Source organism: Ceratotherium simum, chromosome 18, assembly GCF_057802395.1.
Source record: "Ceratotherium simum simum isolate JZ-2026a chromosome 18, ASM5780239v1, whole genome shotgun sequence".
In the NCBI taxonomy this organism is placed as follows: Eukaryota; Metazoa; Chordata; class Mammalia; order Perissodactyla; family Rhinocerotidae; genus Ceratotherium; species Ceratotherium simum.
This window is the reverse complement of record NC_141917.1, coordinates 48,697,155-48,985,512: the sequence shown is the minus strand read 5'-3', so window position 1 is coordinate 48,985,512 and position 288,358 is coordinate 48,697,155. Positions and strand designations below refer to the sequence as shown.

Sequence of the window (288,358 nt, the reverse complement as noted above, 5' to 3'; positions counted from 1 at the left end):
TTCTTCTGATGATTCTCCTGTATTTGGATTGAACTCACAATCCCCACCTTTCTAGGCAGAGTACTTCAAATAAATGAACATCTATTTTAGTTAAACCAAAATAATCCGTGTCAGAAATCAAAAGTAATTATGAATCACATACCAGCTATTCATCTGAGGTAATCTTGCTTCAACAATTAGTGCCTCAACTAATACAGTAATGATGCCTCTAGGTTATAATCTCCCAGGTGGCAGCTCATTTTCATGTAGAAATCATTTTTTTGGTTAGAAATAACTTCTGTTTGAAGATCTCAAACTGTACAAAACTACGTTCAAAATACCATGAAAATGATGCTGGACCCTGAAGCAGCCCAAACAAACAGTCAGTGAGCGGGCACATAAAAACCTAACTGAAAATTAACAGAGACAACAGGCACAGTCAGTCTGTTTCTTTTAGGACATTGTTTCCACCTATATGTGGTTTTTCTCCCATTCCCACCAGCAGCACGCTAATTCAGGCCCATGCTGTCTCGTACCTAAAAATGCTTCCCCTGATTCTGCCTTAGAGCATTTGCTCCTCCAATCTGTCCTTGATATAAAGTAAAATCAGGGAGCGGGAGATAGTTTCAGTAAATGAGCTAACAATTATTAAAACCAAAGTAAGTGGCAGGCTTAGTACCAAGGATTTTACATATGTATTTTCTGATTTAAATTTATACCCTTAGATGTGGGCAATAATCTCCCCATTTTAGATGAAGAAACTAGGGCTTAAAGAGTTTCAGCAACTTGCCCACGATCATGCAGCTACTAAATGGTAGAACCTAAAATATCAACCCAAAATCTTTTCCACATTTAATCTAATCCCATAATCTAAACCCTACCCCTCTCCTACATTATGTGGTCATATACATTTTACTAGTACAATTAGCAAAAGTGACTCCCATGGGATCCACGGCAAAGCCAATCCCTTTGACAAATGATACTTGCATTCATGATCCTTTCCCTGCCTTGTGCACGCTACTTCCTCCACTGGGAACCGTCCTGCCAGTTCTTCGAGACTCAGCTTTGGTCACGTTTCATGTCTTTCAGGAAACCTTCCTCTTTTCACTGCTTGATTTCAGCACCTTTCCTCTGCTTTGCTATGCCCCTAAGCATACCTCCATTACAGCAGACATCACACTGTAATCCAATCTACCATTGGTCTGTCTCCCCAAAAGACAGTGAGCTCCTTGAGAAGTAGGGCCGTGTTTTGTTCATCATGTAGCACCACACTCACTTTCCCACTGTAGGCTTCCAGCCTGAAGCAGGCAGAGCTGCAACAAGGAAAAGATACATTAAATCAAGTTTGAGCTTTTATCATGTGTTAGACTGGAAACTATACTGAATTGAGACTAAGTTTGTGACTTAGGTGGGTGAGAGAGTGTCGGTTACTCAAGAGGGAACATAACATCCATAGGACTTGATGGGTTCTTATCCAGGGGCTGAGAAAGTTTAAAGAGCAGAGAGAACAAATATATAATTGTGCGTTTTAGTTATAGCAGGCTTTCTCAACAAACTAGTCACGTTGTATCCCCAGTGCCTAGAACACTGAAGAAATAAAGGAATGATTTTCCTTGTCTTAACTATGAAGACTTCTGTAGTAGTTTCCTAGGAATGCAGGACATCACTCACCCTTCTAAATGAGCAAATTTTCCAGATACCAGAGCCCCATCTTTAGAGATCCCAGGGGTGGGAGGAACTAACTCTGCCTTAAGAAATTTTGGTCCTAGTAGCTAACATTTATCACATATTTACTGTGTGCTAAGGAGGGATGTGGAGACCTGCATGTGAAGGGCACTGGATAGCACGATAAGGAGTTTTACATATATTTTATCATTTAACTCGCATAACAATCATTTTTCATCTTCCCACTTCATAGACTTGGAGACCAAGACAAGAGAAGTTAAGTGACTTGCCCAAGATCACATTGCAAGTTGATGGAGGATTCCAACCCAGACTGTCTGTCTCCATAGTGCACACTTTTAACCAACACCCAAGATTATCACTCATTCAGAGGCAGCTTCAAGGAGGATGGAGGAAGGAAGACTAAAGGAGTTCAAAGCAGAGGCAGCTGCATGTACAAAGGAGCGAAAGTGTAGAGGAGCCCAGCATATGGGCGAATGGTTCAGAGTTCCGAGGAGCTGGACTTGAGGAAGAGTGAGCGGTTGCTGCAGGAAAGGTGTGTTGGGACCTGGCTGTGAGGCACATTGTATGGCATGATGAGGAGTTTAAGCATGACCTGCGGCCTGCAGAGTCGGGGACTGCTTTGGCAGCAGTAATGGAAGACGGGGAGAAATTCATAAGGACTGGAGAAGTGCAGATCGGTAAGACTGTTGATGAGGGTCTGAACTAAGGTGGTGGGAAAGAAGGTAGAGAGGAGAGAGGCTTGCAATCAAAAGACAGTTCTGAGGTAGAGGCAACAGGATTCAGTGAACAACAAAATATAAGGAAATGAAAGGGAGGAAAAGAGTGATTCTGGGGCTTATTTTTGGCGATTGGCTGGATGGCAAGGGCAATGAGGAACAGGTTTGCGAGGAGAAGTGATGGGTCTGGGTTGGGATATGCTGAGTTTGAGGGGCTAGAGCATCCACATGAGATGTCTAGAGGCAGCTGGATGTGTGGAACTCAGGGGAAGAGTCACTGATAGAACATTATCTGGTAAACTTTTGCTAAAAATTCCTCTTCTAATCTATGTGTATACACTGACAAATGGGCTGAAGTTCTGGAAGTGAATGAAATGACCTAGGAAGAGTACAGAGCAAATGAAGAGAAAATGGACTTTTTTCCCCTTCTTTCCAATTTTTAGATTGTATTCAGGTTCTTTTGTTTAAAATGACCTTTTATTATTCTTCCAAATATGAATTCTGGCCTGGACAATACATTTTTATTCTCTAGAATTATTTTTTAATTTTTATTTACATTTTGTTTCTATGCTCCTCAGTGGATTTTTTCCTATATCAAATACCAACTCCATACACAAACACACACACACACTGTATTAGTCGCAGTTCTCCAGAGAAACAGAATCAATAGAATATATATGGATATATATATAGGAGGAGATTCACCACAGGAATTGGCTTATGGAGGCTGAGAAGTCCCATGATCTGCTGTCTTTAAGCTGGAGACACAGGAAAGCCAGTGGTGTAATTCAGCCTAAGTCCGAAGGCCTGAGAATCGGAGGGCTGAGGCTGGAAGTCTTGGTCTGAGTCCAGAAGCCCAAGAACCAAGAGTGCCCAAGTCTGAGGGCAGAAGATGGATGTCTCAGCTCAAGCAGAGAGAATGAATCCACAGTTCCTCTGCCTTCTTGTTCTATCCAGGCTCTTAACAGATTGGATGATGCCCCCCCTCATTGGAGAGGGCAATCTGCTTTCCTCAGTCTACTGATTCAAATGATAATCTCTTCGGGAGACACCCTTACAGGCACACCCAGAAATAATGTTTTACCATCTATCTGGGCATCCCTTAGCCTAGTCAAGGAGACATAAAATTAACCAACACAAGTCCATCCCTTGTCAACTTGGCACCCATACACATTTCCTTAAACCACATTTAATCTCCAGATAAAGGCTATAACAAGGTTATAATTCAGCCTAACATGATACAACTATCCCACGTATATTGGAAAACGCACTAATACTTTCCCCGGAAGATGAAATAAAGTCCTTGAGTGATGTTTACTCTTCTCTTGATATCCTGTAACTTAAATATGATGATGTAAAGTCAACAATACTTGAATACTGACGTCAAGTCAATACATTGTACCTTACATGATAATGGAATAGAGAGGAAAGAAAAGAAAGATATTTAATTAATCTACGTATATATACAAACAAACATATTCATAAAAAATTAGAAGGAAATACTCATGACAGTTACTGTCCTCATTTCTGTAATTGGTCATGTGGTTGTCGCTGATATTTACAGCTACCATTTTTTTTTGTGAAAAGACCAGCACTGTGCTAACATCTGCCTATCCTCCTCTTTTTCTGCTGAGGAAGACTGGCCCTGGGCTAACATCCATGCCCATCTTCCTCCACTTTATATGGGATGCCGCCACAGCATGGCTTGCCAAGCAGTGCGTTGGTGCGCGCCCGGGATCCGAACCGGCGAACCCTGGGCCGCTGCAGCAGAGCACGCACACTTAACTGCTTGTGCCACCAGGCCGGCCCTACAGCTATCTTCTTATACTACCCATTCTGCATTCCCTTTGCCTTCAGCAAGCACCTCAGCTGGTCATGTTTCTTTACCTGGTACAGTGACCCATTCTTCATTCCTGAAGGATCTAGGCCATTAGTAGTCCTGCCTGGGTCGGGTTGTTGTGGTTTTTCATTCACTTTAATCATAGGGCATGATAATACTGAGAGACAACCTAAGGGATCTCCTGTATTCCACACATATTCTTCCTTTCCTCCACTGTGGAGTGGCAGTCTAATTTCCCCTTGATAACCAGGATCAATCATCCTAGCGAGAGCTGTAACTCCCTTTTTTGCCTGTTGAGTCAGAAGCATGAGGAGTCTAAAGCGGCCAGGTCTTAATTTCCAGTTCAGTGGAACCATTTTGTGTCTCCTGTGGAAATATTCCTCCCTCTGGAACTAAAACCTCTAGGCCAGCAAAACACAAAGTCACAGGAACAGGAAGCAAAAATGTTGCTAGTGGGTCACCAGAGGGAATAGCGAGTGGTGCCCCTCCCGTTTCCACCCCTTGATTCCCTGACCCATGAATCCTGCTATGGAAAAAACAGCGCCATATATTGGATGCTGAATCAGAGCATATACAGCCTTCTGGAGAACCTTGCCCCAGCCCTGTAAGGAACTGCCACCTAGCTGGCTCTGTAATTGAGTCTTCAAAAGGCCGTTCTATCACTCCATCAAGCCAGGTGCTTTACGATGGTGGGGAACATGATAAGTCCAGTGAATTCCATGAGCATGGCCCCACTGCTGCACTTATTTGGCTTTGAGATGAATTTCTTGATCAGAGGCAATATTGTATGCAAATCTGTATGCAGAGTAAGTATCTATTCCAGTAAGAACAAAGCACTGCCTCTTCCTGATGAAAGCAGCCCAATGTAATCAACCTGCAACCAGGAAGCTGACTGATCATTCCAGGGAACAGTGCCATACTGGGGGCTCAGTGTTGGTCTCTGCTGCTGGCAGATTGGGCACTTAGTGGTGACCGTAGCTAAGTTGGCAAGTCCATGTTGCTGAACCCATGCATAACCTCCATCCCTGCTGCTATGGCCATTGTGTTCATGAGCCCATTGGGCAATGACAGAGGTGGCTGGGAAAAGAGGCTGACTAGTATCCAAAGAATGGGTTATCCTATCCACTTGATTATTAAAATCCTCCTCTGCTGAAGCCCCCCTTTGGTGAGCATTCACATAGGACCACATACACACACATAAATTTCCTTTCTAAAGTATACATCAGAGGCTCCATGATGTCCAGGGGTATGCCCAATCTGAAAAGGCACCAGGTCTCACCTTACAGGGACTTTCCTCTCAGTAGCTCACTTCGTCATCATCAAATTGTATTTATTAAGCGTTAGATCAGAGACAGCACTTTTGTAAATCCACATATAGTAGCCAGATCCCTTTTTGGCAAACCATCCAGTAATGAGCAGCTGTAGTTTTCTTTGTCTTAGGCAGTGATATTATCTCATGCTATACTGAGTCCCACTGGCTTACTAAACACAATAGGAAATGCATTATTTATATTGGTCTTCATTAATAATTAATAAAATTACAGGTGTATCATGTTTCCAGGCTTCCCAGCTCACATCAGTGAAACTAGTACACGATTGCCTTCTCCCAAAAGATCGCAATTAAATGATTGTAGTTGAATGTATGTTTTTAATTAATCTGTGTGACCTTCTCATGCTGAAGCTGGAAAATAATGAGGTAAATTTCCAAGTAGACAAACACGGTATGGTTTGTGAACTTTTTGTTCTTACGCTGTTGAAATTGCATCAGACACATTTTTTATTATTTAATCTGAATAAATGATTATTACTAAATTATTCTAAAGTTCCAGGAAAGAAAATGAGCAGCAGAAGAGTGTCCTTACAGCAATATGGGATTTGACTTTTTTTTTCTTTTTGTGAAGAAGATCAGCCCTGAGCTAACATCCATGCTAATCCTCCTCTTTTTGCTGAGGAAAACCAGCTCTGAGCTAGCATCTATTGCCAATCCTCCTCCTTTTTTTTCCCCAAAGCCCCAGTAGATAGTAGTACATCATAGTTGCACATCCTTCTAGTTGCTGTATGTGGGACGCGGCCTCAGCATGGCCAGAGAAGCCGTGCGTCGGTACATGCCCGGGATCCAAACCCAGGCCACCAGTAGCAGAGTGCGTGCACTTAACCGCTAAGCCACGGGGCCGGCCCAGATTTGACTTTTAAATCCAATTTTTCTTTTGCTCGCTTTGCCTATCATCCAGTCTGACTCTACATTCTTTTCTTTGTTTTTCCCCTCCCCAACCAGTACATGGTTGTATATCCTAGTTGTAAGTCCTTTTATGTGAGCTGCTGCCACAGCATGGCTACTGACAGACAAGTGGTGTGGTTCCGCGCCTGGGAACTGAACCCGGGCCGCTGAAGTGGAAAGCGCTGAACTTTAAGCACTAGGCCATCGGGGCTGCCTCTACTCAACATTCTTCGAAATATCAGAAAAATGGTCCTTTCCATTTTGTTCCCAAAGACTGAAAAAATTCATAAGTACATTGGAAAATAAGAAAATGTGAAGAATTCCTAGAAGATAGAAAGCAATTGAGATTATATTACAAGAGAATCAGGAGCAAAGAAAACCATGTCCCAAGATGTATCTCAAACCTACCGTATCTTTCCATCTCCACTCACACCTGCCTAGACCAGAGCACCTTCCTCTCTCACTGGGTTCCGCCTGGTCTCTCTCCTTTACACGATGGAAAAATGTAAATGGGCCCCACTCCTGTGCAGGCCGTGTAAGAAAGTGCTTATTTTGTATTTTGCTATGGTAATTTGCTCATAGTAAATTTGTCAGGCTTTATTTCCCATTGCCTTCTAAGGAAAGTGAATTTTGGTATCTGGAGGAGTTTCAATTGGTTAAACAGAAGGAAAACTTTTTTTTTTTCCTTCTGCATGGTTGGTTTATTTATTTATTTATTTATTTATTTATTTATTTATTTATTTATTTATTTTTAATTGATGTTTTCATAGTTTATAACATTGTGAAATTTTTGGTTGTACATTTTTGTCCATCACTGTATATGCATCTCCCAACAGAAGGAAAACTTTTGTCTTTCATATAATGGCCTTTGATGTGACTGTGGGCAGTTCTAACTAGTAAGTGGGAGTGTCAAAGTTTGGATTTAATACTGTTACAGAACTAAATTGCTCTGCCTAAAAAAGGTAAAAAGACATCAAGAATCTAGATCTAAATCTAGATCTAGAAAATGTGAGGTAGGAGCAAGAAGGAAGAGTGTGGATGGGAAAAGAGAGAGGAAGGAAACCTGGTAGCTGTGAGGATGAGAAGAGGATTTGGAGGACCATGCAGGGCTCAGCGAGCTCAGTGTGCAATCAGTGAATCATCCGGCACTGTGCAATGCAAATACCCTCCTTGTCACCCCCTATGGCACCTCAGTAAATACTTTATTGTTCCATAATGTTCTTATTGAAGTGAATTTTTGTTTGTGAGAAAGTGAAATTGAAAAAGAAGATGAAGGGAAGGAAGGAAGGAAGGAAGGAAGGAAGGAAGGAAATTTGCATTAGTAATAAATCAGTTTCTCCCTCTACTTAAATCTTGAACACATATTTAAAGAATATTGATTGAAGCAGTGCAATTTTTTTTAATTCTGCAGGCCACCACATAAATTTTTCTAGCGCTGACTGTGGCCTAATTCTATAATCCAACATGAGAAAATAGTAAGTTTTCTAGTAACGTGAGACAGGATATAACTAAGGATGGCAGTCTCCACTACAGAAGCCAGTATTAATTTTTCAATATTTAAGCATCTTCTCTGTAAAGTCTGTCATGATCACTGAGAGATTCAAAGGGGAATGGACATAGACCCTACTTTAAAGACTTGGGGAACTTTTTTTTTTTTTTTAAGTTAAGGTCTTTCTCTGACCTCTTTTACTATTCCAGTCTGTCGATGACAAGACTTTGGCAACTATTCCTCTGAAAAATTAATAAGACATAATAACACAAATTTCTTAAGCTCAAATGATATAACTTGACCTGTAAAGGAAAAAATACCATTCCTCCCACATTCTGATCATTTGTCAAGCCCTTGTGGTTTATACTATGAAAGAGTAGGGCCTCCTTGGAGCAGGTGGACATATTTTCATTGAGCAGGCCATGTGACGAACACCAGCTGGCCTATTCCACTCCAACCAAATATAAACATGCTTTTGATACAACATTTCAATTGCAGATTAAAGTACCCAACAACATCTTCTGCGTTAATCTATTATCTATTTCTATTTCGAATGCTTCCTTACCATTCAAATTACTGTGAGACATTGTTTGCAAAAATGGCCACAATTACTTCCTTCCCTGTATCCACACTCATTTGTAATGTGACCTCCCAGCTGGGCTGGACTTGTGACTTAGTTTGATCAATATAATGCAGTTGAAGTGATGTGCCAATTCCGAGCCCAAGCCACAAGAGAACTTGTGTGCTCCCTGTATTCATTTGCTAGGGCTGCCTTAACAAAATACTACAGACTCGTTGGCTTACACAACAGAAATTTACTATCTTACAGTTCTGAAGGCTAGAAGTCCAGGGTTAAGGTGTTGGCAGGGTTGGTTTCTTCTGAGGCCTCTCTCTCCTTGGCTTACAGATGGCCGCCCTCTTGCTGTGTCCTTACACAGTCTTTCCTCCACGCATGCACACCCCCTGTGTATCTGTGTGTGTCCAAATTTCCTCTTCTTATAATGACATTAGTCAGATCAGATTAGAGTCCACCCTAATGGCCTCATTTTAACTTAATCACTTCATTAAAGGCCCTATCTCCAATTACAGTCACAATCTAAGGTACTGGGGGTTAGGGATTCAACATATGAATTTGAGGGGAACATAATTCAGCTCACAACACTTCCCTCATTCTCTTGATACCCCACTGCCACCATTTGAACAAGCCCAGGCCAACTTCCTAGATGGCCAGCCTACTCTCAGAAGCAAAGCTGCCCAGCTGACCTGCGTCTCACCACAAACACATAAGAAAATCCAGTTGAGACCAAGAGAACCACCCCACTGAACCCAGTCTAGCCTGCAGACCTGCATAACTGTGAGCTAAATAGTTGTTCTTTCAAGCCACTACATTTAGAGGTGGTTTATTACACAGAAGTAGCTAATTGAGACACTAATTATATAATTAGAATGTTCCGAGAACTTATCTTATTCATAGCTATATCAGTCAGAGTTCTTTGGTTGCAACCAATAGAACCATCTCTGGTTAACTTTAAGTAAACAGGAATTCATTAGAAAGATAGCATGCTTACAGAATCGATGAGAAAGCTTCGAAATAGACAGAAACATAAGTAGATCTGAAGTCTAGGGAACAAGAACTATTCTATAATTTTGTCAGAGTGATATGCTGCCAGTGAAATTTAAAAAAAAAAAATTCCATTTAGAACATGTACCACCAATCTAAGAGTTAAATTCCCAGGAGCCTGGGTCACAAGCTGCAAGACTGTCAATCAAATGCATACGATACACTAGGCTTACCAGCACTAAGTTTACTTAGCTTTAAGAAAGGATACAGCATACTGAAACAATGTCATGGAGGCCTTGGGCACCCCAGACACATCTTCCAATGTCCCAGCCACTACATGGGATGCATTTTAATCATGAGGGACAAGCACTGATAAGAGTATGAATGACATGAGCACAAGAAAACTTCAGGGTCTAGGGTCCCTCAGCTTAAATATCTTGCTAGTTACCTGTCACTGGGGGACTGATGGAGAGGCTGCCTAGCTTCCTTTCTTCTGTGCAGCTGCAAATTTAAAAATTACAGGTTATACAATAAACTACCCTGACAACAAAGTACATTGTGCAAGAATATTAGTGGATCACTAATCCATTCATAGCAACCCCACTAAGACTCTCATTTACTTGCAATGAATAAATTCCTTGAGCTGATACTGTAAGAAGTTTGATAATGGTCTATGCTTCCTCAATTTATTATGACACCAAGGAAAATTACAGTCTAAGCTGTTAACCTATTCCTTCTGCAGACGCCCTCTCCCCCTTGGTTAGGAGAGGTTAGGACAACTTTATTTCTTTTACCCACAGTTCTTCACAAAACGGAAGTGAGATAATTTCCCAGAAAGAAAGTAGAATGTTATTACCAAGAGAAGAGGAATGAATAGAAGCTGGGAGAGCCAAAAATCACAAATGCCCACAGAAAAGAACACTGTATCAAGTTCTGGGTTTGAAAAGAGAGCAGCAAAAAAAAAAAAAAAAAAAAGTAAGAAGTAGCTTCTGTCCTTAAGAGCTTAAAATGTGTTCCAAGAAATAAAATACACACATAAAAAGGCACTCAGCTAAGCTGGTGGGTACTATTTAGAAGTGACAATTGGGTAATAGAGAAATAAAGACTAGAAGATCAATAGAAAAATCACTGAGAGGGAGGGAAGAACTGTAGAGAGGGGTTTTTAATGTAAAGTCTAACGATGACTTCAGGGAGCTATATAATGGCTCGAAAATGTAGACAGAATTGTGTGTGTATGGATGGATAATATATGACATTTTAATTAATGTGGTTCCCTCCTTACAGCTCTGCCCCATTCAACCAGTTCAACCAGTATTTATTGGACACCTTCTAAATACAGGGCACTGTTCTAGGCTTCAGAATACAGCAATGAACAACACAGATCAAATCCTCCACCCTCAAAGAAATTCTTCTAGTGAGGCAAGACTTGGGATCAATATTGTTCTATGTTGATGGGTAAGAATGAGAAGTGGTGCCATAGAAGTGCCCAGCAAAAAAAAGATTCCTAATTCCTGGCTTTCCACTTTTTAAAAATCCTCAATGTATATATTTAATAGAAGGATAATACTTTTATTTTTTAAATATGTTTAAAATAAAAACAGCAGAACTGACATTGCAAAGTAGTAGAATATTTACAAGGCCTTGTTCAATCTCCAGACAAAGCTGGGTGCTCAAGTGCATTTGCAGGCCAGACTTTCTGCAGTAGATACTCAGGCCACCAGGGCCCACTGGTGGTTAAATACTGATTTAATGAAATGTGCAACAGATAAGTAGCTGGAGTACCTGAGTTCTGCTCTATCCCTGCTAATCACTGGTGCTTGTGTCTATGTTCATATTATTAACCTTTCCTATGTGCAAAATGACAATAATCATCCAAGTCTAGATTAACTCAGGGTGTAGGCTTTCTTTTCTCTTTTTAATTAATCTATTTTTTATCTTGAAAATTTTGAAACCTATAGAAAAGTTGGAAGAAAACTACAATGAACTCTTGCATATCCCTCACCAAGAACCACCAGCTGTTAACATCCCACCTCACTCCTTCCAACCATCTCTCTGCCCCTCTTCCCTTGGCTCATGGCCCACTTCTTCCATCTGCAAAGCCAGTAACATGGGGCTGAGCCCTCACACTGCCATCTCACTAATTCTCTCTTTTCTGCCCCCCTCTTCCACTCATAAGGACCCTGATGATTGCATTGGGCCATCCAAGTAACCCAGGATAATCTCTCCATCTTAAAGTCCTTAACCTTACTCCCAACTGTGAAATTCCTTTTATCATGTAAAGTAACACATTGCTAGAATTAGGGCATGAACATCTTTGGGGGCCGTTATTCTGCTACCACAGCATCACAGCAGCTATTAATGATGCTTGCCTGAATCAACCTTATCCTGTTGGAGATTACAAAGTGGGAATTGTTCTATCATTCATTCTGCATTTATTCATTGGTATTCTTCTGTTTAAGGTGGAAAAAAATCTTCTCTCTCTTTCTCTCTCTCTTCTGGATATTACTGCGGACTCAGGGACTTCTTAAAATGTATTGCCACTACTATTTATGTCGTGTTCTTGAAAGATCCAGCTGGTCTTTGAACAGTTCACTGTTTCCTGGCAGAAGAAGTTCCAGCCTCGCTTTGTACTTTCCCCACTTTAGCTATTTCTTTAAGAAATTCTGGTTTCTTTTGGTGGATTACAGTATTGACAACCAAGATCTCAGTGCTAGGAGTGTTCACTGCCACTATAGTGTCATTGCTTTTAGGTCTTTCCAGGGGAGAACGAATGTATATAGCTAGTTATCTGTGTGTGTGTGTTTGTGTGCGTGTATGTACGTATATATACATATATATATTAGTTCTCTCTTATTTATATAATATAATATAAATATATGTACTAATATCTATATACAGATATTTGAAAATCGTGAATTTATGTTAATAACTCCAATATAAATTTAAATCACAGATTCTTCCTGACCGTCCCTCCATCCTGCATGTGTAACTCCCTTCTCAAGTGAAAATCCAGTTACCACCAATATCAACATATCAATTCATTTATTCATTTATTTGATCCTAAATTCATTTATTCTATCCTCATTCATTTCATATTCTATCCTATCAATTCATTTATTATATCCTAAAATACACACAAAATAGTTTGAGAATTACAACAATTTTGTCAAGACAAAACTATTAAATATAGTTTAAGATTTCCTTGCAGTTCTTTTGTTATCTTAGGTTATATCCCAGTAAGCAAATACGTGTTCAAATATTCTCCAATTAAATATCTTCTCTATAGTTATATTATCAATTTGATATGGTTAGGATTATTTGTTTCTGTTAGTAAACAATTTTGGGGTTTGACTTTTTTTATCTTTATTCATTTAATTCTATTTTTTTGAATATGCACATTATTAACATGATTTAAAAGTCCAAAGAAGATATACAGATGGCCAACAGACACATGAAAAGATGTTCAAAATCACTAACTATCAGGGAAATGCAAATCAAAACTACAATGAGATATCACCTCACGCCCGTCAGAATGGCTATAATTAACAAGACAGGAAACAACATGTGTTGGAGAGGATGTGGAGAGAAGGGAACTCTCATACACTGCTGGTGGGAGTGCAAACTGGTGCAGCCACTATGGAAAACAGTATGGAGATTCCTCAAAAAATCAAGGATAGAACTACCATATGAACCAGCTATTCCACTGTTGGGTATTTATCCAAAGAACTTGAAAACACCAATTTGCAAAGGTACATGCACCCCTGTGTTCATTGCAGCCTTATTCACAATAGCCAAGACTTGGAAGCAACCTAAGTGCCCATCAAGGGACGAATGGATAAAGAAGCTGTGGTATATATACACAATGGAATACTACTCAGCCATAAGAAACGACGAAATCCAGCCATTTGTGACAACATGGATGGACATTGAGGGTATAATGCAAAGTGAAATAAGTCAGAGGGAGAAGGCCAAATACCGTATGATTTCCTTAATTAAGTAGTAGATAATAACAACAATAAACAAACACATAGGGACAGAGATTGGATTGGTGGTTACCAGAGGGGAAGGGGGGGGGGTGGAGGGTGAAAGGGATAATTCGGTACATGTGTGTGGTGATGGGTTGTAATTAGTATTTTGGTGGTGAACATGATGTAGTCCATGCAGAAATAGAAGTACAATGATGTACACCTGAAATTTTTGCAATGTTATAAACCAATGTTACTGCAATAAACAAATAAGCTAAAAAAAAAAAAAAAAAGAGCTAATCTAAGAGGTATTCGTATAAATAAATTATTGAAATGAAAAAAAAAAAAAAAAAAAATAAAAGTCCAAACGATTTAAAATGTACACTCAGAAGTCTTACACTTCCCCAGCCCATCTACTCCATTCCCACCCATCCCCTATTGTAAATCATTTTCATTACTTTTTTGTTTATCCTTTGTATTTTTTTTAAAAAAATGTGGAAATATACATGCATATTCTTATATTCCCGGAAGGAGATTACTTTATGACGAGGTTACTTCTCCTGTTCCACCCAGAGCCTCCAAGTTGTCAAGGACAAAGGGAATTGGAAGAAGAAAGCCCGGCTTAGGTGTCAAAAATCCTGCATCTGCCGAGGCTCCCGGGACCTGAAAAGAAACTGCTGTTTGAGTTGAAGGGTTTAAGGATTACCTAGCAGAGGCAGAGAGCTGCACACTCCGAGCATGTGTGGGCAGCAGGGGAGGGCATGAGGTCTTCATGAAGCATCAGGGGCAGAGAGAGCCTGGACCAGCCCCAGGCTCCTCACTTACAGAGAAGCAGGGAAGCAGCCCCACCTGCCCAGGGCGGGAGAGAGGGAATCTGGTAAGCAGGACAAGAGGACACAGCAGTGACAGAAGGGACTGTGCAACTGGAGCACCATGGGCACATGGCTGCTCAGCAAGGAAAGCAAGTGGTGATGGTACCATCAACCAGAAGCCGACACGCCAGCTGTCTGCCTCAGAGATACCCGCTGAAAGCAGATCAAGAACAAGAAGCAGAGCCCCGGAGCACGGAACTAACCTCCAGAAGGAGGAAGAGGAAAGGAAACGTCATGATTTTGCTGCTGCTGTTGTTGTCATGGACAAGTCACCGAAGGGATGGCTTATTGCCAGCAGCTGGATTAGGTTCTGCTATCAGGCAGAATGCAGGCTTGAGATAAAGATTAAATGCAGTTCCGGGTAAACAAGGAAAGTTACATTTTTGGACACCACTTAGTGGCCTTTGAGAACGTTGTGCCTAAGGGCATTTTTCTGGGGAGAAAGTCTATAATTTTAACCAGATTTTCAAAAGACCCCTGGGTCAAAACAGGTTAAGAACCACAATGTTTGTTTAACAGAAACAATGTAAGGGCAAGAAAAAAATAAACCAAGGTGCTCATTTCACCACAACAGCTGCATTTTACATTTTCTGTGATCACTGGACCCTTTCCCTCTGCTCTGTCTTACCTGCCAAGATGTTCTCATCTTCACTCACCAGAATTTCATTCACTCTGCTGTAACTGTCGTATAGACTTCTTTTCTTTTCTTTTTTCTGTTCCCACCTATTTTACCCTGGTGTCTTACATGTTTACAGTTGTGTGATAAATGGTATCTCTTCTACTCTAATAATTGTTAATTATTCAACTAATGCTTATCATGGGTAGCACTTTCCTTTTCAATTTGTAAATCTAGATAGGTCAGTTAAAGTTTCCATTGTTTGCTTTATGTGTTTACACTTTCAATAAAGCAAAGTTCTATATTAACCTATAAGGTGCATTTCTGTCCATTTTGAGGGATTTTTAAGAGAGAAGCAGTGTACCATGGAAAAACAGGCGATTAAGGCAGCACTCAGTGGTCTGTGATCTAATCCTAACCCTGCCAAGTATTTAGCTGTTTGACCCTGCGCATCTCTGGCTGGTGTTCCCTCAGATGTGAAATCAGTTTGTTAAATGACTTTGAAGCAGCGTGTGGCTGGGTTCTGGGCCAGGTTACTGGGAGAACAAATAGAGACAGACGTATCTTTTGATTACTTTCTCTACATGGTTCACCATCTTGCTTTCACGTAGATTCTTCTATCTTTACATCATGGCCTTAACAATTTTCATGTCATCATGTGTTTAAAAACGTGTTGAAAACACACAAATTTTGAAGAATGTAGACTAACACCTGTTATTCCTAATGTCCACCTACCTTTGCTCCTGGCCGGTATAGCACTTAGGTCAATGAGTTCTGTCCTGACACCACCACACCACATAGATTGTGAGCTGCAGTTTATGCATCTATAAAGTGGAAATGATATGTGCCCCCCTGATCTCATCAAGTTGTGTAAAACCACTCAAGATAATGAGTTTATTTAGTTACATCTCTACTGACATTTGGTTAGAATTTGTCCACCTCAACCAGCCACCTGGCACCACTACAGGTTCATGAGCAAGATATATGCATAGAGGACAGGGGAGGAAAATGCTCATTTTTTGTTGCTATGTGGATTGACTTCAAGTTCCATTAAAGAACTCTAGCCCTGATGAACAGGACTGAATTATGTGGAAGCCAAGAAACTCCTTTGGTGCCTCTGGCCCAAAGCCTACACTAACATCAAGTCCAGCAGCCTCCTCTGCCCCTTTCCATAGACCTATCCAAGAAGAGTGTGCCACTCCAGAGGCACGAGAAGAACAAGCCAATGAGGTCCATCCAAAGAAAGTCAATCCAAGAGGATATAACAAGAGCATACTAGTCAGTTGGGGCTCTCATCACAAGTGCCAGAACATACTCTGACTAACTTAACCACAATAGGAGGGAAAAGAAGTACTTCACAGAATCCTTAGGAAGGACAAGAATTAAGGCAGCTCTGAGGATCTAGGGAGCACCATCTCAGAGAGGGTCTCTTTAGGTCTCTGGTATTAAAAATGACTCAACTCCAACAATTTTCTATCCTGGAATCACTCTTTTCTGGACCATTTTTAAAATCTATTTAAAAATATTTCCTAGTAAGAGGGTCCACAGTCAATTGAAATCATGTGTGTCTTTGTGATGCAGGAAAAGGAGCATTGGCCTAAATTCAAATTCCCAGGAGGGATTCCACTGGTCTTGTTTGAGGAGTCACTGCCCACCATCGGACAGAGGGCTGGTGTATCTTGAGTGATTGTCTTATGCAGACCATACAAAATGAAAGAAGATTAACCTCCTATGGGAAAGCAGATCTTGCTGCAAAAAGAAGAGGAAATGGAGGCTGGACAGACAGAGATGTCAGTTATGTACCATGGCATGCCAGGCACTTTGGCTCAATAAATGTCCTTGCCTGTAATTTTGACCCATCCTTGGAAAAGGTGTGAAAGGGGGCCTTAAGGCTAGTAATATATCATACTTCGTTTCTTTTCCTTGTAAACCCCATTGGGGGTCAACCAAAAAAGTTGTGCCTGATTTTCTAAATCTTGACACTGATTCTATGTATCTGCTGGAACCAGTCAGTTAGGTAGAACCCTTCTCGGTTTAAAAACATGCTTTTGTATTGTCTTAGAAGCCTATACAATGAGTCAGGACTGAACACTAATTATATTTACCCCAAGGCCATACTGTACACAGTCTGAGACATGACTTCATCCTATTTCCCAAGCATACCTGAGAGGGTTAAAAGATATGAACCAAGTATAAAGATACCTCAGAAAATAGAGCCTCACACACAGAAATGCCCAAATTTCATGACATTTGCCCAAATACCTGAAATTTTAATAATAAAAAACTCTTCACATTATCCATTTAATTTTTTTATAAAGTAAATTCCTCCTCTATTCACCCACAGAAAATGAAAATCCTGAAATATATATGAAAGCATATCTCTCCCCTCAGTTCTTTGTACTTCTTATTCTGTATTCTGCTCAGTTCCATCCAGAAGCATTTAACCTTGGTACCTAGCTAGAATCTGGATTCTCCCTTCAGTAGATAAAGACAAAAACATCTTCTGCCAGAAATGATGTGTTTCTGCAGCTCCCCTAGAGTTGTGATTTTTCTAACCCCAAATCTTCCATGACCCACTTCTTCAAGTTGAAGAGAATCAACAGAAAACATAAGTTTATTACAGCATCAGCTCCACTCTTGCAAAATTTAATAAACCCAAGCAAATCCCTAGAACCAGCCCATATCAAAGGAATAATGCATTTACAATACAAGAATCTACTAACATAGGCAAAATCATCTCTCAAAGAAAAGCACACGTTACCACCTAGTTCCACTAGCTAAAGGCCATTGGCATTCCAAGCAAATGTAGCATTATCTGTGAGAAGGTGGCAGAACAAAAGGAATAGAAAAAAAGTGCTATGGTTTCAGCTTCATCAGTGCGCAGCTTGGAGTCCAGCGTATGCCAACTTTAAATTGAGTTGGGAAGAATTTCCTATCAATAAGTTTATTTTGACATTATGATTCCCACATCCTGGAAGAAAAATATCCACGATCCATTCAAACTCTTCATTCTCTCAAAAGTAGCTTCTGTTACTTCTTACATAGATCAGAAAGGTACAATGGGGGGACTTCCAAACACTGGATCTTTCCTCAAGACCTCCTCCTTCCTCGAGGATCCATTCTATGTGATAAATTTCTTGATTTAACTTTCAATTCTCCAAGATCTTAACACTCTAATTTTAAATTACGTGTGAGGAGCTCTGCTCTGACATCAGTTCCAGAGGGGCTTTTCCTTTCCTGGAGACCAAATTAGGTCTCTCTGGTACACGATTTTATTCTTTTCTACACTTTCCTTCATAACATTTGTCACTATTTGTAATTCAATGTCATGTGGTTATATAAATATGTCTGTCTCCCCTTCAAAGTCTAAGCTCCATGAGTGCAGGAACCTTAAGCCTTTGCTGGTTTGCTCACCATTATAGTATCAGAGCAGAGCTTAGTGCCTAGAAGAAGCAGGCTCTGTAAACATTTGTTGAATGATTAAATCACCCAGATAAGAACGCTTTCTCTTCAGAACTTGAAAAAGTAGAGAGGAAGGGAAACCAGAGTTTTCCCTAGAGACCAGTAGACGAGAAAGCACTTAAAGAGAAAAATGCTAGAAGAATGAATAAAGGCAATAGATCATTTGATCTATTTGGTTCTGAAGACCAGCATTCTCCCTAATAATGCTAAGGTCTAGGTTTTATTGCAAATAACACAATATGTTCAATCTCTTCAAGTGGAAAAAATATATATTGGATAGATTCAAGTTCAAACTCAGTTTCAAAGTAACTGCAGCATATGTGCTCCTTGCCATCTAGATAGCTTTATAAATTCTATGACTGTTGGTGCCATAAAAAAATACACAGAAAGATATTAACTGCTAAATAGAACTGAATCAAGAAAAATCAATTTGATTTTTCAAAATACATTTTAGACAACATAGATTTAGCCTACTTCAAATAAAAGCAGTATTCAAAAGGTATTGGCCTACTTCAAATAAAAGCAGTATTCAAAAGGTATTGGCTTGACAAAACCTAAAAATGTGTATTTTTCAAATTGGGAGGCTGAGAATATGTAATGTGTTTTATGCCTTATTATTTCAACAATTTAGCCAAAATTTACAACAACAGGCTAAAGGAGAAGTTTGTTAAATTTGCTTCCAGTTGCACATGAAATGTCTAGGTTGCCTTCAGGAGGGGTAGGATGTCTCTGAAAAGAAGGGACTCTATGCAACCCAACCAGACTTCCCACTCCCACCCTGTCAGCTTGAGCAGCTAGCTTTTGTGTGTTTGACATGTTAGGTTTCTCCAGAATGTTTCTTTGAAGAAAAGATGCCAAAGATTTTTTTTGCAATGCTTAAAAATAATTGGGCTCAACCAACACATCACATTTTTATCTAGCTCTACATACTTTGGGGAGGAAAATGGCCATCTAAGCTGGTAAGGGGTATTTTGATCACTAGGACTCAATTCTTTATCATTATTGTCAACTACCAGGTCCTACATTTCACAGCTTTCTTTCAAATCACCTGGGGAAGAGAGAGTATGGGAAATCTAGGAAAGTCCTCTTACAAGCACAGTAACCCTCATCTCTAAATAATTCAGTGCTTGCTACTTTCTCTAAAGCATTCCCATAGCCTTCTTTTGACCTAGTAGCCTTTCTGCCTCTGGTCTGTCACAATATTTTTAAGACACACTTCAGCTCAAACATTCACTTTAAACTCCTCTAAAAGTGTCACTTTAAAAGAGAACGTTATTTGTCAGAGTATTTGTCCTTTTAGGGTAAGAGTTCGAAAGGTTTTATAAACCTAACTTGTCAAAGAGCACCGGGGGGAAAAGTAAAAATCCCATGATGTTTTCCAGATAATACCATATATTAATACTTGGATGAGAGCAGCTACCATCTCCACATTTGTGACTATGTCTCAGGTAAATATTAGGAGCCTTAAACGATACTTGTGCTGATCCTCATTACATTTAATCTAATTGTTGTTGAGTTATTTCCTCCTTCAGTCATGATCATCCTTGGACAGTTTTCACATTGCCTCCTGATTAAATTGCTGCTTCATGAGAATCACTGCAATTCCTCTGACAGGAAGTAGACAGTATACATGCAGTTAAGATGGTAGAGTAGGGAATCACAGTCTTTGGGCTCAAACGACAGCTCTTTCACTCACTAAATGTGTGATCTTGGACAAGTTACCCTCTCTGTACTCGAGTCCCCATTTGTAAAATGAGAATAAGAGGAGAAGTTGCCTATAGGTTTGTTGTGAGGACTAAATTAGGCTATTTGGCTCAGAAACTGCTATATAAATATAAACCACTATTGTTATAACTTATAGATGTCAGCAATGGAGCTAGGGATTCAATCTGGCCTCCAAGTGTCTCTGAACCCAACCAGAAATCAGCTGACTATTCAATTATTTTAAGAGAAAGAGCATTGTGTTTTGTAATACAACTTTTCCACATTTTTCTCTTCAGTGGTGAGTCAAAGGAAGGGTATAAAAAGTGCAGGAGCTGGTGGTTGAAAATAATGACAAATAGTTTCATCCTAATTACCAACATTGGGACATGAAAATAAGAATCTCCTTATTCAGATCCATATTTGATCCATTCAGCTTGTGTGTTTCCAGTTAAAGTTACAGAAAGGAAGATTTGTTCTAATCCTACTTTTCATGGGAGTCATTCATAACTCTGTCAATCCTAAATAAATATGTCTCAACCCCTTTAAATGTGTTTTCATTCCCTACCGACAACACTTCTTGACATGTCTCAACAGGTTGTCCTCAAGTAAGCCAATTAGTGCTTCTCTGTATTTATATTAAATGTCCCTCTCAAGTTTCTAGAGGAGCTTCTCTCATCCTAGTTCTTCATGATTTTTTTGAACATTCCCTTCTTTCTCTTATCTGGGTTGTTTGTGATTTTACTGATATTGATCAGGTTCCTGCCCAGTCTTTGGGTTTCCAAAATGTAGGTCTAATATTTATAGTACATTTTTACATCAGAGCCCCTACCGTCACCCCAGTTCCCCAGCCTCCTCCTCCACATGCCTACCATTCATATACATGCGGGCACATGTGCACGGGCACACACAAACACACACACACACACACACACACACTCTCTCTCTCTCTCTTCAGTTGTTTTTTTTTCTGGTTTTCTCTAACTCTAATATCTTTTCTGTTGTTAACTGACAAAAATTGTCCACCATTTTTTCAGTACAGATGTATTATAATTTGTAGAAGAAAGATAACTGTTTCATTTTCTGTATCTCCCTTCAAGATGCCCAATATTTTGTCTGACCCTTCGGCTTCAGCAGTACATTGAATGAATATCCTCAGAGAACATTTTACGATGATTCCCAAGGCCTTTCTCACCAGAGTGCTGCCTTCTAAGCTCACCGTTGGCTTTACAGAACTCAGAGGTTTCCAAAACTGAGGAGAGGGCTAAGTGCTGACAATAGTGCCAGTTTGCGACTGAAACACTGTTTGCTGAGTTAACTTGATGAGTCCCAATAGGCAAAATAAAGAAAAAAGATTTAGCAATGAAGAAAAATATATAGTGTAGCCTTGGTTCTCTACTTGGGGTTGTTCATTATTGTTTTGGCATTTCAGAAATTTGTTAGATATAATATCAAATATAAGTTGATAATATGAATTGGGGATGGCATAAAAATGAGGTTTATGGGAAATGAGTTGGGCATACTCATCACACCAGATGGTTATAAAGACACCTTGACCCTGAATACCCTATTCCACATGTTCAATTAGTTGGAGCTGTGACAGAGTCCCTGGGCCACTATGCCTTTACCCCTTCATAAGTAAGTGAAGAGGGGGAGACACACACTACACCATTGAAAAGTCAAGGATCGCTTCCCAAAAGAATTTTGTCCTTTCCACCTTGGGAAAGCTTGAAGGAGGCTATCCATGTTGTAATTCTGAAGGTGCTGTTGAAGCTATAGAGAAAAAGAAAGTTTTCCGTACTTTGAGATGCCTACGGAGGGAGGATGAATACACGCCAAAGACAGCTGTTTGACCTAGATGTATCAACACCCTACAGTTGAATTAAGCTTAGTGCATAAGCCATTTACCATCTTGACTAGAGAAAAACTGCCTGCTCACAAAGGGAAAAAAGCAAAGCCTTGCTATTTTTTTGACTTGTTATTCTTACTTGGGGAAAAAATGATTTTCAAATATGTTGATTATTGTGAGCCATGAGTTTGAAAACAACTAAAAAAAAAAACTTTAGAAACATAAAATGAATAGCCTGTCTATAGTTTCTGTAGGAAAATAATAGTATGCTACAGAATATTTCTGATATCCCAAGAAAGATAGTAATTGTGTAACTATGAAGCACATATTCATTGCTGTGTTATTTTTTGGAATCTTCCATTCCCCAAGATCCCTGTATTCATTAAGACAGTGGTTCTCTACCATGGGCAATTTTGATCCCCGGGGGAAATTTGGCAAATGTCTAGGACTTTTGGCAATGTCTGGGGGCTGGGGTTGCTACTGGCATATAGCAAGTAGAGACCAGGGATACTGCTAAACATCCACCAATGCACAGAGCAACTCTCCACATCAAAGAGTTACCCAGCCCACAGCGTCAATAATGCCAAAGTTGAGAAACTCTGCAATTAGTGGTGAGAGATTTGAGAAAGGAAGACTGACACAAAAAACTGACTGTGAGGGCAATGCTTTTGCAGGGAAGATGGTGAGCTTCCCACCACTTCCTAGGTCTCTGGAAATCCTAGGTACCCAAAGAATTGACCCAGGCAGATAAAGTATAGTTTTATCATACAGAGTACAGAGCTCCATACAGCTGGTTGGGAGAATACCATGAGGAACTGAGGCCAAATCTGAGCTTCCTCAGCCTTTCCCCTTAATTGGAAGCCTGACCTCTCTTACCTACCCAGGATGTGCCCAGGAGCTGGCACAGTCACCCATCATGCTTAAGTATTGTTTCAACACTACTAACTCCTGGGAAGTAGAACTGAGGAACCGTCCACTCTACGGAAACACAGTATGAAGGTGAATAGGTATTACTCCCAATCACCAAATCCTATAAACGTCAAAAAGCTATGTTTGCACAGGAATAGCACAGCAGTGGCAGGTCCAATAGTGCAGTTGTTTGTGGTTCTTTTAATTCACAATACAACTGTCTCTTTGACCCAAAGAGATGGTGCTCCAGCCACACTGGTCTACTTGCTGTTCTCCGATGTGCCAGGCATGTGTCAAATGCTCCAGCACAAGCTTCAGCACTTACATGTCCTCAAGTAGAATGTTCTTTGCCCAGAAATCCCTTACTTCATTCAAATCTCTGCTCATATGATACCCTCACTAACCATCCATTGCTATGCCTCCCACCCCCATGATTCACTAGGCTCTTACCCGGATTTTCTTTTATTAACAGCACTTACTACAAACTGCCATTGTATGTATGTATCTGCCTATTGTCTCTCTCCCCTCTCCCCACTAGAATATAGGCCCCATGAGAGCAGAGACCTTGTCTAGTTGTTCAATGTTGTATCCCCAGTGCCTGGAATACGGCCTGACACAATGTAGGCACTTAATAGAAGTTCGTTAAATAAATATTTTAAATGCCTTTCTATTTTTTTCTCTCTCTCCATTTCCCTCCCATTAACTATTCCTAAAACTCCTAAACCCACTATTTTCTGATTTTCATGTTATCCTTTTTTTCTTTTTTTTTTTTTTTGTGGGGAAGATCAGCCCTGAGCTAACATCCATGCCAATCCTCCTCTTTTTGCTGAGGAAGACCAGCCCTGAGCTAACATATATTGCCAATCCTTCTCCTTTTTTTCCTTTTTTCTCCTCAAAGCCCCAGTAGATAATTGTATGTCATAGTTGCACATCCTTCTAGTTGCTGTATGTGGGACGCCGCCTCAGCATGGCCGGAGAAGCGGTGCGTTGGTGTGCGCCCGGGATCCGAACCCAGGCCGCGTGCACTTAACGGCTAAGCCATGGGGCCAGCCACTTTTTTTTCTCTAAGTATGAAGCCAATCACTGTTACTAACCACTTTGTCAGCCCTTGGAGCTAAAAAGTTTGCTGAACTTTCAATAAACAGGTACTGAACACCTGCTGTAAGTGATGGTTCTGGATGTCACAGGAAACACAAAGAATAGGAGGAGCCTGGCCTTGCCCTGTGGGAGGAAAGTAGGAGAGGGAAAGCATTCACACCAACGCTTTAACGTAAGAGCACAAGAGATCTATGCCTAAATGAAGAACAGTGTTATGAGAGGTCAGGAGGCCAGATGACGCCACCTGTGGAGATTATGAAAGGCTCCCTGGAAAAACCAGTGTCTGAAAACAAAGTAGAAAAATAGGCAAGTGATAAACAGGAAGGATTAGGGAGAAAAGACAGTCCAGGTAGAACTATGAGAAAATAAATGGCAAGTATATTAGACTAATAGGGTTTGGTGACAAGGTAGATAAGAAGGTGAAATGAATTAACCATCCTGAATATCAACGGATCAACTTAATATGATGAAACGATGGCTCCAAGACTTCGTAACAGTGCAACTATGATAACAGTGATAATAGTGACGCCATTAACAAAAATCAGAAAGGGGCACCTTTGGGGTGAGAAATGATTAGTTTAGTTTCTGTCATTTTGAGTTTGAGATTCCAGAGCAGCCTCCAGAGTGTGGTAGAGCCTTGTTCCTGGCTGTGTGGCTTCATAGCTTTGCTCCGTAGCCCTCCTAGAAATTCTATGAAGCCAAATAATATCATTCATCACCTTATTTCTCCTCATAAAGTAGCCAGAGTAGATTCTGTTGTTTGCAAACATGACTTCTGATCAACACAAAGGCCATCAAGTAAAACTTTTCCCACTTTGTTTCTTATAGACTTCAACTAATTCTATTAGGTTGGACTATATCAAATTGTCATTTTTATAGGTCAAAAAATGGTTAAATATTGGCAATTTTATGCCAGTGCTGTGGTGATAAGCACATACTCTGGAATCAAAGAAAGCTGGGTTTAAATTCTGGCTCTGAATTTACCAGCATGTGATTTATACTCCCTAAGCCTCAGTTTCCTTGACAATAATGTAGCAACAATGATCTGAGTGTTTTATAGGTGTTATGAGGATTAAGTGAAAAGATACCTGTGAAGCCCTTAGCACAATACCAGGCACATTGTATGCTTCTTCCCTCCTACTGCAGAGGACATAATGTCCCTCCTCATCTTCGAGGTTACCTTTGTCTTTTTTCTTCTTCCATGCTCATTGCTTCCCTGATATTCCCTCCCTCCCACACCTTCTATCATTTCCTCCCCATTTTCTATAATAATGCTCAGGTTTTCAGTATCAGGACAAAACTTTACTTTACTCCTGCTATAGCCTGAACATTTGTGTCCCCCCAAAATTCATACGTTAAAACCTAACCCCCAAGGTGATGGTATTAGGAGGGTGGGGCCTTTGGGAGATGATTAGGTTGTGAGAGCAGAGCCTTCATGCACAGGATAAGCGTCCTTACGAAAGAAACTCCATGTGAGGAGGTAGGAAAAGACAGCTGTGTATGAGCAAGGAAGTGGGGCCTCACCAGACACCAATTGTGCCAGCGCCTTGATCTTGGACTTCCCAGCCTCCAGAAGCAGAAGAGATAAATTCCTGTTGTTTATAAGCCACCTAGTCTATGGCATTCTGTTACAGCAGCCCAAACTGACTAAGATCACTCTGTCGGTCTCTTCTGGCCACACTGCTATTTTCCCCATTCTTTTAACAAAACTTTGAAAGTGTGTAATTTATAATCTCTGATTCTACTTCCTCAGAGTCTACCCACCTATAAACTCCTTGAAGTAGAATAATTTTTCCATAACTCTACTGAAACGGTCATCTTAAACATCACCAATGACCTCTAAATGAACAAATTTAGTGATCCTTCCTAAATTGTAGTCCCTTTTGATTTTTTTGAATTGTTTGAAACTGGCAACCACGCACGCTGTCATAGAACCCCTCCAAGATTTCAAGACGTGAAATCCTCTTAGGTAGACGCCTCCATTAGGTCAATCACCGGCTCTTCCTGCTCAATGTCTGTCATGTCCTTTTCCCCATATCCCCATCACTCTGTTTCTATTGAAATATTTAAATCAGTCTTTACATATATTGAAAATTTCTCACCAAAGGAAGAGCATACATGAGGAAATAACTTTTTTTTCACTTTCCAATTAAACTAGTGGGTGGAAAAGGGAAAGGACTAACTCAATGACAACAGGGTTGTCCAGACCAGCTGGATTAGAGTCCTAGTTCCACTGAAGGAATTGCTGTGTTCATTTCAAAGTAGGCAAAGTTAATCTATCTCACTCAGGATCCATGACTGTGAGGCTTTCTCTGGGCAAATGCCTGACCATCAGAGATTGCAGGGACAGCATAGGGAACGAGGTGAACCCTTTCAGGAAAAGGAGAACTACCAGGGAGATGTGATTAATTGGCTTCCCCTGCTAAAGCCTTATCAGTGCCATACCTAATGCCCCACCTGTCTCCTTGGAGCACAGGTTGAAAAATCAATCCTTGGGGCCTTGGACGAGCCTGACAGTGGCTGTTGCCTTTTCTTTTTAAACTTATTCTTCCTAAATAATCTCCTCTGACTTCTTACAATATAAGACATGTTTTGCCCTAAAACATGTTTTCCATGAAATCCTTAAACTAGATAGTCTTCTTATTAAATAAACTCTTTTTTATCTTGAGTTTAAATTTGGGTCTGTCTTTAAATATATCTGAAATTGTCACCAAAAGAAAATTATAACAGATCTGACCACATAATTCTTTAAATTCGTGATTAAACTCAGTTCTTAAATTCATTTCTACATAACTAAATTTTTTCAAAAAACAATTTGCACTTGGGTGAAATATTCAAAGCACGTTGTACGTGTTTTTAAGAGTTTGTTTCTCCATTTTTAAGAGAACACAGTTCTTCAGTGTAATTTATTTTCAACACTTTTATTAAAAACACCCAGGAGGATTTCCTTTTTATTTTCCTTGAGCAAATCAAATAAATGTTATTACTACAAGTTGGCATGGGACAACTACTTTAAAATTGTGTGCAGTACTTCATTTGAAGATAATATATTCAGATATGCTTTGGGGGACAACAGTTCTAATTGGAGAATCTTTCTGTCTTATTTTTCTTTCTCTTAATATAACTGCTCTCTCTTTATTCTATGTTCAAGAGTCTTTCCATCTTTCTTATTATAGCACCACAAATATTTTCCCCAATCTGCAAGACTGAAAGTTTTGTGAAGTACTATACTTTTTTTTTCGAGTTAAAGTAGAATTTTTCATCTCTTGAAAGAAAATGAAATAAGAACCAACAGAAAATGAGGCTAAAATCACCTTGTCAGGAATGACTGAAGGCTACAGAGAAAATGAACAAGTAAAAAGAGAAATAAACATTCAAATGAATATAAATGGGTTGAGCGACTGCAAAGAGAAGCAAATAGGTCTCTGAGGAAAATGGCAAGAAAGCAAACGTTTAGAAAGCATACAAAAACCCCTCTGCTCAGCTCTTCTTCCTTCACTGCACTTCTGCCGTGTTCTTGGTAAACTTGAGACCTCTTTTATTTATTTTATTCATATAAACTTCCCCTGATCACTAGAGCTCCATTCTATCTTTCTAGAAGACAAATTAAATGCATAAACATCTGGCATTGCTCACCCCAGGATGGGAGACCATAAGGAGGCATGGAGAGGGCACTAAGCCATGAGTGAGGAGGCCTAGGTTCTGGTCCCAGGTCTGCTTCTCAAAAAAGTTTTTCTTTCTAAAAACTTAAGAAAAATGATACATAGTCATCACATCCCACATCGCGAAATGTACCAAATAAGTCACACTAGCAAGTGATGGATGCTAAGAAGATGTCAGCACGGTGAATGGGATTAAGAGGTCAGAGCATGAGCTGTCCATAGAGACATTAAACCAAACTCAGGACCTAGCACATGAGAAGGGTTCTGTAAATACTTGTTGAATGAGCAAGTGAATGAATGAATGTATCTATTGGTAGACAATGCCAGCCTGGCCAGTGGAATTAAGAAAGAGAAGCTTGAACTGTTTGTTATAAAATATATATATGTCTATATATAGCTTTAACTGTTTGTTATAAGATATATATATATTCATGACTCCCATGCAAACATAAAATGAACATATGTCAAAGATTTTATTTAACTCATTGATTCATGAGGAATCCAGAAATATATATAAAACAAGTTGAAAGGAAAATCTGAAGGACAAACACATACACAGGCAATCAAGAATGCTGAAATGAATTTGCTAATAGATGTAAAATAATGAACATCCACATAATAAGCATCAATTACATCTCCACTGGACAAAATTTGTTTGCATCTCTGGACAAAAATAATTTGCATTACCATCAGTTTTCTACAACTTTACAGAGTTGTAAAGGAACTCAAAGACAATGAAAGATACAGAATCGTGAATTAAGAAGACCCTCGTGTCTCTAATTCACTCACTTCCCCTCTAAACTCAACAGAGGAACTCACTTTCTACTCCAGAAGCAAAATTAAAGCCATCAGAAATCCCTGAGCTTTCAACTAACAAACCTATCCTCCTACTGCATTTATCCCATCCTCTTCTCATTCCTGGATGTAGAAAGAAATCTGTAAGACACAGAGAGTGTATCTGATGTCTGTTACAGACAGGATAACAGAAATAAAAAAAGGACAAGATTGGGCTAAAATAATGCAAGGATGCAGATGAAAGGAAGGGGATACTGAAAGGAAGTAGATACCAATGGTTAGTCTATTTTAATGTTTCATGAGAATCAACAGGACAGTGTGAACAAGAATGATCAAATATACACGGCTCCTGTAAGAGGATCCCCTCAAGGAAAATTTGTTGTGAGTCACTTCAAAGATTGAGAGAGTTGCTTCCCAGCATGAGTGTATTAGGAAGCCTGATTATCAATTCAATTGGAATGAACCCAAGGGGCATTTGCAATATATCAAATCCCTAAAAATAAGAATTTTATATGTACTTCAGACCAGTAGAGAAATTGAATTTATTTTGAGGACAGCACCAAGAAACAAAGGAATAGAAATGCTAGGAAAAGTTTTTGTACTTCCACTTAGCAGACAAGGATAAAAATTCTGTCCATCCCTTCAGGAATGAGAAAGAGATTCATGCATAGAAGTGAGTCTAGATGACATTGTGAAAGAAACAGACCTACAGGAAGTAATGGACTAAGCAGGAGGCGTGGCATCCTCTAATCGGAACTCAAGAAACAGAAAATTTGGTATGGAATACTGCAAGTTGACATTCTTAAAGACAGTTTTTATATTTTAACCAGAAGTTCTTAAACTTGCACTTGCATCAGAATTTTCTGGAGGGCTTGATAAAACAGATTGCCGGGCGCCACTCCCAGAGACGCTAATCCGATAGTTCTGGGACTCAGCCTGACAATGTGCATTTCTACAAGCTCCCAGGTGATGCTGATACAGCTGGTCCAGGGACCACACTTTGAGAATCACTGGTCTAAACCACATCTAAAAAATACAATAAACCAATGGAAAAATACTTATTTGAATAAAAGGGGGGGAAATAGATTAATGGCAAATTAAAAAAAAAAAAAACACTAATCCTGAAGAAATAATTCTTAGGAGCTTTTGGCCAAATGTAATGCTAATGAACTGAGTATATCACAGTTGAAGAAAATAAACTGGCATTTCTCAAAGTCCTTTTGCTATGTTTTTCCAGACATGGCATCATTTGTTTTATAGTCTGCTCCCCACTTGTTTAGCTCTTATGGCTTTAGCCATTTCCCCCGGGATTGCTCTCTCTTACACCATTGTCCTTCAACCGATTTCCTGATACTTGTTTTAGCCTTCTTTTTCCTTGATTCTTGGAATCTGGCTGGCCTTGGTTAACTTGCTGACTCCTCTAGATTCTTCCTGTTGTTTGGTTTCAGCCCCAGGTGATTTCAATTTACTAAAGGCCAAGCTAACCAAAAGTGAACGTTCTAAATTAAAATCAGACAACTAAAGCAACATTGATGGGATAGTCTCAGCTCAGAATGTGCCCCGTCTTATTTTTGCAGGGTCAACAAAGTCCACCCCCACAGTGTAAAAGGATCACTTACTTGACTGGCTCCGCTGCTGGCCACAGTCACCTGAGGGACTATAAATCCTGATGGGCCCTCTGCAGGAGGTAGCAGCAGATGAGGTCGGCAGTACTACATAGAAAACCCACTCAGGGATCTAAAATGCCAAAAAAAAATAAAAAGAGGAGATGATGTAGCTGCTCCTATCTTTAAGAAGAGAAGAGTTAACAAAAGAATTGAGGTGGATGGGATTATAATTTTTTTTAAATGAGTGGGAAAACAAAACTATATAGAAGCTTGCACAAGCAAAAATTGATGGCTGCCTCTGTCACCTGGTTCAGAATGCAGTCAATTGCACTGGGGAAGGGACAGTGGAGGACGAAATGTAGTAAATTAATAAAGCATAAATACATCTGAAATAGCAAAACTCAGTTATTTTTAAAATTCAAATAGTAAAGTTCAAGCATTAGAAAAAGTTTTTCAGCCACTTGAAACTGATTTCTCAAAGATTATATTTCTAGACCATATACCTTCCCCCCGAAACAAACAAATAAACAAATCAAATTGTAAGAGATTTTAAGTATGGTTTTTTGCACTGGTCAGTTTTATGTGTCAGCTTGGCTAGGTTATAGTCCCCAGTTACTCAATCAAACACTAATCTAGGTGTTGCTGAAGACACTTTGTAGATGTGATTAAAGTCTATAATCAGTTGACGTTAAGTGGTGGAGATTATTTTTAGATAATCAGGGTGGTCCCAACTCAACCAGCTGATAGACCTTAAGACTGGAAATGCTGCTTCCCTGGAGAAGAAATTCTGCCTCTGGAGTGCAGCTTCAGCTTGGGCTGAGAGCTCCAGCCTGCCCTTCCTGATGGCTTGCCCTGTCGATTTCAGACTTTTTTGGCCAGCCCTTACAATCTCCTAAGCCAATGTCATGCAGTAAATCTCTTAATATATATCTCCTGCTGGATCTCTTTCTCTGGTTGAATCCTGACTGGCACATTTTCCTTTCATAACTGTTCATTATGTCACTTCTCTGCCTCCTGCTGATGTCCACAGGCTTGCTTCTTAGATACACTACATCAGCTCTCTGCCATCTAATAAATGAATATGCCAGAAAGGCATGACCTGGTAACCACTAAAAATTAGTGGAGAATTTCTGTTTAAGGCAGTGGGCATAGCCCAATTTCCCAATTAGGTGAGCAAAGAATTTTTTAACACAGGAAAAACATTGGGTACTACTCATAAGCTGGAAAAATTTTTTTAAATTATGCAATCTATGGCATATGTGGAACCACACTGGAGAAAAGACTCTCTGCAAGAATGGACGTGATTGCCAGGAAAGTGAGTGGAAAAGATCCCCAGTCACCACAAAATCAGAGTAATAATGGTTGTAACTAACATTAGAGTACTTACAATGTGCCAGGCACTGTCCCAGGTGCTTTATAAATAGTAACTCAAACCTCACAGCACCCCAGCAAAGTAGATATTAAATTATCCCCATTTTCTGGGTATGAAAACTGAGGCAAACATAATTAAGCAATTTGCCCTAAACCACTCTGACAGTAAGAGGAAGAACCAAAAATCGAACCCAGTCTGGCTCTAGAATCTGCACTCTCAATCCCATATAACCTCTTGAGTCCTGGAAGCAGGAATTGGCAGTAGGATGATAATGGGACATTTAGAATCTACCAGTAACTCCATTAAGTAAAATGCCAGTGTAAAGAGTGGCATGAAGAGAGGAACCCAATCTTAGTCTCATTCCCCCCTGGAGTAGATGGTGTGCTGAGTGAAGTCACTGCTCCTAAGGCAGGCAGTGCCAGATAGAGAAGGGTGCCATCAGATAACTCTAGGCTATTGTGACAGATAAGGAAATGAAATCCTTTCTCACGCCCACAATGAACCAGTCATCCATTTCTTTTCATAACACTGGTCCACCTAAATATTTCTTAAATATATTCACCTAGTTCCATCCACATTACAACAAGAGTGGTCCAAACCACAATCACATCTTGTCTGGATGGCTGCAAAAAAGCTCTAAAGTGGTCTCCCACAATCCACTTGGCCCCTACAATCTGTCCTCCACAATGGAAGCTAGAGTGGGCCTTTAAAACATAAATTTAAATACACAGTTCACCCACTTCATATTCGTCAATGGCTTTCTATTTCTTTTGGATTGTTCTCGACATCCTTGGTGCGGCTGGCTGGGCCCTGTGTGATCTGGCCCCTTCTTCCTCCCTGGACTCTTCTCTGTATTCACTACACTCTGAATAATAGTCTCCTATCAGTCTCTCCAGTTCACCAGGAACCCAGTGAGTTTTTATAACCCTAACCACTACTGGTAATTAAGTAGATTTTTGTGCAATTATTTGATATATGACTTCTCCAGGAGTTTATAAACTGTATAAGAGCAAGGACTGAATCTGTCATATTCATCGTCATATCTCCAGTGCCCAGTAGTGTCAGACATAGAGTTCGCCCTCAATAAACATTTGTTGAACAGATGAAATCTTTGCTACAATAATGAAGTTTTCAGACACAGACATGCTCCTGTGCCTCTCTCCAAAATGGACAAAATCAAAACATCAAAGAGTACAACCCTCCGCCTTCCCCTTTATCTGGAACTAAAGGAGCTAAAGGAACAGTTTCTGACAGAAAACAGTTCAACTTCAAACACCAGACATAAAAGACATTCGCCTGTTAGGACGTCAAATGACAAAATTACTAGACAATGGAAACATTTTAGTAATTTAAAAGAAAGTGAATAATTTGGGGAATCATAACAAATAACTGCAATGTACTATGACAAATACTGTAAAGTTTGCAAAAAGTAATTTATTCATGTTCTCAACTGTATTTGCATGTATGAAAAAGGAATGACGTAAGTTAGGAAAGATTGCTGTCAGATGAAAATCGAGAGAGATGAATTTTACTGGAAGTAGTAAAGTGAAATTAATTAGATAACAGCAAAAACAAGGAAATGAACCAAAAGACAAATTCTCCCAGAACTCAATGGAAAATCACAAATAAAAATAAATACTGTGGACAAAACACCGGCAACATGGAAGGTATCCAGAATATCTCGTACATCTAGTACTCTAAGAGGAGAGAAGGGCCAGAGCAGAAGCAATAATCAAATAAATAATAGAAGAAAATATCCCTAATTTAAAAGAAAAAACAAAGGGAGATACGAGTTTTCAAATAGAAAGGGTCTATTTAGCACCTTTATAAATTTAATTATAAAAAAAAATTAAAGAGCCACAACAGCAGTACAGATCCTGAACAAAGTTTTAAATTTTAAGAAGATAGAAAGGTGTCTCTCAAGGACAGCGAAAACAGATTAATTACAAAGAAAAAACAACAACATAAGCAGTAAAATGTCGGGTTCTGAGTAGTTGTATCAACATTATTGTAAAATTTAATACAAATGTAAATAACCCTGGAAAGAAAAATTCATACCTAAAATAGAAACTAATGATAAAGGATTAGATCCAATAGCTCATGTTAGCTGAAACAAGTTGTGATGGGAGGAAAGAGAGAAAAATATTTTAAACTAGGAAGATAATAGAGCTGAGTGAATAAAAGAAGCCACAGAAGGCTGGGGTCCAATTCTGGCCCTGACAATTGCTAGCTTTGAGCTCTAAAGCAAGTGACTTAACTTCATGGGAACTATTTTCTCATCAATATATGGGGATATTAATATCTACAGGGCTGCTGCAAACATTAAATAATATGTGTAAAGCCCTCAGCTTTCTAACTGGAACATAGTAGGCACTCAAGCTGCTGTAAAATGTTAAATTTTGAATATAGAAAGAGGCATATGAGTTCAAATAGCCACTGGAATAGAAATGTCAAGTAAAAATAGCAAATTGCAAAGAAAACCTAAACAATAGGAAAATAAAAGGGAAACAAGAAAACATTAAAAACATCAGAAGGCTGAATAAAATGATAGATATATGTATGTAAAACCAAATTAAGAGAAAAACAATAAATTGTAAATTCATATAGCCACAATTACAGTAGAAGACATTATATACCTCTCTGTTCTTGACAGAGAAATTAATATAATAGTAGAATTAAGTGGTATATACCAAACTTTGTATCTGTCAGAGCATATACACTACTTTTGAATACTCAAAGGATATTTACAAAAATTGATCAAATTCTAGGCTACTAATAAATTCTTAATAATTGCCTCAGAGATGTTTAGAACTCACAGGGGCAAGAGAGCAACCTAGGTAGGGAGCTGAATCGAGAAGCCCTATGCCCCTGGACTCCACACAGCGTAGAAGCACATAGCTTACCTTTACAAATTCTTTAGAGAAATAAACAAAACAAAAACAAAGATTTTTGTTGTGATGGTTCTCAGACAGAAGCCTATGTCCTAGGATGCATCAGCTCTTGCTCAGAAGAAATTTAGACCCTCAAGAGGAACAGCGGTGCTTGCTGATCAATAGGGTGACATTTCACACATCAAAGCTTTTCTTTTGGGGGCCAGCCTGGTGGAGTAGTGGTTATGCTCGCCCACTCCGCTTTGGCGGCCCAGGGTTTGCAGGTTCCAAGGTTCCCAGGCGGGGATGTGCCCACCGCTCATCAAGCCGTGCAGTAGCAGCATCCCACATACAAAATACAGAAAGATGGGCACAGATGTTAGCTGAGGGCCAATATTCTTCAGCAAAAAGAGGAAGAGAGGCAACAGATGTTAGCTCGGGGCCAATCTTCCTCACCAAAAAAATAAATAAATAAAAAGCACACACTCGGGGGACCGAGTCATAGGGAGCCCCCCAACAAAAAAGCTTTTCTTTTGTCTTTGACTTGCCCTCCAGTTACTGCATCTCCTAACGCACATTGGGAGGAAAATCCAGCAGCCTCCGCCATTTTATTTGTCTATCAGGGAGTCTCTAATAAAAGCAATGACTTTCCAAGCACTACCACATTAATCAGAAATCCTCAACTGGGGTGTCCCACCTCAAAAATGAAAAGAGGAATGACCAACATAAAAATCCTTGAGATACCTTCGCAACTAGGATGGCTCACCTCTCATATCAAATTGGTAGACCTTGCATATAAATTCAAATATATTTGGAAGTAACCTGCCTTTTAAAGGAGATGATTTGTATCAGATGCTCTCTGAGGATGAGTGGATTTGAAGAAAATGACTGCCCCGTATAGACCACATCATACTCATTCTGTTCCTCACGCCTCATTCTTCCTTCCTTGGACTTTTATTGTCACATGTGCCTTGTCGTCTTCCAAGGGACCCCACTTACTCTACGTAACTTCCTAACTCCTCCAACCCATGTCAGTCTCTCTTAACCTGAATCTTGCTGTTCTCATAGACCCTAATTTAACACTTGGTTATTTCATATATAACATAAGGACCATGTCTTACTTTCTTTTTGTGTGTGTGAGGAAGATCAACCCTGTGTTAACATCTGCCAATCCTCCTCTTTTTTCGCTGAGGAAGATTGGCCCTGGGCTAACATCCATGCCCATCTTCCTCCACTTTATATGGGATGCCAAAGCAGCATGGCTTAGCAAGCGGTGCGTCAGTACTCGCCCGGGATCTGAACCCGCGAACCCCGGGCTGCCGCACCAGAGCGCGCGCACTTAATCGCTTGCGCCACCGAGCCAGCCCCAATGTCTTACTTTCTTAATAAGCCTCACAGAAGCTAGAACGATGCAAGATGCAGAACTACAGAGAATTTAATTAAACTTTAGTTAATATTTTCCTGAATCCATATTTGAAATATTATCTCTCATTGTCTACAGCACTTTTCAAGTTACTTTATATCTATGATTCTACTGAGGTAATTTTATTACTTGTTGTTACCTGATTTCTGCTGTAATAATAATTCATTAATATTTCAAATTTTTACAATGGAAAATTTTAAAACTGTGCCATATTAATGGGACAGTTTATGCCAAAAAAAGCAACACAACTTTTGTTCAAAGCTGAAGAACTGAAGATTAGAGTAATTAACTTAAAGATAATCTAATTTTGGCTTTAGCATCTTTAAGGTTTTTGAAATATTTTTTCGACAATTAGAAATCCCCATATAACATAAAAATTTAATAAATATTTCTATTGAATTCATAATATATAATGCTTAAAGCAAATGTAATTCCAAAGGCTTTGTGACTAGAGAGACTTTACATCAATCAGCAGAGCAATACAAAGGCAAAATGTTATTTGTAGAATGTTAATTAAAAAAAAACTTGAACAACCCCTCATTTGAAGAATTGCACTAAAATCTATTTAAACAATGTAATTCTTTTCAAACTGGCCATGGGAAAAGGCTAAACTAAGAAAGGTAGATTAGCCTTCAAAAGTGATTGCAATAATAATTAATGTGTTATAAGAGAAATTCAAAAACCATTCTTTTGGCTCTGTTTTGGGGTGTTTCAGATATTATTTGTTTTTCCTATCTGAGTGCCTTTGCCCCTTTTAGTTCCTTACAATGGAGGACATCAAAAAGTATGTAAATAACAGCAACAAAATTTAAAAACAGCCTGAAAACATTAGCATGTTCGGTTTTTGCACAGCAGCAAGGCTGCGAAATTTTGAAATACCTCCATGGCACCAGGAACTCCAGAAACATGCCCAGATCACAGGGAGGATTCTAGCACTATTTTTTTCCTCACCCTCCCACAAATAACTTTTTCCCTTTGATCTAATATTTCACATTGTCTTCAAAGAGAAATCAGATTATGCCTTCTCTGCTTAATCGAAGCAGGTATTAAGAAATAGGGATAACTATATAAAAATCTTGACTCCTTTGTAACATCATTACATGAGTTTCTCTTCTAAGTTCTTCCAAGATGAGGTCAGAGAACATGGCCTACAAGAAACTATCTTTAAAATTTGTTGAAATACGCTTTATGGCTTAGAACATGTTTAATTTTTGTAAATATTTCATGAGCTAGGAAAAATGCATATTTTTAGACATTTATAAATATATGTGTTTTTTCTCCAATTGTTGGGAGCAGTGTTCAAAAGATAACTAATTAGATACATGTCATTATATAGCTGTCCAACCCCATAGAATATATAACACCAAGAATGAACTCTAATGTAAACTGTAGAGTCTAGGTAATTTTGATGTGTCAATATAGGTTCATCAATAGTAACAAGTGTACCACTCTAGCGGGGGATGTTAATAATGGTGGAAGCTATGCATGTGTCAGGTATATGGAATATCTCTGTACTTTCCGCTCAATTTTGTTGTGAACCTAAAACTGCTCTAAAAAACAAAGTCTAGTGGCCAGCCTGGTGGCATAGTGGTTAAGTTCACATGCTCTGCTTCTGTGGCCTGGGGTTCACAGGTTCAGATCCCAGGCATGGGCCTATGCACTGTTCATCAAGCCATGCTGTGGCATCATCTCATATATAAAAAATAGAGGAAGGTAGGCACAGGGGTTAGCTCAGGGCTAATCTTCCTTAGCAAAAAGAGGAAGATTGGCAATGGATGTTAGCTCAGGGCTGATCTTCCTCATCAAAAAAAAAAGTCTATTAAAAAAAAATTACCATTATATCAAGATGGTTGTTTATATTTTTCAAATTTACTGTATCCTTATTGATTTTTATCTGCTTTATCAGTTACTGAGAGAGGTAAATTAAATTCTCCCATTATGATAGTAGGTTTGTCAATTTCTGCTCATATTTTAGTTTGATTTTTATATTTAGTTTGATTTATATATTTTGAACCTATGTTATTAAGTATTTCTAAATTACTTTAGAAGAAAGTATTATCAATATCTTCCTGAAAAATTGAAACTTTTATCAACATGTAGTAAACTTCTTTATTTCTAGTAACGCTTTTTATGTTGAAGTTCACTTTTTCTGGTCAATATAGCTATACACAAGTTTCCTTTTTGCTTTATATTTCCTGGTATATCTTTTTCCATTCCTTTACTTTTGCTGTTTCTCGGTCCTTATAAATAGCACCAGACACTTTGTCTCTCGTAAGCAGCAAATTGTGGGACTTTTTTTTAAAATTCCATCTGAAAATATTTGTATTTTAACTTGGGAATTTATCAAATTTATATTTATGTGATTACTAATATAACTGAATTACCCTCTACTACCATATTTTGTGCTTCCTCTTTGCCTCAATATTTTCTATGTTCTTGTTTTTTTCTCCTCCTTCTACCTTGCTTTCTTTAGGACTGATTGAGGTTTATTTCTTATTTTTCTTCCCCTTTATTCTATTCTTTCCCATCCTAGGTTGGAAGATATAAACTCTGCTTCCAATCCTTGGTGATTACCTTGGAAATTTTAATATGAATATTTAATTTACTAGAGTCTAAAGAAAACCAGTATCTTTAAAATCTTCACAAAAAACACAAAGATCTTAGAATATTTTTATTCCCATCATCCCCCTTCTTGATTTACAAATGGTTGTCCAGTGACTTAGTTCTATCTTTATTCTTAACTCAACAAATTAAACATTATTACTGTGATTCTAATGTGTATTAAATTTCCCTGCAATATTTCCATCGCTTTGTTCTCTGTGCTGCATTCTGGGAAATTTCCTCAGAGATACCCTCCAGTTCACTAACTGGTTTACTTTTCTTCAATCATGTCTAACCTGCTATCTAACTTGTATAGTGTTTCTAACTTGAATTATTGTATTTTTTTATTTCTAAAAGCTCTCTTTTGGTTTGTTTTCAAACATCCCTGTTATCTTCAATAGACACGCATTCCTTTGTCATACTTTCAATGTCTTCTCTTATTTCCTTAGACCATATTATAACATGATTATTTTATATTTGGTATCTGAATATTCCAAAATCTTTCTTCTTGAAAGTTTTATTCTGTTATTTGTTGTTTCAGCTGGCTCTTGTTTATGGTGGCTTATTTTTCATATGTTTTGTGGGTTTTTTTAACTGTGCATTCATGCTTTTCAGAAATTTATCTGTAGGAATTCTTTGATGTCTTGGTTTAAAATGTTTTCCTCCAGAGAAGACTTGCTTCATCCTGCCAGGTAGCTGGAGGCACAACCAATCCAGCAGTACTTTAGACTAACTTTTCCACAAGTCCCACAGGGAGTGTGATTTCCATACCCAAATTTATGCAACTGTGGATTGAAATTAGGAATTTTCTGGAGAGATGTGTTTTCCCCACTCCGCCCAGAGCTAAGGTAAAAACAGAGAGTATCTCTACGATCTGCCTCTATGGGGTGGGCTTTTTTCTCGTACACTTACAGGAGAATTGGCTTTATTTAGGGTCTCTCATCTGACCTCTGCCCTCAGATCCAGCCTTTACCCACCTATGCATAAGTGTGACCCATTAAAGTGTGACCCATCATGACAAATGCCCCAAGCAAAGGCCAGCTCCAACATTCATTTACATGTCCAGAGTCATGCTTTCTCATTGTTTCTAGCCTACTATAATTTCCCTTACTTTACTACCAACTGGCCATTTTTAAATACATTTTAAGAAGCATTTTTTGTATCCTATGACAGGATATATTCTCCAGACACCTAGTCCGTCATATAATTGAAAATCAAAGTCATCTCTTATTAACTGTAGTTCTGCAAGAACTTTGCATTGGTCCCTAACCAACTACTCCACTAAAAAGTGTGCAACAGTGATTTTGAACACTGCCTCTTTTAACAGGGAAATTCTAGAACTCCAATCTCTGTTCTTTCAAGGATTGACTTGATGAACATTGGGAATCCATTGGGTTGATTTTGCTGCCTTATCTACGAAAAATAATTACTAGATGCCTTGCTTTCAACAAACCTTCTCATTTTTATCTGACTCTGTCAGTATCAGCCCATGAGCTGTGTAGGGCGGGCATTATTTGCCCTATTTACAAATGTGGAAAACTGAAATAGCAGAATGCACAGGTCATTGTGAGCAGCTTGAGGCGGGATCTGTAAGTGGAGACTAAGGGCATGGAGTCTTGTCATTTCTTTCACAGTCCTTTGGTCTTCCAATGCAGGCTTTGCGGTCTTAGGCAAACTGAAACTGGTTAAAAACTGCCTTCACAAATATCTTAACTTTATCACATAAGTGACTAGTAAAAATTGCAGTAGGAGTCCTGGAAAAATATTTTACATATATACATGGAGATGAATGTCTCGTCCTAAAAACAAAAACAAAGAGGGCTTATTAATGCTGATGCAAGTAGTAAGATTAAGAAAAATGTGTTTATTTTTCAAAACTTCCACCAATCCTCTTGAATTATGAGCAACAACATGTCAGCAACTTCAGACCTCTCTGTCTTGAAATTGTCACAGATTCATAATAGTTCTTACTGCACCAGCCTGATCATATCTTCTAAGGGATCCGTCTGTCTTGACTAAAGCATAAATAAACGGGTGGTTGGAAGACGGCGTGTTTTAATCAAAGTTGAAGGCTCACACTCTGAGACAATGGCAGGAACAAGAAAAAGAAAAATTAGTGTAAGTTTCTCCTTGATATCTCAGGAATTTAGCAAACCGCCGCTATCATTCTCACATAGTTTGTTCCCAAAACTTTCTCAGCCCAGTTCCCTATGACTTCTTGGAGAGATGTCCTAGGAAAGGCGACAAAATTGGGCAGGGGCTTGTGGGCTCATTCCGTGGGCCCTTCAGCAGAGCAGCAGGAAATATCTTCCAGCACCTCCTATAATTCTGTCCTCTGGGTCTATGTGTGGGACTCTGCCTTTCTCTGTGTTGCAGCACTTAACCAGAGCACTAAACACACAGAACGGGGTCAGGGTTCAGCCCCAGAGCAAAAAGGTCAGAATCTTGCTAGCAGCTAAGCAGACACAAGATGCAAGTAATAAGGTAAAGATCAAAAACATGCCTCTACTTTTCCCATCAAGTTGCCTCTCAGTTCATACAAAATCAACGCCAAGCCAACCTGAAATCACTCTCATCAAGTGGTTGGTCCCAGAAGCTTTGTCCTGACACTGCCTCTGTAATAAGGTTGAGAAGTTCCTGGTTCTATTCCTGGCTCTAGCCTTGGATTTTTTAAAGTGATATTTACAGAAAATACAAACCTCCCTCTTGCTTAATACAGATTGCCTTGCCTAGTACAACTTTGATGTGTCATTAAGCTGAAGGATCCCCTTCCCCATCATGGGTAAGGATATGAAGAGTCAAATGGGCTGAAGGGAACAAAGAATCTTATTGTCCCCCAGCATACAAACCACCCCTGGACAGGATGCCAAATTTTCTGGTATAGCTGGCCATAGCACAACAGCTCCATAAAGCAAGCGATATCTCAAGTCAACCATTAAACCAAACCCATAAGGACAAAATCCTACGTGACATTTTATTTGGACATTGAATCCAAATAAAAGATAAGGTCATGGACGTAAAGACATTGCCAAGTCAAGTCTTACTCATTTACCCACTTGGTAAGTCTAGGATTCTGGAAACCAGAAGCCCAAGAGTATCTATTTGAATGCCTTTATGGCAGTGGATTCTCTCCACCCCCGAAGTTATGGAGAATGAGCAGGTGGGTAGGGGCCCAGGAAGGGAAGGGACATAAAGGCAGCAGGAGCTCACTGTTCATTATCTCTGGATTTACCGTCCCTGCCGCACCACCCCCCACCCCCAAAGATCAGCTGTGAACTCAATATCATCCATTTGGGAAGGACTCCAGCTTTTAAAATGAATTAAAATTTCCCAACTGCACTTGCTCTGCATCCTAGGAGGTAACAACAACCCACAGAGATTTGTATTTATTGCTGTTCAGCTTCTCCATCGCTTTCCTATAACCCATCATTCCACCAGACATTTAAGAGTGGGAAGAACAGCTTGGATATTTGCAAATGCCCAGGCAGATTTGGCAAAACATCCCGCTAAGCATCTGATGTCTACAGAGAGGATTCTGCGCGTCTCATGCTGTGCAATCTGAATCTGCTGAAATGAGCCTCTCTCTAGAAAAGTTTCCATATGACAATAAGGAAAAGGAGATTCAGCAAAGGAGGTTGATAATTGACTGTAAAGACATTGATGGAGGAAAGGAAGAGACAGAGGAAAAGAAGAACGGGAGGGGGAGTGTCTTCTGAAAGATAGTTTTCCCAATAAACTTTTTAATCTTAAAAATTATATGACCACTTTCAGAACATTTGGAAAAGGGAAAAAGCAGTCATCCATAATTGCAAAGCTTAACAAAATCTTCTTGCTGAATTACAATTTTTAGGATTTGTGCCTGTGGTTTTCCACTTAGTCACTATCGTCAGGGACATACACTACGTCCAAATCTTACTGTCATTTCTTTTCTTCCTATACATGATCTTAATTTTTCCTGACTCACTGTCTTCTAAAACTTTCTCTCTGAGCTATTTCCTTCAGACACAGTATGCACTTTGCTGCACACTCGTTTCATGGCCTAGGCTTCCTCTGAACTGAAGTTCCCCAATTCAAAGCGCTCTCGACACTGTACAGGTGCCCCATATCCTTGTTCTCTGCCTCTTCCTGCCTCTACACCTTCCCAGTCTGCACAGTGCCATGACTACTTACTCCTTGAAAAGGAAAATAATAATTCTCTCTCCTTGGTAAGAGGAAGAACTATTTTTGTTCTGCTATTGTGAAAACCATGTATTTTCTCCCTGACTTCCAGATGTGCCTTTGAAAAGGCTTCCCCTCCCTTTCCCGGAAACTCAAACAGGTACCCTAAATTGCCCTTCCTCTTTCCTGTTTCAATACCCTGTAGCAATTGTGCAGCAGATCAAGAGAACTTTCTGCCCCTAAGATCATGGCTATGCTTGTTAGAGATCTCTAACAACGTAATTAGTCAAACATTTCTTACAAATACATTTGGGGTTAAACCTGTCATATAGACAAATCTTATAGAAATAAGGATTCAACATTTGGGCCCTTCATATGATACTTGATTTGAGTCACAATGAACCAAAGTAATCATGCACACTGAGGTGACCATATGAATCACAATACCATTGCACAAAACATCACTTGATTTTTCTTTAATAAAATTACACCTAACTCTAACTCCAGTCACTAGATCTTTGATCTCAGTTGTTGTTGGTGTTGGTGTTGTTTGGGGGGTCTCTTTCCCTAAGGCAAACACAAATTTGAAAGAACCCCTGGGGAACCCAAAAAATGAGGGAAGAGTCTGGCCCTAGCCCATTGAGACCACTGTATTAATTTCCCACTGCCGCTATAACTACGTACCACAAACTTAGTGGCTTAAAACGCCACCAATTACTATCTTACAGTTCTGGAGGTCAGAAGTCTAGAACGGGTCTCACAGGGCTAAAATCAAGGTGTTGGCAGGGCTGCCAGTCCTTCTAGAGGCTGTAGGAAATAATCTATTTCCTTGTCTTTTGCAAGTAATAACTTGGCCTTCAGATTCTTTAAGGCATTTTCTCAGCTTTACAATCAAAACAAGACAAGGAGAACTTAAAAAGGGTTCCAAAGAGAGTCACAAAGATAATGGAAGGAGTGGACAACAAGATTTTTAAGAAAGGAAACAGAGATTATTCATCAGAAAGGAGAAGGCAGAGATAACTTAAAAAGGGGCTTCAAGGCCAGAAGGGTGTTAAACCCCCAAAATCAGATCAGTTGTTCTTCCTTTCCAGAGAGGGTAGAATATGAAGAAATGAAATTAAGATTCCAGAGTTAATGTGTAAGTTAGAAATTGCATTAGTTAGGGTTCTCCAGAGAAACAGAATCAACAGAATATATATATATATATTTATATACATCTAAATTTAGTAGATGTTTCTAAGATATATCCAGAGTAGTTGCGCTAATTTACACCTAATGTAAAACTTTATATCATCAGTTGGTTCTTTCATTTTTGGGGATTTTTTCCATTTTTTTTTTTAATTTTAGCTTCCCTAGTGGGTATAGGTATCTCATTGTGATCTTAATTTGCATTTTCCTGGTGACTAGGAATGTAGTCATGTTTTCATGTGATTCTAGGCCATTTGGAAGTCCTCTTTAGTAAAGTGTTCAAATCTTTTTGCCCATTTTTTAAAACATAAGGTTGCCTGTCTAATAGATTTGCAGGAGTTGTTTATATATTCTGGATATGAGAACTTTTTCAGATATATTACTGAAAATATCTCGTCCCATTCTGGTTTCTCTCTCATTATCTTAATGGCGCATTTTAATGAATAAAAATATTTAATTTTAATAAATCTACATAATGAATAATTTATTTTGTGATTAGTGCACTTTATATCCTGCTTAAGAAATCTTTGCCTACTCCAAGTCATGAAGATATTTCCCCACGTTTCTCAAAGCTTTATTGTTTTACCTTTCAAGATCCATCTGGAATTGATTCTGAGTATGGCGTGAGTTAGGGGACAAGGTTTAATTCTTGGCTATCCAAATGTTCCAGTTCCGTTATAGCAGCTATATTTGTAGTAGTCAAAAACCGGAAACAACCTACATATCTGTCAACAACAGACAAAGAGATTGTGAGATTTTCAGACAATTGAACACTATTGAACAATAAAAATGAAAAAAAAAACTGCTGCTACATGCAACAATATGGGTGGCTCTTCTAGACACATTGAATGAAATCCTAGACTCTCAGGAGTGTTAAGATTCTATTAAGATTTTATTCTTATAAACAGGCAAAATTAATCCATGGTAAGAGAAGTCAGAATAGCGGTTGCCTCTAGGAAATGGGAACTACTGGTAGGGGACAAGAGGAAGGCTTCCAGGAAACAAGTAATATTCTATACACTTTTCTGAATGGTGGTCACACTGGTATATTCACTTTGTAAAACTTTTTTGAGCAGCAAACTTAAAAATTTGTGCTCTTTACTCCATGTATGTTACATTTTTTTTTTTTTTGGTGAGGAAGATCAGCCCTGCGCTAACATCCATGCTAATCATCCTCTTTTTGCTGAGGAAGACTGGCCCTAAGCTAACATCTATTGCCAATCATCCTCCTTTTTTTCCCTTTTTCTCCCCAAGGCCCCAGTAGATAGTTGTATGTCATAGTTGCACATCCTTCTAGTTGCTGTATGTGGGACGCCGCCTCAGCATGGCCGGAGAAGCGGTGCATCGGTGCGTGCCCGGGATCCAAACCCAGGCCACCAGTAGCGGAGCGCGGGCACTTAACTGCTAAGCCACGGGGCCAGACCCCATGTATGTTACATTTTTAAACTTAAAAAATAAATCTACAACAAAAGGTGCTGAGAGAACAAGTTAAGATCATTTGTAAGAGGAAAGTGTTCATCAGATTTAGCAAAAAAAATGTTGTCTTTGCTGAGAGCTGTTTCATGGAGAAGTGGGGGGCAGGGAGATTACAGTGGGCAAAGGAGTGAATGAGAGATGAGAACATTTTGAAAATACTTTCCCAGGAGTCTGTGAATGGGAGAAGAGAAGCAGTAGATGCATACAAATATTTGCTTAGGAAGAAAGTGACTAAAGCATGGTGTGCTGATGGGAAAAAATTTAATAGAAAAAAGGATATTGACGATACAGTAAAGAGAGGAGTGATGAACACCATTAAATACCTCATGCCATAGGAAGAGATAAGACCCAAAGGAGAGATGAAAAATTTGGTCTGTGATAAGAGAGACACCACCTCCACTGAAGCAAGAGAATAGAGTAAAACTACATAGGACTATAGATAGGTAAATTGATGTTTTGTTTATTGTGTTTTCTGTTCTATTTTGGGGGTTTACTTTCGTTTTAGTTATTTCAAAGTTTAGATAGTATCCAATTGATGGCTTCTCTTTTCCCTATGAGAGTAAGATCATCATTTGAGTAACAGAAAGAGACATTTGGAGACTTTGATAGGATTAAGGAAGGTTTGAGTCACTACAGAGGGGAAAGCTAGCTGGTTATATAAATATAGTAAAATCGCCAGGCTGTGTTGAGGGCCCAATTCAACGTCATAAGGTCATCCAACCTCCTTTTCCCGGATTTTCTCAGCTTTGATACACCTAGAAGGTACTTGGTTCTATGATGTGAGGTAGAATATCAAGGTTTCTTTTTTCTTTTTACTAATGTTTAGCCATGTTTCCCAACATGGGTATTGAATACTTCATCCTTTGCCCACTGATTTTAAATTATAAGATGGGCATGTATATACTTAGAACTGCCTCAGGACTTTCTATTTGAATCTTTTGATCTGTTTTTCCAGTCAAGCTCCAGTATATCATTTACAGGTTTTGCTTTATAATATACTAATATCTGGTAAGACAAGTATCTCTTAATTACTTCTCTTCCGCAATGTTCTTCAAATTTATAGTATGAGAAAAAGTATCCACACATCTTACTTTCGATGTTGATAAAGATTATCCCCTGGTTTTTTATCATTGATCATTTCCATGGGAGTTTGATAGAAGTGGTATTAAACATATGAGCTCTTGGGGCTGGCCCGGTGGAGTAGGAGTTAAGTTAGCACGCCCCGCTTCAGCAGTCTAGGTTTGCAGGTTGGGATCCCTATACACCTCTTATCAAGCCATGCTGTGGCGTCGTCCCATATAAAAAGCAGAGGAAGATGGGCATGGACGTTAGCCCAGGGCAAATCTTCCTCAGCAAAAAAGAGGAGGATTGACAACAGATGTTAGCTCAGGGCTAATCTTCCTCAAAAACAAACAAACAAAGAAAACATATGAGCTCTTGATATTGATTCAGTTATTTGATACTGAACTCACTGATTAACACAATTTTGTTTCTAATTTATTTCAGCATTTTTAACATCTGAAAGATATTTTCCAGTTGTTCATCTCTTGCCTTCCAATTTGCAGATGAGCTTAGTCATTTAAAAATAGACGACTTCTGCTTGATCACAATAAAATACTGAAATTTATGAAATTACATAAAATTACAGTAGTTTTATTCCTATCTCTGTGCTAGTCTGCCTGACTTGATTATTCTTCCATATAAACTACAGAATAATTCTGTCAAGTTCCAAGAAATCCAGCTTGCATTTTATTGAATTCAATACATAAATTTGGTAAGGATGAGCATCTTTCCTATATTGACTTTTCCCATCCATGAATATGGTACATCTTTTATCCCCCCCCCCGCCCACACACACACACATGCACACATAGGGATCCTGCCTATTTTTTATTTAGTTTAATCTTATTTTATATTTTCATTCTTCTTGTGAATGTATATTTTAACCAACTAGTTCTCAAGTCTGAGCATCAGAATTACCTGTGCAGCTCCTCAAAAATATAGATGCCCAGGCCCTACCCCTATAGATTCTAATTTAATGAATATGGGATGAGCTGTGACCATATTTTTCTTCTTATAAATAATTTTGATACACAGCCAGGATTGAGAACATTTCGAAAATAGAGGAGAGTAGAAACTAAGTTTAATAACTTAGTGCTTTCCTTCTTGGCTTTTTTATATTTATTGTTAAAACTATATTGCATATAATTTTTATTTATGAATTTTTACCCTTAATATTAGTTCCTAGTGTTGATTAAAATGTCTTTTAAGTATCAGCTTATTGCCTGCATTATATTCCTTCTTATGAATGAATGTAGCCTAATTTACTTGACTGTTCTCTAAACTTTCCCTCTTTCTCTGTTATGAGCATGTACAACATTATTTCTATTGGGAGTAATAAGGAAAATAAAAGTAAATCTCCCAGAATCCTAAGTATTTAATTTTTTTTACTGAAATGCTCTAGAATAGACACCTTTGTCGAATTCATACTCTTCACCATGTGACTTAGTTGATGTCAAAATAAATTAAACCTAGTCTAAATCTTTAGTTTTACTTCCTAAAAACCATACCAGTGTAGATACACTTAATGAAATAGTCCTTGTTGCTAAAATGAAGCAGAAACTCTGATATGATTGAATACTTAAGGAAATATTATAGGTAAGTCATTTGTTACAAGATATTAAAAAGAAAATGTTTTATACTAGTGCTAATAATATGGATATAATATGTTTCCCCTTACAATTTGTAACAAAATCATGCAAATATTGTGCTACGAAATCTAATGGAAAGTCTTCCAGGCTGAAATGAATTAATAAATCATGGTTTATTCATATCATATATGAAAACTTTTAGTGCAGTTATAATAAATGAACTCGAAGTACGTGTACCAACATAGATAAATATCAAAAATATGATTTGGGTGATTGAAAGGAAATTGCAAAACAATACTTACTGTTCAATTTATATAAGGATTTTCAATTCCAGAATAGCGCTGTGTATTGTGTAAGAGCGAATATATATGGATTAGAAGTATAACAGAATATAGGGGGATGATTAAAATGCAATTCAGAAATGGTTACCTCTGGGGAGGGAAGGAGAACGAGAATATGAAGAAGAATAAGGGGAACTTCAGCTACATCTGAAATATTTATTCTTTCTAACAAAAAGAAAAATATAACCCAAACTTGCTAAATATTAGGATGAAAAGATACTGGGTGATAATTTCATGAATATTTGTTATGCTATGTTTGGTATTTTTTGAATATTTTAAAAAATCACTAGAATAATAATCCAGAGCACTAAAATCCAATGTTATTTTTACTGTCCCTGTTCGATCTGGAACACACTGCTTGTCTTCTCTGTTCTCCAGTTCTTTTGTCAGTAAAATGAAAATGTTGATATTTTTCCTTCCTCACTTCACACAGATGGTAATTGGCTAAAAGCGACAGTAACTATAAAGCACATGAAGTTCTATGTAGAATTAAAACACTTAAATCAAGGAAAAAACCTTTTCTCCCTCTAGTAAAGAGCTGCTAATCTGCAGGAGCAGGAACAAAATCAGTTGAAGGCCACATAAATTAAACATAATTCAATTTAGCTTTTTTTGTTGTTCTCTTTGTTAAACAGAATGAAACAAATATTCTACTTATTGACCTTTTTAAATTAATAGGAAACATAAAATGTATCCAATAAATATAACAAACAAAAAAATAAAGTTCTACTTTGTATTATTTCTGGGTAAGGGAAACAGAGCAAAGAGAGAAAGGAAGGGAGGTGAAGAAATGGACTGGGGGGAAGGAAGGTGTAAATAGAGCGACAGGGACAAATGGACGCCTATAGAAGAAGAACAGAGAGACTTTGGCTCCGAAAGAGAAACATGCAGAGAAAGATCATCCAAACACAGACACAGCAGCACCTACAAACAAAATTAGCACCGAGAAAGCACACAGAGACATCCTAGTTACGAAGGAGAGAAAATCAGAATCACACTAAATGTTCAGATTTGTTTGCAGCTTCCACACGCCTGACATAAAAACCTTTCCAATCCATATTCACCAGCTCAGCCCAGCTCCCGGTTCCCAGGACCAACTCTGGCTTGAAGCAAGAGGAATTAAGCAGTTTTTAAGCCTGTGCTTCAATACAAGTCACTGGTCATGTTGGATCCACGGTTACCTTGCTTCACTTTAACCCATTGAGATTCTGCTCTCCCTAATGGCCCAGTTCGTCTTTTACCAACATAATTCTGCTTTTGACACTTTTTCTCGAGCCCATATTATGATAACCTGCCTGCTTTTAGTGCCAATTATCACTCACCTGGGTTCCCCGTTTCTGCTTTCTGTTGACTTGTTAGAACTTAACCTTTATCTTGGTCTCTTACCATAGAAGGTCTGCTTGCCTGGGAAATGTTGCTACACCATCTGGATATAAACTTAGCTTGCCAAACTGATCATTATATCTGCATCGTCAGCTGGGGTTACTACCTAAATTAGTGAGTAGGTCTGATTCTAGGCTCTAGTAACCCCAGTCAGAGCCAAGTAACAATTCAGACCCTTACATAGGGTCACCATTCATCCTGTTTTGTCTGAGACTATCCCAGGGTAATTATTAATAGTGTTCCCTTTCACTCTTGGAAGTGTCTTGCTTTGGACAATAAATTATATACTCACCCTTATACTGTTGTCACTAAAGACTTCTAACTCCACATTTCATTTTTATAGCTATAGTTAAAAGAGGGATATCAATTTTCAACTGCGTTTAAATAGCAGATTAATCAATCCAAATGCTTAGTGTGACCATTGACTGAGGATTTATTTCCCTAGTTTAAAAACTATGTAAGAAGATACAGACCACTAAAAGAGAACAAAAGTAATAGAAATTACTGCAGTCAGAAGTAAGAACTACTAGCAACAAAAATGAGTAAATGAAAAAGAAACAACTAGAACTAGGAAGCAAGTGATGAGCCTGGATATAACTCTATGAGCAAGATATGACTCTAACAAAGCCTCGATGTGCTTATTTTATTGGTTAGTCCTAAATCAAGATCTTACTCTTGATTTGCTCTTGATCTTGCTCTTCTATTAACACAGGACTCCCAGATCCCAGCAAAATTTCACTCACTTAGGTATTTTTGGAATTCCCTATGGTGTCTCATACAAGCTCACAATCAGTTCTATCTGCCTTGATCTGCTCTGGGCCAAAAGCCTTCCCTGGGCCACCTGGAGATAGCCTTTCCGCCACTACCAGCCATGTGGTACCCACTTGACAGCACTCATATTCCTCCCAAAGGCTCTAACCCAATGGCCCCAAGGCTGCAAACACCAACTCTCCAAAGTGTACCCTCCAGATTCGTCAAGGTACTCAAGACACATTTTGAGCAAATAAATTTGGGGGAATATACTCCTTTTAAAAATACTTCTTTCAACAAATATTTACAGTTGATAGTACTGTGCTAGTCACTAGGGCTACGATGGTGTGCAAAGATGGACATGGTGACTGCTTACAAAGAGTTTACGGTTCAGTGAGAAGAATAATTAACACTTATTGATGTTTATAGTATGCCAGGAACTATGCTAAATGTTTTATCTGTGTTTTCTCCTTTATCATCACAAGACTAGGAGGTAGGCATTTTTATTATCACCACTTTGTAGGATGTTGCAGTAGGCTGAATAATGGCCACCCCAAACTTTCAGGTCCTAATCCCTGGAACCTGCAAATGTTACCTTATAAAGGAAAAGAGTCTTTGCAGATGTGATTAAGTCAAGGAACTTGATGTGAGGAGATTATCCTAGATTGTCTAGGTGGGTCCTAAATCCAATCCTAAGTGTCTCTTATAAGAGAGAGGCAGAAGGAGATCTCACACACCACAGAGAAAGAGAGAAAGGGATGTGAAGACAGAGGCAGAGCTTGCAATGGTACAGCCACAAGCCAAGGAACTCTGGAAAATGCTAGCAAATACCAGAAGCTAAAAGAGGCAAGGAACAAATTCTCCCCCAGAGCCTCCTGGGAAGGTTGGTCCTATTGATGCCTTGATTTCAGAATTCTGGCCTCCAGAAGTGTGAGACAATAAATTTCTGTTTTTTACTGAGTTTGTGGTAATTTTCTATGGCAGCTACAGAAAACTAATACAGATGGGAAACTGAGGCTTAGTGAAGTAGTTTTTCTGAGGTCACAAAGCTTGAAATTTGCAGAGCTGGGGTTTAAACTCAGGGAAATGTCTCCAGAGCTCTCTCTTAGCAACTAGGCTAAGGCACTCTATATCAAAATATCTACTGGGCACCAAATCCGTGATGTCTATGTCCCAGCATCTCAAAGAATGTTTATGAAAAGAGCTTATTCTAGCAGACTTTTGTTCCTATAGTTCAGGTAGAAATCCTGGGGTCTGGGCTAATAGATAGGGACAGATCACTTCAATACTTTCCATGCTTCTTCCCTTCCACAGCCTCTGTGCCTTTCTGCTTCTATCTTCTCTCCTTCCATCAAAAGAAAATCCTCATGAAAGTAGACTCTTGCAAATCAACTTCTAGTGGGCCCACCAGCAGTTCCATAATTAGGTAGAAGAATGAATTCAAATAATAATGTCCTCAATTTACATTATCTGTCAAAAAATATTTCTATTACAAACTCCCTAGGTAGCTAAATATTAGATAAAGAAGGAAAATGGAAAACAAGTAATAGGAAACTTTTCAAAGTAAACTAAGCTATTCTCTGGATTCTTTCCTCAATATTTTGTTTAATGTGTTTACATATATCCGATATATGTGAGATCTCTCTTGTGATGCAATTATTCTGGCTCCTCCACCTACACTGTCCAATTTAGTGAACCGACCATTTCTTCAAAGAACATCACCGACATATTCATGTCGCAGAAACATTTCTGAGAAAATTCTGCAGAACTGAGAATCACTTTTTTGTCATTAACATAGAGCTGATATGAGGTGTCTCTCCAGAGTAACAGACTCAATTTTGTGAAACTCAGAAAAACAAGAAATAGTTCAGTGTTTCAGAACGTGGAGGGAAGGGCTTGATTTTTCTTCGTCTTGGACTTTGAGTTCAATAGACACATCTGATTGCCTCTGAATGCAACGTTGCAGTACATAGAGATACTTTTTGATTTCATACGTAATTTATAACTTCTACAGCAATTCTACAAAACCAATAGACATTATTCCAAACCAAAGAAGCAATATCCTGATTTTGTTATTCTACTGGTCACTGGGACTTCTGTTTAAACAAAAATAGCTTACATTTCTATAAATAGTGCTGATGAGTTTTCAAAACACTATCAGGTAGTTTTATCTTGACCTGGACTCTCTTCTGACTGCTTCTCTATTTCCTTTCTCCTTTCACTCTCTAAATACAGGTGTTTCCTTAAGTTTAATCCATGGTCCCTTCCTTTTCCTATATACACAATTGCTTTTCCTGAAACCACAATGAGATCCATGACCTCAAATATCACCTGTACTCAAAAATCTCTCCTATATCCGATTTAAGAAAAAATTTAAATAAATAGAAAGAATTCAAGATATCTTTAACATAATACTAGTATCATGCTTATTAGGAAACAATAGTGGTGTTGTCCCATTAAAGTCAAAAACAAGGTAAAGACAGTAAATAATTCCACTGTTATTTTTACACTGTTCTGGAGGGACTAGCCAATACAACTAGGCAAGACAAAGAAATGAGATGTATAAAAACTGTAAAGGGGAAGGTAAAATTCTCTCTCCTTCAGGTGACATGAATCAGCAGGGCCACCATGTTTCACAACCCTAGGGACCATCACTCCCATCATGTTCTGTTTGTACAGCGTGGCAAACTGGCATGAATATATACCTAGAAAACCAGTAGAATCTACCTGAAAACTATTACAAACAATAGGAGGATTTAGTAAGATGAATGTAAAAAATTAATATACAGAAAACAATAGCTTTCATGTAAAAAACAACACTAGTTAGAATATGTAATGGTAGAAAAGACCCAATTTACAATAGTAATAAAAAAATATTAAATATGTAGGAATACACCTAACATAAAAAGGGCAATGTGAGACTTCTGGTTTCTAACCCAGCATGTAAGGAGCTTGGAAGTTATCACTCTGCCCTGACAAGTAAAAAGCTGAACAAACTGAAAAATCAACAACTCTTCCTAAATCTGCCATAGGAGTGAGGTCACAGGGCAAACGGCTCCTCTAAAAATTGGAGAGATAAGCAGGAGACTACAGAGAATCACAACTTACCAGAAACATCCCCAGAAACCAGTACAAGGGTAGACAAAGCTAAACTGCAACTGTAAAATTGCTGGAGGCTCAGTGTAGAAAAGTCTGAGTTAAAAACTCTAGGGGGCCCAGTCATATGGAGGACTCCATGCTTTTGAGAGTTTTCCCACCAGGAGCCCTGCCATATTCTCATAGAGAAAATCAGAGAAAATATGCCCTCAGAGCTTCTAGCCAGGAAAGGGGAAAAGTAATCACTTTGAAATACACCAGAGCATTCTGTTCTTCTTAACAAAATCTGCCCTCGAGAGAAACTGTTTCGCCACACCCTAAACTATTGGGGTTTTATCAGAACCTAATTGACCTGGGAGAAGAGAAATACTCAACTCTAGCCTATTCTAGCCAACCTGTCCACCTGAGGTGGGGGGAAGGGCAGGAACCTGACAAGCACTGTTGAAGTTCACAGTCCAGGGCACAAGCTCACTAAAAGACTGAGACCTAATCATAGGACTATAGAATGCTTCCTCTCCCCTGCACCTTACCACCATGCCACTAACAGCTTTCAACAAAAAATTACAAGGCAAACTAAAAGATAAAAAACACAGCTTGAAGAGACAGAGAAAGCACCAGAACTGAACTCAGAAATAGAAAGAATGTTGGAATTATCAGATCCAGAATTCAAAACAACTATGATTAATATGCTAGGGGCTCTAATGGAAAAAGTAGACAACATGGAAGAACAGATGGGTAATGTAGGCAGAGAGATGGAAATTCTAAGAAAGAATCAAAAAGAAATGCTAAAGATCAAAAACACTGTAACAGGGCCGGCCCCGTGGCTTAGCGGTTAAGTGCACGCACTCCGCTGCTGGCGGCCCAGGTTCAGATCCTGGGCGCACACCGACGCACCGCTTCTCTGGCCATGCTGAGGCCGAATCCCACATATAGCAACTAGAAGGATGTGCAGCTATGACATACAACTATCTACTGGGGCTTCGGGGGAAAAAATAAATAAATAAAAATTAAAAAAAAAAACACTGTAACAGAAGTGAAGAATATTTTTCATGGGCATGTTAGCAGACTCAACATGGCTGAGGAAAAAAATCTCTGACATTGAGAATATGTCAACAGAGACTTCCAAAACTGAAAAACAAACAAGAAAAAGATGAAAAAAAAACAAAAGAGAATATTCAAAATCTGTGGGACAGGGGCCAGCCCAGTGGCGTAATGGTTAAGTGCACGTGTTCCATTTCAGTGGCCTGAGGCTCGCAGGTTCGGATCCCGGGTGCGCACCAATGCACCGCTTGTCAAGCCATGCTGTGCTGGCATCCCATATAAAGTAGAGGAAGATTGGCCCAGATGTTAGCCCAGGGCCAATCTTCCTCGGCAAAAAGAGGAGGATTGGCATCGGATGTTAGCTCATGGCTGATCTTCCTCACAAAAAAGAAAAAAAAACTGTGGAACAACTGCAAAAAGTGCAACATACATGTAATGGGAATACCAGAAGGAGAAGAAAGAGAGAAGGGAACAGAAGAAATATTTGAAGTAATAATCACTGAGAATTTTCCCAAATTAGTGTCAAACACCAAACTACAGATCTAGGAGTTCAGAGAACACCAAGCAAGATAAATGTCAAATAAAACTACATCTAGGCATATCATATTCAAACTGCAAAAAATCAAAGACAAAGAAAAATTCTTAGAAGAAACAAGAGGGGAAAAAGACACCTTACCTATAGAAAAGCAAAGATAAGAACTACATCTGACTTCTCCTCAGAAACCATGCAATCAAGAGGAGAGGAGAGTGCAATATTTAAAGTATCGAGAGGAAAAACCCACCCACCTACTCTTATGTACCCTTCAAAATATTTTTCAATGGATAAATAGGAGAAAAAAAAGAGAAATAAAGATTTTATCAGACAAACAAAAATAGAGGAAATTTGTTGCCAGTAGAACTGCATTACAAGATATGTTAAAAGAAGTTATTTGGAGAAAAGTAATATAACATAAGTAAAAAACTTTGATCTACATAAAGAAAGGAAGAGCGTTAGAGAAGGAATAAGTGAAGGCAAAAATAAAAACTTTTATTTTTCTTGTTCTTAATTGATCTAACAGAAAACCGTTTGTTCACAATAATAATAGCAATAATGTATTCAATTACATATAAGTGAAGTAAATGACAGTAAAGATATAAGGGAGGGAGTAAATAGGATTATTTTGTTATTATCAGGTGCTAGCACTATCCATGAAGCAGTATAGTATTATTTGAAAGTGGACTTGGTTTAGTTGTAAAATGTACATTGCAAACTCTAGAGCAAACACCGAAAGAAGAAGATATGCTAAGAAAGAAGAGAAAAGGGAATCATATAAAAAGACAATTAAAACCACAGAAAGAAGGAAAAGAGTGGAAGACAAAACAAGAAAAAACGAACAAGGTCAACTCTCAACATAGTGCAGGCCATATATGACAAACACACAGCTAACATCTACTCGGTGATGAAAAGCTGAAAGCTTTTCCTCTAAGATCAGGAACAAGACAAGGACGCCCACTCTCACCACTTTCATTCACCATGGTATTGGAAGTCCTAGCCAGAGCAATTAGGCAAAAAGAAGAAATAGAAGGCATCCAAAGCAGAAAGAAAGTAGTAAAACCATCACTATTTGCACATGACATGATATTATATGTGGAAAACCCTAAAGAATCCACCAAAAAATTCCTAGAACCAATAAATGAATTCAACAAATTTGCAGGATACAAAAATCAGTTGCATTCTATACACTAATAATGAACTATCAGGAAGAGAAATTAAGAAAACAATCCCAGTGATAATTGCATCGAAAAGAAATAAATGTAATTAAGGAGGTGAAAGATCTATACACTGAAAACTTAAGACATTGATAAAAAAATTGAAGAAGTCCTGATTAAATCGAAATATATTCCATGATCCTGATTTAGAAGAATTAATATTGTTAAAATGTCCATAGTACCCAAAGCCATCTACTGATTCAATGCAAACTCTATCAAAATTCCAATGGCATTTTTCATAGAAATAGAACAATCCTAAAATTTGAGTGAAATCAGAAAAGATCCAGAATAGCTAAAGCAATCTTGAGCAAGAAGAACTGTGCTGGAGACATCACACTTTCTGATTTCAAACACTCTTACAAAGCTATAGTAATCAAAACAGTATGGAATTGGCATAAAAACAAACACACAGATCAATGGAACAGAATAGAGAGCCCAGATATAAACCCACACATATGTGGTCAATTAACTTACAACAAAGGAGCCAAGATTATACAATGGCAAAAGGACAGTCTCTTCAATAAAGGGTGTTGAGAAAACTGGACAGCCACATACAAAAGAATGAAAGTAGACCATTATCTTACACCACACATAAAAATCAACTCAAAATGGATTAAAAACTTGAACGTAAGAACTGAAACCATAAAACTCCTAGAAGAAAACATAGGTGGTAAGAACCTTGACATCAATCTCGGCGATGATTTTCTGGATCTGACACCAAAACCAAAGGCAACAAAAGCAAAACTAAACAAGTGGGACTACTTCAAACTAAAAAGCTTCTGCTCAGTGAAGGAAACCATCAACAAAATGAAAATGCAACCTAATGAATGGGAAAAAATATTTGCAAGCCAAATAACTGATAAGAGGTTAATATATAACATATACAAAGAATTCATACAACTCAATACCAAAAAAAACAAACAATCCCATTAAAAAATGGGCAGAGGATCTGAATAAACATTTTCCCAAAGAAGACACACAGATGGCCAACAGGTACGTGAAAAGGTGCTCAATATCACTAATCATCAGGGAAATGCAAATCAAAACCACAATGAGATATCACCTCACACCTATTAGAATGGTTATTATCAAAAAGACAAAAGATAATGAGTGTTGGTGAGGATGTAGAGAAAAGGAATCCTTGTGCATTCTTCTTGGGAATGTAAATTGGTGCAGCCACTATGGAAAACAGTATGGAGGCTCCTCAAAAAATTAAAAATAGAACTACCATATGATCCAGCAATCCCACTTCTGGGATTTCACTTCAAAGGAAATGAAAACGGATCTTGAAGAGATATCTACACTCCCATGTTTCTTGCAGCATTATCCACACCAGCCAAGATACAGAAACAACCTAAGTATCTGTCAGTGGATAAAGATGTGGTATGTATGTACGATGGAATTATTCAGCCATGAGAAAGAAGGAAATTCTGCCATTTGAGACAACGTGGAGGGACTTTGAGGGCATTCAACTAAGTGAAATAAGTCAGACAGAGAAAGACAAATACTGAATGATATGACTTACTTGTGGAATCTAAAAAAGCTGACTCATAGAAATAAAGAGTAGAAAAGTGGTTACCAGGGGCTGGGAGGGTAGGTAAAATGGGGAGATGTTGGTCAAAGGGTACAAACTTCCAGTTTTAAAACAAACAAGTTGTGGAGATCTAATGGATAGCATGGCAATTATAGTTAATAATAGTGTATTATATACTTAAAAGTTGCTAAGAGAGTAGATCTTGAACATTTTCACCACATAAAAGAAATGGTGATTATGTGACGTAATGCAGATGTTAGCTAAAGTTATGGTAGCAGTCATTTTGCAATATACAAATGTATCAAATCAACACATTGTACATCTTCAACTTACACAATATTATATATCAATTATATCTCAATGAAGCTCAGGGGGAAATGCTCTCACAACAGGTAGCTTGCAGAAAATTTGCAGGTACAATCTTTTTTTCTCTTCTTGCTTTCCTCAATTGTCATACTCATAATGAAAAGTTTACAACATATGTTCGAGTCTCTTATGTTTCAATGCCTTCAAGAATAAGAACATGGGGGCGATGGGGCACAGCAAAAACTTAATGTGCACGTACCCTGACATTGTTTAGTAGATATTCTGATTTTATATTTGCAGTAAGGGTAAAATTGCTTAATAGCAAATACACAAGAGTATGTCTAGAAAATTAGCATTTCCATAGAAAAGTATGAAGAATCTCTCTGACTTCTTTGCACTACCAGAGATAGAATAATACATTAGCTAGTTATCTACTGCTGAAGAAACAGATGGCTTTATTTTGTCTGTCTGTATAACTCAGAGAGAGAAAGCCTAGTGGCTGTCATTTTCCTAATATTATAACATGGAAAACAAGCACTACGGTAAAAGGGGATTACTCCAGGGAAGGAAAAAGATCAAATGGCTAGTGAAAATTCATTTCATAAGATGATACCTTTCACAGAGACAACATTAACTTCTGAGTAATTGAACATCCTGTTGATATCACAATTATTTCCAGAACAGGGGAGAGAGAGAGAGAACAATTTTACATCAAAAAGTACCACTGAATTATGAGACCTTTCAAGATTTGGAATGTAATTTATGTTTTCATATCAGATAAATGACCTTTTTTGATCTGGTGAGATAGTATATAATTCAATCTGTAGGTAATATGTAACATCTTTTTCTCAGTAGATTAGTTGTACTTTAAGAACACTTCTAACCAATTCAACAGTTTAGTCTGCTTGCTTCAATGTTAAGTGTCTTGAGTAGCTTGTGCTCACAAAAGTACTAGCTTTCCCTATTACAAGTGATTGAAGGTGACTGACAAAAACATTTTGATGACAAGTAGCAGCAATAACAGCAATACAGCATATTTGAAGTTGGAAAATGGTACGTCATGGAGATCACCGATTTGCACTTCATTGAAATGCAAAGAGACAGGAAATCTATTTTTTTCCTTGAATAAGGTGATTTCATTATGTTGCTTGTGAACAGAAATACTTTCCTAAGGACTCTCATCATTAATTAGACTAATTTTACAGGGTGATGATCCTTCAAACATCAATGTGAAGGGAAAATCACAAGCTGTTTTCTCAATTTTACAAAACTCTTTTCCCTTGTGTTACTATTTCTGAAATCAGAATGTGATTTGTAGTGAGGTGCAAATTTAATTGTTTCTTTCACCCGTGACTCCTCTCTCCCTCAAAAGGAGTCACTATCAATTTGATGATGCACCTTGGAATGAACAGGGACTTAAAATCCAAGAAATATAGATGAACCTGTTTATAACCTGGATGAACACGGGAAGTCAATTTTCAGGAAGGATAAGCTGACAGAAAACAGTGGTAGTGTCATTCTTGCCTAAAAGGGCGTTGCACCTCACAACATTGTCAGCCAGGGTGGTGCTTATTCTCCTCCTCCTCCTCTTCATCTGCTCCTCCACCACCATAACCACCACCATCACCATCACTACCATTAACTGAACTACCAGTAGCAGGCACTCTCCTTTCAACATATTAACTTCACACGTATAATTTAAATCAATCTGTCCTCAGGCCTAGCGGCACCTTAGAACCTCAAAAGCTTTTCAAAGTACAACTGCCCAGGCCTGTTACAGTCCAATTGTTTCAGAATCTTTGAGAATAAGGCCTGGACATCTGTATTTTTTAAATCTCCCCAAGTGATTCTCATACACAGTGAACATCGAGAGTCACTGTTTTTCTATACTGCTGCCAAACAGCAACAAGTACTTGGAACAGAAGCTATGCTGACTCATGTCATATTCTTTTCAAACTAAAGAGATAATACTTCCTAAAATTTATAAAGCACAAGAGAAAAATAGCCTCATAAAAGGAATCATTGCTCTACTATTTTTAAAAGAGGAGAAATGACCATAGAATTAATAGGTTTGAAATTCATTCTTCTGAGAACCAGCTAATATCATTAATAACTACCAGGATCTCAAGCACCAGCCTTGGACTCCAATTTTCAGTATATTTGTCATTCATTGTAATTAGTGTCAAATTTTTAGTCACAGCTAGCAGATAAAAGACGTTGGCTGCTGGTAGCTAATTGCCACAGTGAAACCAAGTAACTCTTCGGAACTCTGAGCTTCCACGCTCCATAACTCAAAGGATTCCTGCAAATACACTTCTCTTCAGTTGCTCGCCTTTGCCAGGAGACCCACTTTAAAAGGAATGTGCCACTTGTTGTTAGCATCCCTAGCTCATCAAGGGTGCCTCCTTGGCAGCCTGTGCTTCATACAGTCACTTTCACCTGTTTCCCACAGCAATGTCTCTTCCCTGGGGGAAAAGCTAATAATTTCACCCACCCTGCCATCAAATTCTCTTTCACCAAAGTGGCTTCTGAGGAACACCAACAAGTCTCCAGATTCTAAAAGACTGTGTTCTCTTTTCTCCTTTCTCTTGGTTTAGAAGATGTTGAGTTACACATAGCTTGTGAGAGACCCTAAGGGACCACTTTGTCAGCATTCTGTTAGGAAATGGAGACGGGAAACATATTTTCTTATTCGGATTATTTTGAGAGTGATACAGTTATAGCAACATGTTCACTGGCAACACATGGAATCTTTCAGCAGAGGATTTTACCCCAAGTGTGAAGTACGTGATGGCACCATCAGGCGTTCATTGAAGAGTTACCCACACAAACGCCATATGCCTGTTAAGTGCTGGCAGTGTGCTTGATCCCGCACACATGTGGAACAGAGACTCGCTGCTACTTCACTCCTTTGTGATCAACGCTTTTAATTTTCTTAGGGTAGAATTGTGGAAATGCTTAGAATTTTTTTCCTACAGGTCCACAATGGCAGGAGAGGCGCTGGTGTACCATTGGTGATTCCCTTCAGGAACTGCATTTCATTTCTAACTATAACAATAATGAATTCAATAAGATATAATATATAGATAATCGTATAGTATTTCCTTCCACAATTTACTGAATGCAAACCTTGTTCATTTACTTCGATAATTTTAACCATGATTGGTTAAGAGAAATACTTAGAATAATGGTTTAAAGACAATTGCATTAAAGGAACAAGGTTTAAATATTCACTTCTAATTATACTTGTGTATCTGTTTTGGGCAATCAGTCATTAATCAAGAACACACTGAACCCTCTAGGTCAAAACACATGCGCCAGGTAATCCAAACAGTTCTCGGTCTCAGTCCTCTTCAAGGAACTTACAAGAGAATAAAAGAGATTTCCAACCTGAAAGGAATTGTTTTCAGAGATGGTTTGTAAAGAAAACAAATTAGCAAGCTGAGCACACAGTGAAATCCTTCCTATGCCCGAGCTCTTTTTCATTATTATTATAATAAATTAAAATATATGCTGGTGACACATAAAATACATAAAACCAAAGAAGAGAATAATTTGTGTTGGTACAATGTCTGTTACCATAATGCAAATTAGCTTATATGGAATTGGCAAGTGAAGGAATGATATCAGATAACATGAAAGTTGCACTGGTTTATATATGATTTTTTTAGCCCATTAATAATTTGTGCCATCAAGTATTTGCAGCTGAACTCAAAGAACACTAACAAACATGGATGCAGCAAGCCATGTACATTTGCCCCACGTCCTCCCTCTTGACTCAGTTCAGTCATCAACTCTGTCTTAGAAGAGCTTAATGCAGGCTCTCCCAGATCTTTGTACATTTTGCTCTTGTCTTCCTAACTCAGCAGCCTCAATCTTGCCTTATATCTCCCCCTGCCCTCCTATCATCAAGGTATCTTTTTTTTAGGTAAAGTCCTACAGTTACTGTAGTATTTCTCATTTTTAGGCATTTAACAGGTCTTTTGAAACTATATGGAAGAACAGCAGGAGCAGAGAGGGAAAAGCCATCGATGTAACTGTGTATGTAGAACCATCAGTAAAATGAGATCAAATAGGAGAAACGTATGTTAAGTTAGGTTGGTCCAGAATATAAAGGCCTGAGATCCTAAAGTTTCTTTTGTAAAGAGTGAAAAGCCATTAGAGACTTTAGGGTGGAGATGGGGGGCTAAAGGATTGACAAAGCAATTCCCTTTTGGTGCAGCAAGGGCTTCTGGAAATATTCTAGTCTATCCTCATCCTTTTTTATTTAAAAACTGGGGTTTAGGTAGGTGACTAACTTGTTCACATTCACATTTATTCATGGCCTGTGTCTCCTGGTTCCCAGCCAATGCTCTTAGGACTATAAAGAAGGCGTTTAAAAAATAGTATCGTGACTGCTGCCATAGTCTGTGAGCCAGTGAAGACCTGGTCTATGCAGATACTGTTAGAAATAGAAGGAAAGGAATTTATTTGTGAGACTTCGTGAAGAAAGGATCTTTATTTACGTGTGGTGAATAGCTAATGAGGGATGTGCTCCTGAAGTAGTAACTTTATATACGTCGTTCTGTATATAACAAATTACGAGAGGTAATTCACATCTGTTTTTTGTGATATAACATGAACTATTAAGGTAGCATTTGGTAATACTTAGCAGGGTTAAAATGTACACAGTGTGGCTCATCTCTGAAAATAAGATCAGAAAGAGGCTAAAGGAAAAGTTAAGCCTTGTATAGGATGGTGGAATTATTCCATGAAGCTGAACCAGGACTAAGTTCTACTCTGCTTTTCCCAGGAAAGGAATTGCCAAACAAGAAAACCCTCTTCCTTCAATGATCTGTCTGGCTAGGAAGAGAGAGTCAATGAAGACTCCCTAGCTGTGTTGAAAAAGCTAATCCTTCCTAGTCACATGGCCAGCAAATCACCCCATGTAGCACTTACCGAGCTTGAAAGGAAGACGCCACTTGGTGCAATGAGCTGGTCCTTTAGGGAAACTTCCCCAGAGCAGCATTTCCTTAGTGCAGCCCAGCTTCTAAAGTCTAAAATCACTATTTTCTCAGTGTACCCAGATTTCCTCATTCCCTAAGGGACTAACACCATTGTCTTACGTTAACCAAGGTGACAAAAGACCACTGCATCCACCAAAATGCCAATGAGAAAAAGTGGACCACGGTACCCAGGGTCACCCATAAAGGCACGCATTCTCTTTGAAAATTTATTTAGGAAGGCAAAACGTAATCAGCGATTTATGCAGTGTGCCTGGAAGCAGAGGCAGGGGAATTATGCTAATGACCTTAAAGCCTACGTCATGGATCAACGACAGCCATGGGCATCCACATGCAAGTCGATAGAGATCTGCCAAGCCAGCAAGAACACACGTGTTCACTGGTTAGGGCTGCAGTGAACTGACTTTAAAGAAACCTTTTCATGAGATGTTTAATAAAGAAGAACAATTTGCAGTTAGATTTTTGAGCAATTATAAGCAACTATGGAGGAGTTGCAGTTAGAACTTTTACATGATATGTGAGTTGAAAATAATACAGAACGAAATTAGACTGTGCTGAAAGTTCATATCTTTTAAAACTATTCTATGAACTCCTTCCAGGTAATTTCAGTAATCTGATAACAGCTGCTAATTAGACTATGAAGAAAATTAGTGAATTAATTGTGGTTATCTTGGAACAACAGTCTTCCAGAAGATTGGAGTGGGAGGGAGGCTTGCTTAAAATTGCTTACTTCAGAAATAGTTTAGAGAGAGTAATATAGTAAAATTGAAGGGGAAGTCTGGAGAGAGATAAACACACAGCATTAGAGAAAAAGCAAACTCGTTAATACTGCTTATAAATGTGACTTACAGAGTATTAGATTAAAACAAAAAAAAGACGTTTCATTCAACTGGATTTATTTAAATTTACTATTAAAATTAATGGCACAAAAATGTGCATCAAGGGGCTGGCCCAGTGGCGTAGTGGCTGAGTTTGCATGCTCTGCTTCTGGCGGCCCGGGGTTTGCAGGTTCGGATCCCGGGCACAGACTTAACACACCGCCTATCAAGCCATGCTGCGGCAGCGTCCCACATAAAGTAGAGGAAGACGAGCACGGATGTTAGCCCAGGGCCAATCTTCCTCAGCAAAAAAGAGGAGGATTGGCAATAGGTGTTAGCTCAGGGCTAATCTTCCTCACAAAAAACAAGTGCATCAAATTAAAATCTTACATAGTCTTTGCAAAATCTCATAATTTTATTTTGACCAAATGTTTTCATCACTCCTCCAAGCCCAGCTTGGACCTTTTAGATGTTTTCCAATTTTTCATCTTTCTTATTAAAACAAGCTTCCACTTTATCTAATCTGATACAATGATAAAAATATCAATATCAGGTAGTAATGAGTTCTGCTGTCTGCTAATGTTGCCAAGATACCCGCTCTGCCACATAACTTTCATTCTGTGGAGGGATTCTCTTGGAACAAAGGGGTTGATGGAACAGCTCAGCAAATTGCCTCATTTGGCTGCTGTTTCCAAGAGCTTTGGATTCTTCTTGTGACTTTGACCCCAGAATGTAGCCATCCCCTTATAGATCCTCCTAATTGTCTTCATGGTGACTCTTTTTTTTTTTCAGGTTTGCATAGCTATGTTTTTTTGTGTTTTGTTTTATTTTGTTTTGACTTTTTTGTGTGTGTGATGTAATAATAGTTTAAACATTGTGAGATTCCAGTTGTACATTATTATTTAGTCAGTCATTCATAGGGACTCTTGATGACAGTAATATACTGTCAGGCTGGTCTTCCTGAGTACAGAAAGTACTTATTATGGAAATGAGTAAATATGTGGGTACAACATATACACAAGAAGAAATGCAATCACAGGAGAAAACCTAAGTCCAGCTTTGTCTCTCCCTCAATTAGCAAGAATTCTGACTGTCAGGTGAACTCATTCTACCATTCTCCTGGTCTGGAATGCTTCCACTTGGAAGTTGGTAGTTTCTTTCTTTGCTTTTGTTTTTTTTTGCTTTTTCCACCTCTATCCCCTTTTTCTAGGCTGAACTCTTCTCTCCTAGGTAGTCAAAGAATATTTCCATCCTTGTTCTTCGGTTGCTACCCTCATTTATCTACCAATACACCACATAAACAGTTCCTAGGCAATAGGACTGTGCTAGAGATTGGTGAGAATATAAAAATGTAAGACACAGTCTCTAGCCTCCAAATGCTATAGGTAGGAAGGGAAAACAGGTCCATAACACAGTTAAACAATAATAAAAATTATTCAAATAGATTCTATTCCACCAATATTTATGGAATGCAAAAAGTGCTTCTAGAATTCAGAGACTGAGAAGATGGGTGTGGGCTGGGGGGACACCTAGCAGTGTGCAATGGAGCAAGGAGAGCCTAGTTTGGGGTGGTAGACCTTTTGACCGCCAGATTCTCAGTGAAGGATATACTATGGCACCTTCCGTAAAAAACTAACAAAAAATCCTTAGTGTAAAACGGAGGGTGAAAGCCTCAAGTCTGAGAGCCAGATCATCCAGTTCAAATCCTGGATCTGCCACTCAACAGCTACTGGTAAGTAACATAACTTCTCTTAACTAAGTTTCCTCATCACTAGTATGGAGTTGTGCTAAGTATAAATAAGTTACTATATGTAAAATACTGTGCCTCACACAGAGGGAGCACTATATGATGTTTGCTATTATTACTATTATTAATTGCTGATGATGCCAACGGCCTCTAGAAGCACATATAGCTTTCTAGAAATACCCCTGGCTACAAAGATGTGGATCTAGTCTTGAAGGCACAAGACTTGTCACACTCCTTTTTCAGTAACGAGATTCAATCAACACAGTTATTTTGGTGAGGGGAGTTTAAGAGTGTAAATAGGAGAGAGGAAGAGAAGAGGAAAAACAGGTGATGGTGATCAGATTGCCTCCACCTTGAGATCATTCTTTCCAAATCAGCTCAAACTGTGATCTCTTGAGCTTTGACTTAATAACAGACTGTGCACAGCGTTTACCTCTTTATGTTTTGGTTAAAATTCACACATTCTAAAAAGTAATTTTCCAAAGACTTTCTTTGTCTCCACCTTATTTTGCATATTAGTTTCAAAAGCTGGCTCAGAAGCACGGCTTGTTTTTCTAAGCACCTTTCTCATTTGCATGTAAAACTCTATCTCACCTTTCATCCTTGATGAATATCGATAAGATGCTTTAACTTATCATTATAAGTCCCAGAAAAGTGCCATATACTTTGTTCTTGCATGCCTGGACTGGCATTTAGAAGCATTGTTGGTGGAAGCTGGACAAATGCTTTTTAGTGGTAGTTGGAGTAGCTGAAGGTCCTTGATATTTAGTATCAATACCTCAAAGTGTGATCTTTATGGAAACATTTAGAAGAAGAATTCCTGAGCTGGGAGGGCCCATGAGATAGAAAGGCAGGACATGATCAGATGTAGATAGAACTGGAATCAAGAGTAAATACTGGCGGGGGAGGAGGGCAGTAAGTTGGAAATCAAGTCTCTGTTTACTTTAAATGTGCATTTCAACATCGCATTTATTTATCATTCTGTTAAGGAGACCTAGATAATTCAACTAACCTGAAACAACTAGCATGTGGAACACTTCAGAGGAAAAGTAAAACAGAAATTGAAAGTATTATTGGTAACATCATTATCATTATAATAATAGAAGCACTGTCTGTGCTGTGTTACAAGTACTTTGCAACAAGTTTCAGATCTTAAAAAGGTAATTTATTCTATAGAATACCACTTGAGAACCTCTTATAAAAAGCTGCATCATAAAAAAGTCAAAATAGTAAAGAGAGTTGCCATAGGAGAGGGTAAAGAGAGACAGATGGGAGAAATGACAAGAACCAAATGGCAAAGGCAAGTTAATAAACACGTGAGAATTAAACAGAGTGATACTGTTTTCCCTTGTCGAGGAAGAGGTAAAATCCTCTTCCGCCCTTTCCCTTAAGGTTCTTCCAGCTGGCCAAATACTTAACAAGACAGGTTAGCGGGAGAAAATAATATCAAGTTTAATAATGTGTATACATAGAGAAACCAGGAAAATTGATTTTCTCAACACAATAGCGGAGATTCTCATCTTAAATACTATCTTCAGCTAAAGACAAAGGAGGATATTGGGGGTGGGTGGTGTTTTGGGATTTCAGAGGGGAAGAAGACAATTTACATGAAGAGGAAAATGTAAATGTTTGTCAGACAATGCTTTGCAGGGCCACCTATAGAGAACATGGCTGGAGAGACAGGAATTATAGTAATCCAGAGTATGTAGATTTAAGCCTTCTTCTTCTGTCCTGATAAGAGTTTTCACAGATAAGATCATCCCCCCCCCTTCCCACTACACAGAGGGAGATACCTTTACAAATGTAAATATTTGGTAAATAGAACTTTGTTAAGAATGGGCTTAGCAAGGACCCTGCTAGTCTGTCTACACCCAGAGTTAAATTCCTTTAGGCAGTTTGGGGGAGGTCAAATGTCTGTCAGAGAAAATAATCAAGGTAAAGAGACGTATTCCAGGGTGGCCAATTTTGATCTCCCACACCCTCATACTGAGTGTTACCAGTAGGGAGATCAGAATGGGTTTCTCCTCATTCCCTTTTAAAGCTCATCATTCCTATTCCCATTGTTGAAACAATTGAAAAGAGGTGAGAACACTACAAATCCAACACACTCTTCAAACTTCTTCAGAATAAGACAGAACGCAGAATTTAGATCCTGATTTACTGCATTCCAGGGATGTATATGGTCATGGGCAGATGTAACAGCACGTAAGTTAGGAGCATTAGAATGAGCAAAAGCCCTAGGATTATTTGGAAGGATAGTAACAATGTTTATCAATTTTAGAGTATCACAATTTTAAGTTAAGTGTGATACATATGTACTTAAAATAGCTAGGATAACTACTAAGAGAATAAACACAGACTATATAAATTCAAAACAGTAAAGAGAGAATACACAGAATGAGAAAAAATTCAAATGAATGTAGGGAAAAAAAGAAAAAACATAAAAATAAGACAAATAGAAAACTCATAATAATATACCAGGCAAATATTAACCCCCCAAATTGTGTAGCTAGACTAATAGCACACAAAATAGGCTTTAAGACAAAATACAAAACCAGAATTAAAGATGGTTGCTACATAATAATAAAATGTTCAGTTTACCTATGCATACCTAATAACATGGTCTTACAGTAGCTATGACAAAAACTAATAGGAATATTAGGAAAAATCATAGTGGGGGATTTTTACCCACTCATCTCTTTTCCATCAAATAAGCAAAATAAAATCAGGAAGGATATAGTTAATTTAAACAGCACAATTGACAAGTCTGATGGTGATGAACATACATGGAATATTACACATAACATTTGGAGAATAAACCTTTACTTTCAAAGTATGTATGGAACGTAGAGGAGGAAGACTATCCTCTACCCACTCTGGCTCCCTTCTGGCTGGGGTATGAATTAAATTGACATGAGACAGAATAACAGGAGAAAATCAAACAGTTTTATATGGGCCGGCCCCGTGGCTTAGCGGTTAGGTGCGCAAGCTCCGCAGCTGGCGACCCGGGTTCAGATCCCCGGCGCGCACCAACGCAGCGCTTCTCCAGCCATGCTGGGGACGCGTCCCACATACAGCAACTAAAGGGATGTGAAGCTATGACATACAACTATCTACTGGGGCTTTGGGGGAAAAAATAAATAAATAAATAAATAAAATTATACAAACAGTTTTATAACAGGTATACATGGGAGAGGCCTGGAAAAACTGGGTAACTTGACAAAATGGCAAAAGTTCTCATCTTAAATGCTATATTCAGCTAAAGACAAAGGAGGATATTGGGGGTAGGGGGAGTCAGTTATGGGAGATTACCAGAAAAGCACAGTAAACAAGAGTAAGGTTATTATGCAGATTTAAGGCCCTGCCTTCCTCATTGATAAGTTTCTAAAGATGAGGTCATCCTCCCTTCTTCCTAGTACAGAGAGGGAGATACCTTTACAAATAGAGATTTCCCTTATGAATGTAAATGTCTCTTACAAAGGGTAACTTCTACTTTTACTTGGTTTTTAGAGCTTTGATAAGAATGGGCTTAGCAAAGACCCTCCCAGTCTATCCATACCCAGAGTTATCTATGGTGATGGCCTACCCTGGGGGCAGGCCTTCTATCTTAAATTCTTTTAGGCAGTTAGTGGCGGTGGGCGGGAGTTAAAGTTTCTTTTAGAGAAAATAATCAAGGTAAAGAGATATATTTTAAGGTGGCCAATTCTGATCCCCCACAGGAACATTCCAAAAATTTGCCCATGTACCTCACCCACAGTAGAATTAAGTTAGAAATCAATTACAAGAAGTCAACTTAGAAAGAAAACATAAGAACACTTTATAAGCAATGAGAAAATAAGAAAAAATCAGAATTGATATTAGAATATGTTTATACTGAATGATAATATAAATGCCATGTATCAAAACATGAGGGATGTAACTAAGGCAGTCCTCAAGGGGAAATGCACACCCTTAAATGCTTACATTAGAAAAAATAAAGTCTCATAATTAATAAGAAAAGTATCCTACCTAATAAGGTGAAAAGGAGTAGTACAATAAACCTTTAAAAGTTAGGGAAGCCAGACTTCCAGCTACAATGGTATGAAGAGTTTGGCAAACTCTACCTCTAAAGAAACAAGTATAAAACGGCAAAACAGTCTAAATCAGCTATAGCAGGACTCTGGAAATTGACTAAAAGCAAACAACAAATGAAGAAATGTTTATTCACGAAAAACTGCTAGAAATGTGGGTGCCGGTCCGAGGCCCCTGTGGCCGGGACTGCTCTCTCAACCCCACCCACTACCTACTTGAGAATGAAAGTTTTACCAGGTTGGGGCTGGGCATGAAAACCAGCCAGTTTGCTGCCATAGGGAAAGGACTTGATTTGCGGTGCACAATGAAAAGTCCTGCTAGACATACTGACAGTAACAGTACCAGGCTTAGAAACAGGCTTAGAAACAAACAGAGAAAATCTACAGATCTGTAGCCCAAGTAAGTGGTTTTGGTTAGGGCAAATGGTGGAGCACCAGAAATTTAATGAGGAGATTCTAGAAATGAGAGAGCTATAGGAAGGCTAGATATCTTCTCTACACATTCCTGGATCACTGTGAAAATATGTGCAAGTGCAGGGGACTCCAAAAGAGCCAAGCATAAAATAAAAGCCAGTGCAGACTTGACAAATGGCTGAACTTGAAATAAACTCCTCAACCCATTTCCAACCAGATCCATCAACAGATGGTGGAAGACTTAGAGATTTGAGGTGTTTGAGCAGAATCTCTGCCCAAATCATTGACTTATCATTAAGCTATGCAAACACAGGGGGGGTCTCTAGGAAGTCAGCCTACAAAAATAAGAATAACACAAACCACCCCCTAGGATGATTATAATAAAAAAGACAGATAATAACAAGTGTTGGTGAGAATGTGGAGAACTTGGAATCCTCATAAACTGCTGGTAGAATTGTAAAATGGTGTAGCTGCTTTGAAAAACAGTCTGGCAATTTCTCAAAAAGTTAAGCATTGAGTTATCATATAACCTAGAAATTCCACTTCTAGGTATATACCCAAGAGAAATGAAAACATAGGTACATGCAAAAACTTGTACACAAATGTTCATAGCAGCACTATTGATAATATCAAAAAGTGGAAACAACCTAAATGTCTATTCACTGATGAATGGATAAATAAAATGTGGTTGTATCCATACAAGGGAACATTATCTGGCAGTAAAAATAAATTAATTATCAATACATGCTACAATGTGGATGAACCTTGGGAACATTATGCTAAGTGAGAGAAGCCAGTCACAAAAGACCGTATATTATATAATTCCATTTGTTTGAACTTTCCAGAATAGGCAAATCCATAGAGAAAGAAAGTTGATCAGTGGTTGCCTAGGGCTAGAGAACAGGGGAGGTTGGGGGAAAATAGGAAGTGACTGCTAATATACAGGCTTTCTTGTGGAGATGATGAAAATATTCTAAAATTGATTGTGGCAATAGTAGCACAACTCTGTGAATATACTAAAAATTACCTACTTGTTCACTTTAAATAGGTGAATTGTATGATATGTGAGTTACATCTCAATTAAGTTGTTATTTTAAAAAACCAAAGTAAAGCAACAAACTTAACACCACAAAAAATAATAACAACACAAACTAAGCAAAAACATCAGCAGCCACACACCACAGGGGAAACAGATTCACACAATTTAAGTCCAAACAAGTTACTAACAACAAAAACAAAAACCATCAAGGAAAAAAATTAAAATTCAGAGTTGCCACAATGCCAGTTTTTAATAACAACAACAACAAAAAAATAAGAAACAGAACATTGTGGCCCCATATTTAAAAAAAAGCAGTCAGTAAAAGCCAACACTGATGTTGGATTTAGCGGACAAAAATTTCAAAGTGGTGATTACAAATACACTCAAAGAATTGAAGAATACTATATGCAAAATTTTAAGGAAAAATGCTATAACAATGACTCAACAGATAAGTAATTTCAATAGAGAAATAAAAACTGGAACCAAATGGAATGTACAGGTGAAAAGTACAATAACTGAAACAATTATACTAGATGAACACCACAGCAGATTTAAGATGACAAAAGAATCAGGGGACTTGATGTTAGATCAACGGAAATAATCCAATCTCAGAAACAGAGAGAAAGTGAGACTGAAAAGAATGAACAAAGATTTATAGGATAACATCAAGCATACCAACAGACACGTAACAGAAATCCCAGAAGGAGAGAGAAAGAGAGAGAAAGGAGCCAAAATAATATTTGAAAAAATAATGGCCAAAAATATTTGCTGAAAGTATTAATTTGTTGAAAAATATTTTTCTACAGAAGCTTAAAGTTCAATGAGTTTCAAGAAGGACAAATATAAAGAGATCCATGCCTAGATACAACATATTAAATGCTGAAATTCAAAGAAAGAGAAAAATCTTAAAAGCAGCAAGATAAAAATGACCCATCACATACAGGAAAACAACCGTGTGGTTAACAGCTGACTTCTCTTTATAAACAATGGAGAACAGATGGCGGGAAAAGAAATATTCAAAGTGCTGAAAGAAAAAGCTATCAACCAATAATTCTATATTCAGGAAAACTATCATTTCAAAAATAAAGGCAAAATCAATACATTCACAGGTTAAAAACAGAAAGAATTTGCTGCTAGTTGACCTGCAAATCCTACAGGAACTCCTTCAGGCTGAAAGAAATGGCACTAACTGGAATACATAGAAAAAAATGAAGAATACTGAAAATGGTGTTTATTTACATATAAAACAATATAAATATATTTTTCTCTTTTCTGCTCTTAATCTCTTTAAGAAATATAACTTTGTATAAGAAATATGTCTAACACTTGTATTGTTTGGTATAAAACACACCCACATGAACGTACTAAGTAAACTCACTAAGTAAAATTTTGGCTCTTTGAAATACACTATTAAGAAAATGAAGTCAAGCCACAACCTGGGAGAAAATATTTATTAATTCTGTATCTGATAAAGGACTTGTGTCTAGAATATAAAAGGAACACTTTAAAACTCAATAAGAGAATAATTCAGTTAATAAATGGGCAAAGATTTTAACAGAAATAGCACCAAATAAGATATACAAATTGCTAATAAGCCCATGAAAAGATGCTTGACATGATTAGTCATTAGAGAAATGCAATTTAAAACCACAATAAGATATTACACACATCCACAAGATTGGCTATAATCCAAAAGACTGACAATATGTAGGGCTAGTGAATATGTGGAGAAACTCGAACCCTCATACATTGGTGGGAATTGGAAATGGTGCCGCTACTTTGGGAAAGAGTTGAATAGTTTTTTTTTAAAGATTTTATTTATTTATTTATTTTTCCCCCCAAAGCCCCAGTAGATAGTTGTATGTCATAGTTGCACATCCTTCTAGTTGCTGTATGTGGGACGTGGCCTCAGCATGGCCGGAGAAGCGGTGCGTTGGTGCGCGCCCGGGATCCGAACCCGGGCCGCCAGCAGCGGAGCGCACGCAATTAACCGCTAAGCCACGGGGCCAGCCCTGAATAGTTTCTTAAAAAGTTAAACATATACTTAAACCCAGGCCAGCAATTCCACTTGTGGGTAACCCCAGAGAAATGGAGACGTGTCCACTAAAAGACATACTGTATGCAAACGTTTATAGCAGCATTATTTATAATAGCCAAAAACTAGAAACAATCCAAATGTCCATCTAACGGGAAATGAATAAACAAAATATTTTATATCCATGCAATGAAATATTAATTGTTATTAAAAAAGAAGCTAACTACTGATACATGCTATAACTTATATACACCTCAAAATAGTTACACTAGGTGAAAGAATCCAGATGCAAAAGACTATATATTGTACAATTCCATTTATAACGGAATAGTTCTATAACCATTAGAAAAGTGAATCAGTGCTTTAAAAGTATCCATCATACCACAAAGAAATCACCATATTTGGGTGGCTTTACCTTGGAGTTCTAGAAATATTTTTAAAAACTTAAAATCCAACCTCAAAAGAATAAGCTCTGAGGATCTAATATACAGCACAGTTACTATAGTTAATAATACAGTATTGTCTTCTTGAAAGCTGGGGGGAGTAAATCTCAAGCATTCTCATCACACACACAAAAAAGAGTTAACTATATGAGGTGATGATTAATTAATGTGTTAATTACCTGGATCTTGGTAATCATTCCACAGTGTACTTGTATATCAAATCATCATGTTATACACTTTAAATATTTACAGTTATATTCATCAATTATTCCTCAACAAAGTTTTAAAAATTCAATCTTAAAATACCTTTAGTTAATAGGAAAGAGTGACTACTCCTGAGCTCATTTTGCAAGAGAGCAGATATAGGGACACAGTGGACTACTTTATGATGTTGGGACAGTTATATGCATTATATTATATATTAGTATTGTAGATTAACATATGTTATATGTTTTATATAGAAAATATTAATATATATTAATTGTATATCTAGAAAAATTAAATTGTGTCTTTACCTCTTACCACACACATACAGAATAAATCATTTACAGGTGAATTAAAAGATAATTCAATGTGAAATGCAAAATGTTTAAAAATTTTCAAAGATAGAAAATATCTTTGTGACCTTGGAGTATGGAAGTGTTTTTTGTAACACGACATAAAATTTTATCATTGAAAGACACCAGTAAAAAGAATGAAAACACAAGCCACACCATAGATCTTTGCAACTCATGTAACCATCAAAGGATTAGAACTATATAAATATATAAAGAACTCCCATAAGTTCAATAAGAAAATGGCAAAACCTAATATAATGATAGCAAAGTCTACAAATATTTCAGAACGTAGAAAATATACTAAATTTTAATATGAAACATTTTTAAAGTATCAAACGCATTATTAATTTTGGAAATGTAAATTGAAATCATAATGAGATGCTATGTCACACCAGATTGACAAAAATTAAAAAGCCAGAAATATAAAATGTTGGTGAGAATGTAATGTAATGGGAACTGTCAAGCACTGTGGGTGGAATTGCAAATTAGTCAACCATATTGGAGAAGGGCTTAGGATGATCTAGTAAAGTCTAATATGTGCATACCCAATTCTAAGTATATATGATAAAGTACATGTGTACCAGAAAACACATATGTATAAGAAAGTACACAGGGGCCAGCCTCGTGGTGTAGTGGTTAAGTTCACACAATCCGCTTCGGCGGCCTGGGGTTCGCAGGTTCGAATCCTGGGTGAGGACATACACACTGCTTATCAAGCTTGCTGTGGTGGCATCTCCTATAAAGTAGAGGAAGATGGGCACAGATGTTAGCCCAGGGCCAATCTTCCTCAGCAAAAAGAGGAGGATTGACAATAGATGTTAGCTCAGGGGTAATCTTCCTCACAAAATAAAAAAAGAAAATACACAGCAGCACTGCTTATAAAAGCAAAAACTGGAAATGACCAAACATCCATCAGAAAAATAATAAATATTCATATAGTGGAATTTGACACATTGAAAATGAACAAACCATAAACCTAAAGAAATCTCAAAAACACAATTTGAGTCAAAGAGACAAGTCATAGATGAATACATATGGTGTGATTCAATTATCTGGAGTTCAAAATAGGCAGATCTAAACATTTTAAGAATATATACATAGGTAGCTGGACCACATGTAAAATCAAGGACTGATTAAAAATCAGGATAGCGGTTACATCTGGTATGAAGAGGAGAAGAACGCAACAGTAAGGGACATATAAGGAGTTTCTGAGATACGTATAATGCTCTGCTTCTTAAAACTGTGTCCTGGGTACACAGGTGCTCATTTTACTATGTTTTAAATTGTGCGTAATGGTTTATATACTTTTTAATATATATTTCACAATTTAAAAAATTGTCTATTTTAAAACTCCAACTCATATGTCATTCACAACTTTCCCCACCCTCGTTACAAGCCACGCTTGAGGCCTGGTGGTAAAATAACCGGCCATCCTAGTTTGCCTAAACTGCCCAGTTTTAGTACTGAGAGCCCCTCATCTTGGGAAACCCCTCAGTCCTGGGCAAACCAGGACAGTTGCTCCCTTTATCTGGAGAATCCCATCAATGAGAACAGGATTTGCTATCTGACCCCTCCTGCCCCTCCCTTACCTTGGAGCAGAGGGACTTGTTACACCTCTGGGACCACTCCTCCTCCATCCGTTTTCAAAGCCTTTACTTTAACGTTGAGAGCTGGGGAGATGAGAAAATAAGAGGAGGAACACATGACTCCTACTGGTCACTGCTGCCATCTTCCTTTGTTGTCCTTGCTTCTCTAGCTGAGATTGACTTGTCACAATGACCTTGGTACAATAGAAGCTGGTCTCCTTAAGAGGCACATGTGTGAGGACACCAGCAAAGTTCTGTGGGGCCTCTCCAGCACACAATTCCCTTAAATGGGAATTCTGGCTCCAGCTCAACCTCTTCCTGGCCTGGTGACACACCCCACTCCCTTTTCTGCTCATGCCCTTCCTGATGCCCGCCCAACGTGAGGGGAGAGAGGAAGGATGTCTCAAGCCCTGTTTTCTTCTCTGGCTTCCACTTGACTTTGGCAACTCCATATCATTGCTACACCATCAGTAGGACTTCAGGCCTCTCTGTTGTTGCCATCTCTCTCAGCCATGCTCTCTCTCTCCAGTCCTCAGCCCCTCTGATCAACAGGGACAGAGAACAGAAGAGCAAATTCAGTGCGTAAGAGGATATCCAACAGGAAAACAAGGTGCCAAACTGCCCTCCTGTAGCATTCCAAACCTTTGTGAAGGATTCTCCTGGGGCTGCTCTTCCTCTACAAGCATCCTCCCCACAGGGAAAGAGGGAGGAGGGAAGAACCTCAACACCACACCACTCCCTACTAGGCCGGCACCAACAGTTCTGTTCCCAAATCCTTCCCAGTCCTCTGCTCACTTAGACAGGCAGTAGGAGGAGTGGGAAGCAGGTGTGTGGTGACAGGACTGGTTTCTCCACATCTTTGTACTGCCCTGAGAGCTGTCTGGCACAATCTGAAGTACTAAGCACCTCTTTCTCCGTTGGGCTGAGGAAATCACGGCATCAGCCTCTCATTCTCTGTGGGACATGGTCTCTGAAAAGTGTCTTTCTATCCTTGCCTCGTGCTCTTTGATATAAATGTCAAAAGACGCATTATAAGATCTGTTCCAGATACTTGAGGGAAGATCTCCACTGTGACAACTCCCTAGGGTAATGATACATTTTTCAGCAAGACCCCATCATGTATTGGCAACAAGCCAACTTCCTTTAGTAGGTGCTTTTAGTGAATAAAGAGGTTGTATCAGTGTTTTGCAACCCAGGCTACAAATGAGAAACCCCTGCGGAGCATTTGTGTATGGTATAAGGGTCCAATTTCATGCTTTTGCATATGGGTATCCAGTTTTCCCAACACCGTTTGTTGAAGAGACTATCCTTTCCCCATTGTGTATTCTTGGCACTCTGGTCAAAGATCGGTAGATTGTACGTGCATAGGTTTATTTCTGAGCTCTCTATTCTGTTTCATCAGTCTATATGTCTGTCTTTATGCCAGTAACATAGTATATTAATTACTATAGCTTTGTAACATATTTTGAAATCAGGAATTGTGATGCCTCTAGCTTTATTCTTCTTTCTCAAGATAGCTTTGGCTATTTGGAGTCTTTTGTGGTTCCATACGAATTTTAGGATTGTTTTTTCTACTTCTGAAGAAAATGCCATTGGAATTTTGATGGAGATAGCATTGAATCTGTAGATCATTTTGGGTAGTATGGGCATTTTAACAATATTAAATCTCCCAATCCATGAACATGAGATGTATTTCCATTTATTTGTCTCTTCTTTAATTTCTTTCGTCAATGTTTTGTAGTTCTCAAAATTGAAATCAGGATCTTGAAGAGATATCTGCACTCCCGTATTCATTGCAGTATTATTCACAATAGCCAAGATTTAGGAAATAGCCTAAATGGCCATTGACAGATGAATGGATAAAGAAAATGTGGTATATACATAAAATGGAATATTATTCAGCCTTAACAAAAAGAAGGAATTCCTACCATATGTGACAGCATGGATGAACCTGGAGGACATTATGCTAAGTGAAATAAGCTAGTCACAAAAGGACAAATACCACATGATTCCTCTTATATGAGATATCTAAAATAGTCAAACTGATAGAAACAGAGAATGGCGGTTGCCAGGGGCTGAGGGGAAGGGGAAATGGGGAGTTGTTGTTCAATGGGTATGAAGTTTCATTTATGAAAGATGAATAAGTTCAAGAAATCTGCTGTACAACGTAGTGCCTATAGTTAATTCAGTATTGTACACTTAAAAATTTGTCAAGAGGGTAGATTTCATGTTAAGTGTTCTTACCAGAAAAACAAAAGGTACAGGGCAGAAGGAAGATTTTGGAGATGATAGATTACCTTGATTGGGCAATATATAAATGTATAAAAATGTAAAAATGTATAAATCTCCTCAAACTCATCAAATTGTATACATTAAATATGGCCGGTTTAGGTTTTTTTTTTTTTGGTGAGGAAGATTGGCCCTGAGCTAACACCTGTTGACAATTTTCCTCTTTTTGCTTGAGGAAGATTGTCCCTGAGCTAACATCTGTGCCCATCTTCCTCTATCTTGTATATGGGATGCCGCCACAGTGTGGCCTGACGAGCAGTGCACAGGTCTGCACCTGGGATCCAAACCTGCAAACCCAGGGCCACCAAAGTGAAACATGTGAACTTAACCACTATACCACCGGCTGGCCCCCTGCCCAGTTTTTTGTATACCAATTACAACTCAATAAAGCTGTTTTTTATTTTTATTTTTTTGGTGAGGAAGATCAGCCCTGACCTAACATCCAGGCCAATCCTCCTGTTTTTGCTGAGGAAGACTGGCCCTGAGCTAACATCCGTGCCCATCTTCCTCCACTTTATATGGGATGCTGCCACAGCATGGCCTGACAAGTGGTGCATGGGTGCACACCCAGGATCCGAACCTGGGCCGCCAGCAGTGGAGCACACACACTTAACCACTACACCACTGGGCCGGCCCCCATAAAGCTCTTTTTATAAAAAAAAATTTTTTAATATGTAAAAAAATACAACAACAACAAAAAAGGATTATAGATCTAAATATAAATGTAAAACATAAAATAAAACTTCTAAGAGAAACCAGTAGTTACCTAGGGATTAGGCAGAGTTCTTAGACATAATTCTAAAAGTGTGATATACAAAAGCAAAGAATTATCAAGTTCATCAAAATTAAAAACTTTTGCTCTGCAAATACTACTGTTAAGAGAATTAAAAGACAAGTTAAAGACTGGAAGAAAATATTTACAAATCACATATCCAACAAAGGACTCACATCCAGAATAAATAAAGAATTCTTAAAACTCAGAAGAAAACAACCCTTTTAATAAATGGGTAAAGACAACAAGTGTTCAAAAGACAATTTGCCAAAGAGGATATACAGATGTCAAACAAGTACATGAAAAGTTGTTCCACGTTATTAGCCATTAGGGAAATGCAAACTAAAACTATGATAATATACCACTATATATTCTTTAGAATGGTTAAAGTTAAAAATACTTGTACTTTTTGACAGTTTCTAAAACGTTGAACATATACACACCACATGATCCAGCCACTCTACCCATGGGTATTTGCCCTAGAAAAATGAAAACTTATGTTTATATAAAAACCTGTACATGAATGTTTACAGCAGCCTTTTCATAATCATCAAAAACTGGAAACAACCCAAATTCCCTTCAACCAGTGAATGGATAAACAAACTACAGTATATCCACTCGGTGGAATACTAGTCAGCAAAGAAAAAAGAAAGAACTATTGATGCATGCAATAACCTGGATGGATTTCAAAGAAAGAAGCCAGCTTCAAAAGGTTACATCTTGTACAATTTCACTTATATGACATTGTTGGAAAGACAAAACTGTAGTGATGGAGAACAGATGCATCTGTTGATTGGTTGCCAGGGGTTAGAGGGGGAGGAAGATGTGACTATAAAGGGATAGCAGGTGGGAGTTTATCCTGATTGTGGTGGTGGCCACATGAATCAACTAATGTGTTAAAATTCATGGAATTCTATACCTCTTCCCAAATTTTACTATACTACTGTATAATAATATTAAAGATTTTTAAATGTTTTTATTTACCTATATAGAAGCAGAAATGAACCTTGAGAAACATCCACTCTTATTCCTGTACAATCTATTCTCCACCAAGTGTTACCACACCAGGTCCGTTTTGCCCGCAGCTTTGCCCGTGGCCCAGAAAGCCAAACACCGAGATGACAAGATTGCAGCAGAGAGAGGGTTTAATGACAAGGCAGCCAAGTCAGGAAACGGGAGAACGAATCTCAAACCCGCCTCCCCGAAAATAAGGACTCACGGATATTTCTGGGGTAGGGGGCAAAGTGTTCTGAAATGACTGGAAGTGAGGAGAGATGAGGTAATCGATGATCTGCACAAGCGTGGTCAGGCTTCACGCCTCTTTGTAGGACACATGCTCACAGAATGGCAGCGTTAGCATGCCCTGCGGGTGGAATTCCAGCCTCTTGACATCAAAACGTCGCTTACTGGACACATGTTTGCATGGGCCCAGTTGATGGTCTCAATCTGGCCTCAAGTGGACAACGGGTCCCAATTCCTGAAAAAATAGCTCAAACACCCATTGCCATGGTGACCCAGGCTTCCAGGGAGATGTCATCCATAGGAACCTAGTGGGAGTCAGATAGCATATTGCCTAAACAGCACAATTAACAATGGGCAAGTTTATCATGCAGATTTAAGTCCTTGCCTTTCATTCATTTTTGTGTGTGTGTGTGAGGAAGATCAGCCCTGTGCTAACATGTGCCAATCCTCGTCTTTTTTTTTTTTTTTTTTGCTGAGGAAGACTGGCCCTGGGCTAACATCATGCCCATCTTCCTCCACTTTATATGAGATGCTGCCACAGCATGGCTTGCCAAGTGGTGTGTTGGTGTGGGCCTGGGATCCAAACCAGTGAACCCCGGGCCACCACAGTGGAGCGTGCGCACTTAATCACTTGCACCACCGGGCCAGCCCCCGCCTTTCATTCTGATAAGTTTCCAGGTAAGGCCATGCCCCTCTTCTTCCTGGTCCAGGGAAGAAGATGCCTTTACAAATGGAGATTTCCTTTACAAATGTAAATGTGTCTTACAAAGGGTAACCAGAACTAAGAATGGGCTTAGCACGGAGCCCCCGGATCCCCGGAGCTGTCTATGGTAATGGCCTGTTCTGGGGGCAGGCCTCCCATCCCAAACTCCTTTGGTCAGTCAGTGGGGGTGGGGGACAAAGTGTCTTTCAGGCAGAGACATATTTTGACGTGGCCAATTCCAATCCCGCATACTTACTAGCTGCTTAATCATCAATGGCTTAACTGTTCACTGGTTTCTAGGGCAATCAGAGTGGTCTTTTTAAAATGCAAATTTGATCACGTCATGCCTCTGCTAAAATCATCCAGGTCTTCCCAACAATCTTAGAATAAAATCCAAAGTCTATAAGGCCCTCATGATCCTACTCACACCTCGCTCCCTGCCCTCAATCCTTCTACTCTCTCCCTGGCTTCCTCTGCTCAAACCACACTGAACTCCTTGCCATTCCTCAAGGTACACTCCTGCCTCAGGGCCCTCGCATTTGCTGTTCCCTTTGCCTACAACTCCCTTCCCTCAGATATTGTAGGGCTTGCTGCCTCACTTCAGTCAGGTCTCTGTTCAAAGGCCCTATCTTTAGGAAGGCCTTCTGGGACCACTGTATCTAAGATAACAAGCCCCCTTTCACGGATTTTTTTTTAATCATAGTGCTTATCTCAACTGATTGATCAAATCTTCTCCCCTTCCCCACCACCTCTCTCTTCATTCAATGAGAACAGGCACTTTTTGGTTTGTTTTTTGCAGTAACGAATCTCCAGCATCTAGAATGGTACCTGGTACATAGAAGTCATTCAAATTCTTGTTGAATCAATGTACAGAATGTAATGACTATATCATGCCATTCAGAAAATCACAGGTAACTTTATCTCCTTCGTTCTCGTCAGCCCCTCACTTGGCCCTCCTCTGGTGTGAACTGGGTGAACAAGAGCTTCTCTGCCCTTCTCCTGCCACCAGTGAATTCTGAAAAATCTCAACTTCCCTCTTCTCTACTGAAAAGAGAGAGGAGGCTTAAATAGATATTAAAATTCACCAGGAGTTATTTACCTTTGTGCTATTAAAATATTGCTACGTGTTGTTCAGGCTGCCTATTGTTCATTGTCAACAAAATTTAAGTCATTCTCCCAAGCTTTCTTTTCGCAACGTTGGTTATTTTATGAAGAGATGCCATTTTAGAAAAGTAACTATTTCTATGTTTTGAGGGGGGTATGCTTAGCCATTTATTTTAGGCATATTCCACAGAATTCAAGACAGTCCATTTTAGAAAATCACTTTAGTCTCATTCTATCTTATCTTCAGAATTAAATTACTTATGTTTCATTTTATTTTGAAAAGAGCTTATCATCAGCCAATTCTTCGGACCTTAGAACCTGCATTTTGCTTAAGAGGGATTGAGTATGAAGCCACATTTGTTAAATTTGAAGTTCTTTAATTGGTGGTTTGCTGTTTTTTTCCAGAATTATAGACAAATACTAAACTTTGAAATGTCATCTCTTCATTGCCAAATAGCCAGTCCTTTCCCCAGGAAATTTCTCGTTCTGAGATTACTGATTGTATGTTTTCAATTGCACCATATTCCAAATATGAAATTTTACCAATTATAACTTGGCCAGGGTGAAACAGAAAAAGTCTTGAAGCCAGGCATTTTATAAATAGGAGATGTCTTATATTTTAATGAAAAATAAAGTCTGTCTTCCTTGCTTGAAACACACAATATCTCAAACTATTCCTAATTTTAAAAGCAATTTTCAACAAATGGTAAGTTTAAAAAAAGAGACTATGCCTTTATTATAAAGAAGAACCTGAACTAGTTCATTCATGTTATGTTTCTCAACAATGGGCAAGTTTTAGAACTGCGTCTTTCTTCAGACTACAGTCTCAAATAAACGTTTCTTTTATTTCATCCATAATGTCACAATTTATAGCTAAAATTACATCTCCTGCCAAAAAAAAAGTTACTGAGAGTGACAGTTTAGCTCCTTAACTTAAAACCACATGAACAGTTAGAAAAAAACATAAGGGAAAAGCTTCATGACATTGGACTTGGCAATGATTTCTTGGATATGACACCAAAAGACCAGGCAACAAAAGTTAAAATAGACAAATGGACTACGTCAGTCTTAAAAACTTTTGTGCATCAAAGGGCATAATTAACAGAGTGAAAAGGAAAACCTACAGATTGGGAGAAAATACTTGCAGATCATATATCTGGTAAGAAGTTAATATCCAGAATATATAAATAACTCCTACAAATCAACAATAAAAAAATCTAATAACTTGATTAAAAAATGGGCAAAGGACTTCAATAGACATTTCTCCAAAGATGATATACAAACAGCCAACAAGAATATGAAAAGGTATTCAACATCACTAAGTGTCAGAGAAATGCAAATCAAAACCACAATGAGATATCACCCCACATCCATTAGGATGGCTACTATCAAAAAAAAAACAACACAGAAAATACAAAGTGTTGGTGAGAATATAGAAAATTCAGAACCCTTGTGTCTTGTGCACTGTTGGTTGGATTGTAAAATGGTGCAAATGATATGGAAAATAGTATGAGTTCCCTCAAAAATTAAAAATAGAATTACCATATCATCCAGCAATCCCACATTCAGGCACATACTCAAAAGAACTGCAGGATCTTGAAGAGGTATTTGCACATCACGTCCATAGCAGTACTATCCACAATAGCTAAGAGGTGGAAGCAACTCTAATATCCATCAACAGAGGAATAGATAAACAAAACATGATATATACATACAATGGAATATTATTCAGCCTTAAAAAGGAAGGAAATTTGTCACATGCTACAAAAAGGATGGACTTTGATGACATTATGCTAAGTGAAATAAGCCAGTCACAGAAAGACAAACACTATATGATTCTACTTACACGAGGTATATAAAGTAGGCAAATAGAAACAGAAAGTAGATTGGTGGTAAACAGGGGCTGGGGGAAGGGATATAGGGCGAATTGTTTAATGAGTATAGAGTTTTGGATTTGCAAGATGAAAAAGTTCTGGAGATCTGTCTCCCAACAATATGCATATACTTTACACTACTGAACTCTCTACTTAAAAATGGTTAAGATGATAAATTTTATGTTATGTATTTTTCACCACAATTTTTTCTAAAGAAGTTATATGAGTGGTTTAATTGGCTACATTGTCCCAAGAATTGGTGTGATCCTTCACGAAAGGGAGCTCTAGACACATGTCTGAGAAAGTCTTCAGAGAAAGATATCATTGCTGACCCTTCAACACTCAGCCCAGAACAAAACCAGCATATCATGGCAGGAAAGTACAAAAAATCACTGGTCACCTATACATATGATTTAAAGAAAGTCAGAAAAGTTCTGTATGACTCAAAATATCTGCTCCATAGTGCTCAAAAATTTCTTCTCTGCTTTTGCATAATGTCTCTATTGCTTTCAGTTAAAAACAGTATCTACTAATAAGCATCTGCTTCCAATGGGCAATTAGTAGGAATTAATTTGGTCCTATGGCATTTTTCCTTCAACTAACAGAGATTTGCCACAATGAGGTATTATTGAGGAAGAAAGAATATCAGTTTGGGTCACTGGATACCTTAATGGAAAGCCAACCAGGCTGGCCCGGTGGCGCAAGCGGTTACGTGTGAGCGCTCCACTGCGGCGGCCCGGGGTTCGCCAGTTCGGATCCCAGGCGCACACCAACGCACTGTTTGGCAAGCCATGCTGTGGCAGCATCCCATATAAAGTGGAGGAAGATGGGCACGGATGTTAGCCCAGGGCCAGTCTTCCTCAGCAAAAAGAGGATTGGCAGATGTTAGCTCAGGGCTGATCTTCCTCACAAAAAAAAAACAAAAAGCCAACCAGGTGGAGTGCTACAAGTCAGATGCTAGAGACATTAGGGCAGTAATGAGTGCTAAAGAATGGAGAAGAAGACAGCTAGACTAACAGATTGTGCAGCTGGACGTTTGGAAATTCACCAAGTCTCATAGAACTGTTGGTTCTACGTCCAACAACTGGGAATTTGAAGCACTGAGTTTTATTCCATTTAAACAGTGACAGGCTGATAAAGTACAAGTTTAATTACAGAATGGGCTGTCTTGATTGCATCACTTTTGTGAAAGAGTCATTATTTTTCACCTATTTTTAATACAAACATAGTATTTTCTGTACTTTAATATTTATGTATTTAGTATTGTAATACTCTAATGTATTATTTTAACACAATGAATTGATGAACTACTAGGACAACATTCTTAAGGACATGCATATTAAGGTGAGTTTTACTCTAAAAATAGTGCCAATAAAACATCTATAAATAAAAAGTTCAGACATATTAATCTAGATAGTTTTTTATAGGGCTCATCTTGCCAAATTTTTTTCTGTTAAGTTTACCGGGCCACCAAATTCTATAGGCCAGTGGTTCTCAAACTTAAACAGGCGTCAGAATCACATACGAGGACTTGTTAAAATACAGACTGGGGGAGCCGGCCCAGTGGCATAGTGGTTAAGATCATGCGCTCCACTTCTGGCAGCCCAGGGTTCGCAGATTTGGATCCCAGGCACGGACCTATGCACTGCTTATTAAGCCATGCTGTGGCAGGCATCCCACATATAAAGTAGAGGAAGATGGGCACAGATGTCCAGGGCCAATCTTCCTCAGCTAAAAAGAGGAGGATTGGCAACAGGTGTTAGCTCAGGGCTAATCTTCCTCACAAATAAAAAGAGAAAATACAGATTGGGGCCCAGCCTGAATTTCCTACTCAGTAGTTCTGGGATAAGGCCTAATAATTTGAACTTCTGGCATGTTCCCAGGTGATGCTGATTTTGCTAGCTGGGAATCAGAATTTGAGAACCCTTGCCATAAAAATTGTTATTTTCATATAACAAGCTGAGTAAATACCACAAGAGAAAATTTTGAGTAAAATATATTTCTCATACAAAAATATTATTAACCTCAAATTCATTCATTGTTTGTAGATGACATGGCTGTTTGGTTGCCTAGGCTCGAAGCTCAGTAGACAGTCTACATATCAGAGCATAAGGTTCAGCATAAGGCTGTAATGGTTTGCAGAATGGCTCCGCGACTGTATGAAGGTCCACCCTGAGGCATGTGGGCATACTGGATTTTCATGTTGGCAGTTCTCTATTATGAAGAGTACATAGAATTCTGGTAAAATCATGTCATTTCACAAGTTCATAAATGAATGATCAAGCAAAACTGAATAGCAATTTGTCCATGGATATGAACCACTGCTAGTAAGTGGTCTGTTTGATGTTGCCTGGAAATATATCAAAGCAGAAATTTGCATTAATTTCTAAGGTCATATTGAAGTTCCCTACAGAGGGGAACTTTATTTGTTTTCAGGGAGGTGATTTATGGGAACGAGAGGCCAAAAACCTGAGCATATTCGTAAATAAGATGTAAGGGTAACACTAATTAACACTAATTCTCAGCAGGAGAACCGACACTTGTTCATACTACATCAAGCACACGCATATAGCACTTTTTTTAAAAAAGGAAACAAAGTTTTAACACGTAACATTTTCTGCTCGTTTATCCTGACAGAATTGAAAAGAAATTATCTGAGAGTGTGCAGATCACAAATCAACACCTTCCTAGGCTGACTCGCTCAGCTTTCCTTTCGTTGGTAAGGTTAGCAGACAAGCACCTCTGTCGGCTCTAAGATGAATTCTCAGAGCTCTGACAATCTTCCCGCCTTCTCTTCCAAGACTAAGCACGGCTTTCATCAGGACACATCTCTGCACAGACACCTTGACTGGCTTTGCTTTTCCTGTTGGGTACAATCCGAAAGAAGGAACTCAAGCTTTAGTCATTACTAATGAGGCTGACATTGTGCTAGGTGTTGGGGTCAGATTGCTGAATACACAGACAGAGTCTCTGGCCTCGTGAATCAGGTGTGGGGGCTGGGGGTGGGGACTGGCCCTGAGCCTGCAGGGGAAGGACTTCTGAACCTATAGTTGAGCCAACCTGGGGCAGGAAGGGATTGTCATACTATGCCTAACATGTTCTAGAACATAGGACACATATTTTTAAATCAGTCATTACTGGATTCGGTTATTTTGTGATTGAAGGAAATTTAAAATGTGCCAGACATAGTCCTTTGGAGCCATTCCATCCATAAATAGTATATGAACTGCCAGAAAACTCACTCATATGACTTTGATTTCCTCATAAATTTCAAGATTTCCAGGAAAGGAAGCATTTCAGATGCCAAGTTTCATATAAAAGTTGCCACTTTCCTTCATAATCCAGAATGCATTTTCTCTAATATAAAATATAAACGTGATAAAGATATATGCTATTTTACATATTTTTTATTTTACTCAACCAGACAATCAATTTGACTCATATGTTTAGGAAATAGAAGAAACCAACTAGTGACTTTGGCACTAATTGACAATTTGACTAAATTGCCCAATAAGCAATTCAGTTATAAACCTGACCAATAATTTTAAGAGGATACATGTTTCTCTGCATAGCTCTAAACTATCTTTAAGGCTAAATACTACATTTTATGGAGAGATGTTTGTATCACTTGATTCAATAAAACACTTAGGTGTGAGCTTATTGTCAGTATCCATCTCCTTAAAGGAAAGTGGAAACTGTAGCCACCATAAACTTCCTATCTTATAACAAAATGCTGTAAATTCACTTGCTTTGAACTGCTCCTTGCCACTCCTATCAATCTTTGATTCATTCATTTATTCATTCATTCAACAATATTATTGAACAAAACTGTGCCAGGCACAGAGTTAGATACTGGGAGACAATGGTAAAAAGTAAAGACCCAATTCGTGCCCTCACCATAGAGACATGTATTAACCAAATTATCACCAAACTAATATAAAATTACAACTGTAACAAGTACTACAAAGGAGAGGAGTATGCTTTCATGAGAGCATATAATAGGGGGAATTGGTTTCTCCGAGGATGAGATGTTTGAGCTGAGATTAAGAAAAATAATATGGACACGGGTTATCAAAGTTGTGAGGGAAAGGTGGCTATTTCAGATATCTGTCAATAAAAAAAAAAAAAAGCCTAGTTGCTTAACGTAATATTTTCTCATTGTGTCTTATAATTTTGTGGGTTAGGATTTTAACTGAACAATTTCCTGCTCCATGTGGCATCAAGTAGGGTTATTCCATGATATTCAACTGGCTGCTGGGCTGGGCTGGAGGGTCCAAGATAGCTTCATTCACACGGCTCTCTTCTAGGCAGAGACAACTGGAAAACTGGGCTTAGCTAGGCAGCTTCTCCATCTTCCCCTTATCCCTCTTCCCTTCCATTTCTCTCTCCAGACACATAGTCAGACTTCTAAAGCGGCAGCTCAAGGCTCTAAGAGAGTAAGGTAGAAGCTACAAGTCCTCTTAAATGTTAGTCTCAGAACAGGTAAAATGTCACTTCCACTGTATGTTCTTGATCCAAATAATGGTAGTTCAGCCTAGATTCAATGGAAGGAAAATGGGCCCCATCTCTCAATGGGAGGAGTGTCAAAGAATTTGCACACATCTTAATCCACCATGGTGGTAGCAAGAGTATTCAGGGTATAGAAAATTGCACATAAAAAGCCCTCATGACAGGAGGAGCCCTGGTAGAACTGGGGAACAGGGAGATCTGTCTGGTTTCAGTGCAGAGATGCAAGTTGAGGCAGGAGAGGTACATAGAAACTAGCCTCTGAGGGACCTCAAAAGTCAAGTTAAGAATGGAGTCTTTGTCCTAAAGGCAGTGACGAATCTTCAAAGGATTTTAAGCAGGGGAGGAAACGATCAGTTTTGCAGCTCAGAGATTACTCTAAATAAAGGTGTGAAATAGCAATTGAAGGGAGGCCAGAGAGATTACAAGGAGGCCAGTCAAGAAAACCAGGTAAGAAATGATGGTTATGGTGATGACATCGTTAGCAGCGACTAAGGAGATAAATGGAGGACTCAAGAGCTTTTTAAGGCAGTGAAGCTAACAGGACTTTATCGATGTATTCAATACGGCAAGTAAAGGATAGGGAGACAGAGCTCTCAAGAATGATTCCTAGGTCTGGTGTGTGTAACAAGACGAGAAAGGTTTCTATTCACTGTGATGGAAATGCTGAAAGAAGACCGTGCTTGGGGAAAGTAGATCATGAGTTCAAACTATCTTGGATTTGTAGGTCTGGAAATCAGACCAGAGATCTGGGTTAGCAGTAGAAATCCTGTATATGGCTTTAAGAATAATCTTTCTGTAATGACACATTCATCCCAGCTTCCTTAAGAAACTATTGTGGCTCCTGTTGTTTTCCAGATCAAATAGCCAAAAGCATTGCCAAGCACTAAAGTATACCCTCCCCTTCACTGACACTCATACACCTCTCATGTCATTATTCTCTACATAACTTTTCCATCACATGGCCCTTTACTTATTAGTACCCATAACACTTTCCTTTAAGAGTCAGCTGACACCCATTTTTTGTGTGTGAACACTTTTCTGATTAATCCGACTCTCGCAGACTACATTTTGTCATCATTTTTATTGCTTTTGGGGCTACATCATGTGCACAAAGGTTTGTCTTTAAGCTGTTTCATGTAGATGAATCTTGTGTCTCCAAACAGAGCACAAACGTCTGGAAGGCAGAAACTGTGAGTTCTACTTCTTTTACAGTCTTAACAGTATATAGTACTATAAACACAGCAAGCATGTCAAAACTAAATTAAATTGCATTTCAACTTATGATTTCTCTAATGATGGTAGTTTCTAAGAAATCTTTCCTGGAAATAGAATTGTTAGAGAAATGGAGTTCACTAAAAGATAAAGTAACAAAACCTTTGCCATGATACTCCACAATTAAGCAATGAAAGTAGGTTTAACACTCTATTATACACTATTTTAATTTCACTACTTTTGAAAGATAATGGGGCTGCTGACACACAGTATCACTATATAGTAAAATGCAGATGAAAATTTTCAAGATAAACACCTAACATCATGTGGACTTCATTTTTTGCCTCCTGTGTTTTTGTAATTCTTCTATGTAAGTATATGTCATTAAAAGATTGTGCTGAATGGAGCTAGAAAATTCTTTCAATCTTTCTAATCTTTTAGCAAGTTGAATTTATGTCCTATGCTGCATTTCTAGATGTTTTATTTTCTTTGAGCTTGGAAATATTAGCTTGAAATGCTATTTGCAAACTTTAAGATATAATTTAATTTTCTAATTTCTTTCCCTGAGATTTTATATTTTTCAATAAAAATTCTGAATGGGCACATTTTGTGGGGCCTGAGCACCCATCAGAAGCAACCATCAAAAGGATGACCAATTGTCTCAAACTGTCCCAGGTGTCCAGTTTTAACCCCAGGGTAATTTTAATCAAGAACTTTCACTTCAGTCTATGATGGAGTAATAAGAACCAGATTGATTCTTAAAATGATGCCTTAACTAGAAAACCAAATAAAATAAGAATCCACAGTTTTCCGACATTGGGAAACAAGCAGTAAAGGGCAGTGATCCTTAATATAAGGGAAGCAAATGAGATTAGGAATACAAATGCCACAGTATACTACCCAGAGAGAATATCCAGCCTACAGAACAGAGAAGGGAACTCCAAACAGAGCCCAGAAAACTCCCTGAGTAGACAAGAGGTACATATAACATCAAGGAAGACAAGATGTCCAGAATGTGTGGAACAAAACATAAGAAAGGAAGGAACTGCATAGACAGATATCTGCAGAGGTCTACAAAATGTTCTCTCAAGTCTTTGGCTAAGTACAGATTTTCTCATATGTAAGGACAAATTACCAAAGGCCTTGAAAAAAACTATGTGGAAGCAGTAGGCAAAAAAAATCTCCAAAGCTCATGCAAGACAAGGGATAGTTTGTGTTACTACCAGCCAGAGTGGAAACTTCCTAATACCCAAGGGTAGAATCCTCCAAAAAAAAATGGTATTTTAGTATTGGGGCCAAAATTAGCCCTTGGCTAAAATCTTGGCCTAACAAACAGTGACAGACAAAAACTAAACTACTGGTGGTAAGCACGATGAAGTCTATTTAGAAATTGATAAATAATAATGTACACCCAAAATTATACAATGTTATAAACGATTATGATCTCAATAAAATTACTGAGAAAAAAAGAAGCTTTGGAAGGATGAAACTAATTTTAAGTGATTTAACTGTGTCCCAGAACAAAGCCCAACAATATTTAAAGAAATACAACAAAATCTACCAACTAACAATGTAAAATTCACAATGCCCAGCATCCAATCTAAAATTACCAGGCAGGCAAAAATATCAGAAAAATATGACTCACAACTATGAGAAAAATCATCCAATGGAAACAGACCCCAAAATGACAAAAATGATAGAATTAGCAGTGACAGATATTATATCTACATATCTATATTCTATACATTTAAGAACATATATCTATATATAATATATGAAAACAGCTGTTATATCTATACTCCACATATTTAAGAAGTTAGGAGAAACTAAGAGCATGAGAAGAAGAAAAAAATTGAAGACATAAAAAGACCCCAAATAAACTTCTAGAGATAAAATATATAATATCTGAAACAACAAATAACCCAGATGGAATAACCTGCATATTAGACACAACAGAATAAAAGATTAGAGAACTTGAAGACATAACAAAAGAAACTATCCAAATGGATGCCCATCCTTGCCTCTGGCCTGGTAGCTCTACCTGAAGGACCACTATGTCTTGATATTCAAGACTTGCCCTTGGTGGAGGTCTGTGCCTGCACCCCTGGGGTGGATAGCCAAGAAGAGTTTCATCCATTGTCCCCCTGAGAATGAACTTAGGTTAGTGCTTCTTCTGCTTCCAGGATCTGGAATGCTGGGAGACAGATGATAACCCACAAAGAAAACCAACAATAAGCAAAAGACTGTGAAGAAACTGCAAAGAAAGTCCAATATGCCATGGAGCAGCTGACTGCCTTGGAGTGGCATCTCTCGCCTTATTTCCCCAAATTCAAAGTTGAAAAAATCATTTCCAAGGAATATTCTTTTATGTTACCAACCTTTCTGTAGTACTCATTAACCCTGCCTCTGCCTTCAGAAGGTAGAACTTCAAAACTTTGAAATTAGAATTTTTAAACTATATTTTTTTCTTAAAGGTAGTGTCAACGTCTACTTCTGTCTGTAAAGCTGGTGCTGCTGATTCCAGTATATCCCTTTCTCTTTCTCCAGTAATTTTCACTTTATTGAGTCTTGGACTCAATTTTGCTTTATTGCTTCCTGAGAGGTATGTAGGGAAGAAGACAGAATACCCATTTTTCTGAAACTGATGGATTTGTTCACGTTGATATAGTAGCCCTTTGCACAGAGAATGTGGCCAGACTTCATGTTGTTAACTAGATGCTACTCTCTCAATGCTGACATTTGAGAACCAGATTATTTGGTGTGTAAATGAGATCATATGTCCATTGTGAATAAACAAATAGAATTAAGGAGAATATTTTTAAATTTATTTGTATAATAACCTAAATTTATATTGTGCATTTCTCACATTGTGTTCAAAATACTTTATTATCTCATTCTTCACATTTACAAGAACTGTGGTCTTCCTTTTATCCCCTTAGGTGGGTGATATTACAATAACCTCCCTTTACTCCAAAGTAGATTGATTATATGAAATCATATCACTTATCCAACCTCTGAATTTGCCATACATGCAAGAGATTTCCTTGTTTGTTTGTATCAGTTTCTGTCTTTTTCATCATTTAGAAGTGCATGTATTTTATTATCTTAAAGTTTCACATATGAAGAATTAATGATATTAAACACCAGGACGTTGCCTCTAGAGTTGATGTGGGTGGTTAGATTCCTTATCAAGTGGCTACAGCGTTAAAGGCGAGAAGGAATGAAGCAGGACTAATGTTTTGAGACCAAAGTAAAGTTGGTCTCTTCCCTTAAGGTCAGTTGAAAATATTTCTCATATTATAATTTACCTCCAACAGGCACATGGCAAGGTTCCAACATCTCTCTAAAGCAAACCAGGAAACTTACCTTAATGCCAGACAAGTTATTATCCGTAGTCTCAGCTCACTACTGCCTCCTTTCTCTAATTAAAAGAGTGTCCCAAATTAGAGTACTCGCAGCATAAATGCCCAGGTTATTCCTGAGGAGTATACTCTGGATAAGGCTATAATACATAGGTGGTGAGGTTTAGGAGGGCAAAAATGAAATAGCCACGTTCAAGATTTCCTGGTCTTAATAGGTCCAGTTTTCCGCAAACAGCTATTTCCCAATGACAACTTAGATTAGCTAGTTGATAATTCATCAGTCCATGTATGAATCTTCTTTCCAGAAGACAATGAGATGAATTATTTTTTTTAAATGGACTGGGGGAAAAAAAACATTCAAAATAAAACAGAAAGAAAGAAAGAAAAAGACTTTAAAAATGAACAGAGAATAAGTTAACTGTGTAACAATATCAAGCAACCTAACACATGTAATTGTAGTAAAAAAGTATTTGACACATAATGGCCAAAATTTTTTCCAAATTTCATAAAAACTATAAACTCACAGATCCAAGAATCTCAATGAACTTTGAGCTCAAGAAACATAAGGAAAACTACGTGAAGGTGCATCATACTCATATTAATAAAGAGAAAATCTTAGGAGCAGCCAGAGTAAAAGACATGTTACATACTGAGAAACAAATAGAATAATAACAGCAGACTTCTCATCAGAAAACATGCAAGATAGAAGGCAATGGAGAGACATATTTAATGTACAGAAGAAAAAAACTGTAAACCTAGAACTCTGTGCCCAGCAACAATATCTTTCATTAATTAAGGCAAAAATAGAGATTTTGTCGAGAAACAAAAGCTGGGATATTAATTTCCAGCACGACTACGGTATAAGAAATGTTAAATAAAATTCTTCAGATGGAAGAAAAATGAGACAAGATAGAAATTTGCATTTATACAAAGGAATGAAAGATACCATAAATTTTAAATATGTGGATAAATATAAATTTTTTCCCCATTTTAAAAATTTCTTTAAAAGATGATTGTTTAAAGAAAAATAATAATGACATTTTGAATATAGAAGTGAAATGTATGACAACAATAGCATAAAACACGGGAGGAAATGAAAGTGTACTGTTTGAGGTTTCTACAGTACATGTGAATTGGTACAATATTTTGATTGTAGACTCTAAGTTAAAGATATATATTGTAACCCCAGAGCAACCATTAGAAAAAGGAAGAGAGAGAGAAAGCTAATAAGCCAATAAAAACAAGAAAATTGAATTCTAAAACAATACTCAATAATCTAAAAGAAGAAAGTAAAAGAGAAGAAAAGGAACAAAGAACAGTGGGACAAATAGAAAACAAATAGCAAGATGACAGTGTAAACCCACCCACATCAGAAATCACATTAAATGTAAGTGGTCTAAACCAGAGCTGTCCAGTAGAAATAAAATATGAGCCACAGGTGTGACTTTGCATTTTCTAGTAGCCACATTCAGAAAAGTGAAAAGAAGCAAGTGTATATTTCACACTTAAACCACATCTCAGTTTGGACTAGCCACATTTCAAATGCCAAGTTAGTCACATGTAATAAATACCATGTTGGCTAGCAAAGGTATAAAACTCTTCAAAGGCAGAAATTGTAAGAGTGGATAAAAAAAGCAAGATCCAACAACATGCTGTCTACAAGAAATGCATTTCAGATATAAAGACAGATAGGTTCAAATCAAATAGGTAGAAAAAGACATACCATGCTCTAGCTAGTAAAAGGAAAGCTGGAATGGCTATATTAATATCAGATAAAGTAGATATCAAAAAAGGAACGTGTCCATGGGTAAAGAAGGATGTTACATAATGATAAAGGGGAAAATTCATAGCAAAAGACTAATACTTTACAATTCTATTTACATGAAATTCTAGAAAAGGCAAAACTGCAGTGACAAAAAGCAGATCAGTGGTTGCCAGAGACCAAAGGTTTGGAGTAGGGTATTGAATACAAAAAGGCACAAAGGGCCGGCTGGGTGGACTAGTGGTTGGGTTTGAGGGTTCAGATCCCAGGCGCAGACCTACACACCGCTTATCAAGCCATGCTGTGGCAGGCATCCCACATATAAAAGTAGAGGATGATGGGCACGGATGTTAGCCCAGGGCCAATCTTCCTCAGCAAAAAGAGGAGGATTGACAACAGATGTTAGCTCAGGGCTAATCTTCCTCACCAAAAAAAAATGGCACAAGAGAACTTTTGGGATATGGAAATACTCTATATTATGATTGTGACAGTGGTTACGTGATCTAAACTCATCAAATTATACACTTAATATTGAGAGTTGTCATCAGGAATCTTTTTTAAAAATACACTAAAGTATGCTGGAATGAATACTAACCCAGAAATTCTATATTTTCTAAAAGCAGTCAAAGATATCTAGATCTAAAGGATTATTTTCAAATCTCGTTGGAGACTCCCTCCCCTCCCTTCAAAAATGCTTCCAGAGATTGAGATAAAGATATTTTAAATCCTGGGAGAAAGAGAAGAAAAAAGGTAGATATTTGTAATCAACTAAAGGAGGCTCTCTCTGGAAAGATGTGAAAACAGCCTTCATGTGCTGGCTCCTCTTCACTAGAGAAGGAACCTGCTCACTTCCTGAAGAAGCAGAGAGGGAGCTCCTGTGAGGGTTTGCTGATCAGGGAAGTACAGTATGATTACAGTCAGTAGTCATATCCAAAATATTGTGGTGAATAGCATTACTAAGAAGAGTATATTTGACTACCTGATTTAAAACTTAAGAGACACATGTATATTTCTATTTCTTGAATTCAAAAAGTCATTTAATTAGAACTCCAAGCTACGTCTTTTCAGGCTAAAGCAGTGAACATATCTTACATCAGAGTGCCTGAAAGATGGCCCATTATTCTCTGAAGACTTGTGCAAAGAACAAAGATCATGTTTTTGCAGTAGCAGAGCATATGAATTAAACAGACGCATTTTCAGGACCTTTCCATCCAGTTCAGAACTCATGTCATTTGAACCAAGAGTACCTAAAAAGGAAAACTTCAACTTGTAAAAACAAACTTGAAGGAAGAACCAGAGCTTCAAGGACCAGCAATACGTGTATATTTTTAATGGCATGTCAAGTACTCAAGTTAAAATGAGTTAGATAAAAGAAAGGTTTAAAAATTCATAACCATGTACTTCTGGTAGAGATGCTGTGTAACAAGGATGATACGCAGCCAGTAAGGACTAGTGTGATTAATAATGGGGAGCCAAAGTACCCGAGCTGAGAGAAAAATCTAAACCAAGCTGACTGCTTGAAGCTGGAACTGGAGTGGGGCTGCCTTCCCTCTGAAAGGAAGCTGAAATAATACGAGCTGCGCCTGCTGCCTGAGGATGGCTGCACGCTTGAGAGACACCAAGAAGCAAAATTAGCTTCCCCACCCGAAGCTTGGTCCTGTGTCCACAGCTCAGTGATACTGATTATCAGAGTGAGACAGAAAGCCCGATATCAGACCTGGAGGTATCTGAAAAATTGCTAAGTAGGCAAGTATGAGTGCAGAGAGAGAGAGAGAAAAATACAACTCAAGCTGAGGCTGCACACTAAAATTCCAATGTACCAAAAAAGACACCCAAAAAAATCAATAATTGGAAAAATGAATTTACTCCAAGCAAAATTAAAATGAAAAAAAACAAAGGGGGCAATCTCAACTTAATATTAAGTAGGAATGGAGAGAGTTTATATTTTGGTTATTCAGAGGAATAAACATACAGGTCCATGTACGAGAACATTTATTGTAGCATTATTTGAGGTAGGAAAGAGTTGAAAGAAAGTCCACTAATTTGGAATAAAAAAGTAAAATGCGGTATCCGTGCACAATGGAAAAGTATGCAGTAGTCAGAAGTAATATATAGCCACATGGATGGAGCTCAATATTAACGTTGAGTGAAACATAATGAAACATATAGCAATATAATTGTAGATAATATATAATTGTGCATATTAAAACATGCACACAAAACAACAACACTAAATTTTCAAAAGCATTCACAAACATCTAACCACAATATGCTGGAGGCTTGTGGGCAAGAATGAATGTATCTGAGGATAGACTGAGGATAAAGTTAATCATTTTAAAAAACAATAAAACTGAAGACAAAGTTCACATGGATTGATGATAATGGTGTATAATGACCTGAGAATTACAATCAGCTGGTCTTACTCACCTGAGGCACTTGAAAAAGAAAAGAGAATATGAATTAGTCGATCATAATTTACCAGTACAAATTCTCTTCCTTTCTATAACATTACAACTGAGAATAAATTGAACATACACTTTCAATAACACTTTGCTTTCAAAAAAAATTCTGATTCAACTACTGAACACAGAACACAATGAAGAAAAAATAGTCCTCTTCAATGTGTGGGATGAGTCACTTCCACATCTCTTATTAGTGAATGGGGACACATCACTCAACAAGGACTGAAGACATTAACTCCAAATGGCTGGCAATCCCCATTAGAGCTGAAAAACTGAAATTTCAGTGGAACAAAAATAGAAAAATTGTCTTCACGAAAGGTTTTATCTGTCACTTTCTTACAAGCTCTTTTCTTATCCTATCAAGGGAGGTAACTAACCACATTTGCTCTCCATAAGCTTCCCTCTAGAAGAATTAATATTCATCCTGTGGGTTTCAAAAAATACTTGTTCACTAAAAAAAGTAAAAAATGGTATCCCTGAATAGCTGAGTGCTTTTTATTCCAAAATGTCTTTCACAGTTATTGTGCTCAAAATGATATGCTTTGCAGAACAGAATCTATTGCAAGTCCCTCCAATAGCCTACAAAGTGAATATCTAAACCCCCCACAAAAGAAATAAACTCAGTGCAGCATTAAAATCTGACAAGCACATCACACCGCCTTTCAGAGTTTCTGTTTAGAATAATCTCACGAATCACTGAAGCACCTTGGCGAGTATGTGTCTGTGCTACTGCCTATGAAAAGCAGAAATTGCTCCTGAATTTTCCAGATGGACTGCGAAGGTCGGCCACCGAAAAGTGGAAAAGTATTTAGACAAGGAATTATCTAATGACAATGTTTTTGAATAATAAAGTCCTAGGCTGAATTAGCACACAAAATTGTTTCCACCATTTAGTCTTAATTGAACAGTTGATTTAATAACATCCTATTATTGACAATAAAAGCAATTAATAGAGAATTATTTTAATGGTGGGAGTAAATCATTAAAATGAATCTAATTGACAGACTGTTTGACTAAATCAATCTGAGGATATAGTCAAAACCATTGAACCAGTTGGGCTATGGATACTAATTTATGTAGTAACCATTTCCACCAATATTAGCATCTTTGTTTAAATCTCTTTCAGACAAAAGTCTTTCCAACCTATCGATAAATTACTCTAGGTCAAATTCCCATGTACCATCTTCAGTATCACCTAACATTAAATTATGCTCCTAACTTGTTTTCACTTTAATCCTTCACTCCCTATGAAAAAATAACCTTTATTCCTTCACTTATATAAGCTCCCTCCTCTTTGTTATGTCTTCTATTCCATTTTATACTCTCAAGAGTTTTTGATCAATTGAAAATACATGAATTTGTGTATCATGTGGTTTGATCTTCATAATCCCAGCCTTCAAAAAAATGTATCCTTATTGGCAAAATCAGTTATAGCAAGTTGGTGACTTACAATCAACTCCCCACAACTGGAAACATGACTAAAAGTAATGACTGCATAAGAATCACTAACAAACCAAAGTTGCCTTCTCATTCTTCTGCTTTTATCAATAATTGGGTACATCAACCCGACCCTATGCTGTTGGTGTATTGTTTTATATTTAGCAAAGTGCATTCATACCAATTGCCCTATATGTTCTTAACAACCAACTCTGAAAGTAGATGAAATATTTAGGAAGTAGACAAGGAGATAATGTATTCATTCATTCAACAAATATTGAAATCCACAAAGGAACACAGGGACTTGCTAAAGCTCTAGAAATACAAATATGCATAAAAAATAATCCACATTGTCTACAGGCTTATGGTGAAGAAAGAGCAAACAGATAAACACAGAAAAAGAAAAACTTCCATTTAGGGAGGGCCTCTATATGATGTGTCAAATGCTGTACTAGGCAGTTACATACAAGATCTCCTTTAAATTTCACAACAACTCAACAAGGCAATTGTACAGTTAAGAAAAATTAAAATTTGGAGAGGTTATCAATTAGCTCTAAGTCTTACAGTGCAAGATCATAGTCAATCGCTCAATGCATGATTCCAAAGCTTGCCTTCCAGAATAACAATTAGTGCAATGATGAGTTCTATATGCTCTGATAAAAGAACAGAGTACAATGGGAACTTGGGAGGTGGTGGCAAAGGGAGCAGGGGAAGGTGGAAAAGGAGGATTTATAAGAAAGAGCTTTTTATCACTGTGGTAGGCGGAATTCTGAAAATGACCCCTGCCCCAAATTCTATGTCCTAATCCCTAGAACCTGTAAATTAATGATATTGCTCCCACAATTAGGTAATGTTATATGGCACAGTTGATCCTGAGATATGGAGATTATTCAGATGGGCCAGATTAAATCATATGAGATCTTAAAAGCAGAGAGCTTTCTCTGGCTGGTGGCAGAAGAGGAAGTCAGAGAAATTCTAAGCATGAGAGGGATGCAACGTGTCATTGCTGGCTTAAAGATGGGGGGGACTACATGAAAAGGAAGGTGGGCAGCCTACACAAGCTGAGGGCAGCCCCCAGCTGAGAGCCAGCAAGAAAACAAGGACTTCAGTCCTACAACCACAAGGAACTGAATTCTGCCAACACTCTGAATGAGTCTGGAACAGATCCTTTGTGAGAGCCTCTGGCTAAGAACAGCCTGGACACTTTGATTTCATCCTTGTGATGCCCTGAGAACCCAGCTGAGCCCGCCCAAGCTTCTACAAAACTACAGAACTGTGAGCCAATAAATGAATGCAATTTTAAGTCACTAAATTCATGGTAATTTGTCATGCAGTGGTAGAAAACTAACATATCAAAGAAGTAACTCTTCATAGGGTTAAGAAAATTAGTGGATGTTCCTCAGAGCAACAGAAATAAGAAAAGAACATTTATGAGTAGAGTGTATGGGGCAGTTGCTGTACGGGCCCACACACACCTCTTGGGCCTTACCTCTGGATGACTTCCCACTGCCAAAATCTGAGTCTCTTAGCTTGAGGGCTTTCTCAGAAGTCCGGGAGGGCTATTCTGCCTGGGCATGGCAGATCTGAAGGAGCTAAGGGATTAACACAGCCAGGGAACAGCCCTCAACCAATGGCTGACAATAGTTAGTGTATGTATGCATCGGTTCCTTTACCTTTGATAACTCCAGGAAGTGTTCCCATGCAATCAAGCCCCAATTGCCCATAGTGGTAGTCGACTTGATAACACAACCTTTTTTAGCTGCGTCCCCTTCTGTTTCACTTCCCGACTCCCCTACTGTGCCTCCCAAATAAACCACTTGCACTCAAAACCTGGTCTTAGGGTCTACTTCTGCAGCAGCCAAACTAAAACAGTAGACAACATGAACAAAGGCAGAGAAGTCTGAAGTCATGGGCCTGAGGTGTAGTGTGCTGGCAAGAGATTGGGCCAGAATATAGAGAATCTCGCATGCTCTCCTAAAGACTTGGAGACCACCTTGGGAGTCAGTCAATGTGACAGAGAGTGCCCACCAACTTTTTCCTTACTAGTAAAACTCTGGGTTATACGTCCAGCTGAAAAATTCCATTTCCTAATTTCCTTTGAAGATAGGGATAGCCTGTGAAATAGAAGCAAAGGCTTTTAGTGGAGCTTCTAAGAAATCCCTTTTGCCCCTCTGCCCTTCTTCCTTCTTGTTAACTGGAAAGCAGATGTGATAGCTGAAGTTACAGCAGCCATCTTGAGTCTATAAGGAAAGACCAAAAGAATTGCAGAGACTTTGGCCAGGAACTCTTGAGCCACTCATCCAACACCAGCAACCGCCTACTTCAGACTTATTGTTACATGGAAAAAAAAAAAAAAAACTTTCAAGCCGCTGAAGTTAGGTCTCTATGACTAGCTGAGCACAATTCATAAGTGATAAAGTGACAGATCTGAAATAGGAACTTGTTTGTTTGCCTATTGCTCCAACACAACAAGGACTGAGAGGGTTGTCCCAACTTACCGTGCAACCAGAGAAATATCACCATGAAATCTCAAGACATAGTTTGGAAACAGCAGCAAACCTAGTAAGAAGTCTTGAGACACACTGCAGGAACATCAACAAAGCCTTCCAAATTTTAATTAAGAAACGTCCATGCTAACTTTATAGTGCCATTTCACATTTACTTACACAAGCCTCTTGTGTTTTCAAAGTCATTTCCAGGAGTGTTAATACGGTACTACAGGACAATGTTCAGTGGCCTCTGCATTGTTTGATAATGCCAGCAGCACAAACATCATCTGCACCTCACTGAAAAACTTGTATCTTACCCAAGTTCTAAAGTCTCTAATTACATTGAAAAGAAATTCCCTAACAAAAAACAAAGCAATGTTATTGTTACTACTGCTCTGAAAGGTGTAAATATAGTTCATTGGTTTCTAATGCACGGGGGGGAATATTTCTACCACAGCATCTTACTGCCACCACCATCATACAGAAGGAGAGTTGTAATAAGACATAAATTTTGGCACAAGTTACAGATAGAAAGGCTAGATAGATAGATAGATAGATAGATAAGAATGTTTGTTCTATGGTATACCATTAATGCAAAAAATGCTACTATTTTACTAACACTTGCTCAAGTTATCTTTTTGTTGCATTAGTGTCATCAAATTCAATAAATGGGTCCAAGTCATGGGTTGTTATTTTCCTCGGTGTATTAATGTTTCTGCTTCTGTTACTTTAGAGGGATCTGATATTAAAAGCAAGAAGAAAAAATGAGAAGAGGGGCCTTGTGCCACCCAGAACAGATACCTGAAGTTCTTTAATATGAAAAGATATTTATCAAATATATTGCCAGTAGGTTTAGAAACATACCTATGTAAATATGCTATCTGTTGATCTCAAAGCATTTCTCATGTGTACGAGATCATTTGTATAAATGACACTTGGAGTGGCATAAACATATTTCCTCTCTGCCTCCCATATTTATTCAATTTAGAAATCCCAACAAGCCTTTATTCTTTTCAACCTTGAAACATTAATATTGATATGAAAAGATATGATGATATTTCTGCTTCATGCTTCAGTCCTAAGAAATTGTTCCAGAGTTGTACAAACTTTCCTTATCTCGTTACTTTCGTGACTTTAAATGGCATCAAATAAGGAATGCCAGGGTCACTGCAACCTTGCAGCTTTCAGAGAGCTATGCCTTCCCCAAACTAAAGAAAATTCACTGTTAAGAAAAGTAGTGCCATTCTCCAAGGCACAAATGAATGGTAATCAAATTAGAGAGGAAAGAAAATAAAAGGGAAGGTTTTGTAAATGAAATCAAATCTAAAGGATTAAATTTGTCCCAATAGTTTTTCCTTATTATTTCTTCGATTCTAAGATAAGAGCAATTTTAAGAAGCCATTATCAATGCAATAATACTTTCTGAGGAGAGGGAAATCACCACATTTAATTGTAAGATGCATCCTGCTTTCAGAGGAAAAAGCGTTAACTGAGAAGAAATAAGTAAGTTACTTGTCAGGCTTGGTCCTCCCTGGCTGTGCTGTTTCAGGCACTGATGCATTCAACCTGCTCACTCAGCTGCTTGCTGCACTTGGTAGCTGTTAGAATCCCACATCCTTACCCCAACGTCTGAGGTGCCCACTGAGCTGTGCCCTTCCTTCCTCCCAGCTCATGCGGTGTTCTCTGTAAATGCGCGCTCCAGTTCCTCCGCATGACATGCACACCTGCTCTGAATTCCAGCACAGTTGACTAAGACCCACTGACAACCTTGCCTTCCTCTGCTCTTGTGCATTCTCAGCTGCTGGCTGGGAAGCTTACAAGTGTGATCCTGACCAGTAAGATCAGCATTAGCTAGGAACTTGTTAGAAATGAAAATTCTCACGACGCCCCCTCAACCCCACCCCAGACCTGCTGAGTCAGAAACTCTGAGGGTGAGGCTGTAACAAGCCTTCCAGATGATTCTGATGCAGGATCAAGTTTGAAAACCACTAATCTAAATCATTTCAATACTTCCCAGAATGCTGCTAACAAGTGGGAAATTCCCTCTGTAAAATAAAATAAACAGACTGGTCTATCCTAGCAATAGTAGCTAACACTTAGTGAGGGATTGCTATAAGCCAGGTACTGTTTTAAACTCTTTACCAGTTTTAAACTCATTTAGTCTTCACAAGAACATATGAGGTAGTTAGTGTTGTAATTATTCTCATTTACACTTTGAAAACTGAAGCAAAGAGGTTCACTTGTTCAAGGGCACACAGATACTCAACAGAGAAGCAGAATTCAAGCACAGGTATCTGCTCTAGAGACAGGGCTCGCATCTGCTTTGCTGCACGGCCTCTGACCGCCCATGCATCTCAGTTACATCAAAGATTTCCATAAGGGGGACCGGGATCTCTAACAGTAAGGGATTTTAACATAGGCTAATTGAATCTTCAAGACAAAAATTTGAGTTAGGTATGAATGGCCCAATTTCCCAAATGAATAAAAATAAGGGAAATCTTACTAACCTGAACTTTGTTGATTCAGAATTAATAATAATTTGATTATACTGTATTTAATAGTCAGCAAATGTGAAGTAATATTTTTCCTTGTGAATTTTCAGACTTCTGCTCAAAAGTAAGGGAATATGATTTAAAAATCAATCACAATTTGCAAACCAAGGACCCAAAAGATGGACATTCCTTTCTCTGTTCCTTTGGTCCTAAAAGAATAAATAACCCTGAATTGTCTGCTACTCATCCTGTATCAAACCTCTCAGTCAAAAGAGCTAATATTAGAAGTGACAAGCTATAGGGAAGAGATCAGGAGAAACCGCCTGGAGACTCCGCTTCCCGTGAAATTGTGTCAGAGACCTGCTGGAGGTGGGCGGGCACAGGGAGCTGTCTGGGCACAGAGCTGCCAGTGCTGTTTCTGTTAAAACTCTGTATGACCTTGGAAGCAAACTGTGATGACACCGGTACCAACATGAAGCGTGCTTCTCATTTCTGCATGCAACTGAGTGTAGGGCTCCAGGAACACAACCATGTGGCACCAATGGGGTACCACAGCACTGAGCAGAGGGAGCAGCGTTGCCTGGCTGATGCGATCACACCCTGTGGGAGACAGTGATTCCCAGGGGAGGTGGTTCCTCTGAGGGCTCATTCTGGCAGCTTAATCAACAGCAGACACCTGAGAAACAGGCGCTGAAGAGAGTGCCACAGGAAGAAAAGAAGAAATGGCAGGTGCCACTCCTGGGCTGGCTGACTAAATTAGTTCCTGAGGAAAAGTGAGCCACCCGGGCAACTCCCAGAAAAGAAGTGATGTCGGGGAGGGGGGATTTAACAGATTCAAAAAGACCTGCATTCGCAAGAAAAGTTATGACTCAGAAAATTTCAAGTAGTATGTTTATATTGAACTATTATATTACTTTTGCAAGTTATGTCATACCCTTTTTGGAAGAATTTGGTTTTTAATCATTCCAATAGTTATCGTGAAGTAGTTGTGACTTTTAACTTTCAGATTAGTGATTAATTGTTGAATTTTTATTATAACATGTAAAGTATAGCATTATCCTTTAACATGTCTACTTGGCCTGATTTTATATCTGCATTATAAAATTATCTGTTTTCTAAAATGTTTGGAGTTATATTTCCTAAAAGGGAAAAAGAAAATTGAGATGTTTTACCATGACCCATTTGCCTTTCCCCATCATGTAGAATTACTTACTGAGTGTTCTTCTTATGCTTCAATATCCTGCTCTACTTCTGAAACAACGATGAAGCATTTGAAACAAAGAAAAGATGTTAATTGGTAATACACTTGACACATAGGAGACTTGTCAAGGAAATTCTAGGACCTTTAAAAAAAAAGTTGTTTCATTTATTTCATAACCTAAAAAAATCTATTTTAACAAAGAGAAAGAGTAAAATCAAATGGTACAAAATATGTTGTATTTTAATTAAAATTTTGTGCAAAAGGCCATGGAAATGAATTCTAGCATGACGGTTTTTCTTTTCACATCCTATGACCAAGCAAGAAAGTTTGAACTCTATGGTGTTTCAAGTTATTTAAAAACTACATTTCCTATGTCATTTCTAGTTGTATAGAAATAATTCCAAAGGCTATTGCCTAAATAAAACTGTTTAGATCACACAGAAGTTTCTCTCTTCAAGACAGGTGAGATTCTGAAATGTTGTTCATCTAAATCTATAGATTTGTAACTTCAAACTAAGAAGGGTTAAATTTTCAGTTCCCAGATTCATTTCCTCAAAGAGCACAAATTAGTCCTTTGAAACGCTATAGCCCATCATATCCTTCTCCTCCTTAGTGATATATAATCTTTTATCCTTTTTTTTTTCTTTCCCAAAATTGACCGGTTTCATTTACATTGAAGATCTGTTAAGGCAGATTTGAAGGGAACTATTTAACTTCCAATAGTTCAAGGTGGTACAGAACAGAATGGGGTCTTAACCTGATAAGCCTCTTTTGTAGAAACCAACTTTCCATTAGCAGCTCTTTCCTGTACTCACTTTTAAGATCTCAGACAGTCTCCAAGACCGTAACATTCGGCTTACCATCAGAAGGCACTGTGGTAGCAACCTCAAATGCCCTCGGGACCAGTCAGCTATGGTGAGGTAGGCAGCCCCTTCATGCCCACTCAGCTTCAATTGTTTTTTAAACACTTCCTCAGGGTTAGTCCTAGCTTCCAATTTCCATTTTCTATAATATAGCCACACACAAGTTTTTCGGGCTACTTTATCATTTGCCCTTGTCTCTTTTTGAAGGACATGTCACTTTTTCCACGTTGCTTGAATCAGTCTTTGCCCTTCTGAATCACTCTCACAGTTGAAGAATTCATCCCATGGGCACCTGCACTGTGCATCATTTCTCATCACGCTTACGTTTTAAAAATTATCTCTGCTTTTGTTTCTGTCATAATCCCAACCTTAATACCAGGGCTTTTAACACTGTGACTGTCGCTCTTATTGGACATGAAGGAGTTAATGCTTGATCTCACCTCAAAACAAAGTTCAAACAAAGCAAATGATCAGGGTCAAAACATTCAATGACCATGAGCAACGAAAATTGCTCTTTGTTGATGACTGGCAGAGCTTTTTCCCTGACACACAGCTTTGTTCACATGTGTGGAAAAGTAGAAAATAATAACATTATACCAGGCAAGAGTTTGCGGAGTTGTTACTGTGTGACGGGCGCTGGGCATGAACTTTGTCTGCATTCTCTCTTTTTAAACTCACCACCGTCCTAAAAGGCAAGTACTTTTATTTTAATACTTTACACAGTTGGAAACTGAGACATAAAATAGTTGTTAGCATTCCTAAGCCACACATCTAGGACAAACATTTGATTTGAACACAGGTGTCTGAATCCAGTCTGCAGGCTCTAAATCTCTATAGGCTAATACGACTCAAATCATACAACGGTTTTATTTTATGAAAAAAAAAATCACCATTTTGTCCTCATTACCAAATAGAACTCCAAATTCTCAAAATGTGTAGACTCAATATTACAAAAATACTATGCATTCAGTACAGCCACTTACATAAAGTATCTCATTTGGTAAATTAAATTTATAATGCAAAAATCTACATATCAAGTTTTTCAGTTTTAACTCATGGAAAATAATTACAGGCTATAAATTGGAAAAAATTTTACAACTTTTTGATGACATTCACATTAAGATAAGAATGCATTCACAAAAAATATTAGAGCACATCAGAAAGTATGTGGATTGGATCTTCATATATTATATTTTACTAAAGAAACAAGTCAACATAATGAAAGTATGAAGGCTAAATAAAGAGATGGAAATCTATTTCAAGGGAAAGCTTTTAAATATAGTGTATAAAGTTAAAAAATAATCTTTTATATGTACACAAAAATTTTTATAAGAAAATTTTTACAATGTTATGTCAATTATGTTTCAGTAAAACTGGGAACAAAAGAAAGACCATCTTAAGAATCTTTTAAGAGGCAACAATTAAGAATTTGATAAGAAAAATGTGTGACAGGACCTGCATGTTTCCCTGACCCAAGCTTCAAACCCGTCCAGCAAGTGTGTTATAATCCTGTCTGTATTTGTACCCACGGGCATGGTCAGAGCGAACACCTCTGTCTACAGAGTCAGAAGTACTGGTCATTTGTTTCTACTCCTAGCTACTGTGCAAATCCTCTCTAAAAATATTCTACGTGTGCAAAGCAGACCCTTGTTTAAAAACCAGTGACATGGAAGCCACTGTTTTCAACACTCTTTCAAGCCTTCTTTAGACTTTTCTTAAGAACTGTTGAAAGTTCCTCCTTACTTTTAGCTGAAATATACTTCCCTGAAACATCCACCTATTTGTCCTTGTTCTGCCCTTGGGAGCATCAGAGTTAGGCTGCTTGTGGAAAAGAGCCACTGGTGTGGTAATGAATTGAAATATAGCCTGATATGTAAAAATTCCTCCCCGGCAGGGTGGGCCTTACACAGCATGTTGGGACGATAGTGTGGAGACATCATCATTACATGGTAGGCTCTGAATTTCTGTCTCTGGGGGACTGCCCCACCCCATCTGACTTGGGTGGAAATGTCATCAGAATCTTACCTCCCCTACCACAGGAGTAGGCACGTGACCCAAGTTGGTTAATCAAAATATTCTGTCGCCGTGGATGGCAAGATCTTTTGGGGTACAGATACTGGGTGGGAGGGAGGGAGCCTCTCCCATTCTGAGATTGGAAGCTGTGTTTGAGAATGATGCTGTGGAGAGCCCAAATCTGAAGGACGCACAACAGGAACCTGCTCCCAGTGTTTGAAACTCTGGGTGCCTGCAGCTAAGCCTTCATCCCTTGGACTTTCTGGTTAAATGAATCAATAAATTCCCTTTGTAAGCTCCTTTGAGTTTATGTTAGCAGTTTCAATCAAAAGAATTTTGGCAAATACATCCAAAAGGGACAAATTTCACCTTCTTCACCAGTTATCGTAGCATCAACTGTAAGTGGAAGAGAAAGGCTAAAGGGAGTGCTGAGGGGTGGAGTAAGCGAAGTTTAGAGAAATTAGAAGTAGAGTGATTGGCACAGTAGAAAATTGGAAAGGGAAGCGATGAAGAACCATCCCCTGGACCTACCTTAATTTATGCAGAAACTTGTTTGTATGATAGAATTTCTCGAGTTTTAAGAGGGGCCATTACTCAAAAAATGATCCTGCATTAATGATCCATAATGTTCCAAAGTCCCTTTACAAAAGATAGAGGCTTTCCTTACAAAGCTGGGGATGAGATGGTAATATCTGTGGCAAGCTCAAGTGGGAGGAGGACGGATAGGAATCACAAAACATTAGAAAGAAGGTTGTGACCAAGGTGCCTGGGCATCAGAGGAGACTCCAGTGACAATCTCTGCTCACTTTACCATCTGCCTGAGAACAGGCCCTGCCGTCACAGCCCAAGTCTCTGGAGCAGGGAAAGAGGACCCCTACCTACAGCTTATCGCCGCAAAAGGATTTATTCCTGGCTAATGTCACAGTGTTAATTAAAACTGCCAATGAAGAATTCTAGAGAAGTTTTCATGGCAAAAGTCATGTCCCCAAATATTTCATTTGCTAGTTCCAGAAAATTGCACTATACTACTTAATAAAGATAAAACTATCCCTTGACAATAATTAAATCTAAACTATAGGTAACTAAAAATATGAAGTTTCACCCAAATGCAGTGCCTCACCTAGTACTATCTGCTTCATTACACCTCAACTCTTTCCCTGTGGTTCTGCATATTTTGCTGTGTGTCTTTCATCACACAGCAAAGCTGGAGTATCCATCACAAAGTAGCTGGAGAGTAAGCTACTAAATATATGCTGGGAATAAACTGTCTTCTATCTCTCAGACACTTCTGTTTTCCTTCTCACCTTCTGTGCTGAAAAGTCACTTCTACAAATATTCTCCATGAAAGGTAGCAAAGAATTAAAATGACATTTTACTAGCAGTGAATCAGCATCTTCTCTCACTAAAACAGCTCAAGCTGTTGAGAAATATGACATAAGTGCTGCCATATATGGGAAAATGTAAGACTAGGAAATGGTGGTCGGGAGTGTGGGAAACACCAGTGACACTCTTCCTTTACTAACTGATCTGCCACTGAACTCTTTAGTGTGTTTTCCAATGGAGAAAATTCTCGGGCAAGTCTGAATATAATATGAAAATATTATATTCTTGCTAATAATAAAAAAGAATCCTCAGGCATTTAGAGGACTTCCAGAGCCATCAGTCCAATTTCTATCCTTCTGAAGATTCTGTATTAAGGAAGTAGTTTGAGTCGGTCTGTTAAAAAAAGAAAGAAAGAAAGAATTGTGGGGTGATTGTGTTATAATCTTTGAATGAATATAGGAGATGATTAACATAATTATTGAACACTAGCAGGTTCCAGGCACCATGCAGGCATTGGAGATACGGGGGTGAGCAGCCAAGACAGGTCACTATCCCTACACAGCATACATTCTTGCAGAGGTAACCTTCAGACTTGAATCGATACTTACAAGGTGTTATAGGAACATATATTTATTTAAAGGGATCGGGAAGGCTTTTTTGAGCAAGTAATAGTTGAGCTGAACCTTGAAGGACTAGGAATTCGCTAGTTGAGGGGGAATGGGGACAGCATTCCAGACAGAGGGAAAAGTATGTGTAAAGGCCCTAAGGGAGAAGGAGGCATCGGTCATTCAAGGAAACGACAGAAGATCAGCAGGACTAAAGCACAGAGTGTAGACGGTATGGGGTCAGGGGTTCAGGATATGGTGAGGTCAATATGTCTTTGAAGGTCATGTTAAAGGTTTTTTTTAACATACCCAAACTAAACTCTTTGCTAAATCTACTCTACGTATAGATTCCTCCATCTCAATAAGTGGCAACTCTATCCTTTTAGTTGCTTGTATGATCTGTGATTCCTCTCTTTCTTTCATATCCTACATTGAATTCATCAGCAAAAATTATTCATTCTATCTTCTAAATATATCCTTTACAGGACCACTTCTCATCATTTTCACTATACCATTCTGGTCCAAGCCTCCATCTCCTCTCTCCTAGATTATTGCAATAGACATGTAAATGGTCTTCCTATTGCTACCTGTGCCCCCCAGGAGCTGGATCTTTTTCAAACATAAGTCAGACCACATCACCGTTCTTCCCAAAGTTTACCCTTCTCATTCAGAGTGAAAAATCAAAGACTCTACTATGGCCTACAAGACCCTACATGGTCAGATTTTCTGTTAAATGTCTGACTTCATCTCCCATTACTCTCATTCTCATTCTGTACGCCCCAGACCCGATATCCCAGATTTCCTCGAAGGGCAGACATGCTTCCCTCTCAGAGCCTTTGCACTTGCTATTCCCTCTGCCCATATTCTCTTTCTTCAAACACCCACATGGCTCACACTCTCATTGAGTCTTCGCTCAAATGTTACCTCGCAGTGAGGCTTTCTCTAACTGTCCTGTTTAAATTTGCAACTCATTCTTTCCCTTTCTTTTACCTGGTTTATTTTTATCCCTCATACATCACCATAAGTCCTTGTACTTACTTACTTTGTTACACACACACACACTAGAATGCAAGCTCCATGGAAACAGGAATTTTCATCAGTTGTATTCACTGTGGTGTTCCTGGGGCCTGGAATACTGCTTCAGACAGAGTAAGCACTCAATAAATATTTGTTGAATGAAGGTCTTCACCTTAAGAGCAATAATAAGCCACTGAAAATCTTTAAATATGAAAACTCATGATCAGCTAGAAATTTTTTAAGGTCTTTCCAGCTGCAAAAGAAAAGAATGGTGGGATTTGTATGGTGGGATTTCACCAATCAAGCATAGGTCTACGGTTAACTAGCTTGAAGGATAGAATATCTCAAGATGGCTTCTGTATTTAAGAGCTTAGGAAGAATGAGCAAAATGGATCACTTTAATAAAAGAAATTGCAGCCACTTTCAGGTAGCTCTTAATCTGAACTTTCAAAAATTTACCTGCCTGATTTGTCTCCAGACAGATTTGTATTGCACTAAGCCCTTCAAGAAGCTGACAATTTGTTTGATCAACTGTGGGAACTGGATCACCATGACACTTTCCTCTCCCAAAGCTCTGGAGAAGTTTGGAGCAATATCTCCTGTTAGAGCACAAACTGGAATCAACACAATCTTCTCTCAAGGACAATGAGTTAATTGTTTGCTCTGAAGTTCATCAAAGAACTAATTGGAACTGTTATTTCAGGAATATTTGATGCCTGAACTCTTTATGCTTTTCTATACAAATCAAAGACTAAATTATCGTATCAGAGACCTTGAATTGTAAATGGAAATAGTAGCAAATTATGTCCTCTTTTTAAGTCATGGACAGGGTGTATGCCATATATAGTTTAAAAACTAGTGAAGTTTCATTGAAATGTGAAGATGGAAAGAAAGCAAAAGAGTTCTAAAAAGACATATCAAGTTCTTGCATAGAATCCAAGCATAGTTATTGCAGAAGTACTAATTAAGATGGCATCTTAGAAGCCTATATATCTGCAACAAATCCCACCTGCAATAAACTTATGCCAGATTGCTGTCCTGCCCCACGTTCTTAGCCCTATGAAACAAGAAATATGCCAACATTCTCAAAAGCCTAAACTTGAGTTACCTCAACCCCTAAAGGAACATTAACACTAATGCACATATAGTCCATACCTTGCTTTGATTACTATGTGCTATCCAAAGATCATTCTGGGCCTCTCGCTGCATAAGGGTGATAGGGATATTGGTAAAAGCCCATGACAGGGACAGGATGATATTAAGAAGTCAGCATCACAAAGGCTTCCCGTCACCTACAGAATAAAGTCCTATTTCCTTAGTAAGACACACAAAGCTCTTACTTACATCCCAACGTTATTTCTTATTATAACTTCTCTAATCTTCACCATCCTTACCCTGCCTTCTACAACACACCTGCATGTGCATGCACGCGCACACACACACCCACACCGTCCTCCAGCAATACTGAATTGGTTGCAGCCCCCTAAATGTACTATACTGTTTCAGATCTCCCTGACTTTGTTCATATCCCTCTCCCCGTCTAGCATGTCCTTTCTCCTTTTTTAAGACTCAGTGTAAACGTCAGCTCTCCTGTGAAACCCTTCCTCTCTGCTTCCCTCCAGGCAGACTCCGGCCATTCTCTCCTTTGAGCCCTCACAAGGCCTCATAAATCATTCTTTCATTTGTCTCCTTACTCCTACTCAACTGAGTCATTTGGGAGAGCAAATAACCTTATTTGGTTGTTTCCCTGTCGGAACACCCTAAAATACAAGCCTGGTCTCAGATACGGAAAGAATGAGAGGAAGAGCAATGGGTCCTCCAAACAAAAGGAAAAGATTTGAGAACTTTAGCTTTCAGAGACAGTGCAATTGACCTTGTGCAGAATAAATCATTTTCCATTCCCTGTCATCAACATCACTTTTTAAATGAAGTCAATCTAAAAATGCTGCCATGGGTTACCCTCAAATCATAACATGACATTTATTAGACATAATTTTGATTGACAAGTAAATAAAACCATGCCACAGAAGTCTGGGAACCATAGAAATATCCAGTCTATTTTACAGAATCTCCCACAAAATTGCAAAGGAGACAATCCACCGAAGAGCAACTAACCACTGTGCATGATTCTACTGAGCATGCATTCTATAACAACACAGAAGTCTGCCCCCAGATACTCTGCGGGTACAGGCACATACATAGTATTTTATTGAGGAAGCGTCCTTGAATTATTAAGAATCTTTAAGGCGGTCAGAACATCCGAAAGGGTTAAAAACCAAAAATGCCAGTTTGATGAGTAGTAAAGAGAGAAAGTCAGGATGCACATTTAGTTAGGAGAAATGGATGACAAAGTTATTTACCTCTGTCTCTGGGAGCAAACCTGAGGCTAAAAATAGCCCAAGAGAGTGAGGTAACACTCCCTTAGGATTCTCTTTTAGTCTTCATCCATTTTAGGCAGTGACTATTATCCCAGCTCCACGGGGATTCTAAAAATTGGAACATTTATAGAAGATTTTCTCCTGAGTGGAAAATGCCATAAAATGTTGAATTCCATAGAAATTTTCAAAGTAATATTATGGTCATTCAACTTGCAGCTCAGCCTTTAAATACTGAATATGACAGCCACGGTATAAAAATTACAGTCCATATTATAAGCTATTCAATTTTCTCTACAACTGGCCTCTTATTTTGATGGATACATAACCTTGAAGAAATGAATGAGGCAGAAAATAGATAAAATTTTAAATTGATAACTGTTGGAGACCCTAGTCATTTCAGAGAGCCCCTATCCCATAAAGGCCATGTTAAATAGAGATTGAGCAAATGCAGTATCTGGGAATTATAGAACAGATCTTTGGGAAATAGAACTATTTCTGCTTGAGTGTTTGGAAAGGAAGGTGAGTGACTGTCTTCCCTTCTTAAATTATAAATAGTGGGTGATAGTGCCCTGCTGAGGAGGAAAGGACGAATAAATGATGTGAAACAAAAGTAATACTCACCTTTTTTTAAAGCTGTTCATTCTAGAACTTCTCAAATATATCCCAAAGTAGGAAGAATGATTAATCTCCATAGATTCATCACCTAGCTTTAAGAATTAGCAACATTTTCTCATTTTTGTTTCAACTATCCACCTTTCAACCTCTTTTTCCTAGACAAGAATATCAGCCATCATATTATCCCATTCATAAATACTTCAGAATGTATCATAACAGAAAATTTTAAAATAACAACCGTACCATTTTCATAACAACACAATTTATAATTATTCCTTAGTATCATTTAACCCCAATCCCTACTCAGTTTTCTCAGATTATCTCAAAAATGTCTTTCGACGTTGCTTGTTTGAATCAGAATCCCAACAAAATTCACACACTGTGTTTGGTTGATGGGTTTTGTAAGTCTCCTATAATCTAACATCGCCCCCTCTTTTTTTTTCCATGACACTTATTTGCTGAAGATTCTAGATTTGGCTGATTGTACCTTCATGGTGTTATTTAAGATGATGTTCTAAAATTCATATTTCCTATAAACTGGTGGTTAGATTAGAGACAACTGGATTCAGATTCAAATTTTTTGGCAAGAATATGTCAAAGGCGGTGGCTGCCGTGAGTCACATCAGGAGGCACATGTCTGTCTGTCCCACGTTTAGTGATGTTAAGATTGACCAGTGGTTCAGGTGATATCAGCCTGAACCATCCATAATAAAGTACTCCATTGACATTTCACCCATGATTTCAGCATCCATTGTCTAGATCCATTATTTCATCAGGGGTTGAATATGGGTTTATCCAATTCTTTCATTTCTTCTGCTGTTTTAAAATCCTCCTGTTTTAGAAAAAAAAAAAAAAGAAAGAAAGAAATAAAAGAAAAGAAAGCCCTTTCAGAAGCAGAGAAGCAGCCTTAAACCCTAGGAGCTGACCTGACACTCACAACTAGACCTCAGTGTTCTCTTGTTGGACATAAGCAATCTCACAGAACATCGTCACCTTGTGAATTTGAAGAAGTGGGATAAAAAACAGGGCTACTTCATAATGTTGTTTAATCACAGGTAAAAACTAGGTCACTGTGCAGACCACAGAAATATAAAACACTCTCCTCTTCCAGATAATATGAACTACTGCTGCTTCTGTAATAATTACAGCTTTAGCCTTGCTCTAGCCTGCCCTATAAGATTTATTAAATACCCAATCATATCACTCTTTAAGATATATTAAAATTCCCAATCATAGAATTATCCTCCTTCCAATCCACAGCAAAGTCCCTCTTCCCTCCCCAACATCATCCAACCATATCCTGTAATATATCCTTTCTCACACCCTCTGAGATGCCCCACAGTTCACAGTTTCCTTCCTTGCAACAAGCAATAAACCTGAGTTGCTGAGTTCCAGGTATGTTCCTGGTGGTCTACGACTTGGGGAGAGGTGGGGTGCAGAGGAGGGACATGTACACCTATATGGTTATCACGAAATACACAGTCTGTACAGGAAAGATGGGATACACTCAATTCTTTCCCTCTAACTATCGCTCCTCAGAAGAATGAGTTGTGTTCTGGCAACCTACAAAGGTAACCAACATGGTATACTTTTCCTTTTCAAAGTATCATTATGAATTCATAGATTTCTATTTATAGCAGTCTTTTTTTTTTTTCTCTCAGTGGAGCTGTGAGCTCCTGGATGGTGACACAGTCCAGGAGTTTGAAGCTCGTGTCCAGTTTCAGGAGCTAGCTGCAGCTAGCACATGCAACTCACCTGCCTGGTGCTGCTGGAGCCCCCCACCTTGGTCTGGTCTACTGTGTGGAGGGAGGGGAGAGGAGGACTGTAGTTTCGGGTCTGCCCCTGAGCATGGCCTCTACAACTGTCATCTCCAAGTCTTCAGCTACTTCCCAGTGAGCCAGCAGAGGACTTCTGCCTGGACATCACGACCTATATAGTCATTTTTTAATGCTCAAATAGTCCCATCTTTGAGCAGTAGGAGACTCTTAAAGTTGACTCTTGTGTCCTATTGGCATGACTCAAGAAGTCTTTGATGGCTTATGCTTTCAGGAACAAGTAGATGTCCCAAGTTTATTTTCTGCCTAAGTGTATTAGTCTGGGTTCTCCAGAGAACAGAACCAAAAGAAGATGATCCATAGATAGCTAGATACATAAATTTACATAAGGAATCGGTTCATGTAATTATGGAGGCTAAATCCAAGTTCTGCAGTTGGCAAGCTAGAAACCCAGGAGAGCCAATGGTATAATTCTAGTCCAAGGCTGAAGGCCTGAGAACCAGGAGAGCCAATGATGTAAGCTCCAGTCTGAGTCCAAGTGGAACACTGGGGAAGACTGATGTCCCAGCTTGAAGACAGTCAGGCAGAGAGAGAGAATTCTTTCTTACTCAGCCTTTTATTCTAGTCAGGCCTTTATCTGATTGGATGAGGCCCACCCACAATGGGGAAGGCAATCTGCTTTACTCAGTCTACTGATTCAAATGTTAATCTCATCCAGAAACACCCTCACAGACACACTCAGGAATAATGTTTAAGCAAATATCTGGGCACCCCATGGCCCAGTAAAGTTGACATAAAATAAACCATCACAACAAATCAGTCATTTCTCCATAATGTTCACTTCAAGCAAAAAACCAGAGTGGTGATATCTTGTCTAAAGATAAGCTTTGTACTATACTGAGGGACAGGCAGACCTGTATATGAACATCATGGGTCGTTTCCATTACCATACCTTTACAGGAATGTAGAGGCAAGGCAGAGTTTCAGGGAAGAGACATGAAAAATGATTCAAGAAATAGAAAATGTGTCTGAAGAGGGAATATTAAGGAACTTGCCTGAAAAAGAGAAAACTAAAGAATGATTTTATTACTGTCCTTAAACAAGAAAGTTTTTTCCAAGGGGAGGTGTTGGTCAGTCAGCACCATGTTATGGAATACTCTGCTAGAGAAAAGAGATTAAAGCAAGGGATATTTGGCTACACCTAGAGAATGTCAAAATCACCCAGACTGAGGTATCCTGAAGTGGCCCATTCAAGCCTGGAGGCCAGCGCTAAATGATTCAAGAATTTACCTAAATGCTAAGACCATATGCTGTCTAAAGGTACTTTTGGGAATGTAATTCTCTGTTGTTTAACTCAAACGGATCCTCTCCATCTGGCACTGTGGAAAGCAGATAAACCTCTCTCTACATCATCTCAACAGGCTCCACTGCAAGCTGTTTTACTGCTGCCTCTAAACCGAGAGCAGGGTGGCAGTGCGTGTGTCCATTGCTCCCTGCAGGGGGAGGCAGGCCAGCAGCTCCAGAGACCACCCGAGGGGGGAAATGGGCAATGAGCTCCTCGGAGGCTAAAGAGCCCAAGAGGAATCCCCCATATTCTTCCTCTGGAAAGGACTTGGGTCTTCTTTCATACAATTTCTAGAGCCCATTCTTGTTTCCAGGGGTGAGAACAAGGCTAAAAGAAGTGGGTTTAGTCATTGCGGATATGGCTAAACACTCCACAGACTGCAGAATAAACAGGTCCCTGTTTAAAGTCAAATTAGGCCGACGAGATGTAAACATGAAGACAGTACTTCTCATAGAAATAATTCTGGGGTTCTTAGTCATCCCAAAAGAGAAAGTTATTAACAGGGCACTTAGAATTCCTCTCCTCTGATTTAGTAGGTGGGAGTTGGATGACTGGAGGAAAAAGCACTGACAAGAATAACCGTCTGAAAGGAGGATTTCCTCAAGAAAGGTTGACTCAAGGACAGCAGTAGACTGTGCTTTCATGAGCTGAGAGAGGAGATGAGGGGATTTCACAAAGAGCTCACAATGTGGCAGAGGGAATAACTCCAACAGCCTTCATAATGCTAAAAATATTTTTTCTCATCCCCTTCTAAGCCCAGAAGCTACTTTCTATTTTTATACTTTGTTTTCCTTTTTGATTGAGAAGAAAGGACAGCAAGGTAAAAGCAGACTGTTTCTTTAATAAATTGTTTGACTACACTTCACAGAGCCCAGATTAGATAGAAAAATACCTATACAGTCAATTTCTCTCCCACAGTTATCTGTTGCTTCCATTCTGTACATATAGATGTTCAATGAGAAGAAAACAGATTTGGTTCAAATGCATTCTCTCATTACACAACCAAAATGGTGCCAATTAGTGCTATTTCTCAGTGGAACTATAACCCAATACATTTAAGTTACCAGAAATCCTTTTGATGAAATGGTTACTCAGAGACTGATTCAGAAAATCTTAAATCCAACACTTTCGTCCTTTATCCTGATTCATTTCTTTTAAAAACTGTTGGACAAAGGGGAAAGCCCTGGAAAATATTTTCAAGTACCTGTCTATAGTGTGCTGAATGGTGGCCCCCCAAAAGATATGTCCACTTTCTAATCTCTAGAACCTGTGAATATTGCCTTATATGACAAAAGAGTGAATATTACCTTATGTGGCAAAGGATGTGCTTAAGTAAAAGATCTTGAGAAGAGGACCTCTCCAGATTATCCAGGTGGGTCCTAAACACAGTCATACATACCCTTATAAGACAGAGGTAGAGGGAGTTTGGGAATAGACACACAGAGAAAGGAGACACCCACAGGCAAAGGCCTTGTAAAGGCAGAAGCAGAGATTGGAGTGATGCAGCCACAAGCCAAGGAATGTCAGAGCATGCCAGCAGCCACCAGAAGTAGAAGAGGCAAGGAACAGATTCTCCTCTAGAGCCTCAGGAGGGAGCATGACTCTGCTGATATCTTTATTTGTGACTTCTGGCCTCCAGAACTGTGAAAGAATAAATTTCTGTTGTTTTAAGTCATTACATCTGTGGTAATTTTTCACAGGAGCCACAGGAAATTAATACACTGTCCAATCCATATTGTCTTCTTTAGACTAACCCATGATAAAGGACTAGGCCTGAATTGCATGTTTGTATTAGGTGACCAAGACTTCTAGCTATAGCTCACGGGATCAGAAGTAGACACTGACCCAAAGACAGCAGACTAGCATGAGCCAATCAGATTCTCCCTCCCAAGAATCTGAACTAGGAGACATAAAAACCATTGTAAGACCACATTGGTCACCAGAGCTGTAGGGTCACATAGATTTGAGGCTAGAGTTGGTCCCATGGCAAGCCAAAGACATTTGCAAACTAAAGTCACAGGACAGTTAATGTGCTATCTCTGTAATCTGGGAAACGGGAAAATGAAGAACTGAGCAGAAAGAATCAAATACCAGAGACCTCACTTCATACTTCACAGAGAAACGAAATGCAATCAGAGAAGAATGATATTTTCCCACTATCAAACCATCATCCTAACTGAATCTATGCCCGCACATTTTGTCTTTCTTCCCATTACAAAGAGATTATCTATCCTCACTGTCTCCATTGTCTTGCCTCCAATTTTCTCCTCAACCCAATGCAATGAGGATTTTGTCCCCATTTCTTCATTAATATAGCTCTTATTAAAGTCACAAATGACCACAAAGGCCCTCAGCTTATGTGATCTCTCAGCTGCATTTGATAGAGTTGATACTTCTCCTCAAAACAATTTTTTCACAGTTTTATGACACAAGTTTCCTTCTACCCTCTCTAGTCTCTTTGTCTCCTTTGCTGGCTTTTCTTCCGCCAGACCTCTAATCACGGTCATGCCTCCAGGATTCTGTCTTTGACTCTCTTCTGATCTTTATCTATATTTTCTTCCTAGATAATCTCCTCCAATCCCTTGGTATTAAACAATGTGAACACATTCTGAGAACTGAACTTGGCATCAGCAGACTTAATTTGCTCTTGAACCACCCTCAAATACCCAACCACCTATTCGACATCTCCCTATGGCTGTCTAATAATTATCTCACCTTTAACATAGCCAAGAGAATTTTTTGATCCCCCAGTCCACACCTTCCTAGATAGTTGGAGACATCTTAGTCTGCCTCTTTTCAATGAATGCAACCAACATCCACTCAGTTGCTCAGGTCAAAAATCCTACAAGTCATCCTTAATTCCTCTCCTTCCCTCATATTCCATGTCTAATCCATCAGCAAGTCCCATGAGCTCTATCTCCAAAACCTTTCCTGACTCTGACCACTCCTCATCAACTGTTCACCACCACCTCCTCATCTCTCACTAAATTTCTCCAACAGCCTTTAAACTACGGTCAGTTGTACAAATAGCAGCAAGATCAGTTACTATCTTGCTTATCACTCTCTGATGAATTTCCATTGCATCTGCATTAAAACACAAATTCCTTACCAAGTCTAAAAGGCCCTGTATGATCCGTTCTCCGCTTACCCCTTTGACATTACCTGCCTTACTTTTCTCCTCGGTTCTTGCATTTGAACCACACCAGCCTTATTTCCATCCCTCATACATCTTATTTTAAAATAAAGTTCAAGTTTTTTTCAGGGCCTTTGTACTTCTTGTTCCTTTAGTTGGAAGTATCTCCCACAGATCTTTACATGCCTGACTTCCTCTCATAATTCAAATGTCACCTCTTCAGAAAGGCCTTTCCTGACTACGTTAGCCCAAGTAGAACCTCCTGCCACATTACTATCACATTTCCCTATTTTATTTTCTTCATAGCATTTATCAGTATCTGCAATTATCCTATTAATCCATTTACATGTTTACTGTTTGAATTGTCCCATTGCAATGTCAGCTCCTTGAGGCAATGACTTTGAATTTTTTTCTCTTGTGTCCCCAAGTACCTAGCCTATAGCAGGTACTTAGTAATATTTGTTGACTTTCTGACTATAGGATCCTCTGAGAATCCCTTAATTCCAATCCCCCTTAGGCTTGATGGTATATCGTTTCCTGTCCTTGAATATGCAACACTAATTTATACATTCTTTTAATAATCTCCTTTAATTTGTGCCAGTCTGAGTTTCTCAAGTTTGTAGCCAGAGTCTTGATAAAATTGTTGAAATGATGCTGTATCCTGGATTTGGACATTAATCAAAGATCCTTGATGGTAAGGCTAAGAATGCGGGGTGTAAAAACAATGTTCAGTGCTAGCACCCCTTTGCCTATGCTGACCCTTGTTTTCCTGATGCAGGCTTAAAAAATGACTTCCAAAGCGTATTTGAGGAGTTAAAAATGATATCTCCATAGATTATACCCTGCTTTCTACTGCTATCTACTTCTCCCCAGGAGAAGAAATGAAACCTTAGAGATGTATAATCTATTTCCTGACTTGCCAAGACCATTGAATATAAACCAGCTATAAGAGTTTATCTAATCAATAAATTAAGGCAGCAGGCAAACAGCACCAGCCTAGGAGTCACAGACCTGAACACTAGTTCTGAGCTGCCCCTATTTAGTTCAACAACCTTGGTGGGGGACTTAGCCTCCTCAAGGCTGTTTTCTCCTCTATAAAATAAAGAGGTTGGACCAGTTGACCACAACACTCTGTATGATTATTATCCAATTTCTTTTTTGTTGGTTCTATTTTAAAAGCTGCTTTTTCCTCTCACTTTCCTAAAACAATTGTGGCTCTGGAAAAGCAGCTGACTAAATTTCATTTGCAATGCACTTCTGATCACACAGAAATGCATACTGCTCCCCTGGCAGAGAAACGTGTGACGGTTGATTTGCACCTTGCCGGTTAGATACTTGCAATGGCAAGTGGGAGTTTCATGGGGTTCACGCACTGAAGCAGAGCAGTCATTCTATTCCTTTTAGCTCAGGGGTGTTTTTTTCGCCTGTTTGGTTTGACCAAAAAAAACACATTTATTCAGGCGCTCAGTTACAAAGTGAAATGCGGCTCCACACAACTAAATTGTGTGCAGTGAAATTCAAACTGCAAGCTGTAAACCCCACACATCTACACTGCACAAGCCAACTTCTTACCAGAGATTTTCAAAGGTGAGGTGAAATGCAGATTGCAAATGCAAGGCTGTGTATATATATCTTCAGTAACATATACATGTTTGAACTGATCTTACCGTGACTGCAGGTTAATGAAGCCCCCTGCAAGTGAATCTCTGGGTGCCAAGCAGCAAATATATAAGACCAGCCTGGAGCTTCTTGTAGTACCAGAAGTAAAGAAGTTCTCAAAAAACACTTAAAAACCACAATGATGGGAGTATGTCAGTGGGACACAGGAGTCAACTAAAAGAGGGTCCAATGGCCAAAGCTGGAACAATTTGAGCAGCAAAATTTTAAAAAGCAGTATCGATTCATAACCCAAAGTATAAAACAAATATCCACGAGTCCAGATTGATGTGGATAAATGATTGAACAAATAAGTAAATGGGAGAGCATAGGCAAACCTCCTGTGCAGAAGAATTCCAAATAATTTATGTAAATACTCCTCCCTCAAGGAGGTGGAGCATAACTCCCCACTCCCTAAGTGGGGGCTGCTTATAGTGTCTTTCTTCCAAAGAGTATGAGGAAGGAGAAAAAGAGTAACTCTACGGTGGAGAAACCTGACAAACACATACTACCTCAGCCAGATCGTCAATGTTCACATCCACAGTGATAAGCCATGTTGACAGTGTGTGATGAGAACGACACTTTATCTCCAAGATCTTCTTCCCAAAAATCCATAACCCCAGTGTAACCACGAGAAACACATCAAACCAATCCCAGCTGAGGGACATTCTACAAAATACTTGACCAGTACTCCTCAAACTGTCAAGGTCATCAGAAACAAGGAAGGTCTGAGAAGCTGTCACAACCAAGAGAAGTTAAGTAAGACATGACAAGTAAATGTCCTGTGGTGTCCTGGATGAGATCCTGGAACAGAAAAAGGACATCAGGGGGAAACTTAGGAAATCTGAATAAAGTATGGGCCTCAGTTAACGATGATGTGTCAATATTGGTTCATTAATTTGTGATAAATGCATTAAACTAATGTAAGATGTTAGTAACAGAGGAAATTGGGTGTGGGGTATATGAGAACTCTTTTTACTGTCTTTGCAATTTTTCTGTGTATCAAAAATTATTCTAAAATTAAGTGCTGTTTTTTTTTAAAAAATCCTGCAAGTTCCAATTAACTTCAAAAAAATAAATGTATAGAACTATTTATTTTTTCTTCAACAATGACTTCCTTTATATCTGCTCTCCTGGTTACCAAATACCTGAAAGTCACTTTCTTGCCTTTTCCAACAATTCCTTCTCCCCACCTCCCTAGCATACCATTGCATTTCATAGTAAGAAACTGATTTTTTTTAAGCTTGAACTTTTTCTCCTCTCCTTTGTTGCTAAAATCTGAAAACCACATAATTTGCTCTAGTATTAATGTGATTCCATTTGCAAAATCTGACAGCAGTATAGATTTGCCACATCTTCATTTATCTCTTTCAGTATTAACTCTCAGGTGCTTCTCACAGCCATTTACAAAGATGCCTCCACTTCAGCTCCTGATTGATTTTCCAGTTTGTTCCCTCCACCAGGAGTACAGAATCTCTCTTGGCTCACCTTAAACACTATGAAGAGTTGGGGACCTTTTTTTTCCTCAAATTGTCATGAATAGAAAGTTCAGTTCTCAATAATAAACATAGCTTGTATAGTTGACGATTTCCCTTGCTGGGAAAAGCAATGGATAAAGCCATTTTTTGGTGAGAATGGAGGGAAGGGAAGACCTGGCATTTGTCTTTTCTTAATCATTCAATCCTTGACATTTAGCATATTCTTTTGAAACTTGCCTGGGACTAGTTTAAGATTATCCTCTATTATTTGCTAGCTTTGGAGCAGAGTGACTATTAAGTTCATATTACAAATTATCAATGCAAAGTTATATTTCAGCAATTTTCCCCCTACCTTTACAAGGAGAAAATTTTCACACATGTGGTATACAAGAATGCGCGAGAGTGAGGGAAGGTTTGTGTTAATAAACACTGGCAGCTGTTCATATACTATGATCTGAGCAGTGGATCAAATCCCCATTGCCCTTCAACATCTCCCAACAAACCTGAGATAATACCGCCTACTGAAGTCTTCACCATTAGAATCATTCCTTTAGTTTAAATGACTTTTCTAACCTGGGGTCCCTGATCCTCCTGGGGTCCTAGAGCTTTCTGAATATCAAAATTATCTTTGTATATCATACATTTATCTGAAATATGGATGCACAAGCTAAAACATCAAGTTCCTTCCCTTGTGATTGTAGTCATATCAACTCAGGGTGCTGATACTTATTTTAAGTTAAATGAAAGCTCTAATTAATAGAAAAACACATCCTTGGTTGCATTTGTTCAGGAGACAAAATTCTTATAAAATTTGGGGTCAAAGGAAGAAAATTCTAAGAGAGATTGTTGGTAGTTAAAAGACTGGAAAACACTGGGTTCTAGTCCTTAAAGACGGAGTTTGGCCTTGAGAAAGCCCTTAAAACATATATAGAATTGGAGAAAGTGAAGGAGAGCCCCTCAGGTCTCCTCTAAGCTTCTCCCATGAGAATTTAATAGACTGATGAATTACTACCACCAGCAAGGGCAGACGGTGGATGGGATCCAGAATATATACGTGTCCTGTTTAAGCCCAAATATCTGGAGAGCCAACATGGTGATCCATGCAAGCAGATGGAAAGGAAGTGGGGACGAGTGAGACACAGGAGGACAGGGCGAGGGCAGTATGAGGATAGACTCAGGGCAATGGGCTCCTGGCACAAAAATCTGGTCCAGGAAAGCTAAAGAAGGTAGGGGGAATGGTAGGAAGGAGCTAAGTGGCAAATATGTTATTCCCTGTTCCTCAAACACTTTCCCATACACACATAAAATCACTTCTAAACACATTTAAATCTTCACAAGTTTGGCCATGCTTCTGTCTTGTTCTAAAATGTTAGTGATTTCAGACAATCAAGTCTTTTCGTTCTATGCCTACTTCTTGCTTGGGAAGAGCCTTGGAATCACGCAATTACCCAAAACGCCCTATCAAGTTCTCAGAGGTGGAATAAGAAGCATGAAATCCAGAATTATTACAAAAATCCTCAATGGAGAAGTTGGAAATCTTAGAATACAACTTTGTTGAGGCTTTCTCCAGCTTTTCAAGCACGACCTGAATGCCAGGTTTTCTTCTTGTTCTAACTTTTATTGAATCACTAGAATTCATAATTCCCCATAGAAAAATAGCTGCTTAATGCTTGCTCCACAACAAAGCAGAACTTATCTCATGTACTTTCTCCTTCCCAGAGTGCCTTCTTCACCCCTTTTCCTACCTGTCAACATTGGATTCATCTTTGTGACCAGTGTGAATCCCACACAAGGAAGTATAGTCAACAGAAGAACGGTAGCCTCCACTGGAAATATCCTTTCCTCCTATAAAGTCCCAGAAAATGTGTGTACCACTGCTCCAATATTGACAAATCAAATATTTATTAAGCCCCTAACATGTGCACAGAACTGCCAGAGATTGTCTTAGAAAGTCATATTCTACTTTCCCAAGGTAAATGCTCTGAGACGTCCTAGAGTGAAACCTGTACAATTTGATGTACCCCAATGCTTTTAAACTTGACTTTGGAAACCTGGATACCAAACACTCATAAATATCACACAAAAACACAAGTCTAGCACAATGTTTTTTAACTTCGGAACCCTGGTTACTATATGTGGTAAAAAAACAAAACAAAACAAAAAATATATATATATATATAAAATAAACCCTATATCATCAAACGCCAAGCCATACTGAAAGTCTCATAATGCAAAAGGCCTCCCCAACCTGAGGTCAGGGACCAGGCCTTGCTCAATGTTGTCATATCCAATACCTAGCAAGTGGTATGCACATGGCAGGAACTCAATGAGTGTGATGGACTAAAGGGAGGGAGAGGGAAGGAGCAATGTAGAAAATAACTAGCATGTATTGAGGGCCTGTTTTATGTCAAGCACTGAGCTGGGTGCTTCATGTGGATTCTTTTATTTAATCCCTGCAGCAAGTCCGTGATATACACATTGCTATCCCCGTTTTATAGAACACAAAACAGACTCAGACAGGGTAAGTAATTTTTCCAAAGCTCACGCAACTAATGGAGTCAGCATATTTCTATTTTACACATTGGAGCTCTAGAATATTTCAAAATGTTTCTGCTGCTTTGAAAACCCAAGTCTATATAGGAAATAGTCTAGTAAAACAGAAATAACATTGAAATATTACTAAACTGGTCTGATCAACAAAAGAGTTTTTTAACTTTAATTAAAAATTCAAGTCACCCTTTAATAAAATATTCTATGTAGCCATTCCAACAATTTTGAAAAGTAAATCTCCATCTTATATTCATTCTTTTAGAATTGCTTTAGGGTTTAAAATAAATGCATTATACTTATCAAATATATATGTCGTTTGAAGGTAAAACATAAAATGAAGAAAAGGCTTTGTTTCATGTTTGTTGTTTACCAGCTGTTGCAGGGCCCAAGAAAAGCATTTAACTGAATGTCTGAAAATATTTTTATAACACTTCCAGTCCAGTTTTATAGTCATGGCAATCAAGGTATTATTTCTTATTTGAAATTTTAAAATTGCCCCCAAGTGGATGAAAACAAGTTTTAATTTTGTAAATTTCATCTAAAAATGTCACTATAGAAAAGCAAAATGATGCTTCATTTTATGGCTAAAGGGTGTATCTTAAAAGAGCTAGTGAACACAAATGTGGTCATATTTTTCAGGCTGCATAAGGTCCAGCATCTGCTGTCATTTAGCCAGTATTTCATTCATCACACAGTAAATATCTGAGTGTCTGCAAGATGCCAGGCACTGCACAGGGCTCTCAGTGATAAAATAACATCCCTGCTTTCAAAGAGCTTACATTCCAGGCAAAGCTAGGAACAAGTAGCAAACAAATGAACAATATAATTTCTGATGGTGGCATGATCTCTAAAAATAAAATAACATAAAACAGGGAGATGTGATGCAGCACATAAAGGTAGGCGGTGTGTGGAGATGGCTACAGAAAGGAGCTCCAGAAGAAGAGCTTTCCAGGCAAAGGCGCTCAGCCAGAAGTGAGACTGTCATACTTAAGGACAGAAATGAGGCCGTGGGGCCAGAATGGAGTGAGTGGAGCAGCAATATAAGACGACTTCGAGAGACAGGCAGGGACAGGAAAATGTTTGGATTTCTTCTCAGTGCAATGGGAAGATAGGGAGGGTGTTAAGCAGGGGAATGAAGTACTGGGATTAAGTTGTTCAAAGAGCACTCTGGATATGCTCTGGATAGTAGAGAACATGGAGGCAGGCAAGTAGGTTGCATCATAGCTTAGGATGAGCTGTCTGGAGTGGGAAGCTGAGAACATAAAAGCGGATTGACAGAGGGTACAATTTGGGAATGCAGTAAGAAGACTTGCTGGTGGATTGGACACCGTGGGGTATGGGAAAGAGGGAATCAAAAGTGAGTCTTAGGCTTTTGACTTGAGCAACCCAAAGCAAATCAGTCCATTTCCTGCAGTGGGAACTATTTCCTAAGCGTGTTTGGCCACAGAGTCCTTTCTTCCGCTGTGCTTCTTAACAAGTCATGAAACACCAGAGTCTGTGAGGCCCAGAAGGAGAATGTGTTCCGGGGGTCTCAATACAATCACTTCATCCTCTCCTTTGAGTCTTAACTTATCCTACTCCCTGAAGAAAACTCTGCGTAAAATGTGGTGTTGGCTTCGTGAATTTTAACTTCTCTTGTGACTGACTATATCAATAGGTACACGAAATTAAAATGGGTAGTTGCTCAAAGATAAACAAGTCTCAAATCTCGAAATAAGTTAATATGACTATTTCACTGTGACTACATTTCCAAGTTTTACTGGCTAATTAGGCCATTACTAAATAATAATAATGACTGTCATTTTTGTTTATTTGTTTGTATTTAGAATATATTTTATTAGGATATATAGTTACAACATATCTAAAGTCATTTGAAAGAGTTATTCTCTCAGTGTAATTATGTCAGTAATTTTTTTATTGAGGTATAATTGACATATAACATTATGTTAGTTTCAGGTGTACGACGTGATTCGATATTTGTATATATTGTGAAATGATCACCAGAATAAGTCTAATTAACATCTGTCACATACATAGTTACAAAAAAAATTTTTCTTGTGATGAGAACTTTTAAGACTTACTCTTTAGCAACTTTCAAATATGCAATACAGTATTATTAACTATAGTCACCATACTACACATTGCATCCCCATAATTTATTTATTGTATAACTGGAAGTGTGTATCTTTCAACTCCCTTCACCCATTTCATGCACCCCCATCCCTGCCTCTGGCAACCACCAATCTGTTCACTGTATCTATGTGCTTGATTTTTAGGGTTTTTTTAGATCCCACATATAAGTGAAATCATATGCTACTTACCTTTCTCTGACTTATTTCACTTACCGTAATGCCTTTAAGGTCCATCCATGTTGTTGCACATGACAAGATTTCATTCTTTTTTTATGCCTGAATAATATTCCATTGTATAAATATACCACATCTTCATTATCCTTTCATCTGTAGATGGACACAAGTTGTTTGCATATCTTGGCTATTGTCAAATAATTCTGCAATGAACATGTGGGCACATATCTCTTTTTGAAATAGTGTTTTCATTTTCTTCAGATAAATACCAAGAAGTGGAATTTCTGGATCATATGGTAGTTCTATTTTTAATTTTTTGAGGAATCTCCACACTGTTCTCCATAGTGATTGTATGAATTTACATTTCCACCAACAGTGACCAAGGGTTCCCTTTTCTCCACATCCTCACCAATATTTATCATCTCTTGTCTTTTTGATAATAGCCATCCTAACAGGTGTGAGGTGATGAGGGGGTTTTGATTTGCATTTCCCTGATGATTAGTGATGTTGAGCATCTTTTCATGTACCTGTTGGCCATCTGTATGTCCTCTTTGGAAAAATGTCTGTTGAGATCTTCTGCCCATTTTTTAATCAGATTTTTTGGTTTTTTGCTATTGAGTTGTATGAGCAGTTTATATATTTTGGATATTAACCCCTTATCAGATATATGATTTGCAAATATTTTCTCCCATTCAGTAGGTTGCCTTTTCATTTTGTTGATAATATGACTGCCATTTATTAAGCCCTTATATATTACATGTACCTTCCTAAGAGCTTTACACAGATCAGCATTTCAGTCCTGGGAATTAGGTATCATTATACTAATTTTACAGAAGGGGAAGCAGCCTGAAGTCACACAACAGGAAGGCACAAGTGTCTATCTATATTTAATCCTGGGTTTGTTTTTCACCAAAATTTGGTTTCCAGAGCTCCAAAGTTCAAAGTAGACTTTTCCATCAAACAAGTACCAAAGGTAGGTAAGAAAGAAAAATAAATCACCATTTTTATCTAGCCCATTGAGAGTTAACAATTACTTGTTTCAAATCTCCTTTTCCTCTAAATTTAGCCTAACTGCTGAAAATAATGAACACGTCTAAATATGCTGAGAAAATTCACCAAGAAAGTGAGAATTTTTTTGTTTCAGGTTGTGAGTAAGTTCTCCAGCCTGGGTAAATTTTACTTAAAGCTTAAAAAAAAAAAGGTGTGAAACACTGAAAGAAAACATTGGAGGAGATGGGGAATGATGAAAGAAGTAACTACTTAAGGCAGTGTCCAGAGGTCAGACAGCAAAAGGAACTTCCAGGACTTGATTTGAACATGAACTGGCATGTTCCAGGGAAGGTCGGCCCCCAGAGAGGGCCAGGCAGGCCACTCCTTTAAACAGATGTGCTGTCTCTGGTCATCCAGCAGGGTACACCTTGAAGAAGACACCCTTCCACCTGAAATCGGTCTTCTGACAGTTATTTATGGTTCTTCAGAGTCCTCTGCACTCCAGAGGATCTTAGGTATCAATAATTCCAAAGGTTCTCTCTGTCCCCTCTGTGTTTGCAGTACAGGGGAGAAAGGGACCCATGTTTCCTTGTTTGCTGAGAGATTCTGTGTAAATCATAAATGCGAACTAGGCCCCCCACAGTGGGCCCCCACATCTAAATTACAAGTTACCTCAGCATCCCTTATAGCTCCACCTGCAGCTTCAGGATAAAGGGAAGAGAAAACAAAAGGAGTGAAAAGAACACCAGCTTTTGTTTCTTTATTATTCTATGGTGGTTTTTTGAGGTTTTGTTTTCACAACTAAAGCAACTAGCACTAAAGATAGCTGAAAATTACAAAGTTTACTTTTTAGTTGATAAAAAAAAAAATCCTTAACTTCAGAAGCCTTTGGGAACCAAGTTGCTAGAAAAGCAGTCCTAATCTTTTTGAGTGAATCCTTTTGTTAGGTTAATTTAATTAAACCAACATTTATTTAGTGATTACTCTGTGCCAACTATCGATAGACATGGTAGATATGATGATCCCAGGCTCTTTCTCTCTGTTTCTGTGTGGGTGTGTATACAAATACAAAATCATGCCTAGGGGCTGCCCCGTGGCCAAGTGGTTAAGTTCAGCAGCCCAGGTTCCTTCCTGGGCGTGTGAACCTACACCACTGGTTGGCAACCACGCTGTGGCAGAGACCCACATACAAAATAGAGGAAGATTGGCACAGATGTTAGCTCAGGGTGAATCTTCCTCAACAACAAAAACAAAAAATCATGCCTAACCTTCCTGTATTTATGTCTGACTCATTCTCTAAGGTTACTTTGAAATCCAATCTTTCTCTCCCAGGTACTCAAGCCACTTACTTAACCTGATCTAAATCGCACACTTAATGAGATGTTCTCCAGTCTACCATCCCAATCAAAATATGAAATAGGACTGCAGCAGTGTGACCTTATGCAGTACTATATGCCATCCTGGAGGCACTCAAGTCATAGCTACGTGCTCTAGTTCACGGGGCTCTGATTTCCAACAAACATTTGTTGAAATTCCTATTGTCCCTATTTCCAGAGAAACTCAACAGAAGCCGTGTAATGCTGACCCACGTCTCCCTGAGTGTCTACTGGGGGATTTGTCCCCTAAGAACTCACTGAGACGGGGGTCAGAGGCTTAGCTGGGCCCCGTGTCATCTAACCTTACGAAAGCTGCACAAGAGACCTAGCCTGAGAGAGAATAGAAAGAGGCAAGAGAAGCAGAGCTAGTACGCATTTGTATCTGTGAGCATTTAAAGAGGTATAGGCCCTTTTTTGAGGTACACAGATATGTGAATCTGACACACGCCTGCCCGTACAGTCCAAGGTCAGCCAGCAAACTGCTTTCTGAGCCTTTATATTGCAAGCCTTCATCACCGGCTTTGAATATGCATTGTCCAAATATGCAAATTAGTACTTGTCTATCAACCAAGGGCATTAACTAAATCACTCCTTCTGAAAATCTTAATTGTAGTTAAAATTAGACCTACAGCCTCACAGGTCTCCAGTGCATTTCTTTAAGCTATGGATGTTGTTTTCTATCGGATGCTAATGTAGGGTCTCGGGAAAGCCTGGTGAAGCTTCTTCCAATCTGAAGTGCTTTTGTTTTGTTTCATTTTGTTTTGCATTTTCTTTCATAAACCTGAGATGATCAAGTGTTTGTCTTGGCTATTAGCAAAACAAAGTTTAAGGATTATGTACAAAATTATACAAAACTAAATACAGCATGAGAAATGCTATACTGAATCCCTAGTAGGAACAACATCTGGCAAAATATACTAATGCAATAAAAGTTTTTTGATGACATTAAAATCATAAAGGAAAAAAAGGGCATCTCCCTGCAATTTCAAGAAGACAAGTGACATTTTCACCAGCATTCTCAGTAGTTGCGTATTCTTGATAGCAACTGTTAAATGAGTGTTTGCTGCACCCTGAGCACAGAGATCTATGACCGTGCACATCATCTCACTTGTTTTTCCTCAATACTCCTGTGAAGCAGGTATTACTCTCCCAAATCACAGAAGAGAAAAACCGAAGCTCAGGAAGGGTAAGCAAATTGCCCACAGTGACACAACTTAGGTCACAGAGCAGACAAACCCCCGTCCCCCGTTTCAGTCCTCGGCCTGTGATAACCACCAGCAGGTGACGGAGCTGCCATAAGCACTCGAGGCTGAGAAGACCTGTGTAAAACAGGTAAAGCAGCTAATTCCTCTTCCCTTTAGGAGCTTATAATTCAGGACAGAGATCATCTCAGAATACGCCTCCCAGACCGGAGGTGAATTTCTAGCCCTGGGTTAAGCCAGAGCAACAGCCCCCTTGGCCCTTGGACTCACCATTTGGCCCTTGTAAATGTTTACTTTCAGAATTTCACCTTAGCATTATTAACTTAGCTGATGTGCTAATAAGCCGCCACTTGGAAATACCTATTGGTTTATTATTGGAATGTGCTGTGGTGTTGAGACTGTGAGTCACTATTTCACTTGGTTCTCCTTTAGGAGGACTCAGAGCAAAAATTTTTCTCAGGTTTGTTTTTTTTCTTAAAGCCTTTTTTTTTTTTTTTTTGAGGAAGAGTGGCCCTGCACTAACATCCATTGCCAATCTTCCTCCTTTTCTTTTTTTCCTCCCAAAGCCCCAGTACATAGTTGTATATCCTAGTTGTAGGCCTTTCTAGTTCTTCTATGTGGGACGCCACCTCAGCATGGCTCAATGAGTGGTGAGTAGGTCCACACCCAGGATCTGAACCAGCAAACCCCAGGGCTGCCGAAGCGGAACACGAAAACTTAACCGCTAGGCCAATGGGCAAGCCCTGTCGCAGGTGTTGATGCCGAGAAAAACAGGCCTCTCTTGAGCAACAGATGTTTCTGTGGCTATTGTGAGCCTTGTGACTGATCATGTTTCCCTTTTTGCTTTGACAGCCAGGAAGCTTAAGATCAGCTGACTACAAAATGTGCAGAACATTAGGCTATGCCTCATGTACTAATAATTTCTCAGGCATAATTTCACTACCCTAACCTTTTTCCCCCTTTTGCTTCATTACGTTAAATTTTTTTCTCCTGTGGTATTTTACTGCAGGCATTTATGTAACGCTTTTTAAACCCTCTTCAGGATAGAGGCATTCATCCGTTTATCTATTTCTCTGTGTAACAGAATCTCTGTATTTGCACCTGAAACAAATAAATTGCCTCCGTTAGACTGAGAGCTCCTCAGTCCTCAAGGTCAGGGAAGACACCTTACTCATCGCTGTTGCCTTAGGACAAACCCTCTGCTTGGCGTGTTGTCACCACTTACTGAACACTTACTGAATTGAGCTGAATTTTGAAATACCCTCAGGATATCTTTGGGAAGAGTCTGCAAAACTATTTAGAACTTTGAACTGCTGTCTCAGCACTTCAGTCCCCATTAGATGAGGGAGCTTTTTGTTTACATTCTGACTCTTGTCATAAGGCGAGAGAGAGAGGGTTCTGTTGTAATAAAGTCCGTTACTTAAAATGCCAGGGTCCCCAACAGAGTCTCCATGACACAGTGTCCCTAGCACACCACCCCATCAGAGCACCCCACATATCACGGGGGCTTCATACATGTTTACTGAATAAATGTGAAGACTGAGGACAGTGTTATTTTTTCTGCCTAGCAGTGAGGAAATGTGTTCCTCTGATGCCTCTCTTTGATTTCCCTCAATAATCTAGGTTGAGTAAATGGAGCATTGCATGGGGCTAAAAACTAAGATGTTGGGCTCAGACAGACTTGGGTTCACATCCTGGCTGCGCCCCTAAGCAGCTTTGTAACTTTACCTCTCCTAAGCCAGCAAGTTATCCAATCCCTCTGAGCCTCCATTTGCTCACTTTCAAATGGAGAGCAATCATATCACTTACTCATGGGATTATTGTAAGATTGAACGATACGGTGAGCTCTGTGCACTTAGCCCAATGCCTTGGGCCTTGTGAGTACTCAATAAATGGGAGCCGTCTTACCCATTTTCTTACACTTGTTCCAAAGTGAAACATCAAACTTCTACCACTAGGGAACTGAACTGTGGGTAGCATGATTGTGACCAAAGCATCCTCTATTTCAATCCCTCACAGCATCTCAAACTTGCTCAGGCCCCCTCCTTTTCCAAATCCAGGGCGTGTAGGTTTTCACCTTCCTCCCCCCTGTGGAGATGCTGTGGGAGGGAGGAGAGGGAAACAGGCTCATTAAGAGATAACTTCAAAATCCTCTTAACATACTAAGAATAATTGAAAAATGACAGGGCTTCTCGACTATTTCAACGAGATATTGAGAAATGGGATTTGAATTTAAAGCAAGTGTCATTACAAGACTGAAATATTTGAGAACCTCGTGACTGATTTCTAAGGATTAGATTCAGAAAAACAAACACTCTTCCAAGTGAAGCATGGCCTGAATTTATGAGTTAGAGATAATTCTTTGCTCCCAAAGATAAATCTCTTCAAAGTGATGACAATATAAAAATGTTTGCCTTTAATTTAGTGTTTATGAAAGACATTGTATACTTACCTACATAAAACTCAAGCTCACAGGCCTACGAGTTGGTGATTAGTATAATCTCCCACTGAAGCCTTGTCCTCAAGTCACCACAAACCCATCTGGGTTCTCTGTATGCTCCATCTGTATGCAAGAGGAAGAGAATGTCATTAGCATCCTGTCCACACAAAGACCAACTTCGCATTTAGAGACAGGATGAAGGAACCACTGAATGCACAATTACCCAATAGGCTTGGGCCTCTTGAGCACAGAAATGTGTGTCCCTGGGAACACTGACTTCAAGGTCACGAGCATCATTGTTGGGTGGTGCTCTGCAGCTACCCATACCGGAGGAGAGAGAACGCATGTTCAAACTCTTCAGGTCCATCTCATTTTTAAGGAGCCCGATTGAGTGTTTTATCTATCTGTCCCCCAATCCCACATCCCCAAATGGAGGCCTGTCCTCTGGACTCCAAAACAACACAGCTCTTGTTGTTTTCCACCCTATAGTTATAAGTGAGCAACCAAATGACTACACCAGCTGCACTACACCCTGTACCCATGAGGAGCCACAACTTGAAACATGAGGGCACCTCACTGAGCTGGCACTGATGCTCCTGGATAGTGCGCTTGTCAGTACTAACAGACAGCTTCTATTTGAGAATTTACACTCATGTTCTCATATATTGCACAGTGGTTAAGAGCATGGGCTTGGAGTCCGACTGCATGGGTTGGAATCACTGTGCGAGCTTGGCTAAGTCACTTTCTTCTTCATGCCTCAGTTTCTTTATCTGTAGAAAGGGAATAATAGCAGGACTTACTTCAGAGAGCTGTTGTGGTGGTGAAGTGAATTAATATGTGCATTGGCCTGCTTGGGCTACCATAACAAAATACCACAGACTGGGTGGTTTAAACAAGAGAAGTTTATTTTCTCACAGTTCTGGAGACAGGAAAGTCCAAGATCAAGGTTCTGGCAGGGTTTGGTTCCTGGTGAGAGCCCCCTTCCTGGCTTGCAGACACCCGCCTTCTCACTGCGCAGAGAGCCATCGCTCTCTCTTCCTCTTCTTATAAAGCTCTAATGCCATCAGGAGGGCCCCACTCTCATGATCTCATCAACTTAATTACCCCCCATAGGCCCCATCTCCAAATACAGTCACATTGTGGGTTAGGGCTTCAACATATGAAATTAGGGGGAATGCAGTTCAGTCCATAGCACTATGTATAAAGAGTTTACACCAGTGTCCAACACGCATTAAGCACTAAATACATGATAGCTACTATTATTCTTGTGTCTGGCAATTCATATATAGTCTTGCTTAAAAAATCACGGCAGTACAGACATAGGTATATCCTCTTCATCTGAGGAGCTCAGAAAATCATCTGCCTTGACTTCGAGGTGGCAAAGCTGACTTGACCCCAGTCTGACTCTAAAGCCAACATGTTTTCTATTTTACTATACTACGTCTTTAAAAAAAATTTTAACTAAAGCTATAAATTTTCTCTACCACTTTTAGTTACTAAAATATTCACATTTTTAAAAATATTTTTATGGAAACATAATATATAGTCCTACGAATACCCTTCTTTTTGCAGAAGGAAGCTTGAGTGGCTTAAAACAAAAAAGGTCAATTTTTCAGTCATACTCTATGTCCAACCACAGATACGCAGTGAGGCTCTGCTCATCATCATCACTCAGGAACTCAGGCTGACAAAGCAGCCACCATCCCTAGAATTACAGATCAATGCACAGAAGATGAAAAGAATTCCAGTGGTCTCACATCATCAGTTCAATGTTCCATCATGGAAATTGTACGCATCACTTCTCCCAACTCAATGGCCAGGACTGATCACATGGCCCCCCCAGCCACAGCGTGGCGGAGAAGTACAACCCTATCATGGGCCTGGAAGGGAAAAAACCAGAAACACCGGGGGAAAGCACAAAAGCCCACACAAGATAACATCTGACAGTCAAATGCTAAAGCATAGTTTTTCTAATGCTGAAAGAGGATTAAGGACATATTTATAAAACACAGGGAAAAAATTATCCAACTTAGTTTCAGCTGATGGGATATTTTTCGTCTTTCCCTCTTGGTTGGTAGCTAAAAGCAGTATAATTATCCTTTCTACTCCCAGCCAAGCCAGCTGTGGGGAAATAACCAACAATTTCCTGATGGGGGAGGGACAGTGAGGGGGAGGAATGGGGAAGAAGGCTAGAGGATGGGTAGGAGTTCAAGGGATGATGTTTTCATCCATTCAGGCTGCTATAAAAAAAATAAAAATTAAAAAAGGCACAGACTGGGTGGTGAAAACAACAAACATTTGTTTCTCACAGTTCTGAAGGTTGGTAAGTCCAAGATCAAGGTGCCAGCAGATTCAGTGTCTGGTAAAAGCCCACTTCCTAGTATAGACAGCTGTCTTCTCACTGTGTCCTCACACGGCAGAAGCGGGGAGAGAGCTCTCAGGGGTCTCTTTTATAAGGGCACTAATCTCATTAGGGTTCCACACTCATGACCTACTCACCTCCTAAACGCCCCACCTCCTAATAGCAACACAGTGGGAGTTAGGCTTCATCACATGAATTTGGGGGGGACACATATTCAGTCCATAGCATTCCACCCCTGGCCCCCCAAAATTTATGTCCTTCTCACATGCAAAATACATTCATTTTACCCCAACAACTCCAAATGTCTTAACTTGTTCCAGTATCAACTCTAAGTCTAAAGTCCAAAGAATCATCTAAATATCATCTAAATCAGACATGGGTGAGACTCAAGGTTTCATTTATCCTGAGGCAAAATTCCTCCCCAGCTGTGAACCTTTGAAACTTAACAAGGTATGTGCTTCCAAAATACAACAGTGGGATTGGCCTAAAATAGATATTCCCATTCCAAAAGGGAGAAGTAGGAAAGAAGAAAGGAGTGACGGATCCTAGGCAAGTCTAAAACCTAACGGGTCAAATTTCATTAGACCTTAAGGCTGGAGAATAAGGCTCTTTGGCTCAATGCTCTGCGTCACAGACCCACTGGAGTGGCAACATCATCCCACAGCCTGGCAGGATGCTGCCCACCACAGCTCTTTGTGGTGGCCTCACACACATCACAGCTCTCTTCTAGGGCCCCACCCATGCCACAGCTCCCTCCAGGGGCCCCACCCTGAGGCATGGGGGCAAGTCTTGGTCAGTCTGAACTGGGATGGCAGCCCCACCATTTGAAACCACTCTGCTTCCCAGGCACTTGCACTCTGGGCCTGTGGTGGGAGAGGTAGCCCTGATGATCTCTGAATCATCTTTGAGGGAGAAAGGGGTGGTCATTCTTTCCTTGTCTTGAAGAACAGCATCTGGATTCTGTTGAGATGGCTGTTTAGGTCTATGGTTCATTCTATAGTAATCTCCTTAGCAGATGCCCCTCCCGCCTCTCTTCAGGGACTCCAACTGCACATATACTAGGCTGCTTTAAGCTGTCCCATGACTCACTGATGCTCTATTCCTTTTATTTCAGGTCTTTTTTTTCTGTGTTTCATAGTGGATAGCTTCCATTGCCATATCTTCAAGTTCATTAATCTTTTCCTTCTTCAATATCTAATCTGTTTTTTATTCCATCCACTGTATTTTTCATCTTAGATATTGCATTTTTCACATCCAGAAATTGTATATGGTTCTTTCTTTTATCTTCTATGCCTCTACTTAACATATGTAATATTTCCTCTATCTTCTTGAATATATGGAATACAATTATAGCAATTATTTCAATGTCTTTGCTACTAATTCTATCATCTGTGTCATTTATGGGCATGTTTTCTATAGACTGATTTTTCTCCTCTTATGGGTCATATTTTCCTGTTTGTCTGTATGCCTGGTAATTTTTTGTTGGATGTTAGACATGTTAAATTTTTCTTTGTTGAATGCTGGATATTTTTGTATTCCCATATTCTCAAGCTTTATTCTGGGATGCAGTTATATTATTTGGAAATTTTGATTTCTTTGAGGCTTGCTGTTAAGATTTGTTAGGTGGAATTTAGTAGCCTTTGTTCAGGTCAAAATTTGTCCCACTACTGAGGCAATATTCTTCTGAATACTCTGTTATTTCTCTGACGTCCTTTGAATTGTGACGTTTTCCACTCTAGCCAGCAGGAACACTAACTATTCCCAGCTCTGCATGAGCTCCATAAAATGTCCCCTCTGCTCCTTTTCAGTGGTTCTTTCTCCAGACGTGGGTAGTTTCCCACAAGCACGAGCTGATCAATAGTCAGATGGAGACTTAAGGAGGACCCTCTGCAGATCTCTGTCCCCTCCAGGTCCCTCTTCACTGGCACTCTGTCCTGTGAACTCCAGCCTCTTTGGCATCCCCAGACGCCAAGCTCCATCTCTTCAAATCAGAGATCACCAGGCTCCCTGGAGTTCCTCTTTCCCCCTCTGCAGCCTGAAACTCGCTCCAGGCACTAAGCTGGAGAATTCATATTGTTCATCTTGCTTGTTTTCCCACTCTCAGAGATCAGCAGCCTGCACTGCCTGATATACAACGTCTGACAACCATTGTTTCATACATTTTTTCCAGTTTTTAGGTGGGAGGATAAATCCAGTCTCTATTATTCCTTCTTGTCTCGAAGGACACATTTTTAAGAAAGAAATTGGCTCCTTACTTTTTATTTTTGCTTTATCATCACAAATTCAAGTTCCATCAAATGCTTTTCTCTTAGAGAAAATAAAAGATTGAATTAAGCTGGGAAATATGACACTCAGAAGATTAATTCAATTTTTATTTTCATGAATCAGAGGTCCTAGTTATATTTTGAAACCATCTTTTATTTGCAGTTTTTATTTTTTAGTTATCCTTATTTTCACTAATTTCAATCACCATGGGATAGATTTAACACTCTAAAATATTTCTGGTATGTTTGTATTGTATTTTTAATATACTCTCATAGAATTTTCAAACTGGAAAAAGTCTTAGCCACCCTGTAGGGAAATCTCTTATTTTTCTACAGGACAAGTAGACCTAGAGAGGTTCTTTGTGCAATGTAGCAGTTACCCAGGGGCAGAGTAAAAAGCAGAATCCATTTCTCCTTTCATTAAATCACTGATGGACTAAGCAATCAACTAGGGAACCCAACCGAGTGCCAGGCACTGCTCTAGACACTTTCTGCAAAACTATTTCTTTCCCGACCCTGGAGATGCTCAGAGTCTAATAGTGGTGACAGTCAGGTGACAGATAATTAGAATGCAATGCGGAAAATGCAACCGTGGAGGTGTGTACAGGATGCAATGGGAATAGGATGGGAGTGATTTTGCTGTTGCTGCTGTTTTCAAAGTCATCACTGTATTTTCCCCTTATATTAGACATCAAGCTTTTAGATACATGTGTGCATACACGCAGAAAAGTGTAAATCATTTTCCTAAAATAAACACATCCGTATAATCAGCACCGAAATCAAGAAACAGAATATTACCAGCACCTGAGAAGCCCCCTCCTGTCAGACTACCCCCATGGGTAACAATACTGGTGCTCGACTGGGGCTGAGGACATGGAGCAAATCACCTCCCTGGGGCCACATAGGCTGGTTCCTGGTTCATCGCTCTCCGCTGCACTAAATGTCCCTCGTGTTAAAGCCCCTGAAGTCTTCCAAATTCACAGATTCTACAGAAACCTCTTCTACATGATTAAATATGGGCTACTGCTATAAAATGTACAGATTTATATAATCTGGATGACTCGTATTTACAAGATTTAAAAAATACCATCAGGGAGTCTTCATGTTTCAACTTTCCCTGAGGCACATATACACTTTTAGGATCACTCCATGGAAACAGGAAATGCAAGTGTAAACATTTTAAGGTAGGTACTGATGACTCTTATCAGGCACAGACAATCTTATGTCTTTTGGCAATAACTCAATCCTCTGTCTTTAAAAATATTTAAAATCAAGATGTTTCAGGGCCGGCCCCGTGGCTTAGCGGTTAAGTGCGTGCGCTCCGCTGCCGGCGGCCCGGGTTCGGATCCCGGGTGCGCACCGAGGCACCACTCCTCCAGCCATGCTGAGGCCGCGTCCCACATACAACAACTAGAAGGATGTGCAGCTATGACAGACAACTATGTACTGGGGCTTTGGGGGAAAAATAAATAAATAAAATCTTTAAAAAAAAAAAAAAAAAAAAAGATGTTTCATCAATGAGTAAAACAAAAACCTATAATAATGATTAACTCTATAAGTTTTTTCTTGTCCAAAATAAAATGTTGACTCTAACAAGAGACTGTGATGGGCAAGTGTGTCTGATCCTCAGGAACAGTAAACGTATTGTAGAGACTCTGATTTTAGAGCACTGCCCGAGGTTCTCTTTTTCCCTTGTGTATCATCTTTATGATATCATGCTGGTTTTTCTAGAGTTAGATGAACAGCTTCAGGCCTTTGGGTTTGGTCTTCTGGTACTTAGGGGGTAAAAATAAAAAAAAAAAGAAAGAAAGGGAAATAGAAGGAATATCTAATGCTCTGAAAATGCCTGTGTCCGAAGATACCTGGAACATTTAAATTTCTACTCTAATAAATGTATTGCAGGGTTGCTGTTAACACTAATCCTAATTAATTATTAAACTAATTCTTAATGTAGATAAACTCTCCTTTCAATTAGCACTGGGAAACGAACACATGAAATCTGTAGCGCTTCACAAATTTTGTAATCCACAACTCAAACAGTTAGCTAATAAGCTACCAAAACCAGATGCTATTATATCAAATTTGTGTGAAAAATGCTAGTCACTGCCTAATTTTACATCACTCCAAAGGCCCCGGTTAGTGATGCTGTCATGGCTGAGGATAATATGTTTGTGGTTTGATAAACATATGAATCTTGTTGTTAAGTCCTACCAGTAGCTCCAGCTTCACAAAATATCTGTATTATTCAAAAGTTGGCTTCAAAATGTGGCTGTTTCAATCATTTTCATTACAATTATGGGAATTATTTTCTATATCCCCTGTTGTTCCTGCCTCAGAATTGAGGGGAAAACATAGTACAAAATGTATTTTCATGTCATTGGATTTAGGGTCACCTCAGAAAGATAATCTGTGGTGCTACAAACTCCAGAACAACATTGCTCTTTCATCTTTAAATGATGTATCTACTTTCTTCCAGATGTTCCAGCTCAGGAAAGAATCTTTGGCAATTCCTTCAAGTTATAATTCAAATCAAACTTTTACCTCTAGAACATAGCACAGAACAAAAATAAACCTATTAACTAGAACTATTTGAAAGAGGATGAAACAGATCTTAACACATTCAAACTACAGATCTATAGTTGTGGTCCTGCCATATCCTACCCACCATCTGGCTCAATCTGACAGCTTCACCAAATTTTCCATCACCAAATTTTCTCCCCTTCTAAGCATGAAATCAACGACTCCTAAGTTATAATTTAACATGCATGGTTCTTTTTCCTAGGTGTTATTCCAACATCTCAGCTGTATGTTAACTCCACTGAGCATAAGGACCAAGCTTTCTGAAGTCAAGGCGGAGAGCCGCCTTGCAGGCTGACACTGCTAAGTGGCTGCTTTCTCTGTCCATCCTCTTCCTCAGTCTTCTCCGCCAGGGAAGTGCCTTCTAAAATCTTTTTTCACTCCTGTCTCAGGTGAAAGCACTGTATCTCCAGATTTTTTAAAGTCTTGCTATGTGTTATGATGGTGAAAAATTCATCTTTGAATTAATCCCCCAATTGGGAACCCACAATTTGAAAATGGAGCTGTTCAATCAGATCACTTCATCATCCCAGCTTTTACAAATTAGTACAATAGGTACCTTAGCACATATGTACTCTTGGCAGGCAGAATTGAGAACAAATAATTCTTCAATAAGTGGTTTAAAATTAATGGTTGAATAAGTGACTAATTGCACACAAAGTACATATTCATAGAGCAGAATCCTGTGTAGAATCTGAGAAGTCTTTAGTTCTCTTCAAATAAAGATCAAATGGTCCATTACATCAGAGCTTTAGTAGGCACAATTTTTAAATGGGCTGATTAGAGCTAGAGACTCTCGGTGCTTTTTGGACTTTGCCAAATATATATATATATAAACACGGTCTCTATGGAGTCCCTCTTGCACAGTTATAATTTTATGGTTCATTTATGAATTCTCAAGTGGGTCAAGATTAGCTCTGTGGAAGCTTATTATTCTTTCTGTGAGATGATTGCTTGACTCAACCCACAGTCATGCTAAGACTTGGTAATAATATAATATACTCTGTACTGAGCCAGCTGCCAAAAAGTTTCATCAACTTTTTCTTCCTAAGGCTTTTTAAATTCTGAGATACCGATAAAAAGGAAAAAGGTATGATTCTGGTAGAGACCATTCCTCTCAAACTATCACTTTCCTTTCTTCTGACTTTCCCCTCCACATGCAGCCAATTTAAATGAGGGTGTCCCATATGGAGAGGATTCTGTGTCACATTTCATCCGGGTTCCTTGATGGACTCACTCACCCCTCCTCACTCTTCCCCACCTGAAAGGTCGATCACAGCACATCAGATGCAGCAGAGAACAAGGAGAGGAGAGCAAATTGTCCTTGATTTCCTACAGCCTTGTTCCTATTCAGCCTTCCCTCTCACCCATCAGGGACACCTAAGTCACATCAGAATCACCTAGAGATCTGATTAAAAATGGAGATCCCGATGTCCTATTGCAGACTGCTGAATCAGAAACCGGGGGAGAGGTGGCCAGGAATCAGCATTTTTAACAAGCCCTTTATAGCACTCTTAGCACACTGACCTTTTAGGACCTCTCACCTATGTACTTCCTTAGAGGAGCAGTAAAAACACAAAATAAGTAGTCCAGGTCTCAGTGCTGACAATCCATAGCCCAGATAGTTGGCTTCCCCAGGCATCACTGACACTATCTAGCAAATCCTTTATTCTCTCTCTACCACAAAGGCACAGCTGAGGGCACAGCATGAGGGCACCCAAGACTTGGCAGAGAAGGCAGGCAAGTGCAACTTCCTGTCATTGCAGCACTCATCCCCCAACCAATAGAGCACCCCCAAACCCCAGATTTAAAGCCTAGCTCTACCCTGACTCCACCTGACTTGGCCCTATGTGACTTCCACTCTGCCTGAACCAGAAAGCTATATTTGTATGTTTTCTTGACTAAGACAAGAGTGAGCTTGTCTACAAAGCTTCTTTCTCAAATAAGAAGCCTCACACTGAATTCTCCTTTTCTTTCCTTCCCTTCCGGCCCCACTCCTTCCTGAGTCTCTCTCACCTGTTAGTAGCTTTGGAGAAAAAAGGCTAACTGAAGTTACCTCAGAACTTGCCCTTGATAACTAACTGGGTTTCAGCTCAATAGCAGAGACGGTCCTTACCATGGCTACCCTTTACATTAAGAGGCTGGGAATCGCTTACTTTAAAGGAAAGGGCCAGATACTAAAAATTTCTTCTTAGACCACCCTGTTGTATTATTAATGGAAATAAACTTACAATCTATATGATCATCAGGGCTAGTATCTGCCTTAAAAACATCACTAAAGTATAGTAACATAGCCTCAAGCAGGAAGTCAGAATTCATCTCCACTGTGGAGAGGTACTTTTCTTCCATAAGTACAACGTCAAGGCTTGTGAACATTTTGTTTATTTAAAAGATTAACCGAATAGAATTTGGAACATTTTGTTTTATTGTGGATGGTTAAATATTCAAAAGTTTACTCCATTAAAAATTGCTCATAGAAGTAGTTGTGATGGTTTTGTAAGTGAGCAGCACATTTCCAGTGTGTGAAATGTCTGAAATACACTGAACACACGCTGAGTCTCATTCTGGCTAGCAGCCACACTTATCTCCCACGATTATTTAAAGAGAAATACAACAGAATGAACTGACATATGTTGGGCAAAATTTTATGCAAATTTTGATATTTTCTCAACAGTACAAATTAAAATGTGGCTTACTGTTGCAATAATCGATTTACAGGTGATGTTCTTAGGGAATTTGGCAATCACAGATTACAACAGATTACATATTGAAAATCATTTGTAATTTTCCTTAACACAGAAGTAATACAGAAAGATTATAAAATAAAAAATAAGACAGATAAAATAAATAAGAAAGATTTTTAAAATATAAATAGAAGAAACGTAAAATAGTATTTTTTATTACCCGACACTATCTCACCACTCAATGATAACTACAGTTAACATTTTGGTAACTAATATTGTAATCTTTTTTGTAATAAAGTTTAATATCATCTTCCAATACATTTGTAGACCACTTTCTAGCTATCTGTTAAACTATTTATGAAGATAAATGAGATCTCTCTTTTTTTCTAACTGGTTTTCACTGTATGTAGGAAAGCTATAGATATTTTATATATTTGTTTTGTAACTGAACACCTTGCTGAACTCTCTTATTAGTTGTAATTTTATTTCAATTACTTCTCTTGAGTTGTCCAAGTACACAGTTATATCATTTGAGAAAAATAATATTCTTTTCCTGTAGTTATATTTATATATTTTATTACTGAAGTGTCCAGAATCTTGTCAAATGAGGATAGAGAGTATCTTGCATATCCTTAGGATATCCTTGTTTTGTTCAAATTTCAAAGAAATGATTCTAGAGGTTTCTATTAAGTATGATGTTAGCTATTGGTTTCAGATAGCTATGGTAATCACTTGAGTGAGATACCTTTCTACGTCTGCTAAGATATGGTTAAATCAGAATTGATATTTATCTAAAGTCTTTGGGTATCTACTAAGATGGTCAAATCTACTTTTCTTTTGACTCTTTGATAAATTACAAATAAATTTTCTAATATTAAGCCATCTTTGGATTCCTGAAATTATCTTTTATCACCATAATTTAATCTTTTTAATATAGTGCTCATATCCACTTGTGAGAGTTTATTTAGTATTACCAGTCTGTTTTAACAATTGTAGGCTTTTTCTAAAACTAACTTTTTAAAAATATCTTATTTTTTCTTTTTGCAAATGTACAACTTTAATATTGCAAAACATTAAAATAAAGACACATAAGAAGAAAAAAAGTAGAATTCCCCCATGATTCTCCAACTCCATCTCTGAAAATCATCACTATTAATTCTTTGGCTTATTTTGAATTTAGTTAATTCCTTATTAATGAATATTTAGATGGCTCCGAGTTTTTTGCTATTATAAACAATATTGCAATGAATAATCATATAGAGAGATACAGATATATGGGGATATTTCTATAAAACAGATTCCCAGATGTGGAATTGCTCTTGTAAATGTCCTATTTTAATAGATATAGCTACACTGCCACTTCAAAACATTGTACTAATATAAGTTGCCACCAACTAATAATGTGTAAAAGAGGAACAGTTTCTCCATACTTTTGAGGCATTGGTATTATCAATATTTTAATCATTAACAATATGATAGTTGAAAAAGCTATCTCATTGTTGAATTTGTATTACTTCCCACTAATTATTAGTGGGAATGAAGATCTTTTCAGTCATTCATTCATGTGTTCCTTATTGCGTGAATTATCTCTCCATGAAATTTGTCCACTTGTCTATTAAGTAGTATGTCTTTTTCTTATTAATTTTTAAGTGTTCGTTGTGTATAAAGCACATTGGCCTGTGACTGTCAGTATGTGTTGCCAACAATTTCCCATTTGTCATTTTTCTTTTGATTTTACACTGAATTTTGCTATGTGCATTTGTTCATGTTATGTAAGGCAGTGTGTGTAGTATGGTGCCTTATAGTGAACTTGGGGTCTAAAATCAAACTGACCGGGTTCAGAATTCTAGCTTCACCATTTACTTGCTGTTACTTAACCTCCCTCTGTCTTGGTTTCCAAACCTGTAAAAGAGATATAGTAATAAGATCTATATACCTCATTGGGATGTGGTATTAAATGAGGAAAAGAAAATTTAAAGAGCCCAAAACAGTGCCTAGCACTTAGAAAACACTCAATAAATATTGGTAGCTCTTATTACTGTTTGTCATTATCCAAATTTCCTTTATAGGTTTGGATTTCATGTCAACCCATAATTAGGAAGACTTGTCCACCCAAATATAATTTAAAAATAAATAGGCAGCCATGCTTCCTTCTATTGCTTTTATAGTTTTTTTGTTTGGTTGGTTAGTTTTTTGTTTGTATGTATATGTCTAACTGTTGTCTGTTTAGAATTTATATCAATGAATCCAGGTTCATTATTTTCCAAATAACTACACAATTTTCCCAGCACTATTTTTTTCTAAATAATCCATCTTTATCTCATTAATTTGAAATGTCATCTTCATCATATAGATTTCCATATATTTTTTAATTTAGCTTCAAAATATCTCAGAATCACGTTGTCATAACACATTTTAATATCTGCCAAGGTAAGCTCTGTTAATATTTCCTCTGTTTTAAAATTTCCTTTTCATTCTCACATGTACTTTGTTTCAGATAATCTTGAGAGTTATTTCGTAAAATTTCAGAAAAAGTCTATTGATAATTTGGAATTGCATTGTTTACAGATTGATATGGGGAGAACTTATATCTTTATAATATTGATTGATTTGTCTAATCTAAAGCCAATTTCTTCTAGTTTTTCAAAACTTTTATTTGATCTGTATTTTTCTAATCGTTTCAATCAAGCATGAAATAGCACATTTTGAGTCTCCCTATTTAAGATAAGGATTTTAGAACACTTACCCTCTCCCTTACTCGCACTGTATTACATCTGCTTCTCAGTTTTGTTAATATTTCTGATGTTTTCTCTCATGATTATATATAATTGAAAAAATAATGTAATAGTAATCTTTAAAAAGTATTTTATGTTTTATTTATTTCCATAACCAGATTCAAATCCACAATTAGTTTCCAAATACACAGGGTAGAGTTTCTTTAACTATCTTTTGTTTCAATTTTTTTAAAAGACTTTAATTTTTATAGCAGTTTTAGGTTCACAACAATATTGATCAGAAAGTAGAAAGAGTTTCCATATACCCTGACCCCACACACACTCACATCCTCCTTCGCTATCAACATCCCACACCAGAGTGGTACATTTGTTACAACCAATGAACTTACATTGACACATCATCATTCAAAGTCCATAGTTTATATCAAGGTTCACTATTGGTGTTGTACATTCTATGGGTTTTGACAAATGTATAATGACATGTAGCCATCATTTTAGTATCATACAGAATAGTTTCACTGCCCTAAAAATCCCCTGTGCTCAGCTTACTCATTCTTCTCTGCCCACCAACCCCTGGAAACCACTATCTTTTTACTATCTCCATATTTTTGCATTTTCCAGAATGTCACATGGTTGGAATCATACAGTATGTAGCCTTTTCAGACTGCTTTCTTTCACTTAGTAATATGCATTTAAGGTTCCTCCATGTCCTTTCATCACTTGATAGCTCATTTCTTCTTAGTGCTGTATAATATTCTATCACCTGGATGTACCACAGTTTATTTATTCATTCACCTACTGAAGGACATCTTGGCTGCTTCCAAGTTTTGGCAATTATAAATAAAGCTGCTATATGCATGTTTGTGCAGGTTTTTTTGTAGACATAAGTTTTCAACTCCTTTGGGCAAATACCAAAGAACATGCTTGCTGGACCATAAGGTAAGAGTATGCTTAGTTTTGTAAGAAATTGCTAAACTGTCTTCCAAAGTGGCTGTACCATTTTGCATACCCACCAGCAATGAATGAGAGTTCCTATTGTTCCACATCTTCACCAGCATTTGATGTTGTCAATGTCCTGGACTTTGGCCATTCTAAAAGGTGTGCAGTGGTATCTTATTGTTGTTTTAATTTGCAATTCCATAATGACATAGTGTAGAGCATCTTTTCATATGCTTTTTTGCCATCTGTGTATGTTCTTTGGTGAGGTGTCTGTTCAGGTTCTTTTGCCCATCGTTTAATCCAGTTGTTTGTTTTTTTATTGTTGGGTTTTAAGAATTCTTTGGCTATTTCAGATAACAGTCCTTTACCAGTATGTCCTTTGCAAATATTTGCTCCCAGTCTGTGGCCTGTCTTCTCATTCTCTTGACAGCATCTTCTGCAGAACAGAAGTTTTTAACTTTAATGAGGTCAAGCTTATCAATTATTTCTTTCATGGATCGTGCCTTTGGTGATGTATCTAAAAAGTCATCTAGACTTTCTCCTATGTTATCTTCTAACAGTTTTATAGTTTTGCACTTTACTTTTAGGTCTATGATCCATTTTGAGTTAATTTTTGTGAAGGGTGTAAGGTCTGTGTCTAGATTCATATCTTTTCATATGATATCTAGTTGTTCCAGCACCATTTGTTGAATAGACTAACTTTTCTCCATTGTATTGCCTTTGCTCCTTTGTCAAAAATCAGTTGACTATATTTATGTGAGTCTATTTCTGGGCTCTCTATTCTGTTCCATTGATCTATTTGTCTATTCTTCTGTTATCAATTTTCTATTTTATTGCATTTTTGTCAAAGATCATATGATATGATAACATCATGGTCATTATATGATAACATTAATTATATTTGTAGAGACTTGTTTTGTAACCATGAACATAATCAATTTTTGTAAATGTTTCATGTATGCTTTTAAAAGTGTCTTTTCTAATTGTTGGGTTCAGAGTTTGACCAATAAATCATAATTGTTGTTTAAGTTTTTTTAATTCTTGTTTTCTTCTCTGTGATTTATCAATGAGAAGATTATTAAAAGTTCCCATTATTATTGTGGAATTATTTTTGTGATTCTTTTCACTTTTAATTTATACAATTTGGAAATATGTTGTTAAGAGCTTGAAAGTTCAAGATTATGATATCTTCATGGTGAATTTCCTTTTATCATGATATAGTGACCCTCTTTATTCCTATTAATGCTTTTTTGCCCTAACATCTAGTTTGACTGATATTAATTCAGCTGTTCCAGCTTTCTTTGCATTCCTGTTTATGATAGTGTTTGTCTTATATACCTTTTCAAACTTTTTATGACATTTTATTTTTGATATGCAATAGGTATAAAATGAATATAGTGGATTATGTTTTTTTATCCAATTTATTAATATATTTTTATTTCTTTTACCATTTTACTTTATATGTTCTATTTAACATTCTTTTATTTGAGAGAGAGGTGTTTTTTTGTTCTTCTTTTTTCCCTTCTTTGGATTGATCACATTTTATTCACTCCTTTTTCTTCTATTCACTGGTTAAAAGTAATCATTTTAGGGGCCGGCTCCATGGCATAATGGTTGGGTTCGGTGTGCTCCACTTTGGTGGACTGGGATCTGGTTCACCTCGGATCCCGGGTGCGGACCTACACTACTCGTCAGCCATGCTGTGGCGGCAACCCACATACAAAGTAGAGGAAGACTGGCACAGATGTTAGCTCAAGGCTAATCTTCCTCAAGCAAAAAAAAAAAAGAGGAAGATTGGCACCAAAAAAAAAAAAAGTAATCATTTTATTTCCCTGCTTCCAATGGTTATCTTTAAATTTTTAACACAAATGTTTGAATTGTCAGTCAAGATTTCTACCCTCCTCCTGAACAATACAAGGACCTTAGAATTCATCTTCCATGTGTTTGAATGGCTAATATTTTCATTCAACTTTATTTTTTAAACTCTACAAATTAGTCATCATTATTACTTTTTTAGTAAATATTTACCTAGATTATCTACATGTTTAGAAATTTCTTTGCTTACCATTGTTTTTTACAAATGAATACTTTCTAAATTCAATTTCTTCCTTCCTGGTGTATATCTTTAAAATTCTTTTTTAAAACTCTTTAAAAACTCATAGGTCCTAGGAGCTCTGCTTATAGTTCATTATAAATGAAACAGCCCTGCATAATTAGGGCATATGAGAAAGTAAATCAATCATTTTTTTACAGAAAGTGATACGAAAAAAGTACCAGTAAAGAACTCCACAGGACTGATTCACAAAAGACAAAGAAAATCCAAAGAAGGGAATTTATCTTCAGTAGAGATGGCAGTTGAAAAAAGACTTAAAGAATCAGTAGGTTTTTGACTAAATAGGGAAGAGAGTGATGGAAATTACTCGGAAGAGGGAATGCACAGGGCATATTCAGAAACCAGCCATTTGGATATTATTTAAAGTAATTATAAAAGAATAAGGAAAGATAAGACTATGAAAATAGTGTGACATGTGAGAGTGGAAGTCCTTAAAGCCAACCTAAAGAACATAGATAACTAATCTGGAAAGCTATGGGAAGCTGTTGAAGGTTCTAGAGCAGTGAGGTGGGCTCAACTGTCTATTTATTTTGGAAAGCCCAATTCGATTAAAGAGGAGTGATGAATCAAAGAGAAAAGAGTGGGAAAAGATGGAGACCACTTAAAAGATTATCCAAATTGTATGATCAAGAAATAATCAGAACCTATATGAAACTATAAAATAGCAGCCTTGGGGGGCTGGCCCAGTGGTGTAGTGGTTCAGTTCAGTACACTTTGCTTTGGTGGCCAGGTTCTTGGGTTCAGATCCCAGGCTCAGACCTACACTGCTCATCAAGCCTTGCTGTGGCAGCAACCCACATACAAAATGGAGGAAGATTGGCACAGATGTTAGCTCAAGGCCAATCTTCCTCAAGCAAAAAGAGCAAGATTGGCAACAGCTGTTAGCTCAGGGCCAATCTTCCTCACCAAAAAGAAAAAACAAACAAACAAACAAAAAATAGCAGCCTTGGGATTGAAAAGGAGAACCAATTAAAAGTGGTATTGCAGCATTGAATTTCTACACGATCTTTTTGTTCCTTCAGTCCTTGTAGGTCTTCTGGCTCCTGCTGATGTGCCTGGACTCTGGGCTTTCTATCTTGCATAATGTCTAGTAACTGTATTTTCTGGCTTTTGTCAGCGGAACTGGTTTCTCACACACAGTCAGCCCTGACCCCTCTTCTGAAAGGGAAACAGGGCTCTGGTTTGCCTGCTCAGCTCTGACTCACAGCCTAACTCTGGTCTCTGAGAACTCTCCACCCTTAAATCTGGATTCCCTGGGCCACTCACACCCTAACCAGATAATGAATCATAAAGGAAATGGGGAGGTGAAAAATAAGCCAAAAGGAAGAAATGAGAGGGAAATAGATGGGAATAATGAGATAGGGAAAAAAACATTTTGGAGGTTTATGAATCTTATACTTATTTAGGTGCAGGATCCATAAACCTCCACGTGTGTAAATTTGACCTTTACCAAAAGACGCTGGGTGCCCAATTAATCCAACTTTCTGTGCCTAGTTTACTCAGGAGCCTTCTCTTAGGCAGAATTCACATGCTGGAAAATGCCAATAAGCTTCAGAGATTGGAAGCTTTCCATGATCACAGTAAGTTCTTTTTCAGAGTCATTAACACTCAACCACTGAGTGCTAATCGGACGTCCCACTCGTCCTCTCCACAGGTGAGCAGAGTGTGACGCCAGAATAATTTTTAAACCAATTCGGATCTTCCTGTTTGGGATTTCACAAACAGTGATAAAGGAGGCCCTCATTTCATACAAGCCTTGTGGCAAGTTTTCTGAAAATATTTTCAAAATAATTGTGACAATCATCCAAAAGAAATCCCTGCTTGTCAATGAAAATGGTTCATAGAGTTTATTTTCTTGAAACTTAACATTACTTCTATAGTAAACCTTTTACCAAAATCACATGAATCAATTAAAAGGACAGATGTAAGCCTTAATCCCGTCAAGTATATTTAGCCTAAGCATTTCATAGCTAACGGAATAAATATTCATAATACCCATACACTAAATTTTAATCATAAGGTAATTTTTACCTCCTAGGGGAAAACCATGCTTTCTACTTTTAGGCATATTTAATTGGATTAGTATCAATGCTGGCAAAAAAAATATTCCTTTAAGCTATAGTTATAAATATTTTTTTCTAAGATACTGTAATATGTCTCCAAAATCAGAGTTCTTCCACACACCAAAGCAGGTAACAATGCTTCTAGAGGGAAAGGTATCCAGGCTCCGCATCTAAAGAAAGACATGAACACCTAATTGATGATTCAAAATACAGGCATGGAAAAAAAACAAAATACTAAAAGAGGACCTCGAAATCATTTAAAAACTAGCATAATTCTAACCTGAAGAAAAAGCTGAGGGACATGAAACTAAAAGCACAGGCAACAAAATAAAAAATAAAGTGGACTTCATCAAATAAAAAATGTTGGTGCATCCAAGTACACCATAAACAGAGTGAAAAGTCAATCCACAGAATAGGGTATGCATAGAGCACACAGAAATGCCAAACGTTTGACCATGGAACTCTTGTTTCCCTCACAATGCAAATGTTGCTCCTACATCAAAAGTTTCCCAGATGTAATTTAAGTATAATACAGTCAATTACACTGCATTCTACAAATCACTATTGGTTATAATGTAACTAAAACATCACAGACAATAGAAGGAAGAGATAGGGCACTTTCAACTCAGCTTGCAATTCATAGTTATCTTAAGTTTAGCTTCTTTAAGTAGTGGATGATAAACGTGATGGTTGAAGAATGTACAACAGTGCCAGCAGGGTAGGAAAACAAAGGTCAGAACTACTGAGCACATGCTAGATGTAAACTCTAGATTGGCTCAGTGATGCTCAGGTTTTATAGCTATACATTCACTTTCCTAAACTCCAACAGGAAATATAACTTTGTTACTATGAGTCTCTAGCTCCTAACCCAAACTTCCCACTGAAACTATTATTTATGTCAAATGCCAGTGTTCTTATATAAAGCTCAACTGCTTCCTGGCCCATTCTTAGCATGCTCTTGCACTCAAGGAAAGAATAGTCCTGACAGTTGAAAAATAATCAAAAAACTCATTATAGCTTTATTAAAATTGCCAAAGGAGTATTCTATTTATAACATGCAACACTTCTTAAAATTCCCTTTCCCCATCTCTTCTCTCAATTTTGCTCATTCACAGCGGGAACTCTCCCATTTCTTTTTTCCATTTCTACAAACTCCCAAATATTCCCCAAGCCCTAGCCCCAGTAGACTCTCTCTTTTCATTTTCCCTGTCTATTCTCTTGTCTTCTGCCAGTAACTATTCTTTCCAATGTAAATCCAGCTAAACTTTCAGGCTTCTCTAGTATTTTTTCTCTTAGCCCATTATTTCTATTAGACAACTACCAGTCCTCTACTGAATGTGTCTGAGTAACAACCATTCTTTCCTCTTGGAAGAGTAGTAAAAGAGAACAGCCAATATCCATTTTTCTTTAGTACCATAACTAGCACATTTCTCATACCAGAACAGATTGACCCTAAATAACATTCTTGAGATGATAAAATTACAGAAATGGATATCAGATTAGTGGTTGTCAGGGGTTGAGGAAAGGTTGAGGGTGGGAGGGAAGTGGGTGTGGCTATAACAGGCCAATATGAATGCACATAAAAATTTTGTTTCAAAATGTTACCATAATTTTAGCTGGTTATAAACAAGATTTCAGATTTAAAGATTTGAAACAGTTATGACAAGAAGATGATGGGCCATGAACTATCTTTGCTTTAGGTCTTGGTACTGTGTAGAACATTAGGAGTAGAGTGAGAGTGGCACCAACATTTAGTATGTGCGTGTGATTGTGTTTCTACTATAAATGTGCCTGGCATTCTATTGAATCCACTGAGACCTCACAACAATGCTGGGAGATGGCTATTTTAACTGTATTTTACCAATGAGAAAACTAGGGCAAAAAAGATGTTATATAATCTGCCCACAGCCCGATGTCACAGGCAGAATCTGAACTCTGGTCCCTCAGATAACTCTGGGCCACTCCTTATTATCACACTGCCTCAGAGATCTCACCATGACCAGGATAATGAGGAGATGGCTGGGGAGACCATAGTGTTCAGATTCTCCTCAAATGCGCTTAACTCTTCCAAAAATGTACGCCTGCTAAGGCCCCTAGCAGCAAAGAGCACAGATTACTTAACTCCGCAGGAGTTATTGGGACAGCACCATGAACTGCTTTGTCCGAAGAGGCAGTAGATCTTTCAGGGAACTGTTGGACCAACTACAACCACAGCCCTCTGCTGGCTCCTTGAACCAACTATGGAGTCTAGAGACCACTACTGTGCTACCCAGTCAGTCAGTTCCTGATCTGTTCTCTAGTTGTCTCGGGTGCTACCTGGGACTAAGCACCCTGCCTCCCACCACTGCTCTGCTAGAACATCATGTCGTCTGTTCTTGAGAGGGCCTGAAACTGGGAAACTGAGGATGCTTGTGGCTCAGGGGCAGAGCTTTGGAGTCAAACAGACATGACACTGCCAGTTCCTTACCCACTGGCAAGCTTGCTCCTGTTTTTAGCACTGCTAAGCATCAACTTCCTCATTAGAAAAATAAGAATAATAGTACTGATCTCACAGGATAGTTACAAGAACAAATTTGAGGCATGAAGCATGCATAGCAGGGTGCCTGGCACATGGTTAGTGCTCGATAAATGAAGGTTGTTTTGTTGTATCTAACCCAGTGCTGTCCAATAGAACTTTCTGTGATGATGAAAATGTCGTATATCTGTGCTTCCTGACATGGTAGCCACTACCCACATGTAGCTATTGAGCACTTGAAATGTGCCTAGTGAGACTGAGGAACTGAATTTTTGAATTTCGTCTAAATTTAAATAGCTACATGCAGCTTGTTGCTACCATACGAAACAGCACAGGTATAACCCTCAGTCAGTAACCAGGACGGTTGGCCCAGATTAAATGAAACAAAAACTGCACCTATCAACCTAAATGATTAGAATAGCACCATAAATGAAGCAAGCAAAATATAATCTCCCTAATGAAGGTTTAATTTACAACAATCAAGAGGAAGCACTGCTTTATGTCGAGCCTCCTACATTTGTGGTAGGCTTGGAACTAGATTTAGAACAGGCTGGAAATATATTTTTTAAAAGCTTTAAAAGGGCAAGAAGGGAAATGTAGTAGATTTAATCATTATTTAGCCAATATTCACTCCTTCCCAGCCTACTTCCATGGAGGGAGTATGCTTCTCTGTCTTGATGAGTTTAGATTTGGTCATGTGGTTTGCTTTGGCCAATGGAATGGAGGAAGAGATCTTAAGAGGCATTGCACAGATCTGCTCATCCCTCTAAGTTTCTGAACACCACCAAATGAAGAATATGTCCCAGTTAGCTTCTGTCCTTCATCCTGATCCCAGAATAAGTTCATTGGAACAGATGCAAACTTGACTCTCAGCCTGAAGCAGAGGCATCCACAGAACCATGAGTGAAAAATAAATGGTTATTTTTGTATGTCACTGTGATTTTGTAGGTATCTGCTAAACAGAATCATTTCAGTAAAAAATCTGACTAATACAGGAACTAATAATTATTGAGTACCTCCATGATCATGTACTTGTTATAGTACATGTTATAGAAATTTGTGTTCTGAAAGACGAAATAATTGGTTCAAGATCATGATGGAACAGGGGTTCCATAAGAGGTCTGTTTACATCCACATGTTTAGATAAATTCATGGATAAAGTATCCACAGTGAGTCACCAAAGGAATGAGCATACTAGGAGACCAAGCCCTCAGACTGCTCAAGTAGACCTCAAGACAGACAGGCATGATCGTCTCCAGCCTGAGTCTCAAGGCCAGGGCCAGAGATGAATGGTCACCCCAAGGGACCACCATCATCATCATCATTCTACTTCCATCACATGTTTTCATCCTATCTTCCAAGTGAGTTTTCCCTCTAGAATCTTTACAAATAGACAGAACACTCATTATGTGGATTTTTCAACACATCTTGCCACATTTTGTAAACATTTAAAAAATATCCATTGGAAAAACTCATATGTAAGATATGATTTTGTTAGAAACATACCCTGTACTAAACATCCATCTCTTCTACTGAATAGTACTTTTCCACTTTTCATAATCACTGAATTTGCCTTAATAAAACTTCTATTCATTTCATAAATGTTTGCACCTACATTGTAGGACCTACCAATACATCATGAGAGATGTATCTCTATGATGACATGCTAACTTGGGAATCACGTTATTGGAAGGCTTGCCAGATCAAAGTGATAGGTATGCTTTACTTTGGGAGTAGGAAAGGATGATAATAATACATAGCTCAAACTACTTTGCACATAAATTTAAGAGGGAAAATGAGAAATAACCCGTGAAGCTCAATTAGAGAAGATTGAACAAGTGGACGTCAGTTTTGTTCCTTTGTGTAGACAGTCACATTCTAACAATTTCTGGAGCATTCATTGTTTTTACTCTCCTGCTGCCTATCCTTCCACCATTGCCCAGGCCAAAGGAGTCTCAGATCGCAATACCGGTCTCACTTCTGCGAGGCCTTTTCACACCCCCACTACCACCTTTCCTCCACACCTCATCCTGTTCTCTCAATGACCGTGCAATGTGTGGGAGTGCAGGTGTCCCTGTATCTCCACATCTTCCTCATCTCCTCTCTCCTCAGGCGCCTTAGTGGGAAGCCATGCCCACGCCATCCCCGGCAGAGGCTGCTGAGGAGGCTGACAGGAAGAGGTATAGGCTACTGCACTGAAGCTTGCATGTGACCAGGCCCTGCTGTGCTCTTCACCAAAGTGGAAAGGGGCTTTCTTCTCTGCTTGTGTACTACATTCTGTCACATCTGTCCCCAACCTGTGTTTCCTTGTGAACCTAATGTCTTCCAGCAATTTCTCCCAAGCAGCATTTTCAGATTTCACTCCCAGCCTGGTTTTGCTTAGACCCAGGGAAGACAATAGGAAGGATGCTCAGAATTGCCCACCCCCTCTAAGGCTGGCTTCTCGTCCTTGATCCAAACTTGAACTCCTCTGCTCTCTTGCTTTGAGATGGACATTCTTGCAAATAGATCACTGACAAGCTCATCCTCCAAGCATCAAATCTAGCATGGCTGAAACGTCTGAACCCCAGCAGGAACACAGTTTAGGCCCTCATGCTGGTATGAGGCACATTAAGAAAATTATAGAAAATAAAATTCCAACTGTGGTTTTGGTTATTTATTGGAAACTCTGTACAGATTATCAGAACAAAAGGTCAAATTATCAGAGCCAAGTTTCCTTTAGGGAGTGCCTCAGTGCCCAAAGCAGCAGACTGGGGGTCCCAGTCAAGACGGAAGACTGAGTGCTCCCAGAGCAAACACATAGACATATTGGCTATGAGAACATCACTTAGAAGTACATAGTTGGCTTGAAGCAGAAAACAATCATCTCCAGTTATGCCCGAAACAAGAAGGGAACTCAGGGCTAAAAGAACTGGGAGTTAAGGTTTAGAATAATGGAACAAGCCTCCATGCCAAGGATGAGGGCCCCGGCACAAAGCTGAGAGCCAATAAAAAGTTGCCCCATCAGCAAATGGTAGACTGATGAAAAACAATATGAAGTGCAGGGAAACAGTAGGAAAGCACTTCACCCGTGCGCTCTGTGGCAGGACAAGAGCTGCCCTGAGAATCAGCACTCAACTTCTGTTCTCCACTATGGGTGGGCTGAATTCACACGCCCTCCTTGTGAGCTAGGGACACACCACTGCTTTAGGGACTCTCAATATTTGTCTGAATTTTACCCCCCACAATTGTAAATATTATCAGGATTCCTTTGTATTTAAAGCCGCAAATACAATAACGAAGTTAGCCTAATCTTTAATATTATTCATGTTTTCTCATTTCATTTTATTCTCACTGAATTTTGTAGATTGAATGTAACTTGTAGACAGATATTTACTTTCATATCTGCCTTCCCCCAGCTTCCTTCCAGAAAGGATTTTGTCTTATTTGCCTTTGTACCTCAGAGCACTTAGCAAGGAACAAAGGCTTGTGAAATGAATGACTTAATGAAGTAGAAAGGTGATAAAGACAACTTTCTTTACAGTTTTTCGTAGAATCAGGCTTGGAAAGGCACAACCATCTGAAGTAGAAAATTCCTCATATTTAGAGTCCAGGCTCATTTTAGAAAAAACGCATTTATTAAGAATGTTTGGGAAGGTTTCCACTCATATACTCAAGTCATATTCAACCATGACTAACAGTCAATGAATCAGAATAGGATTACATTATACTGGCAAACTGTTTTAACAAGTTGTTAACTTCCTTTGATTCTGAGGGCCCTGTAGCACCTTGTTAAACCTCGACGTGTTATATTTTATGAACACTACTTACATGGTTAAATGCTTTGGGAAGAAAACAAATATCTGAGGGTTTTGCAGAGAGGGGGATTGTTTGTTTGCTGTTTGGTATGGATGCTGGATAAAAGGGCATTTACTATGGCTTCGTATTCTAGATTCTACCTCATTGCCATAAGAGGAAGTCACCTCACAACAAAAGGCGACCTATCACAGAAGGTCGGTCCTCATGTTTCCAGTTCACAAGCCCACGTCCTTCCCCGTCTCTTCCATGAAGCCCACCCAGGTCCCGACCACATCCTTCCTTTGTTCTCCCGGAGCTCTGCATTTGTTCTCTCTTCTGGCGCTCACCATTTTCCAGAGCTCTTTGTGTATAGGTTCCACTGGAAGTTCCTGAGGCTATAAAACCAGAATCATTTAACTGCTGTAATTCTTACAGCCCTCAGCACACCCATTTCAATATAGATTTCTCACAGTATGATGAGGTGAGGAAACGCCTCACTCATTTACCTTAACTTATCCTCAAGCATTGAAGACCTATGTAGCTATTCACAGGTTTAAACTTTTTAAGGCTTTCATAGATAGGGTAGAAAACAAGGATTTTGTATTAAAGGAAATGAAGAAAAGATAAGGGAAATAGGGAGTCAAACAGACAGTAATTTTCTAGAATCCCAATGGTTCCAGAAGAGCGTCACACAGCTGGCTCTGCCCTTCCACAGCCCAGTGTGGAAGAGGCGGATTTTTCCCCCAGTCCCTGACCATCATCTATTCCCCACAAAATGATGGTTCAAACAGGGGAGGGGGAAGTGCTAAGCAATTCTGTGCCAATGTGGTCAAGGTCATCTCTCCATCCATCTCTCTGTCCTCAGATTCAGAAACCATGTCAATCAATTCTTCACGAAGCACAGAAGCCCTGAGAATAGGATGGATTCCTCCCCCACACCACCGCCAGTGCCTGTCTCTTTTCCTTCTCTTGCGTCAGCACCACCCCTCAGGACCGGAGGCCCCAGCAGACGCCAGCACTGTTCCCAGCCCTCGGGAAGGACGCTGGAATTAACGTTCCCTATTCTGCCTTCTCAGAGCTGCTCTTCCCACTGATTACAAACATTAACAATTAAACAGACATTTCCTAAGGACTTTTCTCCAGCTGGCTGTTTCCATCTGATGCTCCAGATGACACACGTCAGCCCTGAGGGAAATCTGACCAAGCGGATCCGTGGAGGTGCGGAAATCCAAGCCCAGCCAACTCACCCAGACTCCCGGGGCTCATCTTTCTGAAAGCGTTCCATCCTCTCTCTCTCTGCCTGACTTCCACCTTCACGTGGATGCCTTCCAAGACAAAGCTGCTATTATAACGAGGAACCTGCTGCACTGAAGAACATTAGTTTCTCTTGTAAACGTATGGAAATCTTGAGAGCATAGTTTTTAAGTGGTGTTCTGATGTGGAGTGCATCATGAGTACGAAGCAGGGCATTGGAACCAGAGAGGTGCAACAGAGCAGGTTACTGCAATGCTGGCCCATGTTTTGGTTATTGTGTAACATGGCTTATTGGTGATTCAGGCTCAGTAAGGAACTTGTCAGTTAATTACTCAGGAATTACTTTAGACTTCCAAATGGCACACCAGTCTCTTTCTTGAGTGTTGGAAAGCCCCCAATTACCAATTATGCCCTTTAAGGTCTTGAGGTTCCTCATAGATAGGCTTATTTCTCTTCTCACAACTTGAGGGTTCAGAGAGATTTCAACAAGATCAGAACAAGTTTGTCTGAGATCCACTCTGAAATCCCAACATAGCCTCACTTTACCTTTTATTTCATTACGATGACAACAGGTGATTAAGGGAGCTGGAGTACTAGTAACTGTGACAGGGCAGCGTTGGCACACAAAATACTAAAAATGAAATGGTTTGCCTGAGAGAATTCGAATCAATGGCATGAGACGATGGCTTTTTGATAGAAATCAAACTATTGATAAATATTTAATTGTTTATAAAATGAATATAAATAAACTTAAGAGCTTCTTAAATATAAATATTTCACTATAACATAATAAAATTCACTAAAATCTCTTACCACAACATAATTATATTTGCTAAAATAATTTTCAAATAATATTTTATAACTATTTAAAAAATAACCATTTTTTATTTTTTAAAAGTACTATTGGTCTTCCCTGGCTTTTGTGGTGTTAAAGTGTTGTTCAGAATCTCCCTTACTAATTTGCAAGTTCTCTTAATATAAGAATATTAACCTTCTATTATATGTGCTGAAAATATTTCCTCCAGTTTGTTTTTTAACTTGCTTTATCATGCTTTGGGTTTACAGAGTTTAAGTTTTTATTATTCAAATTGGTATTCTTTTCCTTTAGTGTTCTTCATTTGGTTAGGTTTAGAAAGTTCTTCCCTAGCCTGAGATCAAATTTTCATCTAATAGTTTGATAAATGTGTAGAATTTATTTTAATAAATGATGGGAAGTACGGATCTAGCTTCATTGTTTTCTGAGAGTTTACCATGTGTACCAAAATTAGAATTACCTTTGAATCTGCTGCTCCTCGCACCATGAGTGGACTGCTCTTTCTCTGGGATTCCGGAAGTTTACTTGTACTTAGACCTTCCCATAATCAAATAAAGAATCATTTATCTCAATCAGGTAAAATATCGGCTCCTTTTCACTCAGTAATCCACTAATTTCATAGACATTCCTTCTCAGTTTCCTCACCTTCACAGATCTTTTTAATCATTGTCATTCAACACCTTCCTCGGATCCACAGGAATGAAAACGTTTTGTCTTTACCTATTTTTACATAATACATAAGCAGCTACAAGGCGGTAACAGGTTAACTGGTGGCTAACCTCGACAACCTCTCCTTCTCTTATTAGCTCTTGGGGGTCCCTGCTATATTTTCCAAAGCTATGCTTATTAATCGACTTGAATAACCATGTACCGGGTACTGAGCTAAAATGAGGTGATAAAGGAAGGACAAAGATAGCTTTTTCTTACTCACAAAGAGGTTTCAGTCAAGTTTACAGACAAACATATAAACTATATTATTTGTCTATTGCAGTATAACAAATTACCCCAAAACTTAGAGGCTTAACACTACATTAAACATTTATTGCACCTCACAGTCTCTATGGGTTAAGAATTCAAGAGCAGCTTGACCGGGCATTTCTGACTCAGGGTCCCTCGTGCCATTACAGTCAGGTGTTGGCTGGGGCTCAGTCATCTGCAAGTTTTCCCGGAAATGGTGGAGCTACTTCCGGAGAGGCTGACAGACATGGCTAACAGGTTGGTGCCGGCTGTTGGTGGGAGGAGTCCGTTCCTCTACACATGGGCCTCTTCACAGAGCTGCTGGAGTGCCCTCACAACAGGGTGACTGGCCTCCCCTACAGTGAGCAATCCAAGAGAACAAGACAAACGCTGCAATTCCCTTTATGACCTAATCTCAGAAGTCACACAGTCATGGGTTGTAATTAGTATTTTGGTGGTGAACATGATGTAATCTACACAGAAATAGAAGTATAATGATGTACACCTGAAATTTTTACAATGCTATAAACCAATGTTACTGCAATAAACAAAAAATTAAAAAAAAAAAAAAGAAGTCACACGGTCATCTCTGTTATACAAGATTGGTCACACAGACCAGCCCGGATTCTGTGTGGGAAAATACTATATAAGGGTATGAATACTAGGAGACAAAATCATCAGGACCCATGTGAAACTGGAAGGGGGTAGTTAGAAAAGAGGCTTTCCTTTCACCTCTCTAAGCCTCCATTTCCTCATCTCCAAAGAAGAGATCATTACAGTACCTACCTCATAGGATTTTGTTGAGATTGAGGGTACATCCTCTCATTGAGGATGCAATGCCTCTGAAATGAGATCATAGCATCCAGCATACAGTGGGTAGTAAATAATAGCTAGCTGTGTATTTGTTTATTAATTTAACTGCTATTAATGGTTTTATTCATCACTCGAACATCCTGAAAACGATCACTCAATGAAAAAAATCAATCCTCTGAACTCAATAGTTCTGTGATCAAAACACACACACACCCTTGCTGAAACACTTATGGCTATAATCAACTTAACAAAATCTGTTAAAGGAGGCAATTGACCCTTTTTTTAATTGACCCTAAACAAGAGGCATTAGTGGTAGGCTAAAGGAATATCTAATAAATCCCAAGGACAGAAAGTAAAACCAAGCTTCTAGAAAACTGGTAGGAGGAACTAGGAAGTCAGAAACTGAACTTACTCCTCCATCTCTCACGAACCACGTGGTCTTTTAACTCTGACTCTTTCTTCTCTGTCCCTACCACCCCCTGCCTCCACTATGCTTTCTCAGTTTCTTCAGTCAGGTATCCAACAGAGATGAGAATCTCTGAGTCCAATTCCAAATTTCCAGGAAGAAGAATCTGATTGATCCATTTTGTCCATCTCTGAGCCACTTTTCTCTGATGCGAGAGGGGAGAGAACATTATATGATCTACTGCCCATTCATCAGGATGTGAGGGAGCAGACGGTCTTTTAAGGATATGTAGGACCTAAGATGAAATGATTGGTGGAAGAAATGACTGGCCTCTGTGGTACAAACTCTTGGCAAAGAAAACCAATACCATTTTGGTTCAAGTCAGTGAAATAAACCACTATCCAACTCAGAGTTAAGAGCTTTAATTGAAATTTGTACCTTTTTCAAAGAAATAACAATAAACCTGTTGATTGTATGGACATACGACTAGCAGCCTCATTTAGATTGTCACTTTGAATAGATGTGGGGCAACAAATATCTATACACACACACACGCACACACACACACGCACACACACAAATAAGTGACGCATAATGCTGGCTAATGACCAAAGCAGGGAAGAAAATTACCAACAAGTAAATTGCTTTGATATTTACATTTTTATTCTCAAAATAGAATGAGTAATTGGGCTGTTCTTTGAATTACACAAGCCCTGTATTTCATAGGAGGAAGCCAATTTCAACACATATTTTCATGTAGACCCATAACAAACCCTCTATACTTTATAGTTGACAAGATCCTTCCAGTAAATGCAGCTGCTGTAAACCATCTCATTAATCAACTGAATCCTAGAAAATAATCTCTTGCTTTCAGAATTATTGAGGACCTATTCTGAGAGGTGGGTCCCATTTATTGCCAAACTACTTAGTCTAGTTGTTTTTAAGGCACAATCTTCTCAATCTTTTAATAAAATACTGCCTATTTCTTTGGTCTTTGAATCAAACCATTTGATTCTCTGAGTTATAAAATAAAGATGAGCAGAAACTTTTCATCAGATATAATCCTAATGCTAAATGACATAGTTCAGGGCCACATCCTAGCTTGTTTCTATTCACTTTGTTTTTAATAACTTAGTATAACATTTGGATAAAATTGTCTTATAGGCTGAATTGTGCCCCGCGCCCACCCCCCCTGGATTCATATGTTGAAGTTCTAACCCCCAGTACCTTAGAATTCAACTGTTTTGGAGAGAAGGCCTTTAATGAGGTGATTAAGTTAAAATGAGGCTATTAGGATGGGCTCTAATCCGGTCTGACTAGTGTCCTTATAAAAAAGAGGAAATTCAGACCTCAGGAGCACATGCCCGCAGAGGAAAATCATGTGAGGACATAGAAAGAAGGAAGCCACCTGCAAGCCAAGGAGAGAGGCCCCAGAGAATATAAATCCTGTTGATACCTTGATCTTGACTTCTAATCTCCAGGACCGTGAAAAATAATCTTCTGTTGTTTAAGCACCCAGCCTGTGGTATTTTGTTATGGCAGACCTAGCAAACTAATAAACTTGGATATATGTTTTGTTTATCAAATAAGTAGAAACTTATCAACACAATTCAACAAATATTTATTTATTATCTGCCTCAAATATTTTGTGGAATGAGGCAAGGATCAATAAATAAATTTTTGAGAGTCTACTGTAAGTCCAGCTCTCTGGCAGAGGACTAGAATACACAGATGAGTGAAGAGTCATCATGGTCATCAGGAGCTCAAAGTCCAACAAGGGAGTCAAACTCACGGCTTAAGTGCCTAGTAGAGGTACATGTGAGGTGCTCGGTAACTCCTACGAGGAGATGAGTGTGTGTTTCTGCCGATCTGGAAGAACGATAGAGAAGAGGGAATATGAGGCAACAATAAGTCACAGTTCAGGGGGAAAAAAGCAATCTTCTTTTTATTTGTGATATTTTACAATTATTTCTGAGTAAGAGTAGTCTTAAATTACTTAAATTAGCAGATAAAACCCTAATTTACTTCTCAGAAAGAGTAGATCAACATCAGCTATACTAAATGAAAATGGGATAGACATTTGCTGACAATTAAATTGAAAATGCTAAATATCTACACTGAATAGTTCCACTTAATGCTCCTTTTATATCCAATTTATTCTGTTGGATCTTCACGGTATAATCCTCTTACACTAGATATTTTTCAAGGGCCACAAAGTCTAGGAACTTTCAAGAGACATCTTAGTGGTCAAACTAGCCATTTTGTAATATTTGTACTTTTATCATTTTTACTCCCAAACTATGTGCTTCACATTAGGTAAAGCATAATTCCCCTTTCAATCATATATTTGTCCAACTCTGTGAAGCAAAACATGAATTCAAGGATGTGAACACATCTAAGGAAAACATCACCACCATTTTCAGCCATCCTCAAGCCCTCCAAAGATCGCATCTCTAGAGAAATGGAGTAGCCCCAGTCTGGACAAGAATTCAATTCTGGCTCTAGAACTCCCACAGAAGTCAGTGATTCTGCCTGCCTCACATCTGCCACCTGAAGAATAAGATACTTGCTTTAACCAAGGAATAAAACACCCGGACCACAAGCGCTTGTTTAAGATTCCAGTCATAAATTGACTTCCACCCTGTACTTGCCAAGAGCTTATTAGGGCAAATTATATTTGAAAGAGATTCTATCGAATGTGTTAATTATCTAAGCTCTAAACCTGACTCACTTTGAGTTATCAGAAAAAAAAAAAAAATCCCCCAATCATCTCACTCATTCCCTTGCTTATATGATCCAATGTTACAGTCTAATATTTGCAAGAAATGTGCAATAATATGTGCAAGAAATCACAGTTTTTAATACAATGTGTCTTTCACAAAACTATATTTTGCTGTATACGATAAGCCCCTTTTATTTATTTTATTTAATTATTTTATTGGGGTCATATTGGCCTATAATACTGTGTACATTTCAGGTGTACATCACTATATTTCAGTTTCTGTATAGACTGCATCATGTTCATCACCAATAGTCTAGTACACTCTTTGACATCAGTCTTAGCAGTGTCTTTTTGAATACCACGTCTACTCAGGCAAGGGAAACAAAAGAAAAAATAAACAAATGGGACTATATCAGAATAAAAAGCTTCTGCAAGGCAAAGGAAACCATCAACAAAACAAAAAGACAACCCACCAACTGAGAGAAAATATTTGCAAATCATATATTCGACAAGGAGTTAACTTCCGAAATATACAAAGAACTCCCACAACTCAACAACAAAAAATGAACAACTTTATCAAAAAATGGGCAGAGGATATGAACAGACATTTTTCGAAAGAAGATACACAGGTGGTCAACAGGCACATGAAAAGATGTTCAACATCACTAATTATTAGGGAAATGCAAATCAAAATTACAATGAGATATCACCTCACACCCATCAGTATGGCTATAATTAACAAGGCAAGAAATGACAAGTGTTAGAAAGGATGTGGAGAAAAGGGAACACTCATACACTGCTGGTGGGAATGCAAACTGGTGCAACCACTATGGAAAACAGTATGGAGATTCCTCAAAAACTTAAAAATAGAAATACCATATGATACAGCTATTCCGCTACTGGGTATTTATCCAAATATGAAATCAACAATTCAAAGAGATTTACGCATCCCTATGTTCATCACAGCATTATTTACTATAGCCAAGATGTGGAAGCAACCCAAGTGCCCATCAATGGAGGAATGCAAAGAGGATGTGGTATATATATACAATGGAATATTGCTCAGCCATAAAAAAAGACACAATTGTGCCATTTTCAACAACAGGGATGGACCTTGAGGGTATCACGCTAAGTGAAATAAGCCAGACAGAGAAAAACTATATTTTGAATATGTTGTCCCTTGTGGTATTCAACAGCCATTATATAAGGAGCTTCACAATCTACACAACAAATTCCTCTTTTCATATTATGCAAAACAATAAGAAGAGAAAAGCAAACTTGTCTTTGTCTTTTTCATTCCCTTCTTCTTCTGCTCATTCTGTTAAAATGGGAGTTTTTCTCTCATTACACCCTCTCCACTTCGGTGACTTCGTCTAATTCCCAGTTTCAGCTATCATCTCTATGTCAATGACCTCAAACCTCTCCAATCACAACCAGTCACATCCCTAGGACTAGTGGTGTCCAACAGAGCTTTCTGTGATGATGGAAATGTTCTATACCACATGTCAAATATATTTCAATTAAAAAAAATAAAAGTTCTAATCTGTGCTGTCCAATATGGTAATTACTAGTCACATGTGACTAGTGAACATATAATTTAAATTTAAATATGATAGCTAGTGGCTACCATTTTGAACAGCACAGCTCTAGGCTTCCATTTGCAGCTGCCTGCTGAAATACCTGACCCCATGCCTGCCAGCACTCCAAAATTAATATGACCAATTGAAGATGTTCGGTTTCTGCCCCAAAACAGCTCCTCCCCTTCCTTTGCTTATTCCTGTTAACTATACCCCATTCTCTTGCTCATCCTGATGATAAAGCTATATATATATTTTGTGTGTGTGTGAGGAAAATTAGCCGTGAGCTAACATCTGTTGTCAATCCTCCTTTTTTGCTGAGGAAGATTGGCCCTGGGCTAACATCCATGCCCATCTTCCTCCACTTTATATGGGACACCACCACAGGATGGCTTTATGAGTGTTGCATAGGTCCGCACCTGAGATCCGAACCTGTGAACCCCGGGCCGCCTAAGCAGAGCACACGAACTTAACCACTACACCACCGATCCAGCCACTGATACAGTTATTTTTGACACCCACTTTTTCCCCACAACCAGTTTGCTTACTACACTTACTACACATTCACACCTCTGGTCAAGGAAGGAAAATTCATTTAATAAAATAATTAATATTTTAGAATAAATGTGTACAGCAACAAATTAATGCATTTTTTCAGTTGGAATTTTAATCATGCTATTCCCTCCCAGAAAACAGTAGCCAGTATTCAATACTGCATAGATATAAGGTAAATTACATAGTTTGTATTGATCAGAAGGGAGGATTTCAAAGAAGAAAGGTATGATATACAGGAAGGGGAAAAGATGTCATTGTTAGGCAGTAGAAATAACATGAGTTAAATTACTTAACTTGGGAGAAACTACAGGTCAGTAGAGTAGGAGGAATAGAAGAACAATGAGGAGGAGGAAAGGAAGGAGAGGAAAGAGAGACAGCAGAGAGAATTCTTCTGATGGGTAAGATGAGGAAGCACTTACTGGGAGTTTAACAAAGTAGAGTTAAGGTCTCAGTGAAGGTTGAAACTACACAGGCCACTCCTGGCTGCTCTGCGGTAGTGACTTGCATCTTACAGTAACTACTGTGCGATGAGGAAAAAACAGATAAATGGTAATTAGAGGAGGAACAACACCTGGTCTAGAGCAACACTATCTAATAAAAATACAACACAAACCACACATGTAGTTTTACATTTTCTGGTAGACTTATTTAAAAAGTAAAAAAAAAAAGAGAGAAATTTATTTTTTAATAAATTTTATGTAATCGAAATACCCAAAGTATCATCATTTCAACGTGATCAATATTTTGAAAGTTATTTATAAGATAACTTACCTTCTTTGTACTAAGTCTTTGAAATCTGCTCTGTATTTTACACTTACAATGCATCTCCATTTGGACACTAAATTTTCACTGGAAATATTTCATATGTATCTAGATTTCATTAAATTAACAGCTGAAAAAAATAGATTCATATAGATACCACGTTGTTCCAATCATAAAATATTTCCAAAACTGAATTAACAGTTTTAAATTAATTAAAATCAAATAAAATTTAAAATTTCATTCCTCAGTCACACTAAACACATTTCAAGTGCCCAAGAGCCATGTGTAGCTCGTGGCTACGATATTGGACAGCTCTGGCCTAGAGTTGCACCACTTTAAGAAAAAGCCTTGGAGGATTGTGTGAGAAAGTTGTGCTGTGGACAAAGGCTGCACGAGAAGGGAAAGAATTAGAGTTATGTCTAAAACGACAGTTAGCCTGAGCATGCACACCCGAGAGACCTTTGGATATTGCAAACCTATTTTTCGTCACCAGCTGACTCTTCCCAGGCCAGCAGAGGTGATAAGTCATGTGGTTACAGATCCACAGCATCTCTCTGCTTTCTATCCACTGGCCTCAGGCCCAAAAAGAACATCGACCTGGGAAAGAGAAGCAGCTCCCCTCCTGCAAAGTGCTCCACCCTATGGGTAGGGTAGTGGGAGTGGAGCAAGGAGACAAGAAAAGGAGGGAGATGCATATATGCCTGGATTGTGAGTCCAACAAGTTGTTGGTATTTTTTCCCATTTAACCATCATCATATTGTTATCAAATTAGAAGAAATATATAATATTAGAAGAAATGTCATATCAATATCAATAATCTTCACAAATTCGAAGATTCATACTAACTGAAAATAGTAGTTGACTGTCAGCTACCAAAGGACAGGAATTTTTGTCTGTTTCAGTCACTGCTAAGTCTCTAGAACCTAGAACCTAGGACCATAGCAGGAGATCAGCAATTATTTGTTTAGCAAACAAATGAATAAATTGATCAATAGCTTCCCACTCAATAAGCACACAACATCAACAATATCACAGAGTCGTGTTCTGAGTCTGCTATTCATTCATTTCTCTCAACAAACATTTTTAAGTGTTCACTATGTGTCAGTAAGTCTATTAGATGCTGTGTATAGAGAAATAACAAGCACAAAGTGGACTGAAGGAAAATGAGAAATGTCTTTATGAAGCACTCTATTTCACAACAATAAAAAAATCATCTTTATATCATTTAAAACATTCACTTGACTAATAGTGGCTTTATTTTCCTCAAATACTGTATCAAATATTAAATTACAACTTAATCAGAGGCCACCAGATTCCACCTAACTCTTTTCACACAACATCCATCAATAGAAATAAACATTCCACCTACAAAAAAGTACTGTGGATTTGACTTTATCTCGTTTTATTTATCACACTCTAATTAGGCATCTCATTAAGTCCTCTTTCCAAGTTCATATGAGAGTTTTCCTATCGTTCCTTGCTTAACCCAAATGATATTTTTTTTCGATTTTGAGGCTTTTCAGTCCAAGTTAATCATGGGCACACTTCCAAAATGCATAAGAATTACAGAAAGGAGTTGATTGCCTAATTCTTGCCTCTGACTCAGAGCTTGTGTTAATTAGCTAAAGCCAGAGTCCTCAGCATGCTCTCCAGAGCCCCGTGATCCACTGATTAGCAATGACAAAGCCATCTGGCCTTCCTGCAGCACGTTGGAGAAAGTGTCTTTTGGCATAAAAATCAGGGATGCCTGTAATTTAGAATGAGTCAAGTGCTACTGCCACTTTTGAAAAAGAGGATGTCTGACTACAATATGAGGCCTGTCCCAAAGGAAGCCGTGTCTGTGCACACCAACGCCACAGTCTTAAAAATCAGTCTCCCTCCCCCCACCTACATAGCCTTCTCTCAACTACCTGTAGCGATCCCACTCTTCAACACGCCCCTCTTGATTGTTTCTTCCTCCATCAACTGCTGCACCAAAGTTGACAAACCTCAACTTGAGCCTCATGTATACTTTCTGGTTGATTTTCAAATAGCTATTTATTAAGGGGATGCCAAATTGGAGACAATGAAGGAGCTGGAATAGTCAGAGGGATGTGGCTGGGGAGCCAGAAAATGCCACGTGGACAAACCCAAAGTGAGTGGGGCTAGCTTTGTCCTGCATGCCCCTCATCCACGCCGCCTGGCCAAGGAACTGATGAATAAAGGGCACGCAGGAATAACAAACTTTCCATGGGGAGAGATTGGTTGGGTGCCCACTGGTCTATCTCAATGTAATCAGTAGCACACACTCATTGAAATGTTGAAGACAGCCAGCACTCTTGGCTTTTCCAAGCTAAAGAATTCCAGCCAGTGTGTCCAGGATAGTTTTATTCCAGGAAAACCAGTTAACAATATAACTCTCAGTCATTCGACCATGTGTCCAGTTTCAGCATCAGAATAAATTGGTCACTATAATGGTGTCTGAGGTCCAGGAGCATTGTCCTTGTAAAGCCCACTCTTTACCTGAGGCCATCACTAGACTAAGGATTGATGACAATAAAAGACAAGTGAAAACTGGACTTCTCCAGAGAAAAATTCATTTAATGGTGAAGCTTCACAGATTAGTCCTTCATGACCTCATGGATGAGATGTTTTCAATGCAGGCAGGCAAAACATTGAAACAGCTGATTGGATGAGCATCATATGCTTGATTCATTAAATATCCACATTGGTAAATATACCATACCAGTTGTAATTTGATCAAGTCTCCCTTTGGATCTTAGGATATTGTCTTTCGTGTATATTCACTGAGTCTCACAAGTCTGACATTCCCAGTGAGGTATGTAGACTTTATATAGTATTATTTTAAAAGATTGCCTTTTTTTTTTTTTTTACTGAGGTCATATTGGCTTTTAACATTGTGTAAATTTCAGGTGTACATTTTTAGATTTCAGTCTCTGTACAGACTGCATCACGTTCACTACAAATAGTCTAGTTTTTATCTGTCACCATACATATGCACTCCTTTACCCCTTTTGCTCTCTCCCCACCTCCTTCTCCCCTGGTAACCACAAATCTGTTTCCCTTATCTATGTGTTCATTTACCTTCCATTTATGAGTGAAATCATACGGTATTTGCCTTTCCCTGCCTAACTTATTTGTCAGCATAATACCCTCAATGTCCATCCATGTTCTCACAAATAGCAAGATTTTGTCATTTTTATGACTGAGTAGTATTCCATTGTGAGTCTGTGTGTGTGTGTGTGTGTGTGTGTGTGTGTATACTACATCTTCTTTAACTATTTATCCATTGATGGGCACTTGGGTTGCTTCTACATCTTGGCTATTGTGAATAATGCTGCAATGAACATAGGGGTGCACAAATCTTTTTGAATTGTTGATTTCATGTTCTTTGGATAAATACCCAGTAGTGGAATGGGTAGATAATATGGTATTTCTATTTTTAATTTTTTGAGGAATCTCCATACTGTTTTCCATAGTGGCTGCACCAGTTTGCGCTCCCACCAGCAGTGTATGAGGGTTCCCTTCTCTCCACATCCTCTCCAACATTTGTTATTTCTTCTCTTGTTAATTATAGCCATTCTGACAGGTGTAAGGTGATATCTCACTGTAGTTTTGATTTGCATTTCCCTAATAATTAGTGATGTTGAACATCTTTTCATGTGCCTGTTGGCCACCTGTATATCTTCTTTGGAAAAATATCTGTTCCTCTCCTCTGCCCATTTTTTGATCGAGTTGTTTGTTTTTGTTGTTGTTGAGTTGTATGAGTTCTTTATATATGTTGGAAATTAACCCCTTCTCAGATATATGATTTGCAAATACTTTCTCTCAGTTGGTGGGTTGTCTTTTTGTTTTGTTGATGGTTTCCTTTGCTGTGCAGAAGCTTTTTATTCTGATGCAGTCCCATTTGTTTATTTTTTCTTTTGTTTCCCTTGCCTGAGGAGACATGGTATTCAAAAATATACTGCTAAGACTGATGTCAAAGAGTGTACTGCCTATATTTTCTTCTAAGAGTTTTATGGTTTCAGGTCTTACATTCAAGTCTTTAATCCACTTTGAGTTAATTTTAATGTATAGTATAAGATAATGATCTACTTTTATTCTTTTGCATTTGGCTGTCCCCTTTTCCCAACACCATTTATTGAAGAGATTTTTCTTTCTCCATTGTGTGTTCTTGGTTCCTTTGTTAAAAATTAGCTGTCCATAGATGTGTGGGTTTATTTCCGGGCTCTGCATTCTGTTCCATTGATCTGTGTGTCTATTTTTCTGCCAGTACCATGCTGTCTTGATTACTGTAGGTTTGTAGTATATTTTGAATTCAAGGAGTGTGATACCTCCAACTTTGTTCTTTAGTCTCAGAATTGTTTTGGCTATTTGGGGTCTTTTCTTGTACCATATAAATTTTAGTATTCTTTGTTCTATTTCCATGAAGAATGCCATTTGCATTCTGATTGGCATCACATTGAAGCTGTAGATTGCTTTAGGTAATAAGGACATTTTAACTATGTTTATTCTTCCAATCCATAAACATGGAATATTTTTCCATTTCTTTATGTCTTCTTTGATTTCTTTCAAAAATGTCTTCTAGTTTTCAGTGTATAGGTCTTTCACCTCATTGGTTAAATTTACCTGTAAGTATTTTATTCTTTTTGTTGTGATTGTAAACAGGATTATATTCTTGACTTCTCTTTCTGATAGTTCGTTATTAGTGTACAGAAATGCAACAGACTTTTGTATGTTGATTTTGTACTCTGCAATTTTACTGTATTCATTGATTATTTCTAATAGTTTTTTGGTGGATTCTTTAGGGTCTTTTATATATAGAATCATGTCATCTGCAAATAGTGACAGTTTTACTTCTTCCTTACAAATTGAATCCCTTTTATTTCTTTCTCTTGCCTAATTGCTCCGGCTAAAACCTCCAATACTATGTTCAATAAGACTGGCGAGAGTGGGCACCCTTGTCTTGTTCCTGTTCTCAGAGGAATGGCTTTCAGTTTTTAACCACTGAGTATGATGCTGGCCGTGGGTTTGTCATATATGGCCTTTATTATATTGCAGTACTTTCCTTCTATACCCATTTTATTGAGAGTTTTTACCATAAATGGATGTTGGATCTTGTCAAATGCTTTCTCTGCATCTATGAGATGATCATGTGATTTTTATTCTTCATTTTGTTAATGTGGTGTATCACATTCATTGATATGTGGATGTTAAACCATACCTGCATCCCTGGAATAAATCCCACGTGATAGTGGTGTGTGATCTTTTTAATGTAGTGTTGTATTCAATTTGCTAATATTTTATTGAGGGTTTTTGCATTTATATTCATCAGTGATATTGGCCTGTAGTTTTCCTTTTTTGTGTTGTCATTGGTTTTGGTATCAGGGTAATGTTGACCTTATAGAATGAGTTAGGAAGCATCCTGTCTTCTTCAATATTTTGGAATAGTTTGAGAGGGACAGGTATTGAATCTTTGAATTTTGGGTAGAATTCTCCAGAGAAGCCATCTGGTCTTTGACTTTTGTTTTTTGGGAGGTTTTTGATTAGTTTCAATCTCTTTGCTCATGATTGGTCTATACTGATTCTCTATTTATTCTTGATTCAGTTTTGGGAGGTTGTATTATTCTAAGAATTTATCCATTTCTTCTAGGTTATCCAGTTTGTGGGTATATAGCTTTTCATAGTGTTCTCTTATAATCCTTTGTATTTCTGTGTTGTCCATTGTAATTTCTCCTCTTTCATTTCTGATTTTATTTATTTGAGTTTTCTCTCTTTTTTTCTTAGTGAGTCTGGCTAAGGGTCTGTTAATTTTGTTTATATTTTCAAAGAACCAGCTCTTAGTTTCATTGATCCTTTGTATTGTTTTTTAAATATTTCATTTATTTCTGCTCTGATTTTTATTATTTCCTTCCTTCTACTGACTTTGGGCTTCGTTTGTTCTGCTTTTTCTAGTTCTTTTAGGTACAGTGTAAGTTTGTTTATTTGAGATTTTTCTTGTTTGTTGAGGTAGGCCTGTATTTCTATAAATTTCCCTCTTAGTACCACATCTGCTGCATCCTATAAGAGTTGGTATGTTGTGTTTTCATTTTCACTTGTCTCCAGGTATTTTTTTATTTCTCTTTTGATTTCTTCATTGATCCAGTAGCTGTTCAGTAGCATGTTGTTTAGTCTCCACATATTTGTGACTTTCCCAAATTTTTTCTTGTAGTTGATTTCTAGTTTCATAGCATTGTGGTCAGAAAAGATGCTTGATATGATTTCAATCTTCTTAAATTTATTGAGCCTTGCCTTGTTTCCCATCATATGGTCTATCTTTGAGAATGTCCCATGTACACTTGAGAAGAATGTGTATTCTGCTGTTTTGGGATGGAATCTTCTATATATATCTATTATGCCCATCTGGCCTAGAGTTTCATTTAGGGTCACTGTTTCCTTGTTGACTTTCTGTCTGGATGACCTATCCATTGATGTAAGTGGGGTTTAAGGTTCGCTACTATTATCGTGTTGCTGTCAATTTCTCTGTTTAGGTCTTTTAATAGTTGCTTTATATAGTTTGGTGCTCCTGTGTTAGATGCATATATATTCATAAGTGTTATGTCTACTTGGTGGAATGTCCCTTTTATTGTTATATAATGCCCATATTTGTCTCTTGTTATTTTTTCATTTTTTCTATCTTGAAGTCTGCTTTGTCTGATGTAAGTATGGCTACATCACTTTCTTTTGCTTGCCATTTGCTTGGAGTAACATCTCCCATTCTTTCTCTCTGAGCTTATGTTTGTCTTTAGAGCTGAGATGTGTTTCCTGGAGGCAGCATATTGTTGGATCTTGTTTTTTAATCCATCCATCCACTCTGTGTCTTTTTATTGGTGAATTCAATCCATTTACATTTAGAGTGATTATTGCTATATAAGGACTTAATACTGCCATTTTATCTTTTATTTTCTGGTTATCCTATATTTCCATTGTTTCTGCCATTTCACTTTGGTGGTTTCCTCTGATGGTGTTCTCAGTTTTCTCTTTTTTGTGTGTGTGAGGAAGATCAGCCCTGAGCTAACATCCATGTTAATCCTCCTCTTTTTGCTGAGGAAGACCGGCTCTGGGCTAACATCTATTGCCAATCCTCCTCCTTTTTTTCCCCCCAAAGCCCCAGTAGATAGTTATATGTCGTAGTTGCACATCCTGCTAGTTGCTGTATGTGGGACACGGCCTCAGCATGGCCGGAGAAGCGGTGCGTCGGTGCGTGCCCAGAATCCAAACCCGGGCCGCCAGCAGCAGAGCGTGCGCACTTAACTGCTAAGCCACAGGGCCGGCCCCTCAGTTTTCTCTTTATTTATGATTTGCGATTCTGCTCTGAGTTTTTGTTTTGTAGTTACCATGAGGTTTGTATAAAAGGTCTCATAGATGAGACAGTCCTTTTTCTGATAGCCTTTATCTCCATTAGCCTATGCAGGTTCTATATTTTTGTTGTCAAAAATTATTCTTTTTTGGGTTGTGAGTTTGCGACCAAACTGAAGTGGTTATAGTTAACACTCTCTTTCCCTTTATCCTTTATATTATAATTAGGTGTTTACTAACCTATTCTGATATAGAGGTGCAATTTTCTGATTCTGTCTGTCTATTTATTTCCTTGCTCCAAGTTTTGTAAACCTTTGCATTTTTGTTTCAGGTAACATGGCTCCCTTCAACATTTCTTGTAAGGCAGGACTAGTGGCGATGCTCTCCCTCAGCTCTTGTTTGTCTGGGAAAGCTTTTATTTCTCTGTCATATCTGAAGGGTAATTTCACTGGAAAGAGCATTCTTGGCTGATAGTTTTTCTCTTTGAGTATTTTAAATATATCATTCCACTCTCTCCTAGCCTGTAGACTTTCTGCTGAGAAATCCACTGACAGCCTGATGGGGGCTCCTTTGTAGGTTATTTTCTTTTCTCCCGCTACATTTAATATTTTTTCTTTGTCATTGACTTTTGACAGTTTTAATATCATATGCCTTGGAGAAGGTCTTTTTGCATTGAGGTATTGGCAGTTCTATTAGCTTTATATACTTGCATGTCCAGTTCCTTCCCCAGGTTTGGGAAGTTCTCAGCTATGATTTCTTTAAATAAGCTCTCTGCTCCTTTCTCCATCTCTTCTCTTTCTGGCATACCTATAATCCTTATGTTACTTTTCCTAATTGAGTCAGATATTTCTCAAGAATTTCTTCATTTTTTAAAAATCTTAGTTCTGTCTCCTTCTTCATCTGAATCATTTCTAGATTTCTATCTTTGAGCTCACTACTTCTCTCCTCCATAAGTTCTGCTCTATTTTTAATGCTTTCTACATTATTTTTCATCTCATTAATTGTGTTCTTCATCTCTGTTTTGTTTTTTTAGTTTCAATCTCTTTGGTGAAGTACTGCTTCTGTTCATTAATTTCATTCCTGAGCTCATTGAACTATCTGTCTGAGTTTTCTTGTAACTCTTTGAGTTTCTTTACAACAGCTATTTTGAATTCTCTGTCAGTTAGATTGTAATCTTCTGTGATTTCAAGTTTGGTTTCTGAAAAATCGTCATTTTCCTTCCGTTCTACAGTGTTACTGTAGTTCTTCATGGTGTTTGATGAATTAATCCTCTGCCAGCACATTTGTGGTAATAATCACCTTTTCTTATTTGGGTACAGCTTTGGTTACTTTGGTCCTGAGTTGCTTCTGGTTGTATTTGAGAGCCTGCACTTTCCACCCTCCACTGCCTCTGCCAGAGGTGTCATCAATGCCCTCCTTGTGCCACTTATGCCTCTGGAGTTGCTCATGCCTTGCTGCTTATGATATCACTGAAGTCTCAGGTGACAACACCAGGGTCACCAGGCTGCAAGTGCTTCTACTGCTTCTGGGGTCAACTGAATCTTATGTTCCTCCACTGCCTCTCCATGGTTTTGGATGCTGTTGTTCCTCTGTTGTCTGGGGGTACTGGTTTCACCACTACTGGGAGTGTTGGGTTCACAGGTATCACTGCTACTGCCAGGAGCCCGAGGACCTGGGGACTTGTAGGCAGCCCCCACTGCTGATGGAACTGGTGTCAGCAGTGCTGTCATTGGGGGCTGGGTCACTGGTTTTTCTGTGGTTACTGGTGCCTTTGGTCTCAGGTTCCACCCACCACTGGGGTAGGGGGACAGGGGCTGTTTTTTCTGCTTCCTCCTCATCTTCTTGCAGTTGCATGGGCCAGGCTACCACTGCCCTCACTCTGCCAGCAGTTATGCCAACCATGCAACCCCTACCTCCACTCACAGTCACATGAGCTACTAGATGAGGATCCATGCCCTGGATTGCTGCCACTGGGGGTGGGGGAGGGAGATGCTCCCCTAGTTCCACTGCTTCCTGGGGGTCCAGTCCACCCACTTTCAGAGGTATAGGTGCTTGGATCTCTTAGGCATCCTATTGTGCTGTGTAGGGAATCCTTTGTTGGTCAATGGATGTCCATTTGGTTGTAACTTAGGGGAGAGAGACAAAGGGAACAACTCACTCCACCATGACGCTTATATCACTCCTTCAAAAGTTTGCCTTTTTAAGTTGCCTGAATTTCTTTAAGTCAGTAGGCTTCTCAATGCTGAGTTATTCTGCTTGAGTGCTTTTGTGAAGTTAGCATTTTAATTTGGACTAATGCTTTTCCTTGTAGTTAAACAGTCTGGACAGGTCTGATAAGACTGCAAATACCCACGATTCTTCCTCTTCAGGCTCTTTGTGAACTGAACGGTCTCAGATGATCCAACTTAGGTATTCCATATTCACATAAGTGAGAACAGACACAAAGGTACAAGAATCCCTTATTCTGATGGGAGGAACTCTGCATCTCATGTTACAAACTACATCCCATCAAGGTGGAAGAATTACAGTCTTCCAAGGAACCAGGATTAAAATTCACATTGTCAGCCACACTTATGGCTCTTGATTATAAAAAATGCAAGAGATTTGGCTGTCATGTATCTGACAAGGTTCTATGCAAATTCAAATATTCTCCCAATGCTGTATATATCATCTGTGATCTCTTGTATTCAGTTTGGCAAGCTTCTATTCTCTGTAGAAATTCCTCTAAGTGTGCCAGTATCCATTTTGAATATTACATTTCTTCCCCAGGTTTTACAGCTCTCAATAAGAAAATAAAGAGGAGATGATTATATTGTTATTTTATAGCTTCTCTCTTATAAGGAACTCAAGGCTCTGAACAAATATTTAGCCTGAATTAAAAAAGGAGTAAATTGCTCTTTGGAGAGGAGCATTAATTCTTTCAACTTTCTTATGTGTCATTTAATAAATTTTCCATTCTAAGGCACTAAATGGCTCTCTAGTGGGTAGGCTGAATTAACAGTCCTGCAAGCAGTAGCCCTTTTATTCATAATTTACTAATGACATCCTTTATATCATCTTGCCAACCCTTCATAACTGTGAGAAAGATAAACAGACAAAGCCAACTCGACAAATAGGCAAACTAAGAGACAATCCACCCATTGGCCTCACCAGCCAACCCACAGTGATTCACCCTTCCTACCTGAAATCCCATAAAATCATTCAAAAAATATGTATTTATTGAGGACCTACTATGTGCCAGGTCTATCTTCTCCAAGGGTCACTGGGTAATATATACATAACCTGAGAGAGTGAGATGACTTTTAGCTTTCTTCTTTTTATACACTAATTGACAGGAGAGCTTGACCCTAAAGAACAGATTATTATGTGTACAATTTTATAATTAAGAGAACAGACTCTGAGAAGTTAAATATAATTTAACTTCTAAAGATGCACAGCTAATATATGGCACAATCTGAATTTAACTTATATCTGTCTCACTTTTGAGCAAGGTTGAGGTTTATTTGCTTACAATCTACATATGAATTAATTACATAGGATACAGATGCTAAACAAAATGATGTGATTTTTGGCTGCAGTGATTAAAAGTATAGTGTTCAGATCAAGGAAGTATAGTGCTCAGATCATGCAAGATTTCACCTTGGGACTCAGCAGAGAATATCCAGAATACATATTCAGTTCTCAGCATCAAATTTTTAAAGGATTTTGATACTCAAAAGTGTGTGGAAAATGGGCAACAAAGAAATAAAAGAGTTGGAAACCATGTCATAGACAAAGTATTGAGAGAACCGAGAGATTCAGCCTGGAAAACAAATGCTAAAAGCTATTATACCATTGCTGTCTGCAAATATTTGAGCTGCCGTGTAAAAAAAAAAAAAAAAAGGCACAGCTTTGTTCTTTATGGCTCCAGAAGATAAACTAGGAAGACAGAATGATCTTCCTCACAATCCCCATCCTTGGGAGGCCGGAGGACTGCAAATAAATGTGTTAGGCTGCAATTTAGGTATGAATTGTTGAGGCCCTAGAAAGATGATCATGGTGAGCCAGGAAAAGAACAGGTGAATACATTTAAAAGAGGCACCATCAAGAACTGATGACTGAGCAGAGGAGGAGCAGTCACTGATCCCAATATTTTGAGTCTAAAAGTGCCAGCCTGGAGGTAGAGTCACTGGCCACACCAACATGTCCACAGCCACTTGCACTGTGCCGGGAACATCCAGTTGCATCCCTGACTGAAGCACTGGGCTAAAGCAGAGCTATTGCTCCAAATGCATGGCAGACAGAGCTGGGGTTAATACTGATAACTGTGAAACTCCCACTCAGCACTTTGCCCTTGCCTGCTCCCTGTGCCTGGGATGCTCACGCCCTGGACACCCGCATGGCTCACAGCTCTATTTCATCCAGGCCTCTGCTTTAATGCTGTCCCCTTCCCTGACCAACTTCTCCAGTGTACACTCTCTGTTTATTTACATGCTTTATTTTTATAGCATGTTTAACTCACTGTCTGATATTATAGAAATGTTTTCCTGTCTCCCTCCCTGGAATGTCAGTTCCATGAGGCAGAAACGTTGTTTTGTTCACTGATGTATCCCTCATGCCTAGAACAGTGCATGGCACATGGTAGACCCTCAAGGAATAAATGGATGTAAAATGGATGAATTTTCTCCACGTGTAGCTTACATCTCTTCATGGCAAACATTTTAATAACAGTGTCTCTAAATGCAAAACTTATTGGGCTAGGTCACCATTTCTGTTACAGATCCATATTGGAATGCCACAACGCAGCCTCGAAAATGGAAAGCATCCACTGACCCACAGCGCCAAACCTAACATTCAGTTTTTCAGTACCACACCAAGGGAATATCATTAATTCTTTATTGGATTTTCAATAAAATCAACATATAAGTTAATTACTCTGTCATATTATAATGTTTCCATTTTCCAGCTATATGGGATTAAACAAAAAACAAAACAAGCAATTTTGAATTTCAGATTCAAATTTTGAAACTTGAATATTCAAATGGAAGTTTTAAAACATCATTTTTTATTGAACTGTTTAAATTTGGGGAACCCTAGATTACCTAAGAAGATGCCACTTACCCATTCAAAATCAAGTAAGATATAAAGTATTGTATTGGGGCTGGCCCAGTGGTGTAGTGGTTAAGTTTGCATGCTCTGTTTTGGCGGCCCAGGGTTCACGGGTTTGAATTCCAGGAGCAGACCTACACACCGCGCATCAAGCCATGCTGTGGCAGCATCCCAAATACAAAGTAAAAGAAGACTGGAACAGATGTTAGCTAGGGGACCATCTTCCTCAAGCAAAAAGAAGACTGGCCACAGATGTTAGCTCAGGGCCAATCTTCCTCACCCCCCCCCCAAAAAAAGTATTATATTTACTTGCATATATTCCCCAAAACTGAAAAGAATAGATAATTGTTTTCCTCTGCACACCTTTTCTCCCCAAAGGGTTCATCAATAGTTTTATCCCTAAAAGATAGAACAGGTCAGAGAAAGAGTTGCCAGCAGTTTATTTAATGAAAGGAACCCAGAGGTGGGCTTTACCTTTGGGCTGATCTCCTCAGTCACTCTTTCCAAGCTTCCCCAAGGAGTTCCTCTGATTCCATTTCCAGGAGCTAGTCACAATTGCCACCCACAAACATTTACCCAAAGGTGCTTTCCTAGTCTTCTCCTACTTCCTGTTTTGGAGATAAAATTGTGTGCTAAACCTGGTTGTAAAGTAGCTACGGAAACCTTCAGAACACATCCAGCGTCTGACCACAGCTCACCACCTGCCATTGCCCTGTCTGAGCTGCCATCTCTCTCTTCTGGATTTCTACCATGGACCCATAACTGGCTTCCCTGCCTCCACCCTTGCCCCTTTCATTCTGAAACAGAAGTCAGATCACGTCACACTGCTGCTCAAAACTCCGCACCAGCTGCCCAGGCACTCAGAGTGAAAGCCCTGGTCTTCACAATGGCCTGCAGGCTCTTCTGCCTTCTCAGACCTTATCTCCTACAACTCTGCCCCTCGCCCACTCTGTTCCAGTCAAGCAAGTCTCCTTGCTGCTCCCTGAACACCTGCCTGCCTTAGGGCATTGCCCTGGCTCTTTACATGGCTTGGAAACCTCTTCCCCCCAGATATTAGTTTGCCCAACACCCTCGCCTCCTTCATGTCTTTGCTTAAATGTCATCTTCTCAACAAGGCCTTCCCTAGCCATGCTACTTATTATCACACCCTGCTCCCCACACCCATCCCAGCACGTTCCCTCTCCATCTTCCCTAGCTTGCTCTACCATTTTTTAATTTTTCCACAGCACTTACCATCTTCTAACATACTATATATTTTCCTTATTTTTTACATTTATATGTATTGTCTGTCTCCCTCTTTGAGGACAGGGATCTTTGTTTTGTTCACTGATATATCCAGAGAGACTAAAACAATACCTGACACATAGTAGGGGTTCAATAAATATGTGTTTAATTAATTAATAATTCCTATAACACAGCATGAGCTATTAATCAACTAATCAATAAGTATGTTTTAAATGCTTAGTATCTCTTCTATGTGATCCTAGGTACTATGGAGGATTTTTTTTTTTAGCATAAAGTATCTGTCCTCTGAAAGTTTACAGTCTAGTTGGGTAGTCAGTAATGTCAATGGGATTAAGGATGGAGAGTCTTAGTAAACATCGTTGGCGACACTAATAATGAGTCTCTAATAAACCTCATAGTTTTGAAAATAGCCATAGTCATCCTTTAAACTTTCATTAACTAGGTTCATAAATCTCAGCATCTTCAACTTTTCTTTACAGATAAAATTTTTATCTCTTTTAGTTTTTTAGTCTTCTAAAGATTCTGTTCAATTTCTCCCCATCTTTTTGAATATATAAAATAAAACATTATATAAAATTTTTATACCACTTATAAGTTGGTAAGTTGCTAGCTTATTTGCATGAAAACGAACCTTTTCAAATTTGATTGGCATGTTAGGACTAGCCTGACTTGATTTTTAAAGATTATTTTTAACTAATTTGCCCATGAAGGCAGGTGCTATAAATCACCCATATTACTATACATAGAAGATAATTTCATATTTAAATTCTCAGAAATTGTATACAAAGCTAAAACACATCTCAGACTCAATAATAATAATAATATCTAATATTTATTGAGCACTTACTATGTGTCAGAAATTATTCTACTTTACAACATATTATTTAATCCTCACAACTGAGGAAATAGGTACTATTGTTATCCCCATTCTACAACTGAAACAAACTGAGGCACAGGAAGATTAGGTAACTTCCTCAAGGTCACACAGATATGTGGTGAGAACAGGATTCAATCTTTCCTTAACCACAGCTGAGCCCACAGTCTACCAGGAAGTAAGAGCGCTGCACTGTCCAGGAGTCGCGGAGTTCAAGCGCACTCCTTAGCCATCTTTCCCCACCTAGCTATTCTGAAGGACACAGAACTCTGGTATACTTATTCACCATCCCATAATAATGATAATAGAAAAATATGTAAAAGCAGTACTGTTAAGTAAAAAAAAAGCAAGTTATATGACAACTAAGAATATTATGATCTCATTTGTGAAAAAATAAGGAGAGATGTTTATAAGATAAATATGTCTACCATTATATATAATGGATAAATATATGGTACATACACACCAATGTGACATTTAATAGATATTTCTAGTCATAGACAATTTCTGGAAAGATAAAAGAAAAATCTGTCAATACATAGAGTTGCCTCAGAAGAGTGCTCAAAGGGAGTGATTTACTGTCTACTACCATTTGAATTGTAGTATCTTCTGTACCATTTGAATTATTTACCACAAACTTAAATAAGTTATTACATTAATTACACTAATATCTCATAAGAAGGCAAAGGCTGAGATGATATAATTCCAATAACCATCACAAAAGAGCTGGCGATCCCCAATGTACCCAGTCCAGAATTTCTTCCAAGGTTATTAGTTTTAAACTCTCTGTTCCCTTTATCTTGCTAGCTATTTATATAATAACTATTAGCAAAAAAATATTTTTTAATTAGTAGCCATAAAATATCTATGCCAACTTGGTTTCATTAATATCTTTTGAAAATTAAATACATCGAATTAAGAAAATCTTGGGCCAGCCCTGGTGGCCCAGTGGTTAAGTTCAGCGCACTCCGCTTTGGCGGCCCAGGTTCGGTTCCCAGGAGCCGACCTGCACCACTCTGTTAACAGTCATGTTGTGCTGGTGGCCCACATACTAAAAATAGAGGAAGATTGGCACAGATGTTAGCTCAGGGTAAATCTTCCTCAGCAAAAAAAAAAAAAAAAAAAAAAAAAATCTCACAAATGTCCCACCATAGGCTTTAAAATCGGTGAACATTTTAACAGCCAATAGATAATAAACACTTGACCAGTGAAGACTGATAAACCTATAATTTAATGGCCGACTCATAAGGGAGAGGTATTAAGATAATAGCTTGATTCTTCTCTATTTTCTAGTTATGTTAATTCCAGCAGGCTATCTACATGCTTGGAAGCAAACAATTTTAGCATCAGGCCAGGCATAAGTTTATGGAAGCACAAACAGTTCCTGGGATAGGTTCAACTACATATCTTGGCTTCTATCCTGTTAACCAACCATGTACTGAGATGGAACATCATGGAAGACCTTGATTGCCAAAGATGAGGTATTTGGACTTAATTTTTTACAAGTCTGATGTACCATGACTTATGTGATACCAAACTCTAGGATCTAAATGGTCTATGGATGGTGAAGTTCAATTCAAAATGATTAACTATGGCAACAATTTGTTGAAGAACAAAATATATAGATATTGAATTCTCAGTATCTGTGAATAGTGAACTGGTTAAATAAATTAAGGAGCATTCATATACTGAAACACAAAGCAGGCATTGAACTCATGCAAAACATAACATAAATCAATATTCCACCTTATCGCAAAATTGAACATTATTTCCTGCAATGGTTGTTCAACACCAGCTTCACAGACTGCCGAAGGCATGATGCTCTCACATATTACACACCCATACATTACTAGTCAAGCAAGATGAGTTTGTTGCCCTTGCCAGCATTTCCAGAACCTATTTCTCCACCAGTCCTAGGAAGTACGTAGCATTTATTGCCCTGCTAATTATGACCAAGGTGCCCCTGCTCTGTCTGCTAAATGTCTTCTGTCCTCTTAACCGTGCAGAGTAATCTTCATGTATCACTTCAATTAGTTGTGTTTGACTCACTCTGTTGCACGGCTCCTGAAGCAGTGGATATAATCCTTTCTTCAAGGAAGATGCTATATAACATGGTGACACTTGAGGATCAAATAAAGCTGAGTTTGAATCCAAGTTCCACCACTGACTAGCCATAGGACTTTGGGCAAGGTACTGAACCTTTCTGAGATGGAGTTTTCTCATCTTTGTAGTGGGACTGACCTTACATATGATTTAATGGATTAAATGAGATAATGTAAGATGACTGAAAAGTGCTTAGCACCGTGCCTGGGAAATACTAAGTGCTCAGCAAAAAATAGTTTTTAATTCTAGAGTTTCTGACCCTTCTTCATAGCATGATTTTTCCACCTTTTCATCACACTTCCAAGGATGAAGAATGTTCAAACTATTACACTGATACAGTAAAAGAATCTCTTGGCGACAGCACATGTTAAGCTAACTAGATGGAATTTTATTAAACATACATTGAAGATCTGAATCTCACAATAAAGAAAAATCTCAGAATGGTGGTTCCTTTTGCAGGGGGCATATAACAGTGACATAGTCACTTTGTGCCAGATTTGGTTAAAATTCAAAAACCTTAAATTAAACCAATATGAAATACACATGAGATTGTATCTGGGAAAATTCAATCAAATTAGTTTTCAATTTGCTGTGTTTGCAGGGACAGAAAACTGAATAAATAAAATCCATATATCACACAAGCAAAAAGCAATCTAGTTTAAAACAATTTTGCCCTCTTCTAAAGCCTTCTGTCTGGGAAGTTTGCAAATGGTACTGATTTCAGTTTCACCATCAGCTAGAAGTGAAATTCCCCGAGGAGAGCCAAGGAATAAAGAACAGAAAAGACATTAAACAATGCACACAGCCAAGTATTGGAGCATGGGCAACGCCCAGAGAGAGAGTGAGTGCTTGGTGGTCAGGCCCTAATTATAAAGAAGTCTCCTTCATTTCAGACAGTTCCGCAAGAAGAGGGCAGTCCCAAAATGCCCACACTAAAGCCTGGAACCCCACAGCGGAGCTCCCCAGCTTTGCTCAGACTTCCTGGCTTCAGGAAAAGTAAGCCTCTAAGTCTGAGTAAAGGAGTCTGACCTTCCCTCACTCATTCACTCCTTCTCCATATGTACATTAAAAAAAGAACAAGCCCATGTCACAAACCTACAGTCATGGGCTAAATCCATCTGATAGATGTGTTTTGTTTGGCTTACAGAGTTTAAACGAAAAAGAATTTTTTTAATTTGCCAACATTTAACATGGAGAGATTTCACATCAAATCTAGATCTCTGGCTCCTCTTTAAATTTCAGAGATTTGGCAATGCCAGGCCAGCACCCCACCTCACTAAGTGGGGTGTATGCTCTTAAATTTGCCACAGTCCCCGCCACTCCCTATATTGACACCCAGACCACCACACTCATTTACATTAGCCGCTGGCACTGGTAGATATTCGAGTGCCCAGGGCCTACTGGAAGGCCGTCAAGAACGTCAAGTCAGATATGACAATTAAATGTAAGCAGCAACCAATATGCCTATTAACCAAAACTGAAAACGTAACAGTATACACTAAAATTGTTTAGTGGAAAAACCCTAGACTGGCTGCTAAAATATATGGATTGTCTTCCTCCATCCGCTGCTGTATGAAATGAGGCAAGTTACTTATCTTTCCTAAATTTCAGTGTCCTCAATAAAAACTGGAGAGGGTAATACCAGTGTCATATGTGACAGAACATAATTTCTGTTATTTTAAAGTCCTTTGTAAAATAAAGTACAGTAAAATAAAGTCAGGTAAAATATAGATTCCAGATTACGAAACTGAATTACTCTGAGCAAGACTTGGCACAAGAATAAATGAAAAAGTTATACCACAGATGTTTTTAATGTCCTCACCAAAATATTCTAAGACATCAGCCTGCTCAGGATTTTACATTATTCTCCACACTTTGCCAATTCAAAACGCACACATTTAAGTGCTGTAGCCACAGTTCAAAATTTGTTGCTAGTAAGAGAAAGAAAAATTAAAGGAAAAAAGAATAAACCTTTGTATCTCATTATGCTTAGATTAATTACAGTTTGGGTCATCGATTCTGGCTATTGGGAATCCAAGAACCTTGCCTGGGGTTTTGGACGAGGTGCGGCTCATTCACCGTACATCCTGCCTAGAACGTCACCGAGCAGTGTCTGGATCTGATTGCACCCATAAAATTTCTGCGCCCAGATGAATTTCAAATAAAGCTTCCTAAAGGGACCAGAGCCCATTAAACCTCTTCTTGCCAGAAGCACAGGCAGCATTTGGGAGAAGAGATGACACTGAGAAAGCCCCTCGTAGCGGGCTCCTTTAATAAACCAAATAATTTCAAACTCTGAGACACAGATAACACTAGCAGAGGCAGGGGACGGCCAGATAGGAGCCTACGGTTGTGAAGCAACCAACTTTCTCACAAGTGTCCCCCATTAGGACAACAATCACAGTACCAAACAAAGGGGATTGTTTCAATAAATGATGCGTTAACCATCTCAATCGTGGTGCCTGTTCCACAAACAGCCACGGTTGTAGGATCAACCCCCAAGAAGCCAGGATATCACAGGACGCTGCCCCCAAAAAACGACAGGGCCTGTGACCCAGAACATGGCCTGCCCACCCCCCTCAAAAAGAAAAAAAAACAGAAAAAAGGATTTTCCTTCTTTGAGAATATGAACTAGGAAACACCAAGGTAAAGGGTATTGCTTCATCTCACTAGTAGCACTTAACACATCCTGCAAAAAAGTGGTTAGTCTACGTGTCTGTGTCTTCTAGCTAGACTACAGGGCCCAATGCCTGGTATACAGTGAGTGCCTAATACATGCTCCTTACGTCGAACTAAACTGTCTTCATTTTCTATTGTCTATCTTAGCAGCATGAAAGATAAAAACCGGAAGGCACTTTATCTATCCAGGACCTTCTCTATTTTGACCTCAGCGTGCGTTATAGTAATATGCCCAGTACAACCGGGCAAAATGATAAATCTCTTTGAAATGTAAGACTTAGGTCAAACTATGCACAGTGGAATCTCCTAGATTCTGTAAAAGCATACTGATAATGCAATCATGGTATATCACCACTGATATTGCTCAGCTCCTAAAATTTCCTCTCTACGTGTGAGGAATGGGTTTCTCCAGCTCCGCTCCTTTCCCTGCGCTCCCATCTCTTCACCTCTAGGGGGCAGCCTCATCAGTGTTCCCACAGGGTTGGAGGGGAAACGGCACTTTGGACAGATAGCTAAACAGACCAAGCCTTCACCTTCTGCCTCTGGCACTCCCAGACGGGGCGAATAACTTTAAATCCCTGTGTCTTGGTTTTCTCACCTGTAAAATGGGATAATAGTTCTTACATTAGGATTCTTGCAAAGGTTAAATGAAGTAATGTATATAAAGGACTTGGCACAGTTCCCAGCACACGCTAATCGTATGATAGATAGTACCACCCACAGGGCATAGGGAGAAGAGCAGCAGACCCAGAAGAAGCTTGAGAAGACGGTGTGATGGTGTCCAGAGCCGGCTTCCAGGCTCCACCGGTGTTATCCTCAGGATCTACTGTCCAGGTCACTGCTTCTCCAGCCATTTTACTGAAATAAACCCTAACTGTAAAGAGAAGGGAATACAGGCCCTGCAGGCCTATTAGAAGCTTCAAAATGCATTCTCAAGTTTTGTTAAGAGTTCATGTCTTATTTGTCTTGGCTTTAGTGTAAAAATATTGCCTCCTCCTAAATGTTGAGGAAACTGAATCTCTAAGGACATGTGCTGTGGTTACACTGTGACTCTGCCTACCCCTTGGCGCCTTCCCCAGGCACTTAGCGATAAATGTGCCTCCACTTGCTACCCATGTGGAGTTGCCTTTCCATTAGCACGAATGATACCGTGGGTCCAACTTCGCGTATTGTGGCATCTCATTATAAATACATAAAACTCTGAGACCCAGAGAAGATAAGGACCTTCTCCAAATCACAGGGTAGGAGGGGATGGACTGAACCAGGAACCAGCTCATTGGGCTCAGCCCACCTTCCTCATAAATCTCATAAAATAGAGAACAATGCATTTGGGTACAAAGTTAGAACAGCCATAGATCTAAAAGGGTCTTAAAAGGAATTACAAGTGTAGTAGGCATCCTAAGGGGGGAGCATCTCTGAATGTCATAACGTCTGAGAGAAGTGCCAGCTGTCTTCCAAATAGAGGTAAATAAATAGGATAATTCTTGTATGCTCAGTTTGGGGAAGGAAGATAAGGAGTTTGCATCTGAAAACTTCATAAAAGTCACATTAGCCAAACTTGCGTTTAGATAAAACATACCTGATACAGATTGGTCATCTGCACTGATCGTACAAAACTATTTCTTACCAAAAACGGACGCAGATTCTGACTGGTTCCTAGCCCTTAGATAGGAGGAGCTATTGCATAAACACTGCCATTGTAAAATAACATCTAAATTTAAATAAGCGCTAACATTAAAGGATAACTCCCCTGTTTACTTTTTAAATAAAATATTATAGTGATTCTTAAATGGAACTTCAAATAATATCCATGCTATGCAAACCTAAAAAAATGTTATTTTCAAGTTTCCTGCCACTGTAGCGATGACCAGATACTTACCTCTAGGGGGAGCTCAAGGCTTTCTCTCTATTCAGTCTCATCTTTTTCCCACTTTTTTTCGCGTCTTCACTGACACAGTCTTTGGGCCTCTCCACTTAGGAAAAGATGCTCCACCCTGTCTTTCGCCACCTCCATAAAAGACAGTAAGAACGTGGGTGGGCCTCAAGAAAAAAAAAAAGGCTCTGGGCAAAGCATGCGGCCCATTTCTGGTCCAGGAGCCCCGCAGCCCTCTCCAGTGCACCAAGTGACTCTTCTTCTCTTTGAGGATAACACCGAATCATTAACAAACCCAGTGTTTGCTTGGAGGGTCCCCTTGGCAAATTCCTCAGACCAGCAGCAGCAGTATTTGACTATGGACTATTCATGTCCCAGCCATCCCTAGCTCCTCCTAGGACACATGACTATTGACAAGGACTTTCAACTACAGTATTTGTGGTCGTAGAAATATATATATATATATATTTACATATTTACACTAGCATTTCCCAAAGTGTATTTCAAAGAACACCAGTTTTACACCAAATTAACAAATTTTATGTAAATAAAGGATTCCCTGCCAAAGAAGTTTAGGAGACACGGGGTTAAACTAAATATAAAGCCTTCTTCCTTGCAGGCCTTCTCATAGCCTTCAATGCGTGGCGACTCTCCAAAAGAAGGGACAAGCAGGCAGTGTTTCCCAAACTGATTTGGCCACAGAACCTTTCTTCAGGGCTTCCTCTGGGGACTATTGTTAGAACTTTCTCTCACAAATATTGCTCAGGCTATTGAGATTGTGGTCAAGAAAAGAAGCACAGATTTGGGATTTTTTTAAACAATTCATCCCAATACATTTCAAACAAAAAGAGGGACTTTGGTCTGAATTATCTGGATATTTGCTTCAATCAGCCATTCTAACTGACGTGTATAATGAAAGCTTCTGAGCCTCTCGTTATCAGGTCTCTGCCATCACCTAATATTTTCTGTGCTAGAGAACCTCATTAGGCCAACAGCACATGGAAATCTGGATTTTACCCTCAAAAAAGCAAATGACTATTTACATCACAAAATGAGATTCCCCATAAAACTCCTTAAATCATAGATTCTCCCAGCACATTTAAAAAATGATTCCACTTACAAAATAAAACAAGTTTACTTACTTGCAACTTTTCACGAAAACTCCTGGCTCCCAGTAGGACACAACTGCATACAGAGCTGCAGTGACCATTGCTTTCAACATACCCAGATGCGATGTTTAGAAAATTCATGTGTTTTTTTTTCAATATGACACCAAATATTTGTTTTACCATTCTGCCTCACTGTTTTGGTATCACGTTGATCCAAGTTCAATCGGCATGAAAAACATTGCAAATCATGCCATTATGCTGCTGGGTGAGGAGTTTTGAGGCCATGCTCTTACTACCAGTCACCATTTTCAGGAGCCGGGGTGGCGAGTACAGTGGTGCAGAGGGAGTTGCATCGGGAGCACCGACAGGCCCTTTTCAAACTGTGTTTCTCAGGCATCTCCTCGCAGATCGTCCCCTCCAGTGACAGTCCCTTCTCCAATGTTACACTAACAGAAGTGAGATGCATCCCGATGAAATATTAGAGCACAAAAGTTATTAAGAATCAGAAATATTAAGACCGTGGTTTCCCAAGTGGGGTTTTATACCCCCAAAGAATATGTTTTAAAATAATAGAATTTCTATTTATATTTTTATCTCAAAAAATAGAAATTAGACTTCCCTAATATTTAATACACAGAATGGCAACAGTACATGCATACAGTTTGAAAAAAATAATATACACACACATTTTACAAAGAGACATTTTCAAAATATTTTGCTGATGGTAGGCACAATTTAAAAGCTGGGAGACCAATGGTATAGAGAAAATTATGGCTTAGAAAGCGTACATCAGGTTAATTAGGAGACAACTTAGATGTGAGCCTGCAGTCCAGTCACGGTCTCCCACTGTCAAATAAACGCCAAGATGAAACCAAACTTCTTTCTGAAATGGTTCCATGCTCTTTCAGGAACAAAACTTCACATTCTGCTAAAACTGTCACTTGAGTAGCAAATAATAATAAACACTGGGACTTGAATAGCAGCTAAGGCAGAAAACAAACAGAACTAAAAGTGAGCTTTTAACACTATTAGGATCAAGATATGGGTTCTCTGCTCAAAAATATCAGCAACACATGAATTTTTGGTAGTATTTTTCAATCAAAATAAATATTAATCAAGAGCAGTCCAAACATTCACTTTTTACATTTAAAAAGTAACATGAATATTATTTTTGAGTAGGAATAAAGCTTGTGAAGCTTGTGAGGGTGTCTAACTGGATCCTTTACCAATTAAAAAATGCAAAGAAATAGTTTGAGTAAAAAGTTAGAGTCTTCTCCTAAGACTCTACAGTCAGTCTCTACGCAGTTTTCCAAGTTTACTCAAACAGGAGACAAGTTGTCTTGAGAAATGTTTTCCCATAAGATATATTTTATTTTCTTTTTTTTTATAGAGGATATTTTATTCCACAATTGTTTATTTTTATTTTTCTTATTATTATTTTGTGTGTGTGTGAGGAAGATCAGCCCTGAGCTAACATCCATGCCAATCCCCCTCTTTTTGCTGAAGAAGACTGGCCCTGAGCTAACATCTATTGCCAATCCTCCTCCTTTTTTTCCCTTTTTCTCCCCAAAGCCCCAGTAGATAGTTGTACTTCATAGTTGCACATCCTTCTAGTTGCTGTATGTGGGACGCCGCCTCAGCATGGCTGGACAAGCGGTGCGTCGGTGCACGCCCAGGATCCAAACCCGGGCCACCAGCAGCAGAGCGCACGCACTTAACCACTAAGCCACGGGCCAGCCCCCAAGATATATTTTATTTTCTTTAAGTGTGTCAGTCAAAAGAAAAGTTCAGCCTGCCAACATTAATTATATACAAGTAAAATTAGTTAATATAAATGTTTCAGTAATCATGTGCTTTTCAGATAGAAAGAAACATACTCATGTTCATATAAAAGGCTGACACAATAACTGCATACACAAGCGGTTGGGTGTGTGCGCTCCACTGCGGCAGCCTGGGGTTCGCTGGTTTGGATCTCAGGCGCGCATCGACGCACCGCTTGGCAAGCCATGCTGTGGTGGCGTCCCATATCAAGTGGAGGAAGATGGGCACAGATGTTAGCCCAGGGCCAGTCTTCCTCTGCAAAAAAAGAGGAGGACTGGCAGATGTTAGCGCAGGGCTGATCTTCCTCGCCAAAAAAAAATAATAATAATAAATGCATACAAAATATTTTTGCCTGTATGTTAAAATATGCTTGACAGTTGATAACATTCATAGTACGCTTTTGGGGACAAATTGAAACCCTGGAGATTTGTCAAGATCTTCACAGTCCATGTCATGTTGTAAATCTAGGAAAAGCAGTGACTAAGTCCTTATGCAAGCAATTACGTATTATTGCTTAATATAGAATTCCACTCCTCTCCACTCCAAAGTTGTTAGATATTATAATAAATTGACCAGAGCCATTTAATCATATCATCCAAAAAGGTGTCTGCTTTTTCCTCTTATTCACGTAAAAGCCCCTGCCATAGCTTAAGTTCTGGAACTGAATCTTCTAGAACACCAAAAGAAACTCAGTAAAGGAGTGTACCAGGTACCCTGGACTATCGATATTACAGGAAAATAATTGACAGGTAATACTGATATTGGCACAAAAAGTCAACTATGACTGAGTGATGATTTCCAGGGCTTTTCAGTCCCAAAATTGAAGACTATGTGAAGTAGATGGCTTCCATCCAAAACCTCCCAAACCACACCTCTCCAGAGGCAGAAACCACTGGTGGCCATGCACTACACTGCTTTGCATGGCTTTCTTCCTTATCCTCTTGGCTATTTTCTTGCTTCTCTGTTGGTTCAAGGTTATCAATTGCTGTAGACAGCTCCATTTTTAATCAAGGCAATCTCAAGAACCTTAACCCTAACAAATCATCAGGTGGGGGACTAATTATTCAGACACTGAGAAAGCTAAGCAATCCATATCCAACTTGGGAATATCCAAACTCTACGGAACACATGGGTATGCTTCGAACTTTAATAATAATCCTTGTCTAAGTTTTGTCTGTTTTGGTGCCAAGTATATGGCCTCCAAAGTCTTAAATGCTGCGGTGTAGTCATTGCCATATCAGATGAGTCAACCTGCAACTAATTCTTTAGTTGCTTATCCTGCAACCAAAGAAACATGAGGAACTAACTCTAGTTCAACTGCAGACAACAACCTTCTGATCAGCAGGCTCAGGACGACAGCACAAATCTGGATTAATCATCTCCCAGAGATCACAGCATCTCCTTCAGCTTAGGCTGAAGAAAGACCAGAAGAGGGTCACTGAGAATTGCAACAGAACTCACAACTTGCACGATTGTCCCATGACTTATGAAATAGATAAACTCTATCAAATTGTGGCACGACGATCTAAGCTCAAACACTTTAACAGTAGGTCATTCAGACCGTATATTCCAAGACTACAAACTCACCTACTCTACAAATGTGAGCAATCCCCAGCAAGACCACCCTGTAGCTAACTCTAGTTCCCCAAACCCTGTAAGTCTCCCTCCCTCCCCTTTCGAGACACCTGGTGTCACCCACGGTGCGCAGGCTTCCCTACTGAAACAAACTATTCGATTTAATTTTTTTTGACTATTAGCATGTTCCTGATGGTCTTTGGTTAGTGGGTCCCAACAAAGGTCATAAAGTTACCTGGCCACATGCTGAGTCTTAATAAAGAGGGTTTGTGGGTAAGGAGGGTTTTTTTTTAAGCAAATAAGAAAGAAAGGAGAAAAAATCCAGAAAAGAAGAAAAAAGAAAGAAAATAGGGCTGCTTCTTTGACAGCATCAAGTTGTTAGGCCCTGGGGATTCCTCATCTATGCCGCTTCCAGTGACTAAAGAAAGCATATTAAGGTTCTTTGTAAAATGATTTGACGCCTAGATAGCCTATGCCCATCCCCATGGATCTTAGAATATTACAAGCAATTAGCAGGTGCTATATAAATATCAGTAAAAATATCAACAGCAGTAAATGTTCATATATGGACAATAACTTAATTTGTGGCATTGCCTTACTTGAGATAATCAATGACCCTGGTGTTATTCTCATTTCACAGACAAAGTCTCAAAGGATCTAAATCAGTGTCAAGCAACTTAAAAAGTGGAACCAGAATGCAAACTCAATTACCAACCATCACTATGAATCTCTTTTCATTTTTTGCAGAGACTTAATAAAATAAGAAGCTATGTTACCCTGTGCATAATAGTATAAAAAAAATTAGGAGGTAAGTCATTATTCTCTATTAGAAAAAAACTGGAGTTGCGTTGGAGTTGCTTTTTAAAAAAATGTTGTGGATTAAAAAATTACAATTTTTTCAACATCATCATCAAAAAAAAGCCTCATTTTCATAGACCATAGCCTTTATGCAGTCAGAAGAGGTGTTAATTAGACACTGACTACAACCAAAAGTTTTCATTAGAGTTAACAAACACTCTCAGTAATACTACCAAAATGTTAACCTCATCTTACCATTAGGTCAAACAGTCACGTTTAAAGGCTTTAGAAAGCCCAGCCATGCTATCATCTTATTGGCATAGTCACGTTTTAGATGGGCAGCGGTATTTGAAATGTGCACACGGCCTCAGGTAAACGCAATGGCCCATGGAGAAACTTAGAGCGTTTTATTATACTGGACTATTAAGCACCTTCATAGTTCATAAAACTTAATTGTCTGTCTGTAATGATTTATTTTTAAGTCAACCAGAGGCTTATAGGAGACCAAAACATGACCCCATGGCATCAACTACTCTGTCAAGCTTAATGTCAGCATTTAAAGTCTCACCACAAACTCACAAATTAACTCCTCTCCCCCAGCATGAACTGAAAGTCCCCTCCCCTTAAATAAATTAAAATGCTTCCTGACCTGTGAGGAATTTCTCTGAGCTGAAAGGTATATTATTTTCAGGGCACTAGGTCAGAAATGTTACAGAAGAAGTCAGAGAGAATCGTTAACACTATTCGTACAAAGGACTCTGGACCAAATGAAGAGCAGGTGCAAGATGGCACCCCTGAAAATCAGGACAGTCATTTTTCTGGGGGGAAGAGAGCTTAAAAAAAGGAGTATTAATAGGAACTGACTGTCTACTACAGAGACCAAGCGTGAGGGTCTAACTCTGATGACAGCTGACAGGACACAGTGCTCATTCAGACCTGTTATCACAAGCTTTAGTGTTTCCCCGTAAACCGCTAGCTAAGGAGAAATTGCCATTTAAACCGCCAGCTGTCTGTTCGTCGATAAATCGCCTAAAGCACACATACACACTTTCCAAAAATGAGCAGCTAACATGTCGAGAGACTCACTGTAATTTCTCTGCAAGACGTGCATTTGATCAGTAGGTGACTACACTGATGACTTAATTTTATGTCTGCATCCTTTCACATATCCACACACTTCTAGAAAATAGACTAATGAGCAATAAAATGATCAAAAGGACAATAAGACAGAAGAGAAATAAAGCTCTCAGTTAACCACAAATGGAGGAAATTCCTAGGTAAAATCCCTGTAAAGCACGTTATCCCTGCTCCTGATGCCTCCTGGGATAGAGCATCTGAAGCGGGACTAGCATAGAGTAGCTACTTGGGAAATATAATTGATTAATTAGGTAGGAAAGAAAAATAGAAGCATGGAGAATGAATAAAACAGTAAATGAATGTCCGCGTTTTGCAAAGGCTACATCTGATTTATTGGGAAGCATTTTTTTCCTCTGAACTCAAGAAATGCTAAGCCTGCATCAAACGATTCTAACCAAAAACCTTATTTGAACGTCTTTGACACTAAACTTGTAATTTATATCTTTTGATGTCTTGTGTCTATACCCTATTTTTTCACCCTAGCCCTTTTTGTCTCTTGTCTCTTAATTTTAGTAATTTTATTACCCTTCTGATTATCAAAGTAATACATGCTCAATGCAAAAGAAAAAAAATCAGACAATATGAAAGATTATAAAGAGAAAATAAAGGTCAATGCTAATCCCACAACCCAGAATTAACCACTGCTAACATTTTAGTGACTTCCCTTCAGACTTTTCCTTATTTATATATCCAAAATGAGACATACTACACATACTATTTAATAGCTTTTTGGGTTTTTTGTTGTTGTGGTTCTTCAAAAAGATTTTTGACCTAGCACTGCAAAGTGAGCCTATGGCTCCCAACTGATGACTGTGATCAAAACACTTCAGCGCAGGTCTGAGAATGTTTTTATGTTAGTTTGTAGGGATACCCTATTAATCCCCCAAGGTACCTATACAAGAAGATTTACTGTAGCATTGTTTGTATTAGTCAAAAACTGGAGCTATCAATGGGAGTCTGGTTAAATAAATTATAAACCTCCATACAATAGAATCATAGATAGCCATTAAAAAGATGAGCTATCCTAATATCTTTCTCAGTACTTGATAAAAGTTTGATATTTTGATAAGTTTAGCCTAGAAAGAGCTTAGAGTTACTGTGAGTGATTTTAACCTTCAAAGAAATTTTTTCCTCATGGACCCGTGACAAAACAATTTACAGAATAGTATGTATTTCTAGAAAGATGTCTTGGGGAGAATTTTTATTTTTTCATCTATATTACTTTAAGCTTTTAAACAGCAATGTTAAAAATAAATCAGGAACATTTTAATTAGGGAAAAGGATAAGTCAAGAGCTGTGAAGGGTCAACATTTTACATCACAAGCCAACAGGTTAACATGGCACAGTTTCAGGAATACTGACAGAAGACACAAGACTCCTGGGTCAGAGATAAAGGACTATTACTTACAGAAATAACAATGGCCAGAGTGTCAGCATTTTCTTATACCAGTTCTCCAATCCCCACAAAAGGCATTGTAAAGAGGACTAGATGATACCTGCACACACCCTGGGTTGTATTACAAGAGAATAACCCTGAGCTTTAAGAATCTGAATATTTTATACTGGGCAGTAAGCATGCCTGTTCTTTGCTCTGGAGGAAGACATCTCTATTTTCCAAGACTGTTCGCTATGCAAACCTACTTGAAAAGATACTCCAGAACAAAGGCAGTCAATGCCTCTGCTCTCAAAACATGCAGCAATGCAAGAGACTCATGGAGAATCAGTTCCCAGCAGAACATACATCGCTCTTTTTAGAGGCTGCATATTTAATTGTGTCAGTGTTCTATGATACTTTTAACTAATGTCTTAGAACTTTTAGTTGTTTCTAAAACCACCATTTACATTCTTGGACTTGTCCTATTATTTCTTTGAGATTAATCTAGAAGTGAGATTGCTGAGCCAGACTATTATATACTTTTTGAAAGATTTTCTTATATGTACCTTACATTGCCCTCTAGGAAGTTATAGGGATTGCTCACACCCCGCTCATGTAATAAATACTCGGCTCCCCTGGCTTTCATTAACGTGGGATATTATCAATCTGTTTGATCTTTTCAAATCTAACAGGCAAAGTGATATCTTATTTTGTTTTCATTTTGATTTGTTGATTACTAGTAAAACTGAATATTTTTCATTATACTTATTAACCATGTATCTTTCTTCTTTTATATTTTAACTATTGACATTCATTGATCTATCATCTTTTTAATGGAGCATTCATCTCTGCCTTATTGATTGGTAGGAATTCTTTACATATACAACAAGACTATTAATTCTTTGTTATATGCTACCTCTTCTAATGGTACATTCCATTAATATTAAGAATTTTTATACAACAGAATAAATGTAGTTCAATACCCACTCGTAGACATTTACTTTATTTTTAAGGACAACCTTCTAGCCCCCAGATTATTAGTCTATCTCTGGGGAAAAAACTAGTGCAATTCCACAGCTATAACATTACTATAAACCACTTTATTTCTTCATTTGGGTATCTCTGCCTTAATATGTCATCAAAGGTCTGTGCTAAATAGCTTAAAACTCATCCAGTTGCAAATGTAAGTTTTCATATAAGTCCTTCTTTCTTTTCTCTGCCAAATTTTACAGGATTAAATTTGAAACTAATTATAAAAGCAATGTGGAACGCTGAGAAACAAGACTAAAAAGGCTCTCATAGAAGAGTCTGATCTTAGTGTGTTAGAATAGAAGTGTCTCATCTCTCTCAATGTTACAATGAAAGTCATTATCCACTAACATCCTAATTTCCAGGCCAAGTGAATAAAATAGGTTGTTGAATCCAGTTATGAAACACATGAGTTTTTGCTGTAAATATCATAAAAGAAGTTTAAAGAAGTTACATAATGCGTTAATCTTGCTAGTGGTCTCCCTATCTGGAGACTATTTTTAATTACCTTTGAAAATTTTGTTCCATCAAAAAACAAATAATTTTTTGCAAATCATAGCCAGACATTAGAAGAATATCATAGGGAAAGTATAATCAAATTTAAAGTACTTTTAAAAAGTGATTGCAACATTGAAATGAAGCCCCTCAACTCTGTAACAAGGTAATCTTTCCCCAAAGAAATTTAAAAAAAAAAAAGCTGTTAGGCAGCTGTACTCAAACAACTTATGAGAGCAAAATTTGACAGGGGCTTTTCTGTGAAATGAAAGGGAATGCGTTAAATCAGCACTCAGTTGTGAATGTCACATCTCAAAATTCTCAAGGAAACCTTTTCATTGATTTCAGGTAGCTGAAATCAGGTGCATTAGGTAGTAGATATTTAAATATAATTTTTAAAAATAATTTCAAGGTCAGAATAAAAACGAAAATAATATGAGAGATCCAAGTTCCTCCGTGGCTTCTGTTGGTCTGGGGAAATCAAAGTTTAATTAAAATCCCTTAAAGCTTGAAAAACCAGCAGTCTCTGGACGCTCCAAGCTCACGAGGTACAAAAAGCACCTTCAGAGCACAGTTAGAGACGTTCAAGGACCCAAGTCTACACTGTGTCCAAAGAACCCAGCTCTTCCGGTGGCACCAGCAAGTGAAAGGTACCTTTACAGCCGGATGTTGTCAATTTCTCTACTCTCCGGGTCATACAGAAAAGTCGCCAAGTGGCCTAATTGCATTGTTTTTCTTCTTGACATTGTGTAACTATTTGGGGCCCTTTGATGACTACATATATCTTTGCATATGTGTTTATATAGATATACACACACACACATACATACATAACACATAGATATATGTACATATAACTTTAATCCAACACCCCCACAAACTTTAGTTTCTATCTTGCTCATGCCCATACTGGAACTTAAAAGAATAAACATGAACTTGGACTAGTATCTCCTTACCCACTCCCTTTTTACTTATTTATTTCTCACAACAACCTTGTTATATACTGAGTCTCAGGGGGGTTAAGTGACTTATTTAAATCACACACCTAGGGAACAGTCAGTGGACTTTCACTCTAGAAACTTCCAAGACATGCTTTTCCTTTGCCTCTCTCTTGGCATCTGAGTTTAAATACCTTCCGGAGCACATGGAGGGGCTGTTTGGCTTTCTTATCTTCCCTAAGGTGGTCACAGAGGTCCAGCATGGCACAGTTTCCTCTACCTTGAAGAAAGAGAAGAGATATTCTTCTATTTGTGCACCCTAGCCACGTACCACTAAAATCCTGAGCCAGGAAGCCCATAAATGGGTGAGGTTTTCCATAACTTTCAACAACTCAACATGTAGATTGGAACTACAGTTTTGCATAGTACCTTGGATTCATAGAATTGTGGGATCCTGGAGCTGGGTACTACCAGAAAGCTCATTTGATCCAATAAAATGACCATTTTCTGTTGAGATGAGATAGCAAATCTTGTTGACACTCTCTGTTTAGTAATGCATTTCTCTCTGCATGATACACACAGGAAAAGCACGGCAGGGTCCTCTGATTGCTGGTACTTGGGTTAAAATCAACCATGCAGCTCTGCCCCATCCTTTGAGATAAAAATAAAACTATACGGTCAAGAATGATGGGAGTAAGCATGTCAGGTAAAGTGGTACATCTTAGAATGGAGGCCAAATGATGTTTGAGAAGAAAGATCTAAGGGCTAGTACAAGATTTGGAGAAGTTATTCGTTAAAGACACTTTGTTAGGATGTAAAGTATGACCTAATTTTTGCCAATTGGAGGAACAGATTCTAATAAGAAAATGTCTCTCTTGGGTCAATGCTCTTGTAATCCTCTGCTTAGTGCTAGTTCTTCAGAGAAGTGGATGAATTAATTTGATCTGTAAACACCGACCCTGCAGAGACACAAGAAAGTGTTTAGTAGAAGCAGATCTTCTGTGAGGCTAACGAACCTGAAGTTTCAGGCTTCTCACTTGCTTTGGCCACTCCCACGGCCCTGGGAGGTAAGCTAGCAATGTTACATGATTAAATGTTTTCATAAAATTTGCAAAAGTAAAATATTTTAACTGCTACTGGTTTATTAGGACCACTATTCCTTTCCACTCTGATGTCTTCTTCATGTAGATCTTGGAATGGAAAGAAACAGTGGTATTAATCAACCAACTGCAGTGGGGCGCTATTGGAGTGGCTGCTGTTAATTTGGAAACCAGCTAAGAGAGGTAGTTGAGTTGGAAACACACTTAGTTTAAACTTAATGGGATGTAGTTATGTGGTTCACAGCCAGTTCCACATATAGTTAAATTATTGCTAGCTGGCCCAGTGTATGAACAGCTTCTAGGAAGAACACTACTGCCACCATCCCAGCATCAGAGCGTGAAGATGTAAGACTAGAGGTTGCATCACTATATAAGTGGGTCCTATACACACAGGGCTGGAAGTATGTGGCTAATGGGGGAGAAATAAGAACTATAAGAAGATGAAAGTCAGTTTGAGGAAAATTCATCCAATCATGATATCTATAAAATTATAAACAGAATATGGGATTCTCACTGACACCTGGCGAAAAGCAATTTTTCTCATATTAGGAATATACTCAATAATGCAGTACATGAACTTATAACACTCTTTGTAAAAAATTTATTTTATTGGAAAACACACTACCTAGAATCTTTACTATTCCTGTGCTCGTAGGATACAAACTTATAGTTTGTAGTAGCCACAGTCTGGGGTGTCTGCCTCATATAAAACCCTTCTTACCTAAGAAAGACCCTTATGATCTGTGAGATACCATTTTACTCAGTTAATAAATCCCCCTTTCTGAATTAAAGTCTTACTCTCAGACTCTCACAGGAAGGCACCTTACTCCTGCCCCCGTACATGCCTAGTTTCTCCCAGCCTGGAGCCTTTCTTGTTCAAACTCTTCATTTAGTAAATATTTAGTCTTCTTGACTTCCCCCATGTATTAGTTTCTTAAGGCTGCTGTAAAAAAGTCATCATAAACTTGGTGGCTTAAAAGAACAGAAATTTATTCCCTCACAGCTCTGGAGGCCAGTAGTCCAAAATCAAGGCGTGAGCAGGGCCGTGCTCCCTCTGAAGTCTCCTGGGGAGGATCCTTCCTTGCCTCTTTCTGCTTCTGGTGGCTCCTGGCATTCCTTGGCTCATAGCTGCCTAACACCAATTTCTACCTGCATCTTCACATGGCCTTCTCCTCTCCTCTCTTATGAGGACACTTGTCATTGGATTTAGGGTCCACTCAATAATCTAGGATGATCTCATCTTAAGATCTTTAACTTAATTACATCTAAAAGGCCCTTTTTCCAATAAGATCACATTCACACGTTCTAGGAATTAGGATGTGGACATATCTTTTGAGGAGCCATCATTCAACCCACTACGCCCTTAGCAGAGCAGAGCAACTTTAAACCTAACTCAGATCCTGTTCACTCATCTACTTTCCCTCTTTAAAAGAGCACCGTTCAATCGAACTTTCTGCCATGATGGAAATTACCTATATCTATGCTGTCCAGTACGGTAGCCACATGTAGCTATTGGGCACTTAAAATGTAGCTAATGAAACCGAATAACTGAATTTTTAAAGATTTTATTTAATTTTAATTAATTTAAATTTAAATGGTCACATGTAGTTAGTGGCTGCTATTTTGGACATCCACAGTTCTAAAATTTTTTTGTAGGACTTGTTATTTATTTTTCCTGCCTTATCAAGGTATAATTGACAAATAAAAATGGTATATATTTAAGGTCTACAATATGATGATTTGATATACGTATACATTGTGGAATACTTACTGCAGTCAAGTTAATTAACATATCCATCAACTGATGCAGTTACCTTATGCGTGTGTGTGTGTGTGTGTGTGTGTGTGTGTGGTAAGAACACATTATCCATTCTCTTAGCAAATTTCAAATGTACAGTATTATTAACTATAGTCATCATGCTGTACATTAGATCCCCAGAACTTATTCATCTTACAAGTGAAGGTTTGTACCATTTGCCCATCTCCCACCCCTGCTCGCTCCTCACCCCCAGCCCCTGGCAACCACCATTATACTCTCTAGTTCTATGAGTTCAACTTGTTTAGATTTCACATATAAGTGAGATCATACAGTATTTGTCTTTCTCTGGCTTATTTCACTTAGTATAATGTCCTCAAGGTTCATATGTGTTATCACAAATGGCAAGATTCCCTTCTTTTCATGGCTGAATAATACTCCATTGTGCGTGCATGTGTGTGTGTGTATACACATATACCAGTTTTTCTTTATCCATTTATCCACTGACAGACACTTAGGTTGTTTCTATGTGTTGGCACTTCTAAAATTTTGACAATACTTACCTACTGTCTTCTCCTTTCTTGTTCTTTGCCCTTATGAGTTAATTCTCATTTCTTTATTGTCATTCTCATGAGATTGTGGGCAGCAGCAAAGATAAATACATGTGTCTAGTCTGCCATATTTAACCAGATGGCCCTATCAATTGTCATAGAACCAGCTCATATTATCTCATTACAATGAAAACTATGATGGGGGGCTCATTAGTAAATCCAAAATTTGGACGGCTTTCTCTAGGTCATTTTGGCTAAAGTTTCAATCTTAGGACAGAAGAGAAATGGAACAGTGACATCTCAGGATTGCAAAAGCCAGGGGCCCCTGCCCCATATTTATGACTCTTTTGGAAACCTATAATATTCTAAAAGAATATGGATGTCATTAGGCAGGTAAAATGTTAGATGGTTATTAGCTTTGTTATACCTATCACACCATGCGAATCAGGCAGAAGTGCAGGGTCAAGTCTGACTCAGGCAATGAAGATTTCACAAAGATTTTATGAATTTCAAAATTACAATTATTTTTCCAACTCTCTTCCCAATTTGAATTACTTCAAATTCTGCCACCTCTCATCACCACGGAAGAAAGGCAGGCAAAGGAAAGATTTCTCTCGCCGTGGTGACCAATAGCTTTATCTGTAGTTCGTCAAAATAGACCATGACCAGAGGCCGGCCCGGTGGCGTAGTGGTTAAGTCCGCACGTTCCACTTGGGCGGCCCGGGGTCTGCAGGTTCGTATCCTCGGCACAGACATACACACTGCTCATCAAGCCATGCTGTGGTGGCATCCCATGTACAAAAAATAGAGGAAGATGGGCACAGATGTTAGCTCAGGGACAATCATCCTCACCAAAAAAAAAAAAAAAAAATAGGCCATGACCAGCCTCCTCAAGATTAGGTTAAACTTCAAAATTCCAAATTATCAATCCTCTATGTGCCCAGTAGGAGATTGTTCATCCTGTTCACACTGGGCTATAAGCAAACAGGTCTCCAAACCTTAATATATGTAAAAGGAAGAATCAGAGACAAAGCGTACCAAAGAAAGAAAGAAAGAAAAGCTTGCTTGCAAGGAAGTTGCAGAGGAGCCAGACTCAAAGAAGAACTGACTCATCAAGTAAAGAACACAATGAGTATATTAACTTTTTTAATTGCCAAGGTCACTGAGTTTACAGTCAATCTGTTCATGAAGAAAAGAACAGCAGCTTTCTTACAGCTAACATCTGCATATGTCATAATATCCTCAGACATCAGTTTTGAAAAGTCAGAGATTTTGTTAGGGAGTCAGTAACTTATAGGAAAAGGTTTCATTTGTCTTGGAGACTAAAGCTAGGCAGAACAAACGTTATTTTTGGTTTGCTTTGGGATACAATGTGGGTTTTCTTTTATGCTGACTGTGGGACATAATGGGCATACTTATTCATGATAGTGGTAGGGCCATGTCAATTTTACTTCCACAATAGTTATCCTAACTCAATTAGCAGCTAATAAATTAGATGAAGGAAGCCCTTATGCAGATGACTAAAGCCAACAAGCCTTTCAGTGTCAGTTAAGGTGGATGGGAGCAAGTTTTCCCACGCTCCAGACCTTTGCAAACTAAAGCACAGACCTCTGTAGTAGCATTAAAATCATATCCCAACAACTTAGCTTATCAAGATAACATTAACGGTGACTAAACAGAAACAAAATGGCCTATAATAGAGGTTGGTGAACTGTGTGACTCATAGGCCAAATTCAGCCTACAATCTAGTCTTATAAGTAAAGTTTTATTGCAACATAGCCACGCACATTCGTTTACATATTTTCTATGGCTTCTTTTGTACTATAAGGGCAGAGTTGAGTAGATGTGAGAGAAATTATACAGCCCACAAAACCAAAAATATTTTCTAACTGACCCTTAACCAAAAAAGTTTGCCAAGCCTTGACCTATAATTTTGATTTCAACTGAAGTTTAAATTCATCATTAATTTAGTATATTCTGTGAATATCCAGATGTCCAGCCTTATAATACTGGTTTATGGGCATTAAAGTCACACAAATGTTGAATATGTATTAAAGCTCCCTTGTACTAAGTCATTTCTCTCTCAAAGGAACAGTGTGTCTTTGGAAAATAGCTGAAGTGTGTCTTCGAATTTTGCCTATGGAAATAAAGGCCATAGAAAACATATTGTGCTAGCTGGGTGATTAGAGAAAGTTGATTACCCTCAGTCTCAGTTTCCTCATCTAGAAAATGAAGACAATCCATACTTTATAGAATAAATGATTTATTAAGAGGATTAAATTCAATCAGATGGGTAAAATGTTTAGTTAGCCCAATACTTGGCACTCAATGCATGTTAGCTATTGGTAATAATACTATCATTTCTACAGTTAGTTAAAAATAGAAATGTCCACAGTTAATTAAAAATAGCTAGTAAATGTGGACTTCTGGTAGGGAAAAATAATTTTTAAAAAATCACACCTCTTTGTATAAACTCTGACATCTGACAATGAATTCTTTTTTCAAAAGTTAAACATGCAACTAAGCATATTGTCACGTAGATAAATCTCAGTGTAAGGGCTTCCTACAACAATAATGCACACGCCAGAGCATTTATTAGAAAAGAAACATACTGGCTTAAAGAACATTAATTGGCAAATAGCACCTGGTAAGACTCCAGGACTTTCTTGTTCCTGCATTAAGACAGTCAACTCGGTCTTAAATCTGAACTATTACTCCAGTTGGGAAGACAACTTTTAACAAGCCAGATAACGATAGCTGAGTAACAACATGTTATGCTTGTTGATTTAAAGAAAAAAAATAAACTCTTAATCTATCTCAAAGATCCTTAACATCTCCCCTCCAAAAAGGAAAAAAAAATTCCTTGACCTTTTCTGTACTATTTTAAGCTCTGTTTACTGGATTTTAAGTCATCTGACACAGAAAGCTTCCCTCTTGGAAACCCCTGTGGACAAGAGGATGTACTCGTTTCCAACAAATTATACTGCACCCTTTATACTGAGCCCAATCAAGACATACAGGGACTCTCAGCAAGACAACGATATGGTACCACTTTACATTAGTAGTCCTTAAGCATTTGTTCACCTTTTATTTAATGGTGAAAGGATTTTCTATTAAAATTTTCTACTCCTTACATTCAAAACATGAGATTTATTATATACATGAATGCTGACTTCTGCTTTTTCCCCCAGTGTCTTCTATCTACCCTGCCTTTCTGTGATAGACTAAATACGGCCACAAATTCCTTGCAAGAAGTGGAGTCTATTTTCCAACTGCTTGCATCTGAGTTGGCGTTGTGGTTTACTTTGATCATTAGAATGAGGCAGAAATGACTTGTGTGACTTCCAAGCTTCAGCTCACTTACAGCTTCCATGCTCACCTTCTGGAACACTGCCATCCTATGAAGAAGCCCAGCTAGCCTCCTCAAGGATGATAGCCTTCCTGGTGAGAAAGATCACAGGTGAAAAGAAGCCCAGCCACCCCATCCATTCCAGTTCTCCCAGTTGAGACCTCAGACACGTGAACGAGGCCATCCAGGACCAGCCAGCCACAGCCAATCTGCCAACTGGCTGTAAAAGCATGAGTGAGCCCAGCCAACTCCAAGCGGAGCAGAGATGAGCCATCCCAAATGAATCCTGCCCAAGTTGACAATCTACGGAATGATGAGCCAACAAATGGCTGTAATTTTAAGCCACTAAGTTTTGGATGTGCTATGTAAAAACAGATAACCGGGACACATTCCTTTTGACATGTTAGGCTAAAATTAAGGCAGCCCAAACCTATTAATTCCCATGTGACATTAAGAGAACTGGAGTAGAGGTGGGACTTGACCAAGGACCACTAGAACCAGAGTCACGTGCTCTGTATTGCAGACATCCCCTAGCTCCTGACACGACAACTCTGATTCTTTGGATTTCAACTCCATGCACCTCACCTCTCCCAGAATAGCCAAGTAACTGGGCAATTCTCTCACTCACCAATAATTACTAATGTGCCAGGACTCTGCTAGGGGACAATACACAACAGTGTACAGACAGATACACACTCTGCCTCTGTGGAACTTACCGCCTAGTAGGGCCTTCATTGAACAGCTAATTAGAAAGTTAATTATTTGGTCACAAGTGCGATAAATGTTGAAAAGGATACACATACCTAACGGGAGTCTGACCAGACCTAGAAAATCATGGAAGGCTTTTCTGGGGAACTGATTTTCCAAGATAAGATCTGAGGAATAAGTAGGAATTACATGGAAAAAAGGAGGGGAAATTATGCACAAGGCCCTGAAATTGGAAAGAGGAGTGACACATTGAAGGAACAGAAAGCCAATGTGGCAGGATTGCAAAGAGCTAGGGACATGTGAATGAGACAAAATTAAACTCCACATCAAGCACGTGCATTTGTATTTTTAAACAATGTAATTCTGGCTTCAGTGCACATCAGAGGGCAGCAAACGTGTGACCTATAAGACAGGAGGCTGTTACCAAAGATGGTAGAAGCTCAGACTAGGGTGTTGAAGAGAAGCAGCAGGTCAAACTTCCCAGATGACTTCTGCTGCCCCACACCATATAATTCTAACTTTCCACTTGCAAAATTACAGACAGTTAGAAGTCAAAAAGAACTTCAAAATCATATGGCCCCAAGCCCTATCTTTATAAATCAGGAAACTGAGGGCCAAGAAGCGAGGGGCTTGTCCACATCAAATGGACCTTGGGCAAAGCCAGAGCCACACCCCAGGTCTTACTTTTCCAACTGCTTTCTCACTGCTTCAGTGTACAAAATCCTTCCACACACATCACATCAGATTGCCCTCGTAACTCTAGGAAGTAGGTGAGGCAGATATTATAATTCAACTTTATTCAAGAAGAAAGGGAGGCCAAGATTAAGTGAGGTTCTCATTGCTAATGGTGCCAGAGCTAAGGTTAGAACGCAGGGCTCTGGCCCCTCGTCAACTCAATCAATTCAGTTAACATTTGCTGAGTCCCTGCTATGTACAAGCTACAATGCTGCTATGGAGAGTCAAATAAAGGATTAAAAGTGTTTACACCCCAGCAAAGGAGATTAGCCTCTGTTAAAAAAAAAGAGAGAGAGAGAGAAGAGAAACTTCACTTACCTTCTCACTTTTGGGACCTAGGGTCTCTGAGAGAGCGTGTCATTTTCTCTGGACCCTCCTACTCTTACTAAGTCCAGGAAGACTGGGGTGTGCAGCTGGGTGTCAGGCCTGCAGCCATCGGGCAGGTCTTTATAACAGCTAGACTTCTTTGGTCACGGACAACAGAAACTGGCTGCCCAGCATAAAGGAAAGTGCATTTATTAGAAGGTGGTCACAGAACCAGTGGGAAGACTGGAGAATGAGACCTGGAAACAGAGAGAACCCAACTGCTCCAGAGGCTGAGAAGTAGGAAGTCAGGAATTATCTTTAACCAAGACCTGTCTGCCAATGGGATTCCAACCACATTCAGTCTCTTCGTCCCTCCACTTTAGATCTGATTCCAGGGAGGGAACATCCAGTTGGTCTAACATGGGTCAAATCTCACCTCTTAGCAAGTGAAGGGCAGTGTACCTGATTGTGGTCCCACCAGCCTACTTCCAGTGGAAACAAGGTAATGTTTCCAAACAAGGTAATGTTCCTAACATGAGGCTGTTAGGAAGGTAGGAAAAAAAATTTTAGGCAGCCAAAGAGAATTTAAAAAATCCAAAAGATTCAGTGCATGTCATGGGTCTTAGTGTAACAGAATATCAATTCCACAGTTTAGAAAATACAACTGGGCATTAATCCCCAGCATTCTTATCTGTAATGGCTCCTTGTGACCCACTACTGGGTTTTCACTCCAGCAAAGCGATGAGAGAGTTGTAAGTGGTAGTTACCCAGCTATCGTTTACCGCAGTCTCAGCGTAAGTGTCAAAGCACATATTCAACCATACTGAGCTTGAGACAGCCTTCTCTAGAAACAGAAACAATCGTCACATACCTCTGTCACTCATGGGTGATCTTTGCCACTGATGAGTGGGGGGTAACAAATAATAATAATGAAAATAATTGTGTTGAGAGGACCTACTGCATGGTGGGCACCAGATTAGGTATTTTAGAGACACGAGTTTTTCTTTTAATCATGCTGCCCTATGATGTGCAAAATACATAGCAACCTCATTCCGTCTCTTGGTTTTCCTTGGCCAATGCTTTCTCCTTTTTATTTCTAGAAGTCTCTAGTGATTACCTCTATCACCAACAGTGGATGCTATAGACCTAGTTGAAAACAATAAAGATGTTCTGCGGAATGGACTTCTAGAGAACAAAAGTTCCAGAGAACAAAAGTTCCAGAGAATACTGCCTTGAGCTTTCTCAGGGGGTAACTTCTGCCAGCCAGCAATGTTTCCTCTGGCTTCTAGGTTGAAATATTTTGCTTTTTTATTGACTTTGTAGGTGTAACATAAAAGAGAAAAATCAAACTGGCTTGCAGAAATAGACCACAGGCAGGCCTGAGGCCCTGGTCTTGCTAGGGAACAGGTAACCTAGAGAATTTACCTTTACAGTGAACAGCCAGGGATAGTCGGAGGTTGCTTTGCACAGGTTACCGTAATGGATAAACAGGCTGGCACATAGCCTGAGTCTCCAGAAAAGCCAAGAGAGGACCAGAAAATATAAAAATTCCTGACGGGGTGACAGGTGAACTTCTCATGCCTGGCAGAATCCTCACTCTGTGCAGGGGAAGTCATCAGCAGGTGGGAAAGTTGGGGCAACGGGGAAGCCCATGAATCAGTTTGGGAACACCTCACCTTGTCTATTTTGTGTAGTCTTCACACAAAGCAGGTGAATTTTAATATACTTTGCAATTAAAGAAATGGTCTCTTGATAAACGGTATCTGTTGGCATTTTTCCATCAATCACAGCACCATCATGCATCGATGCACACACACACATTCCTGATTCAAAAAGAAGCGGACTGGGGAAGGAGAAGAGCTATTGAGTTGAGGAGTGTTGATCTCCTGTTGGAGAAATGGAGATTTTATCTGAAGCAAGTAAAGGTGTTAGTCGAAAAATTTATCTCATCTGGAGTGAAGTAAAGGACCAAATAAGATAAAACAGAGCCAAGCAAAAATAAATATTTGTCAAAGTGTTGAACAAACAGAAAAGATAGGGAGAAGGCTAATCCTAGAATGCTGTATTTTTTTAAAAAACTAAAAATCTGGAATAATTTCAGGAGTCTAGTACATTGTTGAGCACTCATGGCAGGTATCTGGTGATAGAGATATGAAGGTCCTGAGGCGTTAGTATCATTTAAGGTGATAGACTAGGTAAAGGACATTATTTAAAAGAAAACAATTGTAGATATAAGTGTATTAGGTTAGACTCTTTTGGGATAGTAAAAATAAATAGGCCCAGTTATTCCCTATTTTGGAAGTATAGCATAAGGACAGGTGAAGAGTGAGGAGGCACAAGAAAACATCTCAACTGCCGAAGAGTCATTTTGAGGCCACATGCCCAACGTTAAGAGACAAGACAGGCCTCACCAAGAACCGCAACCAAAGTTTGTCATTGTTCAGGTCCAGCAGCAGCTCTGCGAACCCAGGGCATCTTGCCATCCTATCATAAACCAAAGTCCATAGCTTCCAGCTGCTTTATCTATTGCATCTCAATTTTATGTTTTTTTAAGAAAACAGGTTTGATCAGGTCAGATACAGAACACTCAGGCATGTTCCAAATGACTACTTAACTTCCTATAAGTGCAGCCTATGGAAGGTGGCCTTTTAATCAATAATTTCAATAAATATTAATTGAACATCTACTATGTGCTAGTCCTTGGCCCAGATTACCAGAATACTGAATAGAATAATCAAGATTCTGGCCCTCACAGTGCTTTGGGGGTGGAGGTGGGGCAAAACATGAAAAGTAAGAGATAATAAATAAAACAACAGTCTGAGAAGGACGTGGTGCTCCTAAGCACATTAGAAGGGGTGTATAATCCAGACCTGGTGGGTGGAGACATTTTTTCCAGCGGAAGTGACATCTACAGCGAAAGTGTTGGCCAAACGTGTGTTCACGGAGGAGGTGATCCTAATACAGGAAAAACAGAATATACAAAGGCCCGGGCACAACACAGTGTCTTATCTGCTTGACAAAAGAGAACATGAAGTAAGTTCGGAGGGACTGGGGCATGAAGTGTGACTGGGGAGTGGGGACTGGGAGAGCGAAGACTGGAGCCCAAAGCAGGAATTGGTAAACACAAAGGGAAGCCACTAAAGGGTTTAGGCAGAAGAGTGACACGATCACACTTACGCTGAAGGACGATCACTCTGGCTGTTGTAGGAAGATGAGAGAAGAGTACGAGCAGGAAGCAAATGCTGAAAGGTGATGACCGTCATTATAGAATTTCTAATTCAGTGACAATAGAAGAATTTCCCTGACTCGAACGTTTATTTCTTAAATAATGCTTATCAAGTAATTATAAAATAGAAAGAAAAAAATCAGGCCACCTGCTGAAAGGAAACAGTTATAAATAATCAAAAATCCTCCCACAGGATCCAAATCACAAAGCAAGAAACTTTTATCATTAATATTTGGCAGGCTCCATTGTCTAGCTATCCTCACAGAAAAACAACAGGTACGTACTTGCGTTAGGAAAAGAAAAACCAACACTAGCCTCAAATCTTGTGTCTTTTGAATGTCATTTTACACTTATAGCAGCTTGCTTCTGAACATTTCAAACCACTACGCAAACAGTTATGAACTCCTAAGATGAGGCTGTCAAGGGGAAAGGGGCTTTGGGAAAATAAAGCCTGTGCCAGGTGCCCCAGCAAGCCAATGGTGGATATAGGGTGAAACGCTTAAATCTGAGTTTCTACTCTGCTGTTCCAACTTTCTCACTTAGGGAAAATACACATCTTATTTCCATATTCCTTTCAAATACACCCCCCTAAGAATTTTTAACATGAAATGAAAAGCCTCTTGTCTCCAACTAAAACATACAAGGACACACAAATATACCAGAATAACAAAGGGACTGTGGCCTAATCATTCTTGTGCCCACAGCCCCCACCACAATGCCTGGTGTACAATAGATACTCAGTAAATATTTGTAAAATTAATTAATCCAATTAAATGTCCACAAAAAAGCTATTCTCTCATATACAAATACATAATCAAATTGACCCAAATCCATAAATCACACACTTGTTTGTTTCAGTGGAAAGTTTTAAGGTTTCCTTCCCCTAAGAATATTGAAAGTTTTTCCCCCATCTAACATAAGGATGTCAAAACAGTATAGCTTCCTACTTAAGTTCACAATTTTCCATCAACACTACAGAATGTGGATCCTGAACTCTAAGAAGTTTTGGGATGTTATTTCATATCGTCTCTCAAAGACTCTGAAAAGGAAATTTGATCATTGAAATTGGTCCAAAAAATCATTTCATATTTAAAGTATGAACAGAAAAGTCAGAGATTTGATTCTCAAATTTGTTGATACCAGAAATTACTTTTTTTAATAAATAATTCAAATATCACCAAAGATGATATATCATATTATATTCTGCATTCAGAAGAAGAGAAAAGGCAGAATAAAGGGAAGTAAAAGAAATGACTGAATCTGACATAAACCAAAAGAGCACTTCCACCCCAAGCCAAAGAGACTAGAAAACTGATTTCTCATTCAACTAAATTTTGATCATTGATTCTGTTTGCAGGAATTCTTTTTTTGGTCCTGGTTCTCACCTCTGGGAAGTACTCAGACTGCTCCCTGAAGTTCCCTTTGCCACTCTTCTCCACAACACCACTCCCGTCACTTCCACCATTGATCACATGACAAGGGCTCAAATCCCCTTGATTTCTGGCACCCTCTGCTCATCAGTCTGTATCTAAGGAGAACCAGGAGTTCAGGGTTCCTGAGCAGGGCTGCCGCTCCCTCCACTTTGAGAACTTGGGGGGCAGCCTGTTTGGAACCCACAGCGCCCTGCCTTCTGTCGAGCAAAAGCTCTCTCCATTCTCTCATTGCAGACATGTGCAAATGAGGGCTAACCGCCAAGTGGCATGCACCAGGCCTCCGGCGGACTTCAGACTCCAGGAGTGGGACCCAGGCCCTTGAACTGAGGGTGTTTTTCTTTATTGTTGTTAATGAATTTACTGAGATATAATTGACCTGCAATAAATTGCACATATTTAAGGTGTACAATTTGATAAATTTGACATATGTACATACCCATGAAACTATCACCTCAGTCAAGATAGTGGACATGTCCATCACCCCCTAAAATTCCCTTGTATCCCTTTATAAACCCTCCTTCTCTTCCCTCCCTGGTAACCACAGTTCTGCTGTCACTAACGATTAGTTTGCATTTTATTGAGTTTTATATAAATGGAATCATATAGTATGTTCTCTTCTTTGTCTAGCTTCTTTTACTCAGTATATTTATTTTGAGATCCATCTATGTTGTTGTATACATCAATAGTGCATTCCTTTTTATTGCTGAGTAGTATTCCATCATATGGATATACCACAATTTGTTTCTCCTTTCACCTGGAATGAATATCTGGGTTGTTTCCAGTTTGAGGCTATTACAAAGATGTTATGAACATTCACGTACAAGTCTTTGTATGAACATATGCTTTCCTTTCTCTTGGGAAAATATCTAGAAATGGAATGGCTGATCATAAGGAAGGTAAATGTTAACTTTCAAGGAAAATGCCAAACTCCTTTCCAAAGTGTTTGTACCGTTTTACATTTCTACCACTAGCATATGAGAGTTCCAGTTCCTCCACACCTGTACCAATACATGGTATGTTTTTGCCATTTTAAAGGTATGTAGTGGTATCTCACTGTAGTTTTAATTTGCATTTCTGTAATAACTAATGATGTTAAGCATCTTTTCATCTGCTTATTTGCCACCCATATATCTTCTTTGATGAGGTTCGAATCTTTGACCCATTTTAAAAATCGGGTTGTTTGCTTACTGTTGAGTTTTGAGAGTTTTTTATATATTCTAACTATAAGTATTTTATAAGGTATATGCTCTGTGAATATTTTCTTCCAGTCTATGGAATTTTTTCCTTTTTATTCTCTTAGTAATGTCTTTTGAAGAGAAAGTTTTTAATTTTGATAGTGTAATTTGTCATTTTGATCTTTTATGGCTCATGCTTTTGGTGCTGTATTTAAGAAATCTTTGCCTAACCCAAGGTCAGAAAGATTTTTCTCCAATGTTTTCTCTACAAGTTTTATAGTTTTAGGTTTTACATTTAGGTCACTGATCCATTTTGAATTAATTTTTGCATCTGAGGCAAGGTATGGATCAAAGTTCTCTCTCTCTCTTTTCATATACAGATATCCAATTGTTCTAGCACCATTTGTTGAAAAGACTGTCTTTTTCCCTGAAATGTATTTGCATCTTTATCAAAAATCAGTTGTCCATATGTATGTGGGTCTATTTCTGGACTCTTTTCAGTTCCGTTGATCTATTTGTCTATCTTTACTTTGATATTGATTACTGTAGCTTTATCATAAGTTTTAATAAGTTTTAAATTTTTGATCTTTTGATTCTCTTTGCAGGAATTTTTTTTAACGATAATCTTCTACTCTAGAGATTGAAATAGTCAAAATTTATTTGTGTGTTTTATCTTTGACGCATTTTTAGTAATTTTTTAAAGCAACTATTAAGAATTCTTTTCTTATTTATGTATTAAGGTGAACGTATAGAACTACTTCAGACTTACATTCATTTGAGGCCCTAAGATGAAAAGAGTCAACTATTCTCACACCTCAACATGAGCTGGTAGACACCACGAAGGACTGGCAAAGGAAATGTTTGTGCCCCTTGGACACACTCACACTGAGACATAGAACATTTACACTGAAGCAGGAGATCAGAGGGAGGATTTCTCTGGAAGGGATCTATGACTTCCACCCCCACATCCTCCATGAGGGGATCGATTAGGTGCTTTGTATTCACTTCAAGCCTAGAGACAGGGTCTTCATGGAAACCATTCCATGAGTGTGATATGCATTTCTTGGAGCTCAGGACACAGTGGACTTGGGCCTGACTCACATCTGAAAAGTGGCTGTGGTCAAAGTTGCCTGCCAGGGAGGTAATGACAAGAACGCTATGTTTGGAAAGTAAGTAAACTCCCACTAGAGATGGGTGAAAGATGCGTATTTCATGTGGGTTGGCTAGATAGACAGACAGAGAGACAGAGGGAGAGAGAAAAGGGGAGAAGGGAGAGGGAGAAACAAGAGGAAGTAATCTTAGATCCTACTCAAAATGGCATCCTGGAAGGTGAGGAACCCTCAGAAGAAAGAGGCAGAACATGAACAGTCAGATACCCCAGGAAAGACACTCTAAGCAAACCATAAGCAATCAGTCAGAGCAGGGACATTCACCCACCTCAAGGAAACTGCGAGAGATCTCCAACAACGACAGGGGAAGTCTGAAGAACCCAAAAGTTGTTGCCCTGAAAAACAGTCACTTTGATCTCTTTCTGAGCCCAGAGAGTGCCAATAACCATTCATGGCATTACCGGTCAAGTAAGACATTTCCTGCCCCCTTTCCTTCACCCCATGCCCACCTTCAAATACCAACTAAAAGTGTAGCTAGTGGACTGGAGGAGACGGCCCCGGAGCTCAGGTGGAGAAATACATACAGCATAGGCGGCCATCCTACTTTCCCCACTGCTGAACTGCAAAGACGAAATTTGGTTATGATACTGGATCAGACATATTAATTACTGAACTGAGTCTGTTTTGAGTGCTCAAGAGGCCAGAAGACTTTTTATTAACAAGAGTGAGCAGATAGGCTATGGAATCTATCTATAAAAATTTCATTCAAGCGACCAAAGAAAAACAGCCTCACAGAATGCTTAAGCAGAGCCTATTATGAGACAACAAAGTTGATTTTATAATTTTACCTTAAAAATTTATCTTTTTCAATGTCAAGTTTACATCTAGACAGAAAGGTATCTGTGCCTCTAGAAGCAGATAAAAAAATAGATCCCATTTTTCTCCCAGATACTTCATTTGTTCATTCAGCCACACATTCATTCACTCATAGTTGTTGAATGCACATTATATGCCTGGTACTGTGCTAGATGCTATTAGGATAGAAAAGTTAAGACGTTAAGTCCTTGCCTTAGTGAGCAGCTGGCATCTTGACGGTTTGAAAATGAATACCAGTTGTCCTTTGCCTGTCTTAACACGCCCTGCCTCCATGGTAAAAATAAGTAAAACAGTATAAGCAGCAGGCCGCTAGATTGCTAGAAACGTAAGCCAACTTCCACAGAGCACCAGCTCCCGCCTCCCTTGCAGTCACTGTTCCTCCCACAGGGAGCTGAAGCAGGGAGTTAAGGCGGATGTGCAGCTACATGATTTATTACCTGCACCCATCAGACACAATGAGAATCAGTGGAAGGAGCAGCAGGGCAGCAATACCCAGCAGCTCTCCCAAGCACGTTGACCAAAAGTTGACCCTTTAACGCGCAACTCAAAATCCCCTCCCTTCAGGACCTCCTTCTCCATCTATGCTATTAACCCATCAGACCCTTCTCCCCGGATCTTTTCCCAAGATGGACCTAGCTAGGCTATCTGCAGCACCACTTCTCATTACTCTTGACTGTCTTCTAATGTAGTTTTGCCCCCTTAATATAAATTCATTAGCATAAAGCAGGAGGACCATTTCTAGGCCAACAGAAGTAAGGCACATTCAGCTATACCCTCTGCTCTATGGGAGCCAACTATACTCTTACTCACTTCATTATTGTGGTGAAAGGATGCAAACCGTTACACCTGCTTTCTCTCCTTGCTTATTTTTTCTACATATAAGGTCATGGTACCTGTCCCAATATCCCTAAATGCATTGACTTTACACTCTCTATTTCTGCTAGTCAGCCCTGATACCTTCCCTCCCTTCTTCCAATATAATTTCTTTCTCATCAATATTATCTACTTAAAAGAGAAAGATATTTGAATCATATTATTCCCCTATTTAACACCTAAGATGCACATTTTTCTAATATTTTTGCACACAATATTTTCTAAGTACAGTTGATGCCTAATTAGGCAAGCTAAGATGGTAGCAGGAGTATAAGTAACTTGAAAGTTATTTCTGTCTGATTTAGTGGGTATTGTGCAATCTTTGTTCTGATATAGTATCAGTCAATTTATTCTACTAACCATTTTTCTTAAACTTATGTTAAAATGAGTTTGCAATCCACAGCATACTAAATGGGGCTGGGGATTTGGATGTAAAGTGACAGAAGCATCATACATATATAGAATTTAACACGTGTTGAGCTAATCCAGAAAACAAAAGTAACAGTATTTGCTTAGCTTGTGAGACACTTAAGCTGCCTAGTAGAATATACCCTTCCACAATTGAATGCTATGCATTACTCACATACCTATATAGCATCCACAAGGGATTATCAGTCCATTTATAACCAGTACCCATGACATCAGAGTGCAAGAAATGTCACATTTCTTTATTTTTCTAAGTCAAATTCGATCCAGTTCAAGCTTCAGCTGGCCAAGGTTGACAAGAAGAACAAGATCAAACAGTTGTCAGCAATACCTTATAAGAAGTTACCAAAAACACCCAAAAAAAAAAACCAAAAAACACTAGAGCTTACATAGTCCAAAAAACTGAGAAGGCCCCCAGTTCAAGTGGTTCATTCAAAGGCCATCAGTTTCTAGTATCTGTGTTTGCCCATGTACCATCCCTATCCAGGTTCTGCCTCCTCTGGAGGGGAGGGGGGCTGCATTCTGGTGGAATTAGATCTCTTCAACTTCCTAAACTACCACCCCATTCCTATACCAACTTCAGGGAATCTAACCACATGCCTCCAGAAAATGGACCACTGCTCCCCAACCTTCAAACATAAAATTTCCCATCAATAAACCCCTTTAGACAATTTAACCAGATCATCATGGTGATGTTCCATCCTTGAAATAAAAAGGCTTCTCTCAGGGTTGTGGAGAAGGGAAGAAAAATCACAATGGAAATAATGTTTCAAACCTATATTAGTCAGGGTAACACTAGTTATTATGAGAAATAAACCTCACAATATTCATGATTTAACAAAGTGGATAAAAAATATGGATTTTCCTGGTGGGCATCATGCTCTGCTCCACATGGTCATTCAGGGCCCCAGGCTGACAGAAGCTCAGCTGTTTTCAATTTGTGCTTCCAAGGCTGCTCTGGGCATTGACATCCAGCAAACAGAAGGAGGAGGACAACATGGAGAAGGCACCCTTCCTCTCCACCTTGGCTCAGTAGTGGCACCCATTAATTCTTCTTACATTTTAGCAGCAGAATTGAATCACAGAGCCTCACTTAAGTGCAAGAGCACCAAAAAATTCTATGTTATGGAAAGGCAAGCATATATTTTAATCAATAATTAGCCATTTCTGCTACCCAATCATAGATAATCCAAAGTCAAAATTTATCTGCTCAGTCACCCTTTTCATCTGGTAGTAAGAATCTCCAAAGGGCCAACATTGAAAAGAAAGTAAAGAGGAGAAGCAGAAAATAAACTAGATCATGACTCTCCTGCAAAATGTAGAGTGAGGGACAAGGGACAAGTCAGAAATTCATAGAGCAATCAAGCCATGAAGAAGCATGGGCAGAGATTGGCTGACTCATCTCCTTATTTTACAACAAAGAAATTAGAGCCCAATGAGTTTAAGTTAGTTTCCCTAAACCACAAAACTCATTAAGGGAAGGGAAAAAAAAAAAGAACTCAGATCCCCTGAGCCTTTGTTAGGTGCTTTTCCCACTAAAATTCAATTTCACTAGTTTTTGTTTTTACCAAAAGACGTAGACCTAACTCTTTCCAGTTAGAATCATGAGACTCCAAATTGCCTCTTGGGAGGAAGGATGGCGAGAAAGAGAACTTCACATTGTAACCAAATGACGCCAATAAGCACTTGCTGTCTTCTGTATATACCTATAATGGGGTAAACCACATTGCCAACGTCACTGGTCATCAGCAAGCCCTCTTCTTTTCACCCTTACAAGAGAAAACCTTTCAATGGTCAAAATGTTCCCATCCTGAACCACATACACTTAATTTTGTCAAGCAATTTCTTTCCTTTTTGGCAGCATTCATACCAAAAACCATGTACATTTATTGCAAACAGGAACTGCATTTAAAGTCATCGATGATTCATGGAAAAAAATTGGAATTTCTATTTGGAGATGATTCTGCTTCAGTCCTGAATCACATTTTTTCAGAGCGGCTTTCACTGAATTTGGAGCAATACACTTGGTCTCCCTAAATTCACTGGCTCCTGTTATGTGTTCCTCGCCTGAAGTCATCATCTCCGTTTCTGATGTTAAATTGTGTTGCTATGGAAACAATTATTGTGTTAAAAGGCCAAAGGATAATGACGTCATAGATAGCCTAAGTAGCAGGAACTGATGAAAATCTCAGTAACAGATACTATTTTCATACTGAAGTTGCTAGTAAAATATGTTAGAGAAAGGGGTGATGGGAACGAGAGGAAATAAAAAGTCCCTTGAATATGTCTGTGGTTTCTTGAAGAAAACCATTGTTAATCTTCGTTGGAAAAGTAGAAGAGTACAATGAACTCATGAACCCTCCAGAGTGCTCCAGAAATTGCTGGAGTGAGGTACAATTTCACAGAATTCACCTGTCAGAACCTCTCAGCCTGTGTTGGTAAAAGGCTACCTACAGCTCTTTCTGTGTAACTTCTCTTCACAGGATGAGATGCCAAGAGAGCAAGAGAGCCAGGAAGACTTACAAAAATGACAGCAAAATAGAATGCGGAGTGGAATTTTCCTATTGATTGTGAATCTCAGCTAAGGTCACAAAGGGGAAAGCAATAGGTACTTTATACATCCCACATTCTGAAGAGAGCCACCAAGGAGCCACCAGCCACAACCCCATGGCACTCACTAGTGAGTACAGCTACCATCACCCCTCCATTCCCACTATATCAGTGGTTCTCAAAACCTGGCTACATGTTAAAACAAGCTGGAGAACTTTTCAGCAATACCCCTACCTGAGCCCAGCCAATCAAGTCAGCACCTCTGTGGTTGGGCCCAGACACTAGTTCTCGTTAAAAGGCTTCTCAGGTGATTCTAATACGCAGCCAGCGTGGAGAACCATTGGTCCACAAGAACCAATTTTGGCAAGTACATAATTGATGGCTTAATTGATGACATAAACTCACATTTCTTTGCACAATACATCAGTCAATAAAAGAAAAGGAAAAGAAAAATCTCATTCCACAATCAAGTCCAAAGACCACTGGATGTTGACTGAGAGGTACCCCATCAACCTGCCATTTGTAACCTTTTCAATGAACCCATTCAGAATTCCTTTCATAATCACTAACAGATAAAACCCCCAAAGGGTGGACATCGTATCTAGAAGGCCCAAAATTAACTGCATATATTTCTTAAGACTGATTCTATTCCATTACTATAGTACATGCTAAATAAATCTCTGTATTGGGTAGATGGATAGATGAGTGAATGAAAGAATTGAAGAACAAGCAAACAGAGAATATACAGGTTCAAGGCAGGGCAAGCCTAGAGCAACGCTGCATTGGAGGTGGAGCCTAAGGGAAGTAAAAAAAGGAAAGAGACACCATACAGGAAAAAGGTCTTGCAACAAAATTTAAATCATAATTTTGCCCAGAACTATGCTACCCATAATTATTGAAGCGTGGTTAAGTGTCATCACTTCATAATGAGTTAATTCCAACAGTCTCTTTGCTTAATGATCCAAAGTTTAAATAGCCCTGATTTGGCCTTGAAAGGTGACCTAGACTTGGTCTTCCCATTTAAAACTGTTAGGCAATTTTTCCTCAATCCATAGCTGGCAAATAGCAGAGTTTCAATATTTGAAACAGACATGAACAACTTCATACATAATGAAATTTCAATTAAGCAAGTTCTCTGAACTCCAAGATCTCTCGCAAATTAGGCATATCCTACAAATCCATTCTCGATAAAGTTAACGCTGAGTCATCTTAGTCAAGCCTGTGCATTTGAGGGTTTTGACAACACTGAATGCTGAATTTGTGATTTTAAACACAAGTTCTGGTTATTTTAAGCTATTCCTGTCTCCTTGATGGCACTGTAATGGAAGAAACTCAAAGGGGGTTTTTATTCTCTCATAAGTGTATCCAGCAAAAAAACAATTACTCAGTTTATTTGTAGAAATTTTCCATTACCTAATAAATGTATCCATGCCCCAAAAAGAATCAGTTAATAAGAGTATTCATCAATATATACAGAGTGGAAGCTAACTACCCAACTTAAATCCTCATTAATCAAAAATTACTTAAGTTTTCCAATTTCCTGAGAAATCAACACATAAGTCATCTGTTGATGGATGTGCAGCCACAAACCATTAACAACATACTCTGAATCTCTGTGAGGAGGTGAGGAGTTCGTCAGTTCCCAGGGGGATGCAGCCAACGGGAAGGCCATTCTAACTGGCTGTCTCCAGGCACTGGGGACCTATTCAGATGTCTTAAGAAGTTCCCCCCAAAGTCAAGATCCTAAAATATGTATTCTGCTAGTCTGAAGGCTACATTGGGCCATTCCTTTGGATTGAGTAAGGGCTTCGGAAGCAGAGGGAATTGGAATCTACACTGTTGGGGAAAATTTTTCCCCCCATCTTCCTAAGGAGGGATTTCCTAGAATGACACACCTACCTCACCTCATACATACTCACTCCTCCCAATGGGGGCGTTTGGAAGAAGGAACCAGCCTCGTCACACTCTCCCACCCTTCTCTACTTGCATTTCAGCAATAAACCCTCTCAAAGATAGAAACAGACCACCATGAACCCTAATTATATATTTTACGCTATTTAACTTTTTACTGGAATATAACGTGCGTACAGAAAAGTACACAACAAGTATATGGTTCAATGTATTTGTATTGAGTAAACAAACATACTCTGTGAAACCATCATCCAGATCAAGAAATTAAATGTTACCAACAACCCCAAAGAATCTCTTGTGTCCTCTCTCAGTCACCTCCCAAAAGTGACAGAGATTAGTTTCACCTGTTCTTGAAATTTACATTAATGGAATCCTACAGCATTCGACTCCTTTTGTGCCTGGTTTCTTTTGCTTCACATTCTGTGAGAGGATATATGTTGTTGCCTGTGGCTTTAACTTGTTCAGTCTCTGCTGTGTGACATCCCGTTATGTGAATATACCACAACTCGTCCATCAGACTGTTGAGGGAAATTTGAGATATTTCGAATTTGGGGCTCTCACAAGCCATGCAACTAGGAATGTGCTTGTGCATATTTTTGGTCCACGTACACACTAATTTCTATTGGCAATAGACCTAACTAATTGCATTATGACTACTGAGAAAGATGAATCAATGGAGTTCCCTGCCAGCAAACTGTTTATTTGTGTAGCTCATATCTATTGAATGATACACTGAAGCATCCTTCGTTCCTATTGATTGGTTCCAGAGTGGAAGAAGGAAACATTACTGCCCACAGAGATCTTGATCGTAACTGTGCTCAGCTGGAAAAAGAATGACATGGCCAGCCCAGTGGGCTCATTTAGCTAAGATGGGAGTTTGTGAAAGAGAACAGCACCTATTATGAACAGAAATAAGCTGTGTGATGAGGCTAGATTTGATGGAAGGGACCAGAGTTTTTGGAGGGATACCTACAGCACTTGATGAAAGATCAAGTCCCACCTGTTATCTGACCAGCTAGACAAAGCCTGGGGACTAGTGTGAAAGGCCAGAGGCTTACATAAGACAGAAACATCGGCCATACTCTGTTTCGTGTGGGTTGTGTGGTTCTACTGCATTTTTGTTTCAACAAGCCAGTGGGGAAGGGGGAACTGCCTCGAGATGTGCCAAGGGACACAGAGCCACTCTCTGCCAGAGCTGCCCACAGAGTGATGGGGGGCTGCCTACCCAGCAAGCTGGTTTGAAGACAGACCATCACAGCAGAAGCCTCTGTAATAGGTGTCAATGGCAGCTCACAGTGACACAGGAAACTGCAGGAAAGATAACAATAGAGGTCCTGTCTCCCACCAACCATTCTTTTGGGGGCCATTCTGCTTCATCGTGCCTCCACTTGGACAAAGAGGAAAGTATGAGTGCTCACTTACTGTCACAGGCCCCTTGGCAGGGATCTTGACCCACTTCCTCTAAGCTGACTCAGCTCCTGCTGCAAACATCAAACTCACCATTGTAACTGGCCGTGAACCCTTCTAAGGATTATTCTGTGAATAACTTAACAAAATTAGTAATTTATGAAGATGATTATCAAGGTTAGAAAAGGCCATTTATAGATAAGCTAAGAGAATGCACACACACCACCTCCCCCACCAGAAACGGGGCCCGGGACCCGCTCACAAACTGAGAAACCAGTCCTGATTCCCGGGTCTAGCCAGAAGAGGCCTAAACTCCAGATTATCTCATTCAACAAAGATGCATTCTAAAATATGTATTGGGCACCTAATACGTGCCGAGCACTTACAGATTACCAGCAATGGAGAAGCACTTTCTCCAGTGAGAGCTCTCTCCTGTGAGTCACCTTGTATAGAACCTCACTTCTCAGAGAGTACCATACAGAACACTTATCCTTCAAAATGCTCTGCTGCAAAGTGGTTCTGAGGTCAAGTAAGTTTTGGAAACTCTGCCTATCATGTCCCTTCTCAGAGATTCACAATGTGTATTACCATATTAAAGGCTCTGAGAAGTTCTGCAATAAATAACTTGTTTAATTTTCTTTAACCTAACATTTGCAAGACTTAGTTGATCTTGGAATCCTTTTTCATATAACACTGCATTCCTGGACCACAATTTGAGAAATGATGTCATGAAGAGCCTCTCATTTAAAGAAGCCACATTAGCTCATCCAGGTGGCTTGTATTGGACTGCCTTCACCACAACCAAATGTGTGAAAGAGAGGCCTGGGTTGGCAGTTGTTTCCAAGGACACACTGGGCAGCCTTTGCCTTATCTGTAAATAAGAAAGTCACTTTATGTTCCATAAAACTCAGTTTCCTTATCTGTAAAATGTAGAGTACATATTAATATACCTACTTTGAAGAGTCATTGCATTAGAGAAAATGTGTGCTAAATCCTTTAAATAAAAAAATATAGGGGCCGGCCCGGTGGCATAGTGGTTAAGTTCACACGCTCTGCTTCAGCGGCCGGTGGATCACAGGTTCGGATCCCAAGTGCTGACCGATGCAATGCTTGTCAAGCCATGCTGTGGTGGCGTCCCATATAAACTAGAGGAAGATGGGCACGGATGTTAGCCCAGGGCCAATCTTCCTCAGCAAAAAGAGGAGGACTGGCCATAGATGTTAGCTCAGGGCTAATCTTCGTCACAAAAAAATATATATATAATGTATTTTACATATATATATAATGTATTTTACATATATATAATGTATTTTACATATATATACACACACACGATGAATGGTACTATTGTTACTAAATCTACATAAGCTACAGTCTCGCTTCATAAGAACTAATTCTCTAGAATAAGGATCCATCATAATGATGTACATACCTTTTTCCCATTAGAGATCATAATCGTTAGGCCTACTAGCAAGTGAGGGAGATCTTGGCACTCCTGGGTAGAACTATCTTCTTGGCAAGAACCATTTTTCTTTCAGCAAGCCCCTCCTCACTTTCTAGATGGGCACGCCCCTCCTCACTTTCTAGATGGGCACTGTTCAATACAACTTCATGCAATGATGGAAATGTGGCTAGTGACTTCCACATTGACAGTATAGTTCTAGACACTTCCCATTGTCATCAGGCCGTTCCTCTCTTCCTTCCCAAATTTGGGTCCTCACAGATCAGGCAAAGCCCTGCATCACCTGTATTGTGGCATGTCAATTTGCAAAGGCTGCTTTGTAATTGGGGTTGATGTCAAGCTTTGGAGGAGGAGAAGTTGTCTGTTCAGCTGATCTGAAGAGTGCTGGAGAAGGTTCTCATGAAGGAAAAACCCTTACTCAGGCATAGTGCCCCATTTTCCCATCACTATTAACTTCTTTGGATTATATCCCTGAAGGCAGCGGCTAGAAGGCAAATATGTTATGTATGAGATGATATAGTAAGATATTATCAGTGAAGAATACCCTTGTTCCACTAAACTCATCAAGTCCAGGGCAGAGAACAGGGCCATAAGGGAATGAGACATAAGATAGATATGTTTTGATGGAAACAATTATCAAGAGTTTGGAGAACTTATCACACAGAAGGGTAATGCAGTAGGAATGGCTGAAAACCTAGGCAAGGGTTGAGGTGGGGGGGGCTTAGTGCAAAAGTATTTGGGAAACAAAATACTGAAAGAGAAGAGAGAGAAGTTTCTGGGGACAATTTTTGAACCACTTTGAAACTGTTTCTGTGTGACTTCATGTATTTTTGTTTTATCCTCTGCACTAAGTAAGCCCTTGAGTTTAGAAATCTCTAAATTCTATTTCTCTTTTGCTCTCTCATTCCCAACCCTTAGTGTAGGACACTAACTACTTCCTGCCAAACACACCACTTCACAAGGCCGTGAAGTCAGGACCCTCCCAGAGGGCTCCCAAGTCTACACACATCCTCCGGATCAGGAGAGACCATAACCTTTAGCAGAAGAAGGTGGTTTTAAGTTCCCTAAAATTGTGTGCAGCTCCACCAGATTTGAAGGAAAAAAACGTTTATCTTTCTCAGGAATGTTGTTTTTTTAAAAATAATTTGCTCATTTTTATTAATATAGAATGACTAGGGCTATGGGCAGAATATGTTTAAAGTTAGAAGTTTCTATATCAAGCTTTATGGCAGTTTTAACTCAACAATGCCAAGATGCTGATGTATCCAGCTCACTTTTATATTTCTTAGTATAAAGTGTAAGCAAAGGCTCTAAGGAGAAGAAGAGACAGACAGACAGACAGACATGTATATATCAGAGCAACACATCTTGAGTTCAAGACTTTTAAAATAGGCTTTACTTCAATACAACTATAAAGGATACAGAATATGTAGACGATTAGAGAAAATAAGGTTTCATCCCACATTATAGCAAAATCTCACACTCAGCTTTTTTAGAAACATAAGTCAATTAAAACTCTCTTTCCTTAACCAAGAGTTAAACCCAGGAAACTTACCTCACTGAAGCCAAAGCAGGAGGAAAGAGCCAGAAAATAACACATACAGAATTCAGGCAAGGTGTTCCAAGTAGCTCCCTGACAGGCTGAATATGGATTAATCAGGGAAGCCAGGAGTTCTCCTTTTCAGGAGAATTTTTAGAACGTGATAAACTCCATTTGAAACCATCTAGCAAACCTCCTTGGAAGTCAAAGAATTAACCAAAAGAACAACAAAGCTTTCTCAGGCCTCTTCCATGTGTATCGACACTGGGTTAGAAATACGGTTTATAGGAATGAGCATTTACACAGCAGAGTCAACGTTAACAAACAGCCCTCCAGTCCGCCAGCTTGGTGTTTGGTTCCTGCTCCTTTTCACTATGTAGATTTATTACAGGCAGCTCCCAAGACACAGAAGCTTCATGTTCCTCTTGTCCCCCTCAACTTGCACCTGTTTTTGGTTTGAGAATCACTTTAATATATACTAAAGGGTTGAAAAACAAAAATCAATGTATGCTAATCAATAGATGTTTAGAAAGAATCCTGTTTTCTCAGCTTTGTTTGACTATAAAGGGAAATTCACTTGTGGCCTAAAAATGTACTAAGTAGAAAGACTAATAGCATAGAAGCTAAGCTTTGATTGAACCAAAGTCATTGCCAACTGGTCTTACCTCCAAGCAGAGGGAGCCAAGTATCTCCCTGGAGTTCTGTCTTCTAATGCCACATAATGAAGCGCCAGAGAAGGGGCAGCCAGAGAGCCGGCCCAGCCCACAAAAATGCTCAGGGCTGGAAGAAATTTGGAACTCAGATCTCATGGCCCTTGTCTGCTCCATCTATCATATTCCTATTCCAGGCTATCCAGGGGGTATTTGGATCTGAGGGAGCAGGTTGGGAGGGAATCTCCATGTTGTTCCTACTTGACAGGCACGGCTAACAGATGGCCTGATCAGAAACATCTTCCCATGACTCTGACCACCACAGAGATGGAAACTCCCTATTTTGAGCCCCTTATTGACATGAGTCCTAGAAGACTTCTCTTTGAAAGCAGGAAGTGGGTAGTGTGTGTTATATGCTCTTAGCAGATTAGCATGGCCACATAAAACAGATTATCTGGTCTCTACACCTAAAAGCATTCCTCAAAAGAAGGATAAAGTTTGACTTGGGGAGGGGTACAGGGAAGTTAAGGCCAGAAAAGTCCCAAAGAAAACACAGTTCACCTCAAAGCAGCCCTGCATTCATCTCTTAGGAATGATAATCCAAAATCAAGCCAGCTTTAAGCCTCCATAAGAGCCACTGCCTCCTGATCGCCTCTCCCTAGTCACGTGGCTGCATAGGGAGAGAAGAAAACTACAGCCTTCACTATGTTAATTATGTTATAACAAGTTGTTATCAACACTGCTATACATCCAGAGGGAAACATCGTTGATGAAAATTGAGATCTGTACTCTCTCTACAGTCTGTCTATGGTAAGAGTCATTTCACTTAGCAGAAGCCAAGGACTTTTATGCTCATTCAAAAAATTTTTTCTAGAACTAAAAAGATACTCCTAGCTCTCATCTCTAATAGCCTAGATTCTCACAATTTGAGTAATTATCTGGCCCACTAACAACCATCTCTAAACTTGGGTGGTGGTGTCTGTTTCTCCATAGTTTCGCATTTTCCAAGATTGGCACAAGGGATTTTGACCCACCTGCGCACACCTGAAACCCTCACTCACTCTGCTACTCTCCTTTTCGTGCTCTCTCCTTCCTGAGTTGTATACTCCTTCATGAGTTGGATCCTCCCTCTCTCCAATTCCCTAAGTCATTCCTTTATTTTGCTTTCCAGTAGCTCTCTAAAATACTTCTCTACTTAGAAGATGGGTAATTAGTACATGTGAATGTCTCCTATTAACAAAATGCCCATAACCTTTTCTGATTCTAGCTATACATCTGTCATCATATCTGGATTCCATAAAGTCCGAAATACTGCCATAATAAACACTCTCACAATCGTGTGTCTGCTCTCACTTCCTCATGAGGACATGAGAGTTCCACGTCAGTCCTCAAGGCAGGCATTTCCCATCCCTGTCTGTCTTGGTCTCAATAGCACTGCCCAATAGAAACACAACATAAGCCACATCTATATGTTTAAATTTTTCTAGTATTCACGTTAAAAAAGTAAAAAGAAATGGGTGAGATTAACTTTAATAACATATTTTATTTAGTCCAATATATCCAAACATCAACATGTAATCAAGATTAAAAAATTATTAATGGGATATTTTACCTTCTTCTTTTCTATAATTCTTCTGCATCCAGTGTATATTTTACATTTAGAGCACATCTCAATTTGGATGCTTATATTTTCTTTGGAAGTACTTGGTCTGTATCTAGGTTTCATAAAATTTATAATGGTAAAGTAGATTCAAACACTCTTAAAAGTTTTCCAGTAACTGAATCAGTATCAGTTTTTAAATTTAAATTAATTAAAATTAAAAAATTCAGTTCTACCTGTAGCCATCCTCATGGGAGCCTCCTCCTTCTCCTATGCTCTACGTAATTTCAGAATCAAATGGTAGTGTTGCACTTCTCCTTGTTCATCAATGATCCTTCCAAATATACTTATAAAATGCCCTTCTTCTTTGAAGCTCATACCATCTTCTCCCCCTCATCATCGCCTACTGACCTTCTAGTCATTCCCCTATATCTGTCAGATCTGGTATCTGGTGCCCTCTCTTCCTCTCCACCTCAAGTTCTTCCACTCTCAGGATAATCTCAGTATCGTGTTATGTCCCAGCCAACACCTGGCCTCAGAGTTTGTTGACCCCTGAATTTCAATGACTTTCAATTTCTTTCCATTTCAGCTACCCACATCCTTGGCTACCTTCAAGATTTTGTCATAACCTTGAACTACTCCACGTCTCAAATCCAGTGCTCACGCCATTCCATGTCCACGCTCCCCTAACCTCCTGATCTTTTCATTCCTCTTACTTTGTAAAACACTTAGTCCCTGGAGACTTCCCTTTTCTGCCCTTCCATCACCCTAACTCTGTCCTCACAGCACAGTGAGATGGTGAGGAACAGAGCTCCTGAAACCAGGCAACCTCTGCCACTTACAGCTATGTGGCCTTGGACAAACTCTTTAACCTCTCTGTGCCACACTCTCCCCATCTAAAGTGAGGGTAACAACTCCATCAAGTAGGTTCTGTGACAATCAAATATAAAGCACTTAGTACCATGCAGTCATTACACAAATTTGTTAAATAAATTTTTCCAGCCAGCCGGGGTAGAACAATGCTCTCCCGCGGCACACTCAACTGTCCTTTTCTTTTGTCCTTCTGCCCCACCCACTAGGCAAAACCACACCCAGATCAATGCTTCTGTCTGTCTTCTTGTTATCTATACCTAGGCAATCAGGTCCTACTGGAGAAAATGATAGAGCAGTGCAAATTGGTGCCACCATAAATGCTAAGTCTCCCATGTCAGCATTACCACATGAGCAGTTTACCCGTCTTCAGTCAGCTCTCTCTACCATTCCCCACACCTAACAGGCTCTTCCTCAATCAGAACTGAAGGCTATGAAGGCCAGCGTAAGCACTAGGTAATCTCTAATGAGAAAGTTTTGGAGAACCGAACACTGGTCAGAAAACTAATGGGGTTTTTTTTCTTTTGCTTGACTTTAAACTATAGGAACAGTTATGTTATAGAAAAATGTAAATGGCCTCTGCCCAGCTTAACCCATCTCTAGGGAGTCAGATTTGCCCACAGACTCAAGGAACTGGGATTTTATAGTCAGACTATAGCAGACTAGAGCAAAAGCAAATTAAAGAAGACGGGGAAATGAAGCTGAAGGAAGAAAGAAATTTCCTGAAGAAGAAAGTTAGGCTCTTCAAGTCAGACTGGGCCAACTCAAAAGAGAGGTGTCACTGGACCTGCTTTTAAAAGTGGTGTGGTAGGCTGAATAATGGCCCCCTAAGATGTCCACATCTAGACCCCCAGAACCTGTGAATATTACCTTATAGGGTGAAAGAGAATCTATAGATGTGATTAAATTAAGATCTTGGGATGGAGAGAATATCCTGCATTATCTGGTGGGCCCCAAATGTAATCATAAGTCTCCGTATAAGAGGGAGACAGGGGGAGATTTGACATTGAAGTAGAAGCTGTCACAACAGAAACAAGAGATTAGACTGATGTGAGAAAGGGGTTGTGAGCCAAGGAATGTCAAGGTAGCCTCCAGAAATTAGAAAAGGCAAGGAAAAGGATTCTTCCCTAGGGCCTACAGAAGGAACCAGTCCTGCCAAAACCTTGACTTCGGCCCACTGAAGCAGATTTTGGACTTTTGAACCGGAGAACTATGAGAGACTAAATGTCTGTTATTTTAAGCCATCGAGTTTGTGGTAATTTGTTACAGCAGCAGTAAGAACCTAATACACACAGGTAGTGTGGAAAACCTCCACTGCTACAAGAACATGTCAAGGTGACAGATCTGGCCTATGCCATGAAGGGACACACTTAGATTTGGTCGGTAGGGCCTCAGCCCTGGTGCTGAGATGAGCCTACAAAGGAAAGTCGTCAGGACAGCCCCGGATCAGTACAGGCCTGGGTTCAACGTTGCTCTAACAGATCGTGCTTCCTGGAAGGAAGCAGCCTGCTCAGAGCGGGTAGAGAGTAGGATTTGTTTGAAAAACTGATGCTTTAGGTGCTACCAGAATTAAGTGACTTTTCACATATCTCTAACTATTGGGGACCCCACAGGACCAAATTGGGTGGGATATGTTAGAAAAAAAACTTCTATATAGATCTGTATGGGTTGAATTGTGTTCCCCCAAAATCCATATGTTGAAGTCCTAACATCCAGTATTTCAGAATGTGACTCTATTTGGAAATAGGGTCATTGCAGATGTAATTACAGTCACAACATTTCGGTCAATGATGGACCACATTTACAATGGTGGTCCCATAAGATTAGTACCCAATAGCCTAGGTGTCCAGTAGGCTATACCATCTAGGTTTGTGTATGTACACTCTATGGTGTTTGCACTACGATGATATCACCTAATGACACATTTCTCAGAATGTATCCCCGTCATTAAGTGATACATGACTAGTTAACTGGAGTAGGATGAACCCCTACTCCACCATGACCAGTGTGTTCATGAAAAGGGGAAATTTGGACACAGAGACAAGAGAACATCACATGAAGAATGGAGTTCTGCTGCCACAAGCCAAGGAACTACCAGAAGCTGAGAGAGAGGCCTGGAAGAGATGCTTCCCAGCGCCTTCAGAAGGGGCATGGTCCTACTGACACCTTGATCTCAGACTTCTAGCCTTCAGAACTGTGAGAGGATAAACTTCTGTTCCTTAAGCCACTCAGCTTGCGGTACTTTGTTATGGCAGCCCAAGCACACTAATACAAAATCCTGAAGGAAAGAAATAAGAAAAGGAATGAGAGCTCCCTGATTCGATAGACAGCGCTGGCCTGATGCACGGGAAAGAAAGAACAGGCCTAAGGAAGGAGCTGGATAAAAATGGTCAAGATCAGCTGGGTCTGCTTCACAGGGAGGAGAGGAGAGAGGAAAATGCACCTTCTCTGCTGCAGACAGAGACAGGTGGAGAGGGGTGTTCTGCTGACTGCTGAGGCCAGGTCCCAAGGCTGGAAAGAATCAGAAGCTAAGAAAAAGGGAGTTTGGGGGTCAGTGGGGTGTTCATGAGACCCTGGGCACAAGTTTTGGACATACCAACCTCAGCTTCTGTTCAGGAATATGAGCGGGATGCTCTAGCTGAAGCAACTGTGGGCACAAAGCAGCTCCTGTGCCCAGGGGATTACAGAGCAGCAGCCAGAGCCGTGGTGGGCGGGGTCTGCATTTCTCCTTCCACTTCTCTGGGCACAGGGCCCACAGCTATGAATGCCTTGGGATCTCTCGAGCATAAAGAAAGACTCTCAGACAAGCTGGGACAGTGGAGACTGTGAGGAAATCATTCACGTCCATACTTTATTGATAAGTTCCTTGCAAAACACCTCCCTTTCTATCGCAGCACATTCACGCTTTTTGCCCGCCTCTGCTGAGAAATTGCTCTTAACAATTGCAGGCAACTCACTTCCATAAATTAATTATAGGTTTGCAACCATAGCTCTAAGAGGGGGAAAAAGAGCAGGTTATGCTGAGAACTAGAAAAGAATTTTGTCTGAATGAGCAGAAAGCTAATTTACCAACTAGATTAGAGGCTCATGGAAGAAGGGACAGATCTTCAACACTTGGAACTCCCACCGTGGCACTGGCTTTCTCCCCAAGTTCCTCAAGTGGTTGTGGAGGAAGCCTGAGGGAGTGCTGGGTCGCCTACCAGCCCCCGGCCACCTCTGGTTACCGCCACACCCTCCCTTAGCTTGCAGGCTCACAGGGCAAAACAGTCCCCAAGTGTTCCATGTTACTTACTAACAAAAAGAGAAGCACTAAGCCGTACAGATTTGTAATCATTAGCCCAGAGCTACCATCCTTTAGAGGATCAAATACAAGGAACAACCCCTGATTACAGTCAACTCAGATCAGAGCTGAGGCTTCTTAACAAGTTTCATTAACCCAGTCCTTGATGGGCAGCAGGTGAGGAACATCAGGGAAATGAGAGTTTGGTCCAGAGAATATTTTAATATTCTGGCTTTGTTTTATTCATTGTGTAATTCACATGCCAGAAGACATTATCCTGTCCTCTGGTATTTAAAGCACATTAATTCAGGTCCCCTTTCCCACACAGCCCGCCCTCTAAGGGTCCGCATTCCCAAGGTCATTCCTAGCCCTAAAGTTGCTGGAGACTCTCCACCTCTTACAGGCCTCCCTCTTGTGGTTGTTTTCTTGGAAATTAGTCCTTTTCCCTTGGTTCCCCAGCAACTTTGCCACTGCCAACACCAAAACAAAAACCCCACTCACCCAGATCATTAGCACATGCAGCCTAAGGTCGCAGGAGTTCAGAGGGGTTTGCAATGTGCAAAGCAAACAACAAATAATTTTAAAGTGAATATTAAAAATCCCTATTCTTAAAAGGGCTTGCCCACTCCTTCGCTAGGAAGACGTCTTGGTCCACCACTTCCAAGGCTCCGAGCTTCTATACTGCGGTTGGGCCTCATCCCCCAGCCCAACACACAGGTGTACGCCCAGTGAAGATCCTGCTTCATCCAATTCATGCTTCCAGGGCATCACCTTCCTCCCCTAAGCGACTTACAAAGGTTTTCCTCAATTAGGACAATGCCTTCCCTAAGCTATTTTCTGGTGCCAGTTACTAAGATGATCAGTTTTCCATCCCAATACTATTCAGATCTGGCTTAAACTGGTTTGTTAGTTTTTTTTAAAATTCTGGCCATTTTTTCTTATTTTTATTTTATTATTATTTTTTGTGTGTGTGAGGAGGACTAGCCCTGAGCTAATATCTGATGCCAATCCTCCCCTTTTTTTTGAGGAAAACTGACCCTGGGCTAACATCCCTGCCCATCTTCCTCCACTTTATATGGGACGCCACCACAGCGTGGCCTGACATGCGGTGCGTCGGTGCACGCCCAGGATCCGAACCGGCGAACCCTGGGCCACCGCAGTGGAGTGCGCCACTTAACCACTTGCACCACCGGGCCGGCCCCATTTTTTCTTATTTTTAAAACACAATTAGTGTGATTTGTTCCATTTTTTAGTTTACTGCTGCATTTGGCTCAAGTTTCTGCTTATAAATAAACCCAATCTGGTTCACCTACTCCATGCATTTTTGCTTCATATCATGTTTTGACAAATTCTGACAAAGTTAAAAAGGATTATGAAGCAACCAACTGCCTCCACTTCAAACTTACTTTAAGAAATTAAATTTTATTCTTGCTAATAACAACCCAGGAACGGGGTACTTACGAAAATTAGAAAATTTTTTTTCAAATATAATAAAAAATTCTCACTCCTATTCAAAAGTAATTGTACTAACAGCATGTAAGAAGCATTTACATTGAGTTATTAAATTAGCAACAGATTTACTTTCTTCCAATCCAGGAATAACATCAGAACCTATAAATGATTTTGCACATACTTGGACCCCCACAGTGTCCTTAAATTCATCTCATCTCGTGGTAAATTAAAAAAAGTAGGAGACGACAGAGAAAATATGTTTTTGCTAATGGTGGACAGAATGGCAACCCTGTGTGTCCTGGGAATTCGACGTTTTGTTTCTTTTTTAACTCTTCCCTGCTCCTTCTCACCTCCCTCAGAGACCAGGAGTTCCTTGTAGGTACTCTAGTCATCTCCTTAAAAAGTGAATTCTACTTGAGTGGAGGTAACAGATTTAGTGACATGAACATGGACATGTGAGTGTTTGAGTTCTGGCTCTGCCGTTTCTAGCCATATAACTTTGCACAAGTTATTTAGCCTCTTTGAAGCCCAATTTCCCCATTCATAGCTTGTAGTAATCAGAAAATTGATCCAAAATTTTGAAATAGGCAAAAAGGATTACTGGGTGTTCTTTCAGTACAGTACTGGCTTGGCCTTTCTATTGTCTGGGATATTTTTCTACTCTGTAGGGGCAGAATTTAACTTACAAATTTTTGTCCAGTGGGAAGTGTCTGGGTTTAAGACACCCTACCCCAAAATATGGCACCTTGGCATATTCAATATCTTAAGCTGAAGGAATTTGAGAAAAACAGCAAAAGCAAGAAGTTCACTCTGGCCTCCTCCCCATTCTTTCCTGAAATAGGTCATAAAACTCCCATGTGAAAGGTCCCCTCCCTGTACCAGGAGGAAGGAAGACATTCTTGTCACCAGAGACAGGGAACTGGGGGCGGAGAAATTTGTACAAACCTTGTCAAACTAACCCTTATCTTCCTCGTTACTTCTCCACCACTTACTACTTCTAGCCCAAACCCCTCTGTCTTGTCAATTCTTCACAAATCTACTATTTCTTTGTCTAACAGGCATAAAAGCTTCCTGTTCTGGTCACTTGTTTGGCTCTTCATTCTCTTGTGAAGGCTCCCATGCACATGTAAAAATTCAATAAAATTTGTATGCTTTTCTCCAGCAACCTGTTTTTGTCAGTTTAATTTTTAGACCCAGTCAGGGACTCTGAGAGGGTCAAGGAAAATTTTTCCCTTCCCTACAGGATGCAAATAATTTCTATCCTGTGGAAGATATAACCACAAAGATTATGGTCTGGGGCCCTGGTGGACATTACTCAGTTTTGTATCTTATCCAGCAATCACATCCTAATATTACCTACGGAATAGCTAGCTTCTCAACTGCTCTCTGAACTAGTTTTAACATCTTAATGTTTCTTTCATTAATTAATGAGCCAAATAAAATCTTTGGTATGTGTTCATTTTATATTTACATGAGACTCATGACTTTATCTTTGTGAAATTAGACCTTAGCAGAGGTAATCACTTTTATCTCTTTGGGTTATGAGAGGACTCAATGAAGTGAAATAAAAAATAATGACAATGAGCTTATATTTTATTGATCGCTTACTCTGTGCCACTACTGTTCCTAAACGTGCACTTTACATGTACTAACTCATTTAATCCTCACCATCCTGTAAGGTAAGCATAACCCCATTTTATAGACAAAAACTGTGGCATAAAATGGTTGAGAAAGTTACCCAAGATCACAGGGCTAGTAAGTGTCAGAGCTGGTGTACAAACCCTTTAAGGAAGGTAAGGGACTTCAGTGCCTACTTAGTAGAAGCCTTTCTCTTCCTTTTCTATGGCCTTAGAAGCACCAGGACCCAGCTATCCTTAGCACATGGCCTTTGAAGAGAACGTGCTAGTTAACAATTCCTTGCCAGCCAAGCATTTGCTGAGGGGTCAGTAGATTATCTGAGTGGGGCCACCTTCCCTCCAGCCATTCTCCTAGCCAGCCTATCCTTTCCATCCAGGCTTCATCATGTTCAGCTCCAGATCACCTCCCACAGGTATTTCCCCAGTGTCCAGGGGTGCTGCTTTGTCTGAACTCTGATACTAGTCTTTAAGTTAAACAGACTGATGGACACTGTTAATTATTTTGGCCAGTACCAGGATCCCCCTTGAAACAACCTAGTAGTCTTTGGGGACTGCAGGTAACTTAAAAGAAGACAGGAGAAGGCTGGAGATTTTCTTGGTGTCATGGTTCTCAGAAAAGAAGTCTCAGTCACAGCTCAAAAACTGATTATTCTGAACCAAGCTTATATGAAGGAAAAGGAGATAGAAAGAAAAGACAAAAATCTCTTTCCCACATGCAGAACACCATCATATCCACCCACACCACAGGAAAGAAGGAATAGAACATTACCCAAAGAGACAGAGAAATCAGCTGGCCCTAGAAATCTTCACTTTTTTCTGAGACATACCTTCTGGGCCATCCTTCCTATCCTCTCTTTGGGACCACTTGGCATCTTATGGACTGTTATCCTTAAGCACTGAAGGATCCTGACTTTTCTAGATGTCTTGATACCTGGGTCCCTCCCCTGTGTTCAGCATCCAAAGGCCTGAGAGATAACCATGATTACAAGATTTCTGCATATCATCTGAGGGAGGTCAGACTCTCTAAGTTAGGGGTTCACAAAGTATAGTCCCCAAACCCTCTGGGTCCCTGAGGCCCTGTCACATGGCCCATGAGGCTGAAATTGTTTTCATAATAATATTAAGACATCATTTGCCTTCTTCCCTGTTTCTGACATTTGCAAAAGCAACAGTGGGTAAAACTGCTGGCATTTTAACACAAACCAAGGCAGTAGCACCAGACTGTACTAGAGGTCACTGTATTCTTCACTAGCGTGCATTCACAGTTAAAAAAAAAAAAGTCAGTTTCACTCAAAAATCTCCTTGATGAGTCAGGTAAAAAAACAGCAATTTTATTAAATCTTGATTCTGAGTACACATCTTTTTAATAAGTTTTGTGTCAAAATAGGATGTGCACATAAAGCACTTCTGCTCCCTACGGTTGTCTCAAGGAAAAACACGTATACAACTGTTTGCATTTTGAGCTACACTAGCTGCTTTCTTCGTGGAACACCATCCTTACCTGAAAGAGCTACTGACAGACAAACTGGTTGGTAGACATTTTCTCAACAAAAAAGCAAGTAAGCCCGTCACTTCAAAGAAAACTGACAGTATTTGTTAGCAACAATAAAAATTTGAGCTCTCAAGCAAAATTTGAATTTTGAAAAACTTCTATTCACCACCATGATCTCGACAACTTCCAAATATTTAAAGACTTTTCTGATGAGATGGGTGGTGATATAAACAATTGCGATCTTTTGACATCATGTAACAAAACATGTCAACATCTGGAAGAGCTGTATAACTTAGTGACCGATTCTTTTCCAAATGACCAACGCATGATGCTATAAAATCACGTATGGATAAAAGATCCATTCAAAGTACAAAACAGACCAATGGATTTTAATGTACAGAGGACAAAAATCCATTGACATGTTCTCAGATTCAACATTGCAAGTAACCTTTAAGAAACTACCTCTTGTTGAGTTGTGGTTTAGTATCAAAGAAGAATGTTCAGGGCCAGCCCACGGCCTAGTGGCTAAGTTAGGTGCGCTCCGCTTCAGTGGCCTGGGTTCACGGGTTTGGATCATGAGTGCAGACCTACACCACTCGTCAGTCATGCTGTGGCAGCCCATATACAAAATAAAGGAAGACTGGCATAGATGTTAGCTCAGGGCAAATCTTCCTCAAGCAAAAAGAGGAAGACTGACAACAGATGTTAGCTGAGGATGAATCTTCTTCAGGAAAAAAAAAAAAAAGAAGAAGAAGAAGAATGTTCACAATTATCTGAAATGACTAATACAATACTTGTCCCTTTTCCAACTAGATATCTGGTTGAATTCAGATTCTCTTCACGTTTCAACCAATACAAAAGATTGCAACAGACTGAAGGCAGAAGCAGATGTGAAAATCCAGTTGTCTTCCTTTAAGCCAGACAATCTATAGATCTGTAAAAATGTGAAACAATGCCACTCTTCTCACTAAATTTTTTTTGTTTTGGATAATATGATTATGTTTCATAATACGTCTGTTATCTATGTTAATATGTAACGGGTTTATTATTGTCATCCTTAAACAAAGAAATAAATATTTTTAAATGTCTGTTTTAATTTCTCATATGGCAAATATTGATAGATAAAATAAAAGCTCTTTATAATCCTCAATAGCATTTAATAGTGTAAAGAGAACCGAGACCAGAAAGCATGAGAACTGATGGCTTTGTTTAACACGCACGGACGGACTGACGCAGGTCAGAAGACTGTAACGTTGGCACACATCGGGAGGCTGCCAATCTGCAGGCCCCTGGCCCTGGTGAGGGAGTAAGAACACTTCCCAGTGATATCAGAAGCCGCCCTAAGAGGATGTCTTTATGTATCTACACCATGTCCTTCTCTGCAGTGAAGTGTAAGCATCCTTGTGGATAAGAACCATAACTTCTACTCTTTTGCATCTGCTAAGTACTTACAAGTGGTAAATATATTATAGATTGATTTTCATCGAGAAAATGTATCTCCTAAGAGGCTATGTTCTCCTGAAGATGTATTCAATCCATTTGTTGTTGTAGTAGCACTTACACAGCCAGAAGTGCACTCTCCTCTTTCTGAAAGGGTCATTCTGCTCAACAAAAGGACCGTCAGGAAAGGAGAAGACGCCTATCTAGTCAGCCAGACCAACACAATCGCAACCAGATCCCCCACATCCTGAGGGCAATACTAGTCCACAGCACACTGAAACAAGTTAATATTCACATAGCAAGTGGGGAGGAGGCAGCTGAGTTTACTAATCCCACTGTTGTATAGGACTTCAATCTTTTCAAATCATTTACACCTCTCGCTGGGTTCTCACAACAATACTGTGAGATAGGGTGGCCATTATTACTCCCCATTAACCAAAGAGTAAACAATTAGGAGAGATGCAATCACTCACCAACGCCCACACAACAGCCAGGTCTCTTGATGCCCAGTACAGTGCTCCTTCCACTTCCCTGTGGGAACTCTGACTCTTGCTGCCATTTTGGTTTTGAAAGAGGCAAGGAGAAGGCCAGTAGGCATCTTTGTTCTCACATTCTTGTTTCTTGTGGGCTCTGCTCTAATTGATTCAGAAACAAGGTACTTCATTTTTTAAAAAATTGCATCCCGGGGCCGGCCCCGTGGCTTAGCGGTTGAGTGCACGCACTCCGCTGCTGGCGGCCCGGGTTCGGTCCCAGCTGCGCACCCAACACACTGCTTGTCAGGCCACGGGTGTGGCAGCATCCCACATAAAGTGGAGGAAGATTGGCATGGATGTTAGCTCAGGGCCGGTCTTCCTCAGCAAAAAGAGGAGGACTGACATGGATGTTAGCTCAGGGCTGATCTTCCTCACAAAAAAAAAAAAAAAATTTCATCCCTACCTGAAATATTTTCATCTTAGAAAATGTCTAGGAGAGAAGTCAAGATGGCAGCGTAGGTGGACTCTGAACTCACCTCCTCCCATGGACACAGCCAATTTACAATTACTCTTGGAAAAATTACCCCTGAGACAGAACTGAAAACTGGATAAGAGGAACCCCTGCAACAAACGACGATCCTAATTGAGATGGAAGAGGCAGAAATTCCCTCCTGGAGAGAAAAAACACCACCTTCACAAGCTGCAACGCTTCACAGCCGCCTAGGGGCAGCCTAAAGGTATGCAGCCTTCCCTAAAGGAGTAGGGGATCTGAGCCAGGGAGTGCTCCCACTATAGGCATTTTTTGGACCCAGCACAATCGAGCCAAGTGGCTTAATATCTGACTTTGCCTGCTACTGACAACACTGGGGAATTGCTCCAGAAAAGCTGGTTCACAAAGAAATTAAAGCCAGCTCTTAAAGGGCATACACACAAATTCACTTGTCTTGGAAAACAACCTAAAATCACCAGAAAGAAAGGTGCACAGTCCTTTGGTGAAAAGAGACTCACCTGATAGGCTCTGAGTGCATCTCAGTGAGAGGTGACACCTCTCCAGGGACTGGGACATTGGCGGCAGCCATTGTTATGGCCTGGTGTGGGCATGCTGACACAGACAGTGGCAGACACCACTGGAGATCTCCCTGGGGCCTGCTAGCCCAGGGTCTGCCCCGACCACTAGAGTATTGATATAATCCAGCTCAGCCAGGGACTGGTCCTCCCTAACAGCAAGCCCTTGGGCAACTTGTGGGCCTGCATAGATTGGTGACTGGATTCTCTGCAGCCTGGCAAGTGGGTCCACCTCTGTGGGGCAGGGTGTGCACAAGGAGCGGGTGGAGAGTGTGGGGCATTGGTGGAGTGTGTGGGGCTCCAGCCTCAGCGAGACTGGGTCCACTTCAGGGGGTTGGGGCATGCACATGGGGCAGGACTGTGTTGACTGTGCATGTGGACTTGTGGGTGGCAGGGCTTCTCACCTGCAGAAGACTTGTGCTTCTCAAAGACCCATGTAGGGGATTGGCCCTACTTTCCAAAGCCTGAAACAACTGGGTGCTCCCGTGCCTGAGACCAGCCCTACCCAGCTTCAATCCTCAGAAAGCTGACAAGAGCCTTATAGGCTGGAGGCTTATAGCAATTGTAAGCCCCTGAGCATAACAACCAGCCATGCTGGGGGCCTACTCACTTAATAGAAAAACTGCAACAGGAATGTGCTATTAGACGTTGCAGCCAACTGTGCTGGGGCTCCCCACACCCGATAAAGAGACTGAAGGGCCCACAACAACTGCACGCAGCTGAGCATTACAACCAGCTGGACAGGGGGACAGCTCAGCCTCCCTGGGCACCTACAGGAAGAGGAACCCTGCCACAACAGAAGGACACACGTAGCCCACACAGGGGTCACTCCTGGAATATTTGGAACTGGTGACAAGAGGGAAGCACACTGCAAGACCTCATAAAGCATCACTTATATATAGTCACCTCTCCAAGATCAGGAGACGTAGCTGACCTACCTAATACATAGACACAAGCACAGGGAAAGAGGCAAAATGAGGAGGCAAAAGAGTACAGTCCAAGTAAGAGAACAGGACAAAACCCCAGAAAAGGAACTAAATGAAACAGAAATGAGCAACCTACCTGACAGAGAGTTCAAACAAGAGTGTTAAGGATGCTCACTGATCTGGGGAGAAGAATGGATGAACTCAGTGAGAACGTCACAACGAAATGGAAGATATAAAAAAGAACCAATCAGAAATGAAGAATACAATACTGGAAATGAAAAATTCACTAGAGGGACTCAAAAGCAGAGTAGAAGATACAGAAGAACAGATCTGCGAGCTGGACGAGAGACTAGAAGAAATCACTCAAGCTGAACAGATAAAAGAAAAAGAATTAAAAAGAACAAGGACAGTCTAAGGGACCTCTGGGACAACATCCAGAGCACTAACATCAGTGTTATAGGTGTCCCAGAAGGAGAAGAGAGAGACAAAGGGACAGAGAATCTATTTGAAGAAATAATAGATGAAAACTTCCCTAACCTAAGGAAAGAAACAGACATCCAAGTACAGGAAGCACAGAGAGCACCAAACAAGATAAACTCAAAGAGGCCCACACCAAGACACATCATAATCAAAATGTCCAGAATTAAAGAACAAGAGAGAATCTTAAAAGCTGCAAGAGAAAGACAAGTCACATACAACGGAAACCCCACAAGGCTATCAGCTGACTTCTCAGCAGAAACTTTACTGGCTAGAAGAGAGTAGCACGATATATTTAAAGTGCTAAAAGGAAAAAACCTAGAGCCAAGAATACTCTAACTAGCAGATTATCATTCAAAATGGAAGGAGAGATAAAAAGTTTCTCAGACAAGCAAAAATTAAAGGAGTTTGTCACCAAGAAACCAGTTCTACAAGAAATGCTAAAGGGACTTATATAAGGGGGAAAGAGAAGACCAAAAGTAGGAAAAACTATCTATTTCCGTGATAAGAGGGTAACAGATACAAATACACAAAAAAGAGGTTAGATATGATATCAAAAACAAAAAATGTGGGAGGATGGGAGTTAAAGCGTAGAGCTTTCAGGTAGAGGTCAAACTAAAGACACCATTAACTTAATATAGATTGCTATATACATAGGTTACTGTATATGAACACCATGGTAATCACAAACCAGAAACCTATAATAAATACACAAAAAAACTAAGAGAAAGGAACCCAAACATAATACTAAAGAAAGCCATCAAACCACAAGGGAAGAGAACAGGCGAAGAAGAAAGGAACAGAGAAGGACTACTAAACACCAAGAAAAAAAAGTTTAGAAATGGCAGTAAGTACATACTTATCAATAGCTACTTTAAACATCAATGGACTAAATGCTCCAATTAAAGGGCATAGGGTGGCTAATTGGATAAAAAAACAAGACCCATATATATGCTGCATACAAGAGACACACTTTAGACCTAAAGACACTCACAAACTGAAAGTGAAGGGATGGAAAACAATACTCCATGTAAATGGCAATGAAAAGAAAGCTGAGGTAGCAATACTCATATCAGAGAAAATAGACTTTAAAACAAAAACTTTAACAAGAGACAAAGAAGGGCATTACATAATGATCCAGGGAACAATCCAACAAGAGGATATAATACTTGTAAACACCTATGCACCCAAAGTAGGAGCACCTAAATATATAAAGCAATTATTAACAGACATAAAAGGAGAAATAGACAGTAACACAATAATAGTAGGGGACTTTAACACTCCACTTACACCAACAGATAGATCATCCAAACAGAAGATCAATAAGAAAACATTGGCCTTAAATGACATGCTAGAACACATGGACCTAGTAGATGTATACAGAACATTCCATCCAAAAACTGAAGAATACACGTTCTTTTCAAATGCACTTGGAACATTCTCCACGATTGATCACAAATTAGGCCACAAAACAAGTCTCTATAAATTTAAGAAGATTGAAATAATACCAACCATCATTTCTGACCACAACGGTATAAAACTAGAAATCAACTATAGGAAGAAAATCAGAAAAGCCACAAATACGTGGAGATTAAACAAAATGCTACCGAACAACTATTGGGTCAATGAAGAAATCAAAGGAGAAATAAAAAAATACCTGGAGACAAATGAAAATGAAAATACGACATGCCAGAATTTATGGGATACAGCAAAAGTGGTACCAAGAGGGACGTTTACAGCAATGCAGGCCTATCTCAACAAACAAGAAAAATCTCAAATAAACAATCTAACAATGCACCTAAAGGAACTGGAAAAAGAAGAACAAACAAAGCCCAAAATCAGTAGAAGAAGGGAAATGATACAAATCAGAGCAGAAATAAATGAAATAGACACTAAAAAAACAAGAGAAAAAATTAATAAAACCAAAAGCTCGTTCTTTTAAAAGATAAAAAAAATTGACAAACCTGTCACTAGACTCACCAAGAAAAAAGGAGAGAAGGCTCAAATAAGTAAAATCAGAAATGAAAGAGGAAAAATTATAATTGACACCTCAGAAATAAAAAAGATTATGAGAATATTATGAAAAGCTGTATGCCAACAAATTGGATAATCTAGAAGAAATGGAGAAATTCTTAGAAACATACCACCTTCCAAAACTGAATCAAGAAGAAATAGAAAATTTGAAGAGACCAATCACCAGTAAGGAAATCGAAACAGTAATCAAAAACCTCCCCAAAAATAAAAGTCCAGGACCAGACAGTGTCCCTGGTGAATTCTGCCAAACATTCAAGGAAGACTTAATACCTATCCTTCTCAAACTCTTCCAAAAAATTGAGGAGTGGGGGAAGCTCCCTAACTCACTCTACAAAGCCAACAATGCCCTGGTACAAAAACCAGACAAGGACAACACAAAAAAAGAAAATGACAGGCCAATATCACTGATGAACATCGATGCAAAAATCCTCAACAAAATACTCGCAAATCGCATACAACGATACGTTAAAAAGATTATACACCATGATCAAGAGGGAGTTATTCCAGGTATGCAGGGATGGTTCAACATTAGCAAATCAATCAATGTAATACACCACATTAATAAAATGAAGAATAAAAATCACATGATCATCTCAATAGATACAGAGAAAGCATTCGACAAGATACAGCATCCATTTATGATAAAAACTCTGAATAAAATGGGGATAGAAGGAAAGTTCCTCAACGTAATAAAGGCTGTATATGACAAACCCACAGCTAATATCATCCTCAATGGTGAAAAACTGAAAGCTATCCCTCTAAGAACAGGAACCAGACAAGGATGCCCACTGTCACCACTCCTATTTAACATAGTACTGGAAGTCCTAGCCAGAGCAATCAGGCAAGAGAAAGAAATACAAGGGATCCAAATTGGAAAGGAAGAAGTGAAACTGTCACTATTTGCAGATGACATGATTTTATATATAGAAAACCCTAAAGAATCCACCAGAAAACTTTTAGAAGTAATAAATGAATATGGTAAAGCTGCAGGATACAAAATCAACATACAAAAATCAGTTGCACTTCTATACCCTAACAACGAAGTAGCAGAAAGAGAAATTAAGAATACCATCCCATGTACAATTGCAACAAAAAGAATAAAATACCTAGGAATAAACTTAACCAAAGAGGTGAAAGAGCTGTACACCGAAAACTATAAAACATTGCTGAAAGAAATTGAAGAAGACACAAAGAAATGGAAAGATATTCCATGCTCTTGGATTGGAAGAATTAACATAGTTAAGATGTCCATACTTCCTAAAGCAATCTATAGATTGAATGCAATCCCTATCAAAGTTCCAACAACATTTTTCACAGAAATAGAACAAAGAATCCTAAAATTTATATGGAACAACAAAAGACCCTGAATAGCTAAAGGAATCCTGAGAAAAAAGAACAAAGCTGGAGGTATCACACTCCCTGATTTCAAAATATACTACAAAGCTATAGTAACCAAAACAGCATGGTACTGGCACAAAAACAGACACACAGATCAATGGAATAGAATCGAAAGCCCAGAAATAAACCCACACATCTATGGATAGCTAATCTTTGACAAAGGAGCCAAGAACATACAATGGGGAAAAGAAAGTCTCTTCAACAAATGGTGTTGGGAAAACTGGATAGCCACATGCCAAAAAATGAAAGTAGACCCTTACCTTACTTCATACACAAAAATTAACTCTAAATGGATTAAAGACTTGAATGTAAGACCTGAAACTATGAAACTTCTAGAAGAAAACACAGGCAGTACGCTCTTCGACATTGGTCTTAGCAACATATTTTCAAGCACCATGTCTGACCAGGCAAGAAAACTAATAGAAAAAATAAACAAATTGGACTACATCAAACTAAAAATCTTCTGCACAGCAAAGGAAACCATCAACAAAACGAAAAGACAACCTAACAATTGGGAGAAGATATTTGCAAACCATACATCCTATAAGGGCTTAATCTCCAAAATATATAAAGAACTCATGCATCTCAACAACAAAAAAACTACCAAGCCAATTAAAAAATGGGCAAAAGACCTGAACAGACATTTCTCCAAAGAAGATATACAGATGGCCAACAGACACATGAAAAGATGTTCAACATCATTAACTATCAGGGAAATGCAAATCAAAACTACAATGAGATATCACCTCACGCCCATCAGAATGGCTATAATTAACAAGACAGGAAACAACATGTGTTGGAGAGGATGTGGAGAGAAGGGAACTCTCATACACTGCTGGTGGGAGTGCAAACTGGTGCGGCCACTATGGAAAACAGTATGGAGATTCCTCAAAAAATCAAGGATAGAACTACCATATGATCCAGCTATTCCACTGCTGGGTATTTACCCAAAGAACTTGAAAACACCAATGTGTAAAGATACATGCACCCCTGTGTTCATTGCAGGGTTATTCACAATAGCCAAGACTTGGAAGCAACCTAAGTGCCCATCAAGGGACGAATGGATAAAGAAGATGTGGTATATATACACAACGGAATACTACTCAGCCATAAGAAATGATGAAATCCAGCCATTTGTGACAACATGGATGGACATTGAGGGTATAATGCAAAGTGAAATAAGTCAGAGGGAGAAGGTCAAATACCGTATGATTTCCCTCATTAAGTAGTAGATAATAACAACAATAAACAAACACATAGAGACAGAGATTGGATTGATGGTTACCAGAGGAGAAGGGGGGAGGGAGGAGGAGGAAAGGGATAATTCGGCACATGTGTGTGGTGATGGGTTGTAATTAGTATTTTGGTGGTGAACATGATGTAATCTATGCAGAAATAGAAGTACAATGATGTACACCCGAAATTTATACAATGTTATAAACCAATGTTATGCAATAAGCAAAAAATTATATAAAAAAAAGGGACAAATGGATGAAGAAGATGTGGTATATATACACAATGGAATACTACTCAGCCATAAGAAACGATGAAATCCAGCCTTTGTGACAACACGGATGGACCTTGAGGGTATTATGTTAAGCGAAATAAGTCAGAGAGAGCAGGTCAAATACTGTATGATCTCACTCATAAGTAGAAGATAAAAACAACAACAAACAAACACATAGAGACAGAGATTGCATTGGTGGTTACCAGAGGGGAGGAGGGGAGGGAGGAGGGCAAAACAGATGATTAGGCACATGTGTGTGGTGATGGGTTGTAATTAGTCTTTGGGTGGTGAACGTGATGTAATCTATGCAGAAATAGAAGTATAATGATGTACGCCTGAAATTTATACAATATAAACCAATGTTACCACAATAAAAATAAATTTTTTTAAAAGTCCAATATGTCTGTGAGATTCCTTATTAATTTATTAATCACAACTCCATACAACTAGAAACAAGTAAACTTTACTCTGTGGTACAGTAATGTGATGACCTGCCCTTCCTCTCTCTTACGTCTTGCCTATTAATGTGTGTCAAAGTGCTGAAGCTGTAACATACAGAGACATATATATTCTGGCAGTACATGTTCCCATATTTTCCAGATGGTTAGGTCAAGTCTGGAGAGCACTTTCCAAAAACACTTTGTTGTTAGAAAAGATATAGGCATTTGAAACCAAAACACCCCAGAATTTCAGAGCTTCCTGCTTCATATTGCTCATTGTTTCAGGTGTCTGGAATAATAACTTTGGATGTAGAACCTCAGCAGTACAGAACGTGGTGGAAAGCCATCTGAGGGTCTGTGGATAAGACAGGGTGTTTATACACAGGCTCCCTTGTTCCGCTCCCCAGCCATAACTACACACGGGATCTTCTTCAGATAACGCAGACAATGTGGATGCATATTTTCAAAGACTCAGAGGGGATTTCAAGCTCAGATCTGATAGGCCATTCTCATAAAAATCAAGTTACAGCTGTTTCACTACTAATCTCCTCACCACCACCCATGTCTAAGCCACGGGCACCAGAGCAGGCAGAGTGCACTCACCTGACATGAGCTCCCTGTCAGAACTCAGGCCTTCCAGGGATGTGCATCTAGCTGAGGTTCTCTAGGATCTGTGGTCCTTTCATTTCACGAATATTAATAAAAACAAGGAATGCCAGACTTGAGGCATGACTATGTCTTTAAATCCCAAGGCGATCAGAGACTGCAGTGATCAGTGGAGAGATCCCTTCTATTCTCCACTCCTTATATCTTTCTCCTGCTCTCAGTTTTCTCTTCTGCCAATGCTCAGGTCCATTGGACCAGGGCTTCACTGAAGCCAAGGCCCACACATCCCTGGAGCTTCCCTATTGCAACTCCCAACTCTGGGAAGACAGGATGGGCCTGGGAGGACCGCACCCTAATTATGCAGCTGATTCTATCACACTTCCCAGCTGTTGGAAGCAGAGGCTTGCTGTCAACTCCTTTTAAAGTTTTCCCAGTGGCTTTTAGATGTTTTTGATGCTGAACTTTGTCAAAACATGATTAGTGTGTTCTGAGACTATGCTTTGAGTTAGACAGGCCTAGGTTCAAATCCCAACCATATCCTATAACTGGCCCTTGAGCAAGCTACTTATCTTCTCCAAGTTAAGGGGATATTTTGTGTAAACTTCCCAGAACAAGGTCTGGCACCTAACTGTGGTTCGTTTGCCTTCCATACTCTCATCAAAAGTAAGGAAAGAGCAACTAGAAGGATGTGCAACTATGACATACAACTATCTACTAGGGCTTTGGGGAAAAAAAAAGAAAAAAAAGGAGGAGGATTGGCAATAGATGTTAGCTCAGAGCCGGTCTTCCTCAGCAAAAAGAGGAGGATTAGCACGCATGTTAGCTCAGGGCTAATCTTCTTCACAAAAAAAAGAAAAAAAGTAAGGAAAGAAAATCAAGTCAGTAAATGCAGAAGGGCAACAGCACTTTCTAACCCTGTCTCTAGTCCTCTTGCTGTGGACTATTCACATTATATTCACATCTCCATCAGAAGCTATTACATATGGGCTTCTAAGAATCAAGACTTACAGCCCCAGAAACACCCTTTCCTTGGTAAGGGGGAGGAGATTGACAAGTCTGGAAAGAGTAGCTCTCCCAACCACAGGTTAAACCAATGGCTCTTAAGCGCTGGTTACACACTGCAATCACCTGGAGAGCTATGGAAACTACCAAGGGGTTCCCACCTTCAGAGATTCTGATTTGATTAGTCGAGGGTGAGGCCTGGGCATCTGTATTTTTTAAGTCTCCACACATGATTCAAGTATGCAAAGCACTGAGAGCCACTGGGTTCGGGTTGAAAAGCGCGTGAGTTACCCCAGAGGGAACTCTGACTTTCAATCTCTTCTCCGTGGATACCCCTGTCAGAGGTTGATTCATGACACTAACATGTTTGTTTCCTTGGGGCTGGCAATAACCCTGGCCAGTGATTGTTAGAGGAAACCTTACTCTAGTCACTTATTCACATTTAAAATTTTAAATTCAGCCCAAAAGCCTCAACCACCTTCCGACCTTGTATCAAGCAAACACAGCCCCCTACTGTTGGTGGAGGACTGAGGCTGCAATGGGTCTGGCTCTTGTTCTTTCTGTTATCTTTCTTGTATCTGGGGATGTTTTGCGCTTCTCATATGTGGTCCTACTTTTACCTATAATTTATTTCAGTAGTACCTATCATTACTGATTCCAGACAGTCCAACAACAATTAAACTCTAAAACGTTCAGGCAAAAAAGGGAGAATCTTTTATACTTCTCCCTCCTCAAGTGAGAATTAGGTTGCATAAGAAAGTGTAAAGAATCTCCAATTTTATTCTCTAGACTCGGGTTAAGAGATCCAAGCCAGGGGGATGAGGAGAAGGGGGAAGGGAGGGCTTCGAGGAAGGACAAGGACAGCCGAAGGACTAAGAGCCCGTTAGAGGAAGAGTTTTCAGACAGCCACGGTCTACAGTTTATGCTACTAGAGCCCCGGCTGCAGCAGCAACATCTGGGCAAGAAGTGAGGAATCTCCAGTCAGGAGAATGTCCTGGCTTCTCCAGACTTTCCTCCAAGGATCGTGTTATATGAAAATAGCTGGTGGCCGTGACTTCTAGTGTGTGCTGCCACCTTCTGGAGAAGACATTTATTTCATCCCCTCATCACCCCTGAATAGAGCATGTATCACAACCCCATTTACAGATGAGGAAACTAAGCCTCAGAGAGGCAAAGCACTCAACCTCAACCAAGGTCAAGCTCAAATCCACGTCTTTCAAGTTCAGTGTCTTTTCCAGGCCCCCACACATGATTAAGATGTTTTTTCTCTTGAAAGCACAAACCTCATTCACAGTCGGATCACAGTAAAAGTAAATTAAAATGGCTGCTCTGAAACCACAGTAGAAGGCTGGCCCAGCGTCCTTGGCTAGATTTCCAGGGTCCGGCTGAGTTCTCTGAGCAGCTGACAGCCGAGCTAATCTGACTGAGCTGTAATGGGCTTGCTTCCTACTGCAGTGAAAAATATTCATTGTTTGTTCTCAGACACAGTCAACGGAGACTTGCCGCATGGGCTTCTTTCTCCTTCAGCCCCAGCTCAAATCTCTTACCCTCAGATAAAACCTCTTGCCAGCCAGGTCTGGCAGCATCTAGGCCCGTCTTCATAAATGTATCATTTTTTCCTCCCTGAATTGGCCTGTGACAGCTCTCTGCTTCTGAAGATAGCAGGGCAGGGTCTGGCAGTGCTGTCTCATCCTGCAGAGGTGGGAAGTGTACCCACTTCCCACCACACCCTCTGTCAGAGGTTAGACTGAGGGATGACAAGGCCCCAGCAGGGCCACCCAGGCCCAAAGAGCCTTCACAGAAGTCACAGAGTCAGTCATGATTACCAAGCATCACCATCTTTGATGGGGAGAGTCAAGGAAGTAGAAGACTTCATCACTCCACCACCAAAGCTCCACCTCCAGGAGTTAATAATCAAATGGAGTAAGAGGGAGGGTTGAGACCAATAGCTCTTGGCCCTCACTGTGCATCAGAATCCCTGGGCCCCACCCCCAGAGATGTTGATTCAATTATTCTGGGATGGGACTCAGCCATCAGTACTTGTTTAAAGATACCAGATGTTTCTCACGTGAAGTCAGGCTTCAGATCCACTGAACCAGACAAATGCAACCACAACAGGAACATGATATTCACTCATAAGAAAGTGCCACCCCATTGTTGCCTCAAGAGGGCGCTAAACTGGTTAGGACGGCTGTGGAAGTGTGGGATTAAAGTTACAGGAGAGCTGTAGAGAGGCAAGTGGGCAAAACTGGGGGAAAAGGAGCTCTGTGGTTCCAGGAGGAAATGGCCTGTGCAAGTCTAGGCCATGGGAGTGAGTTGTGATGTGGGCAGAAAAGACACACACCTGGGTCTGAGAGCATGGGGCTCGTGGTAGACCTGGGACCTCTTATTGAGAGTTGTTATAAGCTGACTTGAGACAATTGTCAGCTACTGATTCCAAAATGAGTCCTTTTTGAACACTGTTTCATGGATCTAAGGATCTTCTAGAGTAGCAGCTATGGCGACCATCCCTGAATTGTTCAAATCACAGTTGGTGGAGGACATCGTTTTTCCCCCTTCTGTCTCACCATTTTGTTCAAACTTGTTAGGTATAATGGCTCAGTTTTTGTCTGGAACTTAGTATCCTTGAATCTCAAGTGGCCTTTTCCTGTGGCTTTTGTCCCAAAGCTTAACACAGTCTCCTGCTAAGCTAGGCTGACCGGTGTATCATTGGAGCATCACAGGCCAAAGGTACAAACAGACCTAAGACCTAGGACAAAAGCAGGCCTAACAGCCACTAGGTCTCTTTCCCTTATCCTCATCTCAGCGTTCCAGGTGTTATTCCTCCAGTTTATCTGATGATAAACTCAAGGAAATGCTTTCTTAGGACAAGAAAGAAAGAGAGAGGATTTCTCCTACAGGCCCAGCGTGCAGCTGGTCAAGTCACCCACTCTAGTCTTCCCAGCCCAGGAGCATCTCCAGGCCCATCTTAGCCCTGCCCCAGCCATGCAAAAAGGAGAGAGAAACTATGCTTGAACATTGTGAGGGAGAAAGAATAAAAGAGGTCCTGCCCTGGGGAGCAACAGCAGTTCAGCCTCTTTGTATCTAAAGGAAATCTTTAATCCCACGAAACCAGGACCCAGTAAATGTCCCGGGACCTTGCCCTGGCACCAAACTTCAAAATGTTCCTCCCAGGGGAATGGGGGCAGCCAGGAGCCTGAGGTCTCTCTATGGAGGCCCAGGATCTGCCCTTAGGGGCAAGGCTGTTGATTGGCTTCCCCCTTAATTTGTTCATAGGAGCAGTTCTGAAGCCCCTGTTGGGGGTAATTTTCCTAGCACCTTATACATCAAATGACCTTGAGGCAATGGTTTCCAACACCAGAATTTCAAGTTAGCCTATGGCTGTCCAAAGCTTCCACTCTTTTATTTCTGTCTGTCTCCTCCACGGGGCTGCAAATATCTGAAGGAGTAGAGCAGTTTTCATTCCTTTTTTCCTTTGTATTCCTACCACCTAGGGTATAGGCCCTAACGTGAAAAGAGCTTAATAAATGTGGAATACAAAAATAAATGAATGTCTTTCTCCATAGTGCCCCACATTCCAGCCTTCCCTGACTGGCCCCTCTTCAGCCTTTGAATAGTTGAAGAAAAGTCAGCCTTCTTCCAGCCTCTCTCATTCCAACCCTTACCACATCTCAACCTAGGCCCCACTTTCTAAACCTTTCATCGTGTGCCGGTCAGGTCTGCGCCTAATGGGGTAATCCCCAGATATTAAGGAAGTCCTTTAGGGAAATTTGCTCCTGGTCCTAAACATTAACTTATACAAAATACTGTTCTTTGATCTATTTTCAAGAGAAATACAAATTTAAAACATGTAAGTAAAATTATGTCCTTGGTACATACAGTTCAGTACTTGGAGCTCTTCAGAGAATGGATTCTTTAAAAATGTAACAATTAGTCTCCTTCAAAGAAGTGAAAAATGCCTCTCCATGATGGATGACTCTGAGAGATACTAAAGCAATTCTCTGAAAATTTTCTGAAGTTTTTCTGTGAGCCTCAAAATCATGGAAACTCGTCGTCTCTTTGTATGAAACAGAAGGCTCTAACCACCAAAAGGGTTAAAGCCATTTCAGAAACGGAAATAAATAGCCCTCTCTTATCAGCTATCTTCTTCCTAACCCTTTCATATAGATATCAGCAAGCTAGTCTTTATTGAGTGCCTACTATGTACATATGGTATTTCTCTTTACCCACAATTCAGCACTTACTTATCTTATATTATCTCCTAGACAAAATTAAATTCTTTGAGAAGACCTGAGTTTTTCTCATGGTTCTTTATGACTTTCGAAAGCTCAAGGCTAGCCCTAAATAGTCATAAAATGTATGTTGATAAATTCTGAGTCCTCCCCAAGTCTTGGACTAAAAGAGCATCAATTTCCCAACTGATAATTTACCCATAAAACAGCAAAATCAGAGGCTATTAATCATATATACTTGGACGTGTCATTAAACCATCTCTGTGAGACCAGATTTACCACAAGCAGTCAAATTATACAAAACCTTTATAAAGTAAGTCAGGAAAAGCAGAATGATGCCAGCCCCCTATTAGTTAGGTCTCAAATCAATAATCACCCACTGGGACCAAATGCCAGGTACACAGCTCAAGGTCTGGAGTGGGACATGTAAAAAAAACAATTTTAAAACAATGTATAAAGGGCTATTAAAGAAGTGCGTGCAAGGACTATGAGAGGCCAAAAGAGACAGAGATTCATGGATCCTGAAACAACCAAGGAAGGCTTCCTGGAGGAGTTGACATCTGAGCTGGGATGTTGGAATGTACCAGCATTTACTGGCCAAGATACTGAGGAGAAGGTGACATATACTAGGCAGAGGAGCACAGGGGCTCTTCCAGGAATGGAGATGTTCTGAGCAGCTGGAGTAGGGAGCATGGGGAGAGGTGAGGCCTTCCGAAGTTTGGAAGGCATCTTATAGCCCAGAGGGGAGGGAGCTTGTGAGGGATTTAAGACAAGGTATCATATAGCAAGATTTGGTATCTAGAAAGATATACCAGGCAGAAGTGTGGAGGATGAATTGAAGAGGGAAAGAACTGGTGAGGAAAAGGGGCAGGCACAGCTCTCTCCCTTCCTTCCCCCAGAAGACATGCAAATCATCCCCACAGGTGCCATACTGTCACCAGGAAGCAGCACTGATGCATTCTGGGAAAGTCAGACCCTACCCATAAAGTCTGCATTTCAACACCCATGACATGGAATGTGATCAGGACAACTGATACTACAGAGACAATTGTCCCGTTTCCGTCCCAGCCACTCTTGCACACCAAACATCCTAAAACAAAGTGTGAGGGTTCTATTGGCAAATATCCTGTAGTGAGTTCTCCAGTTTCTCAGCACGCCGAGGTTCCAATATCTCCCTTGATTGTTTTAAAGTGACAATTTCTATAGCAGCTATTCCCATATGATCTGACAGGGTGAGAATTTGTTAACTCCTTCCAATGACAGAACAGATATCTAAAGGCATTTGTCTCTGATCCTATAAACTGTGGCAACAAAGTTGAGCTTCAATTTTTGAAGCTCTGGGCATCACGCCCACATTGGAGTTGATGAAATACAGTGACCAAAGCTGGTCCCTTGAGATGCATTTCAGAAGAGCTAGCACTCTGCTCCCGCCACCCTTCTGGAGCTGTGAAAGTGCTTCCTTATCTTTTTCCTTTCTTTTTTTCCCCCCAGCAAGAATGGTTGAATTGATCTGCAGTTTCTCCTTGCTCCCTAAAGAAAGACTAATCGCTCCAAAGGCATTTTGAACTCCTTCCTATTTTAAATGCTATCTCCCTATAGACCCATCTGGTCTTTCAGTTTAACCCCATGCGGGGAGGTGGGAGTGAGTCAGAATCAAGCCTTTTTGGAAGAAGGACTGCTGAGTTTTCTACTTACTCAGTCCGGAAAACAAGAGACGACCTCCTGTCAGACAGTGAGCACACACACCAGGAAGCAGAGTGTCCCCTTGTCTCAGCATCGGGACACCTCCATGCTGGGGGCTGACTCCTCAGGGACCCACCAGGCCTGCTGTCCATTCTGGTTTCCTTGTCTGTCTTCCCCTCCGCACCTCAAGGAGGGTCTGAGTCTTACTCATCTCTGCATTGGCACTGTCACAGCGGACGGCACACTGTCGTGGGGATAACTTCAATTCAGTGAGGTCTGCTCCATTCTGGCCCCGTGCTGCTGCTGCCGATGGATATGATATTGCTTAATTTACCCAATAACCCTACACCTGGAAAGGATCGGACCCCCATTTCACACACAGAAAACTGAAGCTCAGAAGGCTTATTCAACTCACTCAGAGTTACATATCCAGGAAGAGTCAGCAGAGATTTGAGGTCAGTCCTTATGACCCCAAACCCACGCCCTTCCCACTCACCACGCTTCCTCCACAGCGGAGAACTGGGCTAAGCAAGGGCTTCACTCTCGAGCTAATTCTCCAAAGTCCAAATCATGTGTGTGGACTGATTCATTTGGCAAAATTACATTTTAAAGCAAATGTCTGTAAGCAAACTCTAACTTCCCTTTGACCTGCAGTATAAAAGTAAAAATATACATATTTCCATTGGACAAAAGCCCCCCGTAAGACCAAGGCAGAAACTTTTTAGCACAACAACTGTAACAGACCCCTAGAACATGTTACTCAAAGGATGGTCCACAGAGCAACAGCAGTAGCTGGGAGCTCTTTAAAATTGCAGAATCTCAGAGCCCACTCGACTGGATCAGAATCTATATTTTAGTACAGTCAGGTGATTCGTATGTGCACTGCAGTTTGAGAAGCACTGCCCTAGGCTTCTTAAACCTTTATAGCATGTTCCCCGATTGTCCCCTATGCTATTTATCTCACCATCCCCACTCCTTTCCTAGCCTCCAGACAATCTTTCTATGCATAGGATTTCCATGATGTCACCCTCGCCCATCGGTTTGTGTAGATTACACAGTGCCATGCCTAGGTCTCTAAATATGACTGACAGAATGAATACTTGCAACCAAGCTCAGAGCCATGATGTACTTCAGTAAATTGGTTTCCACAAATTGAACCAATAATTTATCCTAGTGGTTCTAAACCCTGGATGCACATTAGAAGCAGTGGGGGCCTTTTTAGAAAATTCTGATGCCCAAATTCCACCTAAGCCCAACTGAATCAGATTCTAACATGCAACAGAGTTGAGACCCTGGCCCAGCCTATCCATTGTAGTGAATATAGTGAATATATAGTGACTATCCAATATAGTGAATAGTCATGTGCATAGTAGATGCTCAATAAGTACTTATTGAACAAATGGATCTATTAAATTTGAAATCTTATTATTTGCATGTAGTGACATTTAATCTCACTGAGAATCCAGAGTTTTCATTCAAGTCTCTTATCTAACTGGAATTTTGCTTTCCCTAAGTTAATCACAAAACAAATCCTCTTGTTTCTTACTAGAATACTGTGCATCTAAATTAGCAAATATGGATTGCCAGCATCATGCTTACAAGCAACTCATGGCAGTGACTACTGCACAATAGCAGTAGAAACGGGAATAGCCCAGGGAAGCCAGGATGGGGGCTCTGAGGTCAGATTCCAGTCAGAGCTGCATTTGTGGTTTGAAAGCCTGTGTGGCTCCCCAAGGAAGCTCTCACTCTGTAAAATAGTGTGGCAGCTTCTGGCAGTTTCTCCTTGTGGAGTATGGCAGGTTGATTGCACTGACAGCCCAGTTAATGCTCCCTGGGTCTCCATGCTCTTTGCAATGTGACTTCACAGCTCCTCCCATCAAGGGATGGAGTTTCTTCCCCACTCTTTGCATCTGAGCTTTGACTAATAGAATGTGACAGACATGATGGTGCACTCATTCCAAGCCTGGGCCTCAGGAAGCCTTGCACATTCCCACTCTTTTCTTTTGGAACCCTCCATGACCATGTGAACAAATCTGGGCTAGCCTGCTGGAGGATGAGAGACCCTGTGGAGGAGACACAAGCTGTTCCAACAAAGCCTATGAGGGCCCAGCCAAGAGCAGAGCTGCACACCCAACACGCAGTGGACTGAAGTCACATGAGTCAGCCAAGCTAAGACCAGAAGAATCACCCAGCTGATGTGTACATCCATAAGCAATAAGAAACGCTTATTGTTTTAAGCTGAATTTTGGGGCAGTTTGTTATGCAGCAATAGCCAACTGAGGCAAGGCAAATGACTGATGGGCCAGTTTCCTTAAGGTCAGAATGGTTTAACTTGTTGATGGAGGCTAAGTGTCATCTTCCTGGTTCAACATCAGGAGAAATCCAGCTGTATAAAAACTAAAGTTTCTGCTTGCCATTTGCGACAACACGGATGAAACTTGAGGGCATCATGCTAAGTGAAATAAGTCAGACAGAGAGAGACAAGTACCACATGATCTTACTTATACATGGAATCTAAAAACAACAACAACAGCAAAAAAAACAAACATACATACAGAGAACAGATTAGTGGTTGCTAGAGGCAGGGGGTGGGGTATGGTCAAAGGGTGAAGGGAGTCAAAAGGTACAAACTTACAGTCATAAGTAAATCCCGGGGGTGTAATGTACAGCATGGCGACTATAGTTAATAATACTGTATTGCATATTTGAAAGTTGCTAAGAGAGTAAATCTTAAAAGTTCTCATCACAAGAAAAGAAATTTTTGTAACGATGTACAGTAATGGATGTTAACTAGACTTATTGTGGTGATCATTTCACAATACATACAAATATCGAATCATTATGTTGTACACCTGAAACTACTATAATGTTATATGTCATTTATACCCTTTCAATATATATATATGTATTATAAAAACTAGCAGTTTCTTATTTCTTCTCCCAAGAAGCATTAGTACCATAAAAGCATAAATAGATTGTTTACCACTATATATATTTACCATTACCCTGCCAGTTGAGCACAAAGCAATGAACAGCCAGTCCGTCCTGTTACTAACAGGTGTCATATTAACTATTGAGTTGAATTAACTTTGGTGCTCTGATTAGCTTTCAGTCAATCTGACAAGCCAAGCTCAAAGACCCCATCAACAGCATCTTCACAGTGCTTTTCAAATATATGCAAAGAAGCCAATTCTGCCCAACTCATATGCAAGTAACGAGAGGGATTTCACCTACTAGGCAGAGGCCATAAGCCCTCAGATCTTCCCTCAGTTCAAGAACTAGATAGTCTCATTCTGGCTCTGAGCGGAATCCTAGGGGTTCTTCACCAGAACACTTTGTGGATCCCCCAAGGTTGGGTACCCACAGCACACAGCAGCTCTCTGATCCCTTTGGTAGAGACTCATGTTTATGGGTTAATACTGTTTGCCATTTATTGAATTTCAATAACGTGCTAAGCATATTCAGGGAGCAAGGATCGGGCACAAATCCCGACCAGAGGGCTGCTCACATTACTACTACGCACCCAAAGGCAGGTTTCAGGGAATGTTATCATTCCCATAAGTCAGAAGGAATAGAACAGAACTACCTTTGCAGTTGAGTAATGGCCCTAGTATTTGGTTGCTCTGGAAAACAGAGATGTAAGAGGATGTGAAATAGAAGTTTTAGCTGAGGCATCAGAACTAAAAATGTCACATTCGAAAGTGGGCAGGAGACCATCGTGGTGCAGAATTTACATTAGAGATTATCAAAATCTATCTTTGTGACTCTTACCCTTAAATCCCTCTCATATCTCACACCCAGACTTCTCTCACATAAAAAGATGAGGGTTAGTGGGGCCAGCCCAGTGGCATAGTGGTTAAGTTCACACGCTCCACTTTGGCAGCCCAGGGTTCATGGGTTAGGATCCTGGGTGCAGACCTATGCACTGCTTATCAAGCCATGCTGCGGCAGGCATCCCACATATAAAGTAGAGGAAGATGGGCAGAGATGTTAGCCTAGGGCCAATCTTCCTCAGCAAAAAGAGGACGGGCAACAGATGTTAGCTCAGGGCTAATCTTTCTCACCAAAAAAAAAAAGGATGAGGGTTAGAATTAGGAGAAACTTTTGAGAGACCTATTAGTATGCTTAGTCCAGATACCCCTTCAGGGGTCTCTCACTTCAAGCCTAAGGAAAGGGGCCACAACAGACCACATGGAGAATCTGATCTGTGACCTCTGGTTTAGGGGCATTGTGACTCCCACATGGGAAATCTGACTGGCTGCTTCAACGGCAGAGCACAGGACGAGGGTGTATTAGGCCACTGCAGGACACCTGAGCACATTCTGTGGACTAGACATAGGGCACTCTTGTAAGGGAGCCAACGTGAGGCCTTCTTAGATTCTCTCCAAGCCGGCTGCCTAGAGGGGCATGTAGTCCTGAGCAGAAAGATGCCAGATGTACCACCAGATGCCTTGGGCTGAGCAAGAGGGAAAACCAACCACAGTGGGAACCTCGCCCACACTAAGAGAAACTGCAAGTAAGAGATCACCAGCCATTGAGAGGAGCGGAGGCGGGTGGGGAAGAGGAGGTCTCTGAAGAACCCACGAAAGTGCAAATAAGGGAAGAGTCCACTTTAAACACCTGCCAGACTCGAGAAAAAAACACCAGCTTCTGGTGGTGTAAGTCAAGTTCGAATTTTCCTGGGCTTTTGTCTTCTCCTATCCCCTGGAGCTGCACTGAAAGGTCAGAAACTGAGGTCAGCGAGATGGAGGAGAGCACAGATATCAGGCGGGGAGGAGAGAAAGAGCAGCCCAAAGCAGGCAACCGGGCTTCAGCGGGGCTTTGAAGGAGGAAAGTAACCAAAACGTATTCTCTCATAGTTGTGGAGGCCAGAAGTCCAAAATCAGTTTCACTGGGGCGAAGTCAGGATGTCGGCCAGAGCGCACCCCCTCTGGAAAATCTAGGAGAGATTCTATTCCTGCCTCTTCCAGCTTCTGGTGGCTGTCACATTCCTTGTCTTGTGGCTGCATCACTCCAATCTCTGCCTCTGCAATCACATTGCCCTCTCCTCTTCAGTCTGTGTAACAAAATCTCCCTCTGATTCCCTCTTATAAGGATACCATGTGATCGCATTAGGGCCCACTTTGGTTATCCAAAGTAATCTCCCCATAAATTACATTTTTTGCCTTATAAAGTAATATTTACCCTTTTGCCATGTAAGGTAACATTCACAGGTTCCAGGGATTAGAAAGTCTTTTGAGGGGACATTTTTCAGCCCACCACAAGAGTATTAAGGAAATTAAAGAATGTGTTCAAGGTGAGGTTAACACCTAACGAATAACCTGAGGCACAGTGAGGTTAAGTAACTTTGTTAAGGTCACACAGCTAAATAGTGGGTGTCAGGTCTTGCAGAAGCTAAGCCTCCTGACTTGTAGTTGAAAGCTTTGCTTTCTACCACACCTGGTGACAAATAGCACTAGAATCTTTTACTTGCTATAGCTATTTTCAAGCATCCTATAATAGTTTCCTCAAAAAAAAATCTCCATTTGGGGGCCTGCCCAGTGGCACAGTGGTTAAGTGCGCGCGCTCCGCTTTGGCGGCCCTGGGTTTGCTGGTTCAGATCCCGGGCGCACACCAATGCACTGCTTGTCAAGCCATGCTGTGGTGGCGTCCCATACAAAGTAGAGGAAGATGGGCATGGATGTTAGCTCAGAGCCGGTCTTCCTCAGCAAAAAGAGGAGGATTGGCATCAGATGTTGGCTCAGGGCTGATCTTCCTCACAAAAAAAAAATCTCCATTTGGAGGCATCTAGGAAAACAAAGAAGATTACATCAAATTCAGCTCATGGAGTTCTCACCCATTTCTACTCCAGTATTGTTTAGAGACCTCACAGACTAAAAGATAAAATATGGGATTTCTTTTCTAGGAGGTGAAGAGCTGTAGATATAAAAAACTACCACCAAACAGTGGCCATGAAGTCTAACTGTGTAGAAAGTGCTCAGTGAGCACCTATTTCAAGGAGAACCATGTCCAATCTTTTACCAGGAAATTACACAGTGGAAGGGCCAGCAGGCAATTGTCTCCGCCCTTCCCTATGACATAACTGTGGAAAAGGCAGTGCTTCTTATGGGTGCTCGTGCCTTGGATGTGTGAGTCACAGCCTGGACTGGAAGAAGCAGGGAGCACCAGCCCGGTGCTGGTGAAGGATGAGGGCAATCATCAACATTTGGAGAAGTCGCGAAAATACCCCCTCACCAAAACCTTTAAAGGGCAGAAACTTTCCACCTGGGTGTCTCCACAAGCCCTGTGTTATGTAGCCATGTTGTCAGGGACATGTAACACAGCCATCCCTCAGCGGTGACACAGGATTCCAAGAACCCAAGAAAATGGAACATAGGTACCAGCGAGTTAGTATCGATAGTGGGGCTGGAGAGAGCAAGACTGGGAGAGAGAAGAGGTGGGACCACAGCGGGGCTGTGAAGCGAGGCCAGGGCACAGTGTGAGAAAATGCATGGCCCAGGATGGAAGGAGATTCACGGAATGTTGCAGGGTTTAGTGCACCAAAACGAGAGTGGGAAGCTTCATTTCCTGACAGTTTTACATAGGGCAGTGCTAAGGAAAAGGCAAAGGCAGTTTAGATAACTTGAAAAGCTCTTGTCTTAGACGTCATGAGACCAGTGGGTTTTGAATCTGTACTTATTTTAAAATCAGTGGCTGTCAACATGCTAAGTGCTAAAAATATGTCTTTTCCCCCTTCTGCATTTTATAGACCTCAAAATATTGAAGTTATAAGGGTGTTCCCACCTCTGCTACCCACTTAGTGTCAATTCAAAGGTGGAACTATTATAATTAGTCCTTTTCAAGAGATCTTGACTTTCTTCTTTTCGTCTTCCAAATTCAGGAATACAAAATCTGTTGAAGGGGAACTTGCCTCTCTCAAAAAAATTTGTCAGCTAATTATATCCTTGAGTTGAGCAAATCTTGGTGGCTTTCCTCTTCTTGAAATCAGAAAAATCACTCCTTCCCTTGCTGGGGTGCAGATGGGACAGTTACTCTTCCTGGATTTTCTACTCAACCCTGACCTCTGAGGTCTCCAGACTGACTCTCTAACAAAAAAGGGACATCATTGCTTTTATGGATTTTGTAACACTGAAAGCAGGCACAGGAGACCTCACCTTTACACACAACCAAAAGTGTTTGTTTGACAACAGCAATAGAAAATCACTGAGCTGACTTGCGCCAGTGACAGCTCTCACCTCAATCCTGAGCTCACTCTTTTTATGGTAGCTACAAAGTCCTGCTCATCAGGGACCCCTGGTTCCTTTGCTGACTTGTCCCATATTATCCTATTTTCCACATCAGTTTCCAGTGTAAAGTGAAATGACAGCTAACCTTATAGCATTTTCAGGTCATAATTGTTTTACCTTTCAACAGTGACATTGAGTGTTTTGGTTTTTTTTTTGTGGGGAAGATCAGCCCTGAGCTAACATCCATGCCAATCCTCCTCTTTTTGCTGAGGAAGACTGGCCCTGAGCTAACATCTGTGCCAATCTTCCTCCACTTTATGCGGGAAGCCACCACAGCATGGCCTGAGAAGCTATGCGTCAGTGTGCGCCTGGGATCCAAACCTGGGCCACCAGTGGCGGACTGCGCGCACTTAACTGCTACACCATGGGTCCGGCCCCCACATTGAGATTTTTTTAATTTAGTTATTTATTTATTTGAGATAATATTGGTTTATAACATTATATAAATTTCCAGTGTACATCATATTTCGACTTCTGTGTACACTACAGTTGCCATCTGTCACTGTACACAGGTGCCCCCTTCCTCCTCTGGTAACCACCAATCTGTTCTCTGTACCTTTATGTTTGTTTGTTGTTGTTTTTTCTATCTTCCACATATGAGTGAAATCACACACTGTTTGTCTTTCTCTGTCTGACTTATTTCACTTGGCATAGTATCCTCAAGTTCCATCTGTGTTGTCAGACATGGCAAGATTTCATTGTTTTCATGGCTGAGTAGTATTCCGTTATATATATACCACATCTTCTTTATCCATTCATCCATTGATGGGCACTTGAGTTGCTTCTACATCTTGGCTATTGTGAATGATGCTTCAGTGAACATAGGGGTGAATATATCTTTGTGAATTAGTGTTTTCGTGTTCTTCGGATAAATACCCAGAAGTGGAATAGCTGGAATATATGGTATTTGTATTTTCAATTTTTTGAGGAATCTCCATACTGTTTTCCATAGTGGCTGCACCATTTTACATTCTCACCAGCAGTGTATGAGGGTTCCCTTTTTTCCACATCCCCTCCAACACTTATTTCTCATCTTTTCAATAACAGCCATTCTGATGTGAGGCATCAGGTGATGTCTCACTGTAGTTTTGACTTGCATTTCCCTAATAATTACTAATGTTGAACATCTTTTCATGTGCCTGTTGCCCATCTGTATATCTTCTTTGGAAAAATGTCTGTTCAGATCCTCTGCCCATTTTTTGGTCAACTTGTTTGTTTTTTTGTTGTTGAGTTGTCTGAGTTACAAAAGACCTCGAATAGCCAAAGGAATCCTGAGAAGAGAGAATAAAGCTGGAGGTATCACCTTCCCTGATTTCAAAATATACGACAAAGCTATAGTAATCAAAACAGCATGGTACTGGTAGAAAAACAGACACACAAATCAATTGAACAGAATCAAGAGCCCAGAAATTAAAACCCACATATCCATGGAAAGCTAATTTTTGACAAAGCAGCCAAGAACATACGATGGAGAAAGGAAGTTGGGATAATAAATCCCAACATCAATAAATGGTGTTGGGAGAACTGGACAGCCACATGCAAAAGAATGAAAGTAGACCACTATCTTACACAGTACACAAAAATTAACTCAAAGTGGATTAAAGACTTAGTGTAAGACCCAAAACCATAAAACTCCCAGCAGAAAACATAGGCAGTGACTCTTTGACATGAGTCTTAGCAGTATCTTTTTGAATACCATGTCTACTCAGGCAAGGGAAATAAAAGAAAAAATAAACAAAGGGACTACATCAAACTAAAAACGTTCTGCACAGCAAAGAAAACCATCAACAAAACAAAAAGACAACCCACCAACTGGGAGAAAATATTTGCAAATCATATACCTGATAAGGGGTTAATATCCAAAATATATAAATATATCAAGAACACATTGGGATTTTGATGCAGACACTTTAGGCAGAAGACAAGGCTTGCTTAGCATTTTAGCCCAACTTCTGGATCATAAATGGTTGGCAAGCCCAACCTGTCTGCTTGCCAACACTGATTGAAATGTTGGCTTGTAGAGCACCATTGGGGAGGATTCTGAGGCTATAAACTGGCTCAATGGGAAAGAATGCCATGATCAATTAGCAAGAGCCTGGCAGCACCCAGGGTCACATATTTGCCAATCCCGTCCAAGATGGAGCCATCTTAGAGTCAACATCACCTGAAGAAGTGTGTAGTGGCCCAGTATACAGAGTTCTGGATGCTCATCCCAGATCGGTGGTTGACCTTCTGTGATTTAAGACAACAATATCTCTTTGCTTCTCTTCCTCCTGCAGGAAAACATTTTGTTGACAGTAATCTCTCTCAGAGGTGCTTGACGATGAATGGGTTAATTTAAAAGCACTTAGGGCTCTTTGAAGGAAAAGTGCTACACAAATCCTAAGCAATAGTACCATTATTGTCTGGATTACCTGTATAAAGAAACATGTTTCTTAGATCACTGGATTTCTTCAGAGGGGTTTCAGTCTCTGTGAGATATAAATAAATTGCTATCACAGGAGGCTAAGACAAATTGACCAATAGGAATACTATATTCTTGAATCTCTAATTGAAGAGTTTGACATGCTCTGTTATTGTCACCTGGTCGAATCTCTGCATGCTGACAAAGAGAACAGTAATGGTGGACGTGATCCTCTCAAGCACAGACAAGAGATGGCCTCTTACTTTCATACCATGAGACTACTGGAGCCTGGAGGGCCACCGCATGCCTCACTGGACTGTCATTCCTGTGGTCATCATCATTATTCACAGCCACCTGAGTCATCCCTACATCCAAGGACCAGGGTCAGTGGGCTCACCAAAAAAGTGACCGCATGGCTCAGCATTAGCCTCAAAGCAGCAGATATAGGAACCTCTGTAGCTGGCATCCTGGACAGGAAGCAAATATCTGCAATGGCCTAAAACATGTATGTATTGCAGGCTTTTGGGAGAATAAAGAATAGGAACAAAACTGTCTTGAAAGTGCTGTGCTATTAACACAGTGACAACAATGGAAAGCGAACATGTACAATGCAGCGTTGGCGGGATAATGACTGAGAAGCCTGGAATTGGAGAGATGAAACCCAGGTCCTTTCCTAGCTCTGTTCTCCACTGGCCGGGCAGTCTGGGATGCGTTGCTTTACCTCCCCATCTCCTCACTGGTACAGAAAGAAATTAGACTAGATGATCTCTAAGGTTCTTCCAGCTCTAACTTTCTGTGAATCTACGATTCTAGTTCTAGGTACCAGGCAAGGTGATAAGACCCATTAGCACAACTTTTAGCCTTCTGAAATCCATATGGTACCTTTTCACCCTGAAGGTATTTAGCCACAGTAGTTGGGCATTTCTAGGTTTCAGAGCCATATGGGGAAAAAATGTATCGACACAGCCTCCTTCACATGGCAGGGATCTGCTCTGTCCTCTTTCCCAACACTGGAACCAGTAAGGCAGGAGGGCAAACCCATCCAGACACTGTCAAGGATAAGGGTGAACAAGTGGATCATGTCCAAGGAGACCACAAACTGAAGAGACCCAAGATACCTAGAGTTTTATGGGCATAAATAAGAAATTGGGGGACTGACTATGCCAGAGCCACCTGGAGGAGGGAGGGCCCCTCTGCATACACTTTCTGTAAGTCAAAGGAATTAAATAGCAGGACTTCCCCTGACCACTCCTCCAATGGACCATCCACTCTCAGGGCCTGGAGCTCAGGAAGGAGGAGGGCAACCTCTACAATGGGCAGAGGCTCTCTTACCCTCTTCTGAGGGATGGAGTACAGGCAGGGAAACAGACATGACTCCTAGAGACACAAGGGAAGACTTCTTTCTGAGTCAAGGATCCCCTTTGGCCACTTTTGGGGTCAGGACGCTAGCCCTGGAAGTCAGCACTAGATTTGGCATTGACAGTTTAGGGTCCTAATAAATGGCAGTTTAAATAAATTGAAATATGACTTAAGCCGTTGCAGAGCACTTCAGCATGAGTGGCTTCCAAAACACGAAACAACTATTGTGTAAAAGCCCTCTAATAAAAGTCCCAAGTCAGCTGACCTACTTCAAACTTTAGAGAATTGTAGCGGCCCTTAACTATTCTCTCTCATTCTGAAGAGCTCTCCAAAACTTTGTTTTCAATCGAGAACTGAAGCCCTTTTAAATTGCTTCAGCACATAGATTTCTTTTTTAAATCTTGTTTTAAGTGATTTCACATTTGATTTTGAAAAAATATTTCCCCATGATCTTCCAAAGGGCTTTCACCTAATAACATGGTGGCACGTGGATATGGTGCTTTATGGCTCAAAGTGAACTTCCCAGTGGGCTGTCTCTTGGCGACCCTCAGAAGGAGCAGACCCTCTCCCACTATCGCCATGCAGATAGTGCAGAATCTGCTTGTGTGACGGTTGGCAGCCTGCCCAGCCCTGCTGAATGCTTATTTTGCTCTAAGGATAACTTTGTAAAACTTCAACCCTCTTCCTGTCCCCTGAGGAAATCCGGGGATGGCTTTGCCAAAAAGTTCCATACCAGTGTTTATTTATACTTATTTCTGGGAGCTACAGGCTGAAAAGAAAGAGCTGCATTTACAATCAATTTCCCTTTTTAAACTTGAATAAATCTGATACAAACTCAAGATAATAACGTGGACTCAACTGGCCAAACATATTACTATGATTGTTTTCTGAAGAAGGATCAGAAAAAAGCATGAGTCAGCAGAACTTCTTGAAACTACTTTGTTATGCATTGGTGGGGCAGCTCTCACTCAAACTGCCTGGCATCAATGCCCCTATTCAATCTTCTGCTGTCTTTCAACTCATCTCTCCAAGTAGTGGGGGGTCTCTCCTGCCCACTGAGGCCCCCACAATAGCTTTCCCATTTTTCGTCACAATCTGAAGAAGAACTGCAATAATCTGCCGTTGGCCTCTTGGTGTGAACATGTTGCTCATCTTCTTACCTTTCCTAAGCGTATTTTATAGTTTAAACTAATTTCTAAAATTGAATGAAAGGAAGACTCTGTTGTTAAGAAAATTTTAGGCATTGGTAGCAGTTGGAGTATTTGGAGGGGTCAGGAGAAGGGGCAGAGAAGTTTCCCAGGACCCATGAAGGGTTTCTTGCCTAAGATATGTATCTCAGTGCACACATTCTGACTCTGACCCAAAGTTGAATGGGTGCCCAGTTTTGAATGATACCCAAGAAGACCAACATGAGGTCATCCCAGTTATTAAGGTTACTGACTTTAGCGTCCTGTTCTTGAAATTTTGCCTTTGTCTGAATTCCTCTGCAAGAATTCTTGATGTGTATATGCACATGTATACGTGTGTGGAGTAATGCACATGTGTGTGTACATACATGCATGGAGATGGAGAATTTTCCAATGTATAAAAGTTAAGCTGAATTATTGTTGGGAATAATAATTACTTATAGGTGAAAAACCTGAGAGGCGAGGAAGGTGAAGTGGCAGGTTCAAGCCTTGAGAAGAAGTCCCTGTGAAATGAGAGGGGGGTCACCAATCCACAGCCCCCAAGGCTTGTGTGCACCCCATCCACTCTTGGCCTCTGCCCTTTAAGCTCAGTGTTTCTCCGAGTCTCACCAATATTCCTTAGGCTTTTTCGCATGGGTCACAATTAGGGCAGATTATTATTCTATTTGCAGATTATTATTAGATTAGAAAATTATTAGTTTACTGAATAAGTTTACTCTTCATCAGTCCCTAAGGAAGCAGCAAGGAATATATTCAGACATTTTGAGCACTTGCTGAGGCTTCTTTTCCACCCTATACCTCATTCCACACCCAGTGTGATGATTTTTTTGATGTGTCAGCTTAGCTGAGCTACAGTCCCAGTTATTCAAACATAATCGAGGTGTTGCTGTGAAGGTAGTTTGAAGATGCAGTTGAAGTCTCTAATCAGTTGACTTTAAATAAGGGAAATTATCCTGAACAATTTGGGTGTGCCTGGTCAGTCCACTGAAAGGCCTCCAAAGCAGGGCTGAGACTTTCCCAAAAAGAGAAGAAAACTTCCTGTGTATAGTAGCCTCAGCCCACGCCCGTGAGTTCCAGCTTATCCATGATCTCCTAATCCTGGATCCTGCCCTGTGGATTTCAGACTTGCTTTGCCAGCCCCAATTACGTGGGCCAATTCCTTATAATAAATAAGTAGCTAGATAGATGATAGCTAGATCGAGAGAGAGATAAATAGAGACATAGATAGAGATAGAGATAGATATAGATATAGATATAGAGATACACAGATAGACAGATATATAAATATATAGATATACATATCCTACTGGTTCTGCTTCTCTGGTTGAACCCTAACTGATACAGATTTTGGTACCAGGAGTGAGGTTTGAACACAGGAAGACATGGTTAAACCCTAACTAATATACCCAGGTTTCTCTAATGTCCACAACTGTGAAACTTGAGACAAAACAAAACAAAAACACAAGTGAATATAAAGGAGAGGAAACAGGCTCATCCTCACCCTTCCCTGGGCTTTGAAGGTTAGGAGTGATTTAGATAAAGGCTAAGTGACATTGTAAAGAGAAAGCAATTACAAATCCAATAGCTATTTTTTCTAAGCCTCCAAATCCTAAAATAGTAGACTGCCCTACCTTCCAGAAAAAAAGTCTACCTTTGTTAAAATGCCAGCAAATCCAGTTAATAACAAGTTGGATCCTAGTAAGTTGAATCAATTGAAGGAAGAGACGTGGTCACAAGAACCACCCAGCCAATCCACACTCATGAGCTAAATAAGTGGTTATTGTTTTAAACCATTACATTTCAGGTGTTTGTTAGACAGCAAACGCTCACTGATCCCTGGGGGAACTGGGTACTCACTTGTCACATTTGAGATGGGGTCTAGGGAATTTCATAAAGCCCACTGTCTCCCTCAAGCTTCAACTGTATCCACACCTCCATGAGCACCCCGTGTTATTACTGACCTACTCTCGGGAGGCACTTCTCCATGGGTGGCTCGCATTTCTGCGTGTCTTGTAAGCAGAGGCGCTATCTTTGTTCCAGAATATCTTTTAAAGGATTTTTGTTTAGTGAACAGCCTTGTAAGATAATCTCCAGGCGGGCCCTTTGGAGCACAGGGTAAGCAGGCATCCTGCCCACTGTAAAAGATTCGAGTTCTGTAAGCTCAGAGGTCGTCTCCTGTAGCATACCCCACTGTGCATGTAGGCGTCACCTGTGGTTTGTGTCACCCTGTGAGAACTGGGTTTGGGAAATGGGTACGAGAAATCACCGATATTCTGGCCATTGCCAAGGCTGTGGTGAGTAACAGAGTCCTTTGTCTCCCACTCAGGAGTCTCCAGTCTTCTGCCCGCATCCACAAAACTGGGGCAGGCTAACTTGTTACGCTGCAAGAGGGCAAAATCTCAGCCCTTTCACAGTTCTAGACACGGATGAATCAAAACTCCTGTATGTAAAACTATCAGCCAAACTCACATCGGGGATGCTGCTTAGTGTCTGTAAAAGTCCATTCTTCTGCAAATTACCCTGGAAAAGCACATTATGTGCCTGTTCACAGGAACTCCAGGGCAGTGACATCTACACACATCCTTCTTTTTCCTTTAAAGGACATAGAATAAAGGCGTGAGGCCAAATCCTTTTTTTAAATCATTAAAGAAAAAGGAAATGGTGAGCTAGATACAGATATACTAAGAACACAGAGCTGTAAAGGCAAAAGAAAAATGTAGCTGGTCTCTCCACTTCCTGCTTCCTCTCTACCATCCCCCATCCCGGCCCCCGGCACACAGCAAAAAGGAATCTGATCTGAGCAGTCTTATGCACAAACTCTGTCACAAAGGCACAGAGATTCAGAAATCAACGAAGCCAGAAAACTTTTTGCCTTTATTGCAACAGCTCAAGAAAAACAATCCTAGTTCTTGCTCCATTGGCTACATACACAGAACTTTCCAGGCATCCTAGCATTTTAACAAATTCAAAACTCCATTTCCAGGGCAGGAGAGACTTATATATTTGTTCCTAACCCCAGTGTCTTCAATTCAGCATTTCCACCAGGAAGCTGTGTATACACAAGTAACTTGTTCTGAGGTTTATCAGATAAGCCATTGCTCTCACTGGAACACTGAGAGGAGAAAGCTGACGTAGGAAAGATGCTGAGGCTCTGGGAAGAAACCCCTTTGGGCTTCAGTTAAATGCCTGCTGAGATGTCCTACAGATGAGCAGTTACTTACCAGGAGCACCTGAGCTGCGCTGAGCCCCTGAGCTGAGTTTCTAGAAAATGTCCTTGCCTTCTGTCTTTGGGTAAATGTTTTTGGGAGCCAATATCTTTCCCACAAGGCTCAGATTCTGTAGGACATGACCATCTACATGTTACGACAGCCATAAGGTTCTAATTCCTCCAGGTATATGTGGAATGGTGGTTTCCAACCCTGATTGCTCAAAAGAAACACTTAGGGAACTTTTTTAAAAGACACTGATTTCTGTAAGCCCTCCCCAAGCCAATTAAGTTAGAATCTCAGGGGAGCCAGGACTGAAAACCTTGTTAGAGCACAACATTCAAGTACAGCTTTGGGCATATAAACATCCAATCAAATGGCCTTGCTCTCAAATCCATTCTATTCTAGAGGGGCGCTTCAGGGGAGTTTTGAGATATTTATTTATTTATTTATTTATTTATGTAGCCTGAATTGGAGATCAGAATTCTCATTCATTTGTTCATTCATTCAAGATGAATGGTCACTTGTGGGCCACCTGGTCAATGTCAGGCACTACACTCCAGGAGCCACAGTCCACAGGGGGAGACAGGCCAGAGCACCAGTGACTGTAATGCCTCGGAGGGGGAGTGCAGAACACTTACAAGAGCCCAGCGGAGGGCACCCGCCCTGCATTTGGGGAGCACATTTCTTTCTCCTGCCTGCCTCAGGCCTTGGCCTTCTCACCCTCACCCCCTGCACCCCAATCACGATGCACTTGTGACTGTGGGGCCCGGGTTCTAAGGGGACCTTCATCATGTGCAATCGTTTACCAAAGCCAGACGGTGCTTTTCATAAATCTTGTGAGCACTTGAATAGCTTTTTCCTCTCTGATTTAAAATGGAGATTTCCAGAAAGAACAGGAAAAAACAGCGGACATTCCTAAACCCCAAGGTTACAGGGAAATTCGGAAGTGACACATTCCGAGTGGGTTTCAATCTAGAGAACAGGCTGATGAAACAGGCCCCTGGCATCATCGAGATGGAGCCAGCCATTCCACAGCAGAACCTTCTACAGAATAACATGTGACCAGGGCAGGCTGCCAAGGAGCACACGCAAAATCAGAGCTGGAGAAAACAAGACCACACTCAGACCTTGCATTACAAAATATGGGGGATGTGTTATCTGTTCTTAGGAGATGGAGAGTAACTGCCTTCAGCCACATTTTCAGGGAATATAATTTGCCCTTTGTTCATGTGCTATCAAGCATCCTCCACAAATTGAGCCTTACAGACAGACTTCCTTTCTGGGAAAGCTGAATCCCGTAGTGCACCTTTTTTGATTTTCTGGAATAAACACTGCTGTGTGTGTGCCCTCATCCTGTGCTGTGACTAAGAGAGAAAAAGTGGACTTGAATATCAGCTCCGTGACGTGATAGCTGAATGATTTTAGGAGAGTCATTTAACCTCTCTGGATCCTTACATCCCTGGTCTGTAAATTGGGGATAAGGATCAGAGGATTGTTGCAGAGATTGAATGAAATGATGTGAGTAAAGCTTTTAGTTCAATGTCTGGCACACAGTAGGTGTTCAGAAAGAGGAGCCATCAGTATATCCACAGTCCAAACCCACACTTGGAAGGGGACATGATAGAGCCGCTCTGAATTTCTGGCTTCCTGCAGCGGGGCCCTACATGTTTCTCCTTATCTAATAAATAAAAAAGAAAAAACCCGCATTTAACAAACAGTATCTCCCCAATCAGCACTATGTGACTGGTACTGAGCAGATATGGAACACTGTCAGGAAGCTGACACACCGAGACCCAGCCCTCTCACACATCGCCAAATTGTAAAATGTCTGTAATATCCTGTCGCTGCCTATCTATTTAGACTCTTCAACATTATCACTTCTAAGCCCAGTTTTCAGAAAACTCTGGGAGACAAATGGAGAAAAATATGACTTCCTATCAAGTTAGATGATGTTCTTTTATTTCAAAACCCTTTTCCAGAGTCAGGCCCACCAATGTGAACTAAGGGAGAGAGCCAGGAGAAGGTGGGAGGAAGTGAGATGGTGAGGCTAAGAATTCTTTAAGAAGCATCAAAGATGAAGAGGAGAAGGGTCTGGATGCAGCCCCCTGCATGAGGCTCCACCTGGGACTGGAGTCTTCTGGGCTCAAGCACAAGCCAAGGACAGCTGCCTCAAACTGTGGGAATTTTAAATGGCACGAGCTCAACTCAGGGGCCAGCATCCATGTCTTCAGATCTTCAGAAGGACTCTTCTCAGTGCAGAAGGACAGACTCAGACCATTTACTAAGAGCGGCTCTCACAAGGCTTCCAACAGTTCACCGTGTTGCCCAAAATCAAGCTCTCACGTCCTCAGTTCCCAAGACAAATGGAGTGGTCTGAGCTAGGTCAGCAGACCGAGTGTGGAAGCGACATTGGACATGGGAGGCTCTTCTCGTCATCTTTAACCCCAACCTTTACTTCTTTCAGTGCTGACTAGGGAGTGGGTAAATTTAGACATTACTTTCTTCCTGCCTTATCTTAGTCACTTGGCTACATCTCAAGCACTGAGCTAATTCTACATTTTCTTTTAAGAATGGGAGGCTACTTCAGAAATGTATATGTCAGTTCAAAATAACATGTAGACCAGTTCCTAATCCCCCAAAAGTGAACACAAAAGGGAAACTATTATAGAGAGAGAGTGACAAACCAAGAGAAAGAAAGAACAAAAAGTTCTCGTGTCTATCATAAGCAGGACCAGTATAACTGGTCAATTAACTTTAAGAAAACAGGGTTATAAGTCATGAAAACAGATCCATCCTGTCATAAATGTGTTATTTTAGTCTAAGATATAGAAATGTACATCAGTTCACCAAGGCCTTCTCCCTGGGTGTGAGTCCATTAATTCAAGCTTCCCATTGTCTTTGTAAAAAAAACATATTTAATAAGCATCCCTCTGGTGGAGACTGCTGGCTCTTCTCCCAAATCCATTCTCTCCCTCTTGATAATAAAAGGACTGTAGCCCAGCATGTTTCTGTCCCCAAACCGTCCCTTTCCCAGTCTCTCTTGCAGTTAGATGTGACCACGTGACTGAGTTTTTGTCAACAGAACGCTTGCAGAAATGATGGGTGCCACTTCTGGGCTGATGCCTTAAGGTAAGGGGGACGCCTCTTCAATGCTCTCTTCCCTATTCTGATTCTAGAACCCATGATAACGTGTTTTCAACCAGTTAGATAACAATAAGGCCTTAAGGGCTGGCAGATCAAAACGATGAAAAAACCTGGACCCCTGAATGATTGCACAAAAGGACTTCTCTCTGACCTAGAATGCTCACGTCGAATTACTACATAGAAAAACAAACAAGCAAATAAAATTCAATCTTCTTTAAGTCATCCAATTACTGTGAGGCCTCTTTGTTCAGTAGCCCTAGTCTCACCTTCACAATCCAATTGTCTGTGATGTGCAGTTTCAATTTGTTAACATGGACTAAAAGCTTTTAAAGAGATATATGTGTAGGAAATAATCCAAGGGTAGAATCTGTCACACTTTTATGACTTTCCCTCCCTTTTCTACAGATGTCTCACCACATCATATCTGACAACATTTCTAAAGGTACTTGTTTTTATCAAGTCTTTACAAAGCATTCAATTTAGTTCTCATAGAAATAATTTTCTTCATTTTCATGCTCATGTTTCATTCGTTTAAGGTAATATTTAATTAAATTCTGTATCATGAAACAACACAGCCGGCATAAACACGTTGTGGAACACACTGACCCTTGGTGTCTCAGGTAGCCATTGCTTCATTACAAACCACCCTCAGACTGAGAGATTTAAAACAACTCTGATTTTTGCAATTCCCCCTTCGGCAGTCAGTGGTTTATGCGGGGCTCTGCTGAGCTCCTTCGTGTGTCACCTGCAAATCAGCTCAGTCCCTGGGGGTTGGCAGAATGTTGGCTGAGGTGAAAGTGGCAACTGGGCCATCAGCCAGCAGACTCCGGGGGCAGGTTCAGTGAGCCACAGCATGCAGAGTCCCTTAAGGGCACTTGTCACTTCTGCCACATTCTATGGTTCAAAGCAAGTCCCAAGGCTGGCCAAAATTCAAGAGTAGGGGAATGGACTCCACCTCTTGGTGGGAGAACCTGCAGAGTCACATTGAAAAGAAGCATGGACATGGGGGCGAGGGTTAGAGGTTAGTTGTGAACATGTTTTATAAACAGTCTTCCACATCTGGTAAACACACAACTGGAGGGGTGGGAACAGAAGTGAAGGAGCCAACCTTAGGAGTAACCAACTAGCCAAGGGTGTGCCAACAGGTGCTGAGCCTGTCAGTCAGTATGATTTGCAGGGGGAATGGAGATCAGCTGCTATTCTAGAAAAATCATGAAGTGGATGCCATTAAAGAGAGCTCCTGCTGTTCCCAAAACTTAAGAAGCTTTTAGAGCAAGATGAACTGTTTTTACCTTCCAAGTTACAAACATTTGAGGATAAGAAGGATGTGCCAGAGAAAGTTGGTTGGTGCTCACCAAATGTCCGTCAAGCATCCTACATTTCCTCCCCTCCCTGCTGTTATGTTGGGGCCACATGACCAGTCTTGGCCAATGGACGATGTTACTTCTGGGCTGAAGCGGTCAAAGCCAATATGCCTCCTCAATCCCTCTTTTCCTTTTCGGCAGTGACCCTGAAATCCACATGGACCAGATGGTGTAGCTACGAGATTAAGGAGGGCCACCCAATCTAGACTGAACTTCACATGAGTGAGTAATAACACTGTGCTGTGTTACACCACTGAGATTTCAGGATTTATCTTACACCCTAATGTATGCAAGCCTACCCTGATTTATTCAAATGGTAAAGCTCGGTTGAAAATGCACAAGGACTCTAGGGGACCAGAATCATCTGTGGAGTGCATCCATGCTCAAGAATCAGAATTCAATGAGTAACACATGGAGTTCTTAAAAGAGATTCCCAGGAACACAGACTTACTAGAGTGTCAGGTTAGTTACAGTCCCAAAAAGGAACTAGTTTTTAATAAAAAAAAAAAAGAGAGAGAGACTTTTTTGACAAGATCCACATTCTCCAAGCCCCAGGAAAAGAATAACTTGGAAGACCGTTCTCTGTATGCCCAGTCACCCTCAACTTGGAATTGAGGAGCCTTGGCAGTGGCAGGGGGAGTGGGGGGCTATGGTAGGTGGAAAGGGCACAGTGTGTCTATTTTTATTTTACTCTGAATAAATCCCATTACTCAGGACTGCTATATGTTGACTTTATCTATAGACCACCCACCATTTCCCCAAAGGGAGGAATAGGGAGGGGGCCTGGTTGCAGATCAACAGAGACAGAGAGTAGGAAAAACTCCAGATGCACCACAGACCCTCTAACTAGAAGCCTGACCTCCCTCCAACCCCATCCCCTGAGAGGCAGGCTACTTTCACAACCAGAGCTCTCTGACTGTAAATGAGAAAGACGGCAGTACAACCCTAACCACAAAAGTCCCAGAGACAACATTCTGAGGAGAGCGCCAGCAAGGCAGACAGTCCGTTTGGGTGTAAGTGGACTCTGCTCCCTGGGATGACTTTTTGTTTCTTTGTTTGGGGGAGGATGAGTGTCAACTTCATTACCATGATAATGAGAATTGGAAAAAGCAGCAGATAAATGTGTCTGTCCATATTGTGTCATAAGGATACAGCAATTACACATATTCTGAGACACTGAAATGAAACGTGCGTTTAGAAACATTTATAAGTCCTCAGGGGTTTGAGCATCTTCCTCCGACATGACATCACTTGGGATGGCATCCCTCTAAATCCGTAATATCCCCACAGCCTGGTAAGTCTGGTGCAAATGGGGAAAGGATCAACTGTAATGTGCAGAGGTTAACAGAGCTCTGCAATTAAGGAAAAGGAAATGGTTGAGGAGGCTTGGGTTGGCACGGAGGAGGATTCAGCAGAGAAGATAAGATAACAACAAGATAAAGAGGTGATATAAACGATCCAGTTCTCATGCATTTAGACTCAGCAACCTGGATTCTTTTCTGACACGAGGCAGCGTGGCTGGCTCCAGAACCCTGGTCACCTAACATCACAGAGTGCACCTGCATTCTCCACAGATTACAAAAAGTGCCACTGTCCTTTCTGCCAAGGGTAATAATTGAAATGTCTAAAAACTAACTGGTCCAGCACAGGCAGTGGCGAATAAAACACAAGCGAAAACGGGTAAGGCGCAGGCGTAGACCAGTGGGAAGGAACGCCAGGCAGCCCCCAGTCGACCGCCTTCCTCCTCACATCTGGGCCCCTCACGGGGGGCGCTTGCACCGCCCTGCCGGCTCCAGCACACTCACTTTCCAAAAACTTTGTTTCACCCCTCTAAAAAAGGAAATATCAAAACCACCTTCTACATTGAGAGGGAAACACTACATTTTTTAACCTTTTGCATGCCCCCTGGCATACTCAGCTCTCTGGGGTGCCTGGGTTGGTGACTGAAGCAATAAGGATCTGGAGGGCACGAAGGATCCTGAGAAGCTGGGGGACATTGTCAGATCCACTGTCTAAATCCTTCCCAGTCCTCACAATCCAGTCTTGACGCCAGTTCTGTAAAGTCTTCTCAAATACCTTGCCCAGGAGACACCTCCCAGGGAAGCTTATCTGAAGTTTTCTTAGAGCATTTATCACGGTCTGTGCTTTAAAAATGCCTGCTCTCTATTCTCAGATGTCAAACTCCAGGAAGGCAGGGCTCACACGTGTTTAATCTTGGATCCCCCACAAGGCTGAGGATGGTGCCAGACACGGGCTGGAGGAAGCGAGCACAGGTAGCATGTGTGCAGCCTGGGGGACAGGATGGGGAGTGCAAGGGAAGCTGAGGTGAAAGAGATGCTGGGGTAAGGGGAGGGAAGAGGGGAAAGATTCACGTTTAGGGGTCAGGAGTAGACAGACGGTACTGCCCAGGGCACTAGCGGATGGGGCTGTGACCCTGCCTTTGGGGAGATGCTCCCTGTGTCCCCTACTGGGAAGTCTGACAGCATCTCTCCCTCATTTCCCTCCTTTTACTTTCCTCTGTCCCACTGTGGGGTACCGTGGCACCTATAGAGTTTGCATCTTGTAGGACACAAAATTAAATCAGTAAGGTACAGGATACCTACTGTGCAAGGCACGATGATGGAGTGAAAGTCATGGTGCTTATAGATTTTACTAATTGAGTGTGAAATGAAACAGGGACATTTTCCAACCTGGGAAACTATCAAGTTCGTTGCACATAACACTCAGAGAGGATGTGTCATCACTTCAGTGAACAATTTCCTGGTACAGGGGCACTTGTTTGTGAGTAAAAGCTGTTAGACACTCCATGCGGATAAGAGCACAGTGAGAATGCTATACTCCTACACTGGTGAGGGCATCGTCACCGGAAAAAATGCCCAGCAATATAACTTCTGGGCTATGAAAATATTCATACATTTGACCACATAATTCCAGTTCTGAGACCATGTCCTTTGGCAGTAAATCAACAGAAGAAAAACGTATGTATTATAGCACCATATTCAATTCCCTAAAATGGAAGCAATCCAAATGTCAATGAGAGGGAAATGATTTTTATAACTTTATGGTTAGTTTGATTATAATATATTATGTGTCCATTAAAAGTGGGTATTCATGGGAAATTTGTGAATATATAAAATATTTATAAATAATATTAGATGAGAAAAGCATACTTGAAAGTTTTAAGAGTACTACAGACATAATTACACAAAAATTCATGTGCACATGGACAATAACAAGAAGATGACACTCAAGGGTAATAAAAAAAGATAACTAGATGCATTAGGTAGTGGATTATGTTTAACTTAATGCAATTAAAAATAGGGGTGCTGTTTTGCAGTATTCCACAGGAATGGAAGGAGAGGAGAAGTAAAGGAAATGAAAGACTAAGGGGGAAGAAAGACTTTAGCCCAAGACAAAATTCACCAACAACATAGCTCACGTTCTCAGAGCTGCAATTTGTTTGGCATTGACTATTTTCAATAAGGATAATGACTAGATAATATGTAATAGGAATGCATGCTAATGAATGAAGTCTATTTATTCAGAAAGAGGCTTATCCATGAATTCTTTCCTCTTAGCAAATTACATGCATGCTTGGCTATATTAGATATTTATGGAGGGGAAAAAACTAATTTCAGCTTAGTGTAACAAAAATGTGTTTGGCGTGGGTGCTCTGCCTGTGGCTCTGCCATAAACCAGCTGTGTGAAGCTGAGCAAGTGACTAACACCCACCTTGGTCTCAGTTTCTCCACATACAAAGTAAAGGGGCTGAACTGCAGCTCTGAGGGCCCCTCAGCTGTAACATCTTATGACACTGGGAAATCTCATCCTGTCTTGGGGAACTTGACACAGTGCATGGATACAGCTCTGCATTTGATTTAGTAATGGCCAGGGACTCCCAAGAAGAGAATTAGACGGAGGAGCTGCATTTAGGGGTCCTGACCTCAGCAGGCTAGAGGTTATCACTGCTTCTAGTTATTCATTTATCAAATTACACTTATATGGTGCTTATGCCCTGTTAGGTGCTATTGACAAGTATTAACTCATTTAATCACCCAACAACCCTAGGATATACGAAATATTATGTACTCATTTTACAGATGAAGAAACTGAGGTACTGAGAGGTTAATAATTGCCCAAAGTCACTCAGCTGGCAAATGGCAGAGACGGGACTCAATTCCAGGCGGTCTAGCTCCAACATTCACATTCTTAACCATGATGGGATTGGTTGGGATGCTATTTTTTTCATCTGACACCCCCAACACACAACTCTCCAGCCAGGAGCTTACAATTTCATAGAAGGGAAGAAAGGCTCCAATATAGAATTGCCAAAAGCATCTGGCCTTAAGAATGGCTCAGAATACTCCATTCATGATCATTAACCTTGGTGTTACATGAGCCTGATGGATCCTTGCGGATTAACTAGATTGACCGCTGCCTTCTGTAAGTCTAGCATTAAGAGTAGATCCCCTGGGGGGCAGGCCTGATGGCCTAGTGGTTAAGTTTGGCGTACTCCACTTAGGTGGCCTTGGTTCATTTCCCATGCACCGACTTATACTACTCACCAGCAGCCATGCTATGGCAGCAACCCACATATAAAATAGAGGAAGATCAGCATAGATGTTAGCCCAGGGCAAATTTTCCTCAGCAAAAAAAAAAAAAAGGAGTAAAAGAGAAGATGGCAGCGTAGGCAGACTCTGAACTCTCCTCCTCCCACAGACACAGCCAATTTACAACTACTTGTGGAAAAATTACCCCTGACACAGAACTGAAAAGTGTATAACAGGAACTCCTGCAACAAAGGACAATCCTAATTGAGGTGGAAGAGGCAGAAACTCCCTTCTGGAGAGGAAAAATGCCGCCTTCACAAGCTGCCAGCTTCACAGCCGCCAGGCAGCAGCTCACAGGTACGCAGCCCTCCCTGGAGGAGCGGGGCCCTGAGCAGGGGGGCCCCCGCTGTGGGCATTTTGTGGACCCAGCACAATAGAGACCAGTGGCATAATATCTGACTTTGCCTGCTACTAAAACATTGGGGAGTACCCACAGAAAAGCTGGTTCACAAAGAAATTAAAACCGGCTCTTAAAGGTCCCACGCGCAAACTCACCCGTTTCAGAAAGCATCCTAAAATCACCAGCAAGAAAGGTGCATAGCGCTTTGGTGGAAAGAGACTCACCTGATAGGCCCTGAGTGCATCTCGGTGAGAGGTGAGACCTCTCCAGGGACTGGGACATTGGCGGCGGCCATTGTTGTGGCCTGGTGTGGGCGTGCTGACACAGACGCCATTGGAGTTCTCCCTGGGGCCTGCTAGCCCAGGTCTGCCCCACCCACTAGAGCAGGGATTTAATCCAGCTCAGCCAGGGCAGGCAGCCCACCCTAGAGACTGGCCCCACCCAGCAACAAGCCCTCAGGCAACTTGTGGGCCTGCATAGATTGGTGACTGGATTCTCTGCAGCCTGGCAACTGAGCTCACTTCAGTGGGGCAGGGCGTGCACAAGGAGCGGGTGGAGAGTGTGGGGCGGTGGTGGAGTGTGTGGGGCTCCCGCCGTGGAGAGACTGGGTCCACTTCGGGAGGTCGGGGCACACACACGGGGCAGGACTGTGTTGACTATGTGTGTGGACCTGTGGGGGGCAGGGCTTGTCAGCTGCAGAAGACTTGTGCTTCTCAAAGACCCACATAGGAGGTTTGCCCCACCTTCCAAAGTCTGAAACAACTGGGTGCTCCCATGCCTGAGGCCAGTCCCACCCAGCTGCAATCCTCAGAGAGCTGACAGGAGACCTAAAGGCTGGAGGCTTATAGCAATTGTAAGCCCCTGAGCCTAACAACCTGCCATGCTGGGGGCCTACTCACTTAAAAGAAATACTGCAACACAAATGTGGTATTAGAACTTGCAGCCAACTGTGCTGGCGTTCCCCACACCTGATAAAGAGACTGAAGGGCCCACAACAACTACAAACAGCTGAGCATTACAACAGCTGACCAGGAGCATAACTCTGCCTACCTGGGCACATACAGGGAGAGCAAACGGCCACAACAGAAGGACACACGTAGCCCACATAGGGGTCAGCCCTGGAACATTGAGAACTGAGGGAAGTGCACTGCAGGACTCCTAAGGCATCACTTGTATAAAGTCACCTATCCAAGAGCAGGAGACGTAGCTGACCTACCTAATACATAGACACAAGCACAGGGAAAGAAGCAAAACGAGGAGGCAAAGGAATACATTCCAAGTAAGAGAACAGGACAAAACTCCAGAAAAGGAACTAAGTGAAACAGATATGAGCAACCTACCTGAAAGAGAGTTCAAACTAAGAGTGTTAAGGATGCTCACTGATGTGGGGAGAAGAATAGATGAACTCAGTGAGAATGTCAACAAAGAAATGGAAGATATAAAAAAGAACCAATCAGAAATGAAGAATACAATACTGGAAATGAAAAATTCATTAGAGGGACTCAAAAGCAGAGTAGAGGATACAGAAGAACGGATCTGTGAGCTGGAAGAAAGACTAGAAGAAATTACCCAAGCTGAACAGGTAAAAGAGAAAAGAATTAAAAAGAGTAAGGACAGTCTAAGGGACCTCTGGGACAACATCAAGTGCACTAACATCTGTGTTATAGGTGTCCCAAAGGACAAGAGTGAGACAAAGGGGCAGAGAATCTAATTGAAGAAATAATAGATGAAAACTTCCCTAACCTAAGGAAGGAAACAGACATCCAGGTACAGGAAGCACAGAGAGCCCCAAACAAGATAAACCCAAAGAGGCCCACACCAAGACACATCATAATCAAAATGTCCAGAATTAAAGATAAAGAGAGAATCCTAAAAGCCGCAAGAGAATGTCAAGTTACATACAAAGGAAACCCCATAAGGCTATCAGCTGACTTCTCAGCAGAAACCTTACAGGCTAGAAGAGTGTGGCATGATATATTTAAAGTACTAAAAGGAAAAAACTTACAGCCAAGAATACTCTACCCAGCAAGATTATCAATTCAAAATGGAAGGAGAGATCAAAAATTTCCCTGACAAGCAAAAACTAAAGGAGTTTGTCACCAAGAAACCAGTGCTACAAGAAATGTTAAAGGGACTGATTTAAGGGGAAAGGAGAAGACCACAAATAGGAATAATTATCTATTTCCATGATAAGAGGGCAATGGATACAAATGCACAAAAAAGAGGTTAGATATGATATCAAAAACATAAAAGGAGGGAGGAGGGGAGTTAAAGAGTAGAGCTTTCAGACAGAGGTCAAATTAAAGAGACCATCAATTCTGTATAGAAGGAGAACGGAACAGAGAAGGACTACTAAAACACTGAGAAAAAAAGTTTAAAAATGGCAGTAAGTACGTACTTATCAATAGCTACTTTAAACGTGAATGGACTACATGCCCCAATTAAAAGGCATAGGGTGGCTGATTGTATAAAACACCAAGACCCATATATATGCTGCATACAAGAGACACACTTCAGACCTAAAGACACTCACAAACTGAAAGTGAAGGGATGGAAAAAGATACTCCATGCAAATGGCAATGAAAAGAAAGCTGGGGTAGCTATACTCATATCAGACAAAATAGACTTTAAAACAAAAACTTTAACAAGAGACAAAGAAGGGCATTACATAATGATCAAGGGAACAATCCAACAAGAGGATATAATACTTGTAAATATCTACGCACCCAATGTAGGTGCACCTAAATATATAAAGCAATTATTAACAGACATAAAAGGAGAAATAGACAGTAACACAATAATAGTAGGGGACTTTAACACTCCACTTACACCAACGGATAGATCATCCAAACAGAAGATCAATAAGGAAACATTGGCCTTAAATGACATGCTAGAACACATGGACCTAGGAGATACACACAGAGCATTCCACCCAAAAACCGAAGAAAACACGTTCTTTTCAAACGCACATGGAACATTCTCCAGGATTGATCACATATTAGGCCACAAAACAAGTCTCCATAAATTTAAGAAGATTGAAATAATACCAAGCATCTTTTCTGACCACAATGGTATGAAACTAGAAATCAACTATAGGAAGAAAATCAGAAAAGCCACAAGTACGTGGAGATTAAACAAAATGCTACTGAACAATGACCGGGTCAATGAAGAAATCATAGAAGAAATCAAAAAATACCTGGAGACAAATGAAAATGAAAATACGACATGCCAGAATGTATGGGATACAGCAAAAGCAGTTCTAAGAGGGAAGTTTATAGCAATACAGGCCTATCTCAACAAACAAGAAAAATCTCAAATAAACAATCTAACAATGCACCTAAAGGAACTGGAAAAAGAAGAACAAACAAAGCCCAAAATCAGTAGAAGAAGGGAAATAATAAAAATCAGAGCAGAAATTAATGAAATAGAGACTAAAAAAACAATAGAAAAAATTAATAAAACCAAGAGCTGGTTCTTTGAAAAGATAAACAAAATTGACAAACCTTTAGCTAGACTCACCAAGAAAAAAGAGAGAAGGCACAAATAAGTAAAATCAGAAATGAAAGAGGAGAAATTAAAACAGACACCTCAGAAATACAAAAGATTATAAGAGAATACTATGAAAAGCTATATGCCAACCAATTCGACAATCTGGAAGAAATGGATAAATTCTTAGAATCATACAACCTTCCAAAACTGGATCAAGAAGAAGTAGAGAATTTGAATAGACCAATCACCAGTGAGGAGATCGAAACAGTAATCACAAACCTCCCCAAAAATAAAAGTCCAGGACCAGATGGCTTCCCTGGTGAATTCTACCAAACATTCAAAGAAGACTTAATACCTATCCTTCTCAAACTCTTCCAAAAATTTGAGGAGGGGGGGAAGCTCCCTAACTCATTCTAAGAAGCCGATATTACCCTGATACCAAAATCAGACAAGGACAACACAAAAAAAGAAAATTACAGGCCAATATCACTGGTGAACATCGATTCAAAAATCTTCAACAAAATACTCGCAAATCGCATACAACAATACGTTAAAAAGATTATTCACCATGATCAAGTGGGATTTATTCCAGGTATGCAGGGATGGTTCAACATTAGCAAATCAATCAACGTAATACACCACATTAATAAAATGAAGAATAAAAATCACATGATCATCTCAATAGATGCAGAGAAAGCATTTGACTAGATACAGCATCCATTTATGATAAAAACTCTGAATAAAATGGGTATAGAAGTAAAGTACCTCAACATAATAAAGGCCATATATGACAAACCCACAGCTAATATCATCCTCAATGGTGAAAAACTGAAAGCTATCCCTCTAAGAACAGGAACCAGACAAGGATGCCCACTGTCACCACTCCTATTTAACATGGTACTGGAAGTCCTAGCCAGAGCAATCAGGCAAGAAAAAGAAATAAAAGGGATCCAAATTGGAAAGGAAGAAGTGAAACTGTCACTATTTGCAGATGACATGATTTTATATATAGAAAACCCTAAAGAATCCACCAGAAAACTTTTAGAAGTAATAAACGAATACGGTAAATTTGCAGGATACAAAATCAACATACAAAAATCAGTTGCATTTCTGTACACTAAGAACGAAGTAGCAGAAAGAGAAATTAAGAATACAATCCCATTTACAATTGCAACAAAAAAAATAAAATACCTAGGAATAAACTTAACCAAAGAGGTGAAAGATCTGTACACCGAAAACTATAAAACATTGCTGAAAGAAATTCAAGAAGACACAAAGAAATGGAAAGATATTCCGTGCTCTTGGATTGGAAGAATTAACATAGTTAAGATGTCCGTACTTCCTAAGGTAATCTATAGATTGAATGCAATCCCTATCAAAGTTCCAACAACATTTTTCACAGAAATAGAACAAAGAATCCTAAAATTTATATGGAACAACAAAAGACCCTGAATAGCTAAAGGAATCCTGAGAAAAAAGAACAAAGCTGGAGGTATCACACTCCCTGATTTCAAAATATACTACAAAGCTATAGTAACCAAAACAGCATGGTACTGGCACAAAAACAGACACACAGATCAATGGAATAGAATCGAAAGCCCAGAAATAAACCCACACATCTATGGACAGCTAATCTTTGACAAAGGAGCCAAGAACATACAATGGAGAAAAGAAAGTCTCTTCAACAAATGGTGTTGGGAAAACTGGATAGCCACGTGCAAAAAAATGAAAGTAGACCCTTACCTTACACCATACACAAAAATTAACTCCAAATGGATTAAAGACTTGAATGTAAGACCTGAAGCTATGAAACTTCTAGAAGAAAACATAGACAGTATGCTCTTCAACATTGGTCTCAGCAACATATTTTCAAGCACCATGTCTGACAGGGCAAGAAAACCAATAGAAAAAATAAACAAATTGGACTACATCAAACTAAAAAGCTTCTGTACAGCAAAGGAAACCATCAACAAAACGAAAAGACAACCTAACAATTGGGAGAAGATATTTGCAAACCATACATCCTATAAGGGCTTAATCTCCAAAATATATAAAGAACTCATGCATCTCAACAACAAAAAAACTACCAAGCCAATTAAAAAATGGGCAAAAGACCTGAACAGACATTTCTCCAAAGAAGATATACAGATGGCCAACAGACACATGAAAAGATGTTCAACATCATTAACTATCAGGGAAATGCAAATCAAAACTACAATGAGATATCACCTCACGCCCGTCAGAATGGCTATAATTAACAAGACAGGAAACAACATGTGTTGGAGAGGATGTGGAGAGAAGGGAACTCTCATACACTGCTGGTGGGAGTGCAAACTGGTGCAGCCACTATGGAAAACAGTATGGAGATTCCTCAAAAAATCAAGGATAGAACTGCCATATGATCCAGTTATTCCACTGCTGGGTATTTATCCAAAGAACTTGAAAACATCAATGCATACAGATACATGCACCCCTGTGTTCATTGCAGCGTTATTCAATAGCCAAGACTTGGAAGCAACCTAAGTGCCCATCAAGGGACGAATGGATAAAGAAGATGTGGTATATATACACAATGGAATACTACTCAGCCATAAGAAACAATGAAATCCAGCCATTTGTGACAACATGGATGGACATTGAGGGTATTATGCAAAGTAAATAAGTCAGAGGGAGAAGGTCAAATACTGTATGATTTCCTTCATTAAGTAGTAGATAATAACAACAATAAACAAACACATAGAGACAGAGATTGGATTGGTGGTTACCAGAGGGGAAGGGGGGAGGGAGGAGGGCAAAAGGGATAATTCGGCACATGTGTGTGGTGATGGGTTGTAATTAGTATTTGGGTGGTGAACATGATGTAATCTATGCAGAAATAGAAGTATAATGATGTACACCTGAAATTTATACAATGTTATAAGCCAATGTTACTGCAATAAACATAAAAAATAAAATAAAATAAATAAAAAATTAAAAAATAAAAAATAAAAAAGAATAGATCCCCTGGGATTCGGAATAAGAGGAATGAGCAGATAAGCAAGACTAAGTGCCCTCCGGGGGGCATCTCAGAACACATGCTAGAATAACGAAATCCTCCCCAGCACCCAAGAGCCAACCCTGGTCCCACCATGATCCCAGAATTTCCCTACTATTCTCAGTCCTTGGGGTTTGTTCCTTCCTCTGAACTCAGTGGGAGGGATTCAGCAAATACTTGTAATAACAATATGAACCACGGAACAAAAGATTCTATGAAGATAGAATTTGGTGAAGTATCTGGTACCTGGTTTTGCTCAACCTAGGCAACAGAATCTTTTTGAAAAATAGTTTTTCCTTTTCTGATTATAATAACAATACAAGTTCATTATAGATATTTTAAATGATACAGAAAAATATATAAAGAAGAAAATAAATACTCACAATACAAACACCCACCATTAACCTTATGGTGCCTATCTGCTAGTCTTTTTTCTATGCATTCTTGTATATTTTTAATGGAAAATTGGGCTATTATTCAGTAGTCTGCTTTTTTCACTTAACATAGCATCAGCTTTAATGGCTATATGAAATTGTATATGGGTAGCAGGATGAAAAAAAATCTGTAAAAAACTAAACCGGCAGTGGGTGCTTTTGCCTTCTAAGTATGGGGGATTACACAATTTCTGTCAGGGGAGAAAATTATATACTGTGTCATTCCATTTGCAGAGACTGGTTGGAAAACTAGAAAGTCTAATTCAACCCTCTCAATCCTTCTGCATTACCAAAGAGCATGAACCCAGAGGAACTCAGAGCAGACACTCACTCCTTGTAAGTCTTGGATCTACAAGCAGAGGGCTAAAGTCATGGGGGCGGGGAGAGGTGGAGTAATACGGTGGGGACCTGGAGTGAGTAAGAGAAATGCTCAGGAGTCTAGAATGCTGCTCACATCACAGTAACACCCACCCCTAACCCTTAGTACAGACTGCTGGACATCCAGATGCCTCACCAGAATGGTTTGAGGATATTCCAAGAAAAGAGAATGCGTGATGCATCTGGGCTGCCTTGCAGTCTGGAAGATGAAACTTGAGGTTGGCAGAGCCAGAGCTCAGCACTGAAAGTGCCCATAAGAACTTAGTCCCTGGAAATTCATAAGAGTCCTAGGGAGGCTATTGAATTTTCCATAGACTGTCAAAGAAAGCTCGAGCCAATTGCACTTCAATCTCAATGGATAAGGAAGCTCAGATGCCATGTAGGTTATTTTGATGTCTCATAATTTATTTATCCAATCTCCAACTATTGTTCACTTAGACTATTTATGTTTTTTCACTTTTACTGATGAAATAATGAGAAATACTGCAGCAGAGACTGCTAATTATTCACCAAAATCCACGTCCTCCTCCTCTTTCTGGGCACAGGACTAGACTACACTTCTTAGCCTCCTTTGTAATTAGATGTGGCCATGTGACAGGGTTATAGCCCATAGAATGTGAGTGAGCTGATGAGGCATCTCTAGGCCAAGGCTTTTAATTACTAGTGAGCTTCATGCTTCTTTTTCTCCTTCTGCCCACTAGATGCAAAAAATGACAAGGCCCTAGGGAACGATGGAACCACGAGACGGAAGGAGGCTGGATCCCTGAATTACTTCATGGAAGAGAGCCTTCTGCCAGCCAGGAATCCCACTTGGAACTGTTTCCTAAGCAAGAAAGAGCCAGTCTACAATTTTTAGCTTATCTGACACTGTATTATTATCCTGTCCTAATTATACATCTTTAAACATAAATTCTTGCACACCTATCTGATATTAGTTAGGATAGTCACCAATTCATGTTCAAGTTTGGAACATTTTAAGGCATTTGATAAATTTGCCAATCTGAAACCAGAATTTTGAGTCTGATAATCATTTAAGGTCTATCCAATTCCTGTAACTATATAGAACAATGTATAAAACGGTTCTTCAACTCAGTCTTTATAGAGAAATAAAAAGTATTTGTTAAGAGGGACCGACCCAGTGGCATAGCAGTTAAGTGCGCACGCTCCACTGTGGTGGCCTGGGATTCAGATCCTGGGCACACACCGATGCACCGCTTGTCAAGCCATGCTGTGGCGGCATCCCATGTAACGTGGAGGAAGATGGGCACGGATGTTAGCCCAGGGCCAATCTTCCTCAGCAAAAAGAGGAGGATTGGCAATGGATGTTAGCTCAGGGCTGGTCTTCCTCACACACACACACATACACACACACACACACAAAAGTATTTGTTAACAATGACTGGACCCTCCCTCCTTATTGAGCATGCTACAGTTTACTACACACATTTAACCACGAAGAGTGACTTTTACTATTAGCTTTAATTCCTCTTCATTAGGAAACCACTCATCACCCTTAATCCATTTGGCACATCTCCATCCTCTTGTACCTCTCTCACGTTGTTCTCATCCAGCACCATCCCATCTGACCCAGAATGTCTGCCTCTGGCTGTTATCCAGTCACAATTTTTGCCTGTTTGTTTGTTCAAAGTGATTTTTAAAGTATTGTCTGCATAAGAACTACAAACACAGAAAAAGGATTTTTAGTAGAGTCTCAACTCACATGGTTAGGTTCTAAAATCAGCCCTTACAACCAAAATCTGCATATGTTCCAATCCTTGAAAATCTCATTGAATCACTTACAAAGACAAATGAAGGACTTGGCATATTCAACTCTGTACAGACTACATATGTAAAAAATGTAAATTGTATATGATAATGTATGGCATATAATAAGGACTGTGTAACATCTAACTTTACTCAATTTTTGTTAGTTTTCTCTTTTTTTATGCTTAAAGTATTGAGAGTTAAGAGTTTATTTTTCCAAGATTGATCCTCTGAAGGCTGACCTCCCAGACACGGAATTGCTTTTCTGCGAAGCTCCAAGGAAATTGGCCGAGGCCCACTGCTTGAAGCCATATAGCCTAGTCAAGCACGAGAGTTGGACTTCAGTTATCCATCTTGCCGGGATGGAGCCGAGGTGGCTAATCCTGCTATGAGCTGGACACAAACATTCCAAAAGGGTTGGACCTCAGCCCCTCTCCTTCCCACATCAAGAGAAGAGCCAGTGATTCCCTAATCATGGAACTTAAAAGCCCCGCTGTCCAAGGGTTCCTCTCTGGAGTCTGGCGCCTGGTCCTGCCAGATCTCCAGGCCCAACCTAGATGATCAAGAGTGGACAAACACGTC

General features: G+C 39.6%; 1 long non-coding RNA gene across 1 annotated transcript; it reads right to left on the bottom strand.

Moving 5' to 3' along the window:
- Positions 1-110,911: 110,911 nt before the first annotated feature.
- On the bottom strand, positions 110,912-279,056 carry LOC147914639 (uncharacterized). Its single transcript, XR_015555118.1, has 4 exons — positions 278,902-279,056; positions 133,664-133,774; positions 127,683-127,796; positions 110,912-114,232 (listed from the first exon to the last, which is right to left on the bottom strand). It is a non-coding gene; the product is annotated as an uncharacterized LOC147914639 (long non-coding RNA).
- Between the last annotated feature and the right edge of the window lie 9,302 nt (positions 279,057-288,358).